Below are 288,358 nucleotides of genomic sequence, written 5' to 3' on the forward strand. Positions count from 1 at the left end.
GTGAAGTTATCCACTTTGGTGGCAAAAATAGGAAAACAGATTATTATCTGAATGGTGGCCGATTAGGAAAAGGGGAGGTGCAACGGGACCTGGGTGTCATTATACACCAGTCATTGAAAGTGGGCATGCAGGTACAGCAGGCGGTGAAAAAGGCGAATGGTATGCTGGCATTTATAGCGAGAGGATTCCAGTACAGGAGCAGGGAGGTACTACTGCAGTTGTACAAGACCTTGGTGAGACCACACCTGGAGTATTGTGTGCAGTTTTGGTCCCCTAATCTGAGGAAAGACATCCTTGCAATAGAGGGAGTACAAAGAAGGTTCACCAGATTGATTCCTGGGATGGCAGGACTTTCATATGAAGAAAGACTGGATGAACTGGGCTTGTACTCATTGGAATTTAGAAGATTGAGGGGGGATCTGATTGAAACGTATAAGATCCTAAAGGGATTGGACAGGCTAGATGCAGGAAGATTGTTCCCGATGTTGGGGAAGTCCAGAACGAGGGGCCACAGTTTGAGGATAGAGGGGAAGCCTTTTAGGACCGAGATTAGGAAAAACTTCTTCACACAGAGAGTGGTGAATCTGTGGAATTCTCTGCCACAGGAAACAGTTGAGGCCAGTTCATTGGCTATATTTAAGAGGGAGTTAGATATGGTCCTTGTGGCTACGGGGGTCAGGGGGTATGGGGGGAAGGCTGGGGCGGGGTTCTGAGTTGGAGGATCAGCTATGATCATAATAAATGGCGGTGCAGGCTCGAAGGGCCAAATGGCCTACTCCTGCACCTATTTTCTATGTTTCTATGTTTCTATATTAGATAAATATCCATTGATTTTAATTCTGGCAGTAGGATTGTCATATAGTGCCTGTATAGTTGTAATAATTGTGTCATGGAAACCAAATCTATGTAAAACTCTGTAAAGAAAATTCCAAATAACCGAATCAAATGCCTTTTCAGCATCCACGCGTATCACTATTACTTCAATTTCATTTTTTTAATATGATCCATAATGTGAAGTGTCCTTTGTATATTGTCTTGTGTTTGGTGTTGTTGTATAAAGCCTGTCTGATCATTATGTATCAGTCTGGGTAGAAACTCTTCTAATCGTTTGGCCATGATGGAGGTAAATATTCTATAATCCACATTAAGAACAGATATTGGTCTAAATGACCCACATTCCATTTTATCCTTACCTTCTTTCGGTATAGCTGAGATTATCACCTCCTTCCAGCTGGGTGGCATTTGCGCCTTTTTTAGAGCCCAGTTCAGTGTGGGGAGTAAGAGAGGAATTAACTCATTTTAAAATTCTTTGTACCACTCTGCCATATGCCCATCTGAACCTGGTGACTTGCTTAATTTAAGCCTACTAATTGCAACTTTCAGTTCAACTTCAGTTTTGTCAGCAGTCATTGTTCTATTTTGTTCTTTGCTTATAGTGGGTAACTCTAAAGAATTCAGGAAGGTGTCAATTTGGGTTATACTTCCCCCTGGAACTTTGGAATATAGAGTTTTGTAAAACATTTCAAAAGCTTCTTGAATTTCACTTAGCTTATTTTTTTATCACTTTTGTTTTTAGATCCCTTAGTCTATGAATTGTATTTTCTGCTATCTTTTTTTCAGTTTCCACACCAGTATTTTCATAGATTTAGATCCACTTTCATCGTGTCTCTGTTTCAGAAACATTAAATTTTTCCTAATTTCTCATGTAGCCAAACTATTAATTTCATTCCTAATTTTTTTAATCCTGTGCCAAACTCAATTTGTGTTTTTTTCTAGTTCCTTCAGCTTATTTTGTAATTCCTCTAATGTTCTATTCCTTATTTTTGTCTTATATGAAGATATCGCTATAATTTTCCCTCTTAAGGCAGCCTTCAGAGTATCCCATAGAATGGGAGGTGAAACTTCTCCATTATCATTGAATTCTAAGTAAAGACCAATTTCTTTTTTAATTTGTTCCTTAAAATAGGGATCATTGAGTAGATTTGAATTTAGTTTCCAAATACTGTAGTATTCTTTGGTTGTAGGTCAAAATCAACAGATAAATATATAGATGCATGGTCACTTACATCTATTGTCCCAATTTCACAGGTGATTATCTTGTCTCTATCTTTTCCAAATGTTATGAAATAGTCTATTCTTGTATATACAGAATGGGAGGCAGAATAATGAGTGTTATCCCTTCTGTCGGGGAAAAGATCCCTCCATATATCAATTAGTCCAACATCCTCAAAAAGAGCGTTAACTTTCTTATGTAAGGACTTTGTTTCATAGGTTTTCCTATTGGAAGAGTCTAACATTGGTTGTAATTGTAAATTTAAGTCTCCCCCACATATCAAGAGACCTTCTGTTTCCGTTCCCATAATATTAGTAATTTTCTGAAAGAAACTAATATCACTTCCCGGGGGTGCGTATATATTCAATAAAGTAACTGGATTTCCATCTATATTCACCCTTACCAGAATATATCTGCCCTCCTTATCTCCCATTTTGAATACTTTTTCAAAATTTAGCTTACTTGAGATGAGAATAGCAACTCCTCTTCTATGTCCTGATTTATATGAGGAGAAAAACAAATTAATGAAGCCCATTCTCTTTAATTTTCCATGCTCATTATCACTTAAGTGAGTTTCCTGTAAATATACTACATGGGCTTGTTCTTTTTTCATTTTTGATAGAATTTTACTGCGCTTGACTGGATTCAACAGCCCATTGACATTAAAAGAAATGAATTTTACTTTAGCCATGTGTATTTATCTGTTAGTATATCATTGAAATTTGCAGAATATAACTTAATCGATCTACTCCCTGAACAAATAAGAGCCAAGAAATGCGAATAATAAACAAAAAGGTAATGAAGTTGTGATTCCAAGGCTGGGGTCTCTAGATGACCCTGGGTTGGGCTAGAAGAAAAGTCTAGCCGTGGGGGATAGTCCCTCCTACCTGTGGGTAACTCTGGTTTTTCTGAATCTATGCATCTTCTAGTGTACGGGGGAGTGGTAGAATCTGACAGCTGATGGCAACGTAACAAGGATGTTATATACACACATTCTTTTTCTCTCTCTCCTTTTTCTCCCTCTGTCCCTCTCACTATACCCCTCGCCCATCCTCTGGGTTTTCCCCCCTCCCCCTTTTCCTTCTCCCTGGGCCTCCTGTCCCATGATCCTCTCATATCCCTTTTGCCAATCACCTGTCCAGCTCTTGGCTCCATCCTTCCCCCTCCTGTCTTCTCCTATCATTTCCGATCTCCCCCTCCCCCTCCCCCTCCCCTTCCCACTTTCAAATTTCTTACTAGCTCTTCTTTCAGTTTGACGAAGGGTCTCGGCCCGAAACGTCGACTGTACCTCTTCCTAGAGATGCTGCCTGGCCTGCTGCGTTCACCAGCAACTTTGATGTGTGTTACAGAGAAAATTATAGGGAGAAATGGAATTGCTCTTAGAGCCAACATTGCAGGAGGCCATTCAGTCCATCGAGATTATGTCTGTAGGACATAGAGTCATTGAAATCTACAGCACATTACAGGCCCTTTGGTTCACAATGTTGTGCTGACCATGTAACCTACTCTAGAAACTGCCGAGAGTTACTCTACCACATAGCCCTCTATTTCTCTAAGCTCCGTGTACCTATCTAGGAGTCTCTTAAAAGACCCTATTGTATCCACCTTTACCACAGTTGCTGGCAGAGCATTCCTTGCACTGACCACTCTCCATGTAAAAAAAACTTAGATTAGATTATGAGAACACTCAGTTCTCTTTTATTGTCATTTAGAAATGCATACATGCATTAAGAAATGATACAGTGTTTCTCCGGAGTGATATCACAGAAAACAGGACAAACCAAAGACTAACACTGACAAAACCACATAATTATAACATGTAGTTACAGCAGTGCAAAGCAATACCATAATCTGATGAAGAACAAGCCATGGGCATGGTAAATAAAGTCTCAAAGTTCCTGAGTCGATCGACTCCCGAGTCCCCGATAGCAGACGGCAAAAGGGAGAAACTCCCTGCCATAAACCTCCAGGCACCGTCAACTTGCCAATGCCTTGGAAGCAGCCGACCACAACCGACACTGAGTCCGTCCAACCGAAAACTTCGAGCCTCCAACCAGCCCCTCCGATACAGCCTCCGGAGCGCCATCCTCTGCCGAGCGCCTTCGACCTCGCCCCGGCCGCTGAAACACGCAAATCTGAGGATTCGGGGCCTCCTGCTCTGGAGATTCCGGTTACCACACAGTAGCAGCAGTAGCGAAGCGGGCATTTCAGAAGTTTTCCAGATGTTCCTCCGTACTCTCACGTCCGTCTCCATCAAATCAGAATTCTGCACAGTCCCCTACTTGACAGATTACAGATATTCATCACCGGAGAGGCCTTGCGCGCTGCCATCACGCCGCCATCTTCTCCTGCCCCTGACATCCCCCTGGTACCTACATCCAAGTGCCTTAACACATATGGAATGAAACATGCCAAAGCGAACAGCAGCCTTGATTTGCCAAAGCAAGTTTGACTTGCTTGATGGTGTTTTTTGATACTAGAAGTTGAGCAGGATAGTACTGTTGACCACCACTGGTCAGTCACGGTCTCAATTCAGTCGATTCTGGTTAATTGGGGCAACTTACTTGGGACAACTCTTAAAGAACAAAACTAATCGAGGGAGATAGCTGGGATTCCTTTTGTTTATTTGGGACACCACGCTGCCTCGTTGGGACAGGAGACTGTTGCTAAACTGTTTCTAACTAGTGTCAGACATACGAACTTCTGTGGCTGCTAGACTGTGATTTTTGTCACTGATAGAACTGTTCTGCTTGCCGTGGTTTCAAGCATTCAGGACAGGAGATGCCAGAAATGATGGCGAGTGAAAATTTTCACTACTTCAACAAGCATGGGACTACAAAGAATTTGAAGCTAGCAACAATCATCTGGAATATTACAATGATAACAAAGATTTGGAGGCTGCAATCAAAGACGGTCCATTATCTGCCTTGATTTTGTTCATTCACAAGGGAGCTTCCCGCAATCCCATGAGATTTGGAAAATGAATGAAAAGAATGCAGCAGTGTACAGAATCAGAATCAGGTTTATTATCACCGGCATGTGACGTGAAATTTGTTAACTTAGCAGCAGCAGTTCAATGCAATACATAATCTGGCAGAGAGAGAAAAAGATAAATAAGATGAAACATAATAAATAAACAAGTAAATCAATTATGTATATTGAATAGATTATTTTAAAAATGTGCAAAAACAGAAACACTGTATATTTAAAAAAAGTGAGGTAGCGTCCGAAGCTTCAAAGCCCATTCAGGAATCCGTGGCAGAGGGGAAGAAGCTGTTCCTGGATCGCTGAGTGTGTGAATAAATTTCTGTCAATAACCGTTGGGAATTAATACACACTTTTGGAGTATGTTACCAGCATTGGTAGTGTTCTAATTTGGTCTGTTTTTCATTTAAATACATAATTTTTTATTCGGTTAAATAGTAGTTTGTCTTTTTTCATTATATATATATACTATTTCTATGAAACTTTGACTAATTGGGGCAGCTGCCTTAATTGAGCCAAAATGTACTGGTCCCGATGGTATCCCATTAACGGGAATCCACCATATTTACGTAAAGATTTAAGCAGAGGGGGAAAAAAACTTTTTGTCCGATTGCTCTATTGTTCACATCAGGGTCCGTGTTTAAAAACAAAGCGCTGGAAATGTTCAGCAGGTCGGACAGCGTTCACAGAGACAGGAGCTGAGGGTAAGGATTCAGGACACCCCGAAGAAACCAGAACTCAGGAAGGCTGCAGATATGCGGTGGGTCAAGTGAAGCTGCCGATTCAAGTCGAGGAGGGTTTCCCACACTACCATCGCCCCCGGGTCCGGGTCACGCCCCCGCCGACACTCGCTACATTGTATCCGGAGAGGCGGGAGCTCGCTCACCCACTCACCAGCGAGCCGAGCCTAGCGGGGGCGGGGCGACCAGCGCGCGCCTGCTCTCGCGCCGGTGCAAGGGCCGGGTGTACGCGCGTTGCGCGCGCTCCCGGTCACCACTTATACTCCGGCGGAATGGGAGCTTCCCGCAGTCGTAGTCCCACGAGTTTTAGAAGGTAAGTTCTGACCGGGCTTTTGTATCCTTCGGTAAAGTAAAGCTAATGGGTTAAATAGTCTCAGCTGTCTCCTCCACTCCGAATCCCTGTATTATTGTTTGTGTTGGTAACTTACCTGCAGATATAACTGAAATGACAGGAAAGCCGGGAGCTGCTTTGTTTTTTGCAGAAGCCCTTGACTGTGATGCTAGAATACATGACTCAGACCTATTTTTTAAAATAGGTTACTTAAATGTACTTTTAATAGCTTACGGGGTACCTCGACTGGTATTTGAGTCCCACACTGAACACGTGGAGTTTATAATTTTAAATTGTTTTCTTAGCAATAAATGTTTCTGTGGATAAAGTACTGATATTCTTCTGAGTCATTGCGACTTGAAGCTCTTTTTAGTCTTTCTGTCGTAGGTAAGTAACACTTTATACCGTTTCTGATGGCTCTTTTGGTCTTTTAAAATTTCTGCTCTACTTAAACTGAGGGGCAATCAACTAAGGTCGAAATTCATGGGTGGTTCGGTTTTGATTCACCCCATGTCATAAGCAAAACCTCAGCGCTGGTCTTTTTCTTAAGAATATTGATGCTGTATTCCTGTCAGAAGATAAGATAACGATCAAGATTCTGTTTTTCTTGCGTGTTCACATGCGATTTGTAATCCTGAGAGACTGGGCTCAGAAAAAGGAAAGTCCTGATCCAAGATGTTTAGTGCTTTCAGAACTTCAGAGGGAGAATTCCTCTAGTCAAAGGACCAGGCACCACATGTGAACGATCCCGTGCTCAGACTGAAATGTGTTTAAGAATGGTTTAAGGTTAGGGAGAGGGTAACTGGAGCTCTGTGACGTCGCTCAGTGCAGGGATAGATGTTGGAGAGGATGCAGCATTGGGGTGGGGGCAGGAATTTGGCATCACTTGGTGGGACAGGGATAAAGTTGGTGCGGTAAGAGGTCCATGCTCTGTGCTGGAATAAGGTAATGTCAATGAGGAGAAAGCCGGTAGTGAGAGAGGAGCAGCACTTGGAGGAGAGGGAGGACCGAGCCATCTGGCTTCCTATTCAATTAACTTCCAAATATCTAAGGAGCTCAGTTTATAAAATATTACAAGCGCAGTTTTTTTTAAAGTCTCGGCTCCACCTGTTAAAAGCCCAGGCCGGGTGGATATGAATATTTTTAGCATGTTTCAAGAACTTTGCTCTGTGGGCGGTCCATTAATTGAATGCTGTTCCCACAATAACTACTAAAGGTGTACGTGTATATAAACTCGTCTCCCAAAGAATTGTGTAACAAAATACAAAACCAAAACCAAAAGGACCAGAAGTTTCCTGACTCAATCTCTGATGGAAAGTGTGTTCTGTAAACACAAACTGGATAAGGCTAAAACTAGCAAAGGTGATGACAAAATATGCCAGTGCCACTCCTCCTTCACCTGCCTGATGTATTCTGGTGATGGGGAGGGATTCAGGTGAAGGGTATTTGTATTACTGAGCGGTCAATATTATTGTTACAGTTTCCAAAGCAATGGCTCTTCCTGAGACAAGGAATCATTATTTTTCTAATTTCTCTGAGGGAGAATCAGTATTTTACTATGGAAAGTGTTCCTCTCTCTCCACGATTTCTGAGTGCCTGTGGGAATGTAATTATTCACAAAATAAGGTGATTATTAGAAATCTAAGATTTTGTGAATAAATGCAGAAAGAAGTTGCTGTGTAGTTCTCCTCTGTGCACGCAAGAATCCAGTCAAGGGGGACATTTCAAAGGACTGTAGATCTCTTCCCATACCCCTGTTTGTCTTGAATTTAAGGGGTAACAATTCAAGTCAAAAGGAGGATTATTGTCTCTGAATGGAAAAATATAATGAATTCTTTCCATGACCATCTGCCCTTTTGTTGACATCCACCCCAATGTCTTTGTCATTTTCACGGTTGGTCACAATGGTGTCCTGGCCATCCCACACGCCTGGAAACTCTGACTTACTCAAAGCCTCACTACATGAGGCTCCATTCAGCCATCACTCTGTCCTCACAGATCTACCTGACTGTCGATACTTTGATTGCCACAACACTTGGTGCTTTTTCTTCTTCCTCTATCTGAAACTTCCTTTGTGCAACATTCCTGTCTGCAACATTCTGGCAGTTTCTCTGACTCTGTCTGTGTGGCCCCTGCTCCAGTTATCCCAAAATTATCAGCCATGTCTTCATAAGAATCCAAGAAATCGGAGCAGGAGTCGGCCATCTGGCCCGTCGAACCTGCTCCGCTATTCAATAAGATCACGGCTGATCTGGCCATGGACTCATCTCCACCTACCTGCCTTTTCCCCATAACCTTTAATTCCCTACTACGCAATTCAGCTGGCCTCTTCATCTGAAATTCTTTGCATTAACCTTAAGTTTTTTTTTCTAAGACTGAATATTTGACTGATCCACGCTATAGCATCTCTTTTGGCTGGGCCGTCATTGTTTCTACTTTGAATTTGCTGGGTAAGGTACAAGTCATATTATTGATACAAAGCTATTCTTCAAATTTGGAATCCTAATTTGATGTTCTTGTACACAAAATGGAAGTTGGAACCAGAGAAAGTAACAGCATAGAAATGGGTCACACGGCACAATTCTAGACGTGGCTCTCTCTTTTTTTCTAAATGTTCCATATCCATTGCCATTGACCTCTTTCTGAAGTCCTGTATCAACATCTGGTAGACTACAGAAATGGGCCCTTTGGCTCAGCAAGTCTCAACCGTTAAGAAGCCAGTTTTTCCGTAATCCTCCCCTAAACCATTGTCTTTCCCACATCCTCATCATCTGCACAGGAGGGATAATTTACCGTGGACAATTATCCCACCAACCTGCACCTCCTTTTTGGATGAGGAAGAAACCGAAAGCACCCGAGGAAACCCACATGGTCAGATAGACAAGGTGGGAACTCCACAAGACGGCACTGGAAGTCAGCTTCCAGTGACGCTGTAAGCAAAGTAGCTGAAGAGGTTGTGGAGGCGTTAAAGTTACTCCGTAACTTCCGCCACCTCCAACGGGATCCCACCACTAAGCACATCTTTCCCTCCCCCCCTCTCTCTGCATTCCGCAGGGATCGCTCCCTACACAACTCCCTTGTCCATTCGTCCCCCCCATCCCTCCCCACTGATCTCCCTCCTGGCACTTATCCATGTAAGCGGAACAAGTGCTACACATGCCCTTACACTTCCTCCCTTACCACCATTCAGGGCCCCAAACAGTCCTTCCAGGTGAGGCATCACTTCACCTGTGAGTCGACTGGGGTGATGTACTGCGTCCGGTGCTCCCGATGTGGCCTTTTATATATTGGTGAGACCCGACGCAGACTGGGAGACCGCTTTGCTGAACATCTACGCTCTGTCCGCCAGAGAAAGCAGGATCTCCCAGTGGCCACACATTTTCATTCCACATCCCATTTCCATTCTGACATGTCTATCCACGGCCTCCTCTACTGTAAAGATGAAGCCACACTCAGGTTGGAGGAACAACACCTTATATTCCGTCTGGGTAGCCTCCAACCTGATGGCATGAACATTGACTTCTCTAACTTCCGCTAGGCCCCACCTCCCCCTCGTACCCCAGCTGTTACTCATTTTTATGCACACATTCTTTCTCTCATTCTCCTTTTTCTCCCTCTGTCCCTCTGAATATACCTCTTGCCCATCCTCTGGGTCACCCCACCCCCGTCTTTCTCCCTAGGCCTCCTGTCCCGTGATCCTCTCGTATCCCCTTTTGCCTATCACCTGTCCAGCTCTCGGCTCTATCCCTCCCCCTCCTGTCTTCTCCTATCATTTTGCATCTCCCCCTCCCCCTCCAGCTTTCAAATCCCTTACTCACTCTTCCTTCAGTTAGTCCTGACGAAGGGTCTCGGCCTGAAACGTCGACTGCGCCTCTTCCTATAGATGCTGCTTGGCCTGCTGCGTTCACCAGCAACTTTGATGTATGTTGCGTGGAGGCGTTAAAGATTCGCTTTACTTGTCACATGTGCATCCAAACATGCAGTGAAATGCATTGTTTGTGTCAATGACCAACACAGCCTGAGGTTGTGCCGGGGGCAGCCGGCAAGTGTCACCGTGCTTCTGGTGCTAACATAGCATGCCCGCCACTTACTAACCCTAACCCGTGTATGTTTTGGAATGAGGAAGGGAACTGGAGGACCCAGAGAAAACCCACACGGTCACGGGGAGAAGGTACAGGTTCCTTCCAGACAGCAAGCCCGATCTTCTGATTGCTACTGCTTTAAAGCCTTGTGCTACCGTGTCACCATAGTGGTGATCCTTCAAGGATCACTAGAGTCAGGAATAGTTCCTGCAAACTGGAAAATCACTAATGTCACTCCACACTTTAAGAAGGGAAGGAGGCAAAAGACAGCACATTGTAGGTCATTTAGCCTGACTTCAGTGGCTGGTAGAGTCCATTAATAGTTGAAGTTCAATGGATGAGGTTTCCAGGTACCTGGAAGCACATGATAAACTAGGCCAAAGTCAGCATGGTTTCCTTAAGGGGAGATCTTGCCTGACAAATCTGCTGGAATTCTGAGGAATTCCAGCAGGATTGGCAAAGGAGCATCAGTGGATGTTTACTTGGATTTTCAGGAGGCTTTTGGCAAGGTGCACACACGAAGCTGCTAAACAGGATAGGAGCCCATGGTATGGCAGGGGAAGTACCAGCATGCATAGAAGATTGGTTGGCTGGTGGGAGTCAGAGATTGGGAACAAAGGGAGCCTTTTCTGGTTGGCTGCCGGTAACTAGTGGTGTTCCGTAGTGGTTGGAGTTAGGTCCGCCGCTTTTTACGTTATATGCTAATGAACTGAATGACGGAATTTATGGCTTTGTGGCCCAAGTTTACAGTTGATGTTTCCAGTAATGGGAGAGTCTAGAAGAGGGCACAGCCTCTCAGTAAAGGGACTTCCCTTTAGAACAGAAATGAGGAGGAATTTCTTTAGCCAAAGGATAGTAAACCTACGGAATTCATTTCCATAGACTGCTATGGAGGTCATTCATTGGGTATATTTAAAGTGGAGGTTGATGGGTTCCCAACTAAGGTTGTCAAAGGTTACGGGGAGAAGACAGGAGAATGGGGAAGGTATGAGATTTAACTGCCCCAAATCAAGAACTCATTTTGTCCTATGTAGACCTTTTATTGCAGGATTGTGGAGATGCTGTGAGCTGGGATCCTCCCTCATTTCCACTAAATTCTTCCATGCTGGTGCCTGGAATGTGAAGTGGGCTCGAAGCAGCTAATTTGAGAGGAATAAGCAGGTGCTGCTGGGCACCACTATTGAGATTGCGGCCAACTACACAGAGCGTTCTGTAAACCAAGTCCTTGTGTTGCTGATTGCAGAGGCACTGGACGAGCCTGCTTCTGCTTCTCACATCACATGTAACCAATGTGGCCCTTTATCTGATCAATGCAAGCAATTCTGTTCAACAACCACAGCGGCTTCTCACCACTTATCAGTAACTTCTGTTGAAAGTGCACTGCTCATTGAATTTTAAAGCAGAGAAGAAGCCCATTTGACTTGTTATTCCTGTGTTGGTTCTCTACAGAAACTATCCAATTACTTCCCAAATAACCCAGCTGATTTCCAAGTCCTTGTTTGCCTTCTGAGAGCTATTTTATTTTTTCCCACCACAAGTTCTGTCTTTGAGATCCATGTATTTCCTTTAAAAGAAGCATGCAACTTGAATATTACTTTTACTTGCTGGCCCACTGTCCATTCTTGTGTTTGACCCACTTAATCATGACCTCTTGTTTGTATAATACTTGAACATCAGATTAGGGTTGGGCTTGGCTTCTGAGACTAGAAAGAAGTTCTGGAGCCTGGCCCAGGTTAGGGAATTTTCCTCTGGATCTTTTTTTTTACAAAACCCAGCCGATACCAACACTGCCCAGCGGCTGGCAGTTCACAAGGCCAGGAATCTGCAGAATGTTCCTGCTGTTTGGAATGGGTTGGGCAGGGGAAAGGAAAAGGGTTTTTGGTGGCAGACAGGAGGATGGAGGGGAAACCCAGTGCTTCCTTGTGTTATGGACATTCCTAGCGGAGGGCATCCCTAATAAAGCCACTGCTCACGGCCCCAGCGACAAGGTGCAGTCACACGTACATCAAAACCTATTCTGAAATGCATTGTTTGCGACGAGGGTACGCTGGAGGCAGCCCGTGAGTGGCACTGTGCCTTCAGCCTCAACATAGCATGCCCACAACTCACTAGCCCAAATGCACACGTGCAGCGGCACGGTAGCATAGTGGTTAGCACAATGTTTTATGGTACCAGAGACCCGGGTTCAGTTCCTGTTGCTGCCTGTAACGAGTTTGTACGTTCTCCCCGTGACTGCCTGGGTTTCTTCTGGATGCTACGGTTTCCTCCCATAGTCCAAAAGTGTACCAGTTGGTAACATAGAATAGTACAGCACATTACAGGCCCTTCAGCCCACATGTCGTGCTGACCCTCAAACCCTGCCTCCCATATAACCCCCCACCTTAAATTCCTCCGTATACCTGTCTAGTAGTCTCTTAAACTTCACGAGTGTATCTGCCTCCACCACTGACTCAGGCAGTGCATTCCACGCACCAATCACTCTCTGAGTAAAAAATCTTCCTCTAATATCCCCCTTGAACTTCCCATCCCTTTCCTTAAAGCCATGTCCTCTTGTATTGAACCGTGGTGCCCTAGGGAAGAGGCGCTGGCTATCCACTCTATCCATTCCTCTTATTATCTTGTATTCCTCTATCATGTCTCCTCTCATCCTCCTTCTCTCCAAAGAGTAAAGCCCTAGTTCCCTTGATCTCTGATCATAATCCATACTCTCTAAACCAGGCAGCATCCTGGTAGGTTAATTGGTCATTGTAAATTGTCCTGTGATTAGGATAGGGTTAACTTGAGGGATTGCTGGGCGGTGTGGCTTGGAGGGATGGAAGGGATTATTTTGCACCACATCTCAATAAACACATACATCTTTGGACTGTGGGAGGGAACAGGAGCAACCATCATGGGGAGAATGTACAGACTCCTTACAGGCAGTGGTGGGATTTGAACCCTTCTCTTACAGTGGGCTCTGTGAAGTGTTACGCTGACCCGGGAAGGATGGATTGCAGGGAAAGCGAGCCGGGTAAATTGTTTGTACTGTGAGCCAACGTGGACCCTATGGGCAAAAATTGTCTCCTCCTTCGACAGGAACTATTAGCCTCCTGAGTCAGAACCGACACACAGCAAGTGGTTTGGGGTTGAGGGTTTGAGTGGGTACGCGAGGCAACTTTGTCCAACCCTCAATTGAGTAACTGGGTATTAAGCTGAATAGATTAACGAGTCTACGGGGTTAGAGTGGCATTTTAAACTTGCTCTTTCCCCTACCAGCTGGAGATGGTCAGGGAAGGGTGTGAAGGCATTTCAGTGATTATGAAGTTGCGCCTCCACACAGAAACCCATGCACGGGGACCCATTTTGTATTCAGTCCTGATCCCTGTTGCCGTTCAATGTATCTAAATGTGCCACCTTGCTGCAGGTAGGCTGCACAAAGGTTTCTATACTCAGGCCACAAGTTGCCCAAAAGAGGAGGCAGCCACCTTTAAATGAGTAGGTAAACACCACTGCACATTCGCCCCGTCCCTCCCCCAGCCCGAGCTCCAATGCTGTTTTCTTCCTCTATTGCACAGTCGGTGCTTGATCATATTTGCCCTTTCAAGTTTGAATCTAAAGCTGTATCACATTGCTTGTATTAGAATGATGCAGGCAGCACCACAGGGGGCCTCACCCACATGCCAACGTGTAACATGTTCCAGCAGCTGGGAATTTTCCTCACTTCTGTTAGGGCTGCTCTCTGCTGAAAACAATAAGCTTTATATTTGTACTAAGGAACAAAATGGGTATTACAGTGACAATATATCTCCCAGTTTAACCTTTCGTTGCCTAAAACATGTTAACGAGAAGCCGAGCCTTCTCGTTGAGAAACTTAGTCCTCAATGCAGGAAGGTAGACGACTGTGTGGGAGAGTTTGCTCTTGACTAACTTAGAAGGTTTTGAATATATTTGTCGTAAATGGTCACAGATTAAGACTAGGAGTATTCTGGCACCGAGTGTATATGTCCAAAAATGATGAGTTTTTGTTTTGTTACCCACTAGGATGTCTGTAGAAAATCTGGCCCCCAAGTCTTGCAGAACTAGCCCCGTTAGTTCACCATAGTGTGTAAATGTGAGCTCACACAGGCACTCCTTTCAGCTGAAATACTTTCAACATAGTGCAGTTTACACAGTGACGGGTTCTTAATCTTGTAATGTCCAACTTTATGATCCTCAGGAGTTTATCTGTAAAACTTATCTGTCCGTTTTCAATCTTTGTTTTTTTTTGAGGCATGACTTATCAATTATTTGTATTAAAATATGATACCTTTTCTACAATATTGTTACTCCAGCTTTCAAAACAAGCACTGCTGCCATTTACAGGGGTGGATTCGAGTAATGGCTTGTTTCACAAATTGTGACAACACATTCAGCTTTGGCCAACTCTGTCATTCTTCACCCCCTTACAACTAATTGCTCACAAATTATACCCCAAAGTCACTAAACTTTACTCCTTGAAATGAGGTTGTTTGTCATTGTAACTCAGAAGCTCTGAAATTGTTTTTTTTCCCTCTTTGGAACATGATTCAGTCAGATATTAGTTAAGCGATGAGTTACATATTAATGGGGGAAAGTCAGAATTTTCTATTGGCCTGGCACGATATCATTCTAATTTAAGATATAGAACAGAAATATTAAACAGTTGTCAAATTCTTGAGATGGATGTTTCATTTTCTGAAGTTTATTCGGCCATTAAAATAGGATGAAACTTGTGGAAAAATAGCTAACAATGCTTTTCATGATTACGGTAAAAAGCAGCCAACAACCGTGAAGCGGAGAGATTCCCATGCCTGCTTCAAGCTGCTGGACAATCTGTGTGGCCATGGGCTTCAGGCAGAAGGCCATCACTAACTTCTCCGTTAAGTTATTGTATTGGGACTTAATCGCCTATTAACATTTCCAAACAGCATCAAATCCATTTATTAGCATTTATCATGTTTAAAATTGCACATCTAGTTGAATTTTCCAGCATTGGATCCTTATTTAGGGTTCTATATTGTTGGACATTTTTAACATATTCTCCTCATTCTCCCTTTCTTCCTCTCGTTCCTCATTGGTTGAAGACTGTTTGTCCGGACAGTCACCAGTATCCCTGATGACTTTCTAATTTCATTGAGACCTTAAGAATTTAAGTCATAATTTTGAGGGGAAAATTTTAAGACAGAAATCGCAGGAATGAGATCCAGTTAATGAGATGGGTTGCCTATTCCAGCAATATTAAGATTATAAATGTTTTGCTTTTGATTACAAAAACATGCACAATTGAAAAGGTGCTAATCCTTGTCTATTGATGTTCTAATGATCCAAGTAGAAAGGTGTTATGACAGCACAAAATAGTATTTTTGTATCAAGCCTGCTTCATTTTATAGTTTAGCTGAGTAGTTCCCTTTGCCATGAGATTCAGTTAAGTTCATCTCTCTAATCTGCTATGCATCCTTGATATTTTGGTGTTTTAGTAAGACTTTTTTTGTTACTTTTGAGGACATGGTAGTGGGCTGTATGCTTCAATAAAAGTAACTAGTAGTAAAGATATGCACGCAGCACTGGGAAATATTTTAAAGGATGTTTGTTCAAGTTAGAATACTGCAAACTTTGGAAGTGCTTGGTGTCTTTTCCATATTTTTTTCTATTTTTGCTAGTCTTGCATTATACTGGTATAAGATCAATTTTATATTTTATGACCAATTAACTCTAGTGGGATATTCCATAGCTTCCGGTCCTTCAGTGCCCAGTGATAGGAGGCTCCTAAACTATGACCTTCCCTGTGTCTGCACTGAGGTTCAGCCCATCTCTCTTAGTCCTGTAGCTTGGAATGTGGCAGTCTGAAGCGTTCAGTTGTGGACATCTCTCTGAACTAGAAGACCAAGAAGCTTCAAGATGTAAGAGCCACCAAATCTCAATCTTTGCACAGCAGTTGTTGAATAATGGGTTGATTTTTCAGATGGAAAATACTCAAACTTTTTTCGAGTCTTTGCTAATTCACAGAATAATCATTCCTTAAGCTAATTTTCCCTGAAACCTTATTGTCCCACACTCCCATTAACTGACCCCAGATGTGCCCACTCACCTATACACGATGGGCAACTTAGGGCAGCCAATGAACTTGCCAACTCTTGCAACTTTGGAAACTGCAGCTCCCAAAGGAGACATTTACAATCATAGGGAGATTGTTCAAACTCCATACAGACAGAACCAGAGACTGGGATTGAATTTGGGCTGCCGGAGCCATGAAAGAGCAGCTCTATGCTGTACTACTTTGCTATCGTGGCAAGGTATTGAAAATCATTTTCATTTTTTTACAAAAAGTTAATTACAAAAAGACCAGATTTCTGTTTTACTTAATTTTGAACAAATGCCTTGGGAAGCATTTTCCTAACTGAGCATTATGAGTCGAGAGGTAATGTTACAGCTATATAGGACCCTGGTCAGACCACCACCAGAGTACTGTGCTCAGTTCTGGTCACCTCACTACAGGAAGGATGTGGAAACTATAAAAAGGGTGCAGAGGAGATTTACAAGGATGTTGCCTGGATTGGGGAGCATGCCTTATGAGAATAGGTTGAGCGAACTCAGTCTTTTCTCCTTGGAGTAACGGAGGATGAGAGGTGACCTGATAGAGGTGTACAAGATGATGAGAGGCATCGACCGTGTGGATAGTCAGAGGACTTTTCCCAGGGCTGAAATGGCTAGCTTGAGAGGGCACAGTTTTAAGGTGCTTGGAAGTAGGTACAGAGGAGATGTCAGGGGTAAGTTTTTTACGCAGAGGGTGGTGAGTGCGTGGAATGGGCTGACAGTGATGGTGGTGGAGGCAGATACAATAGGGTCTTTTAAGAGACTCTTGGATTAGGTACGTGGAGCTTAGAAAAATAGAGGGCTGTGCGTAACCCTAGGTAATTTCTAAAGTAAGTACATGTTTGGCACAGCTTTGTTGGCCAAAGGGCCTGTATTGTGCTGTAGGTTTTCTATGTTTCTATATTTTCTACTTAATTAATTTGGTTTACAGCAGTTCCCTTTTTTCTATAATAGTTGTCTATTCCAAGATATGATCTTTTCTATTCATTTATTTATTAATTTTTAAAAGAAATTCCTGAGTTTTGATTGCTTAAATTAGAGACTTGTAATTTATTAACTAATTTGAATCGTATTAAATTTAAAAACAAAAAATGCTGTAAATATTTAACAGGTCAGGCAGCATCAGTGAAAAGGGAAGTAGAATTCACATTTCAGGTCAAGGACATCAAGAAATCTAGTTCTGACAGAGTTTCTTTATGACCAAAGCTTCAGTTTCACCAAGTGGTTCCAGCACTTTGCTTTTATTTTAGATTTCTAACATCTGCAGCCTTTTTAAAATTTTCGTTGTCTTTATAAAATCCTTTGGGGAAAATGCCAATAGAGCTAGTGTTTAGAGACCAATTAATGTTCTACTTGCATTCAAAAATGAAGACAGAATAAAGAGAAAAAATCCTGACCATGGTCTCAGTGGAAAGTAGCAGGATGCTCTGATGTAATGATTTTGAAGCTTATCAAAGGGTTTGATAGAATAAATGTTGATAAGACAATGCCACTCAAAACTTAGAGCCAGCTTCTCTGTGACAATTATTTTCTTATTCGTAACCATTCACCTGGTGGTAGAAGTGAGAACTTGTTCCCACAATTTGTTGTTGAAAAGAGTAGCACGAGTGATTTAAAGGAAAAAATGAACATTAAAAATGGAATAACGTTTCAGGGATGAATCCATTGGCGAAAGGCGATTTCTCTGGACAAGAGCTGGCACGGGCATCACGGTAGCCTAGCAACTGGCGGGAGGCTGCTACAGCTTGGGGTGTTCTGGAGTTCAGAGTTCAATTCCGGTGCCGTCTGTAAGGGGTCTCTGGACATCTCCTCTGTGGAGTCCGTGGGAATCCCTAGGTGCTCTGGTTTCTTCCCACAGCCCAAGGACCTAGTGGGTAAGTTAAATGGTTATTGTGAACTGTCCTGTGATTAGGTTAGTGTTAATTTGGGATGCTGGGGCAGTGTGGCTTGTAGAACCAGAAGGGCCTACTCCATGCTGTGTTGCCAAAGTAAAATAAAAAATGTTTCCATACTGCAGGTACTGGCGAATCCTACAAATCTGACTGAGTTCAAAGTAGACTCTATAGTCTCCTCTTGTTGCAAGAGCCCATTAAATTTCTTTCATTGGCATATCTCACTTTCACTTGTTTGTTTATTAATTTTTATCCATCGAGATACGGCACAAAATAAGCCCGTCAAGCAAACCGCCTAGCAATTCCCCGATTTAATCTGAGCCTAAGCACAGGACAACTTACAATGACTAATTAACTTCCCAACTGGTACGTCTTTGGACTGTGGGAGGAAACCAGAGCACTTGGAGGAAACCCATGCGGTCACGGGGAGAACGTACAAACTCCTGACAGGCAGTGGTGGGAATTGAACCCGGGTCATCCGTACTGTAAAGCATTGTGCTAACCACTATGCTCCTGTGCCACCCCTCCAACCATTTGCCGTGGGAAAGAATTTTTATATAATTTTTGTGGTGAAATTGAAATGACCATAAATTCCAGCTTGCCATGATATACAATTAAAATATTTTGAATTCACCCCACTCCCCATTTCCCACTAACTGCAATGTTTTCTGAATTGTTTGTTGTTTCATAGATGCCAGCCGCTGTATATTGAGAGTGGATTTTGAGCATCTTTTGAGTGATATGGTGTGAATTGACAACGGCTGAGGACATTAGGCATGGCTTCCTTTAAGCAGCAGAAGGTGGAGGAGTTTTATGAAATAAGAGAAGAACTGGGAAGGTAGGAATTTCTGTCATTGCATTTTTGTTCTACTAAGCTTAAATCAATGTACAAAATTCATCCTGATGACAGACGTTTGTTGACCTAAACTCTGTGTGACCTCTAGTGTGCAAACTACACTGGTATTACAATTGTACTGTGTCAAAAGTACTGTGTCTGTTTTCTCTGTCCCAACTTAAAATTGTCTTCGGTTCTTTCAAGGCTTGGAATCTGAGGCTCCACGGCCTTCCGTCCCTGGGCTGTAACTTGTGGAACCTGAGGCTCCACGGCCTTCCGTCCCTGGGCTGTAACTTATGGAATCTGAGGCCCCACGGCCTTCCGTCCCTGGGCTGTAACTTGTGGAACCTGAGGCTCCACGGCCTTCCGTCCCTGGGCTGTAACTTGTGGAACCTGAGGCTCCACGGCCTTCCGTCCCTGGGCTGTAACTTATGGAATCTGAGGCCCCACGGCCTTCCGTCCCTGGGCTGTAACTTATGGAACCTGAGGCCCCACGGCCTTCCGTCCCTGAGCTGTAACTTGTGGAATCTGAGGCTCCACGGCCTTCCGTCCCTGGGCTGTAACTTGTGGAACCTGAGGCTCCACGGCCTTCCGTCCCTGGGCTGTAACTTATGGAATCTGAGGCCCCACGGCCTTCCGTCCCTGGGCTGTAACTTATGGAACCTGAGGCCCCACGGCCTTCCGTCCCTGGGCTGTAACTTATGGAACCTGAGGCCCCACGGCCTTCCGTCCCTGAGCTGTAACTTGTGGAACCTGAGGCTCCACGGCCTTCTGTCCCTGGGCTGTAACTTGTACTGCTCTGCAACTGAGCAGTTGTCCACTGTTCCAAGTTTTGCAACCCATGCAGCTCTTGTCCGATGGGTTTCAGTGACACCACCCATTTGAAATGCATTTTGTCTTAAAATGTAAATATTCTTTTATAATTCAGGTTCCTTACAAACAGAACCATATTATAAAATCCCTCTGAGGCACACTATCTCATTGTAAAAGAGCATTAGGCTACAGTCATAGCTTGAGAGAACTGCCAATTGGGTTGGCTGTTTTGGAATCACAAAATGTAAAGCCATTACTGCTATTGAATGAGTTTTATAAAATTACTGAAGGCCATCACCTCTCTTTTCTGTATAACTATATTGTTTTATCTACTCAGTTCCCTGTTGCACTTTTGATCAATCTGTAGCATAGGTTCTGCAAATGTGCTGCATCACTGGTAGCCTGGACACTGATCTTGAGCAAGTAGCTTCCCCCAGGCTAAGAAACTGGCAACTTTGTTGAGCAGGTCTGATTTAGCAATGGGATTCAGAATTATTTTGGTTTGGCTGTTCGTATTAATCAAATATGGAATCCTTTGGGCTAGTTTTGGACTGTTATGGAACCAGACATGTCTCCCATTTGAAGTTCCTTGACTTTATCAAATCATTGAACTGGCCATCTCCTAGTTAGTGAACTATTGTACTAGAAATTAGGAACTTAGGATCATAACACAATCTCTTGGGGAACTCGAATCAGTTCTCTTCCCTCTAAGCTACCGCCTTTTAAAGGTCCAGATTTCTTTTCCAATTTCTTATCCTATTTTTAGTGTTCAGCCTCTAACTCTGATTATATAAAGCTTAAACAGGAATGTGTGTCGTTGCAAGATCTATCAAGTCATTTTTGTTGTCTCCTTAAATAAGCTGAGCAAGGTCAGGCAAGTTTTGCTCATTTTTAATCTGTAATCAGGTTTTTCGTTATATTTGCTCCGGTATTTACAGGAACAAGAGCTTCTGCTTTCTTGTGTGTATACACAGTTGTGAAATGGCAAGGATAAGTTATTTACAAACATTTTTGAAAGACTTCTAGTTAGATTGAAACTTGCAAGAATGTAAAGCAGAATGTATCTGAAAATGCCTTAAGGATAAAAATGAAATTGATGACATTTTGGACTGAATTGATGAGAGTTCTCAAGACTTTGCCTGTAATTCTGCTTTACTCTTGTTGTAAATGCGCATTGAGAGGAGCTACGTGTGCATGTACATCATCTTTCTCTCCGTTAAGTTCGTTCTTCTGTTCTCATTCATCCTCTTTTTAAAAAAAAATTGTCAATAACATTTTGGAACTGATACAGTACAAACTTACAAATTGTAAAAAGTTCAAACAAAGGAAAAGTTAAGTTGTTTTTTTTTGAGCATGTGGTCATATACCTGACGGCACAACATGTGCATGACTCACAGCTCCAGCAATCTTGGCTTCAGTCTCAACATCTACTGTTGTCGAGTGCTATTTCCGTAACTGTTTTCTCTGGGTGTCCTAGATTCCTCCCACACCTAAAGATGTGCGGGTTGAGCACTGTAAATTGACCCCATATACTGGAAAAATTTGGGGTGATGTAGGACGAACATAACTGGATTGGTGTGAATGGATGCTTGATGCTCTATATTGTATGATATAAAAGCTTGCACACAGGGTTCAGTGTAGATTCGGTAGAATTGCAGAGAGAGAGGTCATATAACCCAAGCAGCCTCCTTCCTGCCACCCTATTAAAATCCCTCTGTTTCACGTTTTTTTTCCAAGACACAATTTTCATTTCACTCTTCATGGAATAGTTTGATGTTTTCTCATCCGGGCAAGGCTTAAAAACATCATCGCAAGGAGAGACTGGGAAACTTCATAGTCCTGATAGTCCTGGCGAAGGGTCTCGGCCTGAAACGTCGATTGTACCTCTTCCTAGAGATGCTGCCTGGCCTGCTGCGTTCACCAGCAACTTTGATGTGTGCTGCTGGGATACTTCATTCTAAGTTTTTAGTGATCCAGGTGTTTATTGCTCTCGAAGTTGATGATGAATCATAGCCTTGAACTTCTGGTGAAGCTGTTCCAAACCAGGTGGAGTTCCAGGGTTCGGATCCAGCGATTGCAATAGACCTCCAGGTCAGGTTGGCACGCGACTTGGCGGTGAGAGTGCTCCTATGCGTGGATGCCCTCTGCCATGCCCTCTTTGTGGTAGGTTTGCCGGTTTGGGAGGTGAAATAACTAGGGCATTCTGGAGATGGTGCACACTGCAGGCATGGTATGCTTGAGGTGATGGGCGTCATACCGTCTTTCAACATAGAGACAGGTCTTTAATTTCTGAATTTCCTGTCTGCCCGCAGCCCCAGTTGCCCAGTTTGCCTATCGCCACTTATCCCATTAGTTTCACAGCCCTCTTTGTCTTGCCAATTCAAGTAGTTGTCTAGGTTCCTAAATGTTCTAAATGCAGCGATCAAGTGTGCTGCCTGATCCTAGACGTTGTCAAGCTGCTTGATGCTTATTAGAGTTGTATTATCCAAGAGGTGGAGAATATTCCAAGGTGCTCCAAAAGTGTCTTAGATGATAGAAAGGCTATAACATGTCCGGAGGTGAGCCACTTGCCTCAGAATACCTAGTTTCTGCCCTGCGTTAAACCTTATGCCTGGTCCAATTGGGTCTCTGTTGCTAATGAGAGAAGTACTCACGTTTACAGAAGAGGGTTTAAAATTGTACATCATTTTGGGGAATGGAGCACAGCTTATGTTTAAAGGATCATTGTTATGAGATCAAAAAGATGTGAGGCAAGTTCTTTGGACTACTTTAGCAAAAATTGAGTACATTTATTTCAAATGGAAGAATTTGAATCTTTTGAACAACTTAAACATGGTGGGAAATAGTGGCAGGTAATGATATTAGTGGTAGGTAATGATATTAGTTGTCAGTTCTCTCCTGCAGAAATGTGAGCTGACAATTTGATCATCTACCATAGCCTCTAAGGCACTAATCGATATGACCACTACTAAGCCTGCTGCTGGTTTTTGCAAGTTGCACTTTAGCCAGTTCATTGTATGAAACTTAGATAGAAGATGGTGTGAGATGTGGCATATTTAATTAACTGCTATTTTTAAATGAATTTCCACTTTTTATCAAGGAATATTAATGCATGAAACTGGATCAGTTACTTTGCAGACAACTTATGTATGTCTGAAGTTCACCTCACTGTTACGAAGCATCAAGAGTAATAGATTATAGAACATTTGCCATCTAATGAAGGACTACTTTTAATAGCCTTAAAAGATTTTCACAAACTCTCTCATAACTGGGATTGATGTGAATAACAAGTAGTGAGTAGATTAGATGTTCTTTTTTTTTCAAACATGCATTTTTTAAACACTCCATTGAGTTCATACAATGAGTCCCTTTCCTTCAGTTTTGGCACAGAGCAACTTTAGCATCATCCTTGAAGATTCAATTTTGAAGAATTGATTGATTGCATATTTTAAGTAATGGGAATTTTTATTCTAAGTACATGTATAAGCTTAAGACTTTCAAGGATGTTTGTCAATCTATAATCCAGGAAGTTAATAAATATTTTCCATGTGAATGTCAACATGTTGTCCCTGAACTGTAGTAAGCGGTGGATTCTAGTTCGTGGTCTCCCTGGGGTTTTCGCACATTGTAAGCATGAAGTTGTTCTGTAAATGAGTTTAAATGGCACTGAAGCAATTAATTGATGGATAATGCTGAAAATGGGAAACTTGTCTAACAAGTGCACGATTGCACAACGTGCTTGTATTTCTAGCATCTGTTTTAGTCATGCAGCATGCAAACTGGCCCTTCAGCCCACCAAGTGTGTTGTGACAACCCACCTACACTAATTCTCCCCACACTCCCATTAATTCCCCCTCCAGATTCTCACACTTGCCTACACACCAGGTATCTTTGTGTCCAATTAATCCTCCAGCACATCTTCCAAATGTTGGAGGAAGTCTGAGCACCTAGAAGCAGCCCACATGATCACGGGGAGAGTGTGAAAACTTTTCACAGTGACAGCACCGGCGATCAGGAGAGAACTCGGGCAAGTGAAGCTGTGAGGCAGCATTATCACAGGCTGCGCCTCTCTGCGGCTGAAAGTGGAGAACCTGCCGACTGATGCTGGGCTAATTCGCCATCCCGCTCCGCTGGTAGAAGTCTGGAATTAGATTGATAATTTCAAAGTAAATTCATTATTTAAGTATGTATACACTCAGTGGCTACTTTATTAGGTACCCCCTGTACACCTGCATGTTAATGCAATTATCTAATCAACCAATCATGTGGCAGCATAAAGCATGCAGACATGGCCAAGAGGTTTTAATTGTTGTTCAGACCAAACGTCAGAGTGGGGAAGAAATATAATATAAGTGACTTGAATTGTGGAATGAATGTTGGTGCCAGATGGGGTGGTTTGAGTATCTCAGATACTTCTGATCTCCTGGGATTTTCACACTTTAGTGGTCTCTAGAGTTTACAGAGAAGGGTGCAAAAATACACAAAAAAAAGCATTCAGTGAATGAGTAGCAGTTCTGTGGTTAATGAGTGAGTTCAGTGGAGAATAGCCAGACTGGTTCAAGCTGACAGGAAAGCAACAGTAACTCAAATAACCACACATTACAACAGTGGTGTGCAAAAGAGCACCTCTGAATGTGCAGGACATCGAACCTTGAAGTTGATGGGCTACAACAGCAGAAGGTTACGTACACCTATTTGGTGTCCACTTTATTTGTACTTCCTGTTCCTAATACATCCTGTACATTACCGCCTACTACCTTGAAATTTATATTCGTGGTGTTTAGAGGAAAAAGGAAGTACAATAAAATTTTATGAAAAAACTGTACATAAGCAGACAAAGACTAACAGAAACCACGGTGTAAAAGAAGATAAACTGCAAATAAAAATATTACTGAGAGTACAAGCTATAAAAGGTTCCCAGAAGTTAGCCTGTAGGTCGTCGAATCAGTCTGGAGTAGTGGTGATTGAAATGATCCACGCCAGACAGGAGCCTGATTGTTGTGTGGGTGATAACTGTTCCTGAACCAGGTGGCGGAGAAACTAAGGCTCTGTGGCCTCGATGGTAGGAGTCACCACCATATTTTAGAAGAGGAAGTAAAATAGCACAGGAGATAAATCTTGATACAGTAGAGAATGTTTTTTTTTAATTAAAGGGGATTAAGTACAGAGTTAACCTATGACATAATGTACTTCTGTCCCTTATTCCTGCCAATATTTTTTTTCAAAACTCCTGTCATCAGCAATGAAGGCTCCATACATCGACCAGCTGGCTGCACAACCACTTAGAAAATGTGTTGTATTTCAAGGTCAGTGGAATGATACATGTTTCACTGGCTATTAGTTTTTCATCTTTATAGTTTTTGTAAATTCTTCCCAAGTAAAGTTGATATTTTTGTTTTGATCTCATATTGGGTTCACTTGGGGCCCAAAATTAATCTGAAATGTAGGGCATGAGCTATTTCCATGAATTGTGGATATTTGATGAAAATCTAAGTAATTGATTTGTATTTCAGATTGGAAAGGTATTGATTTGAACAAAATAAAGAGGTTTAAGTATCTCAAGGTAGATAAACAACAGTATGATTAAGTTTTGTTTGATTTTTAAAGAGCATTATTGGTTCCTGGCAGCATTGAAAGAGTGCCTTGTGTTGCATATGCAAAGAATTTGATATAACCATTGTAAGCCCTCAGTGTTGGGTATTTTGGCCTGGGAGAGGATACTGACATTATTATCCTACTAGTGAATTTGTGGAGAATGTTACTGGTATTTTTTCCAGGAATGCCAGCCTCTGGGTCCTCTCGATTTCATTAGTGTGCCAGGGGGCATGGATCACTCAGCCTCTGGGCCCTCTCGATTTCATTAGTGTGCCAGGAGGCATGGATCACTCAGCCTCTGGGTCCTCTCGATTTCATTAGTGTGCCAGGGGGCATGGATCACCCAGCCTCTGGGCCCTCTCGATTTCATTAGTGTGCCAGGGGGCATGGATCACTCAGCCTCTGGGCCCTCTCGATTTCATTAGTGTGCCAGGGGGCATGGATCACCCAGCCTCTGGGTCCTCTCGATTTCATTAGTGTGCCAGGGGGCATGGATCACTCAGCCTCTGGGCCCTCTCGATTTCATTAGTGTGCCAGGGGGCATGGATCACCCAGCCTCTGGGCCCTCTCGATTTCATTAGTGTGCCAGGGGGCATGGATCACCCAGCCTCTGGGCCCTCTCGATTTCATTAGTGTGCCAGAGGGCATGGCATGGATCACTTTGCCCGGCTGATCAATGCATTCTGTGCTGGTTCTCAGGTCTTGATTATCAGATGCCCTTTTTCCCCAGTCAACCAAAGGCTGTACTGGAGTATTGAGAACGTTGGACATTTCATCATTGTTGTCTGATTTCATCCAGAGGTGGCTCCTAAGATGACGGAAGTGGACCACGTTTTCCAAATTATTACTAAGAAGCGTCATATACCAGGGCTATTGGCCTTGTCTCCTACAGTTTTTTGGCTGCACTGACTACTTGGGCAGAGAGTCAGAGAGAGGCACACCACAGAAATGGACCCTACAGTTCAGAGTCTGCACTGACCACCAAGCCATCCTGGTCAATGTGTATTTAGTGAATTAGAGGTTCCACTTCGTTCTTCCCATCTTTCCATTAATGCCCCTCTAATTCTGTAATTTTTCAGTCTATTATATGGCAACATATGCATACTTTGATAAATTTACTGAGGGAAATTTACAGTGGCCTATTAACTTTCCAACCTATCCACTTGTGAGGATGTGGGAAGAAACTGGAGCAACTGAAGGAAACTCACTTGGTGCAAGATTTTTCTAAGGCGGCAGCCAAGGTCAGGATTGAACCTCGGAATCTGGAGCTGTGAGATATCAGCTCCTCCAGCTTCACCACAGCTTGTTATGGACAAGTTGCCACTGATTTGTGAACCTGGACATCGAAAATGGTATCCATCACCTTTCCCTTCTGCAGCCAGTTTTGGCGGCTCTGCGGCTGCCCGGGATGGGGTGAATTTTGTGCTTGGGCAATCATGATAATCAGTAACCAGCACGTCAGCTACTTGTACTTTTGAGGAAGAAAAGTTCCTTGCAAGTAATTGATTTTGAAACCGATCTTATAATAAACTGAACTTGTGGTATTTATGTGCTGCAACTCGTAGATGGTACCTTACTGATAACCATGAGAAAGTGCAATCAATCCAACGTTTTTAATTACCTTAAATGTTTCTTTAACAAATCTAAAATTTTAAGGTCTGGTTTGTTGTGCCAGGAGAAGGGGAGAAAAACATAATGAGTTTAGAAATTGTGGAATGACATTTTTTTGCTCTCTAAATATAAAACATTGTCAAGTTAAGAATAATTTTTGCAGGAACTAACTGTGAACAGGACTTCCTCTTGCATCATTTGTTTCGAGACTTTTTACAGCTTGGTCGAGCCTAACTCGGTATTCTACACACTACTGTCATGTTGGATAAACACAAACTTAACCACGCTATCTTGCAGCCTCTCAGTAAGCCTAATTAAAATTACTATCTTATTTAATATTTTTTTTCTTTTGCTGAACTTCAATATCTTATTCCCATTTGGCTTGTGTACACTAGTCCAAACTAAGAAATGATATGTTAGTGTATTACATTTAATTTGGTAGGTTTTACTCTGAAGTCCTGAAGAGATTTGGAATAGGATGTACTGTAGCTCAGGAAGGTACTCCCATTCAGTGCCTTAGTAAGATTATGCTTCCCTCTATCTTCCTGCCCACCCTCCCCCTTCCAGAGGGGAATACTTTCATCTTGCTGCTCTGGGGTTGAGGGCTGTGTGGTGATGCTAAACCTCGCATTTCAGACCAATTCCTCTTCCTGAAAACTACCAAAACTTCAATTCTGTCAAAGGGTGAAGTTGTAAAATTCCCTTTTTCGTTGGCCGTTTGATCTCTACACTGGCAGGTGAGAAAATGCCCAAAAGGCAAGTGTGCAGTAGCCAGCAGTACAACACTTAATTTGTGGTCTCCCAGAGGGGCAAAACAAACGGATCAGCCAATCAGCCATGATTGAATGGCAGAGCAGACTCAATGGGCCAAATGGTCTTAATTCTGTTCCTATGTGTTATGGATCTGAATCTGATCTTGACGTTGAGTGTTCTCTGTGTAGGTTTCTGTCCCCAAAATGTGCTGGTACGTTAGTTGGTTACTGTAAGTAGTTCTAAGAACAGGTACGTAAAAATAAATCCAAAAGTAGTTGACATGCACTGACCAGAGTAAATTGCAATGTTAAAAAGAGGGAATGGGATCGTTGGGATGGACCCGATGGATTGAGTAGCTACCAAATGTCCTACGGTAAGCAAACTTTACCATCTCAACTTGGCTACAGCATGTGGTGCCGGCAATGCAGAGTGCTGCTTGCAATAGACATAAATGATTTGGACTTGTGTTATAAATGTGCATTTGTGTGAAGTATAACAACTGGTATAGGTTAGCTAGCCCTCACTGTCCTGCTGATATTATTTGGATAGTTGCTCTTTTGTTGAAAACTATTAATTCCCAAACTTTGAGATTCCAGTATTTCCTTTCAGGGTAAATAACCAGTAATTGTATGTGGGGAGCAGGTGGTTGCACAGAGGGAAAATTCCATAACTTTTCCTTGCCTTCACTTTGTTCTAAGGGAGGTGAATCTTTGGTGATTCATACCTCTTCAGAATCAATTTTAGTATCACCAACGTAAGTCATGAACTTGTCTAAAACTTTGACAAAACTCTATAGATGTGTGGTGGAGAGTATATTGGCTGGCTGCATCACAGCCTGGTATGGAAACACCAATGCCCTTGAACGGGAAATCCTACAAACAGTAATGGATACAGTCTATTCCATCATGCGTAAAGTCCTCCCCACCACTGAGTACATCTACATGGAGCGTTGTCATAGGAGGGTAGCTTCCATCGTCGGAGACCCCCCACAACCCAGTCATGCTGTCTTCTCGCTTCTACCATCAGGAGCCTCAGGGCTCACAGCGCCCGATTTAGGAACAGTTATTGCCCCTCAACCATCAGGCTCTTGAACCAGTGGGGATAATTTACCCCATCACTGAAATGTTCACACAACCTGTGGACTCACTTTCAAGGGCTGTTCGTCTCAAGTTCTTGATACTTATTGCTTATTCATTATTAATATTATTTCTTTCTTTTTGTACTTGCAACTTGTTGTCTCTTGCACACTGATATGTCCAGTTGGTGCAAGCTTTCATTGATTCTATTATGGTCAAGGCATTTATTGAGTATGCCCGCAAGAAAATGAATCTCGGGGTTGCATCTGGTGACATTTATATACTTTGAAAATAAATTTGCTTTGTGCTTTTGAAATTTGTTGTTTCGTGGCAGCAATACAAAAATTACTATAAGTTGCAATATATAAATATAGTGTAATAAAAGAGTAACCAGGTAGTGTTCTCTGACTGTTTGGAAATCTGATGGCAGAGGGGAAGAAGCTGTTCCTAAAACACTAAATATGGGCCTTCAAGTGCAAAATTGGTAGGTGTTAGTGCAGAATTTCAATTACTCATGTAAACTAGGATAAAAACAGGGCATAGAATTGCTAAATTTTGGTCAGAATTTTTTTTTAAATTCAGCCAATATACAGCAAGACTGACATGAGTGGCTGTTGCAGTTCTGGTTATGACTTGGTGGGAGGAGGGCTTGTGGCACTGGTCATATTCCAGTTGTGTTTAGCATAGGTACAAAAAATACAAAGAAAAAATAGTCAAAAAGGTTTTAAATTGGACGAAGGGAAATTTTGCCAGTGAGAACTGACAAAAGGGAATTGGAGACAAGTACTTGCAAGTAAATCATTCAAGAGCATAAAAGGCGCTGTGAAGATGCAGTACTTTTTGTATCTTTAGGGTAAGACAGCAGAGGACTCCCGTAGGTCTACTCGTAATCTCTTCCTGTTCCTTCAGGAAATGAGGGGGATGGCCACATATGCCTCTACCTTGCACTTAATTCCTTCGCTTCTCATTTAAAGGATGTAGAACCCCATATGAGAGAAAATTAGAAGAAGCTACAGATTTTTAAACCAGATCATTTCAGTTACATTTCACTATTTCAACAAGATGTGGGATCTATGAAGAATTTGAAGGTATCGACAATTATGAATGTTACAATGAAAATGAAGATTTTAGGATGCAATTGTCAAAAGCATTATATGAAAGCAGTCCATTATTATCTACACTGGGTGTCTGCATTGATGTTTCTTTCATTTACAGTTATGGCAGCATGTTGGTTGTCCGTCATATCCGATGATGACAGTGAAACCAATGCAGCAGAGGTTTTAAAGTGGAAAGAATGTTGCACTGGGATAGTTCTACTTGCTCGGAAGTCCCGGTCCAGTGGTAAAAGGAGTTATCACAAACTGGGTCTTCCTTGCTTACAGTGGATAACTATAACTTTTGTGGCAGGTCATGCCCTTTGTTCTCTACGAAGTGTTGCAGAGCTGCTGCCTTGGCCTTTGGATCTCACTGTTGATCTCATCTGCCCAGTCCACCAGAGCTGACTTCACATGCTAGGACAGGCACGTTCCTATTTCACTGGGGTACGAGGCCCGCCAATTACCCTCATCTGATTTAGCCTGCCTGTCAGAGCAGTTACTGTGGAGTGGCTGCTGTCGCATGCAAACAGCTACTTAGAGCCACGGGTCGGAGCTACGTGTCTGGTAGGGACCAAAGCTGAGTGAGTTGCCCTAGAACGTACATGACAACCCCCTTCACCAGGGGCACTACGTCCATGGGATACTCCATGCACCGCGGTGTACAATGAATGAATTCCTTTGTTGATAGCTCTTGGTAACTAATACAGTTTTGTAGTATTGTAGTGGTACTGGTGGTGTTCTAATTTGTTTTGTGTTCAATTTAAATACATAATTTGTTGTTCAGTTAAACAGTTTGCCTTTTTTATACCTTTTTGTATTTCTGTGAAACTTTGGTTAATTGGGGCAGCTGCTTAATTAGACTAAAACGTACTGGTCCCGATGTGTCCCAATTAACCAGAATCCACTGTATATATCTTAGCACTATTACTGAAAATAAGCTATTTTAAGTTAAATATTCTGTCTTCAGACATTGTGTACAGGAGCTGAAGATCCACACCCCAAGCTTCTTCTCAATTGCCATGAATTTCTTGAACTGACCTGAAAGCCCCTCGTTCTGCCTCAGACTAAATATAAATCCAACTTGCACTAGTCAAAGATGAATCTTGAGTGACACACAGAATTGCTGGAGGAACTCAGCGGGTCAAGCAGCATTTATGGAGGGGAATAACCACTTCTAATGAAGGGTCTTGGCCTGAAACATTGATTTGTTCATTTCCCTCCATAGATGCTGCCTGACTTGTTAAGTTCCTCATGCATTATTAACAGCATGTTTTTGTTATGTGCATTGTGTATAATTTATGTTAACTTAAGTTTATATAATTTGTTTGTAAGGAACTGTGCTGCTGCTGCAAAGAGCTAATTCTAATGGCATTTATACCCTGTGTGGGCACATAGCCAAGTGGTTAAGGCATTGGACTAGCGACCTGAAGGTCGTGAGTTCAAGCCCCAGCCGAGGGAACGTGTTGTGTCCTTGAGCAAGGCACTTAATCACACATTGTTCTGCGATGACACTGGTGCCAAGCTGTATGGGTCCTAATGCCCTTCCCTTGGACAACATTGGTGTTGTGGAGAGCGGAGACTTGCAGCATGGGCAACTGCCGGTCTTCCATACAACCTTGCCCAGGCCTGCGCCCTGGAGAGTGAAGACTTTCCAGGCGCAGATCCATGGTCTCGCAAGACGGATGCCTTTTTTTTACTCTGAGTATGTATGCTCATGACAACAAACTTGAACTTGCCTGAGGAAACAAAACCAGAGGGTGTCTTGTTGATTCTCCTCATGGTGGGTCAGTGAGTAGTACTCTCTGTAATATATATTACAGGCTAACACTCCTAATGCAGATCTGAAGGATTGTTGCACTGCTGTACGAGGGGTGATTGATGAGTTCGTGGCCTAAGGTAGAAGGAGTCAATTTTAGAAAACCTAGCACATTTATTTTTCAACATGTACACACTTAGTCCAGCGGTCGTGGAGCATTTGGATCCCTTCTTTGTAGAAATGGTCCACAGCAGGGGTGATTGATAAGTTCATGGCCTAAGGTAGAAGGAGATGAGTTATACAGCTCATTACATGCACATACAGTTCAACTCTTTGAGTGAAAATGCAGAAAGTTTGAAGTTTCTCCTCATCACCTTCTACCTTAGGCCACGAATGTATCAATCACCCCTGCTGTGGACCACTTCTGGAGGTCCAAGATACTGACTTCTACAAAGAAGGGATCCATATGCTCCACGACTGCTGGACTAAGTGTGTAAATGTAGGAAAAATAAATGTGCTAGGTTTTCTAAAATTGACTCCTTCTACCTTAGGCCACGAACTTATCAATCACCGCTCGTACATTAAACTGATCTCCATCTCGGCTCTTGGATGGATGTGAGAGATCCCAGAATGTTATGAGCAGAACCTCAATTGAAACGTTACTGTCCAGGGAATTGGGATCTGGGAGGCAAAATTTGCTCTGATCTTGATTTCTCATTCCAAAGGATAATACCTGTAATTGGAACAGAAATTATTAATTGCAACACAACTGTGTCCATCTTATTGCAGGCCAGACCAGTTTGGCGTGAGGAAAAGCTGGTCATGTAGCCCGGAGTGTGAGTGTTTCTGATGTGTCTGCGGTTCAGTGTTGAACAATAACCAGAGTAGCGCTGAAAGGTAGCAAAGGTGTATCCAGCCGAGGGACTAAAGTGTTCATTACTAACAGTGGCTTTGCAGCACCTTTACTCGCCAAATTGGCCAAAGCCCGAAAGACATTGCTGAGTGATCCAAGGTGAGAGAGAAAATCACAACGCTGTTCTGAAAGGTGCGCCTGCAGCAGGTAAACCAGCCCATGAAAGCACTGATTAAACTGCAGCGGCTCCAGGAATCTCACTGGAACTGAAGAGCTCAGGTAAATAGATGACACTGGATGGGCTGAATCCATTTCCCCTGGATGAGGGATAAATTTATAGAGGTTTGTAAATTCATGAGGAGCATAGATGGTCCATCCTTGGCCCAGGGAAGGGGAGTCTTAAAACTAGATTCTAATTCTCTAAAACTGAGAGGAAGAAGACTACGGGGAGCCTGATGGCTACATCTTTGCGCAGAGTAGGTAGTGAGTATAAGGAAAAAGCTGTCAGAGGAAGGGGTAGAGGCAATTACAACATTTAAAAGACATTTGGATAGGTACACGGACAGTGTTAGTGGGATAGGGGTAAAATGCAGGCGTTATGGGACTAACTCAGATAGGCAGCTTGACCAGCATGGATGACTTGAGCTGACGGGCCTTTTCTGTGCTGTGTAGCTTTATGACTAATAGCATTCTGCAGCGCTACAATTGTGCTAAAAGGTATTGTCCCAGAACAGAACTGTTGATCGAAATTGAGAAGGCTGGGTGGGCTCTGTGGATGGTTGAAAGCAGATGCAGCAGCCAGTGTTCACCGGTTGCGATCTGTGACCCTGTGACCCTCACTCCGGAGCAGGCTAGCAGTAACACGGATGTGAAGCTGCACTCTGCAGTACACAGATGATCAATCACGCGACCACTGGATCCCTACAACCTCTGAAAATCTGCCACATCTGGGCATGAGTATCAGCGGACCATGGAACAATAAGTGGGAAGAGCAGATGTAGGGTGAGGCAGCAGAGCTCTGCTCCTAACCTGCTGCCTTACCTTCAGGAAACGGAGGAGACGGCTACTTTTGTCCCTGCCTCGTGTTTACTTCCTTCGCTTCCCTTTGAAGGATGCAGAGGAACGCGGCTGGCACATTCATTACCACGCTAAACCCAAAGTACCAAGCTAATGATTCGCCCAGGCTTCCTCCTGACAGACCGGTCATCACAGGACTCCATCCCTGCCTGTGGCCACCCTGTTCCAGTACAGTTAAAACACTTATGTGGAGGGGGGAAAAAAAAAATTACAGACCCACCGAGGTCCTGTTCAAAATTGCAGGAGAAATTCAGGCACCTTTGGCTAATCGGTCTGTGACCAATCAGCAGCAGGTGATGGAAGGTGATAGCACAAGTACAAAGGCGATAACATTTATGGGGGCATTCAGCCCATCAAGTCAAATGAGGACAGCAATTACTGCCTTTTCTGTGGCTTACTGAATTCCTTTTTCTCAGCTACAGTCGACTCTGTCACTTTTGCTCATTTTGGACTTTGGCAATTCAGTCTTTGTCCTAACGTGGACAAAACAAAACGATTTTCAGAGGTAAGGCAACTTTGACATCAGTTTAATGTTTGACCAAGTGCAGTGTCAATGAGTTTTGATAAGTCAGAAGTCAAGGGGTCATGCATTGCACAGGTCGTGCTCTCCTCTGTAAATGAAGCAGTTTATTGTTACATGAGTAGGACTTGGTAAGATGAAGTAGCATTCACGTCACAATAATGTTCTTCAGTAAGAGAAAAGCTATCTTTGATATTCTACAGCATTGTTATCCCCGAATCGCACCTTCAGTAATCTGGATGTACTACAGCCTAGAGCTGCATATGGATGATGCAAGAACTATAGCTACAAGACCAAGACTGGGTATCCTGCGACACGTGACATACCTTCTGATATCCCAAAGCCTTTCCGCTGTCTGCAAGGTCAGGCAAAGCAGCGTTCATGAAAGGCACTCCAAGCCCCATCCTAAAGATCCTCACTCTCCATTACCAGCATGTCTGTACCAGCTGCAAAGAGGTCTGCCAACTTTGTCACAACAGCCCCTAAATCCATGAACTTGACCACCAACAGTTTTTGCAGTTCTGATGCAGGGTCTTTGACCTGAAACATTATTTTCCCCCTCTTTTCACAGATACTACCTGACCTGTGTTTCAGTATTTGCATTTTTACTGAAGATATCCAACATCTTATTTTCCTGAATTTCCATTTACTGTACAAAGAAAGCTTCTACACTGCATTTCTAATGAGCTTTGGAGCCAAAGGATTACTTAATGTTGTAATGTAAGAAATTGAGCAGGTAGTCTGTGTTCAGCAAGCCCCTACAAACTGCAATGTAGTACTGGCCTGCTCTCTGAAGAATAAATATAGACCAGTTTAATGAGCTAGCCAGCTGACAGTGTAGTGGCATCAGCACTGGACTTTGAGCAAATGGTATTGAGTTCAAATCCAACTGGCTCCTTGCACACTTTCTATCCATGCTGGGTTGGGCGTCAAGCTAGCTGGTTGGCTTTATATTTTAAAAAAAGCAGTCAAATGCTACAGAAACTGCAAAAATACCCCCTGATGTGCCACAAGGCATGAAAAGGAGCAGCAAGTATAAAGGGCTAAACTCTGTTTTGCAATTTACTGTATCTGGCAAGGAATGCTGGTTGATGTTTGTGATGATCCCCTATGGAAAGACACCTGGGCTTTGCTGAGGGCTGGCTTGCTGCTCAGAGGCTGTGAGTCAACATTCCATTCGTATTGTGAGATTAGATTCGATTATGAGAACACTTAGTCCTCTTTTTATTGTCATTTAGAAATGCATACATGCATTAAGAAATGATACAATGTTTCTCCAGAGTGATATCACACAAAACAGGACAAACCAAAGACTAACACTGACAGAATCACATAATTATAACGTGTAGTTACAGCAGTGCAAAGCAATACCATAATCTGATGAAGAACAAACCATGGGCACAGTAAATAAAGTCTCAAAAGTTCCCGAGTCCCCGACAGCAGGCGGCAAAAGGGAGAAACTCCCTGCCATAAACCTCCAGGCATCGTCAACTTGCCGATGCCTTGGAAGCAGCTGACTACAGCCGACACTGAGTCCATTCGTCTGAAAACTTCGAGCTTCCGACCAGCCTCTCCGATACAGCCTCCGGAGCGCCATCCTCTGCCGAGCGCCTTCGACCTCACCCCGGCCGCTGAAACACGCAAAGCCGAGGATTTTGGGGCCTTCTGCTCCGGAGATTCCGGTTACCACATAGTAGCAGCGGCAGCGAAGCGGGCATTTCAGAAGTTTTCCAGATGTTCCTCCATACTCTCATGTCCGTCTCCATCAAATCAGAATTGTGCACGGTGCCCTACTTGACAGATAACAGGCATCATCACCGGTGAGGCCGCACGCACTGCCATCTTCTCCTCCCTCCCGGGAGATGGATTGCCGACTACATTTAATAGGTCCTATAATGTTTTTGTGAAAGGATTGGACTAAAGCTTAACATTCATTTAAAAAGGCTGACCCCTGCAATCACCCACTATGGTGATTTTCAAACTTAAAAGTAAATTTATTATCAAAGTATATATGTCATCATATACAACCCTGAGATTAGTTTTCTTGCAAGGACACACAGTAAATCCAAGAAACCAATAGAATAAATAAAAGAACACACCCAACATGAAGGACGTGCAACCAGTATGCGAAGAATAACAAACTGTGCAACTGTGAAAGAGAAAAAATTATAATAAATAGATGAGCAATAAATGTCAAGAACATGAGATAAGTCCTTGAAAGTGAACCCGTAAGTTTGTGAGCAGTTCAGTGATGGAGGGAGTGAAGTTATCCCCACCGGGCAGATGGAGGGAGTGAAGTTATCCCCACCGGGCAGATGGAGGGAGTGAAGTTATCTCCACTGGTTCAACAGCCTTGGTGGCTGAGGAGTAATAACTGTTCCTGAACATAACGGTGTGGGTCCTGAGGCTCTCCTGTTGCCACTCTTGCTGATGGTAACAGTGATATACGCAGGGGAACAAACAATGATCATGTACTGTATCTATGCCTCTCTTGAGAGCTATATAAAGTCATCTGTCAGCCTCCTACACACCAGGAGGAAGAAATCTCCTATAGCTCAAGCCTCCCAGTCATGAGAACATCTTTGTGAATCTTTACTGTATTTTTTTCTTTTTTAATGGCATTCTTCCTATAGCTTTGTAACCAGAACAGTAGACAATACTCTAAGTGTGGTCTCACCAACTACTTGTAGAGTTGTAACGTGATGTCCTAAGTGAGGCCTGCTTTCTCCCAACACTGGGCCATCATTTAGTCTTCAGAGTCCCTGAGGCCAGGGGTTTCCCAGCCTGGTGTCCGCTGACCCCTCGGTTAATGGTTGGGGTCAATAGCATAAGAAAGGTTGGGAGCCCCTGCCTTAAAGACACTGCTCATTCCTGCTGAAAATTGCACTGAAATTTCACAAAGGTGAGCATTTCAACCACACTGAGTGATGGCAATGCGTATTGAACCATTCACTGTTGTAGGAATTGGGAAACATCACCTTACAGATAGTCACAGATAGTGCATAAACTATTTTATTGTCTCTGTTTTGGAAACTTTTAAAGAGCAACAGAAGGTAACTAAAAAGGCAATACGCGGAGAAAAAATGAGGTACGAAGGTAAACTAGCCAAGAATATAAAGGAGGATAGTAAAAGCTTCTTTAGGTATGTGAAAAGGAAAAAAATGGTTAAGACCAAAATTGGGCCCTTGAAGACAGAAGCGGGTGAATTTATTATGGGGAACAAGGAAATGGCAGACGAGTTGAGCAGGTACTTTGGATCTGTTTTCACTAGGGAAGACACAAACAATCTCCCAGATGTAATAGTGGCCAAAGGACCTAGGGTAATGGATGAACTGAAGGAAATTTATATTAGGCAGGAAATGGTGTTGGATAGGCTGTTGGGTCTGAAGGCTGATAAGTCCCCGGGACCTGATGGTCTGCATCCCAGGGTACGTAAGGAGGTGGCTTTAGAAATTGTGGATGCATTGGTAATCATTTTCCAATGTTCTATAGATTCAGGATCAGTTCCTGTGGATTGGAGGGTGGCTAATGTTGTCCCTCTCTTCAAGAAGGGAGGAAGAGAGAAAACAGGGAATTATAGACCGGTTAGCCTGACGTCGGTGGTGGGAAAGATGCTGGAGTCAATTATAAAAGATGAAATTACGACACATTTGGATAGCAGTAACAGGATTGGTCCGAGTCAGCATGGATTTACGAAGGGGAAATCGTGCTTGACTGATCTTCTGGAATTTTTTGAGGATGTAACTATGAAAATGGACAAGGGAGAGCCAGTGGATGTAGTGTACCTGGATTTTCAGAAAGCCTTTGATAAAGTCCCACATAGGAGATTAGTGGGCAAAATTAGGGCACATGGTATTGGGGGCAGAGTACTGACATGGATTGAAAATTGGCTGGCTGACAGAAAACAAAGAGTAGCGATTAACGGTCCCTTTCAGAATGGCAGTCGGTGACCAGTGGGGTATCGCAGGGTTCAGTGCTGGGACCGCAGCTGTTTACAATATATATTAATGATTTAGATGAGAGAATTAAAAGTAACATCAGCAAATTTGCCGATGACACAAAGCTGGGTGGCAATGTGAAATGTGAGGAGGATGTTATGAGAATGCAGGGTGACTTGGACAGGCTGGGTGAGTGGGCAGATGCATGGCAGATGCAGTTTAATGTGAATAAATGTGAGGTTATCCACTTTGGTGGTAAGAACGGGAAGGCAGATTATTATCAAAATGGAGTCAAGTTAGGAAAAGGGGAAGCACAACGAGATCTAGGTGTTCTTGTACATCAGTCACTGAAAGCAAGCATGCAAGTACAGCAGGCAGTGAAGAAAGCAAATGGCATGCTGGCCTTCATAACAAGGGGAATTGAGTATAAGAGCAAAGAGGTCCTTCTGCAGCTGTACAGGGCCCTGGTGAGACCACACCTGGAGTATTGTGTGCAGTTTTGGTCTCCAAATTTGACATTCTTGCTATTGAGGGAGTACAGCGTAGGTCCACGAGGTTAATTCCCGGGATGGCGGGACTGTCATATGTCGAAAGATTGGAGCGACTGAGCTTGTATACTCTGGAATTTAGAAGGCTGAGAGGGAATCTTATTGAAGCATATAAGATTATTAAGGGATTGGACACGCTGGAAGCAGGAAGCACGTTCCTGCTGATGGATGAGTCCAGAACCAGAGGCCACAGTTTAAGAATAAGGGGTAGGCCATTTAGAATGGAGTTGAGGAAAAACTTTTTCACCCAGAGTGGTGGATATATGGAATGCTCTGCCCCAGAAGGCAGTGGAGGCCAAGTCTCTGGGTGCTTTCAAGAAAGAGATAAGCTCTTAAAGATAGCGGAATCAAAGGTTATGAGGATAAGGCAGGAACTGGATACTGATTGTGGATGATCAGCCATGATCACAGTGAATGGCGGTGCTGGCTCGAAGGGCTGAATGGCCTACTCCTGCACCTATTGTCTATTGTCTATATCTGCGCTGATGTTCATTTACAGTTGATCAAAAGAATGTGGCACCGTAGAGATACACTGGATGAATTCTTCAGTCAATAACAATTAGAAACTAATACAGTTTTATAGTATTGTATTAATATTGTTCTGCATTTCATGTTAATAATTTGTTACTCAGTTAAATGGTAGTTCATCATTTTTATACCTTTTTTAAACTATATTCATGAAACTTCAGCTAATTGTACAGAGGAATATCTGGAAAACTTCTGAAATGCCCGCTTCGCCACCGCTGCTACTGTGTGGTAATCGGAATCTCTGGAGCTGAAGGCACTGAAATCCTCAGCTTTGCGTGTTTCAGCAGCCGGGGAGAGGTCGAAGGCGCTCGGCAGAGGATGGCGCTCGGGAGGCTGTATCGGAGAGGCTGGTCAGAGGCTCGAAGTTTTCGAACGGATGGACTCGGTGTCGGCTGTGGTCGGCTGCTTCCAAGGCATCGGCAAGTTGACGGTGCCTGGAGGTTTATGGCAGGAAGTTTCTCCCTTTTGCCGTCTGCTATCAGGGACTTGGGAGTCGATCGACTTGGGGACTTTTAAGACTTTTTTTTACCATGCCCATGGTTTGTTCTTCATCAAATTATGGTATTGCTTTGCACTGCTGTAACTATATGTTATAATTACGTGGTTCTGTCAGTGTTAGTCTTTGGTTTGTCCTGTTTTCTGTGATATTGTATCATTTCTTAATGCATGTATACATTTCTAAATGACAATAAAAGAGGACTGAGTGTTCTCATAATCTAATTGTGAAAGCCACTTAATTGGGCCAAAATGTACTGGTCCCAATCCAATGTATACACACAGTAACAAATAACGTAGGATACAGTTTCAAAAATAAACTCTAAACATAATTCTTTGCCCTTGTCTAAGTTAATCTATTCTGTGTCCCACCAGATCCGGGCAAATGAATGTAAATAACTGCAGGGACTAAACAGAAAATGAGGTTGTGGAACATCTTTTATGTCTCCCTTTGTATCTGTAGGGAACAATTTGTATTTGTAGTATATAGTGTGCCGTAAGGTTCCAGTACTGGTTGAAGTGGAAACTAATTTTGTTTTGTAATGTCTGTGTTTTGCAACAAACAAATTTTCAGAAACTTTGCCAAACCTCAGCCACTTAATTTGAAAAGAGACTGAATCACTGTGTCAGTGCTTGGTGCAATGAGGCTTGGCAGCACATTCTAGTCTATAGACTTCCACAATGTTAAATGTTTGTTGCTGTTTTGTGATAAGAAGTTCCTGAAGTACTCGGTGTATAAAACTAAAGTATGATACTGCCTAACTGGTCTCCTTTGTAACTGTTGGTTTGAGACACGAGTGATTGAATTTAAACGTTCACTCAATGTAAGAATAAGTTGGGGTTGACAATAGGTGCTGGCATTGCTAGTGATAACCAGACAGTGAAAGACGAAATACGTCAATATATTAATCCACTTCAGCATCTTTTGTGTCAATGCAATCAGCACAATTCCTTTCAAGCACCAAGGTCAAACTGGCTTTTGTACGAGCTTTCCGTTTGCACACCTGACATTATTCTCCTTCTTTTTCCCAATCTCTCTGCTTGTATTGCTGAAGAATATAACTAAATGCTCAATCTCTACAGTTGTTTTGTACTCCAGCAAGCAAGTATCACATTTCTCATTGTTGAGTGACATGTACCACAGCAGCACCTTGTAAGGTTGGAGGAACAACACCTTGTGTTCCATTTGGGTAGCCTCCAACCTGATGGCATGAACATCAATTTCTCGAACTCCCAGTAATATTCCCCCCCCCACCCTTCTCCATTACCCATCCCCTTTTTTTTTCTCTCTCTCTCTCTCACCTCATCTCCTTGCCCGCCCATCACCTCCCTCTGGGCTCCTTCCCCCTTTTTCTTTCTTCCATGGCCTTCTGTCTCTTTCACCAATCAACTTCCCAGCTCTTCACTTCATCCCTCCCCCTCCAGGTTTCGCCTATGACTTGGTGTTTCTTTCTCCCCTTCTCCCACCTTTTAAATCTACTCCTCAGCATTTTTCTCTCGTCCCGCCAAAAGGTTTTGGGCCAAAACATTGACTATACACTTTTCATTGATGCTGCCTGGCCTGCTGAGTTCCTCCAGCATTTTGTGTGTGTTGTTTGGATTTCCAACATCTGCAGATTTTCTCTGGTTTGTGACGTGCCACTGATTTCCCACCCACTGCAAGTTTCATCATACTGTCATGTCCTTTCATATCATCAGGCTTTCCAAAAGGGAAAGCAGTCATAGAAAAGGCCAACTCATGGCTCTTTCCTGTAAATCTGATCAATAGACAATTTTGATTTCTTTAGCCATCAGTAGAGCAGTACAGAGCATCATATTTATCACCAATTTTCTTGATTTTTAAGATAGACAATAGGTGCAGGAGTAGGCCATTCGGCCCTTTGAGCCAGCACCACCATTCACTGTGATCATGGCTGATCATCCACTATCAGTATCCGGTTCCTGCCTTATCCCCATAACCTTTGATTCCGCTATCTTTAAGAGCTCTATCCATCTCTTTCTTGAAAGCATCCAGAGACTTGGCCTCCACAGCCTTCTAGGGCAGAGCATTCCATATATCCACCACTCTCCGGGTGAAAAAGTTTTTCCTCAATTCCGTTCTAAATGGCCTACCCCTTATTTTTAAACTGTGGCCTCTGGTTCTGGACTCACCCATCAGCAGGAACATGCTTCCTGCCTCCAGCGTGTCCAATCCCTTAATAATCTTATATGTTTCAATAAGATCCCCTCTCAGCCTTCTAAATTCCAGAGTATACAAGCCCAGTCGCTCCAATCTTTCGACATATGACAGTCCCGTCATCCCGAGAATTAACCTTGTGAACCTACGCTGCACTCCCTCAATAGCAAGAATGTCCTTCCTCAAATTTGGAGACCAAAACGCACGCAGTACTCCAGGTGTGGTCTCACCAGGGCCCTGTACAGCTGCAGAAGGACCTCTTTGCTCTTATACTCAATTCCCCTTGTTATGAAGGCCAGCATGCCAGTAGCTTTCTTCACTGCCTGCTGTACTTGCATGCTTGCTTTCAGTGACTGATGTACGAGAACACATGTACATCAAGTGATGACCACTTTCGTGCTATATTTACATTTGCACCACTTGGAAAGGAAAAGAAAGTCACGTTTTTTGGGAGCAAGTTTGACTGATTCCTCCAGAAACCCTTTCTGTGTCCAATCCTACAGTGATGTTCTGACTCTGCGGTAAACCGGTCAACTTGAGCATTTGTACTTAGTGAAGCTTCCGTTCTGGTGTAAATGGAGCTTTATAGAATTAAATATTTTTCTCTGAATGATCTTGGTTTTGTTAATATATGACAGAGGGTCAAAGGAGTTCCTGTCTCCCATTGTTTTGGAATTTCTTTACAATGTCCTTTTCAACTCTTATGAAGGAAGTCAGACGTTTGTGGTTCATGTCCGAGGCTGATGATTGACTTCCTGGTCTACAATTCCCATGGTTTACAGTCTGTGAATTTAACCTTGAATCAAAAATAACGACTCGATTTTAACAAAAATTCCAAAGGCATGCAGATTAGTAGGTTAATTGGTCACATGGGTGTAATTGGGCGGCATGGGGCAGGAAGGGACTGCAACCGTGCTGTATTTCCACATAAATAAATAAGCTGCTCAACAAACATTTCTGAAATATTGTGTGGGAGAACCACTGATCGTCTCAGAGGCCACTGTTATGACTGTCAGCTTTTGCTCAACTCCTAAATGGAATGCATTTAAAACAAGAAGACACTGTACTGGGAGAGGCAAGACGGTAGTTGCTGGAATCTGGGAAAACACTGCAAAACCGGGGGAATTCAGGGATTCAGGCAGGGAAGTGGCCAGTCAATGTTTCTGCTTCAGACCCTTTCTTTGGCTGAAATGTCGACTGTCCACTCCCTCCATGGATACCTCCTGCCCTGCTGAGTTCCTCCAGCTTTTTCGACCACACTGAAAGAGCTGCTTTGTACTGGGAACATACATCCTTGCATACAGTTTGCGGAGCCTGGTCAGAATTGTGTCTGTTTCAGGAGATCTCTCCTCTTTCTTCCAGACTTTAGTGACTGTAGGCTGGGTGAACCCACTCTCTCCTCAACTGATAGTCCTGTCATTCCTGGAATCAGTCTGACGGGTCCCCACTGCACTTCCCCAATGGAAAGGCAAGGCACCCTGCATTCAGAAAGGAGACCAAAACTGCACTGTACACACAGATTAGTTGTAGAGATCTGTTTGTGTTTATGTGGAGTCCGCATGTTCTCCCTGTGATTGATTGTGTGTGTGTGTTTGATCCAGTTCTTCCAGTTCACAAGAAAGCAGAACATTCATTCCGCCACGGCCACAATACCAGTGAGCACCCATGTTAATATTATCTTCCAGTTCCTGGCCCGTGGCCTTCAATGGTGATTTAGTACTTGTGCAGTCAGGAGAAACTCCCTTGTCCCCACTGGAAACGTCTATGCTGTTTAAGAATTGGCCTCTACCGTCGCCTCCAAGTACACATGAGATGAGCAGAGCATACACAATAGTCATCGTCAAAATCAACGGACAAGTGCTGTACTATTCTATGTTCTATGTACAACCAAAACTCAGTCAGGAGAATAAGGCTGACAGAGAATGAGGATGCAAGAGATGTTTCTTAACACTAGTGTGGGTGGATGCAGATGTGGAGAGATGAAGGGCCATTTTCATGGTCTATGACTCCGTAGCAACACTTCATTCGCATATCCCTTTGTACACCTGTAATAATTCTGGATAAGCACCTCACACTGAAGTGTGTTGAGGAGTGATTGACTGCAACTTAACCTGACAGCTCCTCTCTAGTTTCAGCCATTATCAAAAAGATTCATCTGAACTGATTTCATCCATTCCATTCAGTGATGAAACATTTAAGGTATTTGAAAGTGTAAGTCATTTGGGTCCTTGGACTGTGATCCATTCTTTGTGATATGAGATACTCTGCCGCCTTCCTCAGGAACTGATTCTTGGGTAAGAGGATGCTTGGGTAGATGGGTACAAGGGTGGACTACAAAGTTTTCAATAAATATTTTGCCTATTTCCACTTCAGCACCATAGCATGAATGTACTGTTACCTGAGTTGAACTGTTCAGATTATGCTGCAAGTGATGTTATGTCTCATTCCTGGAAAATTGATGCAGTTGCTTCACAAATGGCAGGGGGTGGTTGGGGGAGGAAAGTAGCATTATGCAGTTGAATTTCTAAGTGCCTGTCTTTCTGCATCTTGAGATTGTGATCATCATCTCTTAGCCTCCCGTTTACATTGTGCAGTTCCGTCAGCCAGCTGTTCTATTAAGTCAACCATAAGAATCCCGAGAAAATCTCCACAGTGTATTCGTGACTTGTATCTGAAAGCAGTAATTTAAATGAGAAGCCGTTCAGTTTTTATTTAGATGTTTCACACTCCTTTCCTGGTCGTGTGTGAGCTCAACACCAATCTAGCAGAACAGTCCTTTTTCACTTTGCTTCTTGATTTTGGGAATTTTTCTGTGCGTAACGGAAGAGGACTTTGACAGCTTGACATCCTGAAGGAGAGTCTGCAAACACGATTTACTGAAATCAAGCTAGGTTGCAAGGCATCAGGAAGTCCTTTGTCAGGATTCACAACCGCTTATTCGTCTCAGCGTTGCGACTGTCTGGGAAGTTCTCATTCCCGAGTGGGTTGTGGAAGCTGAATTATTGATGATAATCTCGGCTGAAAGGATTCGAGAGACATGGGGGAGATCAGGAGGTATGGAGATTAGGCAGAAAGATTTGACGAGCCATCATTATGCATGATGTTGCAATAGTGCAGTCCACTCTTTCTGTTTCTTGCAATGGAATCCCTGACTCTGAAGGTTTGTATTTTCTCTTGTGCTTACATGCAGTCTATATGTAGACCAAAAGATTGAAGAAGTACAGAGAAGCCCTTTACATTTCTCAGTCTCAGTGGTTTTACAGACCGTTCTTTGAGCTGGAAGTGTGCCAGGGTGATGCCTTTCCAGGATCCTGTTCCCACCTGCTGATTCACCAGAACAATGGAACCCAGAGATGAGAATCCCGGACTATCTTTGCAATATCATCACTTGTTGCTACTGATTATTATGAAGCTTAAAGCATCAAGAAGGAACAGGCTTAAGCAATCCTCTCCGCCCATTCAGTCCTTTCAGGTGAGGCCCCACTTCACCTGCGAATCTGCTGCAGTAGCCTATTGTATCTGGTGCTCCCGATCTGCCTTCCTCTACAATGGTGAGACCCACTGGGGGACTGCTTCATCAAGCACCTCCACTTCACCTGTCAAAAGTAGAACTTCCTAGTGGCCGAACATTTTAATTCCTATTCCCAATCCTGTTCCGACATGTCGGTACATGGCCTCCTCGTGTGCTGTGATGAAGCCACTCTCAGGGTGGAGGAGCAAATCTTGTATTCCGTCTGGGTAGCCTCCAATCTGATGGCATGAATATCGATTTCTCCTTCCACTAAAAATAATTTCCCACCCCTCCCCTCTTTTTCTATTCCCCACTCTCTCCTCTTGCCTCTTCTCACCTGCCTATCACCTCCCCCTGGGTCCCCTCCTCCTTCCCTTTCTCCTATGGTCCACTCCCCTCTCCCATCAGATTCTTTCCTCTCCACCCCTTTACCATTCCCACCCACTTAGCATCACCCACCACCTTTCATCTATTCTCCTTCCCCACCCCCCACCCCCCACCACAACCTTAATAATTCTGGTGTGTTCCCCATTCCTTTCCAGTCCTGAAGGGTCATTGCTTGGAACATCAACTGTTTGTACGCCACTATAGATGTTGCCTGACCCGATGAGTTCCTCCAGTCATTTTTGCACGGTGCTTTGGGTTTCCAGCACTGGCAGAATCTCTTGTGTTTATTTGTCTCTGCCAGCCTTCAATTTAGAATTCTGGAAGTTATTTATTCTTCAGCTCCATTTATACGTTGGGACATACAGAGTAATATTTGCTATATCTCCCAGCTGTAAGAGCACTTTATATACATGTCCCCCTTAAGCCTGGTTTCTCCTGATGCAGTGAGAGAGGGGAAGACAGGCTGGTGATATTGTACAGTGAGAGAGGGGAAGACAGGCTGGTGATATTGTACAGTGAGAGAGGGGAAGACAGGCTGGTGATATTGTACAGTGAGAGAGGGGAAGACAGGCTGGTGATATTGTACAGTGAGAGAGGGGAAGACAGGCTGGTGATATTGTACAGTGAGAGAGGGGAAGACAGGCTGGTGATATTGTACAGTGAGAGAGGGGAAGACAGGCTGGTGATATTGTACAGTGAGAGAGGGGAAGACAGGCTGGTGATATTGTACAGTGAGAGAGGGGAAGACAGGCTGGTGATATTGTACAGTGAGAGAGGGGAAGACAAGCTGGTGATATTGTACAGTGAGAGAGGGGAAAACGGGCTGGTGATATTGTACAGTGAGAGAGGGGAAGACGGGCTGGTGATATTGTACAGTGAGAGAGGGGAAGACGGGCTGGTGATATTGTACAGTGAGAGGGGAAGACGGGCTGGTGATATTGTACAGTGAGAGAGGGGAAGACAGGCTGGTGATATTGTACAGTGAGAGAGGGGAAGACAGGCTGGTGATATTGTACAGTGAGAGAGGGGAAGACAAGCTGGTGATATTGTACAGTGAGAGAGGGGAAGACAGGCTGGTGATATTGTACAGTGAGAGAGGGGAAGACAGGCTGGTGATATTGTACAGTGAGAGAGGGGAAGACGGGCTGGTGATATTGTACAGTGAGAGAGGGGAAGACGGGCTGGTGATATTGTACAGTGAGAGAGGGGAAGACAGGCTGGTGATATTGTACAGTGAGAGAGGGGAAGACAGGCTGGTGATATTGTACAGTGAGAGAGGAGAGGGAAGGCTGGTGATATTGTACAGTGAGAGGGGAAGACAAGCTGGTGATATTGTACAGTGAGAGAGGAAGACAGGCTGGTGATATTGTACAGTGAGAGAGGGGAAGACAGGCTGGTGATATTGTACAGTGAGAGAGGGGAAGACAGGCTGGTGATATTGTACAGTGAGAGAGGGGAAGACAGGCTGGTGATATTGTACAGTGAGAGAGGGGAAGACGGGCTGGTGATATTGTACAGTGAGAGAGGGGAAGACAGGCTGGTGATATTGTACAGTGAGAGAGGAGAGGGAAGGCTGGTGATATTGTACAGTGAGAGGGGAAGACAAGCTGGTGATATTGTACAGTGAGAGAGGAAGACAGGCTGGTGATATTGTACAGTGAGAGAGGGGAAGACAGGCTGGTGATATTGTAGACTAGGATCTGCTGAGTTTTGTAGCGTGCCGCACAGAATGGTTGTCTTTTGCCCAGATAAATGCTTGCATGTATGAGGAGTGGAAGTAACGGATCTTAGATCTATGAACATTTAAGTATTGACAGTTTCTGTCTGACTGACTGGTATGCTCTTTGCATATCTTTGCTTAATAGTAACTGGTGTGAAATATATCAACATGCCTGTTATAACAGTGATGTTAACACTAAGAACTCATTTCAGACGCCCTGCTGTAATCTCACAGCCTATTACCATGAACATTTTTAACGGAATTGTGAGCTAAACAGTGGGAAATTGGTTAAGATTATTGAGGATATTTCATTGTCTATTCCGGCAGAGGCTGCTGAGTTACTTTCTCTCCTACTCACACAATCTTTGCAGAGTCACAGGCGATCCTGTACAGAACTGAGAAGTCATGTGCTGAGTCAGAGTTCCTGGACGTGCTTGTATTCCGCTTCGTTTCCTTTCAGTTCGTAACACTGTGATGAACCAGTTTGCTTATCTTGGTGTCTGTCAGCAAGGTGTGAAGAACGTGCTTGCACTCCCCTCCGTTTTATTCTGGCATGTTCTCCATTCCTGAAGAAGAGTCAGTGCCCGCAACATCGGCTGTCAATTCATTTCCATGCATGCTGCCTGACCTGCTCGGATCTTCCAGCGTTTTGGTTCCGTTTATTATCAGAGAATGTATACAACCTGATCCACGTGTCTTTGCCAACGTCCAGGAAAAACAGAAGAACCCCAAAAGGACGACAGAAAAACTTTAGACCCCCCAAATTCCCCCTCCCCTGCACAAGCAGCAGTAAGCATAACCCCCCCCCCCCGCCCGTTTCAGCAAAAATGTATCAGCGCCTAGAAACAGCCAAGCCGTCAGAGAGGGAGCATGATCTGCATGCAGAAAAACCTCTTGTTTACCCAAAAGTCCGACGTGTCACAGGCACCCTCTTTCACACTAACAAGGACGGAGATGTCACCCGTGGTTTAACACGAGTGGGGAGACCGGTCGCCGTTTCGGTGTTACAGTCTGCCGCACTGCTTTTTATTTATTCCGTGAATCCCGACGCGAGAATCGGCAGCAAACTCTTCCTCCCATCAAGAGAACGGGAGAGGGAATGCGACCTCCCGACTACAGAGACCTCTGCCCATACGTCCAACACCGGCCTGGGATCAGCGGTCCGCTGGGCCGCGCAGGCTGCACCCCAGAGGCGCATCTTCCCAGCAGGGTCTGGAGAATGTGGGGAAAATGAGCTCCAAGATCGGGAACTCACCTGCCGTTTAAAAAAAAAGACAGTTTGAGTGCCACTTGCAGATCAGGACCTCAACCAAAACACGAGACATTAAAGAGAGCAGTTTAAGCTGTTTTCGTAAATGAGCTTGAAGAGGTGGCCACTCGCACCATCTTAACTCCGTGTGTGTGTGTGTGTGTGTGTGTATGTGTTGCTTTGAATTACTTGGATTTGTTCTACTGATGGATTTATATCTTCCGTAAATACGTGGAAGCCGACTTCTCAAACTTCACAAAGCCAGGGATCTCGGGATGCTGACGTTTGACGGCAATGTTTATCCCGCTAGTAACAATGGATGAAATGAACGACTTAGTAATAATTTCTGTTTTCAGTTTGCAGATGTTGAAACCCTTTCAGTTTCCTAACTTGGACCAGAATACTTGTGTCCAATACTGTATCATTTTATTCCAGTCTCACTAAAATAAATGCAATTCAAAGATCTGCAGCTGCTGGAAATCTGAAGTGTTTTTTTTAAAGTAAAAACTGGAAATGCTCAGCAAGTCAGACAACATCTGTGGAAAGAAAACCAGTCAACGTTTCATGTCCAGGATGCTTCATCAGAACTGGGAAAGAAATTAGCGGAGAAAGTGTGGGCAGGGGAAGCTCTCTCGGAAGGTGAACCAGATCAGTTGATGGGGGCAGTTACAAGCGCATCGTGCTTCCTTGGCTGTTTAATAGAGAGGCTGGGGGATATGCCTAGCTATCCAGACTATCCAAATGGAATAAGGAAAACTAAGCCAGTGTAATGAAGAGATAATTTATTTTTGTAGAGCCGTAGAAAAGCACAGCACAGAAATGGACTCTTCGGGTCTGTCTAGTCCATGCTGGCCCATTTAAACTGCCTATTGCCATTCACTTGCACCCAGACCATAGTCCTCTATACACCCCCCCCACCCCATCCATATACCTACCCAAGCTTCCCTTAAACGTTGACATCGGGATTGTGTGTGTGCGTGTGTCTCTCTCTCTCTCCTTCTCCATCCCTGCCAAATTTGATACATTATCATTATTTCAATGTCTCTTGTCTCTCCAATGATTCCACCCTTTCAATTTTCACGAGAAATCTATCCACATATATAACATTCCTGGAACCTTCTGCTCATGTTTATATCCAAGGCTTGTTGTTACAGTACATCAAGCATGGTGCTTTCCCATTACAGATCGATATTAGTCCTCTCTGATCAGCTCATATTTCAGGCTCAATATGTGATCTGCTCACGGATTTTTCATTTTCAATGGTTTTATTAAGTTATTTGCAATACAGAGATCTGTAGTTAATTTTTCTGCTGGAATCAAATTGTGTGCCACGGTAAATAGTGGCAATGAAAGCAGCTTGTGGAATGATGGGTTATGAGGAAGGAAAATTTGACAGGCAGTTCAGTTTAGGGAAAGTATGTGATCATATTCACTTTGCATCGGTCAGAATGTTGTCTAGGAACTAATGGAGGAGCTTTAGGAAACCAAGTACATAGTTTACGGGGGTCAGGGGGTATGGAGGGAAGGCTGGGGCGGGGTTCTAAGTTGGAGGATCAGCCATGATCATAATAAATGGCGGTGCAGGCTCGAAGGGCTGAATGGCCTACTCCTGCACCTATTTTCTATGTTTCGATGTTTCTATGTTTATTAGTTAACAGACCTGAAAAGATATTAATTGAGATGGATTACAGAATGTTGGTGCTACTGGAATTACATGGATCATAATTTCTGGAGTGGATGAGAGGCCACGTATCCTTGGTGTATGACTTGCCTCCTTGTGCCCCAGAGCTTTTCTACCATCCAAAAGGCGTAAGTTGGAAGAATGATGGAGAGCAGATCGAATAAGATCCAATCCAGAGGGCTGGGAACTGCAGCCCTGGATCAGTAAGGGAAGTATCAGACCAGAAGGTGAATATTAGGAGAAGTATTGAAAGGCAAATCAAATTAACAGGTACGATGGGTTGGATAGTTTGAAATGTGTATATTTTAATGCTAGGAGTATTATGGATAAGGGTGATGAACTTAGAGCGTGGATCAGTACATGGAACTATGATGTTGTAGCCATTACTGAAACTTGGTTGAGGTTTATGAACCAGGTTTTTGAAGTTTTAGAAAAGATAGTGGAGGAGGTGGAGTTGCACTACTAATCAGGGACATATCCCAGCTGCACTCAGAGGAGAAATAATGGAGGGGTCAGACACGGAGTCCACCGGAGTCCATTTGGGTGGAGCTCAGGAATGGGAAGGGTGCAATCACACTGATGGGATTGTACTACAGACCCCCTAATAGCCACCAGGACATCGAGGACAGATATGTAATCAGATTAAGGAAATGTGTAAAAATAAAAGGGTTGTTGTCTTGAGAGAGTTCAACTTCTATAATATAAACTGGGACCTTCTTAGTGCAAGGGGTTTAGATGGGGCAGAATTTGTTAAGCATATACAAGAGGGTTTCTTAAATCAATATGTGGACAGTCCAATGAGAGGAATGTCTATACTGGACCCGGTACTCGGTGATTAGCCTGGCCAGGTGACTGACCTTTCAGGTGATCACAACTCTTTAACTTTCAGGATAGCTATAGTTAAGGATTGGTATAGTCCTTGTACTTGTGAGAGAGTTTTAAATTGGAGTAGGAAAATTGAGGGCATTAGGCAGGAACTAAGGAGAGTTCATTGGGAACACCACTTCTCTGGCAAGTCCACATCAGACATGTGGAGGGTGTTTAAAGATCAATTGCACAGAGTACAGGAAAGGCGGGGTGCTGTTAGAAGGAAGGATGGGGTTGGAAAAGAACTTTGGATTTCCAGAGAAGAGATCAATTTAGTCAAGAAGAAAAATGAAAAGTATGCAAAGCTTTGGAAGTCAGGGTCAAACAGAGCACATGAGTGTAAAGAAGCCAGAAGAGAACTCAGAAGGGAATTGGGAACGCCAGGGGTCAAGGAAAGTCCAGTAGGATCAAGGTAAATCCCAAGGCATTCTATAAATACATCAAGCACTAGGGAGAGGGTAGGACCACTCGAAGATCAAGGGGGGAGCATTTGCTTGGATACAGAGAATGTGAGTATGTTACTTTGGTATGTAGCAAGGAAAAGGATATGGAGGAACTATCACATCAGTTGTAGGGCAATTGCTGGAAAAAATTCTTAGCGATATGATATATGAGCATTTAGAAACCAATGGACTTATTAAGGGGAAACAGCATGGCTTTGTGTGGCAGCTCATGCCTTGCCAACTTGATTGAGTTTTTTGACAAGGTGATGAGAGAGATTGATGAAGGTTGGGCAGTGGATGTCGTCTACATGAATTTTAGTAAGGTGTTTGACAGAGTCCCTCATGGGAGTCTAATCCAGAAGATTAAGATGCATGGGATCGATGATAAATTGGCTGTTTGGATTCAGAACTGGCTTGCCCATAGAAGATGGGTAGAAGTTGAAGAGACTTATTCAAGATAGAGATCCATAATTGCTGGTGTTCCGCAGGGATCTGTGCTGGAACCTCTGCTGTTTGTAAGGTATATAGATGACCTGGATGAAAATGTAGATGGGTGGGTTAGTAAGTTTGTGGATGATACCAAGATTGGTGGAGTTGTGGATAGTGTAGAAGACTGGCAAAGAATACAGCACAACATAGATCAGTTGCAGATATGGGCAGAGAAATGGCAGACACAGTTTAACCCAAATAAGTGTGAGGTGTTGCATCTCAGGGCAAATGCAAGGTCAATACACCGTTAAGGGCAAAGTCCTTAACAGTGTTGCTGAGCTGAGAGATCTTAGGATCCAATTTCATATCTCCTTGAATGTGGCTACACAGCTTAACAAGGTAGTTAAAAAGGCTTACAGAATGCTCGTTGACGCATTGAGTTCAAAAATCATGAGGTTATGTTGCAACTTCATAAAACGCTGGTTAGGCCACATCTGGAATATTGTGTATTGTTCTGGTTGTAGCACTATAGGAAGGATGTTGAGGCTTTAGAGAGGGTGCAAAAGATGTTTACCACGATGCTGCCTGGTTTAGAGGGCATGTGCTATCACGAGAGGCTGGATAAACTTGGGTTGTTTTCTCTGAAGCGGTGGGGCCTGAGGGAAGATGTGATAGAGGCTTACAAGATTATGAAAGGCAGAGATAGAGTGGACAGAGTATGTGTTCCCCAGAGTTGAAATGTCTAATACCAGAGGGCATGCACTGAAGGTGAGAGAGAGAGTAGGTTCAAGGAGGATGTGAGGCGTAAGCATTCTGCCTGTCGTGGATGTCTAGAATGCGCTGCCTGGTATGGTGGTAGAGGCAAATATATTTGAGGCCATTAAGAGGTGTTTGTATAGGCACATGGATGTGAGGAAGATGGAGGGATATGGTCGTGGTGTAGGTAGGAGGGATTAGTGTTTGGGTGTTTTTGATTTGCTTTTTAGCCAGTTCAGTACAACATTATGGGCTGAATGGCCTGTTCCTGAGCTATACTCTTCTATCTTGATGTCATTGAGGATAGGTGGCTAACTTGATTGGCACCCATGCACTATCTTACATATTCATTCTCTCCAGTGTGCACACTGGTAGCAGTGTGCAATATTATCTACAAAATATTACTCAAGTCATTTACCTGGGTGACTGACAGCATTCCCACAAACCCACAAACTCTACTGCAAGGAAGGGCAATCACCAAGTCCATGAAAACATCACTATGGGCTAGTACAATTCTCCTCCAGGACTCGCACCTTTCTCATTTGGAAATGTTTCTCCATTCTGGCTGTCACTTCGTATTTTTCTGCATTACAGAGTTAAGTAACAATCTCTCTGCAAGAGAGGGAATGTAATGAAAATTCACCAGTAATGATTTTGAAATGTGGACCTGTGTGTCCTGGAGAGAAACTTGTATTGATGGTGTTCCCATCCTTTGTTGCTCTTGTCCTTCCAGGTAGTGGAGGTGTCTAGTTTTTGAGCAGGTAGAGCTCTGGAAGATTGTATTATTTTGTGTGGTATAAACCACAGCTCCCTTGTGTTAGGGTAGTAGGGAATGAATGCTCTGTTTGGCCAAACAAGTGCAGTACTTTGTCTTGAATGACGTGCACTTTGAATGTGGTTGGAGCTGCACTCAACCTGGAAAATGGAATTATTTAGGTTTTAATAGGTTTCAATAGGTACATTTAATGTCAGAGAAATGTATACAATATACATCGTGAAATTCTTCTTCTTCACAAACATCCACAAAAACAGAGGGGTGCCCCAAAGAATGAATGACAGTTAAATGTTAGAAAAGTACCCCCCGCTCCCCTCTCCCATGCACAAGCAGCAGCAAAGCAACAAACCCCACTCCACCCCCGCAGCAAAAAAGCATCGGCACCTCCCACCAAGCACTCAGTGTGCAGCAAAACATCAATAAAGACACAGACTTGCAGTACCCCAAAGACTACTCATTCACCCTGTATTCGACATACCACAGGCTCTCACTCTCCCTAATAAGGGAGAAAGAGGTGTCTCTGTTTCACAGCAAGAGGGGAGACATAACAAACAACTCGCTGATTTATGATGTTAACAGTCCGTTGCATCACTTCCTCTGAGCTCTGTGCCCAAAGAACTCGGGTCTCTGGGCACACCGCCAGCAGCCTGCTCGCTGCATTGGATCTTCTGTCTCCCATGACGCACCAGGCAATGGCAACACCCAATCCGCCTGCCTCCAGAGCCGCGAAAATCTGGCACCTTGAAGGCGCGCCAGTTTTCCAGGCTGCATCCTTGGCATATCGAAAGGCAGCCGGTCGAACAGCCCCGAGAGCGGGTCCCATTTCCACAAAGATCCGAAGTCAGCACGTAACCCCAGGTCAGGGTCTTCAAAAGGCCCTTGAAAAAGGGAAAAAAAAGAGGTATCAAAGATAGAAATAGAGCTGTTTCTGAATATGCAAGCAGAAGAGTTGCCGTTAGGTACCACTGTCCTCCCAAGCTTCTCCCAATTTCATCAGTCTTAGAATGTAGAACACAGAACAGTACAGCACAGTACATGCCCTTCCGCCCACAATGTTTTTCCAACTTTTTAACCTACTCTAGGGTCTATCTAATCCTTTCCACTTACATAGCCCTCCATATTTTTATCATCTATGTGCCTATGTAAGAGTTTCTTAAATGTCCCTAATGTATCTATCTCTACCACTACAACTGGCACCCTCCACTGACTTTGTTAAAAACAACTTGCCTCTGACATCCCTCTATACTTTCTCCGATCACTTTAATACTATGCCCCAAGTTTTAGCCACTTTTGCCGTGGGGAGAAAGCCTCTAGCTATCCTCTTGATCTGTGTTTCTTATCATCTTCTACACTTCTACATTTTCATTACTTACAAATTGTAGATAAGTTCTTGGAATTTGGTGATTTGCTCACTGCAGGAACCAGTCTGTAACCTGTTCTTCTCGCTACACTGTTTATGTGGCAGAACCACTTGAGTTTCTGGTCAGAGTCGACCCCCTGGTTGTTGAGTATAAAGAACCTAGAAATAGTAACGGTGACAACAGGAATACTGCAGATGCTGGAAATTCAAGCAACACACATCAAAGTTGCTGGTGAACGCAGCAGGCCAGGCAGCATCTGTAGGAAGAGGTGCAGTCGACGTTTCGGGCCAAGACCCTTCGTCAGGACTAACTGATGGAAGAGTGACTCACTCTTCTTTCAGTTAGTCCTGATGAAGGGTCTCGGCCTGAAACGTCGACTGCACCTCTTCCTACAGATGCTGCCTGGCCTGCTGCGTTCAATAGTAATGGTGAGTGGGTCGGCCTCTTGTTAGAGATGGTCCTAACATGATATTTGTGTGATATGAATATTACTTGCCAATTAACAGCCCTCATCTGAGTGCTGTTTAAGTGGTGTTGTATATCTGCATAAGCTCTTTTTCTGATTGTGAATAGAGTTGCGTAATCACGATCAAATCTTCCCTCTCCTGCTGCTACAACTGAAGCTGGTTGAAGCTCACAAGCGCTGAGGACTCATGACCAAAAGTATCAACCATCAGCAACTGCAATCCAATTTCCTTGTGACTCTAACCGTTCCTCTTCAATCCTATGGACCACACTTTTATTAGGGCTCCTTGGTGCAACACTTGGACAAATAGACCAAGCCAATCAACAATTATAACTGTTTGAACACATTTCAATTTGAAGGTTAGTTTGGAATCTATTTTCAACGTCCTTTCAGATAGTGTATGGAAATGATGTCTAATTTTCAAAAAACTGCAGTGTGACGTTATGATCTGTAAATTTATTGGAAGTAAATTAAATGGCAGCCTTTTAGAAATGCAATGACAGTTGTCTTGTTGCTGTCTGATTATTTCCCCAGTTACCATCAGTTTTTCTTTTTATTACAACCTCAATAACGTGGAACCAGCAGGACATTGGTAGGGTTGGAGTGGAAGATTTCCTGGATGATTGGATGTTGTTCTTATTAATACCCAAATCACATTTATTTATTTTTCTCTTCACTTCACCTGTGAGTTGGCTGGGATGATGTACTGCGTCTGGTGCTCCCGATGTGGCCTTCTATATATTGGCGAGACCGACGCAGACTGGGAGATCGTTTCGCTGAAAACCTACGCTCTGTCCGCCAGAGAAAGCAGGATCTCCCAGTGGCCACACATTTTAATTCCACATCCCATTCCCATTCTGATATGTCTATCCACGGCCTCCTCTACTGTAAAGATGAAGCCACACTCAGGTTGGAGGAACAACACCTTATATTCCGTCTGGGTAGCCTCCAACTTGATGGCATGAACATTGACTTCTCAAACTTCCGCTAATGCCTCACCTCCCCCTCGTACCCCATCCGTTATTTATTTATATTCACACATTCTTTCTCTCTCTCTCCTTTTTCTCCCTCTGTCCCTCTGACTATACCCCTTGCCCATCCTCTGGGTTTTTCCCCCCCTCCCCCTTTTCCTTCTCCCTGGGCCTCCTGTCCCATGATCCTCTCATATCCTTTTTGCCAATCACCTGACCAGCTCTTGGCTCCATCCCTCCCCCTCCTGTCTTCTCCTATCATTTCGGATCTCCCCCTCCCCCTCCCACTTTCAAATCTCTTACTGGCTCTTCCTTCAGTTAGTCCTGACGAAGGGTCTCGGCCCGAAACGTCGACTGTACCTCTTCCTAGAGATGCTGCCTGGCCTGCTGCGTTCACCAGCAACTTTGATGTGTGTTGCTTGAATTTCCAGCATCTGCAGATTTCCTTGTGTTCACATTTATTTTTGATTGTTACACAAGGGTATAATAATTTTCACAAAGAAAGTTTGGAAGAAGTATGGGAAACAGGGCCCTGATGTGTTTAAAGGGAAGATGGGAAAACAGGACCCTATAGGTTTAAAGGGGGTGCTGGAAAAGGGACCCTAGTGATTGGAAATGGGACCCTGGTGAGTTTAAAGGGAGTGCTGGATATGGGACCCTGGTGACTGTGGATACAGGACCCTGGTGAGTTTAAAGGGAACACAGAAATCAAACAAAAGTGCTGGACTATCTGCTGTCCTGACTATTCGAGGAGGGGATTATTTGAGTTCTGTCGTAATAGGTGTTTCAAAATCCTTCCTGGTTCTGAACACCTTTTTTCAGATTTTGCTGCGAATTTCTATGCTTCAAGAAGCCCAGCTTTTCTAGTGTTGCCTGTAGTAAGCCCCCCATCCAAGAACAGTTCGAGGCAGGTGTATTAGTCCAAATTCCCTCAGAACATGCTTTCACAGAAACCCCTTCACAAGTTACATGTTAACATACTCTTCCAGAGCTGTTAAAGGGGATAAATTCTACATTCTTAGCACAGAGAGCTGGAACAGTTGCAGCAAGTGGGGTCTTAAGCACACATTTGTGTCTCCTAAGCTGGTTGCTTTTGAGACCATGAAGTATTTGGAGTGTAGCCAAAGTCTAAATGGGACATAATTTTCACTTTCCATGACACGCTTATGGGCTTCATAATAGAAAGTTACTATAATGTGACGCACATTTGACACTTGAACCATACTGTGCTGAATTCCAGATATGTGAGGCCACCTTGCTATATTGGTGTCAGTCAGCTGCTTTCTGAACTTGAGCAGAAGTGGCTGCCAAGTTCCTTTTGACGATGTCTGTGTGCTTATCACTGCATGAGCAAGTTAATTCGAGGAGACGGTTGTCTAAAAATACATTTACAGATCAATCCCTATCAAAAGTTTATTCTGCCCGGGGCATTACATTCCAATCTGATTTACATAGCATACTTGTATTCAATTAAATTCTCTTGGGGCTGGTACTGTGAGCAAAGCTGATATTTGGTGTACACCTTCAATAGGCTGTACGTTCACCAGAGTCCTTTGTTAAGGGTGCTGTCGGATATGATAAGGACCTTGACCCAGCTAAACCAGATCTTTGGCTTTCAGTACTTTAACCAGCAGCCAGTTCAGGCTGCAAATGGGGTGCAACCAACATCCCGACCCTTTCGTTGAGCAGGTGATGTTGCGCTTCAGTATTGATTTATATTTCTGATCAGTGGTCCCCAACCACCGGGCCGCAAAGATGTGCCACCGGGCTGTGAGGAAACGATAGGATTTGGCGATATGAAACGATATGAGTCAGCTGCACCTTTCCTCATTCCCTGTCACGCACTGTTGAACTTGAACACCCCACCCCACACCCCGTCGGCCGGTCCGCAAGAATATCGTCAATATTAAACCGGTCCGTGGTGCAAAAAAGGTTGGGGACCCCTCCTTTAGATTATACCCACAGGCATGGAAAGGACTGTAGCCAATCAGAATCACCACTTTGCACTAACTGTGTTGAGTCTTCCACCGACCTTGAAAATGAGGCAGGTAAAATATTGTAAATACGAAAGTACTACAGTACAAACTGCCTTGATTAAAGTTCAAATTTATTACCAAAGTATGTATAATGTACACAAACTTGAGATTCATCTTCTTGCAGGCAGCCGCAAAACAAAGAAACACAATAGAAACCCACAGAGACTCACGAGCATCCAATGTACACAAAAGGACGAACACAGCAACCAGTGAGAGAAGGTAAACAAATTGTACATAGAACACGAGGTGCAGAGTCCCTGGATGTGAGTCCACAGCTGCCGGGTCAGTCCAGCGCCCAGGCGAGAGAAGCCAGTCCAGGATCCCAATGGCAGCAGGGGAACAATTACTCCCCAACTCTGCAGCACGGAACCCCTGCACCTCCCGCCTGATGGTCACGGAGAGAAGAGAGGGCGGCAGGTCAAACGCAGGCAGACGGGACGGGCTCGGGTGAGGGATCTTGGCATCCACCCTGGTGATGGAGCCACCCCAATGATAGCTGTAACTGCATTCTCGAGGGTCAAGTTTGCTAGATCCTTCAGGAGATCGTAAAATTGCTAGTTCATTTAGACAGTTCAAAGGTAAATAGAGAAAATTTTTAAATGGTTTATGATCTTTCATATAAAGCCAGGTTATGCTTTTTTAAAATTTTATCTCCAGTGACCGACTTTAAATTTGAACACCTGTTCCACTGTAGCGAATGACTAATTTTCTCAGTGATTTAAGCAGGAAATAGTCCTCTGTGCTGATGTACAAAAGCAATGTATTAGGAATGTTGAAAATGTAAAATAAAAACAGGAAATACCAAAAATACTTGACAGGTCAGAGCAGTGGGAGAAATACAGTGCCTATAAAAAGTATTCATCCCCCCCTCCCGCCCAGAAGTTTTCATGTTTTATTGTTTTACAACATTCAATCACAGTGGATTTAATTTGGCTTTTTTGACACTGATCAACAGAAAAAGACTCTTTCGTGTCAAAGTGAAAGCAGATCTCTACAAAGTAATGTAAATTAATTGCAAATATAAAACGCAAAGTAATTGATTGCATAAGTATTCATCCCCTTTCAAGTCAGTATTTAGTAGATGCACCTTCGGCAGCAATTACAGCCTTAAGTCTGAGTGGATAGGTCTCCAGCAGCTTTTTACTTCTGGACACTGCAATTTTTCCCCATTTTTCTTTACAAAACTGCTCAAGCTCTGTTAGATTGCATGGGGATTGTGAGTCCAGCCACACATTCTCTATTGGATTGAGGTCTAGACTCTGACTTGGCCAGTCTTGGACATGAACTTTCTTATTTTTTAGCCATTCCTGTGTAGCTTTGGCTTTATGTTTGGGGTCATTGTCTTGCTGGGAAACAAATCTTCTCCCAAGACGCAGCTCTCTTGCAGACTGCAATGGGTTTTCCTGCTTTCATTTTACCTTCTGTTTTCACAAGCCTTTCAAGCCCTGCTGCAGTGAAGCATCCCCACAGTATGATGCAGCCACCACCATGCTTCTCGGTAGGGATGATGTGTTTTTAATGTTGTGGTGTTTGGTTTATGTCAAACATAGCGTTTGGTCTGATAGCCAAAAAGCTCGATTTTGGTTTCATCAGACCATAGAACCTGCTGGCTGACTTCAGAGTCTCCCATGTGCCTTCTGGCAAACCCTAGCCAATATTTCATGTGAGGTTTTTTCAACAGTGACTTTCTCTTTGCCACTCTTCCATAAAACTGCAACTGGTGAAGCACCCGGGCAGCGGTTGTCATATGCATAGTCTCTCCCATTTCAGTCACTGAAGATTTTAACTCTTCCAGAGTTGTCATAGATCTCTTAATAGCCTCCCTCACCAGTCTTCTTCTTGCACAGTCACTCCGTTTTTGAGGACGGCCTGCTCTAGGCAGATTTATAGCTGTGCCATATTCTTCCCATTTCTTGATGATGGACTTAACTGTACTCCAAGAGATATTCAGTGACTTGGAAGTTCTCTTGTATCCATCTCCTGATTTGTTCTTTTCAATAACATCTTTGCAGAGTTGCTTGGAATGTTCTTTTGTCTTCATGGTGTAGTTCTTTCCAGGACACTGACTCACCAGCAGTTGGCTCTTCCAGATACAGGTGTATTTTTACTACAATCAATAGAAACACCTCAACTACACACAGGAGATCTCCATTTAACTAATTATGTGACTTCTAAAACCAGTTGACTGCACCAGTGATGATTTGATGTGTCATATTAAACGGCGGGGGGGGCGGGGGGAATACAATCGATAATTTTGTGTTTTATATTTGTAATTAATTTAGATCACTTAGTAGAGATCCATTTTCACTGACAAAGTGTATTCTTCTGTTGATCAGTGTCAAAAAAACGCCAAATTAAATCCGCTGTGATTCAGTGTTGTAGAACAACAAAACATGGGAATTTCCAAGAGGGAGAATACTTTCTGTAGGCACAGTAGGTAACACTTTGGTCACAGGTGATGGGTGAAACCAGGAGAGGGGGAAGGGGGAAGTTGATTGGTGAAAGAGATAAAGGGCTGGAGAAGTGGGAATCTGATAGGAGAGGACAGAAGACCATGGAAGAAAGGGAAGGGGGAAGAAGTACCAGGGGGAGGTGATGGGCAAGTAAAAAGAAAAGATGTGAGAGGGAAACAGGAATGGGGAATGGTGAAGGGAGGGCAATTACAAGAAGCTTGAGAAGTTGATGTTCATGCCATCATGTTGGGGGCTATTCAGACAAAATAGAAGATGTTGCTCCTCAACCTGAGTGTGGTCTCATCGTGACAGTAGAGGTGGCCATGGACTGACATGTCGGAATGGGAAGTAGAATTTGTATCAGTTGATATTATTAGAAAGTTGATTCTTCTGTATCATGGGGAATAGAGTGTTCTCAAAAATGTATTTACAGAGGCAGTTACTGGGAAATATAAAGAATTGCCACCGACAGCAGTTATTCAGTGGATGATTTTTATTTTCTTAGCAAGATTCCGCTAGATCCAGGTAAAATCATAATTTATGTATAAATCTCTTTTGGGTTAGCTGCAAAGTTAATTAACATTTCACTAAACTAAGAGCTTTAGCTAGGGAGTTGTGTGTAGAGCAAATGGCCAGTGTTGCAATTTGCAGCTGTTTGAAAGTAAAGCTCCAGACAGCACATTTTAGATATCCGAACCCCACTAATCACCCTGGCGTTGGAGTGTGTCTTCCTGGCTAAATTATCTCATTCATCATGTTGTTGAAAGCAGGTGTTACCGACCAGATTTGACTGATTAACCATTCAACAGAATCTTGAAAGCCCAGTGGAAGTGAAAACTATTGCACTCAAGACATTTAAAAGTAACTAAACAATCACGGTCTCTGCTGACCATTTTAGTATCTAATCCCTCCGAAGACAATTTAGACACGCTGCTTGTTAGCTGAGCAATGAATTTTGTTGTTTTTCATTGAATTCAAGAGCTGTGAGGTAATGTTACAGCTACATAAGACCTTAGTTACTCCCCAGTTCTGGTCACTTCATTACAGGAAGGATGTGGATACTGTAGAAGGAGTGCAGAGGAGATTTACAAGGATGTTGCCTGGATTGGAGAGCATGCCTTATGAGAATAGGTTGAGTGAACTTGGCCTTTTCTCCTTGGAGCAGCAGAGGATGAGAGGTGACCTGATAGAGGTGTATAAGATGATGAGAGGCATTGACCGTGTGGATAGTCAGAGGCTTTTTCCCAGGGCTGAAATGGCTAACACAAGGGGGGATAGTTTTAAGGTTCTTGGAAGTAGGTACAAGGGCAATGGTTAGAGGTAAGTTTTTCACATAGAGAGTGGTGGGTGCATGGAATACACTACCAGTGAAGGTGATAGAGGCAGAAACAATAGGGAGAGACTCTTAAATAGACACATGGAGCTGAGAAAAATCGAGAGCTATGCAGTAGGGAATTCTAGCCAGCTTCTAGAGTAGATTACATGGTCAGCACAACATTGTGGGCTGAAGGTCCTGTAATGTGCTGTAGATTTCTATGTTTCTAAATTTGTAGTGAATCAGCCTGAAGATGCAGGGCTGTTCATCGCCTGGATGTTGTTCAGAATCTTCCAATAGGATGCAAAGGGCCATCAGGATCGAAAGGGGAATTGGGATTGGAGAGCTTGCTGTTACAGGGTGGTTGAAGTAGGAGACATTTTTTTCCAAATATGGGAAGACTTGAAGAATTCCCACTGCAGGGGTCAGAGGCAGTGTGGAGGAAAAGATTGAATTAAATTCTGCTGGTGTATCACAGCATTGTTTTGGTTGATATGTGTGCACTTGTGACATAACATTCAGAAGACTCATTCCAGTCCATGTAGGCCAGATTCATATCTTTGCCTCTGGGGTTTCTTTTATTCACTTCACAGGAAGTGAGTATTGCTCATGATGGGGAAAAAATTATTACCATCCCTAATTGTCCCTTTGGGAGGGATGAGGTGAGCAACCTCCAACTGAGGAGCTTTCTTTGAGTCAACCATAAGGGCATTTGGAGCCGCCTGCATATTCCTTGCGTCTGTTGGAGAACGCCAGGTTTCCTCCCAAGGAGAACAAGATGGGTCTTCATTTCTTTTTATGCTCTTAACTAAGACTAGTTTTTGTCTTTTTCTCCATATTCTAGATCAGCCTTTCTCAACCTTTTAACCTGGAGGAACCCTTGAAATAATTTTCAGGTCTCCGGGAACCCCTGCGTAAAAATTATTATATCTAGAGCTCACGGTACGTTAGTGTGATCAGTAAGTTGTAGATGTAATAATGCAAAAATAATTGTCAATGATCTTTTGAAAGGAGAGTGAATTTTTAGCCAACCTTTCTTGAAAAAGGCAGTTAAGTTTAGCTTGCCTTTCTTAAAATTAATCTTTCTTTCCCTTTCATAAATTTTAAAAGCCCATAAGATAACATAATGAATTTCTATTAAAGAAATGCCTTAAGCCAAAATGGGATTTAATTTTTCTAAAGGTAGGCTTGGTAGATTTAATTTAAATGTTGTAAATTGATTTTAATTCTATTTACAATATGAAAATTTATTTGCAATGTTGAAGCAGTGTGTTGTGACAAGGCCAGGATTTTCTTTTTTTACAAGAGAAACGAAGCATCTCATGGAGCCAACCATTGATGGGGCACCATCAGTACAGATGACAACACAGTTCCTCCAAGACCAACCTTTTGTTTCCAGATATGAAGACCAAACATTAGATATATCCTGGCCTTGCTTGTTTCAGGCACCTCTTTGCAATAGAAAAAGTTTTCTTCAATTTAACCATCATTTACAAATCTTACAAATGTTACAACATGCTATCTATGGGTGAAATCTGTTAACTCATCAATCTGGATGGAGAAGCTGTTGTTTTTCAGATTATCACACACAACTTCTTCAGCATCATGTGGCACGTAATCAATACGTCAACTTATTGTGCCGTTTGAGAGTAAAACCTTTTTAATTTATTATACTGCATCTTGTCCTGGCATTTTATCCACTATAGTTTTACATGCTGGCATTATTAGGTTCTCACCAACTGTGTGACTTTTCCTTGTCTGGGTAATAAGTACTGCCACTAAATAACTTGCTTTCTGAGTCTCTTTACTGACTGTGACTTTCTTATCAAAAGCTTTATTCTGTTTGTTTTGAGATTCCAATAGCTGTTTAAAATTATCAACACTTTTCCGTGTCGTATGACTGGGGTTGAGTTTGTTCGCTCCCATAAGTCAGTCGGTGGCACATAAGGGGTAGGTGGGGGAGGTAACTCGGGAGGGAGAGATTAATGTCACAGCCCAAGATGGGTTAGTCCATTCAATGCTCAGAAACGTACCACGCTCCTCATCAGCCTACCATCCTCCCCTCAGCGTAATACAGCACTCACCAATTATCAGCCTACCGTCCTCCCCTCTGTGTAATACAGCACATGGAGGAAAGAAAACGTAGGTTACATGGAGGGAAATATTAGATTGATCTTGGAATAGGGTAAAGAGTTGGCATAACATCGTGGGCCAAAGGGCCTGTACTGAGCTGTGCTGTTCTGTGTTCTATACTGCCTTGGTGGTCTCTCGTTATCAGTCCATTACTGACCCAATGTCTGTTCTCCTTTATAATCAGCAAAAACTGCCAGTGGAAATTGGCCGGAGTGCTGTGTGCAGTTCTGGTCTCCTCACTTGAGAAAAGATTTACTGGCTGTGGAGACGGTGCAGGGGAGGTTCACCAGGTTGATTCCAGGGATGGTGTTTGCCTATGAGGAGAGGCCGAGTCTCCTGGAACTATAGTTGCTGGAATTCTGAAGAATGAGAAACGATCTTATAGAAACAGTTATGAAAGGGATAGACAAGATCGAGACAGGGAAGTTGTTTCCATTGGTAAATGAGACAAGAACTAGGTGGTCATAGCCTCAAGAATTGGGGGAATAGATTTGAGATGAAGATAAGGAACTGTTTTTTTACCCCCCCAGAGAATAGTGAATTTGTGGAATTCTCGGGAAGCAGTAGTGACTACCTCATATTTAAGACTCAGAAAGATTTTTGAATAGCAGGGGAATTGAGACTAATGGGGAAAGCACAGTTAAATGGAACTGAATCCACTGCCAAATCAGTCGCAGTCTGAATGGTAGAACAGACTTGGCTGGCCAGATGGCCGACTCCTGCTCCTATTACTTGTGTTCTTATCTTGCAAAGCAACACCTGCTTTTGCTGCATCAGAAAAGAACACACATTTAAAAAAAAATTCCTTACACAATTGGTGTAATCAACAGGAAAACTATAGATGCTGGATGCCTAAAAATAGATAATTCTGGAAACACTCAGCAGATCGGGCAGTATCTATGAGGAAAGCAACAGTTAATGTTACTATTCCAAGATACATTATTCTATCTTTGACAGGGATTGTTACCTCTCTCTCTTCGTCTGCAGATGTTGCTGGGTCTTCTGAGTGTTTCTGGAATTTTCTGTTGATGTACAGCTTTTAGAATTGTGTGAAATTCAGGTGGATTTCGGACAGGAATTAAACAAAGTGCTGACACTTAATTGCCTTGCTTATGTAGATATCCAAAGTACAAGTATTGAGTTCGGCACAAAATTTTGTCCCGGATTTGTGTACTGCGCCCACCATTGTCACTTTGAGTCATCCTTTGGCAATTAGATTTGGCACAGAAATTGGGTGGATTTTCAATTTTTATGTCATTGCTGGAACCTTTTGAGATGAGTGTCTTTTTGAGTGTAAAATTTGTGTGAATGAAATCATTGAGACGAAGATACAACACTGAATGGGGTCTTTCTGCCCGTCAAGCTAACACAGACCATTAACCTGCCACTTGGCACTAATTTTACATTAATCCTACTTTTTTATTCTCCCCAGATTCTCGTAACTTCCCCCTCCCCCATGATTCATGATTCATAGAATCTTTCTCTAGGATCAGAGTCATACCATCACAGTGACAGAGTGAGTTTAATGATGCACAGGTGAAGCTTGGTGTTACAATCCAGCAGGTTCAAAGGTAACTACAGACATTAAAAAGAGTGCATTCCTTTTTCGAGGTATTCAATATCTCCACGTTTCCAGGGCTACCCTGAGTTCAGTCATTTCTCTTTTCATTCTTCAAGTATCTCATTCCCTCGTGTATGCATCTTGTTCTTTATTGCAAAGATTCATTATCAGAAGTCGTCCAAATCACATATGGCAGTTTACATTCAATGCAAGCAACGAAGGAACATGATGCAGCACTGTTTATAAAAACACTGTGGTTAACCAGAAGATACTCAACCAACTGTACATGTTGCTGCAAATGTGTGTTTTTATGCAAGGAATCGAATGCTTGTGGTAACATTACTTCGATGGATATGCTGAATTAAATATTTCATTAGTAGTTTCAGTTTTTGAAGTTAAGCTCTCCTTAATCTTGTTGCATTTCAGGAAGAATCTTGAATGTAATTTTAATCTGTAAACCAATATGTAAATTGTGTCGGAATCACTTGAGACTCTGCAGAATCGTACGCAATTATTCAACTATTTGTGTAACAGTGGTGCATCTTATAAACAGAAACAACATTTAACAGGCAGATCTTGTGGAAAATATATTCATCGCACAGTATCAAATTAAAGCATTAATGAGTTTTCATAGGATACCCTTGCATTCCATTACTGTTAGACTAATTTCGCTTGGATGGGATCTGAGAGGGAGTTGCAGACATCCCACCCTGCAAAAACTCATTTCAGGGAGGTAGCATCATCAATTTGCGGGGGACTTCCGGGAGAGGTGGGATGTCTGCAATAGAGTAGCTCCTTAGCAGCCAGCCAGCTAGTTTAAATAACGTTAGCTATGCTAATGAACAAATGACACCTGTTAAACTCACCTCAACATGTCTTTTACATTTAACCCACCATGGGCAATAGAAAAGTCACTGTTGCAAACAGTGCAGCGAGCAACACTGTCATTATTTTGACCCCTATTAGGCAGGGGTACACTTTAGTGTAGTCTGGGGTGACGTATGTTTTAAATTTTTTTGGAACACTCTGCCATGACACGCTCTCACTCTCTCTCTCTCTCTCGCTTCTTTGCTCTCGCGCTCTCTCTCTCTCGCTTTCTCTCTTATTCTCTCGTGCTCCCTCGCTTTCTCGCTTGCACATGCTCTCACTTGCTTTCTCTCTCGCGCTCTCTCTCTCGCTTTCTCTCTCGCGCTCTCTCTCTCTCGCTTTCTCTCTCGCGCTCTCTCGCTCGCTTTCTCTCTTGCGCTTTCGCTCTCGCTCTCTCGCTTTCTCTCTCGCACGCTCTCGCTTTCTCTCTCATGCTTTCTCTCTCGCTCGCACGCTCTTGCTTGCTTTCTCACTCGCACGCTCTTGCTTGCTTTCTCGCGCTCTGTCTTGCGTTTTCACTCTCGCTTTCTCTCTCGCTCTCTCGCTCACACGCTGTTGCTTTCTCTCTCGCTCTCTCGCTCGCACGCTCTTGCTTTCTCTCTCGCTCTCTCTTGCGCGCGCGCGCTCTCGTGGTCGCTCTCGCACTCTCTCTTGCTTTCTCTCGCTCGCTCGCTCTCAAAAATATTGATTTCCGTGATATTGTATATAATTTGCGGGCATCAGGGAGCCACTATTCATATGTGGGAGACTTGCGGAACTTCCGGGAGAGGTGTGATGTCTGGAGTTGGTACATGGAAGGTCAGTGTTTTCAGCAGCAGGAAAGAAACAAAGTCAAAGTATTCCTCTGTTAGCTACCTTCCAAAAACTGGTTGGGATCTGTTCACTGGCTGTCTGACTTGTCTTATTCCTTATGTTGATCTGGCGGTAGTTAAAAGTAGGTGAGGGAAGTGAACAAAAAGTCTTTGACATAGAATGGAGAATATGATTTGTAATATTATTCATCTGTATTTTTCACAAATCAATTTTTATTGAGTATTTTGGGCATATATTGCATTACACTGAAACATTCCATTATGCAGGATGGACTCTAAGGAGCAGCTTCATAAAGTTTCCTGAACAGCTTATCTCACAAAAAGAATTTGCTGTGATCAAGAAACCTGATCACTTATCCTGCTGTTATGGACCCTAAAAATATCAACTGAGACAGTGACTCAAAATGACTTTCCTAGATAGGATTTAGAACTGGACCAACTCGATCTATGACTGGTTTTTAAAACAAGATAAAGTGCAGCAAATCAGCAGGGGCTGTGGGGGTGGTGGTGGAGGAAATATGTGGGCTTCATTGTGAAAATATTCCAGTGTTTATCATCACATAACTACAGCCATGTTGACATGGATCATGCTGTTCTTGTTGACCTGTTCTGTTGGACTTAACGGGAAGACTCGTTCTGTGTACTGACTTGTTTTGTATTTTTGCTGCACACCAAGTCTAAGTTTAAAACTTCCTTTGACACATTCTGATATCAAGAAAATTATTTTATCAGTGGCAATGATCATGGCCCTGAACTTGGACCTAGATATTTACTTCCAGCCCACTTGACTTTGTAAAATCTTCCTTCCAATCTTCTCGCGGCTGAAGGAATTGTTCCACACATTAGACATCATCACAGAACTGGATCCTGCACTGTGTCAGATTCCGTCTCAGTCCCTGACATGCCCACTTGCACCAGCAGGGCCAGGAATGACTTGCAGATGGGGCTATTAAACCTTGGAAGTCAACATTGATTCCAGATTCTATTCTTGTGGCATCTCCATCCCTGATCTCCAGCTTAAGAACAAGGACTTCAGAGGTCACCTTTGCCTGCAAATTCTCCTGCAAGTTGTGCACCATTTTAAACTTTGAAGTATACCACAGGTTGTTCCTGGTCATTAGTAGAAGTCTTGGAACTCCCTCCCCAACAACGTTGTGGGAGTGCCTTCACTAGAATGACTGCAATAGTTCAAGAAGATTGCTCAAACTACCTTCTCAAGACAATCAGGCATGGGCAATAAATGTCAGCTTTGTCAACAATGCTTAGATCCTGGAACTTTAACAAATAAAAAGTGACATCTTTCCTCCTTTTAATGTAGTATTGTAATATTTAATTTCTTTGTGCTCAGATGAAAGGAATTACAGGGATGATACAGACCAGGAAACCAGCTGAAATATGGATGCGTGGTTTGACAACCAGATCTTTCAAATTCAGCAAGAGACCCCCTCCTAACCTGTCCAAGTATATGCTACAGACGTCAGAAGTACATGCTGTTCTGGATCAGCTACCATCACAAGTCAGCAAAGAGTCTAATCCAAATGCTCACAGATCATATTCACCTCTGGCCTTTGATTTTTAGACTTGGATTCAGAGAAGCTTATTACCATTTAAACCAGAGTGCAAGGGAAATGCCTTGCTTGCATGAGGCTGACAGGGTAAATGGCATACACGGAAAATAATCAGTACAAAGACGAGTGCATAACAGCAGAGTGGTGCAAAGACTTGATGTGAACTGAATAGTGCAAGATGAAGTGACAGTAGTGGAGTGTCTGAGTGAGGTAGAGTCGAGAGTATGAGGATATATCAGCACCACTGAGAAAGGGATGTGAAACAGGTGACTGATTTAGCAGTGGAGAAAAAATTCTTCTTAAGTCTAGATGTCTTAGCTTTCAAGCTCTTGTATCTTCACTCAAAAGACAGAAGAGAGAGAAATAGAATATACCAGAGTGTCAGGCAGGCATCCTTGACTATACTATTAGCTTTCCCGAAGCAATGCAGATCATCGATGGGCCGGGTGGAAGAATGTGATGAGTTTTGACGTACTGGGCAGCGTTAACCATTCTCTTCAGGTTCTGTCAGTCCAAAGCAATTGTCACACCAGGCTGAGATGTAACCCATCAGTGGAGCATTTCAAGAATTCAAACCGTGAAAGTAAATTTATCCTTGCCTTCAGCTGTTGCAAGCTAATTTGCTTTGATGTAATTTTCATGTTATCAGTGAAAATTTTCTGATTATTTTCTACATGCAACAGTAGCTTTCACTTGTAATATCTTTTACTTTGATGATTTGGTTAAGAGGGTTATTAAATATTTATGAACTAATAGAAGTTTGCTAAAGCCTCTGATGACATTCTGAATCTCCTTAAGCTTCCACAAATGTAGAGACATTTGAAATGCATGTCCCCACAGTGGCATCTTTGTTCTGGGCTGATGGTATTTGCTCCAAGATATTGACACCTAGGAGCTTCAAGCTGCTCACTGTCTTCACTGGGAACTGGTGCATGTTTTCCTGACTTCCCCTTCCTAAAGTCCACAATTAGTTCCTAGGTTTTGCCTACGTTGAATGCAATGTTCTTATCATACCACTCATCCAGCTGACCTATCTCTCTGCTGTACGCTGTGTCTGCCAACAACTGCTGTAACATCACCATATTTGTAACATTAACAGACTGAATAAAAAGAAATGAAATATTCCTGAAGGACACCTAGTGAAACCCGATCTCTGATCTTGTAACTGCGCTACAAGATCATCTGCCTTACTTTGTATACTGGGTGCATTTAAATATAACACTTTCAATCCTGTATTTGTCACCCCCTTTTGTTTTGGTCCCCCTGTTGCTGTGCGGCCCATCCCACTGACGAACAGGCACTATTAATGCTGCTTTCGGATCTAACTGGCTGACCAAATCAATGTCAGTTAGCTTCTTTTAGAAAATACCGTGCTGCGCAGTTCAGAATTGGAAGTACTTCAGCAATTCCCCACTCCATTTCATAAACACACACATCTGGGAATTTATCATTTACTGGAATTCTGTACTTTAGACAGGTTTATCACAAAGTGACTGTTTTCCTGAGATAACAATCAGTCTTTGATTAATTTCTTTGCTCCCTTTGGCAATAGCAGATGGAGGAAAGGACAGGAAATGGGTCGGAATGTGCTTCTCTGAAGTCAGTTGGGGTTCCAGATTGATGTTGCCTAGCTGAGCGGCAACTACTTTTATTGCTTGAGATTAATAAAGTGTGACAGCTGTGGAGTTCTACGTTAGGTAGTGAGTTATTGTTATGTGCTTTGGAATATTTGCCAATTATAAAACCCATTAATTAAAAATGCAGGGGCCTATTTTTTCTCACCATTTAATTAATGAAGAAACTTTCTCTATGAACTGATGAAGAAAGTCAATACATTTTTGTATATGTCCCCCACAATCTACGTTGGGGATTCCCTCTTGGTCAAAGGCATCCAAAACTAGTTTAGCCCATGTAATGCTGGGAGGCAAACACAAGGAAATCTGCAGATGCTGGAATTTCAAGCAACACACATGAAAGTTGCTGGTGAACGCAGCAGGCCAGGCAGCATCTCTAGGAAGAGGTACAGTCGACGTTTCGGGCTGAGACCCTTCGTCAGGACTAACTGAAAGAAGAGCTAGTAAGAGATTTGAAAGGGAGAGGGGGAGGGGAGATCCAAAATGATAGGAGAAGACAGGAGGGGGAGGGATGGAGCCAAGAGCTGGACAGTTGATTGGCAATCTGAGAGGATCATGGGGCAGGAGGCCTAGGGAGAAAGAAAAGGGGGAGGGGGTTTCTCCCTCTGTCCCCCTCACTATACCCCTTGCCCATCCTCTGGGATCCCCCCCTCCCTTTTCTTTCTCCCTAGGCCTCCTGTCCCATGATCCTCTCAGATCACTTTTGCCAATCAACTGTCCAGCTCTTGGTTCCATCCCTCCCCCTCCTGTTTTTTTCCTATCTTCTCCTATCATTTTGGATCTCCCCCTCCCACTCCCACTTTCAAATCTCTTACTATCTCTTCTTTCAGTTAGTCCTGATGAAGGGTCTTGGCCCAAAACGTCGACTGTACCTCTTCCTAGAGATGCTGCCTGGCCTGCTGCGTTCACCAGCAACTTTTATGTAATGCTGGGAGGATTTTGTCTTAGAGGCAGTTACACTAACTATTGTATATATTTTTTAAAAACCCTAGCATTTAGTGATAAGAGAGAGGAAATGAGAAGTGCAGATGGCTGGATGATATGCATCACCTCACACAAGCCAGCGCTCACTCTTTTCCTCGTGATTTGTGCAACAGTAGGCAAAACACTTCTACCAAACTAGTTAACCTGGACCTATCAGCTCAAGTCAAGTCAAGTCAAGTTTATTGTCATTCCGACCATAAGCTGCTGGTACAGTACACAGTAAAAATGAAACAACTTTCCTCCAGGACCCTGCTGCTACAGGAAACAACACAGAACTACACTAGACTATGTGAGACAGCACAAGGCTACACTAGACTACATAAAACAACATAAAAACTACACTAGACTACAGACTTGCACAGGACTACATAAAGTGCACAAAACAGTGCAGGGCAGTACAATAATTAATAAACAAGACAATAGGCAGAGTAGAGGACAAATTACAATATAATAATAAATGATGTAGATGTCAGTCTAGACTCTGGGTATTGAGGAGTCTGATGGCTTGGGGGAAGAAACTGTTGCACAGTCTGGTCGTGAAAACCCGAATGCTTTGGTACCTTTTGCCAGATGGCAGGAGGGAGAAGAGTTTGTATGAGGGGTGCGTGGGGTCCTTCACAATACTGTTAGCTTTGCGGGTGCAGCGTGTGGTGTAAATGTCTAACAGCGGGAAGAGAGACCTCGATGACCTTCTCAGCTGACCTCACTATCCGTTGCAGGGTCTTGCGATCTGAGATGGTGCAATTTCCGAACTAGGCAGTGATGCAGCTGCTCAGGATGCTCTCGATACATCCTCTGTAGAATGTGGTGAGGATGGGGGGGTGGGAGATAGACTTTTCTCAGCCCTCACAGAAGGTAGATTCGCTTCTGGGCTTTCTTGGCTACGGAGCTGGTGTTGAGGGACCAGGTGAGATTCTCCGCCAGGCGAACACCAAGAAATTTGGTGCTCTTAACGATCTCAACAGAGGAGCTCTCGATGAAGTCACGCATTCTCCAATAAACATAACATTCTTCCTTCAGAATCGACCGGTCATGTGTAGTGCATGAACATCAAGTGTTATCATTAGTTATTGCTGCCTGAAGCTGAATTAATTACATAAAAGTCGATTTGTCAGCTATGAGTTAATTTCACGTTTGGCTGGTCGGTAGTAAGTTAACTCATCTCCATGTCAGGTCAATCTTATATGCTGCTATTGCCAGAAATAAAATGAGGATTATAATCTCCGGGCAATTTCTGTCCAACCAAAAGATTTTGACTTTGACTCCTTCTCACATGTAAAATTGTTAGAGAGCCTGAAAGGACTGTGAACCACACTATTGGGTGATGCTCTCTCTCGAGATTCGGTCATTGATTACTGATTGTATGTCTGGCAGATTTTGAGGGCTGTGTTGCTATGTGAACCAACTTTTCTGCACTCTTTCACCACTAAAGCAAATCAACAGAAGGCTGAAGTATAAATCCTATGCAGTGCTTTGTCCATTTACTGCTGGGCACTTTGAATCTTTATTTATATAGCATCTTTCATTATTAATGTGTTAAATGCATCAATAGAAGTCTTGTACCCTGCTTCTGAAATTCAGTTTTGTCCGTGTCAATGGATTTGAATTTCAGTGGCAGAATGTAACCTAAAGGAATTTGTACAGTGCGTTTCACTGTACCAAAGTCTGATACTACAGCATTAAATAACTGGCCAGAATTGTTAGAAGCATTGTTGTAATGATGAAACGCCCTTCCATACCTGCTGAAATTTCAAAGTGCTATCCAGCACTGAGTTAAAGATTTATCACGTGCACATCGAGACATTGAAACACACAGTGAAATGCCTCTTTTGTGTCAACAACCAGCACAGTCTGAGGGTGTGGAGGGGGCAGCCCGTAAGCGTCGCTATACTTCTGGTGCCAACACAGTTTGCCCACAACTCAGGAACCCTAACTTGTACACCTTTGGAATGTGGGAGGAAACTGAAACAACCAGAGGAAACCCAAAAGGCCGTGGGGAGAAAGTATAAACTCCTCACAGACCGGCGGCAGGAACTGAACCCAGATCGCTAGTGCTTGAAGTGTTACGTTAACATACCGTGCAGTAGAACCTTACTATTGAATCGTGGAGCTTAATAAGGTTGAACTCGTTGGCTTGTATTCGTTTGCACCTGGATTTGAAAATCAGTGTCTGTGAAGAGGTTAAATATGTGCCAAATAATTTCCATTCCTCTTAATGGTTAGGATTGGGCTACCTTATAAATGTGATTAACTTGGCAAATGTACAGTTTTGGTTTAAATCTTGGCAGCTAAATAAAGAATCTATGTTGGATTTCAAGAATGTTTCGAGAGCCTGTTTAAGCGACACTGATGCAGGGGGTCTGGTATGTGATATACTGCGTCCAGCTTGTAAAAGAATCAATAATGACCTACAAAAACGTCTAACAGTGAAAAGTACCCCTTTTCAGTTAAGTTATATAATCAAATTCTACAGCAGAAATGTTTGGAATGCTTTCCTGCTCTGCAAGTTGCATCAAACAGGCTGTCTGTGTGGTGAGTTGTCCCAGTATGTGAGCTTAATATTTCCTCTTTGTGGGGGCCTGCTTCCTTCCCCTATCGCTCTTCACAGACCAGGGCACAGGTGGTACAGAAACTTTCTGAACTTTCTTTAAAGATTAAACTTTTATTTATTTAAAAAATCCAAATGAAGCAAATTAATTAACAGGGTAGACGGACAGGGTGTTTGACAAGACAAGTGGAAGAATGAATGGAGATGGTATCACAAGAAGGAATTGAGTACAAATGTTTGTACCCAAAGTGGGGGCCGGGTGAGAGTGTGGGGCCCTAGCCTGCAAGGGGAACAATTTAACACACCTACGTAAAACATGGTTGTGACTTTTGGAAAAGATGCCCTGCCAGGGTATAAATGTTTGTGTTAATCAACCTTAATTGAAATTGTATTTGACTTGCAGAAAAGCCAGTTTACAGACAGTTCTCAGGAACAGAACCATTTGAATGTGGGTCTGAAGATTTTTGTCTAAACATGGCGTAGTTTGAATGATTGCTTGCATTTTTTTTTTGCAAGTTTACCTGGGTTTTTTTGCATGTTTATAAGGCACCCATGAACTTTATCTTCAATTTATTTATGACCATTTGGATAGCAGGCCATGTACATAATCTTGAGGAAATCTGGAGGAAAACACACAGAGGATGCAGAGGGGGATCAAAAAGGCAAGGAAAGAGGACCAGGTCGAGACAACAGAGACTCATGGAGAAGAGGAGTAATAAAATGGATGAGTTGACGGCGCTAGCCAGGAGTCAGAGAACATTTCGGGAGAGCAGTGTTATGTGTTCTACTGAAACATGGCTGCACGTGGACATACCCGACCAAATCTTTTCTATGGAGAGCTTCGAGACCGCTTGGGCTGACCAGAAGTGCACTGAGAGTGGTAAGCGTAAAGGAGTTGGGGGCTTGCTGTTGTGGTTAACAACGGATGGTGCAATCCTGGTCATATCACGATCGAGGAACATGCTCGTAGCCCGGATATTGAACTTTTTGCTGTTGGACTCCGGCCATATTCCACCGAGATACAACACTGGGCGTCACGGGAGGTTGTTCCTGCCTGTGGCCATTGAACTTTGCAGCTCCTCCCATGGAGGGTCAGACACCCTGAGCCAATAGGCTAGTCCTGGACTTATTTCCATCCGGCATAGTTTGCATTTTGTTGTTTGATTGTTTGTGGTTTTTGTATTGCTATATTTATGCTCTATTCTTGGTTGGTGCGGCTGTAACGAAACTCAATTTCCCTCGGGATCAATAAAGTATGTCGATGTCTATGTCTAATCTTCATAGGCAAGCAGTGCTTTAGGGGTGATAATGGAGTTGGTTTAAGAGTTCCCTGCCAATAAACAGGGCAGGTAGATAGTGGGGAAACCAGGGTCATGTTATACACGAGGAAGGATACGTGGACTGTCTCTTTGTGCGGGAACAGGTAAGTACAGGGAGGCCCAGCGGCTGGGGCTGGGGGGAGACCTGCTCGGAACCACTTGTGATCTGTCTCATGATTGTGAATGAGGAGGTGGGACTGCAAAAATAAGGGGCAGATCATTGAAAACTGAGATGTGGAGAAATGTCTTCTCACAGAGGGTAGCGAATCCCTGGAATATTCTGCTCCCGAGGGTAGTGGAGGCCAAATTATTAGATACAAGATGGAGATGGATAAATATTCCAAAGATCGAGAAAATGAGGGTGACAGGACACAGAAGTGGAGTTGAGGGCAGCATAGATCAGCCATGGTCACATTGGATGATGGAGCAGACTAGAACCTACTCCTCTTTCTGTATCTTGTGTTCTTTGTGTCCCTTTTTGCCGCATTAGCCCCTGGTGGGCTGCTGATGGTGGCGGGGTTGGGCACCTCACAAGGACATAGATTGGAGGGCTCTACAGTTTTCGGTTATCCTATGCAAGCAACACTATAGAACGGGAATGCACCTGAACCTTAGCCCAACCTCATGCACGGTGTTGCTTCCAACATACAGTCATAGAGCACAACAGCACAGAAACAGGGCATTTGACCCATCTAGTTCGTGCTGACTTGTTCTTCCGCCTAGTCTAACTTTCATGCATAGCCCCATATACCCCTCTCATCTGAGCTTCTCTTAAACGTTGCATTCACCACTTCCGTCGGCCGCCCGTTCCACACTCGCACCTTCCTCCGAGCGAAGAAGTTCCCTCTCGGATTCCCATTAAAATCTTGAAACCAATCATTGTGAAGCATCAGCTTGCTGTCAGCAGAGCAGAAACGATTCTGCTCGCGTATCAGAATGGTGGCAAAGTTTTGATCTTAGCACTTCGAGACCTGGCCATTCAGACGATGGTGCTGAGTACAGGGCACAACAGCACTGGAGAACCTTGCTTGGTGTAACCACAGTGAATCTAGCATGCTAACTACTGATAACAGAGGAGATAATCGATTCTCTGCCTCTTGGTTTCAGTTGAATAGAAGCGGTGGGTGCCCAGTAGCAGAATGAGACATTTGTGTGGGCGGGGCATCTAATAGGGAGACACAGCAGCAACAAAGAGTGACTCCCTAATCACTCTGAGTCAGCGGCCGTGTCCAGCAGCTGTAGATCTCTTGGGCTGGAAGAGCTAATTCACAGGTGTGGGTGGGCAATGCAAGTTGTCAAATGTTTAACAGTCCACAGAATACAATGGCTGTGCTCCTCAAAATCTCAGAGCTAATTGAAGTCAATTATAGTTTACCCTATTTGCCTCAACTAGGATAGTGTGATAAAGACACGTGCACTGAGAAACAGCACCCAACTGTAACTGCTTCTATGCTTTAGGCTGCACTCTATCACTACACCCATTTCAACAGGTCAGATAATGGGGCTGTGATTCTGGCAAGAGGTGAGCTGCCAACCCACCAGCTGAAGGAATGATCGCAAGGCAGTCTGCAAGTTAGCCAATCTACTGGATGGCATCCACTTTGTATGAAGACCCAGCAAAGTGACCAGCACTCTGAGGAAGGTGATGCACCCATTACTGAGACTTGTCTTGTGTTGCTGGACTGTCAGCCCTGCTTTCTCAAGTGCTTGTGGAGCTGTTCAATGCAGATGCCAATCTCTTGTGGGAAGAAGATTGTCATCGGCATACTGAAGTAAACAGGAAGGTTGAAAAAAAAGCTCTTCAAGGCTTCAGCTGTAGTCTTGTCACAGAAGGTGCACATTATGAGACCTTGCAGAGAGCACATTCACAATCTTCAGTGAAAACAAGTTAAAGTTGACCTTTGCGTGCAAAATGCTGGAGGAACTCAACAAGTCAGGCAGCATCTATGGAGATGGAATAAACAGTTGATGTTTAAGGCCCAGACTCTTCATCAGGACCCGGCCTGAAAAGTTGATTCTTTATTCCTCTCCATGGATACTGCCTAACATGCTGAGCTCCTCCAGCATTTGTCTGTGTTGCTGAAGATTTCCAGCATTTCAGCATTTCTTGTGTCCTCAATTGATCTTCTTGTACCTTTGGCTTTCTTGAGAATTCATTGAAAATACCCAGTGTGAAGGTGTCTGTGCAGCCACTCGGGGTTTTTGGAAGTAAATCTGTGATATCTCAAACCACTGGAACGTGTGGAAATAACTAATTAATCTATTGGTGATCAATACTTAGCTGCCACAGCAGCCTGGCTTTCTGACTGGCCACATTGGGGAAATGGTGAAGGGACCTTAGTAAACAACATCTGCTTTACCAGTACCACCTCAGTGTATCAGAGGTTTGCTGTGCTATCAGGACCAAGACCTCATGGGAGAACAGCTGTTTCACTTCCTTGAGTTCAGTTTTTGCTAGTTTATTATGAGGCCATTCAGCCTGTTAGATCAATACTTGTTCCCAACAAAGTGGTCCTATCAGTCTCCCTCCTGTTCCTTATTTCCTTCTGTTTCCCATCAGCTTCCTCTTTTTCTCCTCATCACCAGAGGTGATTATCAGAAACTAATTAACCCACCAGTTTGTCTTTGGGATGTGGGAAGAAACTGGAGAACCCAAGGAAATCCATGTGGACATGCAAATTCCACAGAGATCACATTTTGAGGAGCCAGGATGGAACTCCGCTCGCAACAATTCTGAGGCAGCAGTACGTTGCTGTCATCATTTTTGTTGTTCAAGAACTCTCCAGAAACTACATCTGCTCATGTCTCTGGCCATCAAACTTATCCCTGTCCTTTATCAGCCAACTCAATCACTGCCCCATGACCTCCGAGCACAAAACTCCCGGTGACCTTAGCGCACTGCGTGGTGATATCAGCCGGCAATGAGGCCAGGATCTGAAATCCCTGAGTGGCCCTTTATGATGCAAGAAAGATGTCCTGTGTAACTTGCAGGACTCAGTGATGGAATCCCACTGTAGAGAGGCAACACTTTCCTGGAGTTGAGTTGTTTTTAGCAGTGGAACAAAAGTTCATTAACATTAATCCTTGGCAGCCTTAATAATTAAGAGTGTAGACTGTTATTCTTCCAAGTCCGTCACAGTGGAGAGGGGACACCACTGATCCTGAGGAAGAGGGGGAGCAGGTCATCTTTGGGAGGGTGACCATGAGACCACAGGATCAGTGGTAACAGACTCGGCTTCCTCTCCCAGACAACTGCCTCCACCTTCACGCCTCTGTGGCCTGAAGCTGGGTTCAGGCAGACTCAGACCTGTTTCTGCAGGGCGACTGTTGCAGCAGTCACAGGCGGTGCGAGAGCTGCCAACCACAGCTTTGTGGTGTTGACCCGCTAATGGTAGCCAGCTGTGAGTTCTAGGACGTCAGCCGGAATATGCCGCTAGTCACGCCTGCTGTATCACGAGCCAGCAGCAAGAGACCACTTAGAACAGTGGTGTTAAAACCCACAAAGTGGTGAGAATGCCCTGCAGTTCCCTCACTCATCCAAGTACATCATGAGTCCACTCTGTCCATAGCAGAGGCTTCTGGTGGGACCTTGACTGGCAATTTGCAAACCCTGATAAAAGTCAATGCTATTCATTCTCAATCACACAAGCTTTCTCCCATGTCCCCAGAGTACGAGCCTACCCATCAGCGCCATTAGTACCGTTAGGGCTGGAGAGCACAGAAGCAGTCCTTCAGGCTAACTTATCCGTGCTGACCAGAATGGCCAACTAAGCTGTTCCAGTTTGACTCTCATCTCTAAATCTTTCCTGTCCATTTACCTTCTCTGGAGTTCTTAAACCATCAGTTGTTTGGGGTGTGGATGGTCTTTAGGAGCATGGACTGCTGGCAGGTTGAGGGATGTGTGGTAACTATGATCATCCCTTTGCACAGTGTTTGATCCCCCTTTCCCATCTCAGCTGTGCTCCGGGGTGACTGCGTGGGCTGGAGGTGACTCGTTTGTCCCTCCACTGGTTTCATAAACCGTGCCAACTGACTGTAATTTACCCTCTCATTCCCACAGGCAGCACCTCTACTCCTGCCCAACACCAAAAACACCGTCTCATTGTTGACTTTGTGTAAGCAGCAAACACTGGGGAAAAAAAAAATCAACAGGTCAGGCAGCACCTGTGGGGAGAGAGAGACAGTCAACTTCCAACAAAGTGTCTCGGAGCAAAAACATTAACAGCTTCCCTTTCCACGGATATGTCTGACCACGCACCAGAGAAAATCACAGCTGCTGGAAATCCAAAGCGACACACACAAAATGCTGGAGGAACTCAGCAGGCCAAGCAGCATTTACAGAAAAGATTAAACAGTCAAGGTTACACTTTCAGTACGCTGGATGAACTCAGCAGGTCGGACAGCATCAGTCAGAAACAATGAGTTGACGTTTCGGGCCGGAACCCTTCGTCAGGACTGAAGAATGAAAGATGAGGGAGGATTTGAAGAATGCTTGTAGCATCAGTTGATAGACCAGTAATTTGAAAGACAAAGGGGTGGGGGAGGGGAAGCATTGACATCATAGCCCTGAAAACAATGGGTGGAAAACAACTTCCGGTAATTCCCTCCCCCTTCCTTCCTCTATCCCTATTTCACTCTGCCCCCTCCCCCAGCTCCCTCATGGTTCCGCCTCCTTCTTCTACCACCCATTGTTTTCAGGGCTATGACCTCAATGCTTCCCCTCCCCCACCCCTTTGTCTTTCAAATTACTGGTCTATCAACTGACGCTAAAAGCATTCTTCAAATCCTTCCCCATCTTTCATTCTTCAGTCCTGACGAAGGGTTCCGGCCCGAAACGTCAACTCATTGTTTCTGACTGATGCTGCCCAACCTGCTGAGTTCATCCAGCGTACTGAAAGTGTTGCTTTGATCTTTTACAGCATCTGCAGGTTATTTTGTGTTTACAAACAGTCAATGTTTTGGGACGAGACCCTTCATCAGGACTGGAGAAAAAAGATGAGAAGTCAGAGTAAGAAGGTGGGAGGAGGGGAGGAAGAAATACAAGGTGGTAGGTGATAGTGAAACCGGGAGGGGTGAAGGAAAGAGCTGGGAAGTGGAATGGTGAAAGAGATGAAGGGCTGGAGAAAGGAGAATCTGATAGAGGACAAAAGTCCATGAAAAGAAGAAGAGGAGGAGGAGCACCAGAGGGAGGTGATGGGCAGGTAAGGAAATGAGGTGAGAGAGGGGATTGGGAATGGGGAATGGGGGGGTGGTCAATTTCTGGAAATCGATGTTTATGCCATCAGGTTGGAGGCTATTCAGACGGAATATAAAGTGTTCTTCCTCCAACCTGAGTGTGACCTCATCACGGCAGTAGAAGTGGTCTCTCTATCTACGTTGGATCTCACCAATATACAGGAGGCCGTACTGGACACAGTATACGACTCCAACAGACTCACGGGTGAAGTGTCGACTCACCTGAAGGGACTGTTTGGGGCCCTGAATGGTAGTGAGGGAGGAGGTGTAGGGGCAGGTGGGGCACTTGTTCCACTAGCAAGGATAAGTGCCAGGAGGGAGATCAGTGGGGAGGGACGAATGGACAAGGGAGTTGTTTAGGGAGTGATACTGCGGAAAGCAGAAAGTGGGGAGAGGGAAAGATGTGCTTAGCGGTGGGATCCCGCTGGAGATGGGGGTAATTCTCTGTGCTGGTACAGAGGCTGATGGGATGATAGGTGAGGTCAAGAGGAACTCTGTCCCTGGTGGGGTGGGGGCAGACATGCGTAAAATGGAAGCGATGCAGGTGAGGGCAGTGTTGATGGTGAAGGAAGGGCAGACCCTTTCTTTGAAGGAGGAGGTCATCTCCTTAGTTCTGGAATGAAAAGCTTCATCCTGAGAGCAGATGAGGTGGAGATGGAGGAGCTGGGAGAAGGGGATAGCATTTTTTTTCCCAAGTAGCAGGCTGGGAAGAGGTATAGTCCAGGTAGCTGTGAGAATCTGTGTTTATAAACAATATCAATAGATGAGGTATCTCCAGAGATAGAGACAGAGAAATTGTGAAAGGGGAGGGAAGTGTCAGAAATGGACCAAGGCGGGTTGGAAGTTGGAGGCAAAGTTGATGAAATCAGTGAGCTCAGCATGGGTGCAGAAGCAGCACCAATGCAGTCGTCAATGTAGCATAGGAAGAGTTGGGGAGTAATATAGTGTAGGCTTGGAACACAGACCGTTCTACATAGCCGACAAAAAGGCAGACATAGCTGGGACCCATGCGAGCGCCCATGGCCTCGCCTTTTGTTTGAATGAAGCAGGAGGAGTCGAAGGAGAAAGTCTTGAGAGTGAGGATCAGTTTGGCCAGGTGGAGGAGAGTGGTGGTGGAGGGGAACTGGTTGGGTCTGGAGTCTAGAAAGAAACAGAGACCTTTGAGGCTTTCCTGATTTGGGGGGGTGGTGGGAATGAAGGTGTATAGGAACTGAAACTTCATAGTGAAAATAAGAAGATCAGGGCCAGAGAACTTGAAATCATTAAAAAGATCAAGCGTGCGAGATGTCACGAATGTAGGTAGGAAGGGACTGAACCAGGGGAGGGGGGAGTTGATAAACTGAGTTGAATTATGCAGATACAAGTTTGGTGGGACAGAAACAATGAGTCTACTTGGACAGGCAGGTTTGTGGGTCTTAGGAAGGAGTTAGAAATGAGAGGTGAACTATGAGGTTAGTGGCAGTGGTTGGGAGATCCCCAGAGTTAATAAGGTTGGTGATGATGTGGGAGACAAATGCCTGGTGCTCCTTAGTGGGGTCCGGTTCAAGAGGAAGTGTCTGAGAGTTGTTGCCTAGCCTCAGCAAAGTAGAGGTCAGTCCAGCAGACTACTACAGCACCCACTTATCTGTGGTTCGATGGTGAAGTTAGGATTAGTGCAGAGAGAATGGACAGCCGAGTGTTCGGAAGGAGTGAGGTTGGAATTGGAGAGAGGAATGGTGAAGTTGAAATGGTTGATGTCCCATCAGCAGTTGGCAATGAAAAGATGCAGAACAGGCAGAAGACCAGAGCAGGGTGTCCAGGAAGAGGAAAAGGGTTGAAGACAGAAGAAAGGGTCAATGGTGCGGGTTGGAGAGTCCTTGACAAAGAAGGTATGCCTGACCTGCTGGTTCTTCCAATATTTTCCAATTTATTTCAGGCTTCTGGCATCTGCTCTTTTTTTGATTTTCTCTCACTGTTTATGAAGCAGCAGAATTATTTCTGAGTATTGTCCCTTTCCGGAGAGTGAGAGGTTTTGTGCTGCTCTGACTCAAGGCTCCCATAGCACACTGTAACCTAACATCTTGTGTATGCGATTCACTGTCTTGCTTGAGTATCTGTTCTTGTTTGCTTACCCGCAAATAACATGAAATATTTATATGCACTCCGGCACCTTGGAGTACAGCTTCTGTAATTTCTATATCTATCTCTGCGTCTATTTTGGTCTTAACCCTCCATGTAAGCTTTGAATACCAGCACATCCTATTCTTCCTTTGTCTTAACTCTTCACTGGTGTGAACCCTTAAATACATGTCTAAAACTCCCACACATTTCTTCTAGAGGTTTTGGTATGTGTGACTCTTTCCCCACTCTCCCCAACCCCCCCATGCTATTTTTTCTCAGAGACTGCTTACCACCATGATGTGCCAATATTAGTGACTCGCGTTTCACCTTTAAATTGCGCACAACCACTTCCACTCTAAGGAGGAAGTTTAAACCAGAGGAGTTCTGCTTAACTAATGTGCCCCCCTTCGACCTCCCTCCTGGGGGGGGAGGTGCGAGGGCTGCCTCCCACAGGACTTTAAAGCAAAACCCACTCTGACCTCTCGAGAGTGGTTCCAGTGATGCTGTGGTATCTCTGTATGGGAGAAAAAAAAGTTTCCTTTCCTGCCCAGGGTTTTGTATTGTTAAACCCCATCAATTGTTATGAACAAACTTACATTAGCTCATATTTCTTTTCCTGTAAATTCCACCCTACCGTCAGGATCTATCAGGATTGAGCAGTTTTATTGGTTCACAACAAAATGACTGTTGCTATAATTACCACAGTGCATTATACAGACCAGACACGTGACCTGTAGCACTTCCCTGGGTGAATTATTCAGTTTAGACAGTGACAGGGAGACTGCTGTGTGTCCCCAGTGGGCAACGGTATTCTTTTAAATTTAATCTGTGCTAAGCCAAGGCCAGCAAGAAGCATGTATTTTCTGGACAGCTGCCTCCTCCTTACCTCTTCCTGCATAAACTTTACAATCTAATTTCGAGGTGTTGGTGAATGTTCCCTGCCCAGCACTGTCAACCAGCCTCAGCCCATTGATGATCTAGCTGAAAACAAATGTAACTCCAAATAACTCCACGCAAACATGAGGAATTCTGCAGATGCTGGAAATTCAAGCCACACACATCAAAGTTGCTGGTGAACACAGCAGGCCAGGCAGCATCTCTAGGAAGAGGTTTCAGGCCGAGACCCTTCATCAGGACTAATTGAAGGAAGAGTGAGTAAGAGATTTGAAAGTGGGAGGGGGAGGGGGAGATCCAAAATGATAGGAGAAGACAGGAGGGGGAGGGATGGAGCCAAGAGCTGGACAGGTGATTGGCAAAGGGGATATGAGAGGATCATGGGACAGGAGGTCCGGGGAGAAAGACAAGGGGGAGGGGGGAAAACAGAGGATGGGCAAGGGGTTTAGTGAGAGGGACAGAGGGAGAAAAAGGAAAGTGAGAGAAAGAATGTGTGTATATAAATAAATAACAGATGGGGTACGAGGGGGAGGTGGGGCATTACTGGAAGTTTGAGAAGTCAGTGTTCATGCCATCAGGTTGGAGGCTACCCAGACCGGAATATAAGGTGTTGTTCCTCCAACCTGAGTGTGACTTCATCTTTACAGTTGAGGAGGCCATGGATAGACATATCAGAATGGGAATGGGACGTGGAATTAAAATGTGTGGCCACTGGGAGATTCTGCTTTCTCTGGCGGACAGAGTGTAGGTGTTCAGCAAAACAATCTCCCAGTCTGCGTCGGGTCTCACCAATATATAGAAGGCCACATCGGGAGCACCGGATGCAGTATATCACCCCAGCAGACTCACAGGTGAAGTGTCTCACAGGTGAGTCACAGCCGACTCACAAATAACTCCACCCTGATTCGGTCTATAGTAGGTTAGTTTAAAGGCTAGTAATCTAGAGACCGGAGTTCAAATCCAGCCCTCTGGAATTTAAATTTGGTTAGTAATCTGGAATTTAGTTGGGGTGGGTTGTGGGAATACTGTGTGTATCCTTCATGATTTTATATGCCTTCATGAGGCTGGTAGGGTGGATGGATGGATGGATAACATCCATTAGTCTCGCGAGACCATGGATCTGCGCCTGGAAAGTCTTGCTTCAGTCTCTCCAGGACATAGGCCTGGGCAAGGTTTTATGGAAGACTGGCAGTTACCCAAGCAGCAGGTCTCCCCTCTCCACAACACCGATGTTGTCCAAGGGAAGGGCAGGGGCCGATACAGCTTGGCACCAGTGACGTCGCAGGAGTTGCCAGAACGAGGTTGAAGGCAATGTCAGACTGCCTTAGGGACTCCAGCTCCGGATTTGTCCTCAGGGTTTACTCCCGAAGCCTTTCCCATGAGTGGGTATGGCCGCAAGGCAGCGGAGGTTTGAAATCAGAGTTTTCCCTTTTATATGGACTGCCTTCCCAGGATGACGAGCTTCATCTACCTGAAGCACTGGTTTTAAGGTGCCAGGACCCGCCTTCGCCCCTTCTCCCGTCAGTAGAAACAGTTCCGCCGGGCTTAGAGGCTAAGCCACACGAGAAGGCCAGGAGTTGGATTTGGTGGTGATACAACTCTACCATATGATGTGTTAGGCGCCCCTTCCCTCCGCTAGCTCGCAGGTTACTCTTGGCAAGATGTAGCACCTGCTTTGTCCCCCACCCTGATCAGGGTCACATGAAGCCACTGGAGCAGCTGGTGCCTATCACAGGTCCTGGTTATGCGACCACTGACGCCAGGCAGACAATCTCTGAAGAGTATTGATAATGGCTGGGGTCACCATCTTGTAAAGACACTGCCCCGAAGAAGGCAACACCAAACCATTTCTGTGGAAAAATTTGCCAAGAGCAATCATGGGCGTGGAAGTATCATGATTGTCTATGTCATATGACACGGCACATTAACAAAAGAATGAAGTATAATATTGCCTCTCATTTTCCTTTGCTCCAACGACAAAAATCCCAAACTGCTCAACCTCTGTCAATAACTCAATCCCTCGAGGCCTGGCAACTTGTTGGTAAATCTCTTCTGCATGCATTATGCAGTGAAAGTCCTCAGCAACAGGAGAGAATCTAATCACCTATCCCTGCCGTTCAGTGACACTGCCCATCACCATGAATATCCTGGGAGTCATCATCGAGCAGGAGCTTAGCCAGTGATTAAAAGACAATGGTTGTGGGAGCAAGTGGTGGCTAGGTGTAGTGTGGTGATGATTACTTGTATCCTGACAGGGTGCAAGACCTGAGCATGAGTACTTGTCCCTTGCCTGTTGACTACAGCACCAAGAAGCTCAACTCAGCCCGCTCCATCAGCAGTAATGTTCATATATGTTATATGGGTGTTGGCCCAAAGTTGCTTCATTATGTTCCATCTGCAAAATACACAGCAGTTACTCGCCCAGGTTACTGACAGGACCTCCTGCAACTGAAGCCTCTATTATCAACGAGGACAAGGGCAAAGCACACGTGGAAGGAGCACTGGAAATATACCACTGTCCCTCGATCATCATTGTGTCAAACTCCTGGAACACTGTTGGAGCATCCTAACCAGGAAGACTGCAGCAGGTCAGAATAGCAACTCAACGCCTTCTTGAGGCCAATTTTGGGTGATAAATGCTGCCCCTTGTTGGGACCCTTCCTTATCGCAGGCCTCGTGGTGTGCTTGTCTTGTTTCTCCAGAGGAAGTGTATATCAGGATGCAAATTGTTGCCTTGGGATCTCTACTGATATCCATCTGTTAAAGCATTTAAGGTTTAAAAAAAGAATGCTGTTTCAGCATCCTTCACCATTTCCTCCCTACTCACAATAGCCTGATCATTACTATTATGTTACTGAGTTGATACTTTCCCCAACACTTTTAAACTGTACACGTACCAGCTGATCTATAGCCTAACTTTATTAGGGGAGGGGAGGAGAAGATGGCGGCGCGACGCAGCACACGCAGCCGCTCCGAAATGATATTGTATTTGTAAGTAGGATGCCGTGCACAATCCTGATTTGATGGAGACAGACGTGAGAAGCACGGAGGAATGGAGGAACATCTGGAGAAACTTCTGAAATGCCCGCTTCGCTGCCGCTGCTACTGTGCAATCGAGAATCTCCGGAGGGGAAGGCCCCAAATCCTCGGCTTTGCCTATTGCCTGTGGCCGGGGTCAAAGCGCTCGGCAGAGATGGTGCTCTGTGCTCGGTGTCGGAGGGCTGGTCGGAGGCTCGAAGTTTTCGGACGGACTGAAGAATCAGCTGTGGTCGGGTGCTTCCAGGGTGCCGTATCGGCAAGTTTGCAGCGCTGGAAGCTCACGGCAGGAAGAGAGTTTCTCTTCCTTCTACCGTCTGCATGAGATGATGGGACTTTCAAGAGACTTGGAGACTTTTTTTTACCGTGCCATGGTCTGTTCTTTATCAAATTACAGTATTGCTTTGCACTGTTGTAACTATATGTTATAATTATGTGGGTTTTGTCAGTTTTTTTAGTCTTGGTTTGTCTTGTGTTTCTGTGATATCATTCTGGAGGAACATTATATCATTTCTTAATGCATGCATTACTAAATGACAATAAAAGAGGACTGTGTGCCCTCATAATCTAATCTAATCTAATGCTCTACAGTCGCACATTCTCACCCAAAGAATTAATGAATAACCATTCTCCACACACTTTTCTTTCTCCTTCCCAAGTCACTGACACACAACCTGGTCCTTGCCATTGTCTGGAGGTTGAATGCCATGTGACTTCTGCCTGGGGTTTGGTTGCCCCGTAGACACTCTTTCTACCTGTACCAGAGACCAAAGTTTCTGCAGCCTCTGTTGCTGCATTTCACTCCGGACTGACACCCCTGTAGTAGTAGGTAAATTCCTATACTGGCAGCAGACTATTGGACCTTTGATCCAGAGTTCAAGTTCAAAGTAGATTTATTATCAAAGTACATATATGTCACCATGTACAACCCTGAGATTCATTTTCCTGTGGGCATTCACTGTAAATACAAAGAAACACAATAGAATCAATCAACAAAGGCAGGCAAACAAACAATATGCAAAAGACAACAAGTTGTGCAAATACCAAATCAAACCTAAATAGTAATAATAAATAAACAAATAATAAATATCGAGATCATGAGTTGTAGAGTCCTTGAAAGTAAGTCGATAGGTTGGTTATAAAGTCATTTCAGTTTTGGGGTGCATGAAGTTATCACCTCTGGTTGAAGAGCCTGATGGTTGAGAAGTAATAACTGTTCTTGAACCTGGTGATGTGGGATTAAGGCTCCTGTACCTCCCTCCTGATGGCAGCAGTGAGAAAAGAGCTTGGCTTGGATGGTGGAGGTCCTGGATGATGGATGCTGCTTTCCTGCGACAACACTCCTTGTAAATGTGCTCGATGGAGGGGAGGGATTTGCCCATGATAGACGGGGCTGTGTCCACTTGCAAGTTTCGAAGAAGGTAGAGGTGCTCCGTGCCTTCTTTGTAATGGTATTTACATTCTGGGCCCGAGACAGATTTCTGAAATAGTAACACCGAGGAATTTAAAGTTGTTGTCCCTCTCCACCTCTGATCTTCTGATGAGGACTGGCTCCAGGATCTCCAGTTTCCTGCAGTCAATAATCAACTCCTTGGTTTTGCATGATGAGTGAAAGGTTATTGTTGTGGCATCATTCAACCAGATTTTCAATTTCATTCCTTTCTGCTGATTCGACGCCTCCTTTGATTCAGCCAACAACAATGGTGTCACCAGCAAACTTAGGTACGGCATTAGAGTTGTATCTTGACTCACATAATTATGAAGTGAGTGGAGCAGAGGACAAAACATGTAGTCTGGTGGTGCATCTGTGCAGATGGTGATTGTGGAAGAGATGTTCTGGCCGATCTGAACTGATTAGGTTCTGTAAGTGAAGATCCAGATCCAGAAGTATTGAGGCCTACATCTCGGAGCTTTTTGTTAGTCTTGAGGGGTTGATAGCGTTGAATGCAGAGCTGTAGTCAACGGAGAGCATCCTGATGTACGCAGATTCACTCTTCAGATGTTCCAGGGTTGAGTGAAGAGTCAATAAAATGATATCTGCTGTGGACCTGCATAACAGTAGGCATAGTGGAGCAGAACCAAGTCAGTCCTCAGGCAGGAGTTTTATGTGCTTCATCACCAACCTCTCAAAGCACTTCATCACTCTGGACATAAGTACAACTGGACAATAGTCACTGAGGCAGGTCACCATGTCCTTTTTAGGCACTGGTATAATTGAAGCCTGGTTGAAGCGGGTGGATACTTTACACTGCTAAAGCACGAGGTTAAAGATGCCAGTAAACACTCCAGCCAGCAGATTAGCTCAGGTTTTTAGTTCTTGGCCAGGTACATCGTCTGGGCCAGCGGCTCAGCCTCCTGAAGGATCTTCTCACCTCGGCCTCAGATTGAAATCTCGGGGTTATCAGGGGTTGTGGGAAGGTGCCGCCATGTTCTATCGGTCAAAGGTCCCACCACAGCAGCCAGAAAGTTTAAATATAGGTCATTACATAAGGTTTGTTTATTACCTGAGTGTATAAATCTGAAGTTCTTTAATTTTCTGGGTAGCCATGAAACCAAGAAAGAAAAGAAAGGCCAACATGATCATCAACCCTAACCCTAACCCTCCCCGCAAAGAAAAACAAACAAATAGACGGAAGAAGCACATCAACCCCCAAATCCCTCTTCTTGCACAAAAAATGATCAAAACGGATCAGACACATTGACTCCCAACCCCTCCCCCCCCCATATCCCTCTTCCCAGATAAAAAAAACAAACAAAACAGATGAGGCACATCGACTCCCAAATCCCCTTCCCCGCACAAAAAAACCGAGAAGAGTACAGAGATCAAAATTTTAAAATAATGCATTAAAGGAAACATGCAAGATCATTGTAAAACTCCATGTGATCTACGAATATCCTTCAGGGAAGGAAATCTGCTGTCCTTACTCTGTCTGACTGATATCTGACTCGAGATCTGTATGGTTGACTCTTGATTATCTCTTAGTGCAGGTACAATCACTTTGAGCAATAAAAGGCCCTACAGGAGAGTAAATTTAATAGAAATAAAGTCTCGCTGCCTCCCTTGTCAGGCTTTAAATTTCTCACATCCCCACCCTTTCTGGTCCTTTGACCTTGGCTTGCCCTCAGTTCCTCCACCCCTTTCCTGGACAGTGAATTGCATGTAATCTCGGTTCCCTGACAATAGCAGGTTGAATCTGTGCTCTTTCTCAGCTGCACTGTCAGTCACAGAGGCCGTCAGTGTGCACAATGAGCACTTGGCTCTGGGGCTTGCAGGGAAGAGGCGATTGCCGCCAGTCACTACAGGATTGTCGGGCATTTCTGTGGTTGGCGCATGTAAAGGACTTAAGGGGCTGCTGGACAAGAGCATGAGGAAGAAAGGAATGAGGTGAGAAGATGAGAGATAATTTGTGTGCCTATTGGAACAAGTGCTGTGCTCTGTGCGTTTGTACACTTTGAGATTGGGGAGGGGGGGGTGACTGCATTCTCAGCCACGATTGCATTGTTTATGAGCCACCAAGCACCAGAAGGTAATGTCAGAGAAGACAAATGAAACCTGGATGAAAGACACAAAGTGCTGGAGGAACTCAGCAGGTCAGGCAGATTGTAGGGAAGCAGACAATGTTTCAGAACTATTCACTGTCCATTTATCTTCACAGTCACTGCCTGACCTGCTGAAATCATCCAGCACTTTGCGTGTTGCTGTAGACGCCAACATCCACTGTTTCTCGTACCTCTGTGAAAGCTGTTTGAGCTGTGCTGTTTATTTGTTTGGGCAGATTTGGAGAGAAGGGTGGTGCTGGTCAGAATGTGTACACCATTGGATGCTGGTGGATCTGCTTACTTGTAGTGTGATTTCTCCTGAATCAACTGCCAGGATCCCAGTAACCCATGGAAACTCAAATATTATATTCTGATACTTAGCAAAGATATTAAATGTAGAGACTTATTACTGATTCAAAAGAAAACAGTTGTAGACAAGTGTGTCCCCACAAAATTGTTCAGGGTTTTCTCCAACCAAAAGCCCTGGATGAGCCAAGAGAACCAGGTACGATCTCCAGAAAGCCATCTCACAAGCAAGATGTGGGTTTCAGACTAAACTTGGATTAACGAAGGATGCTCGACAGTTGTGGCAGGACTTGAGTGCCATCACTGCTTATAAAGAAAAATCAACTGACATGGACGACAACAGGGCTTTGCTTCCAGATGAGCTCAATGCCTTCTCTGCTCGCTTTGACCGGGGAGGAACCATCACAAACCCCCACAGTTCCCGATGATCCTGTGATTTCTGTCTCCTAGCCGACGTGCGAGCAGCCTTGAGGAGGGCAAACCCATGGAAAACATCTGGCCCGGACAAGGTACCTGGCCAAGTACTAGCGGACGGTGCTAATCAACCGGCTGGAGTGTTCACTGAGATCTTTAACCTCTCGCTTCAGCAGTCTGAACTGCCAACTGCTTCAAGCAGGGTTCACTTATACCAGTGCCGAAGAAGAATGTGGTGACCCACCTCAATGGCTATTGCCCAGTTGCCCTTGCATCCACGGTGATGAAGTGCTTTGAGAGGCTGGTGATGAAACATATCAACTCCTGCCCGAGAAGTGACTTGGATCCTCTCCTCCACAATTTCCATCAGCACAGGTTTCACGAGGCTATGTGCCTAGCCCCCTACTCCTACGCTTATGACTGTGAGGCTAAGCACGGCTCCAATGTCATATTTAAGTTTGCTGACAGCACCACAAAGGTGAAAAATCAGCATATTGAAAATCTGGCTGAGTGGTGCTACAACAACAACCTCTTACTCAGCAAGACCAAGGAACTGATCATTGACCAGGAGGGGGAAACCAGATGTCCTCATCGGAGGGTCAGCAACCTTAAATTCCTCGGTGTTACCATTTTGGAGGACCTGTCCTCGGCCCAGCACGTAAGCAGAATTACAAGGAAAGCATGGAAGCACCTCTACATCCTTAGGAGTTTGTGAAGATACAGCATGTTATTTAAAACTTTGACAAACTTCTTTAACTGCGTGGTGGAGAGTATATTGACTGGCTGTATCACAGCCTGGTATGGAAATATCAATGACCTTGAATGGAAAATCCCGCAAAAAGTAGTGGGTACGGCCCAGTCCATCCTGGGTAAAGCCCTCCCCACCAGTGAGCTCATCTACGCGAAGTGTTGTCACAGGAAGGCAGCATCCATCATCAAGGACCCCCACCACCCAGATCATGCTCTCTTCTCACTGCTGCCATCAGGAAAAAGGTACAAAAGCTTCAGGATTCACACCACCAGGTTCAAGAACAGTTGTTACTCCTCACCCATCAGGCTCTGAATCATTGAAATGTTCCCACAACCTATGGACTCACTTTCAAGGGCTCTCGATATTTATTGCTTGCTTGCTTATTTATTTATTTATTTATTTGCCTATCTTTTTGCCTTTTGTGCACTGGTTGAATGTGCAAGCTGGTGCAGTCTTTCATTGATTCTATTATGGTTATTATTCTATGACGGATTTATTGAGTATGCCCACAAGAAAATGAATCTCAGGGTTGTATATGGTGACATAAATATACTTTGATAATAAATTTACTTTGATTCAGGATTTTGACCTGAAACATCGATAAATTTTTTGGTCCTGCAAATGCTGCTCCACCCTCTGAGATCCCCCAACAGACTGAATGTTGCTATTAAATGTTGTTTTTTTAAAACACTCAGTTAGTGTAATATGCAATGTTATACAAAGCCTGCATACAATGCTGGAGGAACTCAGCAGTGCCCTGCACTATGGAAAAGAGTCAACAGTTCACACTTCATGCTTGAGTCTTCTTCAGGACTCAATCATCAGGATTCATCTTGGCCCGAAATGTCGACTGTTTGCTCTTTTCCACAGATATTGCTGGCCTGCTGAGTTCCTTCAGCATTTTGTGTGTGTTGATTTGGATTTCTAGCATCTTCAGATTTTCTCATGTTTGTAATTTGCTTTCTAGTTCAGCATTTCTTTACATGTTCTGTGTGTATTACAGCAGGAAACTGGTCAAGAGAAATGTCAGTAATGTGTTTAAGATATTTTTGTTGCTGCAGTCAGGAATAAATCGGTCATTTGTTCACAGTGAAACTGATTTTAATGGTCTCAGGAGTAGCTTCTGCAATCTTGCGTTTGTATTATCCTTCAGTCAAGTATGTAAGATGCAAAAATCAGAGGAACAGGAGGATTAGAGTCACATCAGATTGAAAAGAAAAAGCTTTAAACAGATCTGGGCCCCACCCTCTTCAGCACTTGATAGATGTGAGGAGAGACTGGGTGACCAACCACTTGCTGGAATTGGGCTGGTCACTACTGTCATAAGAAGATTGCCTACCTTCATTTCAGTCAATCACAGGTTCACTCAACCTGTGCTGACAAGATCTCAGGGAAGCCAGCCGAAGATTGAAGATAGGAAGGTGTAAACTCACAAAACCTCCTCGTATCTGTGTGGACCAGGATTGTCACCTTCAGGCTCCAGTGGCTGCACACCTGCACCTGATACACAGTCACGTTCTACACCTCTGACTCAGACTCCAGTGATTTATGAGATTTACTGAACCCCAGTCTGCAGCAGCTCCTGACACGATGCTGGGGCGCCACCACTGTTTGTGCCTGTTCCTCAGGGTCAGCAAAGCACAGGTGTCCGGTTATGCTGCTAGCTTTGATAGATTCCATCATCTTGAGGTAACCGCCTTTTCCAAAAGGCCTATTTTCTGTTATTTAGACTGTGTATAACCAGGAATCCACCAAAAAAAAAATCAGGCGAGTCATTTCTGGAGTAAAATTCTTCAGTATTTTCAAATATCACTTCAGACAAATCCCGCTGCCTGTCCACTGTTCATAGCCCCATGGCTAAAAGTAGGGTCAGTGACCTAAACTTGATATCAAAGCTCAGTTCCCAAGGTCCATCACTCATTTACAAAGGACATTCTTGCATTTTGCTGGATCTTCAGGTGTTACCTCGTCGATGGGTGTTGTCCTGGTCCAAAATAGCTACCTAGCTTCATGCTGAAGTGTGGGAGATGGGGGCCAGAATAACCTTCACCCATCACAGGGCTGACAGAACTTGACAGCCAGCAAAGGACTTTGATTCTGAACACTGCTGACTTCTGATAACATTTTGAGAAAGCTTTGTAGGCGATTGCTGTCACCAGAGTGGCAGTAAACCATTCTGTTGAGCAAGTTGCTACAGAGCTCTGAAGGAGGGCGGCAACAGTGTCATAGAGTTCAGTCCTGTCTGTGTGGAGTTTGCACGTTCTCCATGTGCCTGCCTGGATCTCCGGTTTCCTCCAACATTTCAAAGGTGTGTGGGTTGACTGGGCACAGAAAATTATCCCTAGTGTGTAGGTGAGAGGTGGAATCTGGAGGTAATGTGGGGAGGATTCGTAATGGGAGTAATGTAGGTAATAATATAAAATGGGGAGTCGTGTTTTACACCTAGAACAGGCATTACTGATAATACTGCACTCCCTCAGGCTTGCCATGAAGAATTAAAGTAGACTTTTAGAGTGGGACTTAAACCACACCCCAGACTAATATATGTAATTGTATATCTGTGTGTATATATATATTATAATTATTAGTAACAAATTATTTCTCATCTGTAATTTTAAAATGGGCGTTATTTATAAGTAATTGTGTCTTCTTTATACTTCTGACAATACAGTGGCCAGTTTGCGATTGTGAAGAAGTGCAGCAAGAGAAGTGACGGGCTTGAATACGCAGCAAAGTTTATCAAGAAACGGCAGGTCCGAGCCAGTCGGAGAGGAGTGAGACGCGAGGAAATCGAGCGGGAGGTGAACATCCTGCAGCAAATCCAGCACCCAAATATTATCACCTTACATGACGTCTATGAGAACAAAACTGATGTGGTCCTCATTCTGGAATTGTGAGTAAGAGGATTTCTTTTCCTGCTAATGGGATAACGAAAATCAAAGCAGGAGGATTAGGATTAATTATCCTGAATATTGTGTTGAAATGACTCCCTAAATGTTAAGAATTATTTTGGCTGCTGCTAATTAACTAGTACTTCTCAAGTGTAAGTCTGTGCATCTCTAATTGTTCACATTTTTATGCTTTAATTATTCTTCCTCATCTGTTTAATGCTTGCATTTTTCCAATCTTTCCTATTTCTCTTTCTGTCTCTTTCTTTCCAAAACTATCTACCTGGCATCAGGGTAAGAGGTGGAATACACTATAATGCAAATTCAATAATGAACATTTACATGAGTCTATTCAAAATAATTTAAAAATGAATCACATTTCATTATAAATATATAATAGAGCATTTTCTGCTTTAATTTGTAAATTTAGTCTCCAAATTGTAAATTGGTGTCTTTGGCATATTTCTCCTCCCCGAGTGCAGTTTCCTGCCTCTCTCTGTTGTTCTCCAGTCCTTTCATTAAAGATTCCCCATTAACAGCCCATTTCTTTATCCAGACTATCAACCATGTCATCCAATCTCTGTCTTTATGGGTCAGTGGCCCCATAGTTCAATTACATTTACATTAAGTAATTGTGATTTATTGTTCAAATGTCTTGGCCACACTACAAGCTTTTGCTATCCTACATGGTATTTCTTGCAAACCTCCTCGCTACTGATCCCAATTTGATATTGATAAGATAGGAAAATACAAATGAAGCTGAGAAGCAGAAAGTGAAACATTTTAATCAACACTTCCAATTGATAGTTATCTGAGGCACTAACTCAGGGAGACAGTGCTAAGAAAAAAGACTTAAGATCAGTGGTGAGAGATCTAAAAGGTACATCAGGAGCAGGCTGTTCACAAAAAAAATCTGGTTTTCCAGCCAAGATGATGGCTGAAAACTCCTGTGGCAGAAAAAATGGATGACACTTGATGTCGAGATGATCCAGGTTGAGTGAGCAGAACTGGGACATAACTGCCAAGATTGTGCTCCACGATAAATTAATCATAAAGTATACTCCACCTCGTTTGCCTTTCCTCTCTTTGTGGAGAGTGGTGAAGCACAGATTCATGTCGGTGGATGTGAGCCATGTTTCCGTGAAGCACAGTAGATAGTAATTCCTGATGTCCCCCTGGTACAGCAATCTTGCTCCAAGGTCTTCAGTTTTTTTTTTCCCCAGAGACTGTACGTCCACCAGCAGGATAGTCAGGCGTGGAAGTCCTTTGAGGTCTTAATGGCAACATCTTCACAGCCTTGGGATATCTCAACTATGTAACTATTTCACAGCAATGGAGTGGTTTTAAGTGCAGTCGCCACTGTTGTATAGCTGCAAATTTGTCACAGAAACCTGGCCCTTCAGCCCACCATGTGCAAACCTACTGTTGCAACCATCTACAGTATATCAATCCCATTTACCTGTATTAGCTACATAGCTTTGTTACCTTGGGAGCTGCTTGTTCACAGCAGGATTTCCTGAGAGTTGTGAGACTTGGTGCCATTGATTGGGATATACATTTGGGGCAGGTTATGGAGTCTGCTGTGCGAACATCGGATCTTAGCAATGGAGTTAGCTTGAGGGTTCAGATTCTGGAAGCATGAAATACAAACACTAAATGCTAGAAACACTCAACAGACCAGCCAGCATCTGTGGAAAAAGAAACACAAATAACATTTCATTCCTAGACCTCTCATCAGAATGGTCTAACAAAAGGTTCTAGAACTGAAACGTTGCCTCATTTTCTCTCCTGCTGCAGGAACAATGTTATTAAGCTGGAATGAGTGCAGAAAGGGTTTATAAGGACATTGCCAGGTAAACCCTCTAAACCCGGTAACTGACAAACAACATCTCGTTTGCTCATGCCCTTGTACCTACTACTGGCAGCTAGTTCCAAACATACATCTCACTTTAAGTGAAGTATTTGCCCCTCATGTCCCTTTTAGATCTTTAACCTCTCACCCTAAACCTAAGCTTTTTAATTGCCATTCCCCTGCGGGGAGGGAAATAAAGACTGTATGTGTTCACCTTCTCTATACACCTCTGCAAAGTCACTCCTCAATTGCCTTTGTTGCAAGGAATAAGGTTCTAGCCTTCCCAAATTCTCCCTATAACTTGGACCCTCAAGTCCACACAGTGACACTGTAAATCTTTCCTGTACTCTTTCCAGTTTAATGATGTTGTTCCTATAACAGGGCAACTGAAACAGAACACGGGGGTAAAGAGTCTGGCCTCTTTTTCTCATAAGCAAATCAGCACCTAATGCTTGATTCAAGAATGTTTCAAAGTGCCAGCATTCGGTTGTGTCTGTCATCAGTCATAATGGTTGATTGATTCCTCAGGCATCCGATCAAATAGGGAACTTCATTTCATACTTGTAAAGCATTACGTCTGTTTTTTGATAACTTCATCAAGCAGGAAATAAACGGCACCATATAGCACCAGGAAGTTAGCCTGTGTCACCGTGCTGTCCAAATGCACTTGTGGAAACAATAAAGCAGGCTTTCCTCTGTGGATCACTGCTTTTGGTTCTTTGGCATTTCAGCCTGTAACGTCTGCAAGCTCTTTGGCCTTGAAGAACATAACTGGTTTTGCCATGTAGATGTAAACCCCACTTACATTGACGGGAAATTAAGGGGAGGGGTGGGCTACCTGGCCCCTTAGCCTGCCCCATGAATCTGTATAATCATGGTGATCTAATCCAGGCTTCATCTCCTCACATTAGTAGCTGCCAGGATAATCAAGAACACCACCCACCCAGCCAACACACTTTTTGTCCCTCTTTCCCTCCGGGAGAAGGCTCAGGAGCTTGAAGACTCGTGCGGCCAGATTTGGGAACAGCTTCTTTCCAACTGTGATAAGACTGCCAAATGGATCTTAACCCGGATCTGGGCCGTACCCTCCAAATATCCGGACCTGCCTCTCGGTTTTTTGGACTACCTTACTTTCCCTTTTTCTATTTTCTATTTATGATTTATAATTCAAATTTTTAATATTTACTATGGGTTTGTAATCCAGGGAGCGGGAAGCACAGAATCAAATATCGCTGTTATGATTGTATGTTCTAGCATCAATTGTTTGGCGACAATAAAGTATAAAGTATAAAAGTATTAGTATTGAAGAAGTCACCTTCGTGTTTGAGAGGTTCTCTTCCCCCTCTACTTTGCCCCACTGGCCAGCCAGTTGCAATCCAACAATAGAGAATCCCGCAGTGGGGGTCCGTTATCAGCACTGGTGTTGAGAATTGGGCAGCTCTCCCTCAGTGGACTTTTGCATGAATTCACTTGGCCCATCAAAGGAATATTTTTATTGGGCTTTCAGCTCACCAGGCTGAGCATGACAATATAGCGTTGCAAAGTTAATTTGTGAAACAACTTCTTTAGTTAATGGTAACCTATAAGTAGTACCAGTTATACATAATAACTAGCGTAGCATGCCCCACAGGATGTCAGAGTTTATAATCTCCTGACAACAGGAGAAAATGCCGATTAGAACATGAGGAACATTACATAAGCAATTAATAACCATGGAAGGTTTGAATCTGTGTACTCTGGACAAATCAAATTGGAAAACGTAGCTTGGAGGATGAGTTCAAAGCAGCAAAAGATCCAAAGTACTGGTGATTTTTATTGCCCAACACGGGATCTAACAAGCCAAAACTAAGAGATTTTATTCAGAAGTCTGTTAGTTACCTCACTGTCAGATTCAGATTCAAAACGTACAGTGCAAAGTGTCGTCTGCGTTAACAAACAACCCAGCCTAAGAATTTGCTGGGGGCAGCTGGTAAATATCACCACACATTCCAATGCCAACATGACATGCCCGTAATGTTCAGCACAACAACACAAACAACAACAATAACAGCAAAACAAGCCCATTTCCCACCCATCCACCTATCCACATACTCACTACACAGAATTCCACTCACATTCCCAGCCACTCACATACACAGAATTCCACTCACATATACAGAATCCCACTCACAGACACAGAATCCCACTCACGGACACAGAATCCCACATATTCCCAGCCTCCCACCCACTCATTCACATACACAGGCTCCAACTTCAAGACAGGCCACCTCCAGTCCTTGCCCCTGGACTCGCAGACACTGGGGCCTCATAACCTGCGACCTCCCTCAAACTTTCTGATGAAGTATCTGATAGTCCCTTCCGGGGCAGTTCTAGTTGCATTGTTACCAATTGACTTCTGTTTACTGACACATCAGTCCTTGTCTGCAAACGTTAAGGCGTGGACCTCCCACTGCCAACAGAAAGACACAATTTCTCTCAGGCCCTCTTAAAAATATAACCCCAAATAGCTCCCCTCCTGTTCCCACAGCACACCTCTGGAAGCTATGGTGAGGGTGGGAGGGAGGTGCCTTGCTGAGATTTTTCCCTCATTGTCATCCTAATGATTTCTCTAAATCAGAGGATTCGCAAATCCCACTTTCCCGATTCCGATAGGTGACAAAGTGCCTCTTAGGACAGTTGCTTTGCCTGAAACCAAGTGCTTCCATCCGTGCCATTAGAGTTGTGTGGTTGAACTGTTTGGAGTCTGAGCCAACGATGAAAAGTTCGGTTACACTAATCCCATTTATTTTCCCATTCACCTTTCCGTACATCCCTTCAGATTCAACCCACACACTAGGGGCAATTTTCAGTGCAAACTAACCTACCAACTGGCACGTTTTTGAGACGTGGGAGGAAAGCAGAGCACTACGTGACCACAGCGCAGTCACGGGAAGAACGTGCAAACTCCACATAGTCAGTGCCCTTGGTCAGGGTGGAATGCAGGTTACTGGAGCTGTACGTCAGTGGCTCCTGTGTCGCCCTGTTTCCAGGAAGCTGATGCAGAAGTCTCCTAACACACAAGCACTACAGAAGAAGGTGTCTGGAGGACTACAGTAATACATGACCGACCTTGTGAGTTGCAGGTCTCCAGAGAGTAGATCGACAGTAATGAAAACCTAGTGCTTGAGAAGAAAGAACGACTGATTTCCTGGAAATCAGAGACAAACTGAGGCCTATGCAGCTGGGAGCAGCATTTCTTCAGCTCAGTTTAGCTCCTTACACTTCTTAATTTCTGGCCCGAACTGCACAGGCCCCTATATCTTGTCACCCTCTTCAATGGTAACTACCTGGCCCAACTAGTCCATACACTTGCATGTGCAGGAATGTAGATTTGATCTGAGCAGGATTGGCTGTTTGCAACTATTGTCAACATTAGACAAAAACATTTTAAAGAGAAAAGCCTGAACTGTTAAGGCTCATTCATTCCTGTAGGTTAATGATACGGCTTAAGGAAATTATTGGGTTTTGGAAATTAATTGGTTGCACTTTTACATTTTGAACAGCATCCTTGGTTAACTTCTATACTTACTGATAAACAGGAGTACAAAGAACGGATTAAGGAGCCACTATTTTGAAGTTGAGCAAAAGCAGAAACAGGTATGTAGGTAAAGCCAAGCAAGAAAGGAATGCCAGAAGGTAACATGAGTCAGGCAAGGGGATAGATTGAACATGACGATATTTAGCTGTGCTGTACATTCCAGATAGCAAAGGTGAGCTGAATAATGTGGCCATACTGTGGGGCTTGCATGTGTTTAGCCGAAATGTACACAATTTCTTCAGTACGTGGCAAATGGGTTCTCTCCCCTGTAACAGAGAATGCATGTTTAATGGTAACTTTTTCCGGGGGGGAGGGGTGGAATTGAACAGATTCCTGAGAAGGAAATATTGTTGGGCTGTACATAGAACATAGAAACCTATAGCACGTTAACCACAAAATAATCTGCAGATGCTGGGGTCAAAGCAACACTCACAGCATGCCGGAGGAACTCAGCAGGTCGGGCAGCATCCGTGGAAAAAATCGGTTGACGTTTCGGTCCTGGCGAAGGGTTCCAGCCCGAAATGTCGACCGATCTTTTCCATGGAAGCTGCCCGACCTGCTGAGTTCCTCCAGTGTGTTGTGACTATAGCACCTTATAGGCTGTTCAGCCCACAATGTTATGTAACCTACTCTAGAAACTGCCTAGAATTTCCCTGTCGTATAGCCCTCTATTTTTCTAAGCTCCGTGTACTTATAGTCATAGTCATACTTTATTGATCCCGGGGGAAATTGGTTTTCGTTACAGTTGCACCATAAATAATAATTAGTAATAGAACCATAAATAGTTAAATAGTAATATGTAAATTATGCCAGTAAATTATGAAATAATAATTGGCTCAGGGTGTCTGACCCTCCAAGGGAGGAGTTGTAAAGTTTGATGGCCACAGACAGGAATGACTTCCTATGACGCTCTGTGTTGCATCTCGGTGGAATGAGTCTCTGGCTGAATGTACTCCTGTGCCCACCCAGTACGTTATGTAGTGGATGGGAGACATTGACCAAGATAGCATGTAACTTAGACAGCATCCTCTTTTCAGACACCACCGTCAGAGAGTCCAGTTCCATCCCCACAACATCACTGGCCTTACGAATGAGTTTGTTGATTCTGTTGGTGCCTGCTACCCTCAGCCTGCTGCCCCAGCACACAACAGCAAACATGATAGCACTGGCCACCACAGACTCGTAGAACATCCTCAGCATCATCCGGCAGATGTTAAAAGGACCTCAGTCTCCTCAGGAAATAGAGATGGCTCTGACTCTTCTTGTAGACAGCCTCTGCGTTCTTTGACCAGTCCAGTTTATTGCCAATTCGTATCTCCAGGTATTTGTAATCCTCCACCGTGTCCACACTGACCCCCTGGATGGAAACAGGGGTCACTGGTACCTTAGCTCTCCTCAGGTCTACCACCAGTTCCTTAGTCTTTTTCACATTAAGCTGCAGAGGCTCTTATCCAAAAGACCCTGTTGTATCTGCTTCCATCACCACCGCCAGCAGTGCATTCCACGCACCCACCACTCTCTGTGTGAAAAACTTACCCCTGACATCCCCTTGGTACCTATTTCCAAGCACCTTAAAACTATACCCCCTCATGCTAGCCATTTCAGCCCTGGGAAAAAGCCTCTAACTATCTACATGACCAATGCCCCTCATCATCTTGTACACCTCTATCAGGTCACCTCTCATCCTCCATCGCTCCAAGGAGAAAAGGCCTATTCTCCTAAGGTATGCCCTTCAATCCAGGGAACGTCCTTGTAAATTTCCTCTGCACTCTCTCTATAGTATCCACATCTTTCCTGTAGTGAGGTGACCAGAACTGAACATAGTACTCCAAGTGTGGTCTGACCAAGATCTTGTATATATGTAAATTGTACAAGATAGTGAAGAGGAAAAAGAAGGCATCAGTGCAAAGAAAATGACAACCAGATATGAGTCCGTGGTAAGACATGAGTTGGTCCGCAGTGTTCCATTGCTGAGGTGGGGTTAGGGCTGTGCAGTCAATCAGATGGCTGTAGGGTAGTAGATGTTCCTCAACCTGGTGGTGTGGGACTTCAGGTTTCTGTACCTCCTGACTGGCGGTTGCAGTGAGAGGAGGACGTGGTATTGTTGGTAATGTTGGCATTCCTTGATGATAGACTCCATCTCCTTGAGGCTGAGACTTTCAGTGGTGCGTGAGGGCTGTGCCCGTGACGTGGGAGGGCTGCGTCTGCTCTCTTCTGCAGCCTTTTGTGTTCCTGTGTGATGGAATTGCCAAATCAGTCAAGATACTTTCAACAGAGCAGCTGTAGGAGTTTGGTAGAGCATTTCTTAACATGCCAATCTCCGTAAATTTCGAAGGCAGTCAAGACACTGGTTCACCTTTGTGATTTAGATGAGGCTTGAGTGGTTGCTGTTTCAAAGTGGCTGCACAGCTGTGATGGTTGAAGTCTTTTTTCTTTTGTGCAGGATTCTGTCACCTAGACACTGAATGAAAACAAAGAGTGACGGTAACTTAGGGATAATTTGTGCCAAACAGGTTTTGTTGCTGTTTTCCCCGGTTCCTATCAAGAAATGCCTTTTGGGAAGGAAATTGGACTGTTAACCTCTCATCCACCGGACTTACTGACAGAACTGACTCGATAGATTGCAACCTCCAACCCACGTGAGCTCGCATTTAAACAGGGAGCTCATCTTAAAGCCGCATCTGAATCAAGAAGCGCCTGCTGTAGCATGTATGTCTATTGTCTTGAGCAGTGTCACGTTAAATTTATTGTCCAGACAACGATAGCAGAGCACGAGCGCGAGGTGCAGTGGTCCCAAGGCGCTGACCATCGCTGTGAAACAATGTTAGGCGCAGTCACGGGACTTTGGTACCGAGTGGGTCCCGTCAGTCTCAGCTGATTAACCCCTCTCTCCCCTCTCTTCTTCACCCTGTCCCAGCTTCTCTCTCCTGCGTGTCAACTCACCGGGGGTGGGGCGGGGGCGGAAAGGAAAAAACATTCTTAAAGCAAGGGCGTCTCATCTGAGTAATCCTTTAACACCCAATCTCATGTCACTGCACAACACAACAAATAAATCCAATTCATTTGTTCCTTGTTATGTGTGAGTCACAGGAACACCGAAGTGTTAAGTCAAGATGTTTCGGCACAGGAATTTCTGTGTCTTCTATTTCTGAGGTGTCTTCTCCAGGCCTGGGGTGCATAGCACAGTGAATACTATCGGTGCTGTTGTGTTCGATAAGGAAGGACATAAAGTGACGGCTTAAGGCTGATTTATACTTGCGCACTGGCTACGCCGTAGACCCGATTTATATTTTTGCGTAGCCCTACGCCATAGCGTGTATCCGTAGTTGGGTCTGCGTCGCTCTGCAATTCTCCGCCAAAACGCTAGTTGGTGGTGGGGTTTCTATGCCACTGTATTGAGTTTCTTCGTGAGAGACATGGACGAGGAAATGCATTTCAAATATTTTTGGATGTCGGCAGGTAGATTTGACGATTTGGTTCACCGTCTCCAACTATTTATTTCGTATCAGTCTACAGACATGATGGAGAAAAGCAACCGGAAATGCGATGCTACCAAGCGGACCAATCACAGTTGTTGTGGTCTGTGTCGCTACAACGCGTGAGTTACTTTTTTGGGGAGGTGCATGTCACCCTATGACATGGGGTACCTGGTACCTATGGTGTACATTTGACACAGAAATATAAATTGGGCTTTAGCCGACACTTCTTGGCAATGAATCAATTGATAACAGCAATTGCAAAGCGTGTAACTTTCACAGTGGGCATCAGGTAGATTTCTGTGGAATATGACGCAGCCCATATGGTAAAAAGATATAGGAAAAGGGGAGGCAAGATATTACAGAGGTGGGTGTGTGTGTGTGTATAGAAAGGAGTAGGCAAGACACCACTGGTATGTGTACAGAACCACGTGGGTCAGGTTGATTACTAATTGGAAAGGTATGTAATTTCAACACCATTAAAGGTCTTGTACTTTGACTGTAAATAAACAACATTATTTACCTGCTTTTTGTTGCTATCATGAATAACGTCAGTCTTCAGTGGTGCAATGATTGACAATCGGTGATACCGCTGACGCAGGGAGATAATACCAACTCTCCGCACGATAGTTATTTAATAAACAGTAGGAGGGAGTGGCTACGAAAAATCACGTTCAGTCAATAAAATACTTAAAGTTAACGCACTCCTGGTTAAAGATATTATGCTGAGATAAATGCCTGTATGCTGTACACAGCTGTTTGCATTTATACATTTTCTACACAAAAAAAAATACAAACTGAATCAGATAAAAATGGTTAAGGAATCAAAGAAGGCATTACCAGGAAAGATCACAAATCCCCCCCCCCCCCACCCCGGGCAAGGCCTTACGGGAGAGAAGTGGGGAAACGCAACCTGGAGCCCAGTTACATGGCACTGGGGTTCCCGGAACAGAAGAAGGTTACCAGGAAAGGATGTTATGAGGATTAACAGTAAAACCCCAATAATTCAGTATTTGAACGGAGGTAATTATTTAAATCATGTATGTTTTTATTCAGAGTATAATTAAGCAACAGCCAGAGAAAGTGGCCGCAGCAAGTACAGTTGTTGTTGTTTAGTCGAGTCCGACTCTCCGTGACCATGGGGTTTTTGTGGCAAGATACAGAAGAAGATTGCCAGGCCTTTCTTCCGCACAGATACTGCTGCTGCCCGGGTTGAGACCCGGCTGAGTTTGAACTCAGGGCCATCCGCCTGGAAGTTTAGTGTTGATACCACTACACCACCAGCCAGCCAAGTCCAATAACAATAGTTAAAAGGCATGTGGACAGGTACGTAGATAGGGGAGGTTTGGAGGGACATGGGCTAAATACGGGTAATGTTATTTCAAGTTTAATACACATTCAGAGTGTTATTAGACCTGATTATGGCTTATCCAGTATCGGATGTGAGGTCACAGCAGTTGAGGTAAGGATAGAAACCATTGGTGCACATATGAAGTTGGCCCTGATAATGTTGTCAGGACTTGCATGCAAGAGAACATCAAGGCTCTGTCCTCGGTGTGAAAATCAGGAAGAGAAACCATGGCCGAGGAAGGGACTGGATGGATAAAAATGGAACCAATGATGGCATTTTGAAATAGACCATGTGGGGTGTTGACCATGTTAAAGGCTGCAGAGAGGAGAGGAGAAGGGTTGTGCACAATTGAGAATGATGTAAACAGACCACAGAGGCTATACTGCTGAAGAAAGGAAGGTGATAATGTAAAACATCAAAGGAGAGTGAGGCATGTGGAATCAGATGAGGGAGGGGAAATGGTTTGTAAAGTTTATAAGGAGTAGGATGATTGGGGGCAGAGGGTTGGAGGAGGGTACGAGAAGGGTAACAAAAATGGAAGGATGAGGCAAGTCATATGGGGAGAGAGGGAGGATGCGAGAGCTCAGGGTTACAAGAAAATGGGAATTCAGTATTCATACCATTGAGTTATACTCAGCCCACGGTGCTGGTCTTCCAGTTGTTTGGCTCCACTGGCAGTGGAGGAGGCTAAGAATGGACAGGTCAGTGTGGAACTGTAGACAGTGCCCAGTAGACCAATTGTCTAGTCTACTGTGTAGAGGAGGCCATGTGGGGAGCAGTAGAGGATGTTAGAGGAGACATTTGTGAATCTTTGCTTTAGAAAGTAAACATGCTCTTTGAAATGTGGGAAAAGTGGAATTGGAATGGTTAGTTGGCAATGTTACCAGGCTATTTGAAGGGGAGTTGTAATGAAAGCTTGAGTTATGTTATGTCAAAGAGTTATGTTATGAATAACTTTTGATAACAAACCAGTGTAGAAGATGGGAAAGGATATTGGATTAACAGTTTAATATTAAATGGCAGGAGGAGAAGAGGCAGGAATCTTGGAGAGAAGGACTGTTAGATCAAAGCAAGGTTAACAGAGATTTCAAAGCTTGTATTGAGGGAGTGGGTCCAAGAGGGCAATGACTTTGGCAAAACCTGGATGATGAAATGGGATGAAGTTGAAGGTAGGGAGTGTGGGCACGTGGTCAAGTGGTTAAGGCATTGGACGAGCGACCTGAAGGTTGTGAGTTTGAGCCCCAGCCAAGGTAACGTGTTGTGTCCTTGAGCAAGGCACTTAATCACACATTTCTCTGTGATAACACTGGTGCCAAGCTGTATGGGTCCTAATGCCCTTCCTTTGGACAACATTGGTGTCGTGGAGAGGGGAGACTTGCAGCATGGGCAACTGCTGGTCTTCCATACAACCTTGCCCAGGCCTGCACCCTGGAGAGTGAAGACTTTCCAGGCGCAGATCCATGGTCTCGCAAGACTAATGGATGCCTTTATTGAAGGTAGGGAATGCACACAGAGGCCAAGGGGCTGTTCTAGGGGAATCTAGTTGCTGAGGTTTAGGAGCAAAAGAGAGATGAGAGGAGCAGAACAAAGTGAGAAGGTTTGGATTTCTATACACATTTAATTTGTTCTGTGAATGATGGAAAGTGTTTCCAATTCAGGTGTAACTTGATTAACACGGCTGCTTTTCAAACTGACCTCATTGAAGGAGGACATTTCTCACGAGGCTTATAGACGGTCACGTAAGCATAGGTGAATGTGGATCGAGAACCTCTGGAGGGAAGGCCCCAAAATCCTCGGCTTTGCCTGCTGCTGGCGGCCAGGGCTGGGGTCGAAGCACTCAGCAGAGATGGTGCTCGGTGTCGGAGGGCTGGTCGGAGGCTCGAAGTTTTCGGATGGACTCCAGAGTCGGACTGTGGTCGGGCATGGCAGAGAGAGTTTTCTTCCTTTTCCCATCTGCGTGAGATGTGGGACTTTCGAGAGACTTTGAAATTTTTTACCATGCCCATGGCCTGTTCTTCATCAAGTTATGGTATTGCTGCATTGTTGTAACCATATGTTATAATTATGTGGTTTTTGTCAGTTTTTCAGTCTTGGTCTATCCTGTGTTTCTGTGATATCACACTGGAGGAATATTGTATCATTTCTTAATGCATGCATTACTAAATGACAGTAAAAGAGGACTGCATGTCCTCATAATCTAATCTGATCATGTGACTGCAGAAGGGATTAGTTTAATTTGTTATTATAGTTGACATAAACGTGATGGGCCAGCTCATCTATGCTGGTGCTGTACTGTTCTATGTTCTATGGCAACCACCACCATAATCTACCTTCCCTCCAATACTCTCCCCATCTTCCCAGCTCCCACTAGACAGATAACAGGGTGGAAAGGCTGGTTGAGACATCAGTGTTGGCCTCTGTAGATGCAGTATTCCTGCTGAGAGTTTGTGTCAGTGTGACCAAACTGCAGAGAGACTGGATTAGACCTACTGGAAATTACATCCGACATAGAAATCTACAGAACAGTACTGGCCCTTTGGCTCACAATGTTGTGCCAACCATGTAACCTACTCTAGAAACTGCGTAGAATTACCCTACTGCTTAGCCCTCTATTTTTCTAAGCTCTATGTACCTATCTAAGAGTTTCTTAAAAAACCTTATTGTATCCACCTCTACCACTGTCACCGGCAGTGCATTCCACACACCCACCACTCTCAGTGTGAAAAACTTACCCCTGGCATCCCCTCTGTACCTACTTCCAAGTACCTTAAAACTATGCCCCCTCATGCTAGCCCTTTCAGCCCTGGGAAAAAGCCTCTGACTATCCACATGATGAATGCCTCATGCATGTAATTGTGGGAAATAAAGTAGATGCTTTAGATCTTGGAGACATACTAGCTGCTTGTTTTGTGGTGAAGTATTTCTATGAGGAGTGCAGTAATTAGTGTTTGCATTGACTTGGTCACAGGGAATAGTGACACTGTCTCCCTGTCCTGTGCCTGGCCTGCTTTGCCCTCATATTGACGTGCTTATCTGCTGGTGGTGAGAGTCGTATTGGGAATTGCGGTGCGTGGTTTGAATCTATTAATGGTCTGATCATTCCCGTTTCATCAAAGTGTAGATGGTGTTTCACAACTGTGCCCAGGATGTGCTTTGTCTTTCAGCTGTTATTGGAAAAATAGCACTAAGTGTCAAGCAGACTGAAAGCAGGAAGCACTGAAGTTGGTCAGTAGGTCAGGAAGCATCGGTGTGGAGAGATAAAGGGCTGATGAACTTGAAAAATTTAAGAAGTATGTTTAAAGTTGCAGATAGAGGGAGAAATGGAGAGGGCAGTGGGAATATTGGGCGGAGAACAATGTGCCAGGTAATGTGAAGTTTTTAGTGTTAATAGATGAAAAAGAATGAGGGCAGTTATAGAGAAAGGTGCACATCCTGGAACAACACAGCACAGACCTGGAAATGCAGACACCTGAAACACTAGAGACATTTTTTTTTGTAATTTATCTTTTATTGAATTTCATCATCAAACAAACATTTCCATAAGAACAACACACACAAAAGTTGCCAGTGAACGCAGCAGGCCAGGCAGCGTCTATAGGAAGAGGTACAGTCGAAGTTTGTATTTCAGATACCGTACATATATATCACATAATCATATTTGTCACAAATCTCCGCATAATATTTATCTGAGGTATACACTTATAGAAAGGAGAGGAAAGAAAGAACAATCGAAAGAAGAAAACTATGTACGTAGTAGGGGCTGATTTTTTTTTACAACATATTCATTGACTTCTGAGAATAAAATCAGGCCTATGAGGTGTTATGTAGTTAAACCATTTTTTCCAGTATGAATAAAATTATTCCAACTTATGATTAACAGATGCTGTTATCTTCTCCATTTTGTAAATGTTCATTGTAATTTCCATCCATACATTTAAAGTTGGGCTCTCCTGAGAGAGATTAGCTTCATTTGTCACTAGATTCTGCAGTGGTTCCAGAGGATTGGTAAATTGCAAATGTCACTCCACTCTTTAAGAAAGGAGGGAGGCAGAAAAGGGGAAATTATAGGCCAGTTAGCCTGACCTCAGTGTCTGGGAAGATGTTGGAGTCCATTATTAAGAACGAGAGTTCAAGGTGGACAGGTTTGTGCTGCTTACTGAAGAAAAATGTGCTGACATTGGAAAAGGTCCAGAGGGGGGTCTTGAGGATGATTCTGAGAATGATGGGGTTAACATATGAGCAGCACATAATGACTCTGGGCCTGTACTCGCTGGAGTTTAGAAGAATGAGGGGGAGTCTCATTGAAACCTATCGAATATTGAAAGGCCCAGATGGTGTGAATGTGGAGAGGACGTTCCCTGTAATGGGTGGCTATAGGACCAGAGGGCACAGCCTCAGAATAGAGGGACATCCATTTAGATCAGAGATGAGGAGGGATTTCTTTAGCCAGGGGGTGGTGAATAACGGAATTCTTTGCCACAGCTGGCTGTGAAGGCCAGGTCATTGAGTGTGCATAGAGCAGAGGTTGATAGGTTCCTGATTAGTTGGGGCGTTAAAGGTTACAGGAAGAAGAAAGGAGAATGAGAAGGATAATAAATCAGCCATGATAGAATGTTGCAGCAGACTTGATGGGCCGAGCAGCCAAATTCTGCTCTCGTGTCGTATGTTCTTATGGTCTTGTATATATTGAACTATAGAATGAAATGTGTCAAATCAAATCAGCAAGGATTTTTCTGAGCAACCTGCAAGGGTCACCATGCACCCTGTGCCAACATAGCAAGCCCACAGCTCACTAGACCTAATATAACATCTTTGGAATGTGGGAGGAAACTGGAGCAGCTGGAGGAAATACTCGGTCACACACCGCTCACAGACAGCAGTGGGAATCGAACCTCGATCTTACCAAAACGTGTGCTTACCGCTGTACTAGTGGTTACCCAACAAATCAGGCGGTGCCTGTGGAGAAAGCAAAACTGAATTAAATGCGATGGTGACTTTACATCAGCCTGATCAGATGCACACAGGGTAGGCTGGTTATCCAAAACTGTTGTATTCAGTATTGAGTGTCAAGCACTGCATCAGGTCCAGAGGGGAGCTAAATGCAGTGTGCTTGCTCTTAGCCTGTCAGAATTTTTCACTTTAATGGGTTATTGCCTTGTGTTTATGTGACATATTACTGTAGCAATATTGTGTGACTAGAACTGACAGTGATGGTAGATTGGTGCTCTGTAGGGGATTTGGAACAGGGAACATATTGTGGTATTTAGAATGAAATATTGGGAGCATTCACAATCTGGTCACTATCCTCATAAACTAAATAATTGTGATAGGCTCGTAATATTATGCATGGTGTGTTTGTGCAGTGTTTCTGATTTCAGATGCACATTCATATTTTCTCTGCAAATAGGGTCCAATCGGATTATTACAGCCTTCTCATTCGGAAAATAACTGGGAGCGAAAGATGTGTAGGCCTGGTTAAACCAACTAATAGTTTTTCTGTAATGATTTTTAAAAGGGAATGAACAGTGAAGGGTTGTAGAGCAATAAGTTGATCCAAGAATACCACATAGTTGAGGAGTTTAGATCATATCACCCCAAAAATATTATATTGTCTGAATATAGTCTTTTACCATTGAGGTAGTAAGGTTAGAAATATGAAGATAGGATAGATGAATGTGAGGCTGAGGAACTGGTGCAAGAGGGAGAGATTCAGCTTTTGGATCTCTTTTGGGGCAAAGGTGACCCATAAAACTGTGACATGCTACCCTTGAGTTAGAGGGGGGTCCAATGTTTGTTTGGGGAGATTTGCTAGAGCTATTCAGGAGGGATAAAAACTAGCTGAGCAGGGGGTGTGACCCAAACGATCATGTGGCAGATGAGAAAATTCAGGGAACTGTAGAAAGTAATGCAAGCAAATTCACTAAACAGGACAGGGAGCGAGGAATAGGTAACATTCCATTTCTTTAAAGCAAGAGTCCTGACAGGTAAGGCAGGTGAGTTTAGGGCATGTATTGGCACATGGGACAGGGATATCCCTGCTATCTCTGAAATATGGTTGAGGGGTGAGCTGGACTGGCAGCTCAGTGTGTTGGGGTATGAATGCTACCAGTGTGATAGAGCTGGAGGTAGGAGGAGGGACGTTGCAGTATTGACCAGGAAGAACATCTCTGCCAATTCTTAGAGAGGATATTTTGGGAGATGGTGCAGCGAGGCTAGATGGGCAGAACTTGAGAATAAAATGGGGGTGATCACTTTGGGATTGTAATACAGATCTCTCAGTAGTCAAGTGGAAATTGGAGGAGCAAGTTCATCAAGAGATTGCAGGTAGTTATAGGAATAGCAGGGTGGTAATAGTAGACACTTTTAATATAATACTGATCAGGACTACCATAGTGCTAACAGATTAAATGGACAGATTCAGTTAAAGGTGTCCAGGTAAGTTTTGTTGAGCTATATGTAAATGACCCTACCCGAGAGGGGGCAACACTTGAACTCCCTTTAGGAAACAGAGTTGGGCAAGTAACTGAAATGACAGTGGGGAGCACTTTGGGACTAATTATCATAGTTCTATTAGTTTTAAAGTAATTAGATTAGATTATGAAGACACGCAGTCCTCTTTTATTGTCATTTAGTAATGCCTGCATTAAGAAATGATACACAGGACAGACCAAGACTGAAAAACTAACAAAAACCACATAATTATAACATATAGTTACAACAGTGCAACAATACCATAACTTGATGTAGAACAGGCCTTGGGCACAGTAAAAAAAAGTTCAAAGTCTCTTGAAAGTCCCTCATCTCACGCAGATGGGAGAAGGAAGAAAACTCTCCCTGCCATGCCCGACCACAGTCCGACTCTGAGTCGTCCGAAAACTTCGAGCTCTGCTCAGTCGTCCGACACCGAGTACCGAGCACCATCTCTGCCGAATGCTTCGACCCCAGCCTCGGTCGCCAGCAGCAGGCAAAGCTGGGGATTTTGGGGCCTTCCTTCCGGAGATTCTCGATCGCACAGTAGCAGCGGCAGCGAACCAGGCATTTCAGAAATTTCCAGATGTTCCTCTGTGCTTCTCATGTCTAATTAAGGAAAAAGATTAACTGGGTGGGTGACAAGTTAAAGTCCTGAGTTGGGGGCCAGTCTAATTTTGGTGACATTAAACAGGAACTTGCAAAGATTGATTGGGAGAGGCTGTTAGCAGGTGAAGAGACATTTGACGAGTGGGGGCCTCTTAAAAAGTACCATACTAAATTAAACGTTGTTTTGGAAAATAAGCCTGGACACGAGATTGGATTTTCAGTGGGAGAGCATTTTGGGGACAATAATCATAAGTTTTCAGACAGAGATAGTTGAGGATATGACTGGACCTCGGGGGGTGGGGGGAATGTTAACTGGGAAAAGGCTAATTATACCAGTATTGGACAGGAACTGAGGAAAGTAGATTGGGAGCAGCTGGCATTGGGTAATTCTTTGTTTGACCAGATGGTCAGAATTCAGGAACAAAGGCAAGAAGGTAACTAGGGGCAGGATAGGATCATTCAAGGGCAAAGGAGGGAAATTGTCTGGAGCCAGAGGAAGTAGATAAGGTATTAAATGAATACTTCACGTTATTATTCACCAAGGAGGAGGACATGGAGGATGGTGGGACCAGGGAGAAGTATGCTGGTGTTGTAGGACGTGTTGTTATCAGAGGTGTTGGGGATCATGAAGAACATTGAAGTGGATAAGTCCCCAGTGCCTAATGGTTATGTTACATTATTGAGAGGGGAGTTTGTTATGTCTGGACAGAGACCTTTGCCATAGACAGGGTCCCAGTGGACATCTTTCCTCTGTTTAAGAAGGACAATTGAGACAAACCAGAAATTGTCAGGTAGTGAGCCTTACATCAGTGATAGGGAAATTATTTAAGAAGATTCTTGGAGATAGGATCTACTCACATCTTGACGTTAAGGAGAATCACCATGGCTTTGAGCAGGAGAGGCTATGTCTTATAAACTTGATTGAGTTCTTTGAGGAGGTGACATAGATGATTGGTGAGGATGGGGCTGTGGATGTTGTACGCATGGACTTTAGTGAAGCTTTTTACAAGATTCCTCGGGATAGGCTGATCCAGAAGATTAAGGCACATGGGATCCTTAAGACTCAGTAGACTGGATTCAAAACTGGCTTGGTCATAAACGACAAAGGGTAGAGGAGGGGAAGAGCAATTCAGAATGGAGATCTTTCACCAGTGATGTTCTGCAATGCTCAATGCTGGGACCTCTGTTGTTTATCTTATATATGTGAGTGATTGGGCAACAATATAGGTGGGCTGTTTAGTAAGCTTGCAATCAACACAAGCATTGGCAGAGTTGCTGATAGAAAGAGGAAGGATTCAGCAGGATATCGGCAGGTTGGGAAAGTTGGGCAGAGAAGTGGCAGGTGGGGTTTACAGGTGTAAGCTGTGGAATTTTGAGATGTCAGAAGCAAGAGGGAGGTACATGGCAGACGGTGCAGCTGCGTAAGCAATTGGGTTGGGCGCATTTGGAGCACGGTGTGCAGTTCTGGTCACCGCACTGTAGGAAGGATGTGGAAGCTTTTGTGCAGGTCTGGCAGCTCAGTGCATTCGTCAGGTTGTTGCAGGAATAGAGAGTACCGGCTACAAGGAGAGATTGGATAAACTTAGATTGTTTTCTCTGGAGAAGTGGAAACTGAGGATGAGGAAGTTTGAATGAGGAATGCGGCTCACGGAGGAGAGCAGGACAACCACCTTCCCCACTTACTCAGCACAGTCCTGAGTATAAGGAACCAGTTCTAACCCCGTGCTACTGGACAGCAAGTCAAGATCCCAGTGTTGGTTGGATGGTGGGAGCTTGGGGGTAGGATGGGTCACAGCACTGGAAGAGGAACAAGTAGACCACCACTCAGCCTGGGTCCCTTGAGCTCTGTGAGTGGAGTCCTGCCCTGTTGGACCTTTAGGACCAGTCTAGTGACAGGGACCTTACAGACACTGGCCCAGGAATTGGGCAACAGTGCCGGTCGAGTGCCCACTTCCACCCTGCTAGCATCAAGCCATTCATGATGGCACTGGCAATACAACCTTTCTGGTGCTGAAGAGCAGTCGAGATGGGCTCAGTACCAGAAAAGCCACATCAGTTGGAGCCCGCACATGGTTTTGACAAGGAGACCATTCTTACTCTGTTGTAACGCTTTTGATTAACAGTGTACGAGGGGTGATTGATAAGTTCAAGGCCTAAGGTAGAAGCAGTCAATTTTAGAAAACTTGGCACGTTTATTTTTTCTACATTTACACACTTAGTCCAGCAGTCGTGGAGCATACGGATCCCTTCTCTGTAGAAGTCGGCGTCTTGGACCTCCAGAAAGTGGTCCATAGCAGAGGTGATTGATAAGTTTATGGCCTAAGGTAGAAGGAGATGAGTTATACAGCTCTCGTTACATGCACGTGCAGTTCAACTCTTTGAGTGATTATGCAGAAAGTTTGAAGCTAATAACTCATCTCCTTCTGCCTTAGGCCACGAACTTATCAGTCACCCCTGCTGTGGACCACCTTCTGGAGGTCCAAGTCACTGACTTCTACAAAGAAGGGATCCATATGCTGCACAACCGCTGAACTAAGTGTGTAAATGTAGGAGGGGACTATGTTGAAAAATAAATGTGCTAGGTTTTCTAGAATTGACTCCTTCTACCTTAGGCCACGTACTTATCAATCACCTCTCGTACAAAGATTAGATCAGCTGTGTAGAAAGACTATGCCCAACGACAATTCATGGATTATCACATGAGTAGAGCAGGAGATAGTCATTTATGTCTGCACCCTATCCCACCCACATTCTGCACTCTGGACCCATAAGTGAGGTAAGTCTTATGGAGTGTCCACTTAGTGATCGGTCTATGTACCTGAAACTGAAATCCTGTAACTAAAATTAGCTTCACAAAACCATAACCTAGCCTTCAAAAAAACTCTTCTCTTTCAGCAGTAAACGCTCTGAATAGGTTTTCCTTTTCAGAAAAACCTTTAGTACTTCTAATTGAGTCTTTTAAATATGCTACCCGAGAGACTAAATTCAAAGCACTCCACTCAAACGTAGTAACATTTATATTCGCAAATGTAATCACATTTGGAAGGGCAATTAAGTGTAATTGAAATCTCCTTGTACAGCGCTGTGTAAAAACTTAGATTTCTGCTTACTGGGGATTACCTGGATTTTCCATTCTACTGTAGCCCCATAAAATATATCTCAGAGGAACTTGGATATTATAAATGCCAGTGTGAAACCTGAGTGGTGTTCAGCTTTTACCTTAATCATGTTATTATCCTGTGTGGCAACGCTGTTGTTAGTATTTGCTCTGATTACACCACACAAATTTTAGTAACCTGAGAGATTCCATTTGCTTGGTGCTAAAAGTTTTCAATATGTTATTAGTTTTTTATTGTTATGTTCTAGTTTTCATTTCAAAGACATACAAGTAGCACCAGTCCATGCAAGCAGGTATTTGATAAATGAAAACAGGATTGAAGAGGTGTTTTTTTTTAATCTCTCAAGCAAAGTCTTAAAAGAAGGGACAGGATGAAGACATTTAGTCATGGAATTGTGAATATCTTCAATGTACAACTGCCAGTGGAGTGCATTTCCCAGAAGATTAAGGGAACTCAAAGGAGAGCCCATGGAAAGATTTGAAATCATTGATGAGAACTTTAAAATCCACATTAATTTGGAGGTAATGTAGCAAAGATGGCGGTTACAGGTGGATAGGAGAATATCAATTAGGCAAGCAGCAAGGTTTAATGACTTGAATTTTACAGAGAGTGGAAAAATGGGTCCCTGCACAAGGTTCCTTTAAATAATCTTAAGAAGTATGAAGGCATGGATGAGGGTTTCAGCAAATGGGTTGATAATGCGATGTCATTCTGCCTTTGGTCTCCATAATGTCCTTTATCTCAACCCCTCCCCCCCCCTTTAACTCTATACTTTGCCACATCCTCAATTTTATTTGCTGCACTCATTTCAGAGGGTAGTTGGAGCAACCCCATTAGACGTATGCACGCTAAACTTCTTCCCCGCGAGCACAGATGTGAAGTAGCTGAGACCATAGGACAGTCTAGTTGCTTTAATCTGGTTGTTACCAAACTCTGCTCTTTATTCCAGAGTTCCTTTCACGTAAATTAAGTTCTCCGGTTGCTGTGGTAGAATTTGAGTTTGTAAATCATAAGGCCTGGCCTCTATCTAGTAACTAGATTAGATTAGATGAGATTATGAGAACATGCAGTCCTCTTTTATTAATGCATGCATTAAGAAATGATACAATTTGTTCCTCCAGAATGATATCACAGAAACACAAAACCACATAATTATAACATATAGTTGCAACAGTGCAAAGCAATACCATAATTTCATAGAAGAACAGAGCATGGGCACAATAAAAAAAAATGACAGTTAATTAAATGACAGACCCATAGCAGTCTAGGTTGAGCATGGTGATCAATGGTCTAAACTGATGGTCTTATAAATGTTAAGGGGAACATGAGTCAGTTGAGGGAAAAGATCTGGTTGAAAGGGGGAGCAGGCACAGAGGGCTGAATAACCTGGTCCCACATGTGCGTTGTGTTCTTGTGTCCAAAGCTCAGAGAGGCTCTTGGAGATGCTGGTCTGAGTACAGGGTGAGGGCGAGGACAGCTTATGTTTTTGAAGTCACATTCTAGGTCTGATCAACGTGCCTTCTATACAGGCCACCGGGAGAAGGTGCGAGTTCCACGTGGACAGTCCGGAGGTCAGGATTGAACTAGAGTTGCTGTAATTGTAAGGCAGCGGCATTAACTGTTACACCACTGTGTTGTACTAGACATGCAGGCTTAGTTTTAATTAAAAGCAAAGAAAAGCTGCAGATGCTGGAAACCTGAAATAAAACCCAAAAGCATCAAAGATGCTTCACAGATGCTTCACAGATCAGACAGCATCTATGTACAGAGAAAGTGAGTTATCGTTTCAGGTTGGCAATGATGAAAAGTCCTGAATCATCAACTCTGTTTCTCTTCTACTGATGCTGCCTTGCCTACAGAGCATCTCCAGCAATTGTTCACTTTCATTGGAGCCAGCCATTCAATAAAATTGACCAACAAGATGATTGGTGTATACTGGACCAGTGGTCGCCAACAACCGGGCCGCAAAGCATGTGCTACCGGGCCGCGAGGAAATGATATGATTTGGCGATATGACTCAGCTGCACCTTTCCTCATTCCCTGTCATGCACTACTGTTGAGCTCGAACGCACGCGAAGTCATTATGCACGCGTCATCCATGTCAGCGCAGGAAGAAGATCAACTCCTCGAGCATGCAAATACCGGCCGGCTGAGAAGTATGTTTGACATAACATCTCTGCTGGCATTCTGGATCAAAGTCAAGGCTAAATATCCTGAGATAGCCATGAAAGCACTGAAAACGTTGCTTTCATTTCCAACATTTTTCTGCGAAGGGGAGTTTTCTGCATTGAATGCAACGAAAACTAAATTGCGGAATAGACTGGACACAAGGAACCCCCTTCGAGTATCGCTGTCTCCCGTCACCCCTCGATAGGGCCGTCTTGTTGCAGGGAAACAAGCCCAGGACTCCCACTGATTCAGCGATATTGGTGTGATGCAGTGATTTTATATGTTCATATGGAGAAAATATGTGCTGTGAGTTTAATATCCAAATGTTACTTAAAATGTTATGATGCTATTGACTTACTTGTAAAACCATATAATAATTACAACACAGAAACAGGCCATCTGTGCCCTTCTAGTCCGTGCCGAACGCTACTCTCACCTAGTCCCACCGACCTGCACTCAGCCCATACCCCTTCATTCCTTTCCCGTCCATATACCTATCCAATTTTTCTTTAAATGATAATATCAAACCTACCACTTCTACGGGAAGTTCATTCAACACTTACTTCAAGCTCCCCTGTCCTCCCCTGATAATTGACTTATCACTATATTCATGTGTGGAAAATATGCGCTGTGTGTTTAATATTAAATTCGTTAGATAAACCCTTTTAGAAACGAAATTGAGTGTATTAGCCATTTATCACTTATATTCTGGTCGTGATTAACACCCCCCCCCCAATAGAATCGCCGAAAACAATTTATAGAAGGAGGGGTGGGAAAAAAACCTGTAGGTCACGCAGGCGCACTGGTGCCCGCGCAAGGCTTTATGGTCATTCTAGTCTTTCTAGGGGTAAACTCAATGTATTCGACTGCTACTCTTGTCTGTTGGCAACCCTACCCTGCCCCCCCCCCCCGGTCGGCCGGTCCGCAAGAATATTGTCAATATTAAACCGGTCCGCAGTGCGAGAACGGTTGGGGACCCCTGTACTAGACTCTGAAATGACCAGTCAGCAGGAGTTTCATTAAGTTCAATGGAAGACCATAGTCCCATAATGGATTGCAGACCTTGAGCCTCTTTATGGGGCTATTGAAGTTACCGCCATAAAACAAGGGTAAGAAGATTAGAAAATTGAAAGGAAAAGGCAACTTTTGTCTCAAGATGTACTGTAAGTGTTAAGTTTCTTCCCCCATGAGTATTGAACAAGGTTTGTGCTCCCATGGTGGGAAAATACTAGGTGCTTTGACATTAAACATATCTGGCAAAGGAGAAATTACAGTGCATGATGCAGCACTGTGATTGAAGAGCTAAAACTAGTCATCTTCTTGAGAAGGGTCTCTTGTCTAAAACTCCTTTCATTCTAAATAATTAGACTAAATGTTGCTCTGTCAGTATACAGACTCTTTTGTGTGTCATTAAATCTGTCTTCTTGTGAAACAAAACAAGTGAGTTGCTGGTCATTGTCCATCATCTCCTGCTCCAGGGTAACACGTTAACAAACAGAGTTAACTTTTTATCCTCAAGCAGTATTCATCATTTGTGAAGAAAGGTCACTCTGTTGACAGATGAGTATTGAAACCATCTATCTGAAGTTCTTTCATGCTAGTTTCATGAAGAACTATCTATCTTGCATTCAACTTCAGCAAGACAATATCTGAGATATATTTAAGTTGCCATAGGTATTTTAGTTAGTAAAATATTTGATTATGTCAAATTTTGAAAAAGGTTTTACCAATATATGGGCAAAAAGTATTGATTGTAAAAAGTTCTCATGCAAGTCATCAGCCTGAATCATTAGCTGTTTGACCTCCACATACCTGTATAGGATGACCTACCGACATTCCTCAGCATTTACATTTCATTTTGTCTTTTAACTGGCTCATTTGGCTCAAGAATCCAGTTCCTATCATTGTCCTTGTGTTCTTTCCTCCTGCAAGCTCCTTGTGACTTGTTCCCCTTCCTGCTCCCACCCCTTGTTGATCAAATATGGTTTATAACATTGTCTTCAAGAACACAGAAAAGTAAGAGCAGGAACAAGCCACTCAGCCCCTCCAGACTGGCCCATCATTCAGAATGATCTAATGATGATCATTCTTCCATTTTAGTTCTCCATAATGACGGATTCCTCGTACTCGAGCTTTTATCTATTCCTCCCTAAATATCTAGTGTTCTGGCCCCTACCACCCTCAGGAGCAAAGAATCACTGACCCCTGAGTGAAGAAATTTCCGCGGAGCTCAGTTTTAACTGCTCAGTTTCTTCTTTCATATCGATGTTGCCCTGTTTATTCAACCTGCAATTTGCAACAGCTGAAGCAGCAGTTTCAGTCTGAACAGAGAGCGGTTAAAAGTTCTCACTGGACAGTCATCACAAACGTGATCAGCATGGCTGGGGGATGCGACGAAGATATTGAATCTGGGGTGTTAGGCCTCAAATATGCGACAGTTGGGAAATTTCTGTGGATTTTCCTTTTGACCTCTAATTAGGACTGCGGAAAAAAAAGCTGCCCTGACCTAGAGTTTAAAGTCAAATTTCTTCCCTTTCACTCTTCAAATCATGGAGAATGATTGGCTGCTGGACTTGCTGTGGTTGTAAAGTAATTACAGAAAATGATGGGAATCTCCAAGCAAGTAAGTCCCAGATTTGCGGGGCCTGCTATAAATCCAAAACTGACTGTGTGACAGGCATCACGGTATCTGCCGAGAGACTGCCGAGGAATACGCTTGTCCAGTGGCACGCTCGTCAGATCTCGTGCAGGGCCAGAGGTTTCAGTGGCGAGTGAGGAAGGTGCTGATGCAAAGGAAAGGGGGATTGACAATGGGACAAGTGGAAAACAAAATCTGAGTGTGAGGGAGGCTTTAAAGGTTCTGCGATGAGCCTGAAGGTTGTTCGGGGTTCACTGCAAGGCTGCAGCATGTAATTTGAACCTGAGTGTGGAGTTGAAGATTTGAGTTGGGGACACAAGAGGGCAGATGCTGGAATGTGGAGCAACAAATATTCTGCTGGAAGAACTTAGCAGGTCGAGCATCCTCTGTGAGGGAACAAAAGTGTCAACAGTCCTGATGCAGGGGTTTGACTTGAAATGTCAACAGTTCCTTCTCCTCACTGATGCTGCTGGAGTTCCTCCAGCAAGTTGTGTGTTGCTGTCGGTTTTAATGCCGTGTTACAGTGAGGAGCTGGGCACTGGCTCTGTTTCTCCCTTGGGATTCTTCCTGATCTGCTGAGTATTTCCAGTATCTGCTTTTATGGTACCTTCACTCTGTCTACCAGTACTGTTCTGTAAATGATCCAGGATGTGGGAGCTTTGACCTTGGTGATAAAGTATGGCCAGGACATCAGTAGATAGCATTGGGCAAGAGGTGAAATTTCGGGCAGTTCCACAGGAGCTATGAATTTGATTTGTTCACCTGAATCTGAATTCTGTATAAAGCACTTGTATATGCTTGGATTATCTAAATACAACCATGAGGATGACAGGGGGATTTAGTTTATTGTAAATTGAAATTATATTCAGTTTAAATGTGTTTTCCATTCAAAACTTTTGCACCCTCCTGTAGTTTGTATCATGATTGTCTTGCAGTGCCTTTTATAACGATCTGTCATCCTGCTTGCTGATGGTAGTTCATCAGCCTGAAGCATCAACTCAGTTTCCTTCTCTGCAGATACTTCCAGATCTGGGGGGGGAAGAGTACAAGCTAGCAGGTGATAGGTGAGACCAGGTGGAGGGGGATGAAGTAAGAAGCTGGTTGCCTTCACAACCCACAAACAACAGTCAATTGATCCTAGTATGACACTGATTATAGAACTAAATTGTACTATTTCCAGGGTCTCTGGAGGGGAACTCTTTGACTTTCTCGCTCAGAAAGAATCTTTGAGTGAAGAAGAAGCAACAGCGTTTATTAAACAAATCCTAGATGGTGTGAACTACCTCCATTCTAAAAACATCGCACACTTCGACCTCAAGGTAGGTTCTCATTTTACTCCATCAATATTCTGGGCACAATTTGATAACCTTCAATATTTTAAGGTAGTGCCTTATGAATTTTTGATTATTCCAACAGCATAACCTTCATTGTACAAATTTAATTATGGCAGAGCTTTGGCCATATTATTGAAAATATACTCTACAGTTTTCTCTCTAAGGCTCTGTGGTTGAACATTCACCGCAAACATCATAGTTCTCACAGTTGCCGATGACACAGAAGGAAGGAGGCTATATGACTCATCGAGTCTATGCTGAATGTCAGAACACACTCACCAGTCTCTTTCGCCATTTAAATATTATTCAGATTTCAGTTTTCAATGAACATGTAATCTAAACTCCAGAATTGTTCTGAGGGGGTGCAGCTCTATGGGAGGTGGCCTGTAGATAATGTGCTAATCTTAGGCTTCATCTGACTGTTTCTATTCGCACGGCACCATTCAAAGGGAAACCAGGTTCCTCCCAAGTCCTGGATCTCATTTATCCCTCTGGTGATACTTCAGATAGTGGAGTTGTCTTACTATTCAATTCTGACCCCCAGTGCTGTCTGCATGGAGTTTCCACTTTTTCACCCAGCAGCAGCGAGTGTTTCTCCAGATGCACCAGATTCCTTCCACATCCTTAACAGGTGCTGGTTAGAGGGTTTATGAGGTAGGTTTATTAGTTTCAGGGGATGGTGAAAGAATCAGGGACTGGGGTGATGGTGCAAATAAGTATCTCTGAGAGAACATATTACAGGGGGAACTCTGAGAACCAGCATGGATGGTGTAGATGGAATTGCTTGTTACTAACTTATAATTATTCAATATATGGAAATTGATGAAAGAATATACTCTCTAACAATTTTTTAAAGTCTGTTAGGCATTTTGTTGCAAGTTGTATTGAAGGTAGAATTAAGCAAATAGATATGTTAGGAATTCCACTGATGGACACACTGTTCACATCACTCAGATGACCCGCACCTTCTGTACAAAGTCAGTAATTACCTCAGGGTGGAACTGTGAACCTTGGCATTCCCGTTGAATAGATTTACTTCAATATTTCCTAAAACTAAGGGTTTATAATTAAATTGGATTTGTTCTTAGCAGTTCAATTAAGAATCACCTTCTGAAATATTTCCTTTCAGCCTGAAAATATTATGCTTCTCGATAAGATACCTGTGCCACACATCAAATTGATAGACTTTGGCCTTGCTCACAAAATCGAAGATGGAGTTGAGTTTAAAAACATCTTTGGGACTCCTGAATTTGTTGGTAGGTATAGTTTTCATCGTATCAGCTCTAGATGAGGTATGTTACCGAATTAAATGTCTTTTATGGAAGGTATGTCAAACTAAATGTAGTCATATGGAGCAGAATATCAGAAGTCGTGTTGTAGAGTTTGCTTTCAGTTGTGTTCATTAGGAGTAAAGTATTCGATGTGGGAATGGTACAACGCAAGTGGAGTCGTGTCAGATCACATCTGATAAATGTCACATCATACGGCTGATGCATCATATGTCTGTCACATTGGATTCCTGACACACTGTATGTCTGCCCCATTGGATGGCGTTTCATCAGATGCCTGTCACATCTTGGTTGTCACGGACTTTATAAAGATACTCAGGGACAAGTGTGTTCCCACAAAATCATTCAGAGGTTCCCCAACCAGATGTCCTAGATGAATGAAGAGACCCACAACCTGCTGAGGGCTAGGTAAGGTTCAGGACTGGAGATCCAGGAAAGAACAAGAAGTGCAGGTTTGACCTTCGGAAAGCCATCTCACATGCAAAGTGGCAGTCACAGAGGGGTGCTCGACAGCTGTGGCATGGCTTGAATGCCAACAGTTCCTGCAAAGCAAAGCCAAGCAACATCAATGACAACAAGGTTTCACTTCCAGATGACCTCAATTTATTTTTGTGCTCATTTCCACCAACAGAACATGGAGGCATCTTCATGAACCCCCACAGCTCCTACAACCTGTGACTTCAGTCTCTTAGGCTAATGTGAGGGCATCCTTTAGGAGGGTAAATCCACAGAAAGTATCTGACCCAGATCGTATACATAGCCAAGTACTGAAGTTCTGTGCTAATCAACTGGCTCTAATGTTTACCAACACTTTCAACCTCTCGCTTATGTCTTGAGGTACCCACCTGCTTCAGGCAGGCTTCATTCATACCAGTGCCGAAGTAGAATATGGTAATCTGCCTCAAATGTATTGTACAGAAGCACTTACATTCATTGTGATGAAGTGCTTTGAGAGGGTGGTGATGAAACATATCAACTTCTGCCTGAGGAGTGACTTGGATCCACTCCAATGTGCCTGCGGTCACAAGAGATCAACAGCAGATGCCATTTTATTGACTCTTCACTCAGTCCGGAACATCCGGACAATGAACACTTGGAGATACAGCAGGATGCTCTTCATTGAATACATCTGAGCATTCAACACTGTCATCCCCTTGAAACACATTGAGTCCTGGTCTTTGAAACCTCCTTATGTAACTCGATCCTCAATTTCCTCAATTACAGACCACAGTCAGTACAGAGTATCTCCGCCACAAACATCAACCGCATTGGTGCATCACAAGGTTATGTGCCCATGATTTACTCACCATATACCTGTGATTGTGTTGCTCAGTGCAGCTCTAATGCCATATTTGCAGATCACTACAGTGAAATAGAACATTGACCAGTGACAAGTCCGGACACTGGAAGTTTTGAGAGGAGGGGATTTCACTCGGGTCCTCTGCCCAAAAGGGAGCAGCGGGTCACTACGGCAAAACAGAGCATCGAGCAGTGACCAATCCACATTTGAGATTGATTAACAAGAGCAAATTAAAGGAAGGCAGGGGCAAGTGTAGTGACCTTCATTTGAGACTTTGAGGCTTCAACGAAAAGAAGCTTCAATCTGAGAAAGCAAAGAAAAGCTCTAGGTTAAGTGTTTTTTTTCCCTTCCCTACTTTAAATCTGCTCAGCTAGGACAGTAGAGATGTCAGGCAGGATAGTGGAATGCTCCTCTTATAGGATGTGGGAAAGTAAGGAGACCTCCAGTGTCCCTGATGACTACAACTGCGAGAAGAACAGCTGCAGCTTCTAACAATCCGTGTTAAGGAGTTGGAGCTGGAACTGGATGAACTCCGGATCAATCAGGAGGCTGAGGGGGTGATAGATAGCGCATACAGAGAGGTAGTTACAGCTAAGGTGCAGGACACTGGAAACTGGGTGACAGTCTGGAAGGGGAAAGGGGTTGCGGAGCTAGCGCAGAATGCCCCTGTGGCCATCTCCCTCATCAACAGGAGGAGTTGACCTAAAGGGGAAAGTCACTGAGTCAGGCGCTGTGCCTTGGAAGGGAAGGGGGGAGAAGGGGCACGCTGTGGTGATAGGGGATTCATTAGTTAGGAGAACGTGAAGGAGGTTTTGTAGGTGAAAACGAGATTCTCAGATAGTATGTCGCCTCCCAGGTGCCAGGGTCTGGGATTTCTCAGTTCAAGTCCTCAGGATTCATAAGTGGGAGTGAGAACAGACAGAAGTCATGGTCCATGTGTATACCAGTGACATGGGTAGGACAAGTGACGAGGTTCTGCACAGGGAGTTCAAGGAGTTGGGTGCTAAGTTAAAGGGCAGGACCTCCAAGGTTGTAATCTCAGGATTGTTACCCATGCCACATGCTAACAGGGCCAGAACTAGGAAGATTAAACAGTTCAATGTGAGGCTAAGGAGTTGGTGTAGGAGGGAGGGTGTAACACTTCTGGCTCTCTTCGAGGGAAGGTGGGACCTGTACAGACAGGACGGTTTGCACCTGAACTGAGGGGGACTAATATCCTAGTGGGAAGGTCTGTTAGTGCCGCACGGTGGTGTTTAAACTCGAGTTGCAAGGGGAAGTGAACCAGCGTACCAGAGCAGTTGTTGGAGAGGTTGTGGAGACAGATGTTGGTAAGATTTCAGACAAAATTATGAATGAAATGGTTGAGCATAGTGTGATTAATGTCCTGAGTTCTGTATATTTGAATGCAAGAAGTACTGTAGAAAAGGTGGATGATCATGCTGAAGATGAGGTAGCTGGTTTACAAGCAATGTGCAGTGAGGAGAGGCTGTTGAAAGGGCAAAATTGCAGTCAACAGGTTGAGTTGCAGCATAAAAGGCAGGCAAAATCAAAAAGGGTGAATACAGGACCGAAGGTGCTGTAATCGAATGTGCACGTATATGGAATAAGGTAGATAAACTTGTAGCACACTTACAGCTCGGCAGGTATGATGTTGTGGGCATCACTGAATCGTGGCTGAAAGAAGATTATAGCTGGGAGCTTTATGTCTAAGGATACACGTTGTTTCAAAAGGACAGGCAGATGGGCAGAGGGAGTGGCATGACACTGTTGGTTAAAAAATGAAATCAACTCATTAGAAAGAGGTGTCATAGGATCGGAAGGTGTTGAATTATTTTGGATCGAGTTAAGTGTAGCTTCCTGGTAAGCCTCAGGCTCGCTCAGCTCGCTTTCGTCTAGGGGGAGTAGCCTTCAGCCCCACCAAACTGGGTAATCAAGTTCGTGTGGATGCTGTGTGATGTACCCCACCCTGCCAAATAACAGATTTAATGACAGATTAACCATATGCGATTAAATGATTACACTTTATAACTCTTACTTTGACTATGTAGATAGCAAAGGAACAAAATAAGAACTGTTTAACTGTTTTAAAAAAAAGAAAAAGGCGTCATTATTATTAACCAGTTCGTGCACACATCGTTGGAGCCCTTACAGAACTGGGTCCCCCTTCCTCCAGTCGATGTCCTCCGAACTCTGCCGACACTTGAATGGGACCAACCTCGGTGATCGACCAAACGCTCTACTCGAGACTGTCTTCGTCTCCTCTCCTCGCCAAAGACCCTGGGCCTCGGACTTCCGCTCAGGGTCCGTTCCGTTGCCCAGCTTACAGTATTGTGTCTCCTCTCTCTGTCCCCATCACGCCTTCTCCCCAAAACCCGCAAAAGCAATAGCTTACAGACACACAAGAAAGAATAACATCTATCCAATTGGTTAACAAATGAATACAATTCTCATTATCAGTAATTATAACCCAAACAAGCTGCTATAGAGAACCACTGTCTCAGCAGTTTACAGAACAGAGAAGCCATTTTATTATAACATAATAAAGAAGCCATTTTATTAGCCTTAGCAGTAACATAAAAGAAGAAACCCCTTACATAAGGAACTGCAAGGGTAAAAAGGCCCAGGTGGGAGTTGTATACAGATCCCCAAGCAGTAGTAAGGATGTGGCCTACAAATTACAATGGAAGATAGAAAATACATTCAAAAGGGTAATGTTACAATAGTCATGGGGGATTTCAATGTGGAGATAGATTGGGAAAATCAGATTGGTCCTGGATCCCAAGAGGGGGAATTTCTAGAATACCTGAGAGATGGCTTTTAGAGCAGCTTGTGGTTGAGCCCACTAGGATCGGCTATTCTGGATTAGGTGTTGTGCTATAAACCAGGGTTGATTAGAGTGCTTTAGGTAAAAGAACCCTTGGGGAAAGTGATCATAATATGATCAAATTCACCCTGAAATTTGAGGAGAAGCTAAAGTCAGACGTATCAGTATTACAGTATTAAAGGGAATTACAGAGGCATGAAAGAGCAGTTGGCCAGAATTGATTGGAAAAGAACACTGGCAGGGTTGACGGTAGAGCAGCAATGACTGGAATTTCTGGAAGCAATTCAGCAGGTAAAGGATATATACATCCCTAAGAGGAAGAAGTATTCTAAAGGCAAATGGACGCATTGGCGGCTGACAAGAGAATTCAAAGCCAACATAAAATCCAAAGAGACGGCATATGGTAGAACAAAAATTAGTGGGAAGTTAGAGATTGGGAAGCTTTTTAAAAACTAACAGAAGTTAAGTAAAAAAAAGTCATTAAGAAGGTAAAGATGGGATACAAAAGTGAGGTAGTCAATAATATTAAAGAGGATACCAAAGTTTCTTCAGATATATAAAGTGAAGAAAGAGTAAAAGAGGCAAGATTGGATATTGGACTGCTGGAAAACGATATTGGAGAGGTGATAAAGGGAGACAAAGAAATGGCAGATAAACTGAACTGCATCAGACTTCACTGTGGAAGACACTAGCAGTGTGGTGAAAGTTTCAGTGTCGGGTCGGAAAGTGTGTGAAGTTACCATTACTGGAGAGAAGGTTCTTGGGAAACTGAAAGGTCTGAAGGTAGATAAGCAGATGATATACACCGTAGAGTTCTGAAAGAAGTGGCTAAAGGGATCGTGGACGAATCAGTAGTGATCTTTTGAAAATCATTAGATTTGGGAATGGTTCTGGGAGACTGAAAAATTGCAAATGTCACTCCACTCTTCAAGAAGGGAGAGAGACAGAAGAAAGAAAACTGTCAGCCAGTTAGTCTGACCTCAGTGCTTGGGAAGATATTGGAATCGATTATCAAGGATGAAGTCTCGGGGTACTTGAAGGTACATGATAAAATAGGCCTTAGTCAGCATGGTTTCCTCAAGGAAAAATCTTGCCTGACTAATCTGTTAGAATTCTTTGAAGAAATATCAAGCAGGATAGAGAAAGGAGAATCGGTTGATGTTGTATACTTGGATTTTCAAAAGGCCTTTGACAATGTGCCACACATGAGGTGTCTAACAAGATACGAGCCCATGGTGTTACAGTAAAGATTCTAGCATGGATAATGCAGTGGCTGATTGGCAGGAGGCAAAGAGTGGGAATAAAGGGAGCCTTTTCTGGTTGGCTGCTGGTGACTAGTGGTGTGCTGTAGGGATCTGTGTTGGGATTGATTCTTTTTATGTTATATGTCAATGATTTGCATGATGGAATTGATGGATTTGTCACATGGTTTGAAGATGATATGAAACTAGGTGGAGGGACAGGTAGTTTTGGGAAAGTAAAATACAAAAAAAACTGAGGCACAAAGGGACTTGAGAGTTCTTGTTCAGGATTCCCTAAAGGGTTAATTTGCAGGTTAAGTTGGTGGTGAGGAAGGCAAATGTGATGTTAGCATTCATTTGAAGAAGACTAGAATATAAAAGCAAGGTTATAATGTTGAGACTTTATAAAGCACTGGTGAGGCCTCACTTGGAGTATTGTGAGCAGTTTTGGGCCTCTTATCTTAAAAAGGAGGTTCACAAAAATTATTCCAGGATTGAATGGCTTGTCATATGAAGAGCATTTGATGGCTCTAGGCCTGAACTCACTGGAATTCAGAAGAATGAGGAGTGACCGCAATGAAACGATGAAAGGCTTTGATAGAGTGAATATGGAGAGGATGTTTCTTTCCTATTGTGGGAGAGTCTAAGGCCAGAGGGCTCAGCCTCAGAAGTCCTTTTAGAATGGAGATGAGGAATTTCTTTAGCCAGAGTGGTGAATCTGGAATTCTTTGCCACAGGCAGCTGTGGAGGCCAAGTTTTTATGTATATTTGAGGCAGAGGTTGCTAATATCTTGATTAGTCAGAGCATGAAGAGATACAGGGAGAAGGCAAGTGATTGGGGCTGAGAGGAAAATTGGATTAGCCATGATGAGATAGTGGAGCAGACTTGATGGGACAAGTAGCCTAATTCTGCTCCTAAGTCTTCTCGTCTTAAGTTTGCTGATGACACAACTGTTGTGTGCTGAATCAAAGGCGGTGATGAATCATACAGGAGGAGATTGAGTATCCGGTTGAATGGTGTCACAAAAACAGCATTTCACTCGATGTCAGCAAAACCCAAGAGCTGATTATTGAATACAAGAGGAAGAAACCACAAGCCCATGAGCCAGTCACAAACTTACAGAGTTGTACTGTCTTAGAAATTTGCATCGTTGGTATGTCTCCAAAAGCACTGACAAACTTCTATCGATGCACAGTGGAGAGTATCCTAACTGGTTGCATCACCACCTGGTATGGATCCAAAAAGTCCACAGAAAGTAGTGGGTACAGCCTAGTCTACCCCAGGCAAAGCTCTCCCCACCACTGAGCATAGTTAGATGAAATGCTGCCCTCAGCAGCCATCCAGGCCACACTCTCTTCTCGTCACCAACATTGGGCCGGAGGTACAGAAGCTTCAGGTCCCACTCCACCATGTGCATGAATAGTTATCACCCTACAACCATCAGGCTCCTGAACCAGCTTGGCTAACTTTCATTCACAGCTCTGAACTGCTTCCAGAACCTATGGACTCACTTCCAAGGAATCTACAGCTCTTAATCTCAATGTTATTTTTTTTATTTGCATAATTTGTCATCTTTTCCACATTTGGGCAGGGGTGTGTGCTTAGCCCACTGCTCTACTCTCTCTATACCCATGACTGTGTGGCTAAGCATAGCTCAAATACCATCTATAAATTTGCTGATGATACAACCATTGTTGGCAGAATCTCAGGTGGTGACGAGAGGGTGTACAGGAGTGAGATATGCCAACTAGTGGAGTGGTGTCGCAGCAACAACCTGGCACTCAATGTCAGTAAGACGAAAGAGCTGATTGTGGACTTCAGGAAGGGTAAGACGAAGGAACACATACCAATCCTCACAGAGGGATCAGAAGTGGAGAGAGTGAGCAGCTTCAAGTTCTTGGGTCTCAAGATCTCTGTGGATCTAACCTGGTCCCAACATATCGATGTAGTTATAAAGAAGGCAAGACAGTGGCTATACCTTATTACGAGTTTGAAGAGATTTGGCATGTCAATAAATACACTCAAAAACTTTATAGTTGTACCATAGAGAGCATTCTGACAGGCTGCATCAGTGTCTGGTATGGAGGGGCTACTGCACAGGGCCAAAAGAAGCTGCAGAAGGTTGTAAATCTAGTCAGTTTCATCTTGGGTACTAGCCTACAAAGTACCCAGGACATCTATAGGGAGCAGTGTCTCAGAAAGGCAACGTCCATTATTAAAGACCTCCAGCACCCAGGGCATGCCCTTTTCTCACTGTTACCATCAGGTAGGATGTACCATCAGAAGCCTGAAGGCACACACTCAGCGATTCAGGAACAACTTCTTTCCTTCTGCCATCTGATTCCTGAATGGACATTGAAGCTTTGGATATTACCTCACTTTTTTTAATATACAGTATTTCTGTTTTTGCACATTTAAAATAATCTATTCAAGATATATAATTGATTTACTTGTTTATTGATTATTATTATTGTTTTATTTATTTTTTTCTGCTAGATTTTGTATTGCATTGAATTGTTGCTGCTGTTAATAAATTTCACATCACATGCTGGTGATAATAATCCTGATTCTGATTTGTAGTTTGTCTGAAGGAGGAAGAAACCAGAGTAAGAAGGTGGGGATAAGGGGAGGAGTACAAACTGGCAGGTGATAGGTGAGACCAGGTGAGGGGGAGGGGGAGGGGAGAGGTGAGTGGATAGGGGTGGTTGGGATAGTGAGGCGATAGGTGGAAGAGGTAAAGGGCTGAAAAGAAGGAATCTGATGGGAGAAGACAGTGGACCATGGGAAGGAGGAAAGGACCACTTTGTCCAGCACTTCCACTCCATCTACCTCATGGAGGAGGTAAAAGTGGAGTAAGAATAGGGAATGGGAAAAAAGAGGAGGTGGGAGGGGGGAGAAATAGCCTAAAGTTAGGGAGATCAATGTTCATGCCATTAGGTTGGAGGCTACCTAGACGGAATATGAGGTATTGCTCCTCCAGTCTGAGGTGGCCTCATTGTGGTAGTAGAGGAGGCCATGGACCGCCATGTTGGAATGGAATGGGAATTGAAATGAGTGGCTACCAGAAATTCCTGCTTTTTGTGCTGGATAGAGTGAAGATGCTGGACAAAGTGGTCACCCAAACTACATTTGGTATCACTGATGTAGAGAAGGGCGCACTGGGAGCATTGGATACAGTAGATATCCCTGATAGGCTAGACTTGCAGGTGAAGTGTCATTTCACTTGGGTGCCACGGTAGCGTAGCGGTTAGTGTGACGCTATTACAGCTCGGGGCATTCCGGAGTTGGGAGCTCAATTCCACACCACCTGTACATTCTCCCTGTGACTGTGTGGGTTTCATCTGGGTGCTCTGGTTTCCTCCTACAGTCCAAGTTGGTAGGTTAATTGGTCGCTGTAAAATGGTACTGTGATTAGCTAGTGTTAAATAGATGGGTTGGTAGGTAGTGCAGCTTATTGTGCCAGAAGGGGCCTGTTCGTTATGTCTAATCAACCAATCATGTGGCAGCAACTCAAAACATGAAAGCATGCAGACATGGTCAAGAGGTTCAGTTGTTGTCCAGACCAAACTTCAGAATGCGGAAGAAATATGATCTAAGTGACTTTGACTGTGGAATGATTGCAGGTGCAAGACGGGGTGGTTTGAGTATCTCAGAAACTCCCGATTTCCTGGGATTTGCATGCACAGCATTCGCTGGAGCTTACGGAGAATGGTGTGGAAAAACAAAATGCATCCAGCGAGCAGCAGTTCTGTGGGAAAAAAAGCCTTGTTGGTGAGAAGTCAGAGGGAAATGGCCAGAGTGTCTGAAGTTGAACAGGAAGGAGACAGTAACACATTACAACAGTGATGTGCAAAAGAGCTTCTCTGAACACACAATGCATGCATTCAGAAGAACGTGGACGGCTGACGGCAGCAGGAAACCACAAACAAACACTCAGTGGTCAGTTTATTTGGCACAGGAGATGTCTGTGTGCGTATATGTAGATACAAAGCCTTGAGAAAGTATTTATCCCCGACAAATGTTTTCACATTTTACTGTCTCATTTTCTAAATTGAAAATGTGTTGAAATGGGATTTTTTGAGCTGATCTACAAAACATTGTGCGTCATGTCAAATCAAAAGAAAACTTCCAAGGTATGTCAACAATTTACTAAAATTTAAAAACCAATATCGTGAAGTTGAAGAAGTATTCATTCCTTTGTAATTACTAAGCTAATGTTCCTTAGGTCCAACAGAATAGTAGATTGTCAACAGACCAAACCAAAATGAAGACAAAAGAGCATTCAAGGCAAGTCCGGGAAATGATAATCGAGAAGCACAAAGTCAGGGATGAGTTCAAGATCATCTCAAAGGCACTGAACATACCTCAGAACTCAGTGCAGTCCATCGCGAAAAGTGGAAAAAAATATGAAACCACAGCCACATTGCCGAGGTCAGGCTGTCCTCTAAACTTACTTGCCAGAGAAGATTGACACTTGTAAAACAGTCACTCTGAATGAGCTGCTGAAGTCAGCGGCTGCAACTGGAGATGAAGTTCATGGCTCCACAATCTGGAAGGCCTTGCATAAAAAGGGTATTTATGGAAGTGTGTCAAGGAAGAAGCCCTGGCTAAAAAAAAGGTGTATACTTGCTCATAAAAACTTTGCAAAGCATCACTGAGAAGATACTGTAAAGATGTAGAAGGAAGTCTTGTAGTTGGATGAGACTGAAGTAGAACTTTTTGGCCTCAGTGCTAAGCGGTACATGTAGCATAATCTAATACTGCGCATTAGCCAGGTAACACCATCCCTACTGTAAAGTATGGTGGAGCTAGCATCATGCTGTAGAGATGCTTTTCAGCAGCAGCGACTGGAAATCTGGTCAGGATTGATGGGAAGATGAAAACCGCTAAACACAGAGAGATTCTGGATAAAAACCTGCCAGCCTCTGCCAAAAAGCTTAAACTGAGGAGGTAGTTTGTCTTTCAGCAGGACAGTGACCCAAAGCACAATGCCAGAGCAACCATGGAGTGGCTTCAAATGAAGAAAATTTATGTCCTTGAGTGGCCCAGTCGGAATCCTGACTATAACCTGATCAAACATCTTTGGCAAGACCTCAAGATTGCTGTCCACCGCTGCTCCCCAACTAACCTGGCACAGCTTGAGCAATTTTGCAAGGAGGAATGGGCAAATCTTGCTCCATATCATTGTGCAAAGCGAATAGAGACTTATCCAAAAAGACTACTGTCTGTAATAGCTGTGACAGGGGGTTCAACTAAGTACTGAGTAAAGGGGGATGAATACTTTTGAACTGCTGAAATTTCAGTTTATGAATTTTTAGTTTTTCATGTTTTACAATTTTCCCTGATTTTTTGGGCTCTGTTGTGGGGCGGGGGGGGGGGGGGCAAGGAGCATGTGATTCTCAAATTAAAATTCGGAGCTAAATTGATCAAAATCCCTGACTGTAATACTCAATTATGTGAACAAACTTTTACAAGGCATTGTACATGTACAGAACTGTGCAAAAGTGGTAGGCACATAGGCACCCTAGCTATACCTTTGCACAGTACTGTATGTCAACATGGAGCAGAGAGCAAGTTTGTAAATCTGACAGGAGCAGAGGATGTTGAGATTGGGCGAGGGTGCAGGACTACAAGAGGGGTAATGGACAGTTAGCAGAGAAGGAGTGCCAGGGACTGAGGGGGTGGCGTGGGTGCAGACACACCCAGCCCTGAGACACCAGGCAAGGTCATTTGATTCCAAACAATTGGTTTATTGATCATTACAGGATGTCTCCCTGGTGCTTCCTGCTCCCTCGTCTCCCCTACCCCTTTTCCCAACCATGATTCCCCTCTCCCTACCCCCTTCCCACTCTCCGTCCACGATAGAGACCCATATCAGAATCAGGTTTATCATCACTCATGTACGTTGTGGTTTTGTTTCGCGGCTGCAGTACTTTGCAATACAATATGTTTCTGGTTTAGGTCCGAGCTGGTGAAGCTCAGCGACTACTTGCAGGTGGCGAATAAAACAAAGAAAACAACTAAATGGTTTATTAATCACACTTTTTCTGGTAAATGATCACTACAAACAACAGCCTGTAACTTCCCTGTGGAAGTTGAACTTTTCAACTGCCCATAGGACCTGATGTTTTTGCGGTGAGATCCGAACTCTCAATGGTGTAGGACTGGCCATTGCGTGGTGTGGTGCGGGCCGGAGAGTGGGGAATGAGTCGATGACTGACCATTGCTGGAGTGGACCTGGAGGCAATTCAATACGGCAGAATCAAGGCAAGGCAGATTCGAGGCGGAGCCCAAGCCCAAGAGCGAGGAAAGACTCGAGGTTTGATCGATTGAAGCACCGAGCTGAATTGGAAAGGTTGGGTACGGCCCAAATTGAGGTAGCAGCGCTCAGGCCCAAGAGCATATCGAACTGGCAGGGCCCAGGTCCGAGAACAAGGAACGGCCCGAGGTTTGGACCATTTAAGTGCTGGCAATGGTGTCTGGGCCAGAAGCTAGGGCTGGTTCAGATCGCTACTCCACGATGTTTACTCATCTCTGTACTGAACCTTGGCTTGCTGCTCAGTGAGGTTTACCCTTCTCTCCACTTGCTGTGGCCCGTAACTAATGGGCTTCCGAATCATGAACTTCATTCCTGAATGCTATTTGCCTACTTTTATTGTTTGCACGATATATGTATATGTTATAAAATCTTGAGATTCATCTGCTTACAGGCAGCTGCAAAACATGGAACCCAAAGTAACCCATTGTTTTAAAAAAGACCTACACCCATCGCAGAGAGAGAGAGAAAAAAACAAATCAAATCAAATTGTGCAAGCAATAAAGCAAGCATCAGCATTCGGAACAAACTGAGTCCGTAAACCTGGAGCCGGGAGCAGCCGGACTGGGCTCGTAGTCTCCGCCTCGGTCTCAGGCCATCACACAGAGGCAAATCGGCTTGATGCTCGCAGACTATAAGCCCAAGGCAGCCAGGGCACGGCACAGCCTCAGTGCCGAGGAGTGGAGTAAAACATCGCAGAGCAGTACCGGTTCGACCCCTGCCTCTGGTGCCGGCACCTTGCCTTTTCAGACCATCCAGTTTAAATTGTCCAAGCACTGGTTCATCCCACAGACCCGGGCCCCGCCACAGTAATATGCTCTTGACCATCTCTGGCCTATCCTGACCTTTCCAAATCGGTGCGGAGCTTAGACGCATCAAACCTCCGAAAGTTTCACTTCAGCTCTTCTCCAGTCAGCTTGCTCCAACTACGTCTCCGATTCTGGCTCCGACGCCCTCTTCTCCTGGAACATGCCTCGACCTCGCTCCAGCTCTGTCTGGCACCCGCATGCCTCGATCCTTGGATCAGTCTTGCCTTTGCTCACCTCTTCATTGTTTGCAGTGATCGTTTACCACATTTTCCATATAAAAAGTGCTATTAATAGAGTAGTCAAATTTCTTGCTTTGAGAACCACCAGTAAGTGGTCACCCATGTAGCTCCATCTTAAACTGGAAGTACAGTTCTCTCTGCACCTTGGTGTATAGTGGTCTTCTTTAATTTTAATGGGTTCCATCGAGTTTCTTTGTTTTGTGGCTGCATGTAAGGAGACAAATCTCAAGGTTTTATGAAGTATACATACATTGTTAATAAATGTATTTTGAACTTTGATAATATTTCTAGAGTACTGTGCAAAAGTCTTAGACACCCTAGCTCAGAGCAGATCACCAACTCCTTTTGCAAAAATGCAGGTCCAAACCTGCAGGGAACCTCCACCATGCTTCAGACACTCATCTGTGTAGCTCACTCCAGTTCTCTATGGATAAGCTGCTGACTTGTTTGAGCCAAAAAATTCAGATGTTGACTCATCATCCAAAGCACTTTCTAACATTGTTCAACACCCCAGTCCTTGTGTTTTTGTGAGTCTCTTGGCTTTGTTTGCATTTCAGAGGAATGGTTTTTTTAGCAGCAATTCTTCCATGAAGACCACTTCTGACAAGACTTCTCCAGACTGTAGAGGGGTGTACTTGGGTTCCAGTGGTTTCTGTGAGTTCAATAGACAATAGGTGCAGGAGTAGGCCATTCAGCCCTTCGAGCCAGCACCGCCATTCACTGTGATCATGGCTGATCATCCACAATCAGTACCCTTTTCCTGAGTTGAGAGCCGATAGCAGTGCTGGACTACTTCCAATTTAGAAGTGACATCAGTTGATGTACCTCTTGTCAGCTGCATTCAGTTCCTGTGGCCGATCACTGTGTTTCTGCTCCTCAACGTTGCCTGTTTCTTTATGCTTCTTCAGAAGAGCTTGGACAGTGCATCTTGAAACTCCTGTCTGCCATGAAATTTCTGCTTTGGAAAGACCTTGCTGATGTAGGATGGCCATCTTGTGTTTGTTATCCTCACTCCTGCCATGGTGGAAGAATTAATGATTTTAAAGTTAAACTGTCACATCTGCCACTCCCTCACCTTTAAGTTTGGCTGTCCTTTGCTCAGTTTATTTCCTTCTGCACCCGTTTCTGTTTCAGTTAATCAGTTCAGTTCATTCAACTCATTATGTCATTCATCATTAGCACCTGCTCGTTATTTTTGTTTAATCATGCACTGGGCCTACAGAGTAATGAGGTTTTTATTTGAAAAGTGGACTATTACTTAATATGGTACTTTTTTATGAAATACTAAAATTTCTCAACTTTTTTTTGGAAAAAGAATGCTTGGAAATCTAAAATTTGTTTTTTCTACTGACACTAAGGCAGAAGACAAAAAAAAAACCTAAAACAAAATTTATAACAAATCGAGGGTGCCTAAGACTTTTGCATAGTCAACAACAACAACAAAGGCATCCGTTAGTCTTGCGAGACCATGGATCTGCGCCTGGAAAGTCTTCGCTCTCCAGGGCGCAGGCCTGGGCAAGGTTGTATGGAAGACCAGCAGTTGCCCGTGCTGCAAGTCTCCCCTCTCCACGACACCAATGTTATCCAAGGGAAGGGCATTAGGACCCATACAGCTTGGTACCAGTGTCGTCGCAGAGCAATGTGCGATTAAGTGCCTTGCTCAAGGACACAACACGTTCCCTCGGTTGGGGCTCGAACTCACGACCTTCAGGTCGCTAGTCCAATGCCTTAACCACTTAGCCACGTGCCCACACACTTTTGCATAGTACAGTATATGTATCTGTGTATGTGTCTATACTGTATGTATGTGCGTATGTATGAAAATGACTAGGGGAAAATGTGTATTTAAAGTGAATATTTAAGCAATACTGAAGAGGAAGTCTAAAGCAGAAATTAAATTAAAGTTGAAAATCCATGCAGTCATATTAGTTAGGCAGAATTTGGAAACCGCACGGACCTTCTTCACAGGATATGGGGAAAGCAGTTCCAATTCGGTGCTTTCTTTCTTTCTTTTCACAACTTTTTGAGTGCAGTATCCTCTTGTCTGTGATCTGCAGATCTATTACTTGGCCTTCAATCTGCACATAATTGATTCCCAATAATGTTTGGCCCTGACCACCATCTGAGAATGCAGGTACCACAATTAGTCCACAGACTTTGTTCTTCACTGTCTGTCTCAGTTAGGACTCTGTCCAGTCCCCTTGTCCTTGTTGCTGCGATGACTCTAGTTTGCACACCAGTGTTCCTGAAGTTACTTTTATCTTCTCTGTCTGACCTCCGTGTGAATGAACAGTACCCTGGTTTATATTCTTCTTTCTGGTTCTCTGCTCTTACTAATTCCCAGAACAACAGTGCCCTCCTTCCCCGCCCCAGCTGAATACTATACACTAACATTGGCTGTGACCTGGTCTTGCAGCAAGGTACGAGCATAAAGGTTGTAGTAAGTGATAAAATTTGTGTCATTTTCATATTTTCAATTTTCTCTTGTGTGTGCATCTATTCCAGCTCCAGAAATTGTGAACTATGAACCTCTTGGGCTACCTGCAGATATGTGGTAAGTGCCTTCCAGAAGAAATGGAAACACATATTTTCAACTTCCAGCTCTAGTTCTGTGAAATAAAAGGTCTTTAGCATTGATGTTTAAGGGTGCATGGCCTCTGTGGTTCACATTATACAGTTCAAATGCTCCCCATTCTGAGTGAACACCCTGCATGAACCGTCTCCTGTAAAATGCACTGGAAGTTAAAACACAGATATATATGTAAACCTGATTCTGATGTGGGTCTCTATTGTGGACTGATAATGGGAAGGGGGTAGGGAGAGGGGAATCATGGTTGGGAAAAGGGAAGGGAGAGGGGAGGGAGTGGGAAGCACCAGAGAGACATTCTGTAATGATCAGTAAACCAATTGTTTGGAATCAAATGACCTTCCCCAGTGTCTCAGCGCTGGGTGTATCTGCACCCAGCCCGGCACTCCTTCTCCGCCACCTGTCCCAAACCCCTCCCTCGGTGTTCCACCGTTGCCATTCTCAACATCCTTTGCTCCCGCCAGATGCCTGAGACTATTGCACAATGCAGTATGCCCCCTCATGTGATATTCAAATCCCCTCTGATCCTCCTGTCACCCACCTGCACTACGGATAACTAACCTCCTCACTGGCACGTCTTTGAGACGTGGGAGGAATGCAGAGTGGCTGGGGGCGACGGGCACAGCCATCGGTTCCACACCAGGAGCAGCAAAGTTTGGGATCCAAGTGTGGAGATGCCACTACCAGCTGAGTCAATGTGCTGCAGTGGAAGTACTGGAAGTGAAATCGGTCCAAAGTACAATTAAATGTCGTTTTCAAAATTTTAAGTGTCTTACTTTAGCTTTGTTTCTGTTTATCAGATGGTAAATCTGACACTTGTGTTTTTCAGGAGCATTGGTGTCATTACATACATTCTGTAAGTATTTTATAGATCGTTTACAAATATTGGAGTGCTGTGTGAGTCCATTTCAGACTTTACAGCTGTTTTTCTTGTCCCCTGTGAACCAGGTTAAGTGGAGCCTCCCCTTTCCTCGGTGAAACAAAGCAGGAAACTCTCGCCAACATCTCTGCAATGAACTATGAACTTGATGAAGAATTCTTCAGCCAGACAAGCAATCTGGCAAAGGACTTCATTAAAAACCTTCTGGTGAAAGATACAAGGTGTGAGCACTTGCATTTAGTTAATGAGCAGAGAGTGTTATAAAGTTTGTGATTTAATCCACTGACACAGAAAATGGCAGAGATGCTTCTTGACTGTTTTGTAAGGTTAAAAAATGTGTTTCTGAATGTGTGGAATTTCTATCTGTTAAGTGTTCAAAGATTAATGATAGTATTTTGGGTCCAAAAATTAAGAATATATTGTGATTAGTTTCTTACCTTATTTATTTGGTATATGTAACCAATATTGGCATAATCTTAGTATGAAAGGATTAGATGTGGTGGAATTTTTAGCTGTATTTAGAACAGGGGTCTCCAGCCTGGGTCTGCAGACTCCCTGCTTAGTGGTCTTGGTCCATGGCGTAAAGAAGGTTGGGAACACCTGATCTAGGGAACATTTTGTGCAGGAATATAGATAACCCTACAAGGAACAGGCAGTGCTAGACCTAATCCTACCCAATGAAGTTGAGCAAGCAGGTGAAGCGCCAATGAGTGACCATTTTGAGGTAGTGACCATCACTCAGAGAGTTTCGCCATATTATAAAGAGGGATAAAGAGAGTGTGGAAATTAAGTATCTGAATTAGAGGAGGGCTGATCTCATGACATTTGATAGGAGTGGGAGTACGTACTTGCAGGTAAGCCTCTCTTCGGGAAGTGGAAGCTTTTAGACGGTGAAATAGTGAGAGTTCAGGGCCAACGTAGTTCTTTGAGCACCAAGGGAAAGGGTGACAAGTCGAGGAACCTTGGATGTCAAGTATGTTGAGAGTTTAATAAAAAGAAAAGAAAGAAAACATTTGGTGGGTACAGAACATTGGAAGCAGGCAAGGTGCTCATTAGTATAAAGTCGGGGGTAGGAGACTTTAAAATGGAAATGGTAAAGAGGGGTCAAGCTGATAAGATTAAGGAAAATCTCAAGTCATTTTATGAATTTTTAAAAAATAGTTTATTTTCAAAATTGTCAAAAAAACAATGAAATCAACAAGAACATACCAGTTCAGACATGTATAAAAAAAAAAGCAAAAAAAAAAAGATATAACATTAGAGGGATGCCCTATTGCTCAAAGTGCTCAAAAATACTAAACGTTAAATCTCAAATGAGGGCCGTGAGAAATCAGCTGGGGGGGAGGAAATTGCTCATCTGCCCCCGGCCTCATCCAGGTAGGCAAGAAATGGATCCCAGATGGCTGAAAATTTTTTAATTGAATTGGTTCTTAAGAACCTAAGTTTCTCCATCTGTATGACTGAGATCATATCAGCCATCCATCTCCGAAAGGAAGGGGGAGAAGGTGATTTCCATTCCCTCAAGATAAGTCTTTTGGCAACAATCACCCCCAGCATCAGAGACTGTTGTTTGGCTGCAGGGAAACAAGTAGTAGATTGCGAGCAGCCAAATATAGCAAGACCAGCTACCAAGGGGAAGGATCTTTTATAGGCCTTTGAGTACCAGTCGAATATTTTAGTCCAAAATCCAGTCAGTAATGGGCAAAACCAAATGTGGCTTCCGTCCCTTGGCATCTACCACACATTGGCGAGACAGAAGGGTAAATCCAATGCAATCTAAGTTTAGAGTAGTGGAGATGGTGGACAACTTTAAACTGGATCAGTTGATGCCTGCTGTTAACAGGGCAAGCCTGTATCATAGACAAACACTTATCCCAGGCAGCTTCAGATGATTCAATGCCAACTCCTCTCTCCAGACGTCTCTAATCATTTTATGAATATTTTGAAAGCAGGGGTTAGAGTAGGACACATTAGGGACCAAAAGAGCAAACTGATGAGATTTTAAATGAATGTTTCTCGTCTGTGTTCACTAAGAAAGAAGGCATTATAGTTAGAGATTTCAGTTGAGATAGTGAAATTCAAGATCATGTAAAGATTATAAAGGAGGAGGTGTTAGATGTCTTAGTATGCGCTGTGGTGAATAAGTATCCTGTGCCCGAGCAGATGTGTCCTAGGCGACCAAAAGAAAGCAAGAGACCGACAAAGCAGCTTAAATCTCTTTTGGCCACTGAGGAAGTCCCAGGTGACTGGAAGGCAACAAATGTAGTGCATGTATTAATTATGGGCAGCAAAGGCAGACCAGATAATTAAAGGCCAATTAGTTTAATGTCAGTGGTAGAGAAATTACTGGAAGAAATTCTGAGGGACAGGAATAATTGGCACTTGGAAAGGCAGGGACGAATCACGGATAATCAGCGCAGATTTGTTGGTGGGAAGTCCTGTCTGACTAATTTGAGTTTTTCAAAGAGGTAGCTAAATATATTGAAGGAGAGAACGTGGTTGATGTGGTATATGGGCTTTAGGAAGGCCTTCCTATGATGTTGAACACCAATGCCAACCTAAGATCACCATTTCAAACCTGAACACACGACCTTTCAGATGGAGGGAGAGCATTAACTGTTACAAACTTGAAATGAAGTGCTTTCTCAGTTTTCATCATTCTTAACAGATAGGTACACATATTAGTGGTGTACAATTGTTCTAATATTTTGTATGGTTTAATGAAAGTTTATTTCGATACCATTATCAATTTGTTTCTTATTTGGAACGCTCAAATATTTCTGTCCAGGGCTGTGTTATCACTTGGTGCTCAGTGACTAAGTAAAATGCTGCCTGACACAAGGAGGGCTCAGTTCAGGTATCTTACATGTCACGGGTTGTCCTGGCCCCACTACTTGTTAGTAGACAGAGCGAGCCAGGCAGCTGGGTGTGGGGGACAGAGCTGCACAGGGCATACTGATGTGAGTGCCTCGCGTCTCACTTTAGTGACTGTTGCTGCTCTCTCAGGGACAGGAGGTCAGGGAGTGGTCCTTACCCTGCAGCCGGAGACGCAAGCAGGCCACGCTCTCAGTATGGTCAGTGAAGTATGTGATCAGACAAGAGCAGGCAGGCTCGTACCCACGCATTCCTCGTACTTTGTTCTAGCAGTGTTGACGAGCTTTGAGGAATAGTTTTCACAAGCTGCCGTTTGACCTGGAGCTTGTGTGATGCCGTGCAAGTTTGGACCAGTCTGATCAGACTCGGAAGCTGAGCTGAGGTTCCGCTTTCACTACTGATATGTGGACCAAGCTCGCCGTATTCAGCAATGACTTCTTCTCAGCATCTACCCATGCCGTCAGAAGCAGAGTTTCATTGCATCATCTTGCACCTTTAGAGAACACGGGAAAAATTTACAAAGGCAGGATTTAAGAGTGCATGCTGATCTGAAACCAGGGTCCTAAATTGAAACAAAATGGGTGTGAGTTGCTTATGAGAGTTTGGGAAGTCACATTAAAGGAAGTTACAGTAAATGAGCAATGACAAATGTTTCAAGAATTAATGCATAGTTAACAATATATATTTTTTTTTAAAGCACAGGAACTCAATGTGAAAAGTGGTAGAACCATGGCAAACAAGAGAAATTAAAGAAAGATATTTTTTAAAAAGTTCTGGAGGAACTCAGTGAGTCAGGTGCCACTGTTGGAGGTGGGCACGTTGTTCACGTACGGCACATGCAGGATGCTGGAGGAAGTGAGCAGCATCAATGGAGGGGAATAAACAGTTGATGTTTCGGGTTTAGACCCAGTTCTGATGAAGAATCTCAGCTCAAAGCATTGACCATTTTATTACTGGAGCAACAGACAGAATGCCGGAGGAACTCTGCAGGTCAGGCAGCATCTGTGGAAAAGGGTAAACACTCGACGTTTCTTTCATTCCCGAAGAAGGGTCTACTCTTTCCTATAGATGCTGCCTGACCTGCTGAGTTCCTCCAGCATTTTTGTGTGTGTTGCTTTGGATTTCCAGCATCTGCAGACTTTCTTGTGTTTGTGATTTATTACTGATGCTGGCTGAGCTGCTGGGTTCCTCCAACCTTTTCTTTGTGTTGCTCAAAATTTCCAGCATCTGCGCAATCTCTTGCATCTACAAATTGTTCATTTATCAGGTCGAGACTCTGCATCAGAGGGAAAATAGCCAGTGTATGGAAGAGAAGGAGAGAGGTGAGACAGGAACCAGTGGATGAGAAGTAATGGGAGAAAATAAATATGCTATTGATCAAAGGAGAAAAGGCTTATAAGGTCAAAAGGAACTGTACAGTGAAAATTTCAGGTCGGCTAAGGAGGATCGAGGAAGTGAAACAAGTGTACTAGAGTAACACAAGACTGTAAAAGCGTTTGGAAATATGTAAAAAGGAAAGATCAGAAAAGACACCAACAGACTGAGATAATGGAATTACTTTGCAAAGTAACAAAACGGTCCAGAAAATTATTTAAGTTTTTTGTCTGGTGTCACCAAAAGTAGACACAGAAAACCTAGAAAAGGTGGAGAACTGTGTGTCTTGAGTGAACGAGAAGGTAAAGAAACCAGCTTTAATCATTTTTTATGGGACTGAAAGGTAACTCTCCAAGTCTGTTGACTTGTCTACCAATGTTTTAAAAGACAGTGGGTGCACTGGTGGTCACCTTTGAAAATTATATGACATCTAGTATGGTTCCCATGGTCAGAAATAGCAAATACAGCCTGGTCTCTACCCACGAAGATCGAGGGGGGCAGAAATTCCACTGGGCATCAGTGAAAGTCATGGTGCAAGCAAACACACAGAATTCCCAGAAGCGTGGTTTTCCACAAACAATTCTGTAAACAGGCATTGTAGACCTCGATCCTGTTTATGAGCCAATGCAGGCAAAATTCCAGACCACAACACATGAAGTTTGCCACACAATCAATCGGTGATGTGATTTCCTCCCTACGTCACAATTGAGTTTCCATAATGATGGCAAATCAGCTGACTGTTCAGTATGTAAAGGCCAAGCATTTGGAGGACACACCACAATGAACAGCACACTAATGCTGTCTCCTCGTTTGGTGACGAAATGTTTGCAAGTAAATTGTCAAGATCAACTCAACACAACCAAGTCCAGCCCAGTATTGGAAAGGGATCTACATTAAACATTTGCTGAAGATTCTGCATGTAGACAGACTTCAAGTATTCATCTGTTGTTGAGAAGAACATCCAACAATCAGATGTTTGGACTTTGTAAAAAAAAACTATCCTGATATTTCAAATCTTTGACAGTAAAGGAAAGCAGGGAGGACCCAATATTTTCTTAGCCAAGGTACTGTATAAGAGTTTATCGATAAGGAGCATTTGGAGAAGCTCATTAGGTATAGTCAGCATGGCTTTATGTGGAGCCAGTCATACATCACAAGCCTGAATAAATTCTTGAGGAAGTAACAATGATCATTGATGAAGGTAGAGCAGTAGATGCAGTGTATGTGGAATTTAGTCTGCCACAGAGATCTGTGCAATGGCCCAGCTTCTCACAATGTACATCGGTGATTTGAATCCGGGACCAAATGTAATATAACCAGGATTTCTGATGAGAGAAAGCAGGGTGGCTGTGTTGTTATCATGCAGAGAAGGTTTAGGATGACAAAGTAAGTGAATGGGCAAAGACACAGCAGATGGAAGACATTCTGAAAATATGGGATAAAGGGAGTAAAGCAGTATACTTTAAATGCTGGGAGATTGAAAAGTGGTGGTGTTCAGAGGGATCTGGATGCTGTATGACAGTCACTTAAAGTTTATTAGTTGGAAAGGCACAAACTATTGTCATTGATTTCTACAGGGGTTAGAATGCAAATGATGTCTTATTGCAGTAATGTTGGGCACTCATGAGACTACATCTGGCCTATTGTGGATAAGTCTTGTCTACAAATAGTTTGTGAGAGAGGGAGTTTTTAATGAAGAATCATCAGACTCATTCCTGGAATGGGGATTGTCAAATGAGAGGATAAGCAGACTAGAGTTTAGAAGAATGAGACATAATCTCATTAAAACATACAAAATTCTGATCGGGCATGATGGAAATGGGATGAAGCTTCTCCTGCCTGGGATCATGTTACAAAACGCCACATAAATAGATCAAAATTTTTTCCAATTAGTTCATAGGCCAAGTAGCTTATATGGTTTTCTTTTTGTAAAATTTATTGTTGTGGTCTGTTCAGCGGTTTTGAAAGTTGGTATTTCACTTCCAATAACGTCATATTGCAATTTTACTTCTATTATCTCAACTTCCAGTCCTGACGAAGGGTCTCGGCCCGAAACATCGACTCTTTGTTCCTTTCTATAAATGCTGCCTGACCTGCTGAGCTCCTCCAGCAATTTTTGTGTGTTAAAATGAAAACATTTTCTTGGCCTTTGCAGATTTAGCCAAAATTATGTGAACATGCAAGTTAATTTTGATAATTAAAAATGATTAATAGTGAGGTGAAGAAGGCCTTGGCTATCACAGCCAGTTAACTGTGTTTAAAGGCAAACCGAATTGGAACTGAACTGAAATGTTTGATTTGGGCTGCAGAAACTGATTTAAAAGAAGAAAATGCAAAGCTGGAAAAAGATTCCAAAATGTGCGTGTTACAACACATGGTTATGTAGAATTTTAAAATTTTCTCCTGGGAGAGTCTAACCACTAATCTCTGATATTTAATAGTATTATCATTACCAAATTATTATCAGAGTCTGAGTAGTCATTACTACCAGACTCAACTTGACCGATCTCATAAATACTGTGGTTACAAGAGCAGGTCTGAAGCTGGGTAACCGATCACCGTTTAGAAGGCACAGTACCTCAATCAATCACTGAGTTAACTATACCTAAATCAACCAGAGTTTTGTTCAATCATGTCACTTTAATGGAAATATATCTTTCATTTGAAGCCTGATTTAATCAACAAGAAAAAATTTTGAACCTGTTCCTGAACACTGTTTCAATTTATTTAGGAAAAGGCTGAACATAAAAGGTGCTCTTTCACACCCATGGATAATGGTGAGTATAATTTGATATTTGTGTATAATAGAATTCCTTCTGATGTGTGTGTCATCGCTATTTGACTGTCTGTGCATTAACATGCATGGTTTGCAAAAATTGCAGTGATTTTAATCTTGTGATTCCACATAAGCTGTTGTCCCCTTGAAACTTTATCCACTTCACCATTCTAACGTTTTTTAATGGAATGTTCTTTTATATGCTCTGTGTCAATTTTGAGTTAAGGCTCTGTTCCGAACCATAGCGATAGAATTACGGTTGGCATTCCCCACAATTATATTGCATTCCAGCTCAAATTTAGTCAAGATGGGAGGTGTATACACAGCAGAACATTAGCTAAAGTGAATTCTTGATTCTTCTGCAAATCTCAGCAGGAACCATATTGGTGAAGGGGTCAGCGCTGACGGCAGCATTAACGTTTGCTGCAAGTGACCACAGAAGGAAAGTCATTGGCATTAATCAGTACGGCCATCTTGACTCTTCTGAAGACCATGTCTCTTCACTTTGTTCAGGATCCTCACCAGTGTTATTTAAAGGAGCCATCTCCTTTCACCTGCTGGTTGGTTTCTTCCAGCTGTTGGCAAAATGGTGCAAGTTCCTGCTTTTTCCATAAGTGGCTGAACTTGCTTCAGGCTAAAATGGGTATGCGACAGTAGTCGATATACTTCAGGAGCTTTGCGCAAGATGGCAGTCGCTCCTCGGCTTGACTACACTAGGAGTTACAGTGCTAGCATGTTGCCTGGCTGAGTGGTGCTTACTGCCCATGTTGCCACTCACAACTCCACTGGACTTACCTGACTTGGAATCACGTGGGTGATGTTGCTGGCTGGGACCCTTTGGGCTGAAATGAAGGAGCCTGAGGGACAGGTGGACCTCACACAATGTAACTGAGTCTTCTGGGTAAGCCAGAACAATCCCCACCCACAAAGACCCTCTGGAAACTTTGACACTTCAAGACCTGTCCACAGCTTTGCTACTTGTCAAAGCTGATGTGACCTTTCAATCCTTTTTGAAATTTCTTGGCATTCAGTGAGGTTTAAAAGCTGTAAAAAAAAGAATGAATCTGTTGAAAGTATTTAGTTAAAGAACATTAAAACAAAATTCACCTGTGCATTTTAAATATTAATGTAAACACAAGTAGTTTAATAAAAAGTAACTTTCCGCATTCTTCTGTTGGTCACAGCCAACAGCTGCCTTCACAATGAACAAGCTTATTTCACCTGGCAGAGGATCTGATGTGAGTTTTATGTTTATAATGATATAGATGGAGATTGTTCAGCCCCTCGAGTCCATTAGTCCTCGGGAGCAATCCCATCAGTCCCATTTCCCATTTCCCTGGATGAGGCAGTGGCTTGTCCTCGGTGTATGTCCTGGGGAATCCAACAATCATCAAGTCCAGCAGCACGGTGGAGCTCAGAACCCTGGCAACAATCAACCAGCTCAATTATTACCAAAAACTGAGTATCAGTTCAGTCAGTGGTTATGTAGGCAAATACTGGCAAGTTCCATACTGATGCAAAACTTAGCAGCAATTAACTGCAGAAGTTACTATAGGAACTATAGTATTATGTTATAGGGTCCGATTAATCCTCATGTCACTGCAGCCTCCAGCCAGCGTAGGGTGAACTGGGAGGTGTAAGTTAGCCAATGCAGCATACCAGTAAGAAAGTGTCTGACACAAGTGTCACAAATGGGTTAATTCAGCAACATTCACGATGTGAACAAACTAGGAATAAACTTCATTTGCTTCCAGCACCAGGTGAGCTGTTTATTTTCAATACACGGGTCTTGTCTGAACCACTATCATTGTTTTCGATGGTAATCAGGGGAATGACTGAAAATATAATTCAAGTCTACATTGCACATCAAACTAATACCACGGTTTTGCATGCACATGGAGTTTGAAGTGTTTTCTTGTGTGTATGTAACACAACCATTAAAGTTACTAGGCTTCTGTGTGGTGGCACTAACCACAGGGGTTGCAGAACTTCCTGGAGTTGGCATGAGCTTGTGTTACTGCATCCAGACTGTCCCACACCCTGTGTGCAGATCCCTACCTTCATCCTGCGTCTCAATAATCTAAAACTCTTCTGTCTGATCCACTGAAGACCCATCAAAAGGAGGGACAGAAAGCCAAAGGGGGCAAGAAGCAGGGTCACAGGCAGCTGAGGACCAAGCGTTTGAAAGAGTACACCATCAAATCACACTCGAGCATGCCACCTAATAACACCTACGTTAACTTTGAAAGATTTGCCAAAGTGGTGGAAGACCTCTGTGTGATGGACACCTCCTTCAGCAATCTCACCTCTGCAAATGATTCCCTCCAGGAAGATATTGACGCATTGATTTCAATCTACAACGAAAAGGAATCCTGGTACAAGGAAGAAAATGAAAGTGTCCGACATGATCTCTCCCAGATCAAGTACGAATACCGTAAAGCTGAATCCAGGAAGAAGAAACTCCAAGATGAAGTAATAGGTGTGAATGGCATGCTGAACGCAGTGGATGGGAAGTATGTTGAGCTCCAGTCTCACTTTGAGTCTCTAAGTCAGGAGATCTCTGCTGAACTGAAATGGGTCCAAGAAGTAATCAGCTCCTTTCAGACTGAGCCAGTTACTGAGAGCTACGTGAATGGAGACTTTGCCTCTTTCTTTTACAAGGACCTGAATGAGACATTAAAGGATGTGTTAAATGGCACGTGCACTGGAGAACTGATAACCAACCCGAGTGTAATGGAACCGAGTCGTTAGCCGGGTTCAGGACACCTGAGAATTCCAGTTCTTTGTGTGTTGCTGCATTTAATTTTTCTGCTTTGCTTCATGGAAGGAAATCAGTTTGAGAATTTTACAATGAACCTACTTAATTTAATTTCTGGATAGGGCAAGAAAACAAGTACTTAATGGCCAAAGGTTTAATTTTTATGTATAGACCTGGCTTGCAATAATCAAAAAAGGAGAACTTATTCAATTTTTGTGACAATTTCCAGCACTTAAATTTATTAAGCTGAATGAAGTAAAAGTAGCAAAAATATTGTTATTACCGGAAGTGAAGCACGGATCAGTTCCACAGTCCTGTTCTACTGACTGAGTGTCCTGGGAGCAATCATGATGTGGATTATCAGTGTCGTGCTGATTCAACCTTTACACCTTTCAAATGTGGCTCCCTGTTTGGAATGTTAATTTTTCCAGATAATTAAAAGCAGTGTGCAATCTTAATGCAAACTTGTAACTTTATATACCTACCTGTCATATAGAAGATTTAGATCCAAGATATTCTGTGTAAGCTCTGAATGTGCTATCCATCTGTTCATGAGATTAGCCTTCAAATAGCTGGTGTTAGATGATTTGCGATACTGATTATATATGAGGTGAACTAAAGATCTTCTATTTATTTTACAAGGGAACAGTGATGTGTGACACAAACCCAGCTCAGTCAATCCTACAATAAATTAATAGTCTGAGCAGTCTTTGAGAATGCATTTGAAGTTTGCAACCAGGTTGCATGACTGATCTATTGTCGTAGTCATAGATCTTTCAGTGTGAAATAGATCCTTAAACCTACAAAGTCTCCTCCAGCCTCCATATACTTACACTAACACCATCTTATTCTCCCCACTTTCCTACTAACTCTTACTTTCTTCCTTGTCCTCCCAGATTGCATTAGGTGTACAACTCAAACACATTCATCAGCTTCTCCTCTGTGGTACTGTGTAATTGCATTAGGTGTACAACTCAAACACATTCATCAGCTTCTCCTCTGTGGTACTGTGGTGGCGATGTAAATTAGTTAAAGGTTTAGAACCAGTAATTTACTGGAATTGTACCAATCACTCATTTGAAATTATGGTTCTTCCATCTTGTTTATGCTATGATGCTGTTTCCAAAAGTAAACCCCAAATGTGGAGAGTTTACAGATATAACCCTCTCTCCCACTTTATTGAACTGCTGACCTTTTCATCGCTGGAGTCTTTTAGGCGATTATGCAGTTACTGAAGGTGCTAAAAGTTTTGAGGGCATCAGGCAGCATCTGTGGAACAAGAAGCAGGGTTCAAGTTTTAGGTCAGTAACCTTGCATTGAAATAACTTTCTGTTCAGCTTCACCTGAAACATTGGGCCCAGACTGCTTTTATGATTCCCCCACCTCACTCTCACCCCCCCCCCCACCCCCAGTCACTCTCACCTCTTGTGGCTACACGGCTCCTAGCATCCAACTGGACTTACTGCTCTGGCTGTTCAGACAGACAAGACTGGTGACAACATCGAGGCTCAGAAAGTAGAAACCAAATCCCTGCCCATGGTCCTGCCTGTTGGCTTGTGCTAGCTAAATAAGGTCGTTCCATTGTTCCTAAGCAACTCTGGCGATGGGAGACACAATTGGAAAACACAAAGATATTTTTAATAAAAAATTTAAAACCACATTCAACCATGTAACATTAATGAAAATAATAATATTATTTAAAATGCAGAAAATATATACCAGTTATCTACCTACCTGTTAACTTTTATTCTTCCTTCATCTTTTTATCTATTTCCTTAGCCCAGTGGCATGTGGTCAAGTGGTTAAGGCATTTGTCTAGTGATTCGAAGGTCGCTAGTTCGAGCCTTGGCTGAGGCAGCGTGTGTGTGCTTGAGCAAGGCACTTAACCACGCATTGCTCTGCGACAACACCGGTGCCAAGCTGTGTGGGTCCTAATTCCCTTCCCTTGGACAACATTGGTGTCGTGGAGAGTGGAGAGGGGAGACTTGCAGCATGGGCAACTGCTGGTCTTCCATACAATCTTGCCCAGACCTGCGCCCTGGAAACCGTCCAAGGCGCAAATTCATGGTCTCATGAGACTAACGGATGCCTATTATTATTATTAGCTTAGTGCTCAGTTTTGTCCACCTGAATGTGGTAGATGGTGTCATTTTCTCACCATCTTGAGGTAAAATAACTCCTTACAAGTTGCATATAAAGTTCACTAATAAAGTTATTACGTATAGCCTCTTGTTTTATGTTGGCTCCAACATAAAAATATCCTCTCTACGTATTTCCTACCTATCCCATAATCTGGTCATTCATTGGACTTTTGGCTCTTGAATCGAGTCGTGACCTGTTGAGTTTTCCATGAGTATTATTTGACCTGTAGGCTTGCTAGCCTGCTAATACATTACCAATTGCTTTCAAGCAACACTAATCCGACATAGTTGCAAAAATGCCATTCCCTTCTCGCAATTCCTCCGTCTCCGCCGCATCTGCTCTCACAATGAGGCTTTTCATTCTAGGACGAGGGAGATGTTTTCCTTTTTTAAAGAAAGGGGCTTCCCTTCCTCCACTATCAACTCTGCTTTCAAAAGCATCTCCCCCATTTCACGCACATCTGCTCTCACTCCATCCTCCCGCCACCCCACTAGGAATAGGGTTCCCCTGGTCCTCACCTACCACCCCACCAGCCTCCGGGTCCAACATATTATTCTCCGTAAATTCCACCACCTCCAACGGGATCCCACCACTAAGCACATCTTTCCCTCCCCCCCCTCTGCTTTCCGCAGGGATCGCTCCCTACGCGACTCCCTCGTCCATTCGTCCCCCCCATCCCTCCCCACTGATCTCCCTCCTGGCACTTATCCTTGTAAGCGGAACAAGTGCTACACATGCCCTTACACTTCCTCCCTTACCACCATTCAGGGCCCCAAACAGTCCTTCCAGGTGAGGCAACACTTCACCTGTGAGTCGACTGGGGTGATATACTGCGTCCGGTGCTCCCGATGTGGCCTTCTATATATTGGCGAGACCCGACGCAGACTAGGAGACCGCTTTGCTGAACACCTACGTTCTGTCCGCCAGAGAAAGCAGGATCTCCCAGTGGCCACACATTTTAATTCCACATCCCATTCCCATTCTGACATGTTTATCCACGGCCTCCTCTAATGTAAAGATGAAGCCACACTCAGGTTGGAGAAACAACACCTTATATTCCGTCTGGGTAGCTTCCAACCTGATGGCATGAACATCGACTTCTCTAACTTCCGCTAATGCCCCACTTCCCCCTCGTACCCCATCCGTTATTTATTTTTATACACACATTCTTTCTCTCACTCTCCTTTTTCTCCCTCTGTCCCTCTGACTATACCCCTTGCCCATCCTCTGGTTCCGCCCCCCCCCTTGTCTTTCTCCCCGGACCTCCTGTCCCATGATCCTCTCATATCCCCTTTGCCAATCACCTGTCCAGCTCTTGGCTCCATCCCTCCCCCTCCTGTCTTCTCCTATCATTTTGGATCTCCCCCTCCCCCTCACACTTTCAAATCTCTTACTAACTCTTCCTTCAGTTAGTCCTGACGAAGGGTCTCGGCCTGAAACGTCGACTGTACCTCTTCCTAGAGATGCTGCCTGGCCTGCTGCGTTCACCGGCAACTTTGATGTGTGTTGCTTGAATTTCCAGCATCTGCAGAATTCCTGTTGTTTCCGACATAGTTTTAATCTTTGGCATCTTTCAAAAGTGTCGGCATAATTATGAACGTACATGAATGCCTGAATAAATATGAATTGTTTACATTTTGAACAACTCTCCCTGGGCAACAGTCTTATCCATAAACCACAGGCATCCCCTAACATTGTGCCTTCAAACTCAATTAATAAACTGTGCCTTTGACTGCCGTATGTGAGCTTTTCCTCAACGTTCTCAGTTCAGATTGCTTTATAGGATTAATCTTCTAGCCCAGTATGAAAATGGTGTTGCCCACGTACATTTATCGCATTGTTTTCAAGAGTTTTGTTTTAATTCAAAAGCCTTTATTACATATAAATAACAATTTAAAATTATTTTATTTCCATGCACTGATTGGAATTTATCTAAGTATTCATCATTTAGTGACTTGCTGCATCCTTTTTTTTTAACCATTGTATATAAAACTGATTGGTACTTTGAGCCAGTGTGCAATGGAATGATTGTGATACCACTTTAGAATCGATAGACCATTCAATTTGGTACAGGCACTACTAAGTGTGGACAATGACTTGCATAGCATCACAGATACCTAGAAGTTCCACGGCACTGCTTTCTCACTAAGTACGTGGGCTAGAGTGGAGGTGGAGAGGAATCGTTGGGTCACACACATGGTCACTGTATTGTGTTTCCATTTCTGGGAAGATGATTTAAAACCGGCCAGTACTGGTGAAATGACTTTACTCTGGTCGTGACTTTGAATTTTTGTAAATAATTGCTGGTAGGCAAGACGCAATAATGGACGAGAAGAAACTTAAAGCACACTGTATTGGGGGTAAGGTATTGATGTGGATGGAGAATTGGTTAGCAGACAGGAAGCAAAGAGTGGGAATAAACGGGACCTTTTCAGAATGGCAGGCGGTGACTAGTGGGGTACCGCAAGGCTCAGTGCTGGGACCCCAGTTGTTTACAATATATATTAATGACTTGGATGAGGGAATTAAATGCAGCATCTCCAAGTTTGCGGATGACACGAAGCTGGGTGGCAGTGTTAGCTGTGAGGAGGATGCTAAGAGGATGCAGAGTGACTTGGATAGGTTGGGTGAGTGGGCAAATTCATGGCAGATGCAATTTAATGTGGATAAATGTGAAGTTATCCACTTTGGTGGCAAAAAAAAGAAAACAGATTATTATCTGAATGGTGGCCGATTAGGAAAAGGGGAGGTGCAACAAGACCTGGGTGTCATTATACACCAGTCATTGAAAGTGGACATGCAGGTACAGCAGGCGGTGAAAAAGGCGAATGGTATGCTGGCATTTATAGCGAGAGGATTCGAGTACAGGAGCAGGGAGGTACTACTGCAGTTGTACAAGGCCTTGGTGAGACCACACCTGGAGTATTGTGTGCAGTTTTGGTCCCCTAATCTGAGGAAAGACAACCTTGCCATAGAGGGAGTACAAAGAAGGTTCACCAGATTGATTCCTGGGATGGCAGGACTTTCATATGAAGAAAGACTGGATGAACTGGGCTTGTACTCATTGGAATTTAGAAGATTGAGGGGGGATCTGATTGAAACGTATAAAATCCTAAAGGGATTGGACAAGCAAGATGCAGGAAGATTGTTCCCGATGTTGGGGAAGTCCAGAACGAGGGGTCACAGTTTGAGGATAGAGGGGAAGCCTTTTAGGACCGAGATTAGGAAAAACTTCTTCACACAGAGAGTGGTGAATCTGTGGAATTCTCTCCCACAGGAAACAGTTGAGGCCAGTTCATTGGCTATATTTAAGAGGGAGTTAGATATGGTCCTTGTGGCTACGGGGGTCAGGGGGTATGGAGGGAAGGCTGGGGCGGGGTTCTGAGTTGGATGATCAGCCATGATCATAATAAATGGCGGTGCAGGCTTGAAGGGCTGAATGGCCTACTCCTGCACCTATTTTCTATGTTTCTATGTAAGTTCTTTCTTGAACCCTTACTGAAGCACCACTGCAAATGTGCGCCAAGCAGTTAAATAAAGGAATTCCTACTCATGCTCTTGGATTGCCTGATAGTGCCATAGGAGAGAAAACACTATTTGTTCCCTCAGCACATCACAAAATAAATTCCAATGATCATTTGTCAAGAAATCTTGATAGTTTGATATCTTGCTCTAATTCCCACACTCCCTTTAAGCTCACTGAAGCTCTGGAGAATTTATTATACTGCTCTTCCACATCTAAGACTAAAGGTGAGTTATAATTATGTTGGAGTATTGACAAGTGTAACATCCAGCAGTCTAGAAACTACGAGGAGTGATTGATGTTTGTGGCCTAAGGTAGAAGGAGTCAATTTTAGAAAACCTAACACATTTATTTTTCATCATAGTCCCCTCCTACATGTACACCCGTAGTCCAGCGGTGGTGGAGCCCTTCTTTGTAGAAGTGGTACACAGCAGGGGTGATTGATAAGTTTGTGGCCTAAGGTAGAAGGAGATGAGTTATTAACTTCAAACTTTCTGCATTATCACTCAAAGAGTTGAATTGCACGTGCATGTAATGAGAGCGTCTTGGACCTCCAGGTGGTCCACAGCAGGGATGATTGATAGGTTTGTGGCCTACGGTAGAAGGAGATGAGTTATACAGCTCTCATTACATGCATGTGCAGTTCAACTCTTTGAGTGAAAATGCAGAAAGTTTGAAGTTTCTCCTCAACTCCTTCTACCTTAGGCCACAAACTTACCAATCACCCCCGCTGTGGACCACTTTCTGGAGGTCCAAGACGCTGACTTCTACAAAGAAGGGATCCGTATGCTCCATGACCGCTGGACTAAGTGTGTAAATGTAGGAAAAATAAATGTGCCAGGTTTTCTAGAATTGACTCCGTCTACCTTAGGCCACGAACTTATCAATCACGCCTCGTACACTTATCCAGTACCACCAATGTTCTGAGGATGCAGAATTTTGGAGTTTTATTGAATTTACATTTTTTTCTGCTTTTAGAGAATTAAAATGAGAACATTTACTCGCACAAGACTGCAAGAAATGTTTGTTTGGTTTCATGAAACTTGTACTCTCCAGGAACAGCTTTCAGAATAGGCAAGACTTCCACGGTATGGAAGTAATATAGATTGAACTATTTTCACTCATTTTCAGGGTGTGAATGTCGTAGCACTTATTTCTGATGAAGGGTCTTGACCTGAAATGTTATTTGTTTATTCCCCTCCACTGATGCTACCTGACCTTCTGAATTCCCCCATCACTTTGTGTGTGTTGCTCGAGATTTCCAGCATCTGCAGAATCCCTTGTGTTTATTTCCTAGATGCTTGTTTGTCCAGTCAATGCAGGTTCAGAGTGAATTAGAAACCTGTTCTCATTCGCAGTGACTCACTTCATTCAGTGTTGTAAGTAACTTAGAGTTTTGACCGAATTGTTGGGAATGTTTGGAAGCTCGTGTTGTTGCAGCAAGTCAAAAGGCTTCACAGGAGCAGAATAAGTCAAGTGCCCCCTCCCACCCAAAAGCTGTCTCCCCCACCAATTTTCAGTGTCTGTCTGCTTCCTCAGAGGAGATTATTTCCACGTCCGGCCCAGAATTTAACCAGAGAAGTAGCAGCAGACGTGTGTTTTCTCCAAGAAGCGACAGTAAGTAGGGAGGGAGCAATACCCTCTGAACTGAAAATTGCCACAAATCCCCGGGTGATTTGCATCACCTTTGCTGTAAGCCTCATTGACGTAGCAATTCACCATCGACTGAGAATTCCTGGATCTGTTTAGTAAGTGTGAGTTAAATTAACCACAGAAAAGTAGGAACTGATATTTTGCTAGATTTACATTCCTGAAGAGGCAAACTATCTATCTACTGCTGGATCTTGGACTTCTTAAACAGAACAACCTCAGTCAGTCTGAGCTGGTAGCAACATCTCCAGCCCCATCACACTGAGCATTGGCTGTGTGTGCTCAGTCCGCTGCCGACTCACGACGGCACTGCCAGATTCAGCTCAATCCATGTCATCAAGTTCGCTGCTGGTGCAAGAGTGGTTGGCCTCATCAGCAACAATGATGAGTCAGCATACAGAGAGGAGGTAGAGAGGTTTGTCAAATGGTGTGAGAACAACCTGAGTCTCAACGTGGATAAGACAAAAGAAATGATTGTGGACCTCAGGAAAGCACAGGTTAACCGCTCTCCATTGCACTTCAATGGCGCTGCTGTGGAGAAGGTGAAGAGTGCAAAGTTCCTTGGAATGTTCATAATGGATGATCTTACCTGGACTCACAACACTTCCTCACTAGTCAAGAAGGCACAGCAGCTTCTACACTTCCTAAGGACGTAAAGGTGTGCAAGGCTCCCTGCCCCCATTCTAACAATTTTCTACAGGAGCACCATCAACAGTGTCCTGTCTGACTGCACCATTGTGTGGTGCACAGAGGCTACAAGGCATCAGACCCCAAGACCCTACAGAGGATAGTTAAAACCGCTGAGAGGATCACCAAGGTATCCCTCTCCCGGTAAATGTCACAAATGGGGAGTGTTGCAGACCAGGGGCTCTCCACCCATCCCACAATCTCTCTGACCCACCACCCTCAGGAGGGAGGTACAGGAGCATCAGGTCCAGGACTGCCAGTGGTAACAGCTTCTTCCCTCAGGCTGAGAGACTAATGAATACCCCGTCACCTCCGAGGTCTCGCCACTAGGCCGGCCAGCTGTTTACTGTTCACCTGTGCTGCATGCATTTTGAATTGTATTTTATTAACTTATTTATGGTAGTATTTTGGTTTATGTGTTATACGGTTTGTGGGTCCAGAAAATATAAAACGTACGTCACCCCAGACTACACTAAAGTGTACCCCTGCCTAATAGGGGTCAAAATAATGACGGTGTTGCTCGCTGCACTGTTTGCAACAGTGACTTTTCTATTGCCCATGATGGGTTAAATGTAAAAGACATGTTGAGGTGAGTTTAACAGGTGTCATTCGTTCATTAGCATAGCTAACGTTATTTAAACTAGCTGGCTAGCTGCTAAGGAGCTACTCTATTGCAGACATCCCGCCTCCCCCGGAAGTCTCCTGCAAATTGATGGTGCTACCTCCCTGAAATGAGTTTTTGCAGGGTTGTATGTCTGCAATTTACACTAGTCAAGTCAGCAGCCCCCAACCAACATTAACTCCCTGCAAGCTTTCAGTGAAAGGGTCTCCAACATGAGGCTCTGCTTCCCTCCCCGCAGATTTAAAAAAAATTATTGAGTTACAGTATGGAGTAGACAGCGGCGGGAATTGAATCTGGGTCAGTTGTACCGTAAAGTGTTGTGCTAACCACTACAGTACTGTGTCAGCATCGTCTGGTTTTATTTTAACCTTCAGTTTCAGCTGAGTGATGACAAGCCAGTCAGCAAAACAGCTGGCTGTCAAGGCTGGCAGAGGTCAGAGACTCATGCCCAAAACAAACGAAGTAACATGCAAGTTCAGCAAGTAATTATGAAAGCAAATGGCCTTGGAAATGTTGCTACAGTTGTACAAGGTGTTGCTGAGTTATTAGTGGCATCTGTACTGCTTTATCATTATGCAAGACCTGCATCCAAAGTGTCTTTATGGCTTGTCCAATTGAATTTCTGCTCAATAGTGACCCAGGGAAGTTAATAGTCGGTGATGGTGATGTCTGGTAGTGCCAATGGATGAAGCAAAAAATCTCCTGGAGGAGATGGACATTACTTGGCACTTGTTACTCCTTCCTACACCCTGATGGGGTGATCGAGCGGAGTGTGCTTGTTGGAGGTGATCAGTGGGTAGTGTGGACAATGGGGTTCACCTCTGACCTCACGATTCCTTTGTAGGTGAGGCGCGAGCTGGAGATGTGGATTATGCTGTTGCTACCACAACACATCCAGCAGGAGGTCTCCCTGAAACCGGAGGGGTCAGGAACGCGCTGAAGAGAATCAGGGACTGAACAAATAGAAGGATGTGGTCATTCTGGGGACAGATGTTACTGAAAGAGCGTTGCTGACAGGATCCTTATTCCTGGCACTCCAGTCTGCAGTTAGATTAGTATGTTGGGCAGATTAGGGAGGCAAAGGAGGCAGATCAGATCAACGTTTCTAGGAGTGATCATCACCAGCAGACTGTCTTGGTCCAATCATAGAAACGTAGAAAACACAACACAGGCCCTTCGGCCCACAAAGTTGTGCCAAACATGTCCCTACCTTAGAAATTACTAGGGTTACCCGTAGCCCTCTATTTTTCTAAGCTCCATGTACCTATCCAGGAGTCTCTTAAAAGACCCTATTGTATCTGCCTCCACCGCCATTGCCGGCAGCCTATTCCACGCACTCACCACTCTCTGAGTAAAAAACTTACCCCTGACATCTCCCCTGTACCTACTCCCAGGCACCTTAAAACTGTGCCCTCTTGTGGCAGCCATTTCAGCCCTGGGAAAAAGCCTCTGACTACCCACACGATCAATGCCTCTCATCATCTTATACACCATGTAGACACCATGATCAAGGAAGCTCACTGACACTGGTACATTGCCAACACCGGTACATCTCTATGGCCAAGGAAGCTCACCGACACTCTACATTGCCGACACCTGTACCTCACCATGGTCAGGGAAGCTCACCAACATCTCTACTTCCTCAGGAAGCTAAAGAAATAAGGCATGTCCCAATCAACTCTCGACCATTTTTATCAATTCACTATAGAAAGAGTTCCACCTGGATGCATCACCGCTCTGCAGGAGACCACAAGAAACTACAGAGATCACGGAAACCAGCCTCCCCTCTATGGACCCTGTCTACACTTCTCGCTGCCTCAGTAAGGCAGCCAGCATCGTCGAAGACCCCAGCCACCCCAGACATTTTCTCTTCTGCCCCTCATGTCCGGCAGAAGATAGAAAAGCTTAAAAGCATGTGCCACCAGGTTCAAGGCCAACTTTGACTCACTGTATAGGGCGCCCTTAAGACAATAAGATGGACTCCTGGCCTCACAATCTACCTTGTGATGATCTTGCTCCTTATTGCTACTTGCATTGCATTTTCTCTGCAGCTGTTACACTTCATTCCGCATCTGTTTGTTTCCCCTCAATGCACTGTGTGATGCATTGATCTGTATGAACCGATTGCAAGACAAGCGTTTGACTGTATCTTGGTTCTTGTGGTAACCAATTCCACTTCCAGTTGTGTGTGTGATGAGCTGACAGATGGCAAGCAACATTTGGTGTGGATATACCGTATGTACTGAGTGTTTCCAACATTTTTATTTTGTTCTGGAATCCTATTCACTGGATCCTGAAATTAGATTATGCTTGCCGTCTACAGTCCAGAATTTCCCAGAGCAAAGAGCTTTCAGAAAGTTGATACCACATTCACCATAGCTATAGGAGAGAACTCCAGAGCCACCAATGGGTGGTGTTGACAACTGACTGAGTCTGTGTATAATGGCAAACTGTCTAGTGCTCTGGGGAGCTGAAGGCCTTTCTACAGTTATAGGTAGAGTACCGTGCAGAAGTCTTAGTCGCATATATACAGCTAGAGTGCCTAAGACTTTTCCATACTACTGTATTTGTCAACATGGAGTGGAGCGCGAGTTTGTAAATCTGGCAGGAGCAAAGGGTGTTGGAAATGGCAAGGGTGGGGCGCCATGGGAGGGGTGTGGGACTGGTGGCAGACGCGGAGTGCCCACCCAGCCCTGAGATACCAGGAGAGGTCATTTGACTCCAAACAATTAGTTTACTGATCATTACAGAATGTCTCTCTGTGCTTCCTGCTCCCTCCCCTCTCCCTTCTCCCTCTCCCAACCATGATTCCCCTCTCCCTGTCCCCTTCCCACTCTCAGTCCACAATAGAGACCCATATCAGAATCAGGTTTATCATCACTCATATCTGTCATGAAATGTGTTTTTTTTTGTGGCATCAGTACAGTACAATACGTAAAAATTACTACAGCACTGCACAAAAGTCTTGGGCACCCTGGCTGTATATATGTGTCTAAGATTTTTGTGCAGTGCCATACATAGTAAAAGGAGTAAAACATGGCACACTTGTTCCGTTTTACATTTAAATTCTATTCTACAATAGGAAAAGCCCATTCATTCATTTGGTTGTTCTAGTTTTGATTAGAAGTGGGAGGGTTATTTTCATCTAAAAAATCCATGACAACTTGGATTACAATTCCTTTGCACCCTGCCCTCTTCGTTCCTTCCGTATAGAATATTTTCATTGTGGTTCATACTGTACGTCAGAACAGTGAAGGCAGGGGCACAGCAAGGAACTGATATTCTGATGGAGCAGTGTCATAGGCGAGGAAGGTCACGGTGGGAAGGAGGGGACAGGACAGATGGAGCGCCAGGCAATGGAAGGAGGGTTTCAAACCAAGCGGCTTCCCTTTTCTACATGTCCATACATCAACATGTTTTTGGGATAAAACCTGCACTAAAACAAGAAGTTCAACAGGCATAGTCGTAGAGTGAATGGAGATCCAGTAGTTTGCCAGAGTCTGATTCTCCTTGTGGGAGAGAAACTGCTTTACAATACTGCTCAGGGCCCGTTTGGAATTTGCTGAAATCAATGGAGAGTTGAGACACTGAAAGTTAACACAGCTGAAATCTGCTGGAGGATCTCAGTGGGTCTGGCAGCACCCGTGTGAGGAAAGGAATTGTCATTGTTTCAGACTGGGAGTGGAGACGTGAGATGGCCAGTACAAAGAGTTGTTTCATTTGTGACAAGTTTTTCTCACCATCCCTGAAGTTATCCTTACATTGCCCCCTGAGCCAAATAAAAGATCACTATTTTTACAGTGCATTTCCGTCTCTCCACATGCTCTTTATAACCAATGAAATATGTTTGTAATGTCATTGCTGTAGGAAATAAAATATCTGAGTTGTTTAGAACAAGTTCTCCAAAATTTTGCTTCTGTTCGATGAAGATCAGGGATAATTCCACTGCTCTTCTCCGCGATGATGAATCAAAAGCAAAACGCTGCAGGTGCTTAAAATCTTCAGCAAAAGAGTACATTCTGGGAATAAAAAGTAAACAGTTCCTGAAACAGATTAACTATAAGACATTGGAGCAGAATTAAGCCAGTTGGCCCTTCAAGTCTGCTCCACAACTCGATGGGCCGAATATGAACTTAACATCCAATCACTTAACTGTCCTGTCATTGCATTTAAGTGATTTCTTCCTTTCTTTCAGCCAACAAACAAATGTCAAGCTCTCGTCAGAAGGGAATCTATTGTTAATTTGGAAAACTTCAAGAAGTTGTACATCAGAAGGAGGTGGAAGGTGAGTAAAATTCTACCTCCGGTATCCCCATCTCAAAATAATTGTGAATTCCTGGTGAACCCGCTGATTTGTGTCTAATGAATCTCCATTTCTTTTCAGCTTACGTATAGGATTGTTTCATTTTGCAATCATTTGACTCGTTCATTCCTTAAGAAAGATCATCTAAAGAAAGAAGCAGCTCTGGTAGGTGGCAGAGTAACGATGGATTGTAGCTACAGCAAATATATTAGACCCAGACCTCAATGGTGACGGATAACACATCTCTTTCTCTGAAAACAATGTGTTAATGACACAGCAGCTGAAAGGCTTTGCTGCAGCATTTTGGGTGTTGATGGGATAGGGATGTAACGAGCAATGTCTGGCAATACTTCTCCACCCTTCGCTACTCACAGATGGTTAAGGAGTGAGTTTTCAGATGATACAAAGCTGGATGGGAGCGTGGGCTGTGGGGAGGATATGGCTCCAGTGTGATTTGGCCAAGGTGTAGGTGTGGGTAAATGCAGATAGAAACGGGCTTATTCATTTCAGTAGCAAAACCAGGAAGGCTGATTGAGATGTAAATGCTATTGACTGGGTGAGGAAGTTGCAGGCACAGTAAACAGTTAAGAAGGCAAATAGTGTGTAGTTACAGGGAGAGGACAGGAACAGGGGTGTCCTGCTGTAATTAGTATTGAGGCCTCACCTTGAGTACTTCGTGCAGCTTGGGTCGAACCATCACAGAAAGAAGATTTGCTGTGGATCAGTTCAGGGGAGGTTCACCACACTGATTCCTGGAATGGCAGGGCTGACGTATGAAGGGAGATTGGCTTAATTGGGCTTATATTTGCTAGAGTTTAGAAGAATGAGAGATGATCTTGTAGAAAACCAGAATCAGGTTTAATATCACCCGCATGTGTCTTGAGATTTGTTAACTTTGTGGCAGCAGCACAATGCAAAACAGGATAACAGAGAGAAAAAGAAATTACAGTGTGTGTGTATTCAGCTTTCTTTTTCTTATCGTGTGTGTATATATAAAATAAGTATTGCAAAAATTATGAAATGTTTAAAAAACAAGTAGTGAGGTAGTGTTCACAAGTTCAATGTCCATTCAGAACCCGGATGGATAGCAGAGAGAAAGAAGCTGTTCCTGAACCGTTGAGTGTGTGCCTTCAAATTCTACAAGCTCCTAACAGGCAAGGACAGATTATTTGTAGGGTGGATGTTTAAAGTGGTGGGGGAGTCCAGTTCAGAGGCTAAGAGGTGAGGCTGGTCATGTAGGAGTGAGATGAGGAGCAATTCTTTGTCACAGAGCAATGTCCATGAAAGACTTGGATATAGTTGTCACATCAGGGGACGTGAGGCAGAAGCAGGAACAGGACAATGAATCTGCCATATTGAGTGCCAGAATGACTTGAAGGGCTAAATGACCTCTTATTTTCTACATTTAATCCAAAAATGTTCTTCAACTGGGACTCTAAAGCCAGTTTCTGTGTTGCCACTAGTCTATGCATTTTATAGCATGTCGACAAATACACTCTGAAACTTCTATAGTTGTACCATGGAGAGCATTCTGACAGGCTGCATCACTGTCTGGTATGGAGGGGCTACTGCACAGGACCGAAAGAAGCTGCAGAGGGTTGTAAATCTAGTCAGCTCCATCTTGGACACTAGCCTACAAAGTACCCAGGACATCTTCAAGGAGCGGTGTCTCAGAAAGGCAGCGTCCATTATTAAGGACCCCCCGCACCCAGGGCATGCCCTTTTCTCACTGTTGCCGTCAGGTAGGAGGTACAGAAGCCTGAAGGCACACACTCAGCAATTCAGGAACAGCTTCTTCCCCTCTGCCATCCGATTCCTAAATGGACATTGAAGTTTTGGATACTACGTCACTTTTTTTTAAATATACAGTATTTCTGTTTTTGCATGTTTTTTTAAATCTATTCAATATTTGTAATTGATTTACTTTTTTATTATTATGTTTATTTTTTTTTTCTCTCTGCTAGATTATGTATTGCATTGAGCTGCTGCTGTTAAGTTAACAAATTTCACGTCACATGCCGGTGATAATAAACCTGATTCTGATTCTAGTCATCTTGTTCCTTCTGTTGCAGAGGGCATACGAAAGTGACAGTGAAGACAATGGTGTCAAGAGAAGAGTGTCCAGGCCAAGGAGACGCAGCAGCACGTCGTAGGGCAACATCGAGGAGGGCAAGCCCGAGGGGAGGGCAGGTTTATCACTGCACTGCGTTAGCATTAACAAACCCGAACCTGTTTCAGAGGTACTTCCGCCAGTTCATGTTTTGGACCCAGTGAATGGACAAAGACACTTCTAGTGGGAGACTGTGCTTACAAACAGTCATGCTTTCCTTAATAAGGCACTCGGAGAAGAAAAGTGTGCAATATATATATTTTTTTGAACAATTCATTGTAATATTTTTGTTTCTGCCTAGACCTTCGTTTGTAAGGATTTTTAAAGTCTGGTCTTGCTCTGTTGCTGTTCTTGTAATCACACCAACATTCACATCACAGGAACAGTGAGAGGCAGTTGACTGCCGATGTGAATGACTCCTCATTTCGGGAATGCCACTGTGGAAATCCAGGTGGCAGTCAAAAATGTGGCCACAGGGAAAGAGGGGTGGGGGAGAAGGGGAAGAGATAAATAAATTGGTTTTGTAAGATTCTATTAAAAGTATTCTACTGACAAAGGCATGGCATTTCATTGTGGGCGGGTATTGGAATAATCCTGTTGCAAGATGACTCCATAGATTCCTGTGTTGCCATGTTAAGGCAGACTCAACTGCAGTCAAGTGTAGATCACAAATTCATGGAAGGACGTTGGTAAAAGGGAGTCAGGGAGATGTGAGGTCACATTTGTTGCTACTAACGTTTATTTTTTATATAATCATAGCTTTAGGGGGTTATAGATTTAAACACAGTACACTGAAACAGGCAGTTTTATTTGGTGCAACATAATGCTTATTGCATCAGGTCTAAAACAATAAGAGTTTTGAAAGTCAGATAAACTAACACTGGTGTGTATATGATGTCAAAAGACTGGCAAATTCAAAGTGACGAGCAGTATGTTTTCCATTGAAACATGCTTGGACACTGTTGGGGAGGAATAGGTTAAAATCTAGATAAAGCTAAAGGAATTATCCTTATTGATGACTATGTGTGGTAATCTGCTCTCAGCCCAGGGTTTCAGTCACTGTAACACCACACACAATTCTCCTGCCTGACGCCTTACCTAGTGAATTGCCATTTCTGCCTCCTTTTATTTAAAAAAAAAGTCCAGCTGCGTTAATAATGTCTGCAACCCTCCACCCTAAATCTTAGAGGTGGCACCTATTATACATATTTTCAAAAATGAATTAAATAGACTTTGTATAATTATCTGAAAACTAAATTGTTCCCAAGTACACCATTAAGTTATGGGCACTGAAGTGTCCAGGCACTTATTTATTCAATAAGAAGGCACATGGAGTATAACTATTAATAAATGAAAATAGTTCTGTGTATCCTCATACTCTGCAGGTCTTTACAGGATTAGCAGAATTACTCTTCCTCTCTCGACACCTGGGCTGTGTTCAAACTCCCTGCTTTTACTTAATTCAGTCAGTGCCTCAGACTTGCAACTTTTTGCATCAGAAGTCTTGGGTTGTTGGACAATTTCCAAATCATTCGGAGTCTAAAATGAACATGTCTCCTTAAGGCATTTGCTATTTTCAAGTAGATTTATGCAGCATATTCTGATTTACTTAGGACTACTTTCTGAACAGTGAGAGAGTGAGATCCCATGAGGAAATTAGCACATTTTTTTTTGCTTTCTGATTGTATTTGTCAAATTGTGTCAACCTTAGGGGCACATCACAGCTGAATTTTTAAAAAAACAGTTACATAGAAATCGAGAAAAGGTTCGATGCTCACACGTTCTACAAGGTTGTAATTTGGAGATGGGCCAGATGGCAGATGCTGGAAATCAGGGGTAATATTACCACTGGAGGAACTCGGCAGGTCAAGCAGCACTGGTGTGGAGGAACGGAGTTGTCGGCGTTTTGCATCAGGACTGAAAGGGGAGATGGCCAGTAATAAACAGGTGAGAGGGAGAGGTGATACAGGGACCAGTAAGTGATTCGGATACTGAGCAGTGGGGGAGAAGGATGGGCAGATGGAGCAGGGAGAGAGAGAGAGAGAGAGAGAGAGAGAGGGGTGGAAATGGGAGACAGAGGCAGGTGGCTGATGGGCAGAAGCAGGAATCTGAATTGGCCCAAATTTTAAATAAAAGTTGACATCACTTCTTCTTGTGATCAGTTAGGTTGATGTAACTGAATCTATATAGTCATGTTAAAAATCTTATTTTGAATGAGCTAATTTCAACCAAGTTTAATATTAGGACTTGAAAGGGAAAATGGGAATTCTGACCCTTAATGGGAATCTTACAGTAGTTGACACTGTGGGAGGAAAGTAAGGAAATGCTTGCATGTATCACACCTCCCATCATGTTGCTACAGGCTTCACATTCAATTAATGAATGTGAAGTAACTGTTGTAACGTGATTAAAAACAGTAATCAAATGTAGTATTCAGCAAAATTATTGGAGGTAGACTCACCATTGTACGACCTGCTGAGCTTTGGATCTGAAGATTCGGAAAGGAAACGTGCTTCACGGACATGTTCCGGCCTGTGTGGAACACTGTGCTAACATGTCAGCAACACACAAAGTCCTGGAGGAGCTCATCTCCGACATTTCCTGCTGGAGGCATGTTATGACACTCTAGTTATCAGCACCTTTTATAGATGGCAGCTAGGTACCGCGGTCTGACATTGCTACTAGACTGGCATTGCAGGCCTACACCATTGAAGCAGGAGCCTCGGGTTTGAACCCCTCCATGTTAGATGGACAATTTAAATTAAAATCACTAAAGCCTGATTTATACTTCTGTGTCAAATGTACGCCGTAGGGTGACATGCACCTCCCCAAAAAAGTAACTCACGCGTCGCAGCGACGCAGACCACAACAACTGTGATTGGTCCGCTTGGTAGCATCGCATTTCCAGTTGCTTTTCTCCATCGTGTCTATACACTGATACGAAATAAATGGTTGGAGACGGTGAACCAAATCGTCAAATCTACCTGCTGACATCCGAAAATATTTGAAATGCATTTCCTCGTCCATGTCTCTCACGAAGAAACTCAACACAGTGGCATAGAAACCCCACCACCAACTAGTGTTTTGGTGGTGAATTGCAGAGTAACTCAGACACAAATACACATGCTCGCTACGGCGTAGGACTACGCAAAAGTATAAATCAGGCCTACGGCGTAGCCTGTACGCACAAGTATAAACAGGCTTAAGGCTGGAATATAAAGTGATCATAAAGTATCTGAAAGACTCGGGTTTATTATATCGAATATAGGGAATGCAATTCTTTTCCCTTCTGTTTATTCAACGATCCACACTCCAGTCTAGCAGGTGGCGGTAATGCACCTTAAAGCTGGTTTGCCAACCGCCATAAAACAACACAAGAAGAAGAAGAAGAATATAAAGTGACTCCTCATAACAGTGACCACAGAACCACAAGCACCCAGCTGGTTCATTAATATCTTTCAGGGAGGAAAACCTGGCAGCTCTCAGTTCAGGGTCAGTTAGGGATGGACGAAGAAAGACGGCATCTCCATCCATGAATGAATAAAACAAAAATCATCTTGGTTAAAGGGGCAGTGCAGGTTTTGTCCCTGGCTACTAGGGATAGAGTTGTTCCACTGTCCTCTGGGCTGTCTGAGGTCCCCGTGCAGTTCCAGAAAGGAGATGGAAGATGGGTAAGATGGGAGCTGATTCCATTCCTAGAACACACAGACAGGACTGGAGGGAGTCAGCAAGTCAGGCAGTTATCTGTGGAGTGGAAGAAGCAGTCAACATTTCAGGATGAGACTTTCCATCACGACTGGAAAGGAAAAGAAGCCAGAATAAAAAGGTGGTGGGAGGGGAGTGGGAGTACAAGCTGGCAGATGATAGGTGAAACCAGATGAGGGGATAGGTGGATGGGTGCGGTGGCGGGGGGGAGGAATAAAATAAGAAGCCGAGAAGTAATAGGTGGAAGGAGTAAAGGGCTGAAGATGAAGGAATCTGATAGGAGGGGATAGTGGACAATCATAGAATGGGGGGGGCGGATCACAGAGAGGTGACGGACAGATGAGGAGAAGTAATGAGAGGGTAACTAGAATGGGAAATGGAGAAGGAGTGGAGGGAGAAATTAACAGAAATCAGATAAATCAATGTTCAATTTCTCGGTTTTTAATTAAATTCCCGAGGTATATCATAGAAGCATCACACGGTGTTGACCGTCCAGGTTTTGAGGGCAAGTAAGGACGAACCTGAACCTGTGTTTGTGAGCAATTCCTTGTTTGTAGGAAGGTAAATGTGTGAGGAGGTGAATGGCCGGTTCGGTGTGGGGAGAGAGCAGGAATTTATTCAGAAATTCAGGGAGAATATGGTGAAGAAAGTCAGGATGAGGCAGCCACAGATGGGGAGAGCTGAGGAGTCTAATCCTAGAAGGGTACGGGGATGTAAGGGAAGTGCAGAGTGCAAAGACGGTTATGGAGTGAGATGTAAATAATATTAAATAATTCGAAAATGCTGATGGAGGATGGCATTGTGTGGCTCAGTGAGGATGAAGATCTAATTGGTTTGGATAACCTGAGGCTTGTTGCGAGTACAGTTGGAATGAGCTAGTGAGAAAGAAGGGAAGGGATGTTGACCACAGACTGACTAAAGAACGTGACAGGTAGCAAAGGTAGGTGACAGGTAGAGAGGAGTGCTTATGAAGAAAAGCATGCAAATGAGGGAAGCAATGCTCAATTAGACAAGATGTTAAGGTTTTAAACTTCTTGGTATGTTAGTACAATAACTAAATTGCTTGTCCAGCGGCCAAAAAGTTGAATGATTGATCCTGAGGTACAAATTCAAGCCTTACCATAGTAGAAAAGGAATTTAAAATCATATAGTTAAATAAATCTGGAATTGAAAATCTGTTATAAGTGACTGTAAAAACATGTCTTCTCCTCACATCCAGTGTCTACTCCAGTTCCTGGTGACCACCACGATGCTGATCGTGGGGAATTCACTGATGGCCATGCCAGTGAAGGTCAGGGGTTGACAGTTGGAATTTCATTCGTTGGATATAATCGCTGCTTGGCACGTGTGTGGTGTGAATTTTACTGGTCTCTTATCAGCCCAGACCTGGATATTGCCAAGTCTTCTGCACTTGGTTGGGAGGAGATCCAAACACTGCTGAACATTGTGTAATCAGTGAACTTTCCGTTTCTGAGCTTCTGCGAGCAGGTTGTTGATAAACAAGTGCCACTTGTCACCCTATCAATCATCCCTTCTATCATTCTGCTGGTGACCAAGAGATGACGAATGGGGCAGTAATTGACCAGGTTGGATATGTCATCTTGTTATCAGGACATACCTTGGCAATTTTCTAAGTGACAGAGTTGGCTGGTAACTGTATTTCTTCCTGAGCCAAACTCTGTGACACTCAGCAGTACTTAGTTTTAATCCTTCTTTGTACTTAGTTTCAGAAGGAACTTGGCCATTAGCTATTACACTCTTTTTTTTCAAATATTGTTAAAGAATATGTTAAAACCTGTTCTTTGAAAAGACCAGATCAGCAATTCAAGAGAATAGGTTATAGGCATTTCATTAACATTCTCTGATAATTTATTGCAGAATTTTCAACCTGGATCTCTCTTTAATACTATACATAAAATGGTATTTGCATATATATAAGTAAATTTATTTATTTTTTTCTCAAAACTAACACACTGAAGTGGGAATAGACTGAATTTTGTATAGTTGCCTTCAATAATCTTTTAAATTATTTCTACTGTCCTCCCCCCCACTGTATTGGTTGTAATAGTAATGACAATACAGGTTCCCGCTGCACACAGTTGTTTTCTCTGAAAATGTGCCTAAACAGCTTCATTCTCAAGCACAAGCTGTGAAACAGAATTGTGCATTATCGCTAAATCTAATCTAGGGAAATCTTTTTTTTACATCATGTAAAACCCTCCCACTCCATACACAGTTTCAAACTATGCTCATCACTAGAGACAGATCTTAGCAGCAAATGCCAATTATGGTAATATATTCCTGTCAAGGATCACTACAGAGCTAACAACTGCAATAAGTCGTAACGAATTCTGTTCTTTACATAATATGCCAATCCTGGTTGCCCAAGAAGGTTTTTGTCTTGTAAAATCAATTATTATTTCAAACTGTGTTTTAGCAATTCATTTGACTTTCTAGAAGCAGTACTAACTAAAAACAGCTGTGGCTGAAGTCCTCCCAAATAATAGCCAACATTCACCCTCAAGTTTCTGTGTACCTGCTGCTGGGAGCGAGCAGGGTGTGAGTGTCTGTGAGTGACTTTCACATTCCACAAAACACCACTCCATCTGATTTATTACCGCTCACTCGAGGAGGTGCTGTGTGTTTCCTTGTGAAACACGGTATCCTTTTGGTGGGGGGGATGGGGGGGAAGGAGGATTGAAAAAATTTCTGATGTCAAAACATTGGATCAATGACTTCCATTGAGATGGAAGCAATGATTGTTGGGTAGAGCTGACCACTGGGATGGAACTTGAAGAGCTAGTTTAACATTTAGATTTCAAGGGGACACAATAGGACTGTTCCTTTGGCATTCTAGAAACTACTATTTGCCCTTGATTCCAAGCTTAAAGAAATCCATTGAACCACGGCGCATGTTACATGAGGTCAATTTAAAACTGATAGCAACGTTGGCCAATACTGGCTTCATAGGCAGAAAAACAATATTAATGGAGTCATGGAGTTGTACAGCACAGACACAAACTTGTTAACTCATTATGTCCGTACAGACCTTTTTGCATTCTGCATGAATCCCATTTGCCTGCATATCTTCTACGCCATCCCTGTTTAGTGACTCTTAAACTTGGCGATTATACCTGATTCCATCATCTCTGGCAGCAAGAATTTACCCTTGAGATCTCTTTAAATAACCTAATAATTTTAATAATAAGCATTTGTTAGTCTTGTGAGACCATGGATTTGCGCCTTGGAAGGTTTCCAGGGTGCAGGCCTGGGCAAGGTTGTATGGAAGACCAGCAGTTGCCCATGCTGCAAGTCTCCCCTCTCCACGCCACCAATGTTGTCCAAGGGAAGGGCATTAGGACCCATACAGCTTGGCATCAGTGTCGTTGCAGAGCAATGTGTGGTTAAGTGCCTTGCTCAAGGACACAACACGCTGCCTCAGCCAAGGCTCGAACCAGCAACCTTCAAACCACTAGACGAATACCTTAACCACTTGGCCACGTGCCAACAACAGGTTAAATAACCTACTTTGAACTTAAAAACTATCCCTCTTGATTTTCTTACCCCTAACACGGGGCAAAAAGATTTTAACTGTTCCTCTCATAATCTTGTATATTTTGTTTATCATGTCTCCCCTCAGCCTCATTTGCCTCAGGCAAAACAAAGCCAGCTGTCCAAAATCTCCCTGTAACTAACGGCCTCCAATCCAGGCCACGTCCTGATGAATTTCCTTTGCTCTCTTTCCGGAACCATTTTCTAAACGTTTGGAAACCTTGCACATTCCTGTGGAAGTGACATCATCTATTAGATTTGCTTACTTGTGGCCCTGTTTCGAAATTAACTTTGCTATGGGAAGAATGCTTTCCAATTTAAGAATTCATCTTTTTAATGCATTCCTTCAAGGTTTAATGGTTTTATTTTTGGTTGTTACAGAATTTGTGCTTGTAGGCTCTCTCGAGCTGATGGTTTGAAGTGATATTCTCATTCTGGGACAGCGTTCTAAGGAAGCAGAAATTAGAAAATGGTAGGCTGCTCACAGCAGGGAGTGCCGGGTTTAGGAATAATATCTCTGTATCTGTTTTAAGTGTACTCCAGATGGCTGCGTTTTTTCATGCTGTTCGGTTCCAGTTGCAAAACACTCTCCTGGTGAGTTACTGCATGAAGAATAGTGTATCTTCATACCGAAAATCATCTCATAGTGATTTTTCCCATTTATATTGTCCATCTTCATTCTGCAGGGGATTGTGCCTAGCACATGCAAGCCAGGCCGTGAGATCAGCCTATCCAGCATGCCATTACGCCAACTTTGTTTGCCACCACTTGGAGATTTTTCTATTGGAAACATCTCCTTTACCAGGTGTTTATATCAGACTGCGTAAACTATTTGCACAAAATATTCTTTTGCCAGGTTTCATCAACAGAAACATTTACAATAATCAACAGCAATAGCAAAATATCCTGGATTCACCACAGCCTTATCCCGTGGTTTGATAGTTATGGCCACTATAATCACACTAGCAAATGAATATCACCCTGTTCACAGAGCCCAGAATGGCTCCAACCGCACAATCTGCTTCTGCCTTGGATGTATTGTTAACCTGGAGATACTTTTATAATTAGCAGCTTAATGTTCAAAATTAACATGAAATTAAGGAACAAATTAATAAACAACATACATCAAAGTTGCTGGTGAACGCAGCAGGCCAAGCAGCATCTATAGGAAGAGGCGCAGTCGACGTTTCAGGCCGAGACCCTTCGTCAGGACTAACTGAAGGAAGAGTGAGTAAGGGATTTGAAAGCTGGAGGGGGAGGGGGAGGGGGAGATCCAAAATGATAGGAGAAGACAGGAGGGGGAGGGATGGAGCCAAGAGCTGGACAGGTGATAGGCAAAAGGGGATACGAAGAGGATCATGGGACAGGAGGTCCGGGAAGAAAGACAAGGGGGGGGGACCCAGAGGATGGGCAAGAGGTATATTCAGAGGGACAGAGGGAGAAAAAGAAGAGTGAGAGAAAGAATGTGTGCATAAAAATGAGTAACAGCTGGGGTACGAGGGGGAGGTGGGGCCTTAGCGGAAGTTAGAGAAGTCGATGTTCATGCCATCAGGTTGGAGGCTACCCAGACGGAATATAAGGTGTTGTTCCTCCAACCTGAGTGTGGCTTCATCTTTACAGTAGAGGAGGCCGTGGATAGACATGTCAGAATGGGAATGGGATGTGGAATTAAAATGTGTGGCCACTGGGAGATCCTGCTTTCTCTGGCGGACAGAGCGTAGATGTTCAGCAAAGCGGTCTCCCAGTCTGCGTCGGGTCTCACCAATATATAAAAGGCCACATCGGGAGCACCGGACGCAGTATATCACCCCAGTCGACTCACAGGTGAAGTGATGCCTCACCTGGAAGGACTGTTTGGGGCCCTGAATGGTGGTAAGGGAGGAAGTGTAAGGGCATGTGTAGCACTTGTTCCGCTTACACGGATAAGTGCCAGGAGGGAGATCAGTGGGGAGGGATGGGGGGGACGAATGGACAAGGGAGTTGTGTAGGGAGCGATCCCTGCGGAATGCAGAGAGAGGGGGGGAGGGAAAGATGTGCTTAGTGGTGGGATCCCGTTGGAGGTGGCGGAAGTTACGGAGAATAATATGTTGGACCCGGAGGCTGGTGGGGTGGTAGGTGAGGACCAGGGGAACCCTATTCCTAGTGGGGTGGTGGGAGGATGGAGTGAGAGCAGATGTACGTGAAATGGGGGAGATGCGTTTAAGAGCAGAGTTGATAGTGGAGGAAGGGAAGCTCCTTTCTTTAAAAAAGGAAGACATCTCCCTCGTCCTAGAATGAAAAGCCTCATCCTGAGAGCAGACGAAGGGTCTCGGCCTGAAACGTTGACTGCGCCTCTTCCTATAGATGCTGCTTGGCCTGCTGCGTTCACCAGCAACTTTGATGTATGTTGCCTGAATTTCCAGCATCTGCAGAATTCCTGTTGTTTGCGAACAAATTAATAGTTCAATTTTGTTAATTATACATGTGTTTAGCATTCATAAACTAATTAGCAAAGCAATTGCAGAACTGATGTGTACTTTATTTTTAATCCTGTGTAAAAATATTGGAAGTTTTCACAAAAGGTAGAAGAGATTACCTTAGACTGGTAGATCCAAACTTATACAGAGCAGGGAGATATTTTCCTGGTGGTATTGATTAAAATTTTCTTTATCTAAATATTGAATAATGTATATATGAAGGACTCGATTGAAAGTTTGTACAGTATTTTTCTAAAAATAAAGCTCTGGATGCAGCTTTTTATTGTCATTACTCAGAATTATTTGCTGTTTCTCTGAATGTTACAAAAACAAAACCCTTGTACCATTTTGTAATAATCTTCCTATTACAGGTAGTCCCAGACTCCTGACAACTGCCCGTAAGCTGATTTCTCCATCAGTCATTTTCTATTAGGAACCACATTGTAGCGCTCGCCGTACCCTTGCTATTCTAACACTATCCATTAATTAATGAAATGTTTACTATATAGAATGGTCACTAATGAAACTTTATTATTACTAGCTTGAAAAAGGTTTCACACAAATCTCCCATATATTTTAAAGACAAATTTTTAAGTTAGGTCATTTCTAAACTGGAAAGACCCTGCAGTACAAAAGTGGACCTAGGTTTTGATTAGAACAGAGTTATAACTAAAATTGAGAAATTAATAACTTTAATTGCAGAAGCAGTTGAGGAATATTTGTGTTTGAAAGATCCTTTAGAATTGAGCCACCTTCTGGCCTGGATTATCCATTGCCCACAAGTGTACAGGATTGAATGCTTTGGAATTGTAATTGAGAACTGTCTGCATTACAGCCCTACCCTTGCACCTTTCTTGTGTGTAATGGCCCAGGGGAACAGTGTGGCTAGGGGAAGGCAGAGGAGCCGGAAGCAGGTGAAGACAATGGCAAATTTGTACAACTGGAATGGTGTTGCTGTTTTCCGTAGGTACCTGAGCTTTATTAAAGTTTAGGTACAGAAGCTTGTTCTCATTTTCACCATAAGGCATCATGTTGTGAGGTAAATTTTTCTTTTGTTTTGGATTTGCACCAATTACGTAAAAACATCCAGAAAGAATTGTTCTGTTACTTGCAATGAGAAAAAAAATAAACTGCTGGAGGAACTCAGTGTATCGAGCAGCACCAGTGGAGGTAAGGGGGTAGTCAATGTTTCAGGTCAAAACCCTGCATTAGACTAAAAGTGTAAAGAAAAGATGGTCAGGATAAAGAAATGAGAGGGAAGAGCAAGACTGGGACTGCCCAGTAGAACCAGAAGAGGTAAACCCCCATACTGCTCAATTCTATCTCTGACACAAACAGGGCTGTCCTGATATACCCATCAACTCTGTCTGCTCCTGTCCACCAAACGTATTCCTTCCTACCTTCCTATCCTGTCCTGCCTTGTCCAGCCCCTTCCCACCTGCATCTGGGGAAGTTCTCAGTTTCTGCTCACCCCCCACCCCGCCTCACCTTCACAATGGACACTGGTCTTTAAACTCTCCTGTCTCACATCAGGAGGTCCTCCACTTCTTTCTAGAACAAAGATCCAACCAGTTCTCGTCCATTAACACTCTCAGCTGCCTGGCAGAACTACTTAACTTCTCTTCCGATTCCTCCCAATTTTTACAACCTTCTTCCTCCTGCTCTGTTACACCCCCCCCCATTACCCCTTTCTGATCCTACATCTCAACCCAGTCCATCCACTGCCATGTTTCAAAGTACATTTATTATCAAACTATGTATGCAGTATACAAGCCTGAGGTTTATCTTCACAGAAAACAAAGAAAACCATGGAACCCATTATAAAACGTAAAACCACAGAGTCATTGAAACAGTCCAGGACTGTTCAGTTCAGTTAAGTTTGTTGCCTGCAGGCCACACAGCCAGTCTGTCCTGAATAAAATCGCAATGAAAAAAGAGTAACCAGGACCTGAAACACATATAACATGAACTACAGAGTACAATCCACAAACCACATCGATTAAACCTTTTCTCAAGACCCAAGACTCCAGCAGCGTCAAGCGATGCTCACTATTCCCTCTGACCTTCTCCTGACACTAAGGGATGTGTGCTCAGCGATGGTCTCACCTTTGTACTGCTGTCCCCACACCCCAATGAGTCCCAGACCCAACATTGATGTGGGCCTCTTCTTCCATCACCTCCATGTCTAAGCCTTTTTTTTGGCATGGGGGGGTCCTCACTTCCACTGAAGTTCCCTCCTCATGTCTCCAAGATTCCCTTTCCTCATGAATATCCTCCACACCTTCACCTTTTTCATTTCCAGTTTCCTTGACCTCTCCACTCCCCTCAGCCCCCCTAACCTCAGCTCTCTGGACCTGCAGCATTCCACTTTGAACTGTTCACAAACTTTTCAGCAAACTTGCAGACAAGGGCAGTGCTATTGGGAGATGGCAGGCTGATCTCTCTACCTTACACAGGGGTCAGACAGCAACTCTCGGACACCTCCTCATACCTGACCCAGACCATGACTCCACCGGTGATCACTTGGCCACTGTCTCCTGGAGCAGTAAGGGTCCGCTCACATCAGGAGATCTCCCCTTCACAGCCTCCAGCTTGACAGTGCCCCAACACCACTCTGCCCTCTTCTATCTCTTCCCCAGTCAGGGCTGTTCTGGTAAAACCATCATTTTTGCTTCACTTTATCCTTATGATAAGGATCTTCCAGTGCCCTCCAACCAACTTCCTGGAACCCTCTCATCCCACTCCACCATTTTGGCTTCTTCCAGTTCCCTGGCCCCAACTGCCTCATCTTTACCGTAGTGCTCGCATCTCTATACACCTCCATCCAACTTCAGCAAAACCTTAGGACCATATATTTCTTTTGTGAATACATACAGAACCAGTTCTCCTCTACCAACATTCTCATCCACCTGACAGAACTTGTTCTTAACTTCAATAACGTTTTTGATTCCCCCACTTTCTATATTCCCACCCACCATCCAGTTTATCTTAACATCTACCAGCTAATCTCACCTCTCCCTCTTGCCACTAGCTATCCCTCCACACTCTCAGTTCTGATGCAGTGTTTCACCAGAAACATCAACTAACTCTTCCTCGCCACAAATGCTGCTTAATCCTCGTGTAGCCCCCCCCCCGGCCACCCTCAGAGTCGCTTGGCTCGCTGTCGTCTAGGGAAACAGCCCTTGGCCCCACCGAACTGGGTAATCAGTTTGTGTGGATGCTGTGTGATGTACCACACCCCACCCAAATAACAGACAATACACCAGATATGATTAAATGATTTGTAGTTTATAGATATTACTGGAACTACATAATTAATGGAGAATAAAATATAAAAGGAAAATAAAAGGCGCCACACTTATCAAAGTTCAATCTCTTCATGCACAAAAAAGTTGGAGCTCAAGACCCTTCTTCTTCACCCTGCGACCCCTCGGACCACCTCGACCGGCCGCCTGGGACCAACAACAGTGGTCGACCAGACGCTCCACACGAGTCCGTCTCCGTCTCCTCACCGAACGCCCTCCTCGGGGTCCAACCCGTTAGTGGACATCACAGCACCTGGTCCATTCTCTGTCTCTCTCTTGCCTTCTGCCCCAAAACCCCATGCATACAAATCTTCCAGATGCAACAAAATCATAACAACTATCCCAATTGGTTAATAGCACCCTGCTGTCTGTATTAACCCAAGCAAATGTCTAGCTGGAGACTTTCTCAGCATTTAACATAACAAAGAAGCCATTTTAATTAACCTCCGCAGTAACATAAAAGACGAAACCTCCTTTCACTCGCAACACACACAAAATGCTGGAGGAACTCAACAGGCCAGGGAGCACCTATGGAGAAAAGTACTGATGATGTTTGTGGCCCGCCCGTAACGTCGACTGTACTTTTTTTCCATAGATGCTGCCTGGCCTGTTGAGTTCCTCCAGCATTTTGTGTGTGTTGCTTGGACTTCCAGCATCTGCAGATTTTCTCTTGTATGTGATCAGTCCTTGCAGTTTGTTCTTGCTCCAGATTCCAGTATCTGCAGTCTCTTGTCTCTTGAGATTTTTAAACTTGTTTCTTTGGAATTTGGGTATGAATTGTCCATAAGAAATGTTGTTTCCAAGTATAGCTAACAGCTAGTAACCAGTAGGTAGGATCAACAATCGTTCAAGTTTCTTCTGAAACAACATGACATGATTTGATTTCTTCTGCACTTAATAATTAATATTTCTGCCAAACAGGGGAAACACGATTCATGTTTGCAAGCACTTTAGCTTCTATTTACTTTAGGGGGCGCTATGTGGTGTAACACTTCACAGTGCCAGCGATTGGAAGATCAGGGTTCAGTTCTCACCACTGTCTGCAAGGCGTTGGTACGTTAGCCCCGTGTCCATGAGGAATCCCCCCCCCCCCACATCCCAAAAAGACGTACAGGTTAGGGTTGGTTAGCTGTGGACACGCTAAGTGAGTGCCGGGCAAGACTTGTGGGCTTTATACTTTATACTTTATACTTTATTGTTGCCAAACAATTGGTACTAGAACGTACAATCATCACAGCGATATTTGATTCTGCGCTTCACACTCCCTGGATTACAAATATTAAATATTAAAAATATTAAAAATTGTTAAAATTAGTAAATATTAAAATTTTAAATTATAAATCATAAATAGAAAATAGAAAAATGGGAAGTAAGGTAGTGCAAGAAAAAAAACACCAAGAGGCAGACCCAGATATTTGGAGGGTCCGGCCCAGATCCGGGTCAGGATCCGTTCAGCAGTCTCACCACAGTTGGAAAGAGGCTGTCCCCATCTTCGGTCTTTGTTGGTCATTGATGCAAATGACACATTTCGTTGTCTGTTTCCGTGTGCATGTGACAAATAAAGCTAACCTTCCGATCATTAAATTTACTGCCATTAATATATAAATGAGTGAAGATTACAACGCAAGACTTTTTCTATTGATCTTTCGTTTGAGTGTGGTTGGTTAATTTTCCCTCCTGAACAGCCTCTGTCAATTATACAAGCATCAGTAGCTTGTAGCTCCGACAGAGAGGTCTCTCAGCTTCCGGACTTTAGTGAAAGGAGAGATTCCTATTCCTCCATTCCAAAACGAACTAAAAGAAAGTAATAAAAAAAATGCTGTGGAAGTAAAGTTGGAGGCAAGATTACCAAACCTTCACTCAACCACACCTCTGTTGAATGTCAGCCTCCAAACACCTTGTACTTACTGGGCTGGAGTTTAGAAGTGGGGGGGTGGGCTTGGATGGGAAGCATCGATGGTGTAAATTCTAGATTTTCCCAAAGGTCCATTGTAGCTACGGACTGTTTTCTGGCACTAAAACAGCATTTTTCAAAATTATCAAATTTAACCTTATTCATAATAAAGAATTTACTGAAACAAACCGTGCAGTGTCTTCTCATTCTCACATTGACATTCAGAATGGTTCCATTACATTCCTTAAAGCCCATAGGAGTGTTGCCACTCATGTGCCCCCCCTCTTCTACAATAATCGAGGAGGCTCCTAACCCAACCCTGCCCCTCCATCGCCAGCAGTGGAAGAACCCAATACAGTAGACCTTCCCCACCGATGTGAAATTCTCATACTGAGTGAGGACTCCAAAGGCAAGATCCACAAAACAGTATTGTCAGGGTTCCCCATGTAACATCACACCGAGACTGGCAGTCGACTTCAGCCCAGTGCTCTATATTGAGATATTACAAGTCCTCTGTGTTGAAATATAATACAGCTGTCTCGTTGTTTTTGGCAGTTAGCAAGTAAAGGAGGGAGAAGACAACAGCAGCAGCAGCCCAGTCCGTCAGCCAGGAATGACTCTGAGCACCGGGGGGGGGGGGGGGGGGGGGGAGGGAGTCTTCGACAGCTGTCGTGACAGTAGACTTAGTAGGTACGGACAGCAGTCTGTGTTGTAGTGAATGAGAAATCAGAATGACTTGTTGCCTCTGTGTGGCAGGAATTCCTCTGAACAGTTGTAGAACACTTTCAAAGTGATACTAACAACTTAGTACAACTTAAATAAACATTGGTACTAACAATTTAACTGGAAAAGCAGGATGAGGTCTTACAAAGTGAATAAAGGGAGTTAGTCAGACAATTAAATAACAGGACCTCAAGGGTTGTAATCTCTGGGGGGGGTTACAATATTGATTAGGGAGAACATCACAGCAGAATGCAAAGAGAATATCTGGGGGAGGAACATCCAATGGGGCAATATGAGTAGAACTTAGAAATAAGAAAGGTGATCACTTTGATGAGATACCACAATAGTCAGCAGGAATCAGAGGAACGCATATATGCAGGGAAACAACAGACAGGTGGAAGAATAACAGGGTTGTGATAGTCAGTGGTTTTTATCTCCTCTAAAGTTGACTGGGACTGCCATAGTGCTAAGGAATTACATGTGGCAGAATCTGTAAAGTTTCAAGAAAGTTTTCTGAAGAAACATACAGATGGCCCTGCTAGAGCTACACAACCTTTTTTTTTAGGAAAAGATGCTGGGCTAGCAACAGAAATGACAGTGAGGGAGCGCTTTGGGAATGGTGACCATAATTCTGTTCATCTTAGTGTAATTATGGAGGAAGATGGGACTAGTTCACACGTTGGGGTAAGGGTAATTTAACGGCATTAAGACCAAAAGGGTCATTAAGGCAGAATTGGTCCCCTTAAGGATCAGTGTGGGGTAAACCATGTGTGGAGCCATGGTAGATGGACGGGGCCTTAAATGCATACATCGGTTTGTAAGTATCATGGAGAAAGGCACATAACCAGTGAGTCCAGAAAAAGAGAATAGTGCCCTTCTGAACTACAACTACATTGCGAAGGGGGAGATGTTAGCGGTTCTGAAGTACATAAAGGTGGATAAATCCCTGGGGTCTGGCACATTGTGGGAAACAAAAGGAAAATATTGCAGGGGTCCTGGCAGAGATTTCTGTTCCTTTGTCAGCCACGGCAAAATACCAGAAGGCTGGAGGGTGGCTAAGGTTGTGTTTTTGAGAAGAGCAAAGACAAGGCCAGGGAACTACTGGCCATTCGACCTTCAAAGTACATTTATTACAGATTAAGCCTTGAGATTCATCTTCTTTCAGGCAGCCACAAAACAAAGAAATACTATTGAGACTGTTTAAAGGAAACCCCCCACACAACAAGACCATCGGACTTGCAGGGGGGAAAGAAATTCCACAAGCAGCAAAACAGGCCTTCCATCAGTGCTAGAAAAGGATCCCAATGGACGGGATTTATTTCCATTTAGAAAGGAAAGGACCGATAACATTGTTTATGGGAGATCATGTCTCACAAAATTGATTTAAATTTTTTTGCGGAAGTGGCCAAGAAGACTGACAAGGGCAGGGTGGTAGATGTTGCTTGCATGGATTTTAGCAAGACCTTGACAAGGTCCCGCATGGTAGCCTGTTTCGGAAGGTGAGGTCTCATGGTATCCAGGACAAGTTGGCTGGATGGATACAAAATTGGCTTGACGGTAGGAGGGTAAATGGTATTGGGGAGTTGTTTTTCAGATTAGACTAGGGGTGTGCCACAGGGATTAGGACGCATTCCTTCATTGTCCATCACACGCATCAATGATTTGAAAGAGAATGTAACATCATTGATCAGTCTGCGGGCAACACCAAAATTACTGTTACAGAGCACAGCAAAGAAGCGTGTCCAAGGTTACAGTAGGATCCAGATCAGCTGGTGTTGTAGGAAAGGGAATTTAACTCAGACAAGCGTGACGATGCAGGTTGGAAGTTAAGCCGGGCCAGGGCATGCACAGTGAATGGCCCTGGGGAGTGTTGTAGAACAGAGAATCCTGGGGTACCTGTTCACAGTTCTATGGAAAGTGGAGACGCAGATATACAGAGCAGTGACGTTCTATGAGATGGTTACAATCATTGACCAAGGCATTGAGTGGAAGAGCTGAGATGATACGTTACAGCTGTACCAGTCATTGCTTGGGTCACCTTCCACAGGACCGTAGGACAGGAGCAGAATTAAGCTATTTGGCCTATCAAGTCTGCTCCACCATTCGGTTATGGCTGATTTATTTTCTCTGTCCACCCCATTCTCCTGTCTTCACCCTATAACTTCTGACTAATCAAGAACCGAACAACTTCAGTTTAAATACACTCAATGAGCTGGCCTCCACAGACGTCTGTGGTGATGAATTCCATGATTCAGAGTAATGTGGGCAGCTCTGATTGCCACGCTATAGGAAGGACACTCCAGAAGGTGCAGCAAAGATTCACGGGAATGTTGCCAGGGCTGGAGGACTTGAGTTTAAAGAGTGATTGGATAGGCTACAGCTGTTTCTTTAAGGTGAAAGAGGCTGAGGGGATGAGCTTAGACGTTTGTGGAATCATGAAGGGCAAAGATAAGATGGATAATCACAGTCTTTTTCCGTGAACAGAACAGAGTTGGCTAGAAGGCATAGGTTTAAGGTGAGAAAAGAAAGATTTAAAGAGAACCTCAGGGGCAAATCCTTTCACACAGAAGGTGCTGGGTATTTGGAACAAGCTGCCAGAGGAAGTGGGGGGGGGGGTGAGGGTAAAAATGACAATGTTTAAAAGACATTTGGACAAATGTGAGGATTGGAAAGACTCTGAGGGACACAGGCCAAGCAGAGTCAAATGGGATGAGCTGAGGTCAACATGGATGAATTGGGCTGAGGGATCTGCTTCTGTGCTGCAGAGCTCAGTGAGTCTATGATGTGCAAAACACAAGCCGCGTCCTTCCAGCTACAGGACTGTGAAATGAGTGGGTGCTACAGTAATGGGTGGAGGTGAGCTCCCTCAGATCTAAGGACCCTGACTCACTGGTGAAGAATAGTACCTGCAGGAGGCAGGTTCTCTGTGCAAGTGGCCACAGAGGCTCTCCTGGGTTAACTAGGTCCCAGTGGAAGCAAGCTCCTTGCTGTACATTAGATTAGATTATGAGGACACGCAGTCCTCTTTTATTGTCATTTAGTAATGCATGCATTAAGAAATGATACAATATTTCCTCCGGTGTGATATCACAAAACGCAGGACAGACCAAGACTGAAAAAATTAACAAAAACCACATAATTATAACATATAGTTACAACAGTGCAACAAATACCATAATTTGATGAAGAACAGGCCATGGCATAGTAAAAAAGTTCAAAGCCTCTCGAAAGTCCCACATCTCACGCAGACGGGAGAAGGAAGAAAAACTCTCCCTGCCATGCCCGACCAGAGTCCAACTCTGAGTCATCCAAAAACTTCGAGCTCTGATCAGCCCTCCAACACCGAGTACCGAGCACCATCTCTATCTGACCACTTCGACCTCAACCTCAGTTGCCAGCAGCAGGCAAAACCGGGGATTTTGGGGCCTTCCCTCTGGAGATTCTTGATCACACAGTAGCAGCGGCAGTGAACCGGGCATTTCAGAAATTTCTCCAGATGTTCCTCTGTTTCTCACGTCTGTCTCCATCAAATCAGAATTGTGCACAGCATCTTACTTACAAATACGATGTCATCTCACCGGAGAGCTGCGCGCACTGCGTCGCCATCTTCTCCTCCCGCTTCATTTGGCCCTGTTTAGAAATAGCCATAATTGTGTTCCATTCCAGAAGATAAATGACTTTCACATGTGAGGTGCTGAAAATATAATGCTGCGAGATCCAATTTAAGTTTTATGGTCCCCGGTAATTGAGGTATGAAAGATAACCTTTGGAGTGGTGGCCAGCAGGTCGTGGATTCCCCTCCAGGATTATTGGCTCTGGCAGAGAACAGTCCATACCATTCAAGATTAAAACATCAGCGTGCTTTCCTGCAGACAGGTGCAAGCACTATTGATCCATCAACGTAGAGCAAACGGGCCAATGCACGGGAATGCAAGAAGCTGCAGGGAGTAGTGAGCCACGGCGTGGCCCATCATGGGCACAGCCCACCCCACAATGGAACAGCGTTTTCAGGAGGAGCTGCCTCAGGAAGGAGTTACCAAGGATGCCCACCATCCCAGTCGTGCCCTCTTTCACCAAGCAGCAGGTCCTGAAGTGGCAACCACCAGGCTCAGGAACGGCTACTTTCCTGCAACCATCAGGTTGTTGAGCCACCCTGAACAGCCCGAATCCTACCTCAGCCACGAACCTCCTTTTGCGCCACCACTGACTTGTCCGCATTTCTGAACTAATGTCTTGTTTTCCATAAATATTTTTCTTTTCATATCTTGTATAATTTATGTTCTGTGTGTTGTCTGTCCCTAAAGAACATCCCTTTAGAACAGAGATAAGGAGGAATTCCTTCAGCCAGAGGATGGTGAGTCTGTGGAATTCATTGCCACAGATGACTTTGGAGGACAAGACACTAGGTATATTTAAAGCCGAGGTTGATAGGTTCTTGATTAAACAAGGTGTCAAAGGTTACAGAGAGAAGGCAGGAGAATGGGGTTGAGACGGAAAGTAAATCAGCTATGATTGAATAACAGAGCAGATTTGCTGGGTTGGATAACCCAATTCTTGTCCTATGTCAACACGAGGAAATCTGTAGATGCTGGAAATTCAAGCAACATACGCAAAATACTGGTGGAACACAACAGGCCAGGCAGCATCTATAGGAAGAAGTACTGTCGATATTTTGGGCCAAAACCCTTCGTCGGGGGTCTCGGCCTGAAACGTCGACCGTACCTCTTCCTATAGATGCTGCCTGGCCTGCTGCATTCACCAGCATTTTGCGTGTGTTTCTTGTCTTATGTCTCATGGTTTTACATACCCGTGATGCTGATGGATGGAAGTTTTTCAGTGTACCCGACCCTTGCCGCACTACTGCATGTGACCAGAAAATCAACTTGATCAACACTGTAAGCTTACACATTTCTCACATCAAAGGTAAAAGGTTTGACAGCTCCTGCATCTGGTTGGAGCATTATGGTGAGGGGAATATCATGACTTAGGAGGCGTTCCGTCAATATTTAACTAGACAAATAGTTTTACCATCCACTTCTATTCAATATTAAAAATGTGCATCGACTGATATTTTTTTCCAAGTCAAGAGACAAAAGTCTCCAGCATCAGTTAGAATCCCTAGATTGTCATTGACAAGCATCAAAGTTGCTGGTGAACGCAGCAGGCCAGGCAGCATCTCTAGGAAGAGGTCCAGTCGACGTTCCAGGCCGAGACCCTTCGTCAGGACTAACTGAAAGAGCTCAGATCTCTTACTAGCTCTTCTTTCAGTTAGTCCTGATGAAAGGTCTCGGCCCGAAACGTTGACTGTACCTCTTCCTAGAGATGCTGCCTGGCCTGCTGCGTTCACCAGCAACTTTGATGTGTGTTGCTTGAATTTTCAGCATCTGCAGAATTCCTCGTGTTTGTTGTCATTGACAAGTTTTTTTTCTAACTCAAGTCATTCATTAAAGATATTTGTATAGCTCAGCTGCTACTGGAGTCAACAGTTCAGAATGTAAGGTTTCACGGGTGTTTTCCGAAGGAAGCCCTACTTGGCAACTATAATTGTGCCAATGATATTTGCTCTGATTAACTCAGTCTCACCATGTGGGAGTATGATTCATTATTAAAAAATCTGTGACAGTTGTAATTCTGTACAGGGCAACTCAGTGAATAATGTCATGCCAGAATAAAATGCAAGGCATTTAACAAGGCAAGTTATGGCATGATTACAATGTACCAGGCCTACCTATAAAGAATACTGTTTTCCCAGCCAACTTTCACTTCTGTAAAAAATTATGCATTAAAATTGTAAATTCCCAGGTTACCTATGGTGGCAAATCTGACGGCTCAATACAGTGAGATTAAACAGTTTCCAGGCAATCATCTATGAAGTTCTTACACTGAAAAGAAGTTTCTGTTAGGTTTCAGAAACTTGAAAGAGAATTATTCATGCCTCAGCACTGCAGTTCGATAGCCCTAGTTATTTTAATGGCACTGCTATTTTTCTTAAATCTTCTTTTATTTTCAGAGAGCAGATATATTAAAAGAAGTTCTCCAACCTGAACGGGAAAACATATTTTGATATTGACTTGAAGGTAAAGTGTCAGCAAGGATCTGTATTGTATATTCGTGGTATAGTTAACACACTATCAATCTCAGTCAGGTGTTGGCAAGGCACAACCGTATGGAGGTGCCCCCGGGCTATTCTGCCTCTTTGTTTTGTGCTCTGGGTGGGGCATCTAACACTGAGGTGGAGCCTCTTATGAGGTACGTTCTCAGATCTACCTTCCTTCCATTGGTAAGACAGTGAGGTCTGAACCAGGCTGCATGTGAAAAAGCCATCAGAGTGCTTACATAGAAACATAGAAAACATACAGCACATTACAGGCCCTTCGGCCCACAAAGCTGTGCCAAACATGTCCCTATCTTAGAACTAGCTAGGCTTTACCCATAGCCCTCTATTTTTCTAAGCTCCATGTACCCAGCCAGGAGTCTCTTAAAAGACCCTATCGTTTTTGCTTCCACCACTGCCGCCGGCAGCCCATTCCACACACTCACCACTCTCTGTGTAAAAAACTTTCCCATGACATCTCCTCTGTACTTACTTCCAAACACCTTAAAACTATGCCCTCTTGTGCTTGCTATTTCAGCCCTGCGGAAAAGCCTCTGACTATCCACACGATCAATGCCTCTCATTATCTTGTACACCTCTATCAAGTCACCTCTCATCCTTCATTGCTCCAAGAAAAAAAGGCTGAGTTCACTCAACCTTTTCTCATAAGGCATGCTCCCCAATCCAGGCAACATCCTTGAAAATCTCCTCTGCACCCTTTCTCTGGTTTCCACATCCTTCCTGTAGTGAGGCGACCAGAAATGAGCACAGTACTCCAAGTGGGGTCTGACTAGGGTCTATATAGCTACAACGTTACCTCTCGGCTCTTAAACTCAATCCCACAACTGATGAAGGCCAATGCACCGTGTGCCTTCTCAACCACAGAGTCAACCAGCGTAGCAGCTTTGAGCGTCCTATGGACTGAATATACTCAGGAATTGTTTGAAGACGATCGAGGCAAAAAAAATAGAAATTAAGAAAAACATTGAAGGTCCAAGTATTTTAAAATCTGAAGTTCGTAATGCAATAAATAAGTTGAAAGGCAGCAGGTAAGAATAGATGGAGAAGTGAGTCAGTTTACGAAAATCAAGAGAGGCGTTAGACAAGGGTGTGTTTTCTGCCCTGATTTATTTAATGTGTACAGTGAAACAATATTACATAAAATAAGAGACATCTTGGGAATCAAAGTTGGCGGTGAAAACATCAATAATTTCAGATATGCAGATGGCACTGTGTTAATTGCAAGTACAGAGGAAGAACCACAAAACTTAATTGATATAATTGTTGAAGAAAGTGCAAAAACGGGTCTATCTATCAATTGCAAAAAGACAGAATGTATGGTGATATCCAAAAAGAAGGAGAATCCTATCTGCAGGCTGGGAATAAACAGGGAAGACATAAAACAAGTACAGAACTTTTGCTACTTAGGAAGCTGGGTGACATCAGATGGCAGGTGCGACTTGGACATCAAAAGAAGAATAGGGATGGCAAAAGGCACCTTTACGAGAATGAAGAATATACTGACCAACAATAAATTAGGCACGACAACCCGTCTCAGAGTACTGAAATGTTACGTTTATCCAGTGATGTTATATGGCTCAGAATGTTGGACAATATCTAGTAACATGAGGAAATGAATTGAAGCAACAGAGATGTGGTTTTTGAGGAGGATGCAAAGAATATCATGGACGAAATGAATATCTAACGAGGATGTCATGAACAGAGCAAGCACGAAAAGAGAAATAATGTATGAGATCATGAAACGGCAACGTAACTTCTTTGGACATGAGATTAGGAAAGGGGAGTTAGAATGCACAGTAATTATGGGAAAGACTGAAGAGAAGAAAGCAAGAGGAAGACAAAGACAAATGATGATGGAGACAGCAGCCAGAGAACTGGAAATGAATACCAATGAGTTGATCCACTTGACCCGAAACAGGAGTGTGTGGGCCATGGCAGTCAAAGCTCAAACTGGGCACGGCACCTGATGATGATGATGATGATGATGATGATGGACTCGGACCCCAAGATCCCTCTGATCCTCCACATTGCCAAGAGTCTTACCATTAATACTATATTCTGCCATCATATTTGACCTACCAAAATGAACCACTTCACACTGATCTGGGTTGAACTCCATCTGCCACTTCTCAGCCCAGTTTTGCATCCTATCAATGTCCTGTTGTAACCTCTGACAGCCCTCCACACTATCCACAACACCCCCAACCTTTGTGTCATCAGCAAATTTACTAACCCATCCCTCCACCTCCTCATCCAGGTCATTTATAAAAATCACAAAGAGTGGGGGTCCCAGAACAGATCCCTGAGGCACATCACTGGTCACCGGCCTCCATTCGGAATATGACCCGTCTACAACCACTCTTTGCACTCTGTGGGTAAGCCAGTTCTGGATCCACAAAGCAATGGCTGTTCTCTGAACTTATTCCAAAATACTGGATCAATCACGGCAGCCACTTGGAACACAGCAAGCTCCTATGATCTGCTGTATGGAAATAATACTGATGTGTAGTGACATTGGTTGAAAGGTAAATACACAGAACACCAGGGAGAGCACCCTTGTTCTTCTTTGAAATAAATGCCAAGTTTTGAGTCAACTTCAATCACAGATGTGACTTTCCCTGGATTAACGTTTTATTGAAACGCAGACCCCTCTGATTGTAGAGAGCATTCCCTCAGAGGCGTCAGTTTGGGTTTCTGTGCTTTAGATCTTTGAAAGGTGATTTAACTCTCACAACGTCCTGATCAGAGACTGCGTACTATTAGCTGAACTACAGCTGATAGTGCTGTAAGGCTGTCAATCAGATTTGTTTATGTGCCCTGTGATGAATTTGATACCAGATCTGTGCCACTGTGTTGAAGTTGTAATTACCATACTCTAATGTACAGCATACTTGCCTCTATTGGTCACCGCAAATACCAGAAGTATTTGAAGTAATACAAGAAGGGTATTAAAGTTAGCAAGTCACACTGCAGCTGATGGCCACACTTGGAGTATTGTCTGCAGTTCTGGTCACTGTTTTGCAGGAAGGATGTGGAGTTTTTAGAGAGGGTTCAGAAGAGGTTCAACAGGATGTGGGTTGGTTTAGAGACTGTTAGCTATAAGGATAGATTGAACAAACTTGGATTTCTTTACCTGGAGTGATCGAAGCTGAGGGGCAGCCTCTTAGAAATACAGAAAATCAGATGAGACCGGGATAGAGTAGACAGTCAGAATGTTTTTGCCAGCATAGAAATGTCAAATACTAGAGATCACAGATTTGAGGTGTGAGGTTCAAAATGTAAAGGGTATTGGCAAGGCCAGCATTTCTTTACACAGAGAGTGGTAGGTGCTCCCTATCAGGGAGACGGTGGAGGCAAATGCAAGTGTAATGTTTAGGAGGTAGAGAGGAATGCACATCAACAGGCAGAAAACGGAGGGGTCTAGACCATGAGTAGGCAGATAGTATTCATTTCAATTGGTGTTGTGGTCAGCCCACACATTGTGGGCCGAAGGGTCTGCACTGTGCTGTACTATTCTCTGTTCTATCTACTCGCGCATTTTGCATAAGGTTTAGCTAACAGTGCAAGCTCCAGCCTTACTTTTGAGAATCTTTAAAAAAGATTATTCCTATGATTTCTAGTGAACATGCAACTGGATGTGAACAATTTACACGGAAGAAGTTATTCTGAGGTTATTGGTGATCTGGAGTCATTTACTTACAGTACTGTGCCTTGGGCACCCTAGATTTTTTAATATGGTTTCAGATGGTATGGACCCCACAGAGCCCTGATCTCAATATCATCTAGGCTGTCTGTGATTACCTGGGGAGACAGAGGCAAGGGAGGCAGCGGAAGTCTGCGGAATAACTGTGGCAAGTTCTCCAAGATGCTTGGAACAACCGGCCAGCCGATTTTCTTATAAAACTACACTACAGTGTCCTAAGAGAATTGATGCAGTTTTAAAGTCAAAGGGTGGTCACATCAAATATTGATTTTATTTTTTTTTTACTGTTTACTGCTCTTTATTGTAAACTTTTTTGCTATTGAAAACTTTCTCATTTCATTATTTTTGAAAGCATCTTTGCTTTAGAGAATTTTTTATACGTGCCTAAGACTTTTGTACAATGCTCTACGAGGGTACCTGGTTGAACAATACCTGGATTTTAAAATTCTCGTCCTTATATTAAATTCTCTCAGGTGTCTCATCTCTCCCTATCACTGTTAGCTTGTACAATGCCAAGACTTTGATGTTTCTGCATTCCAACAGTTCTGGTTTTTTTGTGCATCCCTGATTCTCTTTTCTCCATAATGATGGCCCACACTTTCAGCTGCCCAAATTCCTCCCCTTGTATAGGGCTGTTCTTAAGAACCTACCTGTCTGTTAACTAAGTAGCACAAAGCCCCCTGAGCAACACAGCACAGCAGGTTCCCAAAACATAGATAGATAGATAAATATACTTTATTGATCCTGAGGGAAATTGGGTTTCGTTACAGCTGCACCAACCAAGAATAGAGCATTAATATAGCAATACAAAAACCACAAACAATCAAACAACAATATGCAAACTATGCCAGATGGAAATAAGTCCAGGACCAGCCTATTGGCTCAGGGTGTCTGACCCTCCACAGGAGGAGCTGCAAAGTTCGATGGCCACAGGCAGGAACGACCTCCCATGACGCCCAGTGTTGTATCTCGGTGGAATGTGGCCGGAGTCCAACAGCAATAAGTTCAATATCCGGTCTACAAACACGTTCCTCGATCGTATACATATCAATGTATATGGCAAATCAATTTGATCCTTTTGTTTTGCAATATTTCTATAAAGTGGCTCAGGAGCTTTATTATATTGAAGGTGCAATACTCAATGTGTAACACATTGATCTATTATCTGATATGACTGTCTCAACACGCATTCGGTAAACTACTTCTACTTTTTATGGTTTAGGGCCATTCACAATGAGATTGTGAAGTAAACTGCTTGAAGAATCCAATGGATCAAGCAGCATCTGTGAAGGCAAAAGGGACGTGTCAATGTTTTGGGTTGAGACTCTGCACGAGGACAATGCCTCCACAGCTGCTGCCTGAGGTCATCCAGCAGTTTATTTTTTTGCTCCAGATTCCAGGGTCACATTGTGAGTTGATGTTCTACTGCCCTTGCAGTGCATTGCATACAAAGCTAGGCAGGGAGCTAAACGCCTTCTCAAAAATCACCCAAGCCAGAAGCTTACTTCAGGTTTTTTAATGAGAAAACTTAGTAAAACTGCAGAAAGTTAAGTAAAACACATATTAGATTCAATACAGAATCCTCGTGTGCCTGAATATACTAATATTATTGATTATTCTCATGAACAACGTTAAACAAGGTAATACACATGCAACATTCTATCACTATGCCATGGACCAGAGTGAACTCATGGTGCAATGATAGCTGAATAACAATGAAGAATAAACATAATACTTCCTTCAAACACCCCTCCAAAATTAAGAAAGCTTAAGACTCACATTTATTGCTGTTTCAAGGAGAAATAAAGAGTGAGTGGAGATGGATGTCTTTTTACTGTGTGAGCGTCAGGCTGAAATCCAAATTGACCTGCACAGGAAGTGATGTGAAAAAACAGCTTACGAACAGGAAGTGATGTTTGTACAAAACGAATTGCACACAAAATGAGCAGCACCTCTAGAGGCAGAACCAATGTGATGGAAATGTTGGCTTTCGACTGACTCTGTGAAGATGGTTCCTGAGTCCAGTGTCAATGTACGTTCCAACAATGGAATGTGAGCTATGAGGGGAAGTGACCTGTTGCAGCTTTATCATCAGTTTGGTATTGGAATATTTTTAAAGCTGCAAATCAAAAGACATTGGAAGCAGCCAAAAATTGCTCCAAAACATAGTCAAGTTTAACTTGACCTAACATGTTATATTTTTCCCAGTTGAAGAATTACATGTATCATAAACAAAATACTAATCAATTCTGGATAAAAATGGACTTAACACAGCTGATTTGTTAATCAGCTTCTCAAAAATGCGGATGCTTGACTGGAATGCATCTAGGTTCATGTCAGCCCACACACAAAATGCTGGAGGAACTCAGCAGGCCAGGCAGCATCTATGGAAAAGAGTACAGTCAATGTCTCAGGCCGAAACCCCTCGGCAGGCCATGCAGAAGGGTTTCGGTCCGAAACGTCGACTGTACTGTGGATGATGTGAGGTTTGGTTTCTAATCCATAGCATTGTATGATTGGCAACCTGTCCAGCCTAATATTTTCCACAGAGAACTAAGGCTAAGTCAGAGTCAAGAGATCATCAGGAATTTTGGGGGTGTAGCAAACAGGAAGGAAGACTATCAGAGCTTGTAGCAGAATCTGGACCAGTTTGAAAACTGGGCTGAAAAATGGCGGATGGAATTTAATGTATTCATGTGCAAGGTAGGTAGAGATACGGTCAATGCAAGCAGGCTTTTTCCATTGAGGTCAACAACAATTGGTGGTCTACAACTAGAAGTCATAGGTTAAGGGTGAAAGGTGAAAAGTTTAAGGGGAAACATATTCTATACTGAGTTGGAGTTTACAGCAAAGCAGAGAGGAGTGTTGTTTATTTAATAATTTAATATTTGAGTAATATTGTAAATATATTGTTCGATTAAGTATCCTTTATTGTTCACATAATGTATTGCGGGTTGTGTAAAAGTAGGTAAATGGCATAGGTCATCACGCTGCCATGTCATATGTGCACACCGAACTTAAAGTAAGATCAAAGTTAATCTCATATTCCCAACTTCCTTATTTTCCTTTCAATTAGTTTTTTTTATATTTTGAAGTTACAAAACGTAAAACTAATATTAATGGAGACTTAAAAAACTGCAGGCGTTGGAAACAGAGTCATAGAATCACAGAAAACTACAGCACAGAAACAGGCCCTTTGGCCCATCTTGGTCATGCCAATACATTTAAACAGACTAGTCCCATCAACCTGCTAGCCCTCCATACTTCTCCTATCCATGTGCCTATCCAAACTTCTCTTGAATGTTAAAATCAAAATGGCATCCACCACTTGGGCTGGTAGCTCATTCCTCACACTCAACAGTCTCTGAGTGAAGTTATTTCCCCTCATGTTCCCCTTAAACATTTCAGATTTCACCCTTAACCCATGAGCTCTAGTTGTAGTCTCACCCAACCTTAGTGGAAAACCCCTGCTTGCATTTACCCTATCTGCATCCCTCATAATTTTGTAAACCTCTGTCAAATCTCGCCCCAGTCTTCTCCATTCTAGGGTATAAAGTTCTAATCTATTCTCTCTTTCCTTATAACTCAGGTTCTCCAGACCCGACCACATCCTTGTAAATTTTCTCTATGTTCTTTCAAACTTATTTACATCTTTCTGTAAGTAGCTTACTAAAACTGCACACTATTGTGACGAGAATACACATAAAATTAAGATGTTTGCTGGCCTGGGTTAGCATCAGTGACATCAGCAAGTGGTCTGCCACCTGCCCTCAGGGGAAGGAGAGATAAGGAACAATGGAGCAGCATCTGGAGATGTGTAATGAAGGGACGGGGGAGAGAGAGCTGTCTGGAGCAGCTCCCCCTTTGAACCCTGAACTGTTTGAAGTGATGGACAGGCGATACCCCAGCAGGGGGATAAAAAGGGACCGGTTCGCTAAGGCAGGACACACACGACACCCGAGGTAACGAGACCCTGGAAGCGGTGCGCCTCTCACGAGTCGGTGGGAAGTACCAGACAACGGCCAGGGTGGAAAGGTATGATCAGCGGGAACCCGGTGTGTGTCCGCCCTTGCCTGGGTGCCGGGTTCACTGCAGAGGATCGACCGCATCTGGAGGAGGGGTCACAGTCGGTGACCTCAGGTGACATCACCAAGGACCCGCCCAAAAGTTGCTTGTGAGCAATCTCGCCGGTCTGTGAGTGAAGCCGTGTCTGAATGATCAGTTGTTCCTGTTCTCTCTCTCTCTTCCCCCACGTTGTCCATCGCCATGGCAACGATTACTGCGAACTGAACTACTAAACTGGACTGAACTTTGAGTCACTTTGAAATTTGGTCATTTACCCCTAGACAACGATAGAGCTTGATTGATGCTGTTATCTTAATTCTGTGCACATGTGTGTTTATCATCGCTGAACTGTTGCATTTATTATCCTTTCGATTACTGTGTTGATTGTTTCTTTAATAAAACTTTCTTAGTTCTAGTAATCCAGACTCCAACTGAGTGATCCATTTCTGCTGGTTTGGCAACCCAGTTACGGGGTACGTAACATAAGTGGGGTTCTCGTCCGCGATTTTGAACGCTAAATTTGGGACGGAGTAAATTGATTGGGTCAAAATTCCCGAAAGAAAGAAAAGACAAACAGCAGAAATGGAGGCTGAGGAATTTATAAAGGCGCCGACCTTGGAGGCATTAGAGGATGCCAGGAAATCGGAATTGATAGCTGTGGCCAAACGGTTGAATCTTGCTAAGGTGAAGTCGACAATGAGGAGAGAGGAGATACACAGAGCTATTGTAAAGCACTATGTATCTAAAGGTGTGTTTCCCCAAGGTGAGCTGGGGGTGGTATCTATTGAAAAACCCGCTGGAGATGCGGTACAGGTACAGCTTGAAAAACTGAGACTCGAGCACGAGTTCCGGGTACGACAGTTGGAAAGAGAAGAGAAAGAGAGAGAGAGAGACAGAGAGAGAGGAGAAAGAGAGGCAATGGGAGCGAGAAGAGAGAGGGAAACAGAGGGAAAGGGAATTTGAGCTGGAGAAGTTAAAGATAAGGGCCGAGCAGGGGCTCGTGCCGAACCAAGGTGGAGGGTTCCGGGCGACCCAGGAGGTTAGGCTGGTTCCCCCATTTGACGATACCGACGTGGATCGGTACTTTCTCCACTTCGAAAAAGTGGCTATAAGTCAGTACTGGCCGAGGGATAAGTGGGTTGTTTTACTTCAGAGTGTACTGAAAGGGAAAGCCCAAGAAGCTTACTCAGCTTTGTCCGTGGAAGATGCCCAGAGGTATGAGGTGGTGAAAGAGGCCATCCTCAGGATTTATGAGTTGGTCCCGGAGGCATACCGGCCGAGGTTCCGGAATGCGAGGAAGCAGTGGGACCGCACGTATTTGGAGTTTGCCCGTGAGATGCAGACATATTGTGAGCGTTGGTGCGCCTCGAAGGGGGTAGAGGGGGATTATGACAGACTGCTACAACTGATCCTGATTGAGTAGTTTAAAGGTTGTGTCCCTGAGGGTATGAGACCCTACCTCGATGAGAAAGAGGCAGCCACGTTAGCCGCAACTGCTAAGTTAGCGGAAGAGTATGCGTTGACGCATAAAATGAAGTTTGCCCCGAGGAAAGGCTACCAGAAGGGTTGTCAGGACGGCGGGGAGAGTCCGCCGGAAAAGTCAGAAAGTAAGCCGGGGACTAGTGAAAAGGATAAGGTAGACCGGGAGCAGTCTGGTAGGAAGTCTCCTGGGGTCGTCTGTTATAATTGTGGGAAAGCCGGACACTTTGCGTCCAGGTGCTTTGCCCCAAGGAAGGAGACGGGGAAAGGAAAAGCGGAAATTTTGAATGGCTGTATTGAGCTGTTAAGCGAACCGCTAGGGAAGGACAGGTCTGAAAAAGTCCAGGAAGGGCGCGAGAGGTTTATCTCGGCCGGACTGGTGTCAGTGAAGGAGAGGTTAAAACCAGTTCCAGTGCGGATCTGGAGAGACACGGGAGCGTGTCAGTCACTAATACTGAAGAGTGTATTAGAGTTTAGCTCAGAGACCCAGACTGGGGAGGTAGAGGTCAAAGGTGTTGGGGAAGGGACAGAGTCAGTCCCTTTGCACCAGATACACTTACAGAGCAACCTGGTCTCTGGACTAGTCACGATCAGGGTGAGGTCCGAATTACCGATGAAAGACGTGGAAGTCTTGCTCGGTAATGACATCGCCGGGGGAATCGTGTTCCCAGTCGTGAGATTGACGGGTCAGCCTGCCAGCATGGAGGCCCCGCCCATGGACTCACAGGTTCATCATGGGGCTGCGGTAGTGAATTTAGCTGTGGTGGTAAATTTAGCTGAAACGTTTCTGCCAACCTTGTACGAGAAGGGGGTAGAAAATGGAAAGAAAGAGGGTAGTGAGACAAGAGGCAGTGAGGGAGCTGGGACGGACGTAGCAGTAGCCAGGAAAGAATTTGTGCAGACGCAGGAGCGAGACGAGGGGCTGATGGTTTTTGCCGAGACCGCTCTCTCTGACACAGCCTTGACAAGCTATTGTGCGGAGGAGGAAGTGCTAAGGAGAAAAGGGAAATCAAGTACAGTACCCGCAGATGAGGAGTGGGGGGTGGTGCAAAAGAGTTACGGGGATGAGGTTTTTAACATGGCCCACGAGGTACCCCCCGGTGGACATTTTGCGGTACTGGAGGAAACAGTTGGTGGAATCATGAAAGAGATTTACCGGCTGCCCAGGGGGAAAAATGTTACTGATCATGACCGACGCGAACTGAGACGGTCACCGGCTTTTGATATGCTAACAAACCTAGTCGGTGTTAGCGTGGAAATCAATGAAGCTAGGGGCCCCCTGATAAGAGGGAAAAACCATTTTAAAAAGATTAGGATGGGATCGGTCAGATGGGAGAAGGCTATTGTTTTGGCCAGGTCTACTGATAAGGTCTCTCCCTTAATCCCCGAACAAAGCGAATCTTTAGAAGAAGTAATTAAACGACTCGCACCCGTGGGTTTGATTGTCCCGAGGAAATGCAAAGAACTGGGACGTTGGGTTATGTCTGTTACAATAGGGCAGCCTAGTAAACAACACCCATATTTTTCGAGTAATTCAGTGACTAAAGGGCTGATGAACACAGAGGTGTGTATTGGCAATTTAATACGGCTGTCTGAAGCCAGTTTGATAGTGAACCTTGAAAAAAATGAGTTCGGCCACACGAGGGTCACTTACCGGGGAATTGTGGTGACACAGGGGCAGCTGGCAGCGATGCAAGCTACAGTGCAGGCTATCGCTGACCTCCCAACCCCGACAGACAAGAGGGCCCTCAGAAGGCTCTTGGAGATGGTGGGGTACTGCAGGAAGTTTTGCAATAACTCTGCGGTCAATACCCGTCCCCCTCCTACTAAGCCCTTGCGAGAGAAAACTGAGTCGGAATGGGATGACCCTTGTTATTGTGGTCCGGGACAAAACCAAATGAGAGGTTACATTGGTCGCAATTCATCAGTGTTTTTGGCCACTATGAAGTTTGCTGAGTTGGAGCCTGGTCTAAGGGATTATTAATAACACGTGTAAAAGGAACAGAAAATGTGATGACTGTCTGTCAAGCTGTTGACAGCTTCAAACTCGCTGTGTTAGCCAAATAGCTGATAAAGATGTATATTTGTGTATGTATCAAATAATGTATTCATGTTTGTAATTTTTACCTCCCGGTAAAAATCCTTAAAGGGGGGAAGTGTGACGAGAATACACATAAAATTAAGATGTTTGCTGGCCTGGGTTAGCATCAGTGACATCAGCAAGTGGTCTGCCACCTGCCCTCAGGGGAAGGAGAGATAAGGAACAATGGAGCAGCATCTGGAGATGTGTAATGAAGGGACGGGGGAGAGAGAGCTGTCTGGAGCGGCTCCCCCCTTTGAACCCTGAACTGTTTGAAGTGATGGACAGGCGATACCCCAGCAGGGGGATAAAAAGGGACCGGTTCGCTAAGGCAGCACACACACGCCACCCGAGGTAACGAGACCCTGGAAGCGGTGCGCCTCTCACGAGTGGGTGAGAAGTATCAGACAACGGCCAGGGTGGAAAGGTACGATCAGCGGGAACCCGGTGTGTGTCCGCCCTTGCCTGGGTGCCGGGTTCACTGCAGAGGATCGACCGCATCTGGAGGAGGGGTCACAGTCGGTGACCTCAGGTGACATCACCAAGGACCAGCCCAAAAGCTGCTTGTGAGCCATATCGTCGGTCTGTGAGTGAAGCCGTGTCTGAATGATCAGTTGTTCCTGTTCTCTCTCTCTCTTCCCCCACGTTGTCCATCGCCAGGGCAACGATTACTGCGAACTGAACTACTAAACTGGACTGAACTTTGAGTCACTTTGAAATTTGGTTATTTACCCCTAGACAACGATAGAGCTTGATTGATGCTGTTATCTTAATTCTGTGCACATGTGTGTTTATCATCGCTGAACTGTTGCATTTATTATCCTTTTGATTACTGTGTTGATTGTTTCTTTAATAAAACTTTCTTAGTTCTAGTAATCCAGACTCCAACTGAGTGATCCATTTCTGCTGGTTTGGCAACCCAGTTACGGGGTACGTAACACTATACTCCAAATTAGTCTTCAACAGCGTCTTATAAAACTTCAACATAACATCCCAACTCCTGTACTCAATACTTTGATCTATTTAGGCCGACGTGCCAAAAGATTTCTTAACAATCCTATCTACCTGTGACACTACTTCCAATGATTTATGTACCTGTAATCCCAGATCCCTTTGTTTTGCCACACTCCTCAGTGCCCTACCGCTCATCGTGTAAGACCTACCCTGTCTGGTCCTTCCAAACACCTCACACTTGTCTGCATTATATTCCATCTGCCATCTTTCAACTCATTTTTCCAGTTGGTCCAGATCCCACCACAAGCTTTGATAGTCTTCCTCGCTGTCCATTACACCCCCAGTCTTACTGTCATCTGCAGGCTTGCTGATCCAGTTTAACACATTATAATCCAGATTGTTGATATAGATGACAAACAACAATGGACCCAGCACCAATCCCTCCACTATTCCACCAGTCACAAGCCTCTAGTCAGCGCGCCAACTATCTACCACCACTCTCTGGCCTCTCCCGCAAAGGTAATCCAATTTACTACCTCATCTTCAACACCAAGTGACTGAACCTTCTTGACCAAGCTCACATGCAGGTCTTTATCAAATGCTTTGCTGAAGTCCATGTAGACAACATCCACTGCCTTACCTTCATCAACTTTCTTGGTCAATCCTTGAAAAACTCTAAGATTGGTTAGACATGACCTACCATGCACAAACCCATACTGACTATCTCTAATCAGTCCCTGTCTATCGAAATACTCATATATCTGGTCCCTTAGAATACCTTCCAATAACTTTCTCACAACTGATGTCAGACTCACTGCCCTATAATTTCCTGTTTTATTTTTAGAGCCTTTCTTAAACAGAGGAACAACATTAGCTATCCTCCAGACCTCTTTATCTCATCTGTCGCTGATGACAATTTAAATATCTCTGCTAGGCCCCTGCCATTTCTGCACTTGCCTCCAACAGGGTTCGAAGGAACACTTTGCTCGGCCCTGGGGCTTGTCCACTCTGATTTGTATCAAGAGAGCAAACACCTCCTCCTCTGTAATTAGTATAGGGCCCATGACCTCGCTGCTTTGCCTCACTTCTATAGACTCTGTGCCCATCTCCTGAGTAAATATAGATATAAACAATCCATTTAAGATCTCCTCCATCTCCTTTGGCTTCACGCATAGATTACCATTCTGATCTTCCAGAGGACCAGTTTTGTCCCTGGCAAACCTCTTGCTCTTAACACATCTGTAGAAGCCCTTAGAATTCCCTTTCACCTCGTCTGCTGGGGCAACCTCATGCCTTCTTTTAGCCCTCCTGATTTCTTCATTAAGTGTTCTCTTACATTTCTTATACTCCTCAAGTACCTCATTTGTTGCTGTCTGACTATACCTGCTATGTACCTCTTTTACTTCCTTAACCAGGGCTTCAATAACTCTTGAAAACCAAGGTTCCCTAAACCTGTTATCTTTACCTTTTATTCTGACAGGCACATACAAGCTTTGTACTCTCAAAATTTCACTTCTGAAGGCTTCCCACTTACCAAGTACATCTTTGCCAGAAAGCAGCCCATCCCAATCCATACTTGCCAGATCCTTTCTGATATCATCAAAATTGGACTTTCTCCAATTTAGAATCTCAGCCCAAGGACCAGACCTATCCTTCTCCATAATTACCTTGAAATTAATAGCTTGATCATCAGTAGGTGCCAAGTGTTTCCCTTCACAAACTTATGTCTCATTCCCTAGTAGCAGATCAGGTCTCGCACACTCTCTCTCATTGGCACTTCTACGTACTTATTAAGGAAACTTTCCTGAACACATTTGATAAACTCTATCCCATCTAGTCTTTTTGTATTATGGGAGTCCTAGTCAATATGTATGGAAAGTTAAAATCACCTACGATCACATCCCTATGTTTCTTGCAACAGTCTGAGATCGCTCTACAAATTTGTTCCCCTAAGTCCCGCAGACTGTTGGTGGTCTGTCGTATAGCCTCATTAACATATTCATACCCTTCTTATTCTTCAGTACTACCCTTAATGCCCCACTGGGCAAGTTCTCCAGTCTGTCCTGACTGAGCACTGCCGTGACATTTTCCCTGACTAGTAACAGCACCTCCTCCCCTTTAATCCCTCCCATTCTATCACGTCTAAAACAACGGATCCCAGAGTGCTGAGCTGCCAGTCCTTCCCCTCCTGCAACCACGTCTCACTAATGGCTTCACAATCATAATTCCAGGCGTTGATCCATGCCCTGAGCTCATCCACCTTTCCTATAATACTTCTTGCATTGAAATTTTACAAAAAGAGACAATGCTCAAAATAATCAGTTTCATTTGCTGCTCTGATTCTCCTCTGCACTCTGAGCTCTGAGGTCACGGCTTGGGGCACCAGCACTGATATAACAGGACCCAACACGAGCTCAGGGATCGACACCCCCACCTCTGTACTCTACAGCCTTCAAGATGCAGTACTGAAATCACCAGCTTCAGTTAACTCAGTTGCTGGTCTGCTTCAAACCACCTGTGACATTGGTTTAGGTTTTCTCTCTCCATTGGTGCAATTTGAGCTGCAGGGCAAATCCCACAGCTCTGTTATGCTAATCTGTTTGCATTGCTGGTCTCTAACTGACCCCATTCATTCATTTGATCAGAGAACCTCTACAAATTATGCCCTTGACAATTCTGGCCTCACCCTATGAGATATTCCCTCTGTCCTAGCCATCTCTCCCCCCAGCTTCACAATCTAAAATCCGATTTCCCTATTCATCTAATTTCCGACAAAAGGTCTTCAACCTCATCTGTTTTGCTTTCCACAAATGCTTCCTGACCAGCTGAGTGCTTCAGCATTTTCTGTCTTTATCCCCAATATTAAATTTCCTTTAGTGCACTTTAGTGAGGAACAATCAAGTACGACTAAGATTCATCAACAGTTCTTCACACAGAGGGTGGTGGGAGTATGGAATGAGCTGCCAGACAAGGTGGTAAATGCGGGTTCTTTTTTAACATTTAAGAATAAATTGGACAGATACATGGATGGGAGGTGTATGGAGGGATATGGTCCGTGTGCAGGTCAGTGGGACTAGGCAGAAAATAGTTTGGCACAGCCAAGAAGGGCCAAAAGGCCTGTTTCTGTGCTGTAGTTTTTCTATGGTTTTTCTAACAGTGCCTTTCACATATTTTCTGAATGGGGTTAGTAGTTCAGATGTTATCTAGTACTTAAATTCAATAAAATTACATTATGAGGAGGTAATGGACAACCATACTGTCGACTAGATGGATTATTTGTCTAGCAGACAAGGTGAGGGAGAATCCAAAGGGCTTCTACAGATATACTAAGAGCAAAAGGATTGCAAGGGTTGGCCCTCTAGAAGATCAGAATGGTAATCTATGCAGGAGCCAAAAGAGATGGGGGAGATCTTAAATGGATATTTTGCATCTTTATTTACTTCGGAGATGGACACAGAGTCTATAGAAGTGAGGAAAAGCGGGGTTCCGGTGATGTCGTCATTCAGAATGGCAGCTTAAATCAACAGCTCCTCCAGAAAAACGCATATTTTGCCCCATTAATCTGTCAAGTATAAGATCTTTCGAAAATATCTGAATTGATAAGGGGGGCAAGAATGGGGAAAATGGAAGAGAGAGGTACAGCGCGTGGCTCTCCTACACGTGCACGTGGCGGCGAAGCTGACGCTGGGCCTCGTGCAGGCAAAGCAGCAAATATGATGAGGATTTTGGAAGAGATAAGGGAAGTCCAAAAAGATATAAAACAGCAACTCAATGATATGCAGTCAGAGCTTGCCAATGTCAGTGAGAAAATAGCGGTGGCAGAGACTCGAATTGAGAAGTTGGAAGATCGCGTGCAAAACATGGAACAGATACCAAGTAAGACGATAAAAATATTAAATCAACAGGAAAGTAAATTGTTTGACCAGGAGGGAGGATCGCGACGGAAAAATATCAGGATTTAGAATGTTCCCGAAGGAGCAGAGGAATTATCGATGATGGACTTTGTAGAAAAGCTACTGCGGGAAGCGCTGGAGATTCCCCAGACTACGGAGATTGAAATTGAGAGGGCACATCGTGCGCTCGTCCCGAGGCTTTCCGAGACAGAGAAAGTAAACTGCGCTCAATAGTAATTAATTACTCTGAAGGTTTCTTAAGAAGGAAAATTATAGCAATATCTTCATATAAGAAAAAAATAAGGAATAAAACATTGGAGGAATTACAAAATAAACTGAAGGAACTAGGAAAAAAAACACCAATTGAGTTTGGCACAGGATACACTAGAGGAAACTAAAAAAATTAGGAATGAAATTAATAGTTTGGCTACACAAGAAATTAGAAAAAGTTTAATATTTCTGAAACAGAGGCACTGTGAAAGTGGATCTAAATCTATGAAAATACTGGCGTGGAAACTGAAAAAAAAATAGCAGAAAATACAATTCATAGAATTAGGGATCCAAGAACAAAAGTGATAAAAAAATAAGCTAAGTGAAATTCAAGAAGCTTTTGAAATGCTTTACAAAACTCTATATTCCAAAGTTCCAGGGGGAAGCATAACCCAAATTGACACCTTCCTGAATTCTTTAGAGTTACCCACTTTAAGCAAAGAACAAAACAGAACGATGACTGCTGACATAACTGAAGCTGAACTAAAAACTGCAATTAGTAGGCTTAAATTAAGCAAGTCACCAGGATCGGATGGATATACAGCAGAATGGTATAAAGAATTTATAAGTGAGTTAATTCCTATTTTACTCCCCACACTGAACTGTACCCTAAGAAAGGCGCAAATGCCATCCAGCTGGAAGGAGGCGATAATCTCAGCTATACCGAAAGAAGGCAAGGATAAAATGGAATGTGGGTCATTTAGACCAATATCTGTTCTTAATGTGGATTATAGAATATTTACCTCCATCATGGCCAAACGATTAGAAGAGTTTCTACCCACACTGGTACATAATGATCAGACAGGCTTTATACAACAACACCAAACACAAGACAATATATGAAGGACACTTCACATTATGGATCATATTAAAAAATGAAATTGAAGCAATAGTGATAAGCGTGGACGCTGAAAAGGCATTTGATTCGGTTATTTGGAATTTTCTTTACAGAGTTTTACATAGATTTGGTCTACATGACACAATTACTAAAACTATACAGGCACTATACAACAATCTTACTGCCAGGATTAAAATCAATGGATATTTATCCAATAGTTTTACCCTTGAAAGGGGCACGAGACAGGGTTGTGCATGGTCACCACTACTCTTCACATTATATTTGGAACCATTAGCTCAATACATCAGACAAAATGAAGATATCAGGGGAATGACTATTAAAGGGACAGAGCATAAATTGGCCTGTTACACAAATGACATTTTGATCTATCTAGGGCAACCAACAGACTCTTTACCTAAATTGATGCAATCCTTTGAACAATATGGCCAATTATCAGGATACAAGATCAACATAGATAAAACCCAACTACTTCCATATAACTATAGCCCACCAAGAGAAATTGAAAGTAGATATCCTTGGGCATGGCAAACAGAGTCTGTCAAATATTTGGGCATCATTATGCCAAAAGATTTGGCAAAATTATCAGAATATAATTATCAGCCTATATATAAGAAAATTAAGGAAGATATAACAAGATGGAACCTAATTCCTTTTCTTGGTCTCTCTTCAAGGATTGAATCTATTAAAATGAATACCCTGCCCAGACTACTATATCTCTTTCAGACCCTACCAATAGAGATTAACCAAAATCAATTCGATGAATGGAACAAGAAGCTATCAAGATATATATGGCAAGGTAAAAGGCCTAGGGTTCGTCTCAAAACTTTGCAATTAGCCAAGGAAAAGGGGGGATGGGGCCTACTTTCTCTTAGAGATGATTATTTTGCAGCACAGTTGAGAGCTGTGATATGCTGGTGCAACCCATCATATGACACTCAATGGAAAAACATTGAGGAGAGGATACTTTCCATCCCCATACAGGCAATTTTGGCTGATAACAACCTACAAAGTTACATAAATAATATTAACAATCCATGCGTGAAATGGACTCTTAAAATATGGAAAACTATTATAAAAGGATATAAACTAGAGAGAGACAATGCAATTCTTAAGTGGTGTGCATATGACTTGGATTTTACGCCAAATAAACTGGATGCTAGATTTAAGGACTGGACAGCTAAAGGAATAACAGCTATTTGCATTATAATGAAAGAAGGAACACTGTTCAGTTTTAAAATGCTCAAAGAGAAACACTTACTAGAAAAACGAGACTTTTACCGGTATTTACAGATGCGACAGTATGTTAATAGGACGGTTAAAAATGTAACCAAGGCAAGTACATGTTTGATAGAGCTATTTAGAAAAGCATATCATTCAGCCAACGGTAGTAGAATCATTTCAAGCGTGTATAAGGGTTTGTCAAATCTTAAAACACATTCGACTTCATACATTAAAACAAAATGGGAGAAGGAAGGAGAGATAATAGTATCTGAGGAAGACTGGACAATAATATGGAGGTACCAATGGAAGTGTACCAGTTCACAGAAATAGAGGGAGTTCGGGTGGAAAAACTTGATAAGATATTTTATTACACCCTCTCAGAAATCCCATTATGATAGTAATCCCCCTGTTTGCTGGATAAATTGTGGAAATCAGAATGCAAACCATTATCATATTTTCTGGGAATACCCCATTATCAAAGACTATTGGAGTGGGATACATAATGCCCTACAAGACATCTTTAAATGTGAAATACCCTCTGAGAGTAAGACCATATAGTTTGGGTATATACCTCAACAATGGTTGAAAAGAGATAAATATTTTTTGCTGGTGGCTGGTAAAAAGACCCTTACCAGGAAATGGTTATCACAGGAGAGCCCAACTTTAAATACATGGATGGAAATTACAATGGACATTTGCAAAATGGAGAAGATAACAACATCTGTTAATCATAAGTTGGAACAATTTTATTCATACTGGAAAAAATGGTTTAACTACATAACACCTCATAGGCCTGATTTGATTCTCACAAGTCAATGAATATGTTGTAAAAAAAAGATCACTCCCTACTCTGTACGTAGTTTTCTTCTTTTGATTGTTCTTTCTTTCCTCTCCTTTCTATAAGTGTATACCTCAGACAAATATTATGCGGAGATTTGTGACAAATATGATTATATGATATATATGTACAGTATCTGAAATACATCTTGGGGAAATGTTTGTTTGATGATGAAATTCAATAAAAAATAAATTACAAAAAAAAAAGAAGTGAGGAAAAGCAGCACCAAGGCCATGGACTCGATACACTTTACAGAGGCGGAGGTGCTCGCTGTCCTGATGCAAATAAGGGTGGATAAATCTCCAGGGCCTGACAAAGTGTTCCTTCATAGCGATATTTAAATCATCTTTAGCATCAGGTGAGGTACTGGAATTTTGGAGGATAGCTAATGTTGTTCTGCTATTTAAAAAGGCTCTAAAAATAAACCAGACAATTATAGGCCAGTGACCCTGACATCAGTAGTGGTAAAGTTATTGGAAGGTATTCTAAGGGAGCGGATATATGAGCATTTGGATAGACATGGACTGATTAGAGATAATCAGCATGGCTTTGTGCGTGGTAGATCATATCTATCAAATCTTATTGGTTTTTTTGCGGAAGTTCCTGCATGGGAGGTTGGTCAGGAAGACTCAGATGCTTTGGCTTTCATGTTGAGGTAGGAAATTGGATTAGACTTTGGCTTTGTGGGAGAAGCCAGAGATTGGTAGAGGACAGTTGCCTCTCTGACTGAAGGCCTGTGATGTTGTTGCTGATCATCTCGATCAATGATTTGGATGATAATGTGGTTAACTGGGTCAACAGCTCTGCAGATGACACCAAGGTTGAGACGTCGTGCCAGCTATCAAAGATTGCAGTGGGATTTGAACCAGTTCGTACAATGGGATGAAAATGGCAGATAGAATTTTATGCAGATATGTGTGAGGTGTTGCACTTCAGTAGGACGAACCAGAGTAGGTCTTACACAGAGAGTGGTAGGGCACTGAGAAGTGTTGAGAACAGAGGGTTCTGAGAAAGCAGGTCCGTAATTAATTAAAAATGGTGTCACAGGTTGATAGAGTCATAAAGAAAGCTTTTGGCACATTGGCCTTCACAAATCAATACAGGACTTGGAATGTTATGTTGTATAAGACATTGGTGGGGCCTAATTTGTAGTATTGTGTGCAGTTTTAGTCACCTACCTACTGGAACGATGTAAATAAAATTGAAAAAACTACAGAGAAAATTTACAAGGATGTTGTCGGGACTGGAGTTCCTGAGTTATAAGGAAAGATAGAATAGGTTAGGATTTATTCCTTAGAACATAGAGATTTTGGAGAGATTCGATAGAGGTATGCAAAATTATGAGGGGTATAGATAGGGGAAATGCAAGCAGGCTTTTTTCATTGAGGTTGGGTGGGACTATAACTAGATGTCATGGGTTAAGGGTGAAAGGTGAAATGTTTCAGGGGAACATGAAGGGTAACATTTTCATTCGGAGGGTCGTGAGATTGTGGAATGAGCTGCCAGCACAAGTGGTGCATGCGAGCTGGATTTTCAACATTTAAGAGAAGTTTGGATAGGTACTTGAATGGAGGTGATATAGTGGGGTATGGTCCAGGATTAGGCTGTTTAAATAGTTCGTCATGGACTAAATGGGCCGAAGGGCCTGTTTCTGCACTGTACTTTTCTGTGTCTCTATGACTTAGCGAAACAAAGGTATTGAAGAGAGATAGGACAGAAATCTGGGATTAGAGGGAAAAGTAAAGGAATGAAGCACAAAGACAACATAGAATATAGAACATAGAATAGTACAGCACATTACAGGCCCTTTGGTCCACAGTGTTCTGCTGACCCTCAAACCCTGCCTCCCATATAACACCCCCACCTTAAATTCCTCCATATACCTGTCTAGTAGTCTCTTAAACTTCACTAGTGTATCTGCCTCCACCACTGACTCAGGCAGTGCATTCCACGCACCAACCACTCTCTGAGTAAAAAACCTTCCTCTAATATCCCCCTTGAACTTCCCACTCCTTACCTTAAAGCCATGTCCTCTTGTATTGAGCAGTGGTGCCCTGGGGAAGAGGCGCTAGCTATCCACTCTATCTATTACTCTTAATATCTTGTACACCTCTATCATGTCTCCTCTCATCCTCCTTCTCTCCAAAGAGTAAAGCCCTAGCTCCCTTAATCTCTGATCATAATGCATACTCTCTAAACCAGGCAGTATCCTGGTAAATCTCCTCTGTACCCTTTCCAATGCTTCCACATCCTTCCTATAGTGAGGCGACCAGAACTGGACACAGTACTCCAAGTGTGGCCTAACCAGAGTTTTATAGAGCTGCATCATTACATCGCGACTCTTAACCTCTATTCCTCGACTTAGGAAAGCTAACACCCCATAAGCTTTCTTAACTACCCTATCCACCTGTGAGGCAACTTTCAGGGATCTGTGGACTTGTACCTCCAGATCCTTCTGCTCCTCCACACTACCAAGTATCCTGCCATTTACTTTGTACTCTGCCTTGGAGTTTGTCCTTCCAAAGTGTGCCACCTCACACTTCTCCGGGTTGAACTCCATCTGCCACTTCTCAGCCCACTTCTGCATCCTATCAATGTCTCTCTGCAATCTTCAACAATCCTCTACACTCTCCACAACACCACCAACTTTTGTGTCATCTGCAAATTTGCCAACCCACCCTTCTACTCCCACATCCAGGTCGTTAATAAAAATCACGAAAAGTAGAGGTCCCAGAACAGATCCTTCTGGGACACTACTAGTCACAACCCTCCAATCCGAATGTACTCCCTCCACCATGACCCTCTGCCTCCTGCAGGCAAGCCAATTCTGAATCCACCTGGCCAAACTTCCCTGGATCCCATGCCTTCTGACTTTCTGAATAAGCCTGCCACGTGGAACTTTGTCAAATGCCTTACTAAAATCCATGTAGATCACATCCACTGTACTACCCTCATCTATATGCCTGGTCACCTCCTCAAAGAACTCTATCAGGTTTGTTAGACATGATCTGCCCTTCACAAAGCCATGCTGACTGTCCCTGATCAGACCAGGATTCTCTAAATGCCCATAGATCCTATCCTAAAGAATCTTTTCCAACAGCTTTCCCACCACAGATGTAAGGCTCACTGGTCTATAATTACCCAGACTATCCCTACTACCTTTTTTGAATAAAGGGACAACATTCGCCTCCCTCCCATCCTCTGGTACCATTCCGGTTGACAATGAGGACATAAAGATTTTAGCCAGAGGCTCTGCGATCTCTTCCCTTGCCTCGTGGAGCAGCCTGGGGAATATTCTATCAGGCCCCAGGGACTTATCCATACTAATGTATTTTAACAACTCCAACACCTCCTCTCCCTTAATATCAACATGCTCCAGAACATCAACCTCACTCATATTGTCGTCACCGTCATCAAGTTCCCTCTCTTTGGTGAATACCGAAGAGAAGTATTTATTGAGGACCTCGCTCACTTCCACAGCCTCCAGGCACATCTTCCCACCTTTATCTCCAATCGGTCCTACCTTCACTCCTGTCATCCTTTTGTTCTTCACAGAATTGAAGAATGCCTTGGGGTTTTCCATTACCCTACTCGCCAAGGCCTTCTCATGCCCCCTTCTTGCTCTTCTCAGCCCCTTTTAAGCTCCTTTCTTGCTACCCTATATTCCTCAATAGACCCATCTGATCTTTGCTTCCTAAACCTCATGTATGCTGCCTTCTTCCACCTGACTAGATTTTCCACCTCACTTGTCACCCATAGTTCCTTCACCCTACCATTCTTTATCTTCCTCACCGGGACAAATTTATCCCTAACATCCTGCAAGAGATCCCTAAACATCAACCACATGTCCATAGTTGATTTCCCTGCAAAAGCATCATCCCAATTCACACCTGCAAGTTCTAGCCTTATAGCCCCATAATTTGCCCTTCCCCAATTAAAAATTTTCCTGTCCTTTCTGATTCTATCCTTTTCCATGATAATGCTAAAGGCCAGGGAGCAGTGGTCACTGTCCCCCAGATGCTCACCCACTGAGAGATCTGTGACCTGACCTGGTTCATTACCTAGTACTAGATCTAGTATGGCATTCCCCCTGGTCGGCCTGTCCACATACTGTGACAGGAATCCATCCTGGACACACTTAACAAACTCTGCCCCATCTAAACCCTTGGAACTAATCAGGTGCCAATCAATATTAGGGAAGTTAAAGACATCCATGATAACAACCCTGTTATTTTTGCGCCTTTCCAAAATCTGCCTCCCAATCTGCTCCTCTGTATCTCTGCTGCTACCAGGGGGCCTATAGAATACTCCCAACAGAGTAACTGCTCCCTTCCTGTTCCTGACTTCCACCCACACTGACTCAAAAGAGGATCCTGCTACATTACCCACCCTTTCTGTAGCTGTAATAGTATCCCTGACCAGTAATGCCACCCCTCCTCCCCTTCCCCACCCCATCCCCTTTAAAGCACTGAAATCCAGGAATATTGAGAATCCATTCCTGCCCTGGTGCCAGCCAAGTCTCTGTAATGGCCACTACATCATAATTCCATGTATGTATCCAAGCTCTCAGTTCATCACCTTTGTTCCTGATGCTTGGAGTGGAATGGAACATTTGAGATAAAAAGGAACCAGCTTTTGATCTCTGCTCTTGTATTTCATTATATTGCTCAATATTAAATTCTGTGTGAATACACTTCTGTGAGGTATTATGGAATATTTTACAAGGTTATGCAGCAAAAACGGAAAATCCTGAAAATACTCCTCAACTCCAAATCTGTTTCAGATCAATTAGTTATAAATTCACAGAACTGCACAGCATGGAAATAGGCCCTTTGGAGTAATTGATCATTGCTGACCAAGAAGCCAGGGCTTTGTTGTGGACCTTTATTGTTAGGTGTGGAAGGTGTTGTATAAAGGGAAGAAAACTGGTGAGCTTCTTCTATGAAACATCATCTTCTACACACTTAAAACTCCCAATGACTTGCAATTCACATTTAATGCACTAGGGGACAGTATTGAATTAATTTCAAGTTATGTCATTTACATCCGCTGGCCAAAAAGAGCAAAGGTCAAGTCCTTAAACCTGGTGAAAATTTCCCAGTCTTCTGAGCAGCTGTGATTCCTGCCCTCGAGTTCATCGAGGACCTGGGCTGCTCACAGCAGACAAAGCAGTTGAGAGTATCCACCAGTGCTCTACCTGCCAGATCTTTCACTGGCAGAAAATGAGAGCCAACATCAACATTGTTCTCTAGGTTAATATTCCACCACAGGCAGACAATCATTTTCATTCATGATGCCCGACTCCCAAAGAAACACTGTGCTCCAAGCTCTATTGTACACAAGCGTGCCGGACGGGTTGAGATTCAATGTATCGTGTTTCCAATGATTCTTACGAAACTCAAGCCCACGAATACTCAAAGTGGAGCTAGACCAGCTGGTATGATACTGAGAACCTCAAATCTGAGTGTTAGGAGCACACAGAAACCCTGCATACATTGGGTTCCTGCAAATAGTACCTGGTAAATAGTTCTGGTAAAGGGGTTGGTAATACTACTGTGATAAATTTAGAAACTATTACGTGTTCTCCTGGCCCACTCTACTCCAATGGAAAGGCTTGGCCTGACTCCTGAATGGACGTGTTGACAACAGTAGCAGTAGAAGAACAAACAAAACCAAAGATAATGAAACTTTTATAAATAACACTGCTGGAAACGCTTGGATGGTCAGGCTGCATCAGATTACACCCTGTGTTTTCGGGTGCTCAGGTTTGTACAATCCTTAGCAATCTGATAGATATATTAGAAGTTATTCACACCTCTGATGTCTTTCTTGTTTGTAGCTGACTTTATAACTTCTCCCCATGTATTTGAAACCCCTCCCTTTAACAAACAAGCTCTTTTCATCAACGTTCAAAGCTCAAAGTACATATATGTCACTATATACAACCCTGAGATTCACTTTCTTCCAAGCAAACTCAATAAACAGGATAATAACCATAATAGAATCAATGAAAGACCTCACCAACCTGAGTGTTCAAGTGTTTTAAAAAAACAATAAACTGTGCAAATACAAAAAGAAGGAAATAATAATAATTAATAAATATCAAGAACATGGGATGAAGAGTCCTTGAATGTGAGTCCATACATTGTGGGAACATTTCAATGATAGGGCAAGTGAAGTTGAGTGAAGTGATCCCCTTTGGCTCAAGAACCTGGCAGTTGAGGGGTAATAACTGTTCCCGAACCTGGTGGTGTGAGTCCTGAGGCTCCTGTACTTTCTTACTGATGGCATCAGTGAGATGGTGGGGGTCCCTGATGAAATGCCTTCGGTTAATTAATTGACCACAACCTCTCATCTTTTTACTAAAGACAACATTCAACATCCTCACCTCTCTTTTCTAAACTATATTCATAATATAGATAAAAAGGAAATATTATACTTTATACTTTATTGTCACCAAACAATTGACACTAGAACGTACAATCATCACAGCAATATTTGATTCTGCGCTTCACACTCCCTGGATTACAAATATCAAATATTAAAAATAGTAAAAATTAGTAAATATTAATATTAAATATTAGACAAAATTCAATTTAATTCAATTGCCTGGAAATCCGATCAATGAAGCATTTTTCACATTTGTTCTGACGTACCATCCTGATCCAAAATGTCAATCACCCCTTTGCCTCCACAGATGCTATTTGACCCTCTGAGATCTCCCAATAGTTCATTGTTTGCTGCAGGTTCTAAAATCTGCTGTCTCCTGTGTCTGTTTCATGCTTGTGTTGTGTGGTAGCTTTCTAAAGATCATGTGAATTGGCTGAGTCAAATTTACAGTGGTCAATTGAACGACCAACCCACACGTTTGAACTGTCGCAGGAAACAGGACACCCGGCAGCAACTCATACAAATTGCAAGTGCTGGTGTTCAGGATTGAACCTGGATCTCTGGGGCAGTGGGGCAGCAGCTCTACTCGCTGTGTCCCAAATACCTTAAACATCATTGAAGGATTTTCATATTTGGTAGTTTCTGATTAAGCATCTTTTTTTCATTCCGACTCTTCAATGCCAAAACTCTAATAATGCAAACCAACATTTCAGTATTAAAAGAATTTTAAACACTGTAAATGTATGTGTGCCAGGCTGACCATCTCCAATGAAAGCTCACTCTCAAGATCTCCTTTAAATTTCTTCCTTCTCATTTTAAACCTGTACTCCTGAGTTCTAGACTTCCCTGCCCTGGATAAACATACTTCATATATCCTATACATGCTGCTCACAATTTTATAAATCTCTATAAAAACACCCCTAACCTGAAAGTAAGAATAAGCAACACACATCAAAGTTGCTGGTGAACGCAGCAGGCCAGGCAGCATCTCTAGGAAGAGGCACAGTCGACGTTTTGGGCTGAGACCCTTCATCAGGACTAACTGAAAGGAGAGCTAGTAAAAATAAGCAGTCTATTAAACTACAACTAAAACCTTGAAGCTTGAAGTTTGGAAAGTTAATACAGCACATTTTGGCTATTATACGTGTTCCTCCCACATCCCAAGAGCAAAAGGTCATAAGACACAGGAGCAGAATTAGGCCATTCAGCCCATCGTATCAATATGGATAATCCATTTTCCTCTCAACCTCATTCTCCTGCCTTCTCCCTATAACCTTTCTCCACCTGACTAATCAAGAACGTATCAACCTCCACCTTAAATACACCTAACGACCTGGCCTCCACAGTTCCCTGTGGCAATGTATTCGACAGATTCACCACCCTCTGGTGAAATTCCTCCTCATCTCCGTACTAAATGGACGTCCCTCTATTCTGAGGCTGTACGCTCTGGTCCTAGCCTCCTCCACCATAGGAAACATCCTCTCCCCATCCACCCTATCTAGACCTTTCAACATTCGATAGGTTTCAACGAAATCTTCCCTCATTCTAAATTCCAGCGAGTAAAGGCCCAGAGCACCAACTGCTTTGTCACATGATAAGCCTTTCATTCCCAGAATAATTTTCATGAACCTCTTCTGAATCCTCTCCACTGTCTGCACAGTCTTTCTTAGATAAGGGGCCCAACACTGCTCACAATACACCAAGTGAGGCCTCGCCAGTGCTCGATAAAGCATCAGCATTACATCCTTGCTTTTATATTCTAGTCCTCTCAATATGAGTGCTAACATCCCATTTGCCTTCCTCACCACAGACTCAACCTGCAAATTAACCTTTACGAGATCCTGCACGAGGACTCCCAAATCCCTTTGCACCTCAGATTTTTAAATTTTCTACCTGTTTAGAAAACAGTCTATACTTTAGTGCCTTCTAGCAAAGTGCACGACCATAGACTTCCCGACACTGTATTCCATTTGTCCCTTCTTTGCCCATTCTCCTAATCCGTCCAGGTCCTTCTGCAACCTCCCTGCTTCCTCAACACTACCTACTCCTGCACCTATCTTTGTATCGTCTACAAACCTGGCCACAAAGCCATCAATTCTGTCATCCAAATCATTGACATAAAATGTAAAGAGAAGCGGTCCCAGCACTGACCCCCGTGGAACACCACTAGTCACTGGCAGCCAATCAGAAAAGGCTCTCTTTATTCCCTGTCTTTGCCCCTTGCCAGTCAGTCAATCTTCTGTCCGTGCTAGTATTTTTCCTGTAACACCATGGGCTCTTATCTTGTTAAGCAGCATCATGTGTGGCACCTTGTCAAAGGCCTTCTGAAAATTCAAGTACACAACATCCACCAATTCTTCTTTGTCTATCCTGCTTGTCATTTTTTCCCCAAAGAATTACAACGGATTTGTCAGGAAAGATTTTTCCTTAAGGAAACCTTGCTGACCACAGTCTATTTTATCACATGCCTCTACATACTTCAAAACCACATCCTTAACAATCGACTCCAACATCCTCCCAACCACTGAGGTCAAGCTAACTAACCTGTAATTTCCTTTCTTCTACCTCCCTCCCTTTTTGAAGAGTGGAGTGACTTTTGCAATTTCCCAGTCCCCTGGAACCATACCAGAATCTAGTGATTCTTGAAAGATCATTACCAATGCTTCCACAATCTCTTCAGCCACCTCTTTCGGAACCCTGGAGTTTATCTGGACCAGATGACTTACCCAACTTCAGACCTTTCAGCTCCCTAATCAAATCCAGTTCATTACACAACACCCGGTCCAGAACAACTGATACACTAGTAGGCTCGACCACAAACTGTTCTAAAAAGCCATCTTGTGGGCATCGTACAAATTGTCTCTCTTGGGATCCAAAATCAGCACTGACCTGATTTTTCCAAACTACCTGCATACTCATATCCCCTATGACTATCATAACATTGCCCTTTGATACACCTTTTCTATCTCCCATTGTGATTCGTAGCCCACATCCCAGCTACTGTACATAACTCCCATCGGGATCTTTTTACCCTTACAGCTTCTTAATGACCCAGAATCTGAAACCTTGCCCCCTGCACCAGGGTCGCAGAAACACATTCACCTGCCAAATCTTAACCTCACTGGCGGGTGGCACAGGCAGGAATCCAGAGATTGCTACCCTGACAGTCCTGCTTTTCATCTTTCTGCCTAGTTCCCTAAATTCTCTCTTCAGGGCCTCCTCACTTTTCCCACCTATGTCATTGGTGCCAGTATGTACCAAGACTTCTAGCTGCTCACTGCCCCCTTTTGGAATGGTGGGTTAATTGCCCATTGTAAATTGCCCCTGGTGCACGGGTGAGGGGTAGAATGTGGGGGGAGCTGAGGATAATGTGGGGAGAATAAGATGGGTTAATATAGGATTAGTGCAAATGTAAAATCGATGTTGGACTTGGTGACTCTGTGCTATACTGTATCTCCCTATATCTCTAACCACTAACTCATACGTTCCTAGCCTGAGTAGACTGATAACATGCACTAAGTTCTGGTACAGTAAAACACCAAGATTGTTCAAAAACCCTCATTTTCCACTGGCTCTACCTACTGTACCTAATAAAGTGGCTACTGAATGCATGCTCATGGTTTTCTGCTGTGTAGCCCATCCACTTCAAGGTTTGACATGTTCAGAGATGAGCTTCTGCACTACAACTGTTATAGCACATGGTTATTTGAGTTACTATCACCTTCCTGTCAGCTTGAACCAGTCTGGCTATTTTCCTATGACCTCTCTCATTAACAAGGCGTTTTTGCCCACAGAATTGCCACTCACTAGATGATTTTTGTTTCTTGCACCATTCTCTGTAAACTCTGGAGAATGTTGTGTGTGAAAATACCAAAAAATCAGCAGTTTATGAGATACTCAAACCACCCCATCTGGCACCAACAATCATTCCATTGTCAAGGTCACTTAGATCATATTTCTTCTATATTCTGATGTTTGGTTTGAACAATGACTGAACCTTTGACCATGTCTGCATGCCCTTTACACTGAGTTGCTGCCACATGATTGGTTGATTAGATATTTGCATTAACGAGCAGGTAAATAGGTGTAACTAATAAAGTCACTACTAAGTGTATGTCAGGCTGCTGCTTATCAATTACAGCTCAGCATTCAACACCATCACCCCCAATGGTAATAATCAACAAGCTTCAAAACTTGAGCCTATGTATTTCCCTCCATAACCAGATTCTCGACTTCCTTGCCGGGAGACCACAATCAGTATGGACTAATAATAATATCTCCTCACTGACAATCAACACAGGCACACCTCAAAGATGCGTACTTAGCCCATCATTCTACTCTGTCCACTTTGGCTAGGCACAACTCAGATGCCATCTCTAAATTTGCCGATGATACCCTTACCGTTGACAGAATCTCGGATGGTGACAAGAAGGCATACAGAAGCCAGATAGATCAGTTGGTTGAGTAAGGTCGCAATGATAACCCCCATAAGACCAAAGGATTGATTGTCAGTAAGACCAGGCAATGGATTATGGACTTCAGGAAGGAGAAGGTGTGAGAACACACACCAATCCTCAATCAGGGATCAGGAGTGGAAAGGGTAAGTTCCAGGGTATCAATATCTCAGAGGATCTATCCTGGGTCAAACATATCGAAGACAGCACACCGGCAGCAATAGTTTATTAGGAGTTTGAGGAGATTTGGTATGTCACCAGAGGCTCTAGCAAGTTTCTACAGATGTACGGTGGAGAACATTCTGACTGGTTGCATCGCCACCTGGTAAGGACCCAATGCACTGGTTTGAAAGAGGCTGAAGTGTTGTTGACTCCATCAACTCCACCTCAGGCATCATCAAAAAGTGATGCCTCGAGAAGGCGGTATCCATTATTAGGGATCTTCACCACCCAGGACATGCCCCCTTCTCAAAACTGTCATCAGAGAGGAGGTACAAGAGCCTGGAGGAGGTATATAATTTTATGTCCGGTGTGTAATTATATTGAGTGGGAGGCCGTTGCAATACCGCTCAACCAGCTGATCTAGTTCACTCCTGATCTGACTACTTGGCTGTCATCCTCCTACCTGCATTTATGCAGAGGCTAAAGAGCAAGGCTCCAGAAGTAAGGATAATGAAGAGGTGGTCACAGGAGGCAGAAGAACGGCTACGGGATTGGTTTGAGTCAGTGGTCTAAGCCATGTTCAAGAACCCACTAGAGGATCTGAACGAATACACGACGGTTGTCATGGATTTTATAAAAACCGTAGTAGACAAGTGTATCCACACAAAATCATTTGGGGTCTTCGTAAACCAGAAGCACTGGATGAACCATGAGATTCGCAATCTGCTGAGGGCCAGATCAATGGTATTCAGATCTGGCAATCAAGTAGAATACCAGAGGTCCACATACGATCTCCAGAAAGCCATCTCATGTCATGGGCGATTCAGTAATTCCAGACAAAACTTGAATCACTGAAGGATGCTCGATGACTGTGGCAGGGCTTGAATTCTGTCACCTCCTACAAAGTGAAACTAAATGACACGGGTGACAACAAGGTTTTGCTCTCAGATGAGCTCACTGCCTTTTATGCTCACTTTGACCATCAAAATATGGAGGCATCTTTACGAACTCCCACACCCCCAGTGACCCTGTGATTTCAGTCTCCGAGACTGGCGTGAGAGCATCCTTCAGAGGGGGTGAACACATGGAGAACAACCGGCCTAGATGGGTTACCTAGCTGAGTACTGAAGACCTGTACTGATCAAGTGGCTGGAGTGTTCACAAATATTTTAACCCTTCGCTTCGGTAGTCAGAGGTTCAAGGCGGCTTCAGTTATACCAGTGACTGAGAACGTGGTCACTGGTCTCAATGACTATCATCCAATCACACTTACATCCACTGTGATGAATTGCTTTGAGAGGTTTGTGATGAAACTTATCAACTCCTGCCTGAGAAGTGACTTGGATCTGCTCCATCATATCACAACATCATCATCAGGTGCCGTGCCCAGTTTGAGCTTTGACTGCCATGGCCCACACACTCCTGTTTCAGGTCAAGTGGATCAATTCATTCACATTCATTTCCAGTTCTCTGGCTGCTGTCTCCATCATCATTTGTCTTTGCCTTCCTCTTGCTTTCTTTTCTTCAATCTTTTCCATAATTACTATGTATTCTAACTCCTCTTTCCTAATCACATGTCCAATGAAGTCATGTTGCCTTTTCATGATCTCATACATTATTTCTCTTTTTGTGCTTGCTCTGTACCTGTTCTGCATCTATCTTTGTATCATCTAACAAACCTAGCCACAAAGCCATCAATTCTGTCATCCAAATCATTATCCTCATTAGATATTTGTTTCATCCATGATATTCTTTGCATCCTCCTCAAAAACTACATCCCTGCTGCTTCAATTCATTTCCTCATGTTACTAGATACTGTCCAACATTCTGAGCCATATAACATAACTGGATAAACATAACATTTCAGTGTTGATATCACACCATATCAACAGCAAATGCCATTTCAATGGCTCCACTCAATCCTGGAGCATCTAGACATAAAGTGAATATACATACATCAGGATGATCTTCATTAACCACAGTTCGGCATTCAATACTATCATCCCCTCAAAACTAATCAATAAGCTTCAAGAAACACACATCAAAGTTGCTGGTGAACGCAGCAGGCCAAGCAGCATCTATAGGAAGAGGCGCAGTCGACGTTTCAGGCCGAGGCCCTTCGTCAGAACTAACTGAAGGAAGAGTGAGTAAGGGATTTGAAAGCTGGAGGGGGAGGGGGAGATGCAAAATGATAGGAGAAGACTGGAGGGGGAGGGATAGAGCCAGGAGCTGGACAGGTGATAGGCAAAAGGGGATACGAGAGGATCATGGGACAGGAGGTCCGGGAAGAAAGACCGGGGGGTGGGGGGTGACCCAGAGGATGGGCAAGAGGTATATTCAGAGGGACAGAGGGAGAAAAAGGAGAGTGAAAGAAAGAATGTGTGCATAAAAATGAGTAACAGATGGGGTACGAGGGGGAGGTGGGGCCTTAGCGGAAGTTAGAGAAGTCGATGTTCATGCCATCAGGTTGGAGGCTACCCAGACGGAATATAAGGTGTTGTTCCTCCAACCTGAGTGTGGCTTCATCTTTACAGTAGAGGAGGCCGTGGATAGACATGTCAGAATAGGAATGGGATGTGGAATTAAAATGTGTGGCCACTGGGAGATCCTGCTTTCTCTGGCGGACAGAGTGTAGATGTTCAGCAAAGCGGTCAAAAGCTTCAAGACCTTGGCCTCAATACCACTATGCGAATAGATTCTCAATTTCCTCACTTGCAGGGGCAAGTCAGTTCAGATAGGCAGCAACATCTCCTCCACAATGTTCCTCAGAACAATGCACCACAAGGCTGTGTGCTTAACCACCTGCTCTACTCGCTTATGACAGTGAGGCTAAGTACAGCTCCACTATCATATTTAAATTTGGTGATGACATCACTGTCATTGGCTGAACCAAGGGTGGTGATGAATTAACATCTAGGAGGGAGATTGAAAATCTGGCCGAGTGGTGCCACAACAACGACCTCTCTCTCAATGTCAGCAAAACCAAGGAGCTGATTATTGACCTCAGGAGGAGGAAAACAGAAGTCCATGAGCCAGTCCTCACCAGGGGATTCAGAAGTGGAGATGGTTAGAAACTTTAAACTCCTCAGTGTTATCATATCAGAGGATTTGTTCTGGGCCCAGCAAGTATCATTATGAAGAAAGCATGGCAGTGCCTCTACTTTCTTAGAAGTTTGCAAAGATTCAGCATGTCATCAAAATCTTTGACAAACTTCTATAGATATGTGGTAGTGAGTATATTGACTGTTTGCATCGCAGTATTGAAACACCAATGCCCTTGAACAGAAGATCCTACTAAAAGTAATGGATTGAATTGAATGATCTTCATTGTCATTATACACAAGTACAATGAAACTCTGTTTGGCTTCCTCTCAGGCAATTAAATAAAGCAGTAGATAAAAACAAGACAGTAATAGAAAAACAGTATTCAATAGATAAGTAGCAGAAAATAAGTTGCAGCAGTACCAGAATATCACAGTAATGCACAAAGTGCCATTAGTGCAAGTATTTGAGTCCTTGTGCGTATGTGTGTGTGCTGACAGTTTCAGTCATTGTTCTGTGGGAGTGGTGTGATGGAGGCCACAGCTCTGGGATAGAAGCGGTTCCTCAGTCTATTTGTTCTGGCTTTTAGTGTCCTGAACCTTTTGCTGGATGGCAGCGGGTCAAACAGGGAGTGGCCGGGGTGTGTGGTGTCTCTGGTTATGCTGATTGCTTTCCTCCTGAGTCTGCTGGAATAGATAGTGTCATCTATGAACAGATGAGGATACGGACCCATCCATCATAGTTAAAGCCATCACCACCATTGAGCACATCTATACTGAGCACTGTGGCAGGAAAACACCAGCCATCACCAAGCACCCTCACTACTCGGGCTATGCTTTCTTCTTGCTGTGCTATCAGGAAGGACCCACACTACTAGGTTCCCCCTCAGCCATCAGGCTCTTCAACCAGAGGGAATAACTTCATTCAACACAGATCCCACAAACTATGGACTCACTTCAAGGACTCTTCAACTCCTGTTCTCGATATTTATTGCTTATTTATTTATTATTTTGGGGTTTTTTTGTTTTTGTATTTTCAGCTTGTTGTCTTTTGCATATTGGTTATTTGTCTGTCTTTGTTATGTTAGTCAGTGAGCCGGTAGGGTTGGTCGGTACCATCTGAGGGGAATAATGCTCATAGTGATTTTTGGCAAGGTACACATCTCTAGAGTTAGAAAATATGTGATAGCATTGCACCAGTGGTACCTTTATCGCAATCATAATAATCATAATTTTCATAATTATGATTAATAATCATAATAATTTCCCAAGTCTTCCATGTCTTCCACATCTTCATCTGAACTTTCCACACTGAGATGGATGCCTGGCTCTCACAGTCTGCCAGTCTACACATGTCAGTACACCTGAGGCCATTTGCAACACACATACATCTTGGGAGTGAACATTGTTTTGGACAGTTACAGGCCAGTAGATCCAGGACGGCATCGGGTGCTGGCTGGCCTTCCATCCAGTGCACCACCAACTGTTCAGCTTCCTCTTCTCTCTCCATCTTCTGCCAACAGGGCTTGGCACTTGTGGGTCCTTCTCCAAACATCTTCTCCATATACCAGCCTGGTAGTTGGCTTACTGTGCATCTTTTGTTAAGTAGTCCTTGCATGGTGGGAGTTGATGACTTTCGATTTCACCTTGACCTTGAGCTCATTGACCTTGGTAGTCGATGCTTTTGGGGCATACAGGAGACATGTAAATGCCTCCAGTTTGTCCATCAGTTCTGGGGAGAGGTCCCATTCCTGACCCAACTCTAAGAATGTGTCCTGAGTTTCCCTGTTGCTGGTCAGAAGTTTTAGGGCACTTGTCTTCCCTTTGCCTGCAAAAGTGTCTACAGTGTCACATCCTGTATATGCGTGAAACCTGATGAGAGCCCTACAAACCTCTATGCCAACAGTGGCAGCAACCTTCCTGATGTCTACAAGCCTTGTACAGGTTCTAGTGCCACACTTCTGGAACAATGGGGACTCAATCTTGTCACAAAATGCTAAAGACATGATAAAGACATTTGTGTCTTCTGAGCAGATCACTACAGATTGGTATCCCTCTCTCGTGACATGGGCAGCATGGAGAAGTAGGCGGCCATCTGCTTCTTCTTGTTGACACTTGTTATGTGGTCGGCAACAATGAAATAAAATTGAGTCAGGTTTTATAAACAAATATAAACATTTATTAAACTCTGCTCAACACTATTGAAAAGTAATCAAACGACTAACTTAACTGGAAGCTAATTGCTGTATGGCAATTTAACAAACAGCCAAACTTCTGGAACAGTTCTTAAAGTGGTAAATTCAAACACAGTCTTAAAGTGGTAAATTCAAAAGTCCAAATGATTTATACAGTCAGTAAGGAGAGACTTCCCTGAAAACTGATTTCTTTGAAGACATAACATTACTGCTGATCCCATTCGAAGGATGCCTTGTCCAAAGGATTCACGACGAAGGAAATAAAACAGCTTAATGGAACTGACCTTTTTCCTGGAGGGTGGACACTGCACAAACCTTCCTGATCTTGCAGGGGTTATCTCAGATGCAGGTCACTATTCCTGAATGAAGATTTAATAAGATCGATCCTTTATAAAACCGCCGAACAACACCAACTTTACTCTAACCTTCAGGTTCCTGTACTTTAGTACGGTCTTCACTCTCCAATACTAGACTGTAAAGGTAAATCAAAGGTGCAACAAACAAAAACGGGCAACGATTGGCGAAACTGACAGCACAAAGTTTTTACCTTAAAATAGAAAGTAAAACACCACTTTAAAACAAAACTGCATCATGAGATGAATATGCAGCAAAACTCATTGCCGCAAAATTAACTGCTGAATTAACTGCATGACAACAGGGGTTTCCCCTTCATATACCTGTTGGGAACATGCCATCACATGACCTCACACAGGTGGGAAAATTACATCATGTGACCTCACACTGGCAGGAAAATTACATCACCCCACCATCACAAGACCATCATGCTCACAAGATACTCCATTACAACATGGTCATAAGACAGTTACAAGACACCCACGAGGTATGTAACACCTCCCTCCAATAAGGGAAAATTTTGGTCTTTCATGAGCAAAATTTTAACAACCAAGTATTTACAAAAAAAAGATACAAATGTATAAAATCTACAACATACGCAATATACACAGCATTATCATACAACACCTTACAAACTAATATACAGTAGGAGTGTTACAAATGTTAAAATACCACTCCATAAAAAAATTACATTGTACATTCAACATCTAGATAGACAGTCAGCAATCACATTATATTTGCCTTTAATATGAGTTATCAAAATATCATACTCCTGTAACATCAAACTTTGTTGCTGAATTGGAATTTGATTTATTTCCTTAACCATTTTCCTTAACCAAGCCCGGACCTGCAGCATAAGCAAGGTAGGTCACAGTAGCAATACCAAATTCACTTTTAGCTAATTTAATAATTAAGTTAGCTTTTGAAAGCCTTTCAAATAATTTCTCCACTGCAGTAATATGTGCTTCCCAAGTATCATTTCCTGTAACTAAATCATCAATATAGGCATCTGTATCTTTTAACCCATGAATTACAGAATTAATAATCTGCTGGAAAGTACCTGGTACATTCTTCATCCCAAAGGGAAAGACATTATATTCGTATAACCCAGATAGGGTTACAAATGCAGAAATCTCTCTACCTCTATCCGTCAATGGAACACACCAATAACCTTTTAACAAATCAATCTTTGTAAAGAACTTTGCTTGTCCAACTTTATCCACACAATCATCTACTCTAGGGATTGGATATGCATCAGTTTTTGTCACAGTATTCACCTTCCTGTAATCAGTACAAAACTGAATACTACGATCTGGCTTAGGCACCATAACACATGGTGAACTCCAATTTGAATTAGAATGTCTAATAATATTATTCTCTAATGTATACTTAATCTCTTGTTCATCAAGTTCACATTTTTCCCTGTTCATTTGATATGGATGTTGCTTTATGGGTTTGGTATCTCCAACATCTACATCATGCAAAGCCACTGTGGTTCTTTTAGGAACATCTGGAAATAAATCCCTATATTTAAAAATTAACTGTTTCATCTGCTCTCTGCTCTGGCTGTAAATGAGCTAATTTTTCATCAATATTTTCCAGAATGGTTGGGTTTGGTAATCTGGCAGAAATAATGTTGGGTTTAAAATGAGTTTCAGATGAATTATCCATTAAGTGCCTAGTGGGATCAGACTCATTATTATTGACCACAACAGTCATAGTAGCAGACTGTTTCTCATAATATGGTTTTATCATATTTATATGACACAGCTGTGTTGGCCTTCTTCGATCTGATGTTTTTATCACATAATCCACATCATTAACTTTTGATATAATCTCATAAGGACCATGAAATTTAGCTTGTAAAGGGTTCATTTGCATCGGGGAAAAAAACCAACACCTTATCTCCAGGCTTAAATGACCTCATTCTAGCTTTCTTATCATACCAAGTTTTCATTTTCTCCTGAGCCAATTTTAAATTTTCCCTGGCTAAGCTACAAGCTTTGTAATATTTCCTTAAATTTCAAAACATAATCCAGCAAATTAGTATGTACCTCTTTATTAACCCACTGTTCTCTTAACAAGGCGAAAGGTCTTCTAACTCTATGCCCAAACACAAGTTCAAAAAGACTAAAACCTAATGGTTCCTGCACTGACTCCCGTACTGCAAATAGAAGTAAATGTACTTCCTAATCCTAATCCTTTTCATTTTCCACACAATACGTCCTAATCGTAGTCTTGAGCGTAGAATGGAACCTCTCCAAGGCTCGTTGCGATTCTCGGTGGTATGCAGATGAGGTAATCTGTTTGGCTCCCAGTTTATAAACTACCTGTTGGAACAATCCAGACATGAAATTACCACCTTGATCAGATTGTATTTCCTTCGGCAACCCAAAGTAAGTAAAGAATTTTATAAGAGCTTTTATTACAGTTTTAGCCATTATATTCCCGAGTGGTATTGCCTCTGGAAACCTAGACGCTGTGCACATGATGGTCAGCAAATATTGATGGCCAGTTTTAGTTTTTGGCAATGGACCTACACAATCTACAATAATTCAGAAAAACGGTTCACCAAATGCAGGAATAGGCTGCAGCAGGGCCATTGGAGTAACTTGATTAGGTTTACCCTCAATCTGACAAGTTCGGCAAAATGTCGCCACATCTTTTCTTAAACCAGGCCAGTAAAAATGCTTAAAAACCTTGTTCACAATTTTCTTCACACTTTGATGGCTTACTATGAGCCAAAGTTAAAATCTCATTCCGATAAACTTTAGGAATTACTACCTGGTGAACAACCTCCCATCCCTCACTTGCAGGAATTGTAGGTGATCTCCACTTCCTCATTAATACTCCCTTCTCAAAATAATATCCTACTGGCACCTTCTCAATTTCACTATCTGGAAGAGCGTGTTCCTTTAACTTATCTATCTCAGGGTCTCTACTCTGCTCTGCTATCATCTCCATCTGAGATAGAGACAAATCTTGATGGTCAGACTTACTACAAGAATCTAGATCAAACAATGAAGGTAAGAACGTTTCTGACATATCCTCAAAATTTGAATCCTGAGTTGAACAGTCATGGGTAGCAGACCCATCCTGCATAGACCCATTCACCTCAGCAATCTTTTTGCCATAGCTCAGGTTACAACGCAGGAGGAATCCATGTTAGAATCCATCTTTGGTTCATCAGAGATGGGCTTAATTGTCAAATGCACTTCAGGAAAAACTTGTCCATCTGCTAAGTCATTCTCTAATAATAGAGAAACATCATTCACGGGTAAACTGGGTTGTAGTCCTATTTTAACAGGTCCTGTAACTAACCCTGACCTTAAATTTACTCTATGCAAATGTACAGGCATAAGGGCACTCCCAACAACTCATATATAGTTTACCTCACCAATGTCAGACTCATCATTAAACTTTAGAACACTGTCTAACACAAGTGACTGAGAAGCTCCAGTATCCCTAAGAATTTTTATTGGCACTGGAGTGGACCCCTCTTTCAAGGATATAAATCATTCGGTTATAAAATGATTATATCCCCTCTTAACTTGGTCAGACTCTGATAAAGCTTCATTCGAATTTCTCGAACCCTGTGAACTTACAGGCATCTCTATATGTTGTACACAGGCCTTTGGGACTGTCTCCTTCTCCTTCAGTTGGAAACAGTTAGCTATTACATGACCAGGTTTCTTACAAATAGGACCAAGATGTCTTTCCTGCACATGTTTCCCTTCATCCATACCTTTCTCACTAACTTCTGATTTAATTTCTGATTTACCTTGACTCTGTGCCATTTTTCCTTTTATTTTTTTTTTCTTAATTTTATTTTTATTTGGATAAGATGTTCACAAGTAATACACAAACTTTTTTTTAAACATATATAACCTTTTCCACTTTCTATGTGAGTAAATCTATATTAATTTGTCCATTCACAAGTGCACATTGAGATAATATAGAAAATAATTAGGCACTCAGATGTTTATGTGCAATTGTAATTCCACTCTATTAAACTAAATAATGATAATAGTTGTTATAAAAATATTAATAATAGTGGTTGAATACTAATTTCCATGTATCTCTTCTGGTCCACTTCTCTCTGGTCCAAAATTTCACCAGATCTGTTCTTTACTTGTGTTAATTCCACATTTTCCAAAAAAATGAACAGTTAACATTCAAGCTTGATGACTCCTGGGTATGAGGATAAACTACATCCAGCTGTGGAGCATTTGCTTTGGGTAATGAGGTTACCGTTAACCACAGCTACCTCCAGGTCACCCTTAGGCAAGGTGTAGCACCTGTTAGCCTCCCTGCTTGGGCTACAGTGAAGCCACGGAATGCAGGTGGTGGATGAAGCAGAAGGCAAGTTGTGAATCGATGGTTCCTGCTTCTCTGACGCTGAGCAGTAGATCCTTTTAATAGGACAATGGTCAGGGTCACCCATCTTGTAAAGACACTGCAATGGAAGCAAGCAAAGGGAAGCTACTTCTTGTATTTTATCCCTAGTACAACCATGGTTAATACTGTTACGTACCCTGTAACTGGGTTGCCAAACCAGCAGAAATGGATCACTCAGTTGGAGTCTGGAGTACTAGAACTAAGAAAGTTTTATTAAAGAAACAAGCAACACATTAATCGAAAGGATAATAAATGCAACAGTTCAGCGATGATAAACGCACATGTACACAGAATTAAGATAACAGCATCAATCAAGCTCTATCGTTGTCTAGGGGTAAATGACCAATTTCAAAATGACTCAAAGTTCAGTCCAGTTAGTAGTTCAGTTCGCAGTAATCGTTGCCATGGCGATGGACAACGTGGGGGAAGAGAGACATAGAATAGGAACAACTGATCATTCAGACATGGCTTCACTCACAGACCAGCGAGATGGCTCACAAACAGCATTTGGGCGGGTCCTTGGTGATGTCACCTGAGGTCACCGACTGTGACCCCTCCTCCAGATGCGGTCGATCCTCTGCAGTGAACCTGGCACCCAGGCAAGGGCGGACACACACCGGGTTCCCGCTGATCGTACCTTTCCACCCTTGTCGTTGTCTGGTACTTCTCATCCACTCGTGAGAGGCGCACCGCTTCCAGGGTCTCGTTACCTCGGGTGGCGTGTGTGTCTGTCTTAGCGAACCTGTCCCTTTTTATCCCCCTGCTGGGGTATCGCCTGTCCATCACTTCAAACAGTTCAGGGTTCAAAGGGGGGAGCCGCTCCAGACAGCTCTCTCTCCCACATCCCTTCATTACACATCTCCAGACGCTGCTCCATTGTTCCTTATCTCTCCTTCCCCTGAGGGCAGGTGGCAGACCAACTGCTGATGCCACTGATGCTAGCCCAGGCCAGCAAACATCTTAATTTTATGTGTATTCTCGTAACAATACATACACAAATGTAAAAGACAACAGCGTAAATGGCAACACAAGGCTACTTATATTCTAAGTCCCAAGATGGGAAGCAGGTGCCTATGATTAACTCAATGAAGGGACAGCTGGAAGACCCAGAGTCCTGAGTCCACGGACCGGACTGTGAACCAGAATATGGACTTCACGGACCGGACCATGACAGTACTACCCCCGCCTTCTACGGGAGCCTTCAGGCGATTGAAGAGGGTCTCCAGGACTAAGGACAACTCGGGTGGGTGGCTGGGAGGTTTCGGCACTAGGGAATCCTGGATGACGAAAGATCATCTCCAGTGTCTGTGTCGCTGGGCCCATGGTTGGTTGGCTGGTTCGTTCTGTCACAATGGGGTGCTGGGAACAGACCCAGATGCGAGACACAGATATTGAAGTACATGAACAGGACTTGACTAGAGTAGGGACATAACATGATTCAGACCAGGAGCAGGGACAAGAACACAGACTAGGACTAGGGAAAGCGGGACCAGGGCTTGAAAACATGGACTAGGAGACAAGGCTTCGACTCCGAGCACGAGACTGGACAAGGACCCAGAACCTGGGTCTTGCCTCGGGCTCGGACCCCAGAACCAGGCAAGGACATGACATGGCTCCAGGACAGGATGTGGCTGGGTTCTAGACGCCTGAGCATGGAGACAGGCTGGCTTCTTTGCTCCTGAGGCTTGAGGCTGGGGACTTCAGGCTCGTGTTCTTGGAGCTTGGCTGCGGGATCCTCGAGGCTCGTGTTCTTGGAGCTTGGCTGCGGGATCCTCGAGGCTCGTGTTCTTGGAGCTTGGCTGCGGGATCCTCGAGGCTCGTGTTCTTGGAGCTTGGCTGCGGGACATTCATTTTGAAATGTGGAGGCTGATAACTGGGAGGCTGGAGTTGAGAGACCGACTGGGAACTGAACATTAACGTGACTCGTCCTTCGAAAAGCTGGGACTCATCGTTGACACGACACCGACATGAGACAGGACAGTACATAGACTTAGAGTCGGGATTTATACTTCATCAAGCCAGGACTGAACCTCTCCACACCAAGGTGGGACAGGTCCACCTGTTGGGTACCAGTAGAACGGCCAGACTTACCCCACAGAGGCGAGGACAAGACAAGACGAGACAGGACACCCCCGCAGGGCAACTGCAAAATGGCCTGACTTACCACACGGAGGCGAGGACAAGAAGAGACAAACACCAAAGAACGACCAACAGTTCCATCTCTGCTTCAGGGTAGCTCCGAGTCTCAGTTCGGTCAGCAACCTCAGCTGGCTACGGAAACAGCCGGATCCCTACCTAGCTCAGAGAGGCTGGCAGCCACTCAGCTGGCCCAGGAAACAACCGAATCCATACCACAAAGACAGCTCCGAATACTGACAGCAAGGCTCCATGAGGGGATAATTCCCCAACGCGACCTAAAGATGGCAAGAGGCCGCTCTAGCCTTCCACCAGCAGGTTGCTCCCAGGGGATCTTGACAAAACAAACCAGCAGCTCACACTCAACCCCAAGGCTACTTATATTCCAAGCCCAAGATGGGAAGCAGGTGCCTATGATTAACTCAATCAAGGGACAGCTGGAAGACCCGGAGTCCTGAGCCCACGGACCGGACCATGAACCGGAATACGGACTTCATGGACTGGACCATGACATCAAGATCTTGACATAGATGGGAAAGATACACGTTTCTTAAGAAACTTATACTGGAACCAGACAGCATCCATCAGAATAGAAGGACAAGTGAGTGAGTATGTGAATATCATGAGAGGAGTCAGGAAAGGTTGTGTCTTTTTGCCAGACTTATTCAACCTGTATAGTTAAAATATCTTGAGAAATATCAAAGACATCAAAGGATTCACAACTGGAGGCCATAATATAAATAACATCAGATATGCTGATGACATCGTACTAATAGCTGACGCAGAAACAAAACTTCTTCCTCATTAAATGGAGGAGCCAGTATAACTTCCCAACTAGCAACAAACGGTTTCCTAGAACCAGAGGACTGATTCTCGGACTTTAATTTCTCCATCGCTAGCTCAAATTCCCTCTGTTTAACTGTTTCTCTAGCTTCAAATTCCCTTTTCCTATTGGCTTCTCTTTCGGCCACCTCTGCTTTAAATAATTCCAACTTTATCTGTCCGATATGTGATTGCATCTCTAGATTACTCATTGGAAACATATCTGACACTTCTTTATCAAAATCACCTGAACTTATATAATGTTCCGCTATTTTCCTCTGAATTATTAGCTTTGTTATAACCTTTGAAATTCCTGTAAGGTCTAAACATCTAGCAATCTCGGATACATCACCCTTTTTCGCCTTCGCTAATACCTCCAGGTCAGGCAACGCCATAAAGTCATCAATATTCATTGCTACCAAATACCACCCACAGGCCAATCAAACAAAAGAATTGGGTATTTCCCATTTCCAAATCAGATTGATAATTAAACAAGCACTTAAGCTCAAAATCGGAACATATCCTGGACGAGCCCCCAGTTTCTGATATGTGGTCGGCAACAATGAAACATAGAATTGAGTCAGGTTTTATAAACAAACATAAACATTTATTAAACTCTGCTCAACACTAGTGAAAAGTAAACAAACGACTAACTTATTCGGAAGTTAACTGCTATGCAGCAATTTAACAAACAGCCGAACTTCTGGACAGTTCTTAAAGTGGTAAATTCGAACACAGACTTAAAGTGGTAAATTCGAACACAGTCTTAAAGTGGTAAATTCGAAAGTCCAAGTGACTTATACAGTCAGTAAGGAGAGACTTCCCTGAAAACTGGTTTTTTTGAAGACATGACGTTACTGCTGATCCCAGCTGAAAGATGCCTTGTCCAAAGGATTCACGACGAAGGAAATAAAATGGTTTAAGGGAACTGACCTCTTTCTTAGAGGGTGAACAGTGCACAAACCTTCCTGATCTTGCAGGGGTTATCGCAGTTGCAGGTCACTATTCCTGAAAGAAGATTCAATAAGATCGATCCTTTATAAAACCGCTGAACGACACCAACTTTACTCAATCCTTTGAGTTCCCGTACTTTGGTAGGGTCTTCACTGTCCAATACTAGACTGTAAAGGTAAATCAAAGGTGCAACAAGCAAGAGTGGGCAGCGATTGTCGAAACTGCCGGCACAGCATTTTTACCTTAAAATAGAAATTAAAACACCACCTTAAAACGAAACTGCGTCATGAGACATATATGCAGCAAAACCAACTGACGAACTAACTAACGAAAACTAACTGCCAAATTAACTGCGTGACAACATATATACCTGTTGGGAACATGCCATCACGTGACCTCACACCGGCAGGAAAATTACTTCCCCCACCATCACAAGACCATTACATCATGCTCACAAGATACTCAATTACATCATGGTCATAAGACAGTCACAAGATACTCACAAGGTATGTAACACACTGAAGAGCTGACACCTCCTCACTGTCTTGAGATATGATTCTGTAACATTTGTCATTCACAGTTGCATACAGAATCTTCTCCTATAGCTTTGCTCTGTACTCTGCCTTCCTCCATTCATGGACTATGAAGCTAATGAGACTATTTTTGTTACTGACTTTGCTCAGGAAGTTCCTCCATCTGTGTGTCTGTGATACCTTGCAACTCATGACCAGTCTCTTCACCTCTTAGAGATCTTTCACTATTCTTGACAGAGTTCTCCTTGTATGTGTCAAACACAACATCTATTCTGCTACTCTGACTGCCTTCCCTCAGAGCCATACCCAGAATTGTTGTGGCAACATCTCTGAAAGTAACTTGATCACCTTTTACTCTTTGGACCAAGTTCATTCCATCAACCACTGTAGCAGAGTTTCCTGGGAGTTGCTCTTCTACTGTTACATTTTTCTGCAAGGTTGTGGCTAAAGTAGCTTTATTTGTCTTTCTCAGTGATCCTTCTGGTGTGGACAGGGCCCAGGGCAATGGTCCAAGGGGATGAGAAAGGATATCCTCCATATGTAGACTGCGCCCTTGTGCCATCACTATGATGCGTCCAAACAAAGACCTGTCTGCTTTCAAGATGATCGCCTTCCCATTTGATTTCACTTCTCTCTTCTTACACATATCACTGAATGTTTTCAGCTTGTTGGTTTTCATTGGGTCATGGAATTTCTTTGCTGGTGGGTCTTCCTCTAGTCTCTCGTCCTTAAAGGTTGCATAGCATTGCTCACCAATCTCATATGCCTTCATCAGGTCGGAGGCAATGTCCTTGGGGGCTGCCTTTGCCGTAGAGATGCTAATGAGGTCCCACTTCTCTGCAAATGAGTTGACCCATTCATGTATGAGGCTAACCGCTGCTGAAACTGCTTCCTCATCTTTCTGGATTCTTGGCCGCTGTAGCTCTGCATGACAAAGCTCTGATTTGCTGCCTTGCACCATCTCCCTTAACTGTCCCAGGAATGCACTGCGGTGCTCAGCTGTTATGTAGTAATGCTTGACAGCTCCAGCGTGATGTGCCTCCAGGAGTCTGTGTGTTTTTGTTCACTGTGGCTTCAATAGCCTGGTCCACAGGGATCTGCCCAAAGCGGTTGTTACTTGACAGCTGCACTAAGAATTGGCCTGTCTTGAAGGCCTCATACACAGGAGGATTCTCCTCTGGGAGGTTCATCATCTGAGCAAAGTAAGGGGACAAGTACCTGGCATAATTCATCTTATCATAGGCAAAGCACTATGGGATCACAGAAAGCTACCACTGCTGCAATGCTATCACATATTTTCTAGCACTAGGGGTGTATACCTTGCCAAAAATCACTATAAGAATTATTCCACCGAGGTGGTACTGGTGGCCCAAATTTGGGGTCCTGGCTCATGGACTATGGGTGGTTTTTCATTGATTCGATTGTGTTTCTGTGTATTTACTGTGAATGGGCATAAGAGAATGGATCTCAAGGTGGTAAATGGTGACATATACGTACTTTGATAATAAATTTACTTTGAAATTTGAACTTTCAATTGAAGGAAATTTCTGCTCATTTGGAAATGCAGCACGACCAGAGTCGCACTGGATTTAAGAGCTGAGGACTCTGGGTTAAGTCAACTCACAATGAAAACATCACAGAGCCAGAGTTGTATAGCATGGAAATACATAGCATGGAACTGTATAGCATGGAATTGTAAAGCATAGAACTGCATGGCACGGAATTGTGTGGCACAGAATTGTGTAGCACGGAATTGCATAGCTCTTCGGCCCATCATGTCTATGCTGGCCTTTACGTTCATCTACACTGATCTTATTTGCATGGATTAGGTCTGTATCCTTCTATGTTTTGCCTAAGTGTGGTTGATACCTGTCTAAATGTCTCCTAAACAATTGATTTCACAACCATCTCTGGCAGCAAATTCCAGGTATCAACCACACTTAGTGTAAAAAAACGCTCAAAGTCTCAACAAACTTGACCTATCCAATCTCTTCCCAATAACTAAAGTCATCTAATCCAGACAAAGACGTGGTGAATCTTCTCCAGCACAACCACATCCTTCCTATTGTGTGCCGAGCAGAACTGCATGCAATACTGGAACAGCAACCTAATCAGCATTTTTAAACATTGCAACATAACGTCCCAATTTTTATATTCTATGCCCCACCTATAAAGATAAGCATGCCAAATTCCTTCTAGAATCAGGATTGGTTTATTATTGTCACATGTACCAAGAAACAGTGAAAGGCTCATCTTGCCCCATGAGAGGGGGGAGAAGGGAGGAAGTCCAGGGTGGGTGGGGTCTTTGACTATGCTGGCTACTTTACTAAGGCAGTGAGGAGTATAGGCGGAGTCCAGGGAGATGATGTGATGTGTCGAGCTGTGTCCACAACTCTCTGCAGTTTTTTGCAGTCATGCGCAGAGTAGCTGTTATACAGTACATCCACATGTGCATTGATAAAATCGGTAAGAGTGGGCAGTTTTACCTGTGTTGCCACTTTTGGTGAACTATCAACATGAATCCCACATAATACCCCAATCTGAATTCAAAATAGGTATCATCCCACCCTTGTCAGTAATGAATTCCACTTCCAATGTTCTGTTCAACTTTCCATCTGAACTCTGTCCTAACGCAGACAGATAGGCTTCCTCACTATTCACACTGCATCAATTTTTGGGTCACCAATAAACTTCTTGTTAATATACATCACAAGCAAGAGTCACGGCTCTCTCTGAATTCTGTCAGCCCGCTGATTTAGGATCCAATTAGTTAGCCGTGGAACAGGTTCAATGTTGTCATTTAAAGTTAAATTGGATAGATATATGGACAGGAAAGGAATGGAGGGTTATGGGCTGAGTGCAGGTCAGTGGGAAGGTGAGAGTAAGGGTTCGGCACTGACTAGAAGGGCCAAGATGGCCTGTTTCTGTGCTGTAATTGTTATATGGTTATATGGTTACTGTTCTCAGCCATGAGCAAGGCTCTGGTTGGAGCATTCAGTATTAAGAAGGTGAAGATGTTACACGTTTTGGAATGCATAAAGGTGGATGAGCCAGATGAGATATATCTCAGGATGTTATAGGAAGCAAGAGAAGGCATATCTAGGACTTTGTGGAGATTTTTGCATTGTTGTTAGCCACAGACGAGGTAGCAGAAGTCTGTTGTTCCTTTTGTTTAAGAAGGGAAAGGTCAACAGAGATAAGCCACAAAGCTCCAGGTTGATGGGCCTTATGTCAGTGTAGAGGAAGTACTGGAACAAAATACTCTAAGGAATAGTATTTATGTACAGTAAATTTGAAAGATCGAGGCTGATCGAGGATAGTCAGCAGAACTATGTCAAAGGAAAATCCCATGGACATCTATTCTGAGAAGATAAATGAGATTAATGAAAGCAGAGCAGTAGATGTTGTCTATAGAGACATTACCAAGGTAGTTGACAAGGTCCAATATAGTAGGCTGCTTGAGTTGAGTATCATGTTCTCCTAAAGGGTTGTCTATTGCTGGGTTTCAAGAAAATTGAGTCACCTTGGATCCAGTGTAAACTGGCTAATTGGATACAATTGACTTGGTGATAGGAGATAGAGGGTGGTGGTGGAAGGGTGATTATTTTGATTGGATGTCTGTGACTACTGCTAGGTGTGCAGCAGGAATTGGTGCTGGGATCTTTGTTGCTTGTAATATATGTAATGTGGGAGTATGATTATCAAGGTTTTGGATCAGAATCAGAGTCATTAACATACGTCATGAAATTTTTTTGTTCAGTGGCAGCAGTACAGTACAAGACATAAAAATCACCAGGCTAAAATAAATGACATGAAAATTGGTGTGGGGGATAGTGAGTAAGACTATCTAAGGCCATGGGCAGGACTATGGCAGATGGGATTTAATTCAAACAAGAGCAAATCAAACAAGGATAGTATATACTGTATACAATAAAGAGTAAGGCACAAAAGAACAGAGGGACTTGGGGATTCAAGTCCTCAGCTCCCTGAAAGTAACAACACAGGTGACTATGATTGCCTTTATATGTCAGGCCATAGTGTATAAAAATTGAGAAGTTATGTTGCTCCCCTGTAAAAGGTTAGATCATATTTGAAATTGGAATTGGTTTGTTATTGTTACAGGCACTGAAGCACAGTGAAAAGCTTGTCTTTCATTCAGAGTTCGAAGTAAATGTAAAGGTATTATCAATGTACATATATATCACCATATACTACCCTGACATTCTTTTTCTTCTGGGCAAATTCACAGTAAATACAAAGAAACAGGACAGAATCAGTGAAGAACCGCACAGAACTGGACAGACAAACAGCCAGTGTGCAAAAGACAACAAACTGTGCAAATACAAAAAAATAATAAAAATAACAAATGAAAAAGGAATAAGTATTAAGAATGTGAGATGAAGAGTCCTTGAAAGTGAGGCCATAGGTTGTGGGAACAGTTCAGTGTTGGAGTGAATGAAGTTGAGTGAAGTTCTCCCCTTTGGTTCAACAATTTGATGGTTGAGGGGTAATAACTGTTCCTGAACCTGGCCGTGCGAGTCCTGAGGCTCCTGTACCTCCTGTACCTCCTTCCTGATGGCAACAGTGAGAATGGCCTGGGTAGTGGGGGTCCTTAATGATGGAAGCTGCTTTCCTGCAACAGCGCTCTACGTAGAAGTGCTCAGTGGTGGGGACGGTTTTACCCACGATGGATTAGACTGTATCCACTACATTTTATAGGCTTTTCCATTCAAAGGAATTGGTTTTTCCAGACCAGGCAATGATACAATCAGTCAGTCAGCTCTCAGCCTATAGACATTTTTCATCTATAGGAGATTGTCAAAGTTTTACCTATACATAACATGCTGAATCTTCGCAAACTTCTAAGAAAGTAGAGGCGCTGGCGTGCTTTCTTTGTAACGGCACTTGTGTGCTGGACCCAAGACAGACCCTCTGAATTGATAACATTGAGAAATTTAAAGATGGGACTGGTTCATGGACATCCAGTTTCCTCCTCTTTGGTTTTGCTGACATTGAGTGAGAGGTTGTTGTTATGGCACCACTCAGCCAGATTTTCAATCTCCCTCCTATATGCTGATTTGCACCACCATTGATTTGGTCAAAATGACAAAGTGTAAGATCACAATGAGGTAGATTGTAAGGTCAAGAGTCCATCTTAGCATTCTAAAACTTTCAATAGTCTTATGGCAGCTGGGCAGAAGTTGGCCTTAAGCCTGGGTACATGCTTGAGAATGGATGGGGACAAGCAAATTGAGGTTCCTTAAGTTCCATCTTAAGTTAATTGAAATTCAGAATATTCACAGCTCAGAAGCATGCCATTCGATTTAGCTAATGCTTGCCAGTGCTGGGGTTGAGGCACACATTATCTCCTTTATTGCTTCTCCCGTCTTCATTCAATTTCCCCTGAACGACATCAATTCTTTTCACATGAACCACTCCCTGTGGAAGAAAATCTCTGTTCCCACTGCTCTGTGGATAAGGAAGTTTCTCCTGAGATGCTGATTTGACTTCTGACTCATCATGTTGCAACCTCTACCACACTGATTCCCCTTTACCTGCCTTCACTTGGGAAGGAAGACAATCCTAATGCTGACGTGGCTGCAACGTGTTTCACAAGGTCCTTGGCTCATTGAGAAGGGTTAACACTGTTGAAGCTCACTTTCTTCCATACAAGGATCTTGCAAACTCAGAAAAAGAGAGCGCTAAAAGACATTGTGAAGGAGAATTTGATTTTTATAACATCTGAAACTGTCACAAATATGAAATAATGTTTAGGTAAGACCATAAGGCCATAAGATATAGGAGCGCAATTAGGCCATTTGGCCCATCGAGTCTGCTTCACCACTGGGTTAGATATAAAGTAAAATTCCCTTTAAGCTACCCAAGTCAACAACTCCCAGATCAGGTGCAGCATCCTCACAAGCCTATAGGACATAGGAGCAGAATTAAGCCATTTGGCCCATCGAGTACACTCTGCCATTCAATCATGGCTGATCCTTTTGTCCCCTCCTCAGCACCATTCCCCAGCCATCTCCCCATAACCTTTGATGCCATGTCCAATCAGGAACCTATCAGGCTCTGCCTTAAATGCACCCAACGACCTGGCCTCCACGGCTGCCTGTGGTAATAAACTCTACAAATTCTCCACCCTCTGTCTAAAGAAATTTATCTGCATCTCTGTTTTAAATGGATGCCCCTGTACCCTGAGGCAGTGCCCTCTTGTCCTAGACCCTCCCATCATGGGAAACATCCTTTCCACATCTACTCTGTCTAGGCCTTTCAACATTCAAAAGGTTTCAATGAGATCCCCCCCTCATCCTTCTGAAATCAGTGAGTACTGACCCAGAGCCATAAACGTTTCTCATATGATAACCCTTTCACTCCCAGAAGCATCCTTGTGAACCTTCACTGAACTCTTTACAAGGTCAGCACGTCTTTTCTTAGATGAGGAGACCAAAACTGTTCACAATACACAAGCCTTAGCATCACATCCCCGCTCTTGTATTCTCCACTTCTTGAAATGAACGCTAACATTGCATTGGCCTTTCTCATCATTGATCCTACCTGCTAATTAACCTTTAGAGTATTCTGCACAAGGTTTCCCAAATCCCTTTGCATCTTAGGTTTTTGGGTTTTCTCCGTTTAGAAAATAGTCTGCACATTTATTTCTACTACCAAAGTGCATGACCATGCATTTTCCAACGCAATATTTAATTTGCCACTCTCTTGCCCATTTCCTAATCTGTCTAAGTCCTTCTGCAGCCTACCTGTTTCCTCAACACTACCTGCCCCTCCACCAATCTTTGTACCATCTGCAAACTTGGCAACAAAGCCATCAATTCCATCATCTAAATCATTGATATACAGCATAAAAAGAAGCAGTCCCAACACCGACCCCTGCGGAACACCACTAGTTGCTGGCAGCCAACCAGAAAAGGATCTTTTTAATCCCATTCACTACTTCCTACCAAACAGCCAATGCTCTAACCACACCAGTAACTTTCCTGTAATACAATGGGCTCTTAACTTGGTAAGTAGCCTCATGTATGGCACTTTGTCAAAGTCCTTCTGGAAGTCCAAATATACAATATCCACTGCATCCCCTTTATCTATGCTACTTGTAATCTCCTCAAAGAATTCCAACAGGTTCATCAGGCAAGGTTTTGCCTGAAGGAAACCATGTTGGCTTTGTCCTATCTTGTCCTGTGTCACCGAGTACTCCATAACCTCATCCTTAACAATTGACTCCAACATCTTCCCAACCACTGAGGTCAGGCTAACTGGTCTATAATCTCCTTTCTGCTGCCTTCCTCTTTTCTTAAAGAGTCGAGTGACATTTGCAAGTTTCCAGTCCTCTGGCACCATGCCAGAGTCCAATGATTTTTGAAAGATCATTACTAATGCCCTCACAATCTCTACAACTACCTTTTTAAGAACCCTAGATGTAGTTCATTTAGTCCGGGTGACTTATGTACCCTTAGGTCTTTCAATTTTTTTGGGTACTTTCTCCCTTATAATAGTAACTGCACTCATTTCTCTTCCCTCACACCCTTCAACATCTGGCACATTGCTAGTGTCTTCCACAGTGAAGACTGACGCAAAATAGTCATTTAGTTCATCTGCCATTTCCTTGGTCCCCCATTATTATTTCTCTGGCCTCATTTTCTAGTGATCCTATATCCACTCTCATATTTCTTTTATTTTTTACATAATTTGAAAAAGCTTTTACTATCCACTTTGATATTGTTTGCTAGCTTGCTTTCATCTTTTCCCTCCTAATAATTATTTTAGTTGCTCTCTGTAGGGTTTTAAAAGCTTTCCAATCCTCTATCTTCCCACTAACTTCTGCTTTGCTGTGTGCCCTTTCATTTGCTTTTTCATTAGCTTTGACTTCCCTTATCAGCCACGGATGTACTATTTTGCCCGTTGCGTATTTCTTTGTTTTTGGAGTACATCTATCCTGCCACATCCTCATTTTTTTTCCCAGAAACTCATGCCATTGTTGTTCTGTTGTCATCCCTGCCAGCATCCCCTTCGCATTTACTTTGGCCAAATCCTCTCTCATATTACTGTAATTTCCTTTACTCCAAGGAAATACTGCTACATCAGATTTTACTTTCTCCTTATCAAATTTCAAGTTGAACTCAATCATATTGTGATCACTGGTTCCTAAGGGTTCTTTTACCTTAAGCTTCCTGATCACCTCATTACATAACACCCAATCAAGTATAGCTGATCCCCTAGTAGACTCAGTGACAAACTGCTGTAAAAGGCCATGTTGTAGACATTCAACAAACTCACTCTCCTGAGATCCATACTAACATGATTTTCCCAATCAATGTGCATGTTGATATCATCCATGACTATTATAACATTGCCCTTTTGCTATGCCTTTTCTATTTCCTGCTGTAATCTGTGGTCCACATCCCAGCTACTGTTTGGAGGCCTGTATTTAACTGCCATCAGAGTCCTTTTACCCCTACAGTTTCTTAATTCAACCCACAATGATTCAACATCTTCCGATCCTATGTTATATCTCTCTACTGATTTGATGCATTCTTTAACAGCAGAGCCACACCATCTCCTTTGTCTATCTTTCTATCCCTCCATTACAATGTGTAACCTTGGATGTTTAGCCCCCAACTACAAACATCCTTCAGCCATGATTCAGTGATGGCCACAATATCATACCTGACAATCTATAATAGTGCAACAAGACCATCCACCTTATTTCTCATACTCTATGCATTCAGATGTAACACTTTGAATACAGTATTTACTACCCTTTTTGATAAATCATCATCATTATGTACCATGTCATATGAAGAGGGCCATCATGGTCTTCCTTCTCTATCCATGACCTTGATTGTTCTCGGCAAATTTTTCTACAGAAGTGGTTTGCCATTTCCTTCTTCTGGGCAGTGTCTTTACAAGGCAGCTGACTCCAGCCATTATCAATACTCTTCAGAGATTGTCTGCCTGGCTTCTGTGATCATAAAACCAGGCTTGTGATATGCATCAGCTGCTCATACGACCATCCACCATCTGCTCCCATGGCTTTATGTGACCCTGATTGGGGGGGGGGGTGCTAAACAGGAGCTACTCCTTGACTGAGGCCGACCTGCAGGCTAGCGGAGATGTATCTGCACCCGGCAGGTGGAGCAAGGGTCAGAAAGAGAATAAAGTTCCTGCTTCACCATCCCTTTACAGGGTCTCATTACAGGGACAAAGCAGGTTGAAACAAACATAGGCTGCTCAATTTCATCCAGATAAAGTAGCCTGTACATATGGTATCCCGTGATCCACCTTGTACAGTCATTCCCTCCATGATCTGTACACAGTGATTGTTTGTACATCAGATACAAATTGCATTGCAGCCACTCTAAAAGACCTCCAAACCTGTTACTTCAACTACCAAGAACAGCAGATGCAAGGGAACACCATTATTAGCAGACTCCCATTCAATTTGCAATTCACATTTTTTAAAGTGGTACAAGCTGTGTACCATATAGTTTTCGCACATTTCCCTATGGCACAGGAGAACATTCTGCCCATCAAGTCTATGTTAGCTCTCAGAGCAATCCCAATGATCCCCTTCCGCTACTGAATTTCCAGAAACCAATTCTCTCTCGCTTGCTCATCACTTTCCTTTAATCCTCCTGCCATACGTTTACACTGTGGGTAACTTAACCATAATTATTTAACCTTCCAGCCAGCAGGTTTGTAGAATGAGGGATGAAACCCGAGCACCCAAGGAAACTCACCCGGAGAACATGTGCACTCCATGCGGGTAGCCAGGTTGCTGGAGCTACGGAGAAGTAGCGCTACCTGCTGTACCATTGAGCTGACTTGAAAATATATATAAGACTTGTACAGCCAGATTTGGGAACAGCTTCTTTCCAACTGTGATAAGACCACTGAATGGATCCTGACCTGGATCTGGGTCGTACCCACCAAATATCCAGACCTGCCTCTCGGTTTTTTTGCACTACCTTACTTTCCATTTTTCTATTTTCTATTTATGATTTATAATTTAAATTGTTAATATTTACTGATTTTTACTATTTTTAATATTTTTATTATTTAATATTTGTAATCCAGGGAGTGGGAAGCGCAGAATCAAATATCGCAGTGATGATTTACATTCTAGTATCAATTGTTTGGCGACAATAAAGTATAAAGTATAAGTATAAAGTATTGCCAACTCTTCAACATTGAATCTAGTTCCTCGAATTTCCTGCCCTACAGCACTGTGGTAGGTTAATTTGTCCTTGTAAGTTGCCCCGTTTTTAGATTAGGGTTAAATTGCAGTTGTTGGGGTGTTGCTGTAGGGCTGTATATCAAAATAAAATTAAAAAAAGAATACTTTCACCAGGAGGTTGTAGGTTAGGGAAATTTAAGGATGGCCAATAAATGTTAATGTTGCTGGCAACAGCCATACCATGAAAATAAATGTTTAAAAAATGTTGGCTGTAAGATACAAGTCACTTAGTAGGAGGAAATGTAGAAAAAAATAAGTAAACAAAATGACAGATTGAGTAAAATGTTTTTTTTTGTGTTACTTCCTAAAAATAGGTTTGTTTTTAGGAAGTAACTAATGCAGATGGATCTTGAAGTGCTAGTTCCTAAGTTACAGAAAAGTTGCATGTAACTCATGACCTAGCATGGTTGTAACTCATGCTAGTTCATGAGTTAAAACCATGCAGGCAAAAACAAGCTATCTGGAAGGCACCACACACAAAATGCCGGAGGAACTCAGCAGGCCAGGCAGCATCTTTGGAAAAGGGTAAACAGTTGACGTTTCAGGTTGAGACCCTTCATCAGGACTGGAGAAAAAAGATGAGAAGTCGGAGTAAGAAGGTGAGGGGAGGGGAGGAAGAAATACAAGGTGGTTGGTGATGGGTGAAACCAGGAAAGGGGAAGGGGTGAAGTAAAGAGCTGGATAATCAATTGGGGAAAGAGATAAAGGTCGGGAACTTGGGGAATCTGATAGGAAAGGACAGAAGCCATAGAAGAAAGGGAAGGGGGAGGAGCACCAGAGGGAGACGATGGGCAAGCAAGGAGATAAGGTGAGAGAGGGAAATGGGAATGGGGAATGGTAAAGATGGGGGGGGGGAATTCATTACTGGAAGTTCGAGAAATCGATGTTCATGGCATCAGGTTCAAGGCTACCCAGGCGGAATATAAGGTGTTGCTCCTCCAACCTGAGAGTGACCTCCAGCACTTTGTGTGCATTGTGTGGATTTCCAGCATCTGCAGATTTTCTCTTGTTTGTGAATCTGGAAGGCAGATGGTACATTGGCTTTGATAGACAGTGAGGTGTAAAACTCCAGAAGTCTTGCTGATATTGTACGTGGCTTTGGTGAGACTTAATTTGGAGTAACGTGTGCTGCTTTAGTTTCTATACTTAGCATCAGGTGTACTTGTCTTGATAACAGTGCAGTGTAGACTCACGGTGTCCTTGAGGTGAGCGGTTATGCTAACAAAGCACTTTTTGTGAGATTGGACCTGAGAAATTGATTATGTAGATACAGAGAGGCTTTTTCTTGAGCTGGAGATTAAAGGACTCAGGATATTGCTTTAGGATTGGGATTCTATCAATTATTTGAAGAGAATCTGCTTTATCCAAGCCCTTGGAATACTTTAATCCAGAAGACTGAGCGTGCAGTTACTAAGTATGAGATTTATAGATTTTTTTAATATTACAGGCATCAGAAGGCATGTAACTTGAACAGGAATGTGGAGCAGTTTCAAGAGGAAGCATGGTTTATGCCTCCTATTCCTTAAGTTCATTTCACAAGGTTGGTCCTACTGTGTAACCCTTTCTGACCTATCACACATGTGGTGTTTCCTTTCTCTTACCCCATTTACCTACAAAGACTGTCCTATCAGGTAGTAATCCAGCTATCTTTTGAACACTACCTTTCAATCTACTCCACTACTATCCCTGGCAGTAGATTTTAGATTTCAGAGTTTGCTAGTTTGCTGTGTAAAGCATATTTTCCTCATGACACTTTGGACTTTTTTGCCAATTATTCAACATTCCACATCCCTTTTTCTTGACCCCTCTGTCAAAAAATAATGGCTTCTCTCCTTCTCTGGGCCAAGAGGGTCAATGGTTTATTCACATAACTGGAGTTTTGCATTCACAGAATGGTTTTGATAAATCACTTCTTCATAACTTTCCTGAAATGTGGCACCCAAACCATGGCAATATGTAGCAAGAGACAAACTCAACGGGTCGAGCAGGATTTGTGGTGGGAGATGAATTATCCATGATTCAGGTCAAGATCCTGCATTAGGATTGAGGATGAAGAGAGAAGGTAGAGATATAAAGTGGACCAGGACCAGTAGGTGATAGACAGACTCAGGAGGAATGACCACAGAGCCAGGTGTGGACAGAGGATAAGCAGAGTTGAGACAGATGAAGGTGGGTGTCAGGTGGACACAGACAAAGGAAAAAAAATGGGGAGATGGAACCAGGTAGGTGGAGGGGAGGGTGAAAGTGAAACAAAGATTGGAGGGTAATGAGTAGAGACACAATAGCTGCCGGTAAACCTTTATTGATGTGTAATTGAGAGCATGCTGACCTACTGCATGACAGTATGGTACATTAGCTGGAACAAGATCGACTAAAAGCACTTCAGCTAGTGATCAAGACTGCACAGAACATTATTGGGACACAACTACCAGATATGGAAGCCATCTGGAACTCAGAACATCTACAGTGGGCTTGCAAAATTGTGATGGACTCATTCCACCTGTTCAATCTCCTACCATCCCAGCAGGAGATACAAAAACATCTCTGCATGGACAGCAAGACTGAATAACAGCTTTTTCCCTAGGGTTGTCGTGCATGTGAACGATGCCCTATTTTAGGAGTTGTTTGTTTTTAATTCAGTTGTAACTTAGATGTCACTCTAATTAACTCAGACATTATTTTAAATGTAGTCACTGAGTTTTTAGTAACTGAATTGCCAGAATGCTATTTTGCACTGAATGGAATAGCACTGCAATCTCATTGTCCTCAGCAATTATGACTAAAATAAAGCTCTAACCAACTATGAGTGTGGAAGGCTGATCAGTAAGGAAGGTGATAATGGGAACCACCTGTGATGGGCAGATGGAACCAGGTGGAAGTGAAGGTCCAGTGGGCGAAGTGTGTAGTTACTAGATGGATGGGGACAAAATGGGTGATAGGGACTGGAGGGGGGATAATATGGGAAAGAAAGCAAAAAGAAAGAGAACAGGGGTTGTATCAAAAGGATAGAGGGAAACACAGTTTAAAGGGTTACCTGAAATTGGAAGATTCAGTTGTTCATGCTGTTGGGTGATAGATGAGTCAGGAAGAATCGAAAGCACTAATTGATTTCATTTACACCACCACCCTTTCAACAAGTGTATTCCAGATCCCAATTATGCTGTGCAAAAAGATCTTAGTTTTCTTCCCCCTTGTATCTTTAGCCTAACAATCTTAAACCTTTGTCTCCTGGTGGGTGAAGCATCAACTAATAGAAAGAGCATCCCCCTATTAATTTTTCTAAACCTTAAAACATAGGAGCAGAATTAGACCATTTGGCCCATCGAGGCTGCTCCAACATTTTATCATGGCTGATTCATTTCCTTCTCAAATCCATTCTTCTGCCTTCTCCAGTAATCTTTCAGCCCTGACTTATCAAGAACGTATTGACCTCCAGCTTTAATGCACCCAATGACCTGGCTCCTACAGCCACCTGTGCCAATGAATTCCAGAAATTCATCACCCTCTGGCTAAAGATATTCCTCCTCATCCCTGTTCTAAATGGATGTCCCTCTTTTCTGAGGCTGTGTCCTCTGGTCCTCGACTCCCCGACTCCCCAACCATAGAAAACATCCCCTCCATATCAACTCTATCTAGAACTTTCAATATTCGACAGACTACAATGAGATTCCGCGCCCCCCCAATCCTTCTAAATTCCAGCGAGTTAAAGCCCAGAGCCATCAATCATTCCTCATACGATAAGCCTTTCATTCAAAGAATCATTCTTGTGAACCTCCTCTGAGCCCTCTCTGTCAGCACATCCTTTCTTAAATAAGGGGCCCCAAATTGTTCACAATACTCCAAGTGAGGCCACAGCAAAGGCTTATAAAGACTCAGCATTACATCTTTGCTTTTATATTCTATTTCCTTAAAATGAATACTCACATTGCACTTGCCTTCCTCACCACCAACTCAACCTGCAAATTAACCTTTAGTGAATCCTGCACGGGGACTCCCAAATCCCTTTGCACCTCAGATTTTTAAATTTTCTCCCCATTTAGTAAATATTCTATGTTTTTATTCCTTCTACCAAAGTGCATGACCATACGCTTCCTGACACTGCCACTTCTTTGCCCATTCTCCGAATCTGTCTAAGTCCTTCTGCAGCCTCCCTGTTTCCTAAACACTACCTGCTCCTCCACCTATCTTTGTACTGTTGCAAATGTGGCCACAAGGCCATCAATTCATTGACATACTATGAAAAAAGAAGCGGTCCCAACATCAATCTCTGCAGAGCACCATTCATCACTGGCAGCCAACCAGAAAAGGCTCCCTTTATTCACTCTCTTTGCCTCCTGCCAACCAGCTAATGCTCTATCCATACTAGTATCTTTCCTGTCTCTTTCCATGGCTCATATCTTGTTAATCAGCTTCATGTGCTGCACCTTGTCAAAGACCTTCTGAAAATCCAAGTGCACAACATCCACTGATTCTTCTTTGTCTATCCTACTTGATATTTCCTCAAATAATTCCAACAGACTTGTCCGGCAAGATTTTTCCTAAAGGAAACCATACTGACTTTGGCCTATTTTATCACATGTCTCCAAGTGCTATGAAACCTCATCCATAACAACACCGGACAACAAATTTTTTCGAAAGTGTTGCTTCCTCACAATTTATTTTTGTTTGTTATAGACCACTTGAAGCTGAACACAAATATAATTTCAGACTACTTGTATCACATAGGAATTTGGAGAAACAAGAAATTAACTGTTATTTAATATAATGCATTTAATTGCATAACAGTGATGACACTTCGCAATTGTTCAACTAAGCTAAAAATGTTTTGTTCATGATTTTTGTTTGTACTCAGTGCCTAACAACAATCAGCCAGCATTAATGGATTCCAGTTGCCCTGATACCGTTTCTCCATGACTGCAATGTCCTGGTGAAACCTTTCACCATGCTTGTCACTGAGAGCACCAGGATTTACAGCGAAGAAGTCTAAAACTGGGAATGCAGAAAATGAAATATTTAGTGCCATGTTGCAGCTGATGGTTTTGTATGCTTGAAACATGCTGTCAACCAGCTGCACATGGTTTGGTGCTCTGTGATAGCCAAGAATTTTTTTTTTTAACAACATCCTTGAATGCCTTCCATGCGGTTTTCTCCAGTTCCACTAGAAGATCTTTGAATTGCTTGTCATTGATGACTTGTTTGATTTGTGGACCAACAAAAATGCTTTCTTGGCATCAGTTATTCCAACTTGAATTGTGAATTGAAATAACAAATATAGGCAATTTCAAAAACTGGTGTGTGATAGGGAAATTTCATGGTAATTTTCATGATTAGCAACCCAAAATCCTTAAGATACACCCAAAAGTATTCACAAAGCAAAATCTTTGTTGTCTAGTGTAATGAACTCCAATGTCTTCTCAACCATTGAGGTCAGACTTACTGGCCTATAATTTCCCTTCTTCTGCCTCCATACTTTTTTGAAGAGTAGAGTGACATTTGTAAATTTCCAGTGCTGCAGAAACATGCCAGAATCTAAAGTCATGACTTTTCATACCTTTATCAAATGCACTCTCAGCTCCACTTACACTAAGAAGTACACCTCAATCTTTCCTATTTTAATCTAAAATTTATATTCCTTATCATTGAATCCATTATAGTAAACCTTTCAAAGCTCAAAGTAAAATTTTACTATCAGAGTACATAGATGTCACCACATACAACCCTGAGATTCTTTTTTCTGTGGGCATACTTGGCTAATATATAGAATAGTAACTGCAAACAGGATCTGTAAACTGGAAATGAACTATGCAAATCCAGATGATGAATAAATAGCAATAAATAACAAGCATGAAATAACAAAATGAAAGAGTCCTTAAATAAGTGTAGTTATCTTCTTTTGTTAAAGAGTCTGATGGTTAAGGGGTAGTAACCTTCTACCTGATGGGAGCAGCTAGAAAAGAGCATGGATCTTTGATGATTGATACTGCTTTTCTATGGCAACGTTTCATGTAGATGTGCTCAATGGTTGGGAGGGTTTTATCTGTGATGTACTGGGCCAAATTTACTACATTTTGTAGGAATTTCTACTCAAAGGTGTTGGTGTTCCCATACCAGGCCGTAATGCAGTCCGTCAGCACACTTTCCACCACACATCTATAGAAGTTTGACAAGGTTTTTGATGACATGCCGAATCTCTGCAGACTCCTAAGGAAGCAGAGGCACTGTTGTGCTTTCTTTGCAATTATATTTATATGAGGGGACTGGTGAGTGCTGGACATCCTGCTCACTTTGGGAAAGTGGAGCATCTCGCATAGCCTCTCCTTACCTGGTGTAGTGATCACTGCAGGACCACTGTTTGGCTTGTCACGCAGGAGGTCACGTATATGGCCTCTCCTACACTACAGTTCCCATAGCAATGCCTTCACATGGCATCCCTGTTCTTACTGAGTTTGCTATGTCAGGACGCGACTGAATGTCCAGTGGTATAACTGGGTGGTCAGGCTGGGCTCATCAGCTTTGGCTGGCAGCCAACCTAGGAGAAGGGGAACTCTGGTTCTAAACCTGGGCAGATGGGACTCATTAGCCTTGCCAGGCAGTCCATCTAGGAGAAGGAAAACTCCGATATTCAACCTACAGCACTGTGGTTGCTGCAGGTGTCGCAGCTCGCTGTGCCATTGTGGAGCGTCCCCCAGCCTAAACGGTGGAATCAGTCCGTGTGCACTGATCCTCACTATAAACCTACGCAGTGCAGGTGGGAAGAAAAGTCCTACAGCGATGGAGAATTTCCCTTCTGATCTTCACAAGTAAAGAACCAACCATCATCATTATATTTATATGATGGGCCCAGGATGATGACACCCAGGTATTTAAGGTTACCAACTCTCTCCATGTCTAATTCTCTGATGGGTACTGGCCACTGGGTGATGGTCATTTAGACAGGTTACCATGCTCTTCTTGCACACCAGTATGATTGAAGCCTGCTTGAAGCAGGTGCGCACAATACACTACTGAAGCGAAAGATTGAAGATATACGTGAGTGCACCAGCCAGTTGGTCGGCACGGGTCTTCAGTGCTTGGCTAGGTACTCCATTCAGACTGGAATGCTTTCCTTGGATTCACTCTCTTGAAGGCAGCCCATTTCCAATCTTCAGATACTGAGACCATAGGAACGTTGCGAAACATGGGGGTGTGCGATGGTTCCTCCCCATTCTGGTGATCAAAGCAAGCATAGAAGGCAGTGAGCTCATCTAGAATTGAAGCTCTGCTGTCCCTTAGGTCACAAGTTTTACCTTTGAGGGAGATCATAGCATTCAAACCCTGCCACAGCTGTTGAGCGTCCCTCATTGATTCCAGTCTAGTCTGGAATTTCCACTTCACCCAAGAGATGGCTTTCCAGAGATCATACTTGCACCTGTTGTAGTATTCTTGATCTCCAGACTTGAATGTCTCTGATCTGGCTCTCCGCAGATTCCAGATTTCATTGTTCATCCACAGCTCCTGATTGGAGAAAACCCTGAGTGATTTTTGTGAGGACACATTAATCCACAGCTGTTTAATGTCTGTTACAACCCTGGTGTAGCCATTCAGGTCCTCAGATGATTCTTGAACACAGCCCAGTCTAATAATTCAAAGCAATCTTGTAACCTTTCCTCTGCCTCCTGCAACCACCTCTTAGCTGTCTTGATCCCCGGACCCTTGCTCTTTAGGCTCTGTCTGTATGCAGGTAGCAGGAGTACAGCCAAATGATCTGACTTGTCAAAATGCAGTCTTGGAAAGGAACAATAGGCATTCCTTATCATAGTGTAGCAGTGGTCTAGTGTGTTGGGACTTCTGGTGCAACAGGTTACATGCTGATGATAATTCAGCAGGGTTTTCTTCAGAAAGGCCTGGTTAAAGTTGCTGACTATAATTTGAAATGTGTCAGGATGGGCTGTTTCTTGTTTATAGATATTATGCAGTTTCGCGACTGTTTGCTTATAAGTGGCCACTGGTGGTATGTAAACTGTGGTCAGGATAACAGATAAGAACTCCCAAGGCAAACAGAATGGCCTACATTTAATCATTAGTTGTTCTAAGTCAGGGGAACAAGAAGTTGACATTACCCCAATGAAAATCGACTAAAAAGCATATGTTGCCACCTCTTCCCTTACCAGATTCAGGTTCAATCCATTCTGAAAATCATAAAACCTTCTGTTCGTGTCACTGCATCTGGTGTATCCACATTTAACTAAGTTTCAGTGTAACAAACAATTGGGATCCGCCTCTGATAAAGCAGCCTTGTCCTGAGATCGTCAATCTTATTTTCTTACTCTCTCTCTATGCCCTTTGCATCCTTCCAGAAGAGTGGCAAGCAATATTGAATCCAACTTTTAAGCTATGACGTAGTCGGTGCTTTATACAGATTCAACATAATTTCCCTGCTTTTGTATACTGTGCCTATTTATAAAATCATGAAATAGTACTTAGATTTCTAACCACTCTTAACATTCCTGATCATTTTCAAGAATTCATGCACATGTACACCTAGGACCCTGTTACTGCACATCACATTATTCAATCTATATTTTCCAATTTATTCTAGCACAAACACAAGTTAAAAGAAATTTGCATATAAAATTTCTGAAAGGTTATACAAATGCAAAGCACAAACCGTTTCGACCAGCAGGAACGTCAATAACTAGAGGATTAAGCATAAATGGCAGAAGGATCTGAGAGGGAGTTGAAAAAATTATATTCCACAAAGAACATGGTAGGCATCAGTATTTATTGCCTGAACATATGAAAAGCAGAAAACATTTAAAAATATTTGGTGATCTGTGTCATAATATGCAATATTACAAGGTTGAGGCCAGGAATGTATCACTTTTCTAGAATAGATTAGATGGTTGGAAAGCACAAGTGATGGAAGAGAAATGACAATCCATTATTATTTGGGTGGATAAATGCTGATGTGGCTTGAATATCTGTCTATTGCAGTTTCTATGTATCAGCACAATACAATGCTGGTGAGCTGACTGTGCATGTAACATTATACAGACCAAAGTTCAAAGTAAATTTATTATCAAAGTACAGTACATGCCATATATGTTGCCATTTACAACCCTGAAATTTGTTTCCTTGTAGGCATGCTCCGTAAATCCATGAAGCATAACTGAATCAATGAAAGACTGCACCCCACAGGGCAGACAAACAACCAATGTGCAAATACAAAAGACAAATAAATAAATAAACAAGCAATAAATATCAGAACATGAGATGTAGTGTCCTTGAGAGTGAGTTCATAGGTTGTGGGAACAGTTTAGTGATGGGGCAAGTGAAGTTATCCCCACTGGTTCAACAGCCTGATGGTTGAGGGGTAATAACTATTCCTGATCCTGGTGATGTGAGACATCCTAATGGCAGCAGTGAGAAGAGAGCATGACCTGGATGGTGGTGGTCCTCGATGATGGATGCTGCTTTCTTGCGACAGTGCTTCATGTAGATGTGCTTAGTGATGGGAGGACTTTTCCTGTGAAGGACTGGGCCGTACCCATTTTTTGTAGGACTTTCCATTCATGGGCATTGGTGTTTCCATACCTGTCTGAAATGCAACCGGTCAATATACTCTTCACCACACTAATCTACAGAAGTTTGTCAAAGTTCTAGATGTGATGCTGAATCTTCACAAACCTCTAAGTAGAGGCGCTGCTATGCCTTCTTCGTAATTGCACTTACGTGCTGGGCCCATAGACCGATCCTCTGAAATGATAACACCCAGAAATTTAATGTTGCTGACCCTCTCCACCTCGGATCCCCCAATGAGGACTGGCTCATGGAACTCCAGTTTCCTGCTCCTGAAGTTAATCAGTTCCTTGCTGACACTGAGTGAGAGGTTGTTGTTTTGAGGCACTACTCAGCCATATATTCAATCTCTCTCTTACGTGCTGATTTGGCCAACGTCTGTGGTGTCGTCAACAAACTTAAATATGGAATTGGAGCTTTGACTAGCCACACGGTCATAAGTGTAGAGTAGAGCATGGAGGCTAAGCACACAACCTTGTGGTGCACCTGTACTGATGGAAATTGTGGAGATGATTGGTATCTGCAAGTGAGGAAATCAAATATCCAATTGCATAAGGATTCAGAATCAGAATCAGGGTTCTGCATGTGTCGTAAAATGTGTTAACTTTGTGGCAGCAGTACAATGCAATACATAATAGAGAAAAAAACTTAATTACAATAAGTATATTAGTTAAATTAAATTAGTACAAAAATAAATAAAAAGGTAGTGAGGTAGAATTCATGGGTACAATGTCCATTCAGAAGTTGGATGGCAGAAAGGAAGAAGCTGTTCATAAATCATTGAGTGTGTGTCTTCAGACTTCTGTGCCTCCTTCCTGATGGTAGCAATGAGAAGAGGGCATGTCCTGGGTGATGGGGGTCCTTAATGATGGATGCTGCCTCTTTGAGGCTCCACTGACTGAAAATGTCCTGGAGACTACGGAGGCTGGTGCCCCTGATGCAGCCGACTAAATTTACAGCTTACTTTGAACTTGTGCAGTAGCCCAACCTTCCCCCATACCAGACAATGATGCAGCCAGTTAGAATGCTCTCCATAGTACATCTGCAGAAATTTGTGAGAGATATTGAGGCCATGGTCATGAAACTTACTGATTAATTTTGAAATGATGATAGTATGAATGCCAAGCTGTGGTTGATTAAGATCATCCTGATGGATCTTTGCTGTCCAGATGTTCTATGGTTGAGTGAAGAGCCAATAAGATAACACCTGCTGTGGGCCTGTTGAGCTGGTGGGGCAAACCGAAACAGAAGTCACTTCTCGGGCAGTAGTTGATATGTATCATCACCAACCTCTCAAAGCACTTCATCTCAGTGCGATTGGAAGATAGCCATCGAGGCAGATTACCATGTTCTTAGGCACCAGTATAATTGAAGCCTGCTTGAAGCAGGTGGGTACCTCAGACTGCTGAAGTGGGTGGTTAAAGATATCCCAGAGAAGGTTCAAAGGAGGTTCACGGAAATGATTCCAGGTTTGAATTGCTTGTCATATGAAGAGCATTTGATGGCTCTGGGTCTGTATTCACTGGAATTTATAAGAATGTGGGGTGACCTCACTGAAACCTATTGAATGGTGAAAGGCCTTGACAGAGTGATGTGGAGAGGATATTCCCTATGGTGGGAGAGTCTAACAGCAGAGGAAACAGCTTCAGAACAGATAACCACAGATCTGGAATTCAGTAAGATCAGAACAGAATAAAATCGCATTATTTCAGACATATGTCATGAAATTTTAAAAACGCAAACAACAGGAATTCTGCAGATGCTGGAAATTCAAGCAACACACATCAAAGTTGCTGGTGAACAACTTACTACCTTCAGTTAGTCCTGACCAAGGGTCTCAGCCTGAAACATCGACTGTACCTCTTCCTAGAGATGCTGCCTAGCCTGCTGCGTTCACCAACTTTGATGTCTGTCATGAAATTTGTTGTCTTGCAGTACAGTGCAAAACATAGAAAATAGTTACGATTTAAAAAATAATGCAAAAGAGGAATACAGAGGACTGTTCAGAAATCTGATGGTGAAGGGGAGAAGCTGATCCTAAAATGTTGAGTGTGGGTCTTCAGATTCCACAACAGCGCTGTTCCAGTAGTTTCAGCAGGCTGGTTATAGGTCAGATGTTGGTGTTCGCTCATACTGTGGGGCAACTAACGTGCCCTTCACTGGGCAGCAGATTACAGCAGGGGTCCCCAACCATATTTTGCACCGCAGACTGGTTTAATATTGACAATATTCTTGCGGACCGGCCGACCGGTTGGGGGTGGGTGGTGTTAATCATGACCGGAATATAGGTGATATGTCAAATAAGTCACTTATAAGTGACTAATACACTCAATTTCATTTCTAAGAGGGTTTATCTAACGAATTTAATATTAAACACACAGTGCATATTTTCCCCATATGAACATATAAAATCATTGCAACACACCAATATTGCTGAATCAGTGGGAGCCCTGGGCTTGTTTTCCTGCAACAAGACTGTGCCATCGAGGGGTGATGGGAGACAGCGATACTCGAAGGGGGTTCCTTATGTCCAGTCTATTCCGCAATTTAGTTTTCATTGCATTCATTGCAGAAAACCCCTCTTCGCAGAGATATGATGTTGGAAATGGAAGCAACTTTTTCAGTGCTTTCGTGGCTGTCTCAGGATATTCAGCCTTGACTTTGATCCAGAATGCCGGCAGAGATGTTATGTCAAATATACTTTTCAGCCCACTGTCATTTGCAAGCTCCAGGAGCTGATCTCCTTACCGCGCTGACAAGGATGACGCGTGGGTAATGAACTCGCGTGCGTTCAAGATCCAACAGTGGGCATGACAGGGAATGAGGTAAGGTGCAGCTGACTCATATCGTTTCCTCGCGGCCCGGTAGCACATGCTTTGCGGCCCGGTGGTTGGGGACCACTGGATTACAGTAACTCCAACACTGCTGCACCCCCGCAAAGATGCAACCGGATTCCACACACATTATAACCTCCTTAACACACAATTTATTCACTCCTTTTTTGTAGGTTTCTCTAGTGATACCCGGGCACAAGTGCACAACCTCAACCGGCACCTTCATCTTTCTCCCACCCCATCTGTAGTTACAGAATTCGTCTCAACAGAAACTATTTCCACTAACTGACGTAAAAGAAAACAAAGAGAGAAAACGTCGATTTGTTAACTGACACAAAACAGAAAATGCTATCGATAATCTGAGGCCTCCACAATAACCTGAGGGATTCGACCTGTCAGGAGCTCCCACTGCCACCCAACCCCCTCATCGAGCCCGCCGAACACCAGCGCGCATGCGCCCGAGGAAAACCCGAGCCGAACCCAGCCGTCGGCCCCCTGCGCATGCGCAAGGCTTGCCCTGTTGAACCAAAGGGGGGAGGGGCTGCGTGTCGCACTTCCTTCCGACTGCTCTCCGGCAGGTTCCCGGATGTGGAATGGGTAAATACGGACTGTTAACCCCTGCGCTGCCGCCGAGGCGGGGAGGGCAGCGGCTCTGGGCAAGGCGGGCGGCCGTGAGTACTCGTGCCGGGGAAATTGCATGTGAAGTGGTGCGTGGTTGCGGTCGTCTCTCCCGTTAGGACCAGGTCCGCTGAGCCGACATGCGGCGGCCGGGACTGACAGCAGCGTTGACGTCGTCCTGTTTTTCCTCCAAATGTCTAATTGGGCTGAAAGCCGTGGGTGGTTGTCACCCGGTTTGGAGCCCCATTAAACAAAAATCCTGCGCTGCTTGCTTGGCTTCTGTGCTGTAGTCAGTTTTATAATTGAAAGAAGCACTTGCTTCTATTGCCCATTAGAAGACAATGATTCCTGGCGATATTGTCTGCCAAATTCCATTCCGTTTTCTCTTTGCCCCTTTTGTAAATGCTGTGGGGGTGGGGGCAAAATATGAAATGATTTGACAAGGTATGCAGACGTGGCCTAAGAGGAGTATTGTAGTTTTTTTTTGTTTATTTTGATGATTACAAATCTGACTTTAATTCTTAGCTAACGAACTATGACAGTCATATGATCCTTCCGCATACCTATTTTCAATGTTCAATGTGAGATGTATTTCGGAACATGCATGCTGGCAAGGATATCTAGCTTTTGACCACCACGGTCATCCAATTCGAGGGTCGTTTCTAACACAGTGATTGTTACTTAAAAGCCTTTTGGCTTGGGTGCTTTGCAAATTAGAACACAACTAAACGTGCAAAACTATAAGAAGCATAAAGGTCAAATGATTCCGATTGCCTTTTATTAGATTTTGCATGACATTGCAAGATTATGCTTGTGTGTGTGACTGCCAAGAAATATCTGGGTCGGGACAGTTATGCGTACATCGTGCCAGTATCGTGCAAACGTATTTCTGTATGTTCGTGCAGCAAATTATTAATGGACAGCATTCACTTATATGCGGCTTCCATACTGCCAAAATTGTATTTGCCGTAATTGGCAATGGCGAGATGGGTTTTAGTTATTAAGTGTAGATAGATAGGCATTGTATGGGCTTAAGAATTTTTTTTGCTACAGTACGCAACATGTCTGACTTATTGAAGTTTTCAGCAAAGCAGCTCTTTGTTTCTGTTTCTGTTCAGGTTCCTTGCCAATGACGTTATCAAAATTAGATGTTAGTTTTGTTGGGGGAGCAAATTGTTCACAATTTTTAAATATGCATGACTTTAAGTGCACTTGATTTGCAGTTTTGAGGGATTTTCTATCTTTTGCTTATACTATATGTATTTATAATAAAAAATAAAATGGAAAGCACAAAAGGAATGGTGAAAAGGGGGAAATCATCATTTTGAGTTTTATTAAATATTGTTTAGTGGGACTAAGCAGTTGTATTAATGATTTAATTACAATGTTTGGAGCACAATTTGTATCTGAATTAGTTACCATAAAAATGAATCCAGAGTCTAGCTAGGTAATTCGTGAATTAAATATTTGAAGGGATGGCAGACTTTTAAAGCTTTTTAAAAAATATTTTGTGCATTACTAGATCGGGTAATCTGTGTTTGAGAAAAGATGGGAAAAACCTCTGGATTGCTTTTTGCATCTATTTGAATAGGTGGTGGTATTGGCATCTGATCACTGTTTTTTGAACTATTTTGCCATATTATTGGAAGCTACTGTAATTAATCTCAAAGTATCTGAATTCTATGGTTTTGTGTTGGTATTGATTTGCATAATTAACAGACTTGGCATCAATGTTTCTTACGCTACTTCAAATGTGTAATTTGCTATTTGCTATACAGTATCTTCACATCCATTTTTCAGGAAACTTTGAGTATAGGATTTTGACTTTACAGTGTGAACATCAGGTCATGAAGCAGGGTAGTTCCCATGTTGGATGCTATTAAATTTGATAGTTGCTTGGCATGTCAAAAGTTCAACCTTGGCTAGTCTATAAACATTCTTAATTGACAGTAAATGTATGCTTCAGGATAACTTAACATGTTGGGGGACTGACACTGAAATGATGGTTCAGCTATGCAAGGTCAAAGCTGAGCTGATTGTCATATGCACAAGTGCATGTGTGCACAGGTGCAGTGGAAAACTTTCAGCCGCATCACAGACGTGTAGCATCTTGTAAACAGCATTCTCAAAATATCGTGAAGATGCACTGTGTTTTTAAAATGCGTTATTAAGATGAACACTTGCTATGATGATGGTCATGTCATAATTGAGCAAACAAAAACAGCAGTAACACACACAAAATACTGGAAGAACCCAGCAGACCAAGCAGTATCTCTGGGAAAGAAATCAATCCTGGTGAAGGGTCTTAGCTTGAAGCGTCAACTGTTTACTCTTTTTTTTTCCTGGTCTGCTGAGCTCCTCCAGCATTTTGTGTGTTTAATTTTGATTTCCAGCACTTGCAGATTTTTTTCTAGTTTGTGAAACAAAAACTGGAGCCAATTTTGTATTTGCTACATTTTAAAATCGCTTGCTGACTGCAATTTACTCGTCTTTTTTGTTTATGACTGTAATGTAGATTTTTTTTTCCCTGAAGGGCATTGCCATGTTGAATCAGCATGTAGGAATTATGATTTGTTATGCATAGTCTTTGAAAGACAGCATGACCTTTTTTTTTGCTGTTAGAAAGCAAGAAATAATTATTCATTATTTCAATCAAGTTCTCTGGGCATCATTGTCTGTTTGACAGTTGCCATTAAAACCTATTCTTCTTTACCATAAGCCTATCCTCCCAGATTTGGATTTTTGTCTATTTGTCCTTGCAATTCATGTAAGTAATGAGTATTAAAGTTGTTCTGTTTATGCCTTGGAGAGTGGGATGAAGAAAGAGAGAGTTAATACTTCAAATTGATGACCATGTGGAATAAGTTACTTGAAATTAAAAAAATTTAAAGTATTGATTTCTAGCAAAGTAACGATAAAGAAAATTGTTCACATTTAATGGTTTTTTTGATCAAGTTTATGATTTAAAACTTGATTAATGGCTGAAATTATTGGGTTTGAAAAGTGAATAATTTGACTTTCCCCATAATGGAGGTGATTTTTGAATTGTTTTATCAGGTTAGTTATATGCGCCACTAATGGCTTTGTTTTTTTGCCACCTTCAAGCTTGAATCAACAGGTATCCTTTGTTTTGGAAACTACTTCCATTTATATCATAGTGTTTTGCGCATTGGGTGCCTCTAAAGGAAAAAAAATGCTGGTCATTTGACAGTTTTGTTTTTGTTTACCATGCTACAATGCGTAAAGATAAAACTGTTTCTCTGTTTCGTGTAGCAGCATACTTGATATGCAAGGAACTTAGCAGGGAAAGAAAGGAGCACTTTGAAGAATTTCACCATGATCCTGATTTTGATGTGAAACTCCTTGACTTCATCCACTAGCTATTCAGTTATGCCAACAACAAATTCAAAGACCATACGACAAGCTGACAAATAAAGGCTACAAGATCTATCTGTATGCCTGAAGTTTGAAAAACTGCTGGGGAGGAACTCTAGATATAAATTTACAACCACAGTTCCTATACCTGGGAAGAGAAGGATATGCCATGAGACATATGAGATATGATTCTTAAAGTAAGAATGCAGTTCTAACTCTGATGTCTAGAGATGTTTTCCTGCTGTTTGCTACAGGGAAGCTGTAAGAATCCTTCTCAAAAAATTCCTCTAAGTGACTGGTGAGCTTTTCGTCATTTAGAGGCACAATGGATGTAATCTTTACCACATGGGGGATAGAAGTAACAGTACCAAACAGTGTATATTGCCTTTTTGCCCTCCTTCAATGACTTTCACTCCATTGATCAAGAGGGATAGTGAAACATACCCAAATTTGTCTGCTATCAGAAACCTGTCTCTAATTCAAAACAGCAGTGAGGTCATGGACCATGTAGGGATTACAGAAGAGGAGATACTTTCAGTCTTGAGTCAGATTAGAATGTTGAAATCCCCAGGTCCTGACAGGCTGTCTCCGTGGACCTTGTGGAAGGCTAGTCCTACAATTGGAGGCATCCTAGCAGAGGCATTTAAGATGTACTTGGCCATGGTGAGGTATCAGATGACTGGAGGATAATTAATGTTTTTCCTTTGTTCAGGAAAGGAAAGGAATGAGCAGAGAAATTGTAAGCTGGCAAAGCTGACATCAGCAGCGGGTAAATTATTAGAAGGTATTCTAAGGAAGTGGATACAAGTGTTTGGATAGACAGAGCCTGATTACGGATAGTCAAGATGGCTTTGTGCATAGTAGGTTGTGTTTACCAATCTTACAGGATTTTTTTTTTGATGTGTTTCCCAGTAAAGTTGGTGAAGGGAAGGTAGTGAATGTTATCTACGTGGACTTCAGCAAGGCCTTTGACAAGGTCCCACGTGGGAGGCTGCTCAAGAAGGTTCAGCTGCTTGGCATTCAGGATGAGGTAGTAAACAGGATTAAACTTTGGTTTCATGGGAGAAGCCAAATACTTTTTGTCTATCTGACTGGAAACCTGTGGCTAGTGGTGTGCCACAGGAATCAGTGCTGAGTCCACATTAATGATCTAGATGATAAATGTGGTAAACTGGATCAGCAAATTTGCAGATGACACCAAGACTGGGATATAGTGGACAGTGGATAAGTCTATCAAAGCTTGCAGTGGGATCTGAACCAGCTGGAAAAATGGGCTGAAAATTTGCAGATGGAATTTAATGCAGGCAAGTGTGAGGTATTGCATGTTGGGAGGACAAACCAGGGTAGGATTTAGACAGTGAACGTTAGGGCACTGAGAGGTGTTGAGAACAAAGGGATCTGTGAATACAGATCTGTATTGCCTTAAAAGTGGTAGATTGGGTTATAAAGAGAGATTTTGACATGTTGGTCTTCATAAATCAAAATATTGAGTACTGGAGTTGGCATGTAATGTTGAAATTTTTTTAAGACATTGGTGAGACCTAATTAGGATTTCTGGTCACCTACCTACAGGAAATTTATCAATCAGATTGGAAGAGTGCAAAGAAAGTTTACCAGGATGTTGCCAAAGCTGAGGACCAGAGTTATAGGGAAAAGTTGAACTGGTTAGAACTTTCCTCCGTGGAGCGGAGGGGAATGAGTGGAGATTTAATAGAGGTATATAAGCTTACGAAAGGTACAGATAGGGTAAATACAAGCAGGCTTTTTCCACTGAAGTTGGGTGAGAGTAGAACTAGAGGTCAGAGTTTAAGGGTGAAAGATGAAATGTTTAAAGGAATATGTGGGGGTCTTTTTCACTCTTGAGGGTAGTGAAAGTGTGGAACGAGATGCCAGCAGAAGTGGTGAAGGTGGGTTTGATTTCAGCATCTAAGAGAAATTTGGGTAAGTACCTGGATGGGAGGGCTATGGTCCAGGTGTAGCTAAATGGGATTGGGTAGTTTGGCACACACTAGGTGGGCTAAAGGGCCTGTTTTTGTGCTGTTGAGCTCTATGACTTCGTATGTCACCTACATGAGGGCATACAGACTCTGATTCTGACCAATAGGCCCAGAATAGTGCAATCTTAGACCAGACAGACTATGTCAAGCCCATCACTTTTTTTCATTCTCTCTTGTGAGCCTCATTTATAAATAAGGTTCCCTCAGGAGTTGAATTAATCTACAGGACAAATCGAAAATTCTGTTTTCTCCACTCCAGACCAAGGGCATTCCAACTTGGGTCACTGAACTGCAGTTTGCAAGCATTAATTGTGCATGTCCACATTTGGAAGTTGCATGACAAGTAATCATCATCAGGGTTCACTGAAGCAGACTTCAGAGATTTCAGGAGGGTGCACTCACACAGAGCATCTGTCCCAGGTGGCTGAGGGTAGCTGGCTGAGCACCAAAGACCTGTGCTGATTAATTAGTTGGAGTGTTCACTGATATCTTTAGCTTCTCACTTCTGCAGTCTGAGATATCCAGCTGTTTCAAACAAGCTTCAGTTATATCTAAGAAGAACCTGGTACCCTGCCTCAATGATTATTGTCTGGTAGCACTTGCATCCATTATGATGAAGTGTTTTGAGAGGTTGGTGATGAAACGTATCAACTCCAGCCTGAGAGGCGACTTGGATTTGCTCCAAGTTGCCTACCAGCACAGCAGGTTGACAGCAGATGGCTGTCATTTCATTTCACTGGCTTTTCATTCAATCCTGAAACACCTGGACAGCAAAGATGCATTCATCAGGATGCTCTAAATTGACTAACATTCGCCTTAAAACTAATCAATAAGTTTCAAGACTTTGGCCTCAATACCTTCTTGTGCAATAGGATTTTCAATTTCCTCACTTGCAGACCCCAGTCATTTTGGATTGGCAACTACATCTCCTCCACAATCTCCATCAGCACAAGTGCACCACAAGGCTGTGTGCTTAGCCCCCTACTCTACTCACTTTACACTTACGACTGTAAGTGCCATATTTAGGTTTGCTGATGACGCCATTGTTGGCTGAAGGTGGTGATGAATCAGCATATAGGAGGGAGATTGAAAATCTGGCTGAGTGTTGTCATAACAGCAACCTCTCACTCAATGTTAGCAAGACAAATTATTGGCCTCAAGAGGAAGAAACCAGAGGTCCATGAGCCAGTGCTCATCGGGGGAATCAGCGATAAAGAGGGTCAGCAACTTTAAATTTCTCGGTGTTATCATTTTCAGAGGACCTGTCTTGGGTCCAGCATGCAAGTGCAGTTACTTCTTTAGAAGTTTGCGAAGATTCAGCATGATGTCTAAAACTTTGATGATCAACTGTAGATATGTAGCTGGTTCATCACAGCCTGGTATGGAAATACCAATGCCCTTGAATGGAAGATCCTACAAAAGATACTAGATATGGCCCAGTCTGCCATTGGGTAAAGTCCTACTCACCACTGAGAACATCTATGTGGAGCACTGTTGCAGGAAAGCAGCATCCATCATCAAGGATCCCCACCATCCAGGACATGCTCTCTTCTCACTGCTGCCGTCAGGAAGAAGGAACAGGAGCCTCAGGATCCACACCACCAGGTACAGGAACAGTTATAGCCCCTCATCCACCAGGCTCTTGAACCAGTGGGGATAACTTCATTCACCCCATTGCTGAACTGTTGCAGCAACCTATTGACTCGCTTTCATCTCATGTTTTTGATATCTATTGCTTATTTATTCATTGTCATTATTTATTTCTTTATTTATTTTGTATTTGAACACTTGTTATTTGCACATTGGTTATTTGTCTGTCCTGTTGGGCGTGGTCTTTCATTGATTCGATAATGTTTCTTGAATATACTGAGTATGCTCACAAGAAAACAAAATCTCAAGGCGGTATATAGTAGCATATATGTACTTTGATAATAAATTTACTTTGAGCTTTGAACTTTGATTAGACAAATCATGAAACGTCCATAAAACAAACATCTTTTATCAACCTGTTCTCGCTGTCCCAACACGCACTTATCATCTTAAGTGTGTTAGGTCTGCATCTGGCCCTCTGTGGAAAAGAACATTAGAAGCTCAACACCTCAAGATATGGCCAGCCTATGATTGGAACAGGGTGGAAGAGGTGGGAACCATCAATGCTGCATCACCTGTTTCCTAACACACAGGCAGGAGAAGCAAGTAAATATGTCATATGCAAGACCAGAATATCCAGCAACAAGATTCTCATTACACTTGTCTGGAACTGAGGGGCAGGCCATATCGTTTGCATGCCAATTCCTAAAGCAGGCACTCTGCTTTGAACTTCTGCATGATAAAAGATTACCAGCAGGTTTGAAGAACCAATTCATTGATATTGTCAAAGCTACAATAATGCATCCCTATTGACTTGACTTGTGGGACTTGTCAGGTGAATAGAAAAGCAATTTTTTAAAATTTTGAAACACTGTAAAGGACAAGTAAATGTCTGCGGTGCATAAATAATTTAGTTGGTAAGTGGATCTAATGAATTCCAAAATAAAATGTTTTGTATGTAGTTGCTGTGAGTACTAAACTAAGGATGACTGCATTATATTGGAATTTGTAAAGAATACACTTGGGGTACTTTGTACAGTTTTAAAATAGCATGCTTACTTTAGAAGGTGCTCAGCCTTAGGGGTTGGTTTTACGAAAATAATTCCATCGTTGATATGAGTATTGTATGGGGAGATGGTGGGTAGAATAGTCATACATACTTCAGTATGAATGGCAATTTCTTCTAAAAGTTTACAATTAGAAGCTGTGTAAAAGTAGATCTGATAGGTTGCTTCCTCAGAGTAGTCTTGAACTGGGGGTCATTTCAGAATAAGGGATAGGTTATTTAGGACAAATGAAAATAGTTCATCATTCAGAGCATGTACATTTTTGAAATTCACAAGTCAGATGGCTTAGATATTGAGACATTTTTTTTGAGAGAGGGAATATAATGAAGGAGATCTTTTGGTTTTGAAAGATTAAATGGCTTGTATGCAATAGTGTTTTCTACAGACAGCTGCCATAAGCCTTTTTAATGATTTTTTTTCTTAGCATTACTTTCACTGAAATTCTTGAGTCTTTCTTTTATCTGTCTAAAATCTTTGTTTTAATCCCATAACCACATCTTCCACTCCTCCGCAACTCCTTGCTATTTAGTAAATTGCTTACTATCTCAATACCAGTTTTGAAAGGAATGTAAGAATTAACTTGTATTTGCAGGTAGAATCTGCTGCAATTTCAGCATTGTTCAAAGTATTTTGCAGCCTCTTCAAAACCCTTTGTAATTTCTTTCATTACACAGCAAAAATTGGCATTTTATTCTGAAATTAAATAAATTACCATCAGTTGGTAAGTCATTTTATACCCATTTGTCAGAGTGCTGACCGTGAACATCTGAAGTCCACTAATACTGTAGTTAGGAACAAGTGCAGAATGAACATACCAAGTGATGTAAATACTGAAACTTCAAGTTTCAACTGTTAATCCACAGTTGTATTAAATTATGAATCTATAAACTTTGCTTGTGCTGATTCTTGCTTGATAGTGTTGTACCCTAATTCTGGCTTTGTTCCTGTGTATGTTCCATCAGAGGCAGAAGACGACGAAATACTCCTGAGACTGCAATTTCACTTTGTGAAGCTAGATATGATTCACAAAGGGCTTCAGTGACCAGGTTCAGTCCTAATCTCCGATACTGTCTGTGTGGAGTTTGTATGTTCTATCCGTAACATCATAGGTTTCTTCCCTTATTCCAAAGTCACGCAGGTGGTAGGTTAATTGGCAACTCTGTGTGTGTGTGTGTGTGTGTGTGTGTGTGTGTGTGTGTGTGTGTAAGGGAGAATCTGGGGAAGTTGATGGGAATGTGGAGAAACTAAAATAGGATTAATATGAATTGGAAATTGCTCCTTCCCAGTGGGCTGAAAGATTTGTTTTGTTCTATAACCATAACTAATAACCAATGTTGTAAAGCCATGTTTCCCACAAATGATTCTCATCTTTCATTTTCAACATTTCACTACCTCTTTTTCCTTGATTGTATTTTCCAATTTTACATCTCCTCTTTGGTTCTGCTTTTCCTCCTGATTTCCCATGAACAGTGATTACAGAATTGCCTTTTTGGTAGCATTGTGGTAACTTATAGTTTCTCGTTGTTCTTGGAGGCCAGCATGCTCCAGTCCACATGTTCCAGTTACCCATAAGATATTACTTGAAGGTGCCATGCTGGTTTTGTGTATCCCAATCCAGTCTAGAACACCATTTCACTACCATATTGCATTTACTGATACAAAAATAACATGAGGTTCTTCCCTTTGCCATCTTATTGCATCAGGATGAATACTGGGATACAAGTAATTAAATAAAATTTTGCTTAATTAGCAATTGTCCAAGAAATCTCTGTGCCCCAAAAGCTCAAAGTTCTATTCAAGTTTTGATCATTTCTTCTGTCATAGAATCAGCTTGTAATCCAGTGGAAATGTTATCCAGTAGTAGGTATGTTCTGTTAAGATCTGATTTCTAAGCATGAAGCATTTGGCATATGGAAGAATGTGAACCATTTGAGCCCAGAAACATTCAATTATCTTAAAACAAGGATCTGGGAAGACTTGGATGGAGGGAGGATAGAAGTTAGAATTGGAGAAGATTGAAACTGGTGATAGGGCTATGTGGTCAATTAGTGGCGGGACTCTTAAAGGAAGGGGTGAGGGCAGTCTTGGATAGGAGAACCTTTAATAATTGGATCCCCAACAAATGTGTGTGAAGGAATGGAATGGGCTAAATATTACACATTAGGTCGAAACTTAAAGTGAAGAATTTAATCAAGGAGTTGAAGTTAATGAAATGTGCTGAAATGTAAAAGAAAAGGTGATCATTAAAACAGGTATTTAGAACATGGAACACAGAACAGTATAGCACAGGAATAGGCCCTATGACGCACAGTATTGTGCTGAACCGATTAAATTAGTAATGAAATCGCTAACTAAACTAATCTCACTCCCTACATAATATCACTATCCCTCCATTTTCCTTGCATTCATGTGCCTATCTAAACTTCTCTTAAAAGTCTATAATGTATCTGCCTCTGCCACCACCCCAGTCAGTGCATTCCAGGCACCCACCACTTCCTGTGTGTGTGTGTGTATATATGTATATGTGTGTGAGTGTGTATATATATCTATATCTATATATATACATACACACACACTTGCCCTCTGGTATTGAACATTTCAGCTTTGGGGAGAAAGATACCGTCTGTCTACCCTCTCGATCTTAAAATCCTCTATCAGATCTCTGCCCAGTATTCTTGAGAGCATGTGACAGGCAGAAGCTGAGAGGCTGTTTCTTGTGGTTTGCAAGCTAAAACATTGGAACACAGAATTGGAGAAAGGTTCTTTATGGAAGGGCAAATTCTTTATTATGTTTGCACCATTTGTGCAAAAAGAAAAGCAACCCAAACTTTCCAACATGAGGTCTGTAAGCCTAGGTCATGGCACTTTGAGTATATGTGGAGAATTTTTAAAAATGTGGTTAGGGTGTTTTGCACTTCTATCATTTTTATACAGCTACTTTAAGTTGTCAAGAGAATGAAAGAGAGAATAGATTATAGGGAATTAAGGGGGAAATGGAATTGATCAGAGTGTTAAGGATCCAGCGGCCACTGATCTGCCACCTGCATAATAATAATAGGTTAAAAAAAACCTTCACATCTTCCAAATATTGTTTAACATGTGGGTTCCCAACCTTTTTATGGAATGATCTACCATTAACTGAGGGGACAGTGGACCCGAGGTTGGGAATCACTGTTTTAAAGGAGAGAATACTGATTCGTCATTGGAAGAGAGAGATGATGGTAATTTGATAGGATGTTTCTTGTTGCTTGATGTGAAGAGTTTTTGTTGAGTACTGATGGAGTCTGGCATAATGTCTGTGTGCTTTGATACTTTAAGTATATTTGTGTCATCCTGTTGCTTGCGTAGTCCTGGCTAGCCCTAGCAGTTTAGTCAGTTTGATGTTCTTGAAGGGATCTTTATGATTTCAAAGTGCATACATGTCTCCACATACAACCCTGGGATTCTTTTTCTGTGGGCATACTTTACAAATCTACAGAAGAGTAACTGTAAACAGGATCAATGAACAACCAACTGTGCAAATGCAAATTATAAATAAATAGCAATAAATGACAAGATAAGGAGTCTTTGAAGTGAGACTGTCAGTTGTGGGAACACCAGAAATAGAATGAGTGTAGTTATCCTTTTTGGTTCAAGAGCCTGATGGTTGAAGGGTAATAACTGTTCTTGAACCTGGTGGTGAGAGTCCTGGGGTTCCTGAACCTTCTGCCTAATGTCAGCAGCGAGAAAAGAGCAAGGCCTGGGTGGTGAGAGTCTTTGATCATGGATGCTGCTTTTCTATCGCAATGTTTCATGTAGATGTGCTCAGTGGTTGGGAGGGCTTTACCTGTGATGTCCTAGGCCGAATCCACTACCTTTTATTGGATGTTCTGCTCAAAGGCATTGGTGTTCCCATACTAGGCCATAATGCAGCCAGTCAGCACACTTTCCACCACACATCGATAGAATTTTGCCAAGGTTTTTGATAACATGCCAAATCTCCACAGTCTCCTGAGTAAGTAGAGAAACTGTCGTTGACTAGAGAGGGAATTTGATGTGTCTGAATTCAGTTGCAGATGACAGTGTATGTTTTGTCTTTTTCTGATTACAAGTAGCAATTTTGATGCAACTAAATGGCACCCTATTTCAGTCACATGTAGTTCAAACGAGTGATTGCAATTTTTACACTTAAATTGGTACTTCTGTCGAGATTAAGACTTGGAGTTTTTAAAATTTGAGATGATTTTATTAATGGGTTAAATTCCACAACAGCTTTGTTGGAAATTAAAGTCCTGTCTTTGGTTTGTTATTTAATTTAATCACTATGTGACTGCTTTGAGCCATTAGACTGGTCCTTTTTCAAATACTCAGTTGCCAGCCTAGATGAGTATGTCACTACCATTGCAGACTGTATCAGCAGGTGTGTAGAAGACTGTATCAAAGAGGACCAGCCGTTTGTTTCCAAACTGGAAACCATGGATGAACTGGAGACCTACTCTCTTCTGAAGTTTAGGTTTGCAGTATTCAAATCAGATGAGCCTGACCTTTGCAGGAAATCAAGATATGACCTCTGCAAGGCTATGAGATGCTAAGAGATGGTCCCAGTCCAGCCGGTAGCTGTGGCATGGGTTACAAAACAAAATTGAGTAGCATGGACAACAACACAGAGCTTCCCGATGCTCTTGGTGTTCTCTGTGCTTGTTTTGAACGGAAGAGAATGAGTATTTTGCCACCGAAGCCTGATGCCTACAGAATCTACAGTCACCTTAGTGGACATAATTAGTTTTCTGGAGGGTGAACCCATGGAAAGCATTGGGCTCACATTCTAACATGACAGTCCATGGCCACCTTTTTTGCCACGATGAGACCACTGTCAGGGTGGAGGAGCAACACCTCCTAATTCTATCTAGGTAGCCTCCAACCTGATGGTATGAACATCAATTTCTCCTTCCAGTTTTGTTTTCCCTCTCCCTTCCCTCTTCTGTTTCCCCACTCTGACCTCTTACCTCTTCTCCTCACCTGCCTATTACCTCTCCTTCCCTTTCTCTGAGTCCACTCTCTTCTACTATTAGGTTCCTTCCTCTCCAGCCCTTTATCTTTCCCACCCACCACCTAGCTACTGCCCTTTCCCCTCCCTTTCTCCCCCCCCACCTTCTACTCTGGCGTCATGCCCCTTCCTTTCCAGTCATGAAGAAGGGTCTCAGCCTGAAACCTCAACTATTTATTCATTTCCATAGATGCTGTCTAACCTGCTGAGTTCCTTCAGCATTTTGTGTGTCCTGTATTTATTGACTACAGCTGTGCCTTCAATATTACAATTCCAAACAAACTCCTCACTAAACTCTGGACCCTAGGAGTGCATGACTCCATCTGCAACTGGATCCTTGGCTACCTGACCAATAGACTGCAATCAGTAAGGACAGGCAGCAACACCTCTGCCAGAATTATTCTAAATACAAGAGCTCCATTTGTACAGTTAAACACAAGTTGCATCCTGAGCTCCATATTCTATTCTCTCTACACTCAGGACTGCACAGCCAGATTCTGCTCTAACTCCATCTGCAGATTTGCAGGTCATACCACCACAGTGGGCTGAGCTTGGAATAAGGCTGAGTCTGAGTACAGGAAAATGGAGAACTTGGTAACATGGTTTCATGATAATCTTTCCTTCAATGTCAACTAAACAAAAAGGTTGGTGATTGACTTTAGGAAGTGGCTGGTGCACATCATCCTCTCTAAATCAGTGGTGTTGAGGTTGAGAGCTTCAAGTTCTTAGGAGTGAACATCACCAGTAGCTGGTCCTGGTCCAACTACGTTACTGTCATGACCAGGAAATCTCACCAACCCCTCTCCTTCCTCAGAATACCTAAGAAATTTGGCATGTCCCTGTCAACCCTTACTACTTTTATTGCTGCACATAGAAAGCGTTATATCTAGACGCATAACAGCTTGATCTGACAACTACTCTGCAAGAAACTGTAGAGAGTTGCGGACAAGGCTCAGCACACCATGGAAACCAGCCTCCCTCTCTGCACTCTACTGTATCAGTAGAACAGCCAGCATAATCAAAGATCCCACCCATCTCAGATAACTTCTCTTCTCCCTTCTTCCATCAGGCAGCAGATACAAAAACCCTAAAGAATATGCCACCAGGTTTAGGGGCAGCTGCTATCCCACTGTTGTCAGACTCTTGTATGATAAGGTGGACTCTTGATCTCACAATCCATCTTGTTATGATCTTGCACTTTATTGTCTATCTCCTCTGCACTTTTTCAGTAACTTTTACACTTTATTGTTATTGTTTGACATTGTTCTAGCTCGATGATGTAATGGTTTGATCAGGATGAATGGTATGTAAGACTGGTACGTGTGACAATAGTAAATCAATGCCACCATGTCTTACTTTTGCTCACTCATTGCAGAGGGATATTAACCAATCAAACTTTTGCATTTTCCTCATGACATACTTTCCAATCTATTTTTGCACTGTCAACAAACTTTGGTACAATATTCCTGATTATTTATAATAAGATATTAATATAAGTTGTAGGTAACTTTGGTCCCAGCATTGATTCTTGTACCACCCTGTTTGTCAGTTGTCTCTTTCTCGCAATTAATCAGTCCTTTTTCTGTACTTGTATCAATCTCAATGTGATCCTGTGTAAGTCCAAATACAGTACATCTACCTCTGACTAATCTGCCAGTTACATGCTGAAACAATTTAATTACACCTGACCAATGCTAATTCCCTTTAATGTTGTATCTATCGAATCATACTATGATTTTCAATGTGTCCTGGTCACACTCCAGCATTTTCCAAACAGCAGATATTAGGCCTACTAGTCTGCTTCTTAACTTTCTTCCTTCATTTGCTTTTCAATTTGATAGGCCACGTCTGGAATCTAGGGGAACAACAAATGTAGCCACTAACTCTACAGCTTCTGCTTATGCAATTGTTTCTTATTTATCATTAAAATAAATATTTGGTAATTACAGCATACAGTATTTTTTTTAAAAGTCTGCCATTGTACATCTATTATCATGGATGTTAATCTAATTTCATGATCTGCTTTAACAAATTCTCAAAATACTTTAAAGCCAAAATATGAGCCGATGATTGTTACTGATAAACTAAATGTCAGTCATATAATACCAAAGCATATAAACAGCCCTTTTAGCTAAATTCATTTACTGACCAAGATACCCATCTAAATGGTCCTTTTTGTGCTCTATACCTCTCTAAATCTTCCTCACTCATATACTTGTCCAAGTATTACCATGTACCTGTCTCAATCACTTCTTCTGATCTCCATCAGCACAGGTGCGGCGTAAGGCTGTGTGCTTGATTCCCTACTCTACTCACTTTATCCTTATGACTGTGTGTCTAAACACAGCTCCAAAGCCATATTCAAGTTTGCTGACGATACCACTGTTGTGGGTCAAGTCTAAGGTAGTGATGAATCAGCATATGGGAGGGAGATTGAAAATCTGGCTGAGTGGTGACACAGCAGCAACCTCTTACTCAATGTCATCAAGACCAAGGAATGGATTATTGATTTTAGTAGGAGGAAACCAGAGATCCTCATTGCAGGATAGGGGTGGAGAGAATCAGCAACTTTAAATTCTTTGGTGTTGTCATTTTGAAGGACCTGTCCTGGGCCCAGCACTAAGTGTAATTATGAAGAAAGCACAGCAGCACCTCTACTTCCTTAGGAGTTTGAGAAGATTCAGCACGACATCTAAAATTTTGACAAATTCTATCGATGCGTAATGGAGAGTGTATTAATTGGCTGCATTAGAGTCTAGTATGGAAACATCAATGCCCTTGAACAGGAAATCCTACAAAAAATAGTGGATACGATCTGATCCATCATGGGTAAAGTCCTCCCCACCATTGAGCACATCTACATGGAGCATTATTGCAGGAGAGCAACATCCATCATCAAGACCCCCCCTCCACCCCACTATCTTGCTGCTACCATCAGCAAGAAGATACTAGCCTCGGGACTCGTACCATGAGGTTCAGGAACAATTATTGCCCCTCAACCATCAGGCCCTTGAACCAAAGGGATAACTTCACTCAGCTTCGCTTGCCCCATCATTGAAATGTTCCCTCACTTATGGACTCACTTTCAAGGACCCTTTACCTCATGTTCTTGATATTTATATATCATTATTTTTCCTTTTTGTATTTGCAGTTTGCCTTTCACACACTGCCCAAGTTGGTGCGGTCTTTCATTAATTCTATTATGGTTAATAATTATTATGGATTTATTGAGTATGCACTTAAGAAAATGAATCTCGGAGCTGTATGTGGTGATGTATATATAGCTTGATAATTTATTTTGAATGATGAACTTCAGCAGCATATTCCATATCTGCGCCACCCTCTGCATGAAGAAGTGAGCCTTCAGGTCTCTTTTAAATCTTTTCCCTCTAATTTTTGATTCTCTTTCCCTAGGAAGAAAAGCTTTGTGTGCATTTACCCTGCCTGTGATCTTCATGATGTTATACACCCCTTGGTGGATGCGTGGAATGCATTGCCACATTTAAGTGACTCTTAGATAGGCATATGGACGATAGAAAAATGACGGGCTATGTGGGAAGGAAGAGTTAGGTTGATTTTAGAGTAGATTAAAAGGTTGGCGCAACATCGTGGGCAGGAGAGCATGTACTGTTCTGTAATGTTCTACTTCTATAAGGTCCCCTCTCAGTCTCCAATGTTCAATGAATTGCTTGTCTGCCCAATCTCTCCCTCTGTCAGGCCTTTGACTCCTGGCAACGTTCTCATAAATCTTCTTTGCACCCTTTCCAGGTTAATGATATCATGTGAAATGTTAAATGTGACATTCTATTGTGCATGACAATTCTGCCCTTTAATATTCTCTTACTAGGTGTTTAATACTTAATTCAGGCTCATCATGTGAACAAATCTAAAACAATCTGCTCCCTAGTTGGGTCTACACACTTCTCATTTGAGAGAACAGAGTCCAATGCATTTCATAATCTTAGCTTCAACAGCGTTATTGCTAATTTGATTAACCCAATCAGTATGAATAGTAACGTCATCGATGATAGTTGCACTACTTTATCGGAAGCCTGTATTATTTCTTTGATTAATACTTTGTCCAAGACTGCAATTAGGAGCCTGTTGAACTATTATTCATATCTATGATTTGTTTATTTTTTGTATCTCCATCCAAAGTGTTTCTATCTCCTGATCAGTTGAGCTAAGTTCATCTCTGTTTAAACGTTATCATTTATTTTCTGAGCTACATCATCTCCTTTTCCATTCTGCTCCAAAATGACAAGTTCCTTCAATCATTCAGTTCGGAGCCTTGGTCATCTTGCAACCATGCCTCTCTGATGACATTAAGGTCATGCCAATACCTTGCTCTATATATTTCACACATTTTGATAAAGAATCTTTAATTTTGATTCTAAATCAGATTTCTGTAGTCTTAAGATGTAAGACTTCTAGATGGTGGAATCTGATGCAGAGTTTCAACCCAAGATGTTGACAGTTCCTTTCCTCCCACACATGGTCCTTGCTGATTCCCTAATCCACCGCTATTTGCTGCTGTAGTCTTGGTGTTGTGGGCTGTGTCTCTTTCGCAGTTTGGTTAGCATGACCTATAATGCTGTAATGCATCATCACTTCACTTTTTACTTTGCAAATTTTCGCTCACCTGCACCCCTTCCACTATTTAGCTATGATTGTTGCAGATTATTCGCCTGTCTAGCCCCAGGACATTGCTGTGAGTAAAGTACTACCTTTTGTTAAGTGATCTTTTGGAATGGGGAATGACTTGCTTCCATTCCAGTTCAGGGATGATTAATGAGGCTTTAAGGGAACTACAGACTAGACATTGATAGGGTGATGTTTGACAGGGCATATTGATGTGCGGTTTGTGAGATGGTGTACTCCTGTCTTTGCTGCAAATTTGTGTTTTCCTGACTCTGGCACTGTTCTTAATACTATTGAAAACACTCCCTATTTAACTGGAGTGGTTATCTGCTAGGGATTCCAAGGATACAGATTTGAGTCTGTAGAATTTTTTAATAACATTTTTGAGGACATCATTGAATTTTTTTTTCTTCTTGGTAATTCTTTGCTTTGCCATAGCATGGAACAGTGTGTCTGATTTGTGTTTGGGCATGCGAACCATATGGACTGTGAGGCTGAGAGAGGCCAAGTATAGTTTTTGGTGCTGTCCTTCCATTTGAGTTGTATGAAGACAATGATCTCTGTGCCTGCATATCACTAGGGTCCACACTAAGATAAGGGAACACTACCCCCCCCCGACCCCATGACACCTCTCCACAGAGAATCTTGAAACCCATCACATGAATGGGATGATAGTTATACCACCTGACAATGAAGTGGAGTAGATAACTTCACTCACCATAACACAAAATAGATTCCACAACCTGTGGACTCACTTTCAAAGACTGTACGTGTATTGAGTATATTTTTTCTTTTTTTGTATCTGTACAGTTTGTTATCTTTTGCACATTGGTTATTTGTCTATCTTTGTTGTGAGCAGATTTTCATTGATTCTGTTGTGTTTCTTTGTATTTACCGTGATTGCCGGCAAGAAAATTAATCTCAGGGTAGTATGAGGTGCCATATTTATTGAAATTTGTAAATCTCAATCCTCCTGCTATAATTCAGCTTTGAAAGAACTGTTTAAGGTCTAGATCCTTAATAAAAAATACTTCAGGTTTAAAAAAATACTGCTAATCACCTTCATTTTATTTCCCTTGGGCTCTAATTTATTCTGGTGACTTTTAAATTAAATATTAGAAAAAGGATCTAGTGCGTTACTGGCATTATATGACGAATAAACTCTTCTCGGGCTTCTAGCCAGGTACAGGTATCAATTACAATTGAAGTTTTGATGAGGAACTCTGCCATCTTCATCAGGCATGTCTAGTCCGGTTGTATTTATTCCCCCATAGTGCATCCCTCCTGATTGGTTAGTCCTCATCCAATCTGGTTTCTGCTCTCCCACCTTGTTTACAGTCGAATTCCAGTTCTTTCTTGGAGCAAGACCTTCATCTTTATTAAAATCCTTTTCCTCAAGTTTTATTTCAAAGGTGAAGGTCTTGCTGTAAGTAAGAACTGGAATTAGATTGTAAATGAGGTGGGAGAGCGGAAACCTCAGGAGGGACAGACTCTAGGGGTATAAATACTACCAGACTAGATATGTCCACGCGTTATCCTTGATGAAGATGGCAGGGTTTGTCATGGAAATATCGGTTATTATCGATACCTGTACCTGGCTGGAAGCCTTAAAAGAATTTATTTGTAAATATTAGAAACCTTGCAAAACACTGGGAAAGCTGGAATAATATGCTGAAGTAGTATATCCGAAGTCAATAAGCTTGTAGGCTATTGCCTTGTCTTAAATCAATACCTAATAGATTTTTATTCATTTTAAAATTATTTGCTGTTTCTGGGGGGAATACAAAGCTAAATGTATTCCAAATTTGACTTTAATTCTCAATTTAAATTGAGTTTTCTATTATTGATTAGACCAAGTAAAGTATATATTTATATTTGTGTGTTATCTTTCGCAAATAAAGGGCACAGAAGTAACTTTCCAGTTCATAAACTGGAATTGCTTTTTGAATTGCAGTCGCTATGAATATGTAGGCAAATATTTCCTGCAGCCCGATTCCACAACCAGCTGTAAGAAGAATGGCTAAGAATCTGCTTGACCTTGGTGTTAGTTAAATATTTTCAGGATGCTGAGAATTCAGTCGTCTTGTTCTTCACATAGGATCATGGAATCTTCTACATTGAAACTGAACATGCAGTAGACTTGTTTTTTATGTAAGGTGCTACTTTCAACAATGCAGTACTTCATTATATATTAAGCCAATCAGACCATGAGTAGAATAAAAGGCTGTAGCATGACTGTCAACAGCTGGAAAAAAAAATTTCTTTACTAAGAGTAGGTAACCTTCAAAGTAAATTACTATAAGAGAGTTAAATCATAGCTGACTTTAAAAAAAAGTAGGACTTTTTAGGTTAAATATCTCAATATTACTTCAGAGAATTCACAGGATTTCAAAATGCCATCACTGTTTTATAGTAAATTTCATTATGTTATATCATCCATCCATTCATCTGTAAAAAGGCAAAACATGAAGAAAAAGAATTTTATTAAAATAATTCTGCACTGCATGAGTGAGCTGAAGGGAGATGTCGGACAGTGTTATGTGTTCTGCCTGTCAGTGGATGTTTTACCTTGCTCAACGCTTTATTTGTTAAAATAACTCATGATGTTGCGAAGTTTACACTTGAAACTGGAAATAGTGAAAGAAGTCAAAGAATGAAATTCCCGAATGGGAGTAGGGGGGAGAATTGGTGTGATGTGTTACAGAGAAATCATGTTGGCACTTGGGAATGCAGGATCAGGAATTGGCCATTCAGCCTTCGAGCCCATTTTACAATTCTGTTACACCCTGGCGTATGTGTATCATTAGTCAGTATAGATTCAGATTTATTTTATCATATCTACATGGAAACATACAGTGAAATGCATCATCTGTGTTAACAGCCAAGACATGTGGGGATGTACTGGAGGCCACAAGTGTCACTACACATTCCAATAGTGTACGACAGTGTTTGGCAGAACAACACTGAATGCAATGAAACAGAACACAACGGGCAACAAAACAACAGCAGCAAAACAAGCTCCTTTCCTCCCTCCTCCCTCCCCACATACTCAGGCAGTTCACCAACTCCAGGAGGGGCGTCTGGGCCTCTGGTCTCAAACTGCCAGACTTCGTCCATTGGGCTTCAAATTCTGGACTTCTGGATCTTTGGTATCGACCCTTGGGGTTGTGATGATGGCTCGTTTACCTAGATTATTCCATATCCCCTAACATCCCGGCTTATAGAAATGTAGATGATTGTGAAAACAAACAATTACCCAATCAGTATGTTATCTAAAGGAATAATATAATGTAGATTTAACAGGACATGCTGGAAAATAGTGATTTATGTATAGTGTTGTGAGAATGTTAGAATAAACACTACATTTGATACAAATACAGTGGATTCTGGTTAATTGAGACATGTTGGAACCAGCTCATTTTGGGCCAATTAAGCAGCTGCCCTAATTAGCCAAAGTCTCACGGAAATAGTTTAAAAAGATATATTTAAAAAAAAAAGACAAATTATTAAACTGAGTAACAAATTGTATATATAAATAAAAAACAGATTAGAACACTACCAATGCTACCACAGTACTATAAAACTTCGTATTAGTTGCTGTTAGTTATCGACGGAGGAATTCATCCAGTGTACACTGCTCAGAATCAGGTTTGTTATCACTGGCATGTATCAGGAAATTTGTGAACTTAGCAGTAGTTGTTCAATGCAATGCATAATATAGAAGGAAAAAAAAGTAAATCAATTATGGTATGCATATATTGAATAGATTAAAAATCATACAAAAAACAGAAATAATATACATTTAAAAAAAAAACTGAGGTAGTGTTCAAGGGTTCAATGTCCATTTAGGAATCGGATGGCAGAGGGGAAGAAGTTGTTTCTGAATCGCTGAGTGTGTGCCTTCAGGCTTCTGTACCTCCTACCTGATGGTAACAGTGAGAAAAGGGCATGCCCTGGGTGCTGGAAGTCCTTAATAATGGACACTGCCTTCCTGAGACACCGCTCCCTGAATCTTCAGTCCTAGGTACTTTGTAGGCTATTACCCAAGATGGAGCTGACAAAATTTACAACCCACTGCAGCTTCTTTCAGTCCTGTGCAGTAGACCCTCCCCCCCCCGCCCCCCCCCCCATACCAGACAGACAGTGATGCAGTGATGCTCTCCACGGTACTTCTGTAGGAGTTTTTGAGTGTACTTGTTGACATACCAAATTTCTTCAAACTCCTTATGAAGTATAGTCGCTGTCTTGCCTTCTTTATAACTGCATCGATATGTTGGGACCAGGTTAGATTCTCATAGATCTTGACTCCCAGGAACTTAAAACTGTTCATTCTCTCCACTTCTGATCCCTCTGAGGATTGGTATATGTTCCTCCTTCTTGTCCTTCCTGAAGTCCACAATCAGCTCTTTTGTCTTACTGACGTTGAGTGCCAGGTTGTTGCTGCGACACCACTCCACTAGTTGACATATCTCGCTCCTGTACGCCCTCTTGTCACCATCTGAGATTCTACCAACAATGGTTGTATCATCAGCAAATTTATAGATGGTATTTGAACTATACCTAGTCACACAGTCATGGGTATATAGAGAGTAGAGCAGTGGGCTAAGCACACATCCCTGAGGTGCACAAGTGTTGATCGTCAGTGAGGAGGATATGTTATCACCAATCTGCACAGATTGTGGTCTTCCAGTTAGGAAGTTGAGAATCCAATTGCAGAGGGCAAAACAGAGGCCCAGGTTCTGTAACTTCTCAATCAGGATTGTGGGAATGATGGTATTAAATGCTGAGCTATAGTCGATGAACAGCATCCTGGCAAGGTGTTTGTGTTGTCCAGGTGGTCTAAAGCCGTGTGAAGAGCCATTGAGATTGCATCTGTCATTGACTTATTGTGGCAATAGGCAAATTGCAGTGGGTCCAGGTCCTTGCTGAGGCAGGAGTTCAGTCTAGTCATGACCAGTCTCTCAAAGCAATTCATCACTGTAGATGTGAGAGCTACTGGGTGATAGTCATTAAGGCAGCTCCCATTATTCTTCTTGGGCAGTGGTATAATTGTTGCCTTTTTGAAGCAAGTGGGAACTTCTGCCCGTAGCATTGAGAGGTTGAAAATGTCCTTGAATACTCCATGCTGTGTATGGGGCATCCAAGGAGGGACTCATCATGACCATTCTGTGGCAGCTCACTTTCCTTTGTTCCACACTAGACACTCAGCTGTCACCTGTGGCTCCAAGTAGCTGTTAGTATGCGCCAGCACCCACACCCCGGTACATCGCTTCGACAGGTGGGCTGAACCAGGTGAGGGTAGCCAGCAGGCCTCATACTGTAGTGAAGTAGGGACATGTCTGTCCTAGCATGTGGGTGGATGAGATCAGCAGTGAGATCCAGTGGCCGAGAAGGGGGTTCTTCAACACTTCAAGGAGAGCAAAGGCATGTAAGGCACAGAAGCCATGGTAATCTAATGCACCTTTGAAGACCAGTTTGTGACGACTATTCGTACCGCTGGATCCAGACTTCTGAGGCCAAGAGAGTAGAACCGTTCCAGTGCAATGGCTTTGCCACTTAAAAAAAAACTTCCTTCTGCAATGGTTTCACCGTTGTCATTGGATATGATGGACAACCAACACCCTGCCGAGTCTCTTTGATTGACTGTAAATGAACAAATTGGCGTAGATACCTAGTACAGATAATGGATTGCCTTCATTCAATGCATTTGACGATTGCATCCTCCAAATCTTCATTTTCATTGTAACATTCAAGATGATTATCGATGTCTTCAATTTCTTTGTAGGTCCTAACTTGTTGAAGTAGTGAAATCATTTCGTTTTCACTCCTGGCAGTTTCTGGCATCTCTATGCGTGAGTGATTGAAACCGCAGTGAGGAAAACTATTCTAATTTGTCTTCCTGCTTATTTCTCGCCAACTATCAGTGACAAAAATCACTTTTTTTGAATACAAACACACACAGACGATGCTTCTTAAAAACTGTTCATTCTAAGCATGGTGTAGTATCTAATGGCCACAGAAGTTCATGTGACTGACACTAGTTAGAAACTGTTTGCCAACAGTCCTGTCCCAATCAAGCAGCATGGTGTCCCAAATAAATGATTGGAATCCCAGTTTTTTATTCTTAAAGAGAAGTGCCAATTAAGCAACTGCTCTGATTAACCTTAACTGTACCCAGAAAACTTGCTGACCCATGAAAAGAGAAAAAAATGAGCAAATGTAGCACTGCGAAAACAGTCTAAATTCTGATTGACTGATAGCCGGATAAAGAGGCTGTTGACATTAAATGTACAGACAGAAGGGGATTCTGTTTGTATTGATTCGTGGTAAGAATGGAGAATCAGGAAATAGGCTGATTGATACTGCTTGTAAATATTTCTTGAAAATTTCACATTGTAGTGCACAGCCCCAGAAAAGACAAAAGAAAATTAACCTTTCATAGCACGCAAACAACAGGAATTCTGCAGATGCTGGAAATTCAAGCAACATACATCAAAGTTGCTGGTGAACGCAGCAGGCCAAGCAGCATCTATAGGAAGAGGCGCAGTCGACGTTTCAGGCCGAGACCCTTCGTCAGGACTAACTGATGCATCTCCCCCTCCCCCTCCAGCTTTCAAATCTCTTACTCACTCTTCCTTCAGTTAGTCCTGACGAAGGGTCTCGGCCTGAAACGTCGACTGCGCCTCTTCCTATAGATGCTGCTTGGCCTGCTGCATTCACCAGCAACTTTGATGTATGTTGCTTTCATAGCACGTGTGTGCAAAGCAGAATCATAAAACTGCATGTATTATAGCAATAGAAAGCAGGCCGAATAATTGAACTGGTTTTCTTTATGAGCAATAGTTTATGCTGTGTTCCTTGTCTTTATTTCCTATCGCTCAACTTACCTGATCTTTTAATGAAATTTGACTTTTCTACTTCAATATGCAGTCTGTATGCGCATTCTTCTGTAGTCATGTTCTCTACCCAAAACTTTTGCATTTAGTCTTAATTCATGCTCTGCACGCCATTGTCACTGCAATTGTATATTTACCAATCTGTTCATACTTTCAATATTTTTATCATATTGCTCCTATGTCAGGCTGCTGTGTACAACAGCTTGATGTTCAATACCATCATTTTCTCTGTACTAATTAACAAGCTTCAAAACTGGGCCTCTCTATCTCCCTCTGCAATGGGATCCCTGACCTCTTTCTTTCTCTCTTCAATCTTTTTATTGGTTTCATAATAATAAACATACCATAGTATTGATACAAAGTTATTGGGATTACATTGTTATAATTAACATAGTTAAATATAAACCCAGTTGATACATGGGTATTAAACCTCCCAATCATACAGGATACAAATATACCATAGGAAAAAAATCATGAAAAAGGGAAAAAAAATACCCCAAAAGAAAAACTAACCTAAACAGTGTTAATCAACTAAACTAAGAAAAAAAAGACATGGGCTGTTATGTAACATCAAAGAAAAAGGAACCATTAGTGTCGTCAACTCCGCTCCTCTCAACATATATTAAAAAGAAATGGAATAAGTTTGGAAAAGGTCAAATTACATCATATGGAAATGTTGAATAAATGGCCTCCAAGGCTTTTCGAATTTAATAGAGGGATCATAGATAACACTTCTAATTTTTTCTAAGTTTAAACACAACATAGATTGAGAGAACCAATGAAATGTGATGGGAGGATTAATCACTTTCCAATTCAGCAAAATGGATCTTCTAGCTATTAATGTAAGAAATGCAATCATCTGACGAGCTGAAGAGGTTAAATGACTTGATTCTATCATTGGTAACCCAAAAATTGCAGTAATAGGGTGAGGTTGTAAATCAATATTCAGAACAGTTGAAATAGTATCAAAAATACCTTTCCAATATTTTTTTCAAAAAAGGATGTGACCAAAACATATGAGTTAAAGAAGCTATCTCAAGGTGACATCTATCGCATACAGGATTTATATGAGAATAATAACGAGCTAATTTATCCTTGGATATATGAGCTCTATGCACTACTTTAAACTGTATCAACGCATGTTTAGCACATATAGAGGATGAGTTAACTAATTGAAGAATTTTTTCCCATTTTTCAATCGGTAATCTTAAGTTCCCTTTCCCAATCAGTCTTAACTTTATTGGATACGTCTGGGCGTATTTTCATAATTATATTATAAATAATTGCTATTACACCTTTCTGAAAGGGATTTAAATCTAAATTTTTTTCCAAAATATCCGTTGAATATACATTCAGGAAGGTAGGAGAAACAGTATTTAAAAAGTTTCTAATCTGTAAATATCTTTTTTTAAAAAAAAGGCAAGTTATATTTATTAGATAATTGTTCAAAGGACATGAAATAATCATCCAAAAATAGATCACAAAATCGTACTATACATTTAGTTTTCCAAACCAGATATGCTTGATAACCATAATAGAGGGTTGAAAGAAGAAATTAGGTATAATAGGACTTGCTAAAATAAATTGATTCAACCCAAAAAAATTTTCGAAATTGAAATCATATACGTAAAGTATGTTTTACTATTGGGTTGTCCATTTGTTTATACAATTTGGAAAGAGTAAAGGGAAGCAAAGTCCCTAAGATTAGAACCGAATGAAAACCCTTGTAAAGAATTACATTCAAGATTTACCCAATGTGGACTTGAAGTTACATCCAAGTCCCATAACCAAAATTTTAAATATCATAGTAAAATCTAAAATTCGGCAAAGCTAAACCCCCCCTCCTTTTTAGATTTCTGTAAATGTCTTTTACCTAACCTAGGATTTTTGTTTTGCCATATATATGAAGAAGTTTTGGAATCAACACTATCAATAAAGGATTTTGGAATAAAAATTGGCACCACTTGAAATAAATATAAAAATTTAGGCAAAATAATCATCTTGATAGCATTGATCCGACCAATCAATGACAGAGACAGTGGTGACCATTTAGTAAACAAAAGTTTAATCTGATCAATTAAAGGTAAAAAATTAGCCTTAAATAAATCCTTATGCTTTTTCGTAATTTTAACCCCTAAATATGTAAAAAAAAAAGTCGGTAACTAATTTAAATGGTAAACATCCATAAATAGGAACCTGCATATTTAGGGGAACTAGTTTGCTCTTATTAAGGTTCAATTTATAACCAGAAAAATTACTAAACTGAGCCAACAAAGGTAAAATAGTGGGAACGGATTTCCCAGGATTAGAAATATATAATAACAAATCATCTGCATATAATGATAACTTATGTATTTCATTTCCACGGGTAATACCAAAAATGTTAGGTGAGTCTTGGATAGCAATTGCTAAAGGTTCAAGGGCAATATCAAATAATAATGGACTAAGAGGACATCCCTGCCTAGTACCCCGAGACAAAGGAAAAAAGGGAGCTCTTTGATTATTAGTACAAACCGAGGCTACAGGGGTATGATATATCAATTTAATCCAAGATATAAATATTGGACTAAAATTAAATTTCTCAAGCACACTAAATAAATATGGCCATTCAACTCTATCAAAAGCTTTCTCTGCATCTAATGAAATAACACATTCCAGAGTACTAAGTGAAGGAGTATAAACAATATTCGTTAACCTCCTAATATTAACAGATGAATAACGATTTTTAATAAATCCAGTTTGGTCCACCGAGATAATTTGAGGTAATACCTTCTCTAACCTAATTGCTAATATTTTAGAGAAAATTTTTGAATCTACATTCAAAAGAGATATCGGTCTGTATGATGCACAATCAGTAGGATCTTTATTCTTTTTAAGAATTAAAGAAATAGAAGCTCCATGGAATGATTGTGGTAATTTACCTAATCTGATTGCTTCTTTAAAAACTCTAGACAACCAAGGAGAAAGAATAGAAGAAAAAAAACTTTAAAAATTACACTGTAAAACCATCTGGACGGGGTGCTTTGCCGGAATTCATTGAAGAAATAACAGATGTTATTTCTTCATCCGTAATAGGAGTTTCTAATTTTAAACATTCTTCGGGTGATAATTTCGGAAAATTCAATTTCCTTAAGAAGTCATGCATGGTGTTGGGATCATGAGGAAATTCAGAATGGTATAAGGGGGGATAAAATTCTTGAAAAGATTTATCTCGTCATGATTAACTGTCAAGGTGTCATCATGTTTGCAAATCTTGATAATTTGACGTTTAACCGTAGCAGTTTTCAATTGATTAGCTAATAATTTACGTGATTTGTCACTGTGAATATAAAACTCACTTCTAGTTTTCATTAATTGATTTTCAATTGAGGATGTTAATAATAAGCTGTATTCTATTTGAAGTTCGACTCTCTGTTTATAAAGCTCCTTACTAGGAGCAATAGAATATTTCTTATCAATTTCTTTAATTTTATCAACCAACAAAAGTGTTTCATTCTTAATACGTTTTTTCAAACCAACAGAATAAGAAATAATCTGTCCGTGGATATAAGCTTTAGAAGTGTCCCATACTATCCTGTTGGAGCTTTCTTCCGTAATATCAGTTGAAAAGAAGCGATCAATCTGTGCCTTGGTGAGATCACACCTGGAGTATTGTGTGCAGTTTTGGTCCCCTAATCGGAGGAAAGACATTCTTGCCATAGAGAGAGTACAAAGAAGGTTCACCAGATTGATTCCTGGGATGGCAGGACTTCCATATGATGAAAGACTGGATCGACTAGGCTTATACTTGCTGGAATTTAGAAGACTGAGGGAGGATCTTATTGAAACTTATAAAATTCTAAAGGGATTGGACAGGCTAGATGCAGGAAGATTGCTCCCGATGTTGGGGAAGTCCAGAACGAGGGGTCACAGTTTAAGGATAAAGGGGAAGCCATTTAGGACCGAGATTAGGAAGAACTTCTTCACACGGAGAGTGGTGAATCTGTGGAATTCTCTGCCACAGGAAACAGTTGAAGCCAGTTCACTGGGTATATTTAAGAAGGAGTTCGATATGGCCCTTGTGGCTAAAGGGATCGGGGGTATGGAGAGAAAGCAGGTACAGGGTTCTGAGTTGGATGATCAGCCATGATCATACTGAATGGCTGTGCAGGCTCGAAGGGCCGAATGGCCTACTCCTGTACCTATTTTCTATGTTTCATAAACTTAACAAAATCCGGGTCTTGAAGCAAATTAGAATTAAATCACCATTGTCTAATAGTAGAAGTATCCATTAATTTGATAGAAAGTTTCATTGGAGCATGATCAGAAATGGCGATAATGTCATAATTGCAGTCAATTACAGACGGAATTAAACGAGAGGCAATAAAAAAAGTAGTCAGTTGGAGAATAAGAATGATAAACATGTGAGAAGAATGAAAATTCTTTATCCTTAGGGTGTAGAAATCTCCAAATTTCTGAAATTCCAGAGTCAATTGTAAAAGAGTTAATAAGAGTAGCTGACTTATTCGGTAAAGCCTGACTAGATATGGATCTGTCCATCAGGGGATCTAAACAACAGTTAAAATTACCACCCATTATCAACATGTACTCGTTTAAGTTAGGAAAAGAAGTGAATAAGTGCTTAAAAATTCAGGATAATCCACATCTGGAGCATAAACATTAACCGTAGCAATTTTTTTTAATAAAAAAGTAACCCAGTAATTAACAAAAATCTACCACTCAGATCTGAAACAATGTCTTGATGAGTAAATATAATTAAGGGATCTATAAAAATAGAAACTCCTTTCACTTTAGCCTGGGAGTTCACTGGTACTGTTATTCCTTCCAAAACCTAAAGAAACTTTGGTTATCCTCTTTCCTCACGTGAGTTTCTTGTGCAAAAATAATGTGAGCATTCAGTCTTTGGAATACTTTAAAAATCATGTTCCATTTTATTGGATGGTTTAAACCATTTGTATTCCAAGAGACAAAATTAATAATCTGAGCCATAATTTAATGTCAACCCTTTGGAATATAAAGAGTTAACCATAATGTAAATTCATGAAATTGGAAGAGGAATAAGTATTCAGAGCGGAACCAGAAGTCACGACACTGCAGACATCTTTGTAGTACTGAATCAGCCCAATAGAAAAGATTAATAAAAAAAAGTAAAGACACCCCCACCCTCCACCCCTAAAGTCCCGAAACTAAGCCAGAAAGGGCTAGAAAAATAACTAAGAACTAATACTAAATCTACCCCCATTTCTCCAGAAGGCAACTCCAAAGATGTATGTTAAAAAGAGAACCCCCCCCGAAATCCAAAAAAAATTAAACACTGTACTATAGTAATCTTCATATTGTGATTTCCAAAATGAACGAGTAAAAGAAGTAAGCGCCGATGCATCAATTACAAACATGAATAATTGAAAATGGCACTTCAAAAAAAAAGAAAGGAATTATGGGGAGAAGGAACCTGAGAAGATGGCATAGTCAGAAAGAACAAAAGATATTATGAAAGAAGGAAAACAGACCGCCATCTTAATCATACGAAGCAAAAAATAAACAAGATGTTCCTTCATACAGTAGAAATTTACCATCAAATCGTTAATGACAATGTCAGAAACCAAATAATTAGGAATTAACAAAGTAAAGTGAAATCATCAACAGGAAAAAAGGACTTTAATTGAGATGTGAAAAATACCTACACTACTAACCGAAAATGAAAATCTTGAACTTATAAAAGATGTTTTTCATACGATGATTATAGGCTTTAAAGAAAAAGCACGTAAAAACAGAGCCGATGCTGCGAGAGCTAGACATTAATAAGAGTGAAGTATCCGTAGCAGTTGAATAGTGCTCATCCAAAAAACTTCGAGCCGCACTTGTGGAATGGAAGACACGGCATGATCCCTCCAAAGGAGAAATTCTTAAACGAGCAGGATACAATAGGGCTGGTCTGAGACCTTTCTGGTAGCATTCCGACATCAGAGGTTTAAAAGCCTGCCGTGCCTTCATCACTTCTGGACTGTAGTCTTCCGCTAAACGGAACTGATATTGTTGAAATTTAATCATACCTTGCCGACGGGCAATTCGAATGAGATGCTCTTTAACATGAACATAATGGAAACAGAGGATCACTGGCCTTGGTTTAAACTCGAAGGACAATTTGACATGCAATGTATGATGAACACGGTCAAGCAATGGAGGATCGTTGGGTAATACAGAACTGAACACATCCTTTAAAAGTTGAGAGAATTTTGAAGGGTCTCCTTCCTCGACATCCTCGGGGAGACCAATTAGATTTTTTTTAGATTATGAGGGCACTCAGTCCTCGTTTATTGTCATTTAGAAATGCACGCATTAAAAAAATGATACAATGTTCCTCCAGTATGATATCACAGAAACACAAGACAGATCAAGACTAAAACTGACAAAAACCACGTAACAGTAATTTGATAAGAGCAGACCATGGGCATGGTTAAAAAAAAAGTCTCAAAGTCCTGATAGCCCCAACATCTCATGCAGACGGTAGGAGGAGGAAACTCTCCCTGCCATGAGCTTCCAGCGCCGCAAACTTGCCGATGCAGCAACGTGGAAGCACCCGACCACAGTCCAACTCTGAGTCCGTCTGAAAACTTCGAGCCTCCAACCAGCCCTCCGACACTGAGCACCGAGCACCATCTCTGCCGAGCACTTCGACCATGGCCTTGGCTGCCAAGCAACAGGCAAAGCCGAGGATTCAGGGCCTTCCCTTCTGGAGATTTCGGATCACACAGTAGCAGCGGCAGCGAAGCGGGCATTTCAGAAGTCTCACTAGATGTTCCTCCGTGCTCTCATGTCAGCCTCCATCAGATCAGAATTGTGCACGGCACACTACTTGACAGATTACAGATATTCATCACCGGAGAGGACGCGCGCACTGCGTCGCGCCACCATCTTCTCCTCCTCCTCTTTTATATGTAAGTTCTGTCTTCTAGATCGGTTTTCAAGATCAATAATCTTGGATTTAGAATGTTCCAGTTGTTTAGTCATCGAAGATAATTTCTGCTCCAAGTTCTCAATTTTCAAATCTCTCTTCTGAGCTTCAATGTCTAACTCAGTAATTTTACTTTGATGTTGCTTAACTTCACAATCAAGCGATTTCAGAGAGTCTGTAATTGACTTTAAATCTTCTTTAAAACTTTGACGTTGTTGTTCAAAGTTTTCAATTAAACTTTGACGTTGTTCTTCAAATTTTTCATTTAAAAGATTAAACAGAATATCATAAGGTTAGTTCAGTTTGCTTGAATTCACCTTTTTTTTCCCGTTCCCGTCAGAATCCTTCCCATTTTTAGGATCTCGCCCTTTAGATCTTGTACTTATTTCTTTGCTCATTTCCTCAAATTTCACAGTTACACTTCAAGGAAAAATCAATAGTATAGAATAAATCTTCTAGTGTAGGTAAAAATGAATTAAATAACGGAGATCATAAGTTTAAAAAAAAAGTAATGGTAATGGAGCGAAGCCAAAAACAACCTCACTCCATGAGCACCTCCTGAAGAATCTTGACCTCTTCGTCAGGAGACTGCAGTCATTGTGGATTGATAATAAAGTCTCCTTGCTGACAGTTAGCACAGGAGCACCTCAAGGATGCATGCTTACCTTCTATACCCTCTGCACCCATGACTGTGTGGTTAGGCACAGCTCAAACACAATCTATAAATTTGCTGGTGACGCTACTGTTGTTGACAGAATCTCAGATGACGACAAAAAGGTGTTCAGAAGCAAAATTGATTGGCTGGTTGAGTGGTGTTATAACGACAACCTTGCATTCAATGTCAGCAAGGAATTGTTTGCGGACTTCAGGAGGGGTAAATTGGGAGAACACACCAATCCTCATTCAGGGGTCAGCAGTAGAAGGGGCAAGTAGCTTCAGGCTCCTGGGTGTAATCATCTCAAAGGATCTATCTTGAGCTCAACATATCGATGCAATCGTGAAGAAGGCATACTAGTGGCTCTACATCATTAGGATTTTAAGGAGATTTGGGATGTCACCAAAGACTCCAGCAAATTTTTATAGATGTAACACGGAGAGCATTCTGACTGGTTACCTCACCATCTGGTATGGAGGCTTCAGTGCACAGGATCGAAAGAGTTTGCAGAAGATTGTAGGCTCAGCCAGCTCCATCATGCCACAACCCTATACACTATTGACGGTATCTTCAAAACACAGTGTCTCGAGAAGGGGGCACCCATCATTAAGGACCCTCACCAACTACGACATGCCTTCATCTCATTACTACCATCGGGGAAGAGGTACAGGACACAGAAGACCTACATTCAAGATTTTAGGAACAGCGTCTTTCCCTCTGCCAGATTTCTGAATGGATCGTGAGCACTAACTCACTATTTCTCTTTTGCACTGTTTATTGTAACGTAGCAATTTTAAAATCTTGCACAGTACTGCTGTCACAAAACAAATTTCATGGCATAAACTCCCTCCAAATAGGTGGGATGTTAATAGGGGATTGTACAAATGCACAATGCAAAGATGTGATTGGGCATATTTGCATATTTTACAGTATTTCACTTGGAAGATGGTTTTATAATGAGCAAAATACTTTATAGTAATGAATAAAAGTAATGATTTATTATTGAAATAGCATGAATTATTTTGGTATGTTGGGTTACATTTGGTAAATACTTGATCATGGTTGTGTCATTCCAAGTAAGGTGAAAGGAACTATGAACTAAATTGTCTATTCCTGGCAATTTGAAAACTGTTGGGGTGAAAATACGTTGGGAGTAGGTTGCCTGTATTAAAGCAGGTATAGTATTGCTTTAATCCATAAAGGGATGCAGGCAGAAGGAAACAAACCATTTTATAAATCTATTGATAACTTGATTATTAACAAAAATATAGGAACAAGTGTTCTCTCAGTTAGAAATGATACTGAGAGTACATTTTTTTAAAAAAGAGAAGTGAGTCAGAGTAGCAGATCAGAATAATGGTGTATAGTGTCAATTCACTGAGTTCAATATATGCTTTCAACAAAAAAGCATTTACTCATAACTAGAGTAAAACAATTTATCTATAAATAAATTGTAGTTCCCACATCATGTCATCACACTTCACAGTTATAATCAAATAATAATTGAAATGAAAGGAGGACCTTTAGACTCTTCTGACGTGTTTTGCAACTAGAGTGATAACTTTTGTGAAGTTCAAAACACCACACAGTTGCATTGTGGTTGCTTTTTTTTTTGCATTTTATCAGTGATTTGGGTTAATTTGCCTGGATGGGCGGACATGGTGATTCTTTATTTGACAGAGACTCATTACTAGGCTATCGTTCATGTTCTCAAAGTACTCTAACCAACAACAATATAAAGGAAACAACAGGAATTCTGCAGATGCTGGAAATTCAAGCAACATACATCAAAGTTGCTGGTGATCGCAGCAGGCCAGGCAGCATCTATAGGAAGAGGCGCAGTCGACGTTTCAGGCCGAGACCCTTTGTCAGGACTAACGTTAGTCCTGACGAAGGGTCTCGGCCTGAAACGTCGACTGCGCCTCTTCCTATAGATGCTGCCTGGCCTGCTGCGTTCACCAGCAACTTTGATGTATGTAACAATATAAAGGATGCCATTTATTGTTATCAAAGGAAATGAGAAATATCATGGATGGAATAAAGTAAGTCAAAATTTGAAGATTTTTATTTAATAGTCAAACGTTTATATCAAGCTTCTGTGACACAATAGATCTTTCACAGAAATTAGTAAGTATAATTAATTCTAGTTGAGCCTATGGTACAGTGTGTCAGCACGGTGGCACAGCTACTAGAGCTGTTGTCTCATGGCCGTGCAGAACCAGGTTTACTTTGGACCTGGTGTACTGTTCGTGCAGAGCTTGCACGTTCTCCCTGTGATCAGTGGACTTCTTCCAGGTTCTCTGGTTTCCACATTCCAAAGATGTGGGTAAGTTAACTGGCTGCTGTAATTTGTTGCTAATGTCTGTTAGAATATGGGTGAGTTTATGGGGGATGTGAGGAGAATAAAAGAGGATTAATTAGAATTACAGGCTGTCCCTGGGTGGCCAATTAAGATATCAACCTGCATATCTTGGGATGTGGGAGGAAATTGGTGAAAATTTGTGTGATCACAGGGGAGGCCATGCAGGCTGTGCACAGCACCATGAATCAGGACAGAACTTGATCACTACTGTTGTTGGGAA

The 288,358-nt window shown here is 42.9% G+C and overlaps 2 protein-coding genes across 13 annotated transcripts in view; both read left to right on the top strand.

Annotated features, from left to right (window-relative positions):
• The first annotated feature begins 5,979 nt into the window (after window positions 1-5,979).
• Window positions 5,980-167,613, top strand: dapk2b (death-associated protein kinase 2b). Of its 4 annotated transcripts, XM_063070949.1 has the most exons (13): window positions 6,006-6,091; window positions 17,936-18,155; window positions 18,865-19,011; window positions 94,638-94,859; window positions 121,294-121,432; window positions 122,577-122,703; window positions 137,972-138,020; window positions 138,883-138,909; window positions 139,002-139,154; window positions 145,913-145,958; window positions 161,535-161,624; window positions 161,724-161,807; window positions 163,715-167,613. In XM_063070949.1, exons 3-13 carry the CDS (start codon window positions 18,950-18,952, stop codon window positions 163,793-163,795), a joined length of 1,080 nt encoding a protein of 359 aa, XP_062927019.1. In that variant the 5' UTR covers window positions 6,006-6,091; window positions 17,936-18,155; window positions 18,865-18,949; the 3' UTR covers window positions 163,796-167,613. The 4 variants fall into 4 exon arrangements, with proteins under 4 accessions (XP_062927017.1, XP_062927016.1, XP_062927019.1 ...); XM_063070946.1 differs by lacking the exons at window positions 161,535-161,624; window positions 161,724-161,807; window positions 163,715-167,613 and adding an exon at window positions 148,067-150,086 and having other exon boundaries at window positions 6,001-6,091; XM_063070947.1 differs by lacking the exons at window positions 17,936-18,155; window positions 161,535-161,624; window positions 161,724-161,807; window positions 163,715-167,613 and adding an exon at window positions 148,067-150,085 and having other exon boundaries at window positions 5,980-6,091.
• An 85,925-nt stretch (window positions 167,614-253,538) lies between these two features.
• Window positions 253,539-288,358, top strand: part of herc1 (HECT and RLD domain containing E3 ubiquitin protein ligase family member 1) — a 270,719-nt gene continuing 235,899 nt past the window's right edge. For 8 of the 9 annotated variants that reach the window (XM_063070950.1, XM_063070953.1, XM_063070952.1 and 5 more), the window contains exon 1: window positions 253,539-253,627. The gene's annotated coding sequence lies outside the window, so the exon portion shown is untranslated. Of the gene's footprint in view, window positions 253,664-288,358 lie in introns of all 9 variants that reach the window. The other variant, XM_063070951.1, reaches the window with a different exon arrangement.

Source organism: Mobula hypostoma, chromosome 18, assembly GCF_963921235.1.
Source record: "Mobula hypostoma chromosome 18, sMobHyp1.1, whole genome shotgun sequence".
NCBI lineage: Eukaryota > Metazoa > Chordata > Chondrichthyes > Myliobatiformes > Myliobatidae > Mobula > Mobula hypostoma.

Bases quoted from the DNA above. Each gene is read 5' to 3' on its own strand.
- dapk2b (XM_063070947.1), top strand. From the start codon at position 18,950: ATGGCTTCCTTTAAGCAGCAGAAGGTGGAGGAGTTTTATGAAATAAGA. The intron at 19,012-94,637 runs GTAGGAATTTCT...CTGACAATACAG, and splicing joins ATAAGAGAAGAACTGGGAAG to TGGCCAGTTTGCGATTGTGA. The intron at 139,155-145,912 runs GTGTGAGCACTT...CAATTTATTTAG, and splicing joins CTTCTGGTGAAAGATACAAG to GAAAAGGCTGAACATAAAAG.